The 288,358-nt window shown below is 41.7% G+C and overlaps 1 protein-coding gene and 1 pseudogene across 8 annotated transcripts; one reads left to right on the top strand and one right to left on the bottom strand.

Annotated features, from left to right (window-relative positions):
- Positions 1–73,073: 73,073 nt before the first annotated feature.
- KLHL13 (kelch like family member 13) lies at positions 73,074–265,453 on the bottom strand. Of its 8 annotated transcripts, none has more exons than XM_045805018.2 (9): positions 265,084–265,453; positions 188,071–188,144; positions 150,543–150,608; positions 115,427–115,568; positions 96,241–96,373; positions 95,493–95,689; positions 84,454–85,249; positions 77,043–77,156; positions 73,074–74,716 (listed from the first exon to the last, which is right to left on the bottom strand). In XM_045805018.2, exons 2-9 carry the CDS (start codon positions 188,118–188,120, stop codon positions 74,229–74,231), a joined length of 1,986 nt encoding a protein of 661 aa, XP_045660974.2. In that variant the 5' UTR covers positions 188,121–188,144; positions 265,084–265,453; the 3' UTR covers positions 73,074–74,228. The 8 variants fall into 8 exon arrangements, with proteins under 8 accessions (XP_045660974.2, XP_045660973.2, XP_045660977.2 ...); XM_045805017.2 differs by having other exon boundaries at positions 265,169–265,453; XM_045805021.2 differs by lacking the exon at positions 150,543–150,608.
- Positions 233,173–233,580, top strand: LOC123797247 (large ribosomal subunit protein eL27 pseudogene; annotated as a pseudogene).
- Positions 265,454–288,358: the final 22,905 nt, after the last annotated feature.

Genomic DNA, 288,358 nt, shown 5'->3' with positions numbered 1-288,358 from the left:
ACCAAAGGGAAAGGAAATCAGGACCCTGGGGAGAGAGCTACTGCCCCATGTTCATTATAGCACTATTCACAATCGCCAAGATGTGGAAACAACCCAAGTGTCTATTAATGGATGAATGGATAAAAAAAATTGTGTGTATTGTGTGTAATAAAATGGAACATTACTCAGCCTTAAAAACGGAGATCCTGTCTTTGGACAGTAAGCTAAGTGAAATGAGCCAGACACTGCAGAAACATAACCACATGATCTCACTTACATGTGGTATATAAGAGTCAGACTCATAGGGGCACCTGGGTGGCACAGCGGTTAAGCGTCTGCCTTCGGCTCAGGGTGTGATCCCGGCGTGATGGGATCGAGCCCCACATCAGGCTCCTCTGCTATGAGCCTGCTTCTTCCTCTCCCACTCCCCCTGCCTGTGTTCCCTCTCTCGCTGGCTGTCTCTATCTCTGTCAAATAAATAAAATCTTAAAAAAAAAAAAAAAGAGTCAGACTCATAGACGCAGAGAGTAGAACAGCAGTTACCGGGGATGGGGAAGTGAAAAATCATGGGGAGAGGTTAATCAAAGGGTACAAATTACGTAGGATGAATACATCTAGGGCTCTAATGTACAGCATGAGGACTACAGCTCATATGACTGTACTGAACACTCGAAATTTGTTCAGACCACAGATTTCAGGTGTTCTTACCACAAAAAAAAGTGTCAACTAGGTGAGGAAATATGTTAATTAGCTTGACTAAAGAAATCATTTCCCTATGTACATGTATATCAAATCCTGTTGTATGCTTTTTAATATATGCAATTTTTATTCAAAAAAGAGTAAAATAAATCTGTAGGAATAAATGTATGCCAATTCTAATTACTGTAATATAAAATTGTCTTATGGGCGCCTGGGTGGCTCAGTTGGTTGAGTATCCAATTCTTGCTTGGGCTCAGGTCATGAGCTCATGGGAGTTGGGATGGAGCCTGCATAGGGGTCCACGTTCAGGCTGCTCGAGGATTCTCTCTCTCTGCCCCTCCCCTCCTTGCTCGCTCTAAAATAAATCCTTTAAAAAATAAAATAAAATGTCTTAATAAAAATCTTTTGTTATAAGGGTCACCTGGCTGACTCAGTAAGTAGAACACATGACCCTTGGTCTTGGGGGTTGTGAGTTCTAGCCCTACGTTGCGTGTAGAGATTACTTAAAACTAAAATCTTGAAAATCTTGTTATAAAAAAGTGCTTTCAGCTTAACGTAAAAAGGTACTACTAATTTAATTTATTGTGAACCGACACAGAATAGAAAATATGTTTGTAGCTTCCACTATAAAGCAGCATTCCTCAAAAGTAACAAGAAGAGAAGACCAGTTCCTTGGACTTTCAAAATTAGTCCTCATAGACCAGGCTCTGGATCAAGGAAGAGCAATCGACAAAATCGTGCCCTCCATCTAGTAGCATCGCCCAACCCCCACTGCTCCCACCCCCTCCCCCACAGCCAGAACCAAAACCTTCCTAATACTGGCTGCCCTGGTACTGGCTTCCCGAACCCTTTCCAAACTACAGCCTGTCATCAGCCGGCTGATAAAATTATCCCTTCTTTCTCATGATAAAGTCATGCTCAAATGTAAAAAAACACATGATTAACTTGGTGGTAAGAATCCTGTCACAATGTGTCCGTGTATCAAATCACCATCCTCTACAGTTTATATCAGAATTGTATCTGTTGATTAGAACGCAAAGCAGAAAAAAACCACAATTTTAAAACGAAATGAAGAAACACAAAAAGAACAGGCTAGAATGTCAGCCTTTAGGGTAACTCCCCAAAAAAACCAAATCACCCAAAGCCATTTCTCTGAAATCCATCTTACAACATAATCGATTCATCAAAGCCCGTTAGTTGCCAGTGGGTTCCAGAGCACCCCCAGACTTTCTGCCCTCCTGCCTGCCCCCACGGAGCATGTGTGGCACATATATGTGTGTCCAAGTTGTGGAGTGGGGGGCGGGGGTTACCAAGGTCAAGACAGTAAGTCTTGCCTGCTCCACCTCCAAGGGCAGAAAAGGCCACCCAAGCCTCTGCCATGGCACACAGCTCCCCGACCAACCCTCGTTCGGCACCCACCTCTCGATACAGGAAAATGACAGCTACGAAACTCCATAAACCTGAAATGGCAGAAAACCCTTCCCAGCGGTGGCCAATTCCTGTTCCCCTTTCAGTAAAAGAGACCTCGCCTGTCTGCAGTTAGGTAGGAATATGCGACTAGCTCCGGCTAGTCAAACACAGAAGCAAATTATATGTATCGCTTCCTACCTGAGACAGTCTAAGGCCTTCAGTGACTTCTCTTACGTTGGAACATGCTCCAAATAGAGCCTCTTCCATCCTGTGGCTGCTATCAGCCTACGTTCATCGTCTGTCGGCTTGGGTTTCTGTGCTCTTTGGGAAACCCCACAAGTTGCACTAGTATCCGCCATGTGAGAAGTAGACCTTTCCTGTTTTAGGACACTGAGGTTTTGAGCTTAGTTACTATAGCCTAGCCTTTTAGCTAACACCGATGCCATAGAGCACAAATCGTTTTTTTTATTATTATTAAGTCGTGAATTGAAACAAGTCTTTGCCGAATCAGTAATTAATTTCGGGGTGCCCAGCCGGCCCAGTCAGCAGAGCATGTGACTCTTGATCTGGGGGTTGTGAGTTTGAGTCCCATGTTGCATGTAGCGATTACTTTTAAAAATAAGGAAGGAGGGGCACTTGGATGGCTCCATCAGTTAGGCGTCTGCCTTCGGCTGAGGTCATGATCTCAGGGTCCCGGGATCAAGTCCCTCGTCAGGCTCCATGCTCAGCACGGAGTCTGCTTAAGGATTCTCTGTCCCTCTCCCTCTGCCCCTTGCCCCACTTGCTTTTCTCTCTAAAATAAATAAATTAAAATAAATTAAATTAAATTAAAATTAAAACTGAGATCATTAAAAAAAATTAAACAACTTCAGAGGAAGCAGAGGTATGCTACTATCTTGAAGGGACAGAATCTAGAATCTCCTTATTGCTCCCACTTCATTCCTCCCCTTCATCCCATATTGGCTACACGATGGCTCAGCAAAGGACCGCAAAACTTCCAAAAAAATCGTCAATTGGTAACTTGGCCAGTTAATCATTCAGCAAGATAGTTTTCAGTAAACAGACTCGGAGTGAATTGACTTTTCAGTACTTTGGTTGGCTTCCGGAATAGACTACTGCAGGCTGGCGAAAGACATTTTTGCAAGGGGAAACCCTCAAAGCATGCCACAGAAGAAACCCCTTCCCCATCCATCCAAGGTCAACCCTCTCGTCACTCCGAATTTCTTCTTTCCTGAACTTAGCATCTTACCTTCCTTCACTAAAGCTGATACCTTCAAGAGGTCCCACAAATCTGTTTGTCAGTGAGCTGAAAGGGAGTCCAGAAGCTGAAGCTTACTCCTCTATCCCTCCCAATCAAGTTTAGACTGACTCATCAGTCTCTTGACCAATACAAGCCTACTGGGCTAGTGGGACTCCAAGAGAAGGACTCGACCTTACGGAGGATTAGCACAGGGCGCCTAGTGATCGCCTGAGTAAAAAGACTTTTAGGACACTTTAATGCCTAGTAGAAAGGCTTGGTCTTTCCCTTTTCTGACCCCGTTTTTCTCTTCTATCTTTAAAAATGAAAGTTCTTTGAATTATCCAGAGGCCAGATGTGATGGCTCAAACAAAAAATAAATGTTTTCTTCTTAGCAGTACCTAAAGAAATTTTCTTTCACAAAAATGAGATCATGCTCCAGCCTCTAAGTTTACGTCCCGTGATACACCAAGCACTCTGGTTTGCCGGTCCTAAAAGAACAGGATCTAAATGGTTCCCCCTTGATAAAGTGGACAGATCCTGTGCTCACCATTTGCACAGCCACCTTTGGTCCTGGAATACTGATGGTCTCCTCTTGATTAAGGCTTGGGGACTAGGGAGGTAATAGAAGGGCAGAAGAACCTCAGGAGAAGCAATAGGAGAAGAAAAACCTGACGTTTGGGGAGTATTAGGTCCCTGTATCCTCTATTCTCATACCACTTATTTCTTTATAGCATCTAACACATCGTTATAGCCTCCTTCAGTGCCAAATAAAGTACCTGACAAACTGTAAGCCCTCAAATATTTGTTGAATGGGTCAGTGGATGGATGGATGGATGGATGGATGGATGGATGGATGGATGGACAGACGGACGGACGGATAGATGATCAATTCTTGGCTCTAGCTCTCCAGGATCACACCCAAACTAAGAGAAGCAGGTGCAGACAAAGAGAAACTTTCAGGTAGTAAATTTCAAGAGTGCTACGTTGTGTGTGCGTGCCCTGCGTGTGTATGTCCTGGGGCGGAGAAGAGAGGACCACTGGCCTTTGGTTCAGGAAGGATTTGTAGTCCCAGTCCTCATACCTGAAATACGGGTCCCATAAAACCATTCAGAGAATGGAATCCAGAGAAAGCAGTATGTCTAGTGATCTATGGGGCTAGGGAAAGAGGGTGACGGGGGGCGGGGTGGGGATTACCATGGCTCAGTGTGAGGCTCGCTCACCGGGAGGTTTTGTTCCTCAGGAGTTTCTGTCAAGTTTCGTTCAGGGTTCCCTAGCTACACGAGCAGCAATGCATAACCCGGTTGTCCAGAACTGTTTTTGCCTCCGTGAAAGCCTGTTTGCCGTTTGTCCCTTTTCTGTTCTCTGAAGGACATAGAGTACAATAGCTCGCTTCCTTTTACAAATAGGAGAACCTGGTGAGCAGGCAGAAAGTACAGTAGTGGGAGTGGAAATGGTTTACTCTTGGGAGTCTAACTGAATTTCAGAGAAATAACTTGCATAATGTAAAATGATTTATATAGAGATGGAAACAGGAAGTTCCACGAGACCCTTCTTTAACTACTACTCCTTCTCGTCCCAACCCTCTTCCAGCCCAAGGTCACACAGTAGAGGCGGGACACAGAGTCCCTCCCAGGTAGCCCTCACCTCCAGCTGCCAGGAAGAAAAGATGCCAATACCACGTTTTGTCATATTAATGATGTGTAATTTTAACTCAAAGATTTACTACTTCTAAGAGTCCAATTATGCAACATTGTGGGAGCCCGCTGAGCTGAAGCAAGTGCTGTTAGTGGTATTTTTGATTGGGCTTCCACTGAGCAATAATGAAGTCATTTGTAAACCTATTCTGAAAGATCCTACAAGCTATATGGGGGCAGCACTCCTCCCAGGCAGTCTTTCGGTTACAACGAGCCTTTGGTTGCTGCAGTGAAACACAGGTTTTCTATTAGAACCCTCAGCATAGTTCTGCGGTTGTCAGCCTGGCCCTGGGACACCATCAAGTTCCTCTGACAGTTTCTAGGAACTCTTATCAGGAAGATAACACTATTAGCTCCCGTATCAGGACAGGAGGAAGTCCTAGAAATCACCCGTCGTTTCCCCATTCTAAAAGTAAGAAGCACAAGAGGCAGATCCCAGGGCACGAGCTTAGGGTCAGTCAGAGCGGAGCACAAGGAAAACCAGACAGATGGGGAAAAGGCCCTCGAGCAGTTTTGATGTCCTACAGCAAACGGGACCAACTGCAGGAACTTAAGGGTTAGGGGAAGTCTAAACCTTGTGGGCTGAAAGCTAGACCAAGAGGCAGAGCAGGAAGACTGAAACAGGGACTTAAATCTGCAGGACGGCTGGAGTGGGATATGGAGGAAGGAATCCGGGCGACCAGCCAGCTATATTCAAAACCCTGCACAATCAGTATTTCTAGACAGATAGATAGATCAAGTTGATGGCACCATTTGCTAGCAATAAAGATAGCTGAACAACACTGTCTCAAATACTTCTCAGAGACCATCATGCCTCTACTCCGTTATTACTCAAGAACCCGACATCCGAAAAGGCAAGAAAAATAAAAGGTCACCTATGGGAATGGCCCACATCCGGGACACCAACGACAATAAATGGCGACAAGCATGTAAAGCAAGAGCAACTCCTCGTCCATCGCGGACAGGAATACAAACTGCTACAGCCACTCTGGAAGACAGCTTGGTGGTTTCTTACAAAACTCAACATTCTCCTACGGCACCATCCAGCAATGCTGTTCCTTGGTATCGAGCCAAAGGGGTTGAAAACTTACGTCCACACCAACACCTGCACGTGGAAGTTTCCAGCAGCATTATTCAGAATTGCCGACACTTGGAAGCAACAAAAACACCCTTTAGGAGATGAATGGATAAACCGTGGTACGTCCAGACGATGGAATATTACTCAGCACTCAAAAGAAATGAGCTAGCAAGCCACGCAAAGCTATGAAGGCAGCTAAAATGCCTATTCCTAAGTGAGAGAAGCCCATCTGCAAAGGCTGCACACTGTGTGACTGATTCCAACTATATGAAATTCTGCAAAAGGCACAACTACAGAGACAATAAAAAAGAGCAGTGGTTGCCATGGGGGAGATTAAGAGGCAGAGCACAGGATTTTTAGGGTAGTGAATACACTCTATAGCATTATAAAGATGGATATACAACATGAGAGATTTGTCCCAACCCACGGAACGTACACCACCAATAAAAAAAAGGGGGGGGTTAATCTGGAGAATTATTGTGGAATAGAAAGTACTCTGAACGGAGGAGACCTTGTTTTTAATTAGGATCTGGCCGCTTACCAGCTTACTGGGCAAGTCCCTCACCTCTGTAGACCTCAGTTTCCTTTACTTTCAAATGAAGTAAATACTTGTAGTCAGGGGACATCAGAGATATTTAGAGTCAAAGAACCACAAGTTATTCAATTTCAAATGGTGATTTTTGTCACTTCATAAAAATACTAATACTTCTTTCTTTAAAACAAGTCCCGGGCACCTGGCTGGCTCAGTGGGTAGAGCATACAACTCTTGATCTCGGGGTCATGAGTTCGAGCCCCATGTGGGGTGGAGAGATCACGTAAATAAATGAATAAGTAAAAACTTAAAAATACAATAAAAGTAGGGGCACCTGGGTGGCACAGCGGTTGGGCGTCTGCCTTCGGCTCAGGGCATGATCCCGGCGTTATGGGATCGAGCCCCACATCAGGCTCCTCCGCTATGAGCCTGCTTCTTCCTCTCCCACTCCCCCTGCTTGTGTTCCCTCTCTCGCTGGCTGTCTCTATCTCTGTTAAATAAATAAATAAAATCTTTAAAAAAAATACAATAAAAGCAAAACAAGTTCAATACCCACTCAGCACTTGTCATTCTCTTTCTAGAAGGTGATTTCCAGGAGACTCCTGTTAGTCTCATACACTGGTCTTGCACCAACCTTTTTTAGAGCACGGAGAGGAAGGACGGTTAATCTGCACATTCCAATTACTAGACTGAAGATTTTATCTGTTACCTCAATTTGGCATTTTCTTATAAAGAGCTGTCTACCACATGCGACAGTTGACAGAGCAGCGCACTGTTCGTGTATAGGCCAAGGAGTCAGGGACCTGGGTTCTAGTCCCTCTTCTGAAATAAAATGTTCAGTTACCTGGAGGAACTCCTTTAACCTCCACTTCTCAGTTTCCTCGTCTGAAACCTAAGGAGGATAGAAATAATGGCAGCTACCATTTGCTGAACACCTACAATGGGCCAAGCATTATTCCCAGTGCCGTAGATAGCATGATCTCCAAACTTCACAACAGCCCACATTAGAGAACATTAACATCCTCATTTTCCAGAAGTGAAAACTAAAACCCACAAAGGTCTTCATTTGCCCCCAAGGTCACCCACCAAGAGTGGGCTTCCAACCCAGGTCCTTCTGACTCCGAAGCACGGGTGTCTTTTCCCACGTCCCCATTACTCCGCGCTCCCTCTCCCCCCATTAGATGGATAAGCTAAAGAGTCTCTAAGGTCCCTTCCCAAATCTGACATTCCACGATTTTAGGGCCCCAGCAGTGTTGTGGGTAGGTTTACCTAATACATCACTGATTTCACAGTCCTCACGAGCTGTCCCTTTATTTTACCATGACTTTTTTTTTTTTAAGATTTATTTATTTTAGAGAGAGCGCACAGGGGGTGAGCGGGGCAAGAAGGAAAGAGAAACCCAAGTAGACTCCATGCTTCGGGACTCAATCTCATAACCCTGAGATCACCGCCTGAGTGGAAAATGCTTAACCAACTGCACCACCCAGGTACCCCTTACCATGACATTCTTTTTTTTTTAATGTTTTTTTATTATATTATGTTAGTCGCCATACAGTACATCCCCGGTTTCCGATGTACCATGACATTCTTAAATTCACTTCCTAAAAGTTTGCTCACATCTTCACTGAAGACCTTGAACAATTCATTCTTAGCAAAATGAGCTCAAATACTTTTGCAACTTTCAAAAACCTTAGCCCTTTCATTGAATCAGGAGATAGGTAAAACAAGATTCCTGGCTTTAGAGAAAATGTTAAACCCCTGGAAACAGACGCCACCATCATTACAAATGCCTTTTATTTCCCCCACTGAAAACTGCTAGAGTATGGGGCTGCCTCTGAGCAGAGGTGCATGGAGGATAAACGAAGCTCCCAACCGACAAGCACACCCTTCTACGAAATTCCACCAAGAGAGACACAGCCCCTTGGCCTTTGAAGGGTTTAAGTCTTTGAACAGGTCCCTATTAAAATAGCAAAGACTATGAAAAGATAATACTTTAAGCCTAGAGGTGGGTGGGAAGCAAATTAGTTGCTTTCTAGGCATTTAGGGGTGGGTCACAGTTTCAATTCCCAATGCAGATAAGGAAGAATTGTTCCAGGAGGGAGTGGAGTCCAGAGCGGGAAAGTGTCAAGATCAGCTTGGCTGACTCCCAGTGTTGCTGCATACGAAGCCTGCTCATGGAAAACTAAGAGAAGTCTGATAAATGAGAATGAATGAACATTAAAGCAGCATTAAAATGGGAGAAACAATGGTCAGAAATTAGAGACTTGTTAACTTTCATACCTAGAAAAATCCTGGAACCAAAAAAGGAAAATAATCAGTTGGCAAAGTTTTTGAGGTACACGAGGCACTCTATCAAGGGGACAATGAGGACTACGATGTCAGCCAAACCTAACTTCCTTCTGTGACTGAGTGACAAGCCCAGCAGCTTGGAGAAAGTAACAAATGTAGCATACATTTGGTGAGCCCTTTATATTCTGACCCCACGGTGAGTGAGAGAAAGGAGGTCCTGAAAGAGCTTGCCAATAGTAGAACCCCAGAACTGAGCCGGAGCCAGAGCCAGACCCTAAGCAGAGGGGCTGCAATCGCAGGGTCACTTGAAGCCTACCACAAATGGCATTTGTCATTCACCTTCTATTACAACTGTCCAGAATAGATGATTTTTACATAGGCTCTAAAGGTCTTGCATAGGGATTTTACCTCAGCCCCGAGCTTTCACTCCACATGCTGGAAAGATCCTACTATTTGCCAGCTGTCCCTGAACGAACTGCCTGTCAACCAAGGAGTAAGTATGAAACTGAGACAGTGTAGGTCAGAAACTAAATAAAAATCTAAGCTCCTCATTTATAAGCCAAAACTACACTCTAAGTAATTAGTAAATGAAACTGGAGTTAAGAAATACCCATTAGAGCAAATCCAAAAACAAAATCTTTTCCCCGTTAATGATTTTCGCACTGACTTACACCCAGTCTCTCAAAGACCCATTTCTTTTCAAGCCTTAGCCCCTGCCAGGCACTGTCAGTCATTAACTGACCTGCTGCCTTCCCTGTCACCCTCTTGACAGACGTCTGGCAGGCTTTATAAAGTCAATTAAGGACAAAGCTGCTTGGTTTCCTCGTCAACATATTTAAGAATTCTTAAAATGTCATCAGGGTAAAGAGCATCCTTTCAGTTATACTCAGCCATTTGACCATAGCGGGCCCCACATTTTCTGGTTTTATTACAAGTCCCATCTCAGATCCCCCTGGGACTGCATCTAAGGGATAGTCCGGTAGGGTTATTATTACAGGTGGAATTGTGTCTCCCCACCAAAATTCATACGCCAAAGCCCTAATGGCCAATGTGACTGTCTCTGGAGCCAAGGCCTTTAAAGAGGTAACTAAAATTTAGTCACAAGGGTGGAGTTCTCATTCAATCTGACTGCTGTCCTTATAAGAAGGGAAAGAGAAACCAGGGCTGTGTGTGTGTAAGAAAGGGGTCACAGTGAGAAGGTGGCCATCTGCAGGCCAAGGACAAAGACCTCAGGAGAAACCAAACCTGCCAACACTTCGATCTTGGACTTCTGGCCTTGAGAACTGTCAAGAAGAATAACTTCTGTTGTTGAAGCCACCCGCTCTGTGGTATCATTAAGACAGCCCAAGCCAGCGAAGACATCTGGGAAGAGTACATGCTGGAGAGTTAGGCCAAGCTGGATTCAAAGCCTGCCACTTGTTATCTGTACACAGTGTTAGGCAAGTCGCTGCATCGTCTGGAGTCTCAGTTTCCCCATCTGTAAAATGGGGATAAGAATACGCTCTGGCAGTGGGGGGGGCACGAAAGTCAGCAAAAGGTACGTACTCGGACAGTCGCATAGGAGGCCCTCAGTAACCGGACACTGTTTTGTTGTTTTTTTTTTTTTTTAACTAGTGTCTTCAATTCAAATGTTTGCATAGATTCAGATTTTTACCCCAGTTAGGGTTTCACTGGCTTAACCAAACCAGAGAAGATTATTTTCAGTTAAAATTCAGGCTTCCAAGTTCGGGTCTTTTTGCCCTGTTTCAAGTTGCTGTATTTGCCTCCCAAGCTCATTTCGAACTGCTGCTCGTGTTCTCAGCAGCAGACAGAAAGCTCCCTAAAGCGTTAAGTGCGCTCACTTACACGAAGAAGGATTCCCCTCGGTTAATTCTTCATTTTAACGGACTCCTTTTAGAAGTCCATCTCTAGAAATTAAGATCTGCATATTCAGGTGAGAGTTCTGCTCAGGCAGAAGGCACGGGCAGAGCTTTTCACAAAGCCTCATCAGAACTGCCACGGCTCCCCAAGCCTTTCTCAGAGGCCCCCTTCCCCGGCCTGGCCAGAACTCCACTGCACCCCCTCCCCCACAAGGGCGATACATTCCAAACCAGCATATCGGCACAGGGCTGATTTGACCTCACATCACCAGACAGCATACAGTGACAGAGAGATGTAATAAATGTAATTCAAACATTTACAGTGAAAAAAAAAAATCACAGGAGATTGATTTCCTGTTGTTCCCTTTAATCAGAGCTAAAAGCGTGCTTGTTTTAGAAATGGCAGAAAATATGCAAAAACAGAAGTATATAAACACAGATCATCCCAATTAAATAACAAACACAACTTCCACCCCTAATCAAGGACAGACATGTTCATCAGATGAGGTTCCACATATATTGCTGTTGCCCCAAATAATTAAGAGCTTTGTCCTTGGAGGCCATTTGCGGCCATGAGAGAATGAAAGTATTGGTGTTTCCAAAACCTAGTATAACCTCGGACGGACATCAGTTCGAATCCTATCTGGGCCTCTTGCAACCCAGGTTAAATTGCAGACTGTAGGTGCTCACAAAATATTAGTTCTCTTTCTTCCCCTTCCTAATGGGGACTAAGGCAGAATGTGAGTGTGCAGACATCAAACCTCAAGTCCTATCGTCTTCTTATCTTGTGTCAAGTTATAGATGAAGGAAGCCCTCCTTAAAAGACTTGCTGATTCTTATTTTTTTTTATTTCATTTATTTATGAGACAGAGAGAGAGAGAGAATGTGAGCAGGGGGAGGGGCAGTGGGAGAGGGAAAAGCAGGCTCCCCGCTCAGGAAGCCCTGACGATCATGACCTGAGCCAAAGGCAACCGCCTAACCGACGGAGCCACCCAGGCGCCCTTGATGTTCCTTCATGATACAGATCTTAGTGTTTATTCTTCCACGTGCTCTTCGAAGAGCTGCACGAAACGGTCGAGTGCATGCGTGACCGATGCCGATACTGCAAGAGCAGATCATCATCAGGTGCCAGGTGGCGTAACGGGCGTGCAGATTTATAGACCTAAGAGGCACGCAGGGAGGACGCTAGCGCTTTCTTTACACAGTCCCGGAAGTCACTTATCCTTTGTGGGTAAGCGGAGGTGGCAAGAAGGCGGCAGATGCGATAAAGCATCAGTTACCAGGGCAGGAGCAGAGACCAGAGTGAGCGGACGAAGATGCCAAGTGAAGGTCAAACCCAGAGATCGGAGTCCTCCGGCCAGTCCAAGTCAGAGACAGGCAGGTGGGGAGCAGCACCCGGCTAACAGTACACGGCTCCGGACCAGACACTGAGCACAGACTCCAAACTGCCTGGTCACTGCGATTCCTCCATTGGTCGGGCCCTGGTCTGGACTTATTTGAATTTTAACAATTTCTGTCTCTTCCCATGAATAAAGTCTGTCTGTAGTGACTGGCTGTGGCCTTTGAAACAAAGAGATAAAGGAGTGGAACACGGCGATTTGTTGTAACCCTGGGCATAGACGCCGGGGGCAGGTATTCAATTTTGCAAGAAGACATAGCAGTGGGGGCTGTAGACTGAGCCAGTTCAGGATAGTGAGAGTCACCTGAAATTAGGAATCCTATTGTTTTCCCATTTTCTATCATCTAATTAACAACTATAGGGATGACTCATCGACTCTTGTTGAATTGCATTTCTTTCCTAGCTGTTCCTGATTGTATCCAGGAGGAGTATCGGGTAGGGTGGCATCAGGCAGCTCCTAGTTGGAATGAGCTTTGCAGAGCTACCAGGGATCCTGGAGCCAATATTAAGAACTCCTCTAATGATTAATTACAATTGACATACGGAACAATCGTATAGGAGGGACAGTCTTTTGTGGTGCTGTTTCTCAAGCTTGAACGTGCACCAGAATAGTGGGATGCTTTTCTGAAAACGCACATTTTCTGACCTCACTTCTAGGGGTTCTACCTCATTTAGGTCTTAAGTCAGGAGTCTCCTATTTTCACCAAATACCCCAGGTGGATGCAAAAGGTCTATGCATGACCCTTTGGAAAATCCCAAGCATGTGTATGCACAGAAACAAGAGGGGGTGCCTAGGTGACTCAGTCAGTTAAGCATCTGCCTTTGGTTCAGGTCATGGTCCTAGGGTCCCGGGATTGGATCCCGGGATGGAGCCCTGCGTTGGGCTCCCTGCTCAGCGGGGAGCCTGCTTCTCCCTCTCCCACTGCTGCTCCTCCTGCTTGTGCTTTTTCTCAAGTAAATAAATATAATCTAAAAAAAAAAAAGAAAGAAAGAAAAATTCTTCATTTCAAACAAGCCCACTGAGCCTATTTGCCGAATGTGGATTTTAAACGGAACCACAGAAATATTCTAAAACAATGGACTTGGCTTGCCCACCGGCCTAGGGATCACATGGAATGTTAAACAAAGGACATCTGACAGTAGGTTTGCAGGTCTCACAGACAAACTGCAACATCCCCACCACTCTTAGCCTCTGGTTCTCTTGCAGATTCTAATCCACGGAATACCTGTCAAGACCCATTTGGGGTCATAAAAATACCAGAAATGATTTGTGCTGTTCAGGCATCAACATTACACCTGCAGCAGTCCCCAGGCATCTGCCTCAACCTTAAGTTGAATATTCAAGGTCAAAGTTTTCTGGTTTCTGGGTTTTTTTGTTTTTCAGTAGGCTCCACACCCAGCATGGAGCCCAAAGTGGGGCTCGAACTCACAACCATGAGATCAAGACCTGAACTAAGATCAAGAAGAGTTGGACGCTCAACCAACTGAGCCACTCAGGTGCCACAAAGGCCAAAGTTTTTCAATTTTTTTTTTAAACTCAATATTCTCTCACCTTTTCTAGACCCCCAACTACCACCTGCTTCATCATTCAAACTTTTCACTGGGGGTCTATTTTGTATCAAGCTACTGAGACGCAAAGCAGTGATAATCCTACTTAACTTTTAACTCAACATTTATTCAGTTCCAAGTGCTATGCTAAGTTCTCTATATGTCCACCCATCGTGGGAAACGGGTACTAACACTATTAAAACGTACAGATCAGAAAGGTGAAGAAACAGGTCCAGAGCCACACAGGAAGGGGTAGAACTGGGATTTAACTACTGGTCGGTCACACCAGCAGCATTATTAGCCTTACTTGGTAACTTCTCAGAAATTCCAATTCTTGCCCCCCCAGATGTAATAAATCAAAACTGAGATTAGGTCCAGACTGTTTGAACAAGCCATCCAGGTGCTTCTCATGCACAATGAAGTCGGAGCAGCACTGAGGGAGGTAACTGTCAGTCTCAGAAACCAATTCAATCAACTCTGCCTACCCACTATCCTTGTCACAACTCCCCCATGGGAGAAGTAGAACCTCAAAACCCGGGGGGGAGGCAATCGCCCCACATGGTCCACACCTTTTCTTTATTTCACGAGTGCTGCAGTCAGAACTAGCACTCCTTTTGCTAACAGCCCAGACGATGGTCAAGGCTCCCACTGGCTCATTCACTCATTCCCCGAGCACTTAAGGACCAGGCAGGTGTCAGGCACTGGCCCTGCAGATGACCAAGACTTAAAAGGTACAGAAGTGATAACCAATGGAGAAAATGGCAGAGCCCACAGAACCGTACTTTGAGATGTGGCAGAAGGGCGGACCACTTCAAAGGCTAGAACGATCCAAGCAGAGCCTACATCCGTTCAAACGACCCGGGTAATGGAACCCTATGAGGAGCAGAGTATGTGGCTCTTGTTTCATCACCAGGGCCCAACAAAGGTGTGCTTGGGCCAGGAGATAAAGTCACCCAAGGACTAAGATTCAATTCTCTATTCCCCAGCCGGGTGTCAAGCCCAAGCCAACATCCAGATGGCTTTTCCAACGTCTCTCAGGGGGCATAAATACTACTGTAATAGCGGATTATATTTCAAAGGCCTAGTCCCTAAAATGCTGACACCTGCAAAGACCTTGCCTTTTAAAAACATCCCAGGAAGGGCCTTTGAAGGTCGGAGGATATACAGCCCTGCTTCTAGAATGTAGGTCCCCAAGGTTTTTATCCTGCATCCTGAGAGATTTCAAAGACCAAGAACAGTGCCTGGTACATAACTGATGCTCCGTAAATATCTGTTGTGGGTGCTGCTGGCCGGCTCCAATTTCCGATAATCCTTGTTGTTCTTTTCAATAAAGATGATTTGTCAAATTTGTAGACGACACCTTACTTCATTTTCATACCTTTGTAAGGCTTTTCACATCTATAAATTCTCCCACCCCCCCCACCCCCCAAAACCCGGGGTTAGACCATCTAATCAAATTCGGGTTCAGGAAATATGGTTATCCTATTTAAAACATACACCCGCGGACTCTTGCACAATAAGCCACGAATTAGCTTTGGAAAACTAAGCCACTTAAAAGCACACCAGCCAGATAGTTTCCAGTCTCTAGAAAGTCTCTCCAAGTGGAGCAGCTCTGACTTTCTGGCGGCAAGGCAGGCCAACAGAGCGCACAGGGCTGGCCCTTGCTGGCCGGCTTCGGGAAAGACCAGGCCTGAGGAAGGTCGTGGTGCTTGTTTCCCTTCTCGAAGCTGCTGGTACTGCATACTCATGGCTAGACGGCAGTGGGCAGAGTATCCGAACGCCACCCCAGGGCAGCTCGGGGACACCGAGGCAGGAGAGGGAGGCAGAAACAAGGGTTTGCCTTTACATACCGGCCAGAGAAGAGTCCTTGACGGAACCAGCAGCCCTTGGGAAGGTCTTGCCAACACCTCACCAGAGCTCTGCTGAGTCTTATCCGGAAGCGCCTGACAGGGCCGGGCCCGCACACTGACAAATTGAATTCATCTGGGGAGGCCTTTCTCACAATGACTCACTGGACACGGCTGAGAGCAGGCGAGTGAAACTCCAGGCTTCACACTGCAAGGCCAAAGAACTTCCCATCTCTAGAACTACAGAGGTACAGTCCTCAGCCCACTTAGTCACCAAACACCTCCACACACACCCGGTCTCCTTGTGAAGAAGGGGAGGAGTGGGCATGTGTGACTTCACTTTACACACGTGCAAAAGAACATACATCCAGCTTCATCGGCCCCAGATGGGGAGCTCCAAGCTCGGCGCACCGTCCCCACCCTCTCGGGCAGCCCACGGACTGGGGGCTGGCTCTGGAGATACACAACTGCCATTCCCCAGCAAACTGCAGACTATCGAGAGCCTTCCAAAACGTGTGACATGGCTTGAGTTCACAATCCACGTGTTCCTCTTCGCAACACTCGCTTAGTTCCCTTGTCAGTGGGGCAAGGGTCTTAATTTGCTAGTGCCGCTGTGACAAGTACCACTGAGTAGCTAGAACGACAGAAACTTGAGACCAAGGGATCAGCAGGATTGGTTTCTTTCTTCCTTTTCTTTTTAAGTTTTTATTTATTTATTTCAGAGAGAGAGCACAAGCAGGAGTGTTCCGGGGCTGGGGGGGGGGAGCAGAGAGAGAAGCAGACTTCCCGCCAAGCAGGGAGCACAACACGGGGCTCGATCCCAGGACTCCGGGATCAGGACCTGAGCGGAAGGCAGACAATTCACCGACTGAGCCCCCCAGGCATCCCCCAAGTGACTTTCACAAAAATATTCTAAATAGGTCCATTCTGGTGGAATTGTCAACAGATAACATAAACTACACTAGATAACGCAGCAAACATTTTTAAAGAGCATAACGGAAGAGAAGAAATCCTTAGGGGGCAGAAAAAGGCACAGAACGAGAAGGCCAAGTCCTGTCTCTCTTACCCTAACAACAGATTAGAGGGATAAAAAGACAATGACAGTTTAGCAGAACAAAACACGCTGGATTTAAGGCAATGGACTTCTCCCAACCCTCGACCCTCTCTGACATAATTGCAAGCGGGGGAGGCACCCAAGTCTCTGGATACCCGGCACACTATGGAAGCGGCTGGCTCCCCAAACGGAACAGATTGCTCGGAACTGAAGAAAGGGAAAGACACAAACACAGCTGAGGCATTCGCAAAAGGCCAGAGGAAATGGGCAAACAGGATAAACACGCCCAACAGCGCCGGATGGGGCTGGAGAGCGAGGAGGAGGCCCCGCTGGAATCTCGAGCCTCTCCAGCCCGCCAGAAGGCAATGCAAAGCTACCCCGTTCCCTTGCTGTAACCGGAGAACCGTGGCCCTGAGCTGGAGGCGCGTCCTAGGGCAGAGGGACAAGCCAGCCAGCCAAAAGGCTTTTCAGGGAACCTCTGACAAACGCACCATCGTTCAGAGCCTGTTCCTTCGGCTTCCATGTCCCAAAACTCAATCTCGTGCGTACTTCCAAGTGGGTCAGACCCAGGAACACGGACTCAGACTACCGAAGTCCCAAGAGACTGCGATGGTAACCAGAAGATGGAATGTTCACTCGTTTGGGGAGTATCTCTTACAGAGACCACAGTGGGGGTGGGGGGGGGTACTGTCCAAACCTCTTGATATGAACGTAGCACAGGTCCAAATGCATCATCCGGAGATTGGAGGATGTGCATGGACTCGGAGTTCAGAGCAGATGCCGGTCCTCAAGGATATTTTACCCAGGCCATAGCCAGGCCTACTACCTCCCAACTGAGGGAAAGGCCTTCCCAGGGTCCGGAATGTGCGTGTCCCCTAGGATCTGTCTCAGTCCCTCTGGCCTCGGCTAGTCTAGACTTCCATTTCCCATTGGCCTATGCTTTCCTTCAACTCCTATCATGGATTATACTAAAACGAAATCTCTCTACGCCTAATCTGACCCACAGTAGTCGGCGTCTATGAGTCAGTATGTCTACAATCTCATGGGTCTTTACTACTACCTCCATGGGGGGCTTCAACCTTACTTAAAAATTCAGTATTTCAGGGGTGCCTGGGTGGCTCAGTCGTTAAGCATCTGCCTTCAGCTCAGGGCGTGATCCCAGGGTCCTGGGATCGAGCCCCACATTGGGCTCCCTGCTCTGCTGGGAGCCTGCTTCTTCCTCTCCCACTCCCCCTGCTTATGTTCCCTCTCTCGCTGGCTGTCTCTCTCTCTGTCAAATAAATATTTTTTAAAAAAATTCAGTATTTCAGGGGCGCCTGGGTGGCTCAGTGGGTGAAGCATCTGCCTTGAGCTCAGGTCATGTTCCCAGGGTCCTGGGATGGAGCCCCACATCAGGCTCCCTGCTCAGCGGAGAGTCTGCTTCTCCCTCTGCCTCTGCCCCTCCCCCTGCTCGTGCTCTGTCAAATAAATAAATAAATGAAATCTCTTAAAAACTAAAAACAAATAAAAATTGAGTATTTCAAACTGCTGTTTGTTGAGTCTCTAAGCCTCATACAAATACACACCAGAGAGTCTGTAGATCTGAAGGAAAAGTGTCCTTGCTCTCTTGACCCTATCTCCTACCCTCCAGAATCCAGAGAAAGAGGGATGAACAAGGGAGAGGTCCTGGCACCTGTGATCAGAGCTACAGGTAGAGTAAAAACACCATGTTACCTAATGAACTTGGCTTCCACGGCGCTCCATGCTTGGCCCAGCTACTCTTCCAGCTACTCCCAGACTGTCCTGCAAAATGCATGTACGAAGGCGGACTCCATGAAGCTCTCTTTGCTCACTGTGCTGGCCCTCCCCCTCCAGCCTGTCGGGGTGACAGTTCTCTCAGATCTCTGGGCTTGCTGCTGGGGTTGTAGCCCACCCATGCTCATGGGACTTTGTTAAAGTTGTGTGTCACGCGGCTATAGGATTCCTAGTGAAGGGTCATGGCGATGCTATGCTTTATTGCTATTTGCTTTCCCTGCTTAGAATGGAAATCAAACAAATCATTCTTTCTGAAATTGCTCTCTCTCCTAGGGACTCAGTGAAATTGCCACACAAAGCCAAGAGCTGCTCGGCCAGAAATCAAAGTCTTTCCATCACAGCAGGAGACTGGTTACTGCCCAGCCACCAAAGGGAGGCCTCACAATGGCTGCTGTCACAAACGATGGGTAGGGATCAAACAATCCTTTATTTTGTACCTTCTGCCTGATAATAGAAAAAGAAAAAAAAAACCCTCAAGAGTTCCTTCTTTATCCACTGTCAATTCAAGTCACCAGACACTGAGCACCCATAAGCACTATGGGGGACAAAATGATGAATAAGAAAAGGTCTCTGCCCTCAAAAGGCTTTAAGTCTAGAGAGGAAGATGTGTCCATGAAGGAGGCAGGAGGGCAAGACAGTAGCTGAAGAATGACACAAAATGCTTGAGGAATATAGAGGAAAGAGCAATTGTAGTGATTAAAAATCGTTTTGTGATAGTGTGCCAGGACAACAGACTGGCGCCATTTTTCTTCTCAGAGCAATGCTGAAATGCATCCTGTCAGCTCCAGTGAAAAGGCCCCAGCTTGCCTGCCTCTTTGGTGGAAACAATAAGGTTCTCTGCCAGTAGGAACAGAGAGCGTGGGAAGTCAAGTTGGGAGAAGAGAGGAGATGCTGGAAAGAATCCGAGGTGGAAGGCGCTCTTTGGTTTATCAACATTACAGTCTTCACGCCTCACGTTTTATTCAAGAAGCACAGCTCAGAGGGGCGCCTGGGTGGCTCAGTCAGTTAAGCCTCTGCCGTAGGCTCAGGTCATGATCCTGCGGTCCTGGGATCGAGGACCAAGTTGGGGTCCTGCACCTGCTTCTCCCTCTCCTTCTGCTGCTCCCTCTGCTTGTGCTCTCTCCCTGGCTCTGTCTCAGGTAAATAAATAAAAATCTTTAAAATAAGAAAAAAAGCACAGCTTAGAAAAATGAAGAGGACTGAAAGGGATCGGAGTAGTCAGCAAACTCAACCACCGCGTAAGGCTTGAGTTCCCTTCACCAGATCCTTGCCAAACAGATGCCCCCAAGGGAGAGATCAGAAAGCTTAATGGAGGACAATGGTATTTAAATTGGGTCCTAAGGACATTGAATTTCGATGCTTGAAGACAAAAAGTAAAGCTGGGGAAATGACAAAATCCCAAAGGCTCTAAGAAACAAGAAGGCATTTGCAGAGGCGAAATGTTACAGGATGGATGGAATATTGAAGAATATTAGGAGAGGGCTGCCTGGCTGGTTCAGTCAGTGGAGCACGCAACTTTTGGATCTTGGGGATGTGATTTCAGGCCCCATGTTGGAGGATGGAGATTACTTAACAATAAAATCTTAAAAAAAAAAAAAAGAATATTAAGAGGAAGAGGGTGGAAATCTCAATAGGAGATCACAAAGACTTTTAAATACCAGGTCAAGGAGTCTGGACATGATTCAGCAGGTACCAGGGAGCTAGTGAAGAGTTCAGAGCAAGGAGGGGAGCGGACTAAACATGGATTTTGGAAGATGAATCTGGCAGTACAGTGGAAAATCTATTGTAAAAGGGAGCCTGGAGGCAGAAAGAGAAACTAGGAGATATGTGCCCAGAAAAAGCGTATGAACTCTACCTGTAGTAGAAAGGTGCAGACAGAAAAGGGACAGGGGGCACCTGGGGGGGGGGGCTCAGTTGGTTAAGGGTCTCACTCAGGTCATGAACTCAGGGTCGTGGGATCAAGCCAGGTATCAGACTCTATTCTAAGGGCCGGAGTCTGAATTGCTCAGGAGAGACCAAAGAGCTTGCCTGAGCTGGTCTCCTTTTCTTAAAAGTAGTTCCGGCTGGAGGTGATCTGTCCACACTGCGCTGCAAGCTCACCTGCGCAGTGCTGATCTTTGGTGAACCACACCTAAGGCAAAGCGTCGCTCACTCAGCGTTCCGTCAACACAAGTGGCCGCTGGGACAACAGAGTAAGAGAAGCCCATACTAATAGGAGAATAAACATTACTTCTGTTTTCAACTATTGATTTTTGAGGGTTTCTGCTAGAAATAAAATGAAAACTAAAAAAAAAAAAAATCCACCTGGGGCTATTTAAATTGCTTCCAAATGAAAAGCAATGTGATGCCTCACCAGCCAACGTGGCCCCGCCCTGAGAATAGACAAAAATGGACAAAGAGGGACCTTAGCAGACCAGCTCCAAGCAGAAGACAGAACAGACCCCGGCCTACGGAAAAAAATGAAGGGCAGAAGAAAAGGCTCAGAAAGGGATTCTTAAGAATGTACCAAGAGACCTTCTAGAATGTTCTAAAGGCCACAATGTGGAAAAGGAACCCAGATTGGAAACCACATAAGTTCAGTCAGGTATGAAGGCGCAGGCACACGGGTTATGGATAAGGCCAGGAATTCAGTTCTTTCTCCTCCTATAAACAGTAAACTGCTTTTGGCCTCCTCTCTTAAAGGAGCCACTCACATATGTACCACTCATAACTCTTCCCTTGTAACCAAAAACTATTCTTGTCTCTGCCTTTATGCCTTAGTAGTGTTTCAAGACATCTATTTTGGGTACTGGTCGAGACATTTGGGAGTCAAGGCATCAACCCTCTGGAGATAAGTTCTCTATAAAGTACAACCATGGGGGGCGCCTGGCTGGCTCAGTCAGGAGAGCATACGACTCTTGATCGTGGGGTCGTGAGTTCAAGCCCCAAGCTGGGCTTAGAGTTTACTTAAAAAAACAGTATATGTGCTGCTGCAGCGAGCACTAGCTGACTTAAAAAATAAAAAATAGGGGCGCCTGGGTAGCTCATTTGGTTCAACATCTGCCTTTGGCTCAGGTTGTGATGTCAGAGTCCTGGGATCAAGCCCCGCATCGGACTCCCTGCTCAGCAGAGAGTCTGCCTCTCCCTCTGCCTCTGCTCCTTCCCCCACCCACTTGTGCTCTCCCTCACTCTCTCAAATAAATAAAATCTTTAAAAAAATAAAGTACCCCCTGGGACACACTGCATGTTTCAATCCACCCAGGACATAAGTGGCCCAGTGCCATGGAAGAGGGGGAAGGGGATCTCTTCCCAGTCTAGGCTACCAGTCCACCATGAGAACTTCCTGCTAACTTTCCCCTGGTAGTTCAAACAGACATACACCAAAGCAAGTGTTCTCTGCCGGCCTCCGAGGCCCTGCCCACCTCTAGGCCAGGCTTCGGAAGAAATGGTGTAGGCGAGGAGGTAGTAAGAAGACCAGGCCTTCCAAAACTACCCTGGATATTTCGATGTTTCTTAATTCAGTTGTATTCCTGAGCTCACCGAAGAGCTGCTTTGAGCCACTACTGGGAAGCAATAGGACGTGGTGGAACTTCACTCAATGCTTGGACCTCGATGCGCCATCCACCTATGTTATACCTAAGTGTGGTACAGCACCGTGGTTTATAGTCTTTCATTAAGCTGCACTATCTTTTTTTCCCCCCAAACAAAATCCTAGTTGAAACCCCAGTACCAGAAAAGCAGGCAAAAGGGGGGGGGGGCGCCTGGGTGACTCAGCCAGTTAAGTGTCTGCCTTGGGCTCAGGTCATGATCCTGGGGTCTTGGGATCAAGCCTCGCACTGGGCTCCCTGCTCAGTGGGGAGTCTGCTCCTCCTTCTCCTTCTGCCTCTGCCCTCCCCCCTGCTCCTTCGCACACCTGCTGGGCCTCACCTGCTCCTCACAGACTTGGGGGCGGCTGGTGTGAAAATCACTGGCCCCACAAGAACCCCTAAGGGAGGGCTCAGGAAATGGAACCTCTGGTTTCACTGTACCGATAACTAGCTGGAATCCCATCATTCGCGCCCTCTCTCATGAGGTTAAGGCTCTGATACCTGAAGAAATCCCACACCATACTCCCCACCCCCTCCAAGGGCAATCAATATTCAGAACTCTTGTCAACTCATAGCTCAGTGTGACCAGAGGACACTGAAAAGGACTTTTGATTTCCTTTTTAAGAAAAAGATCTACTTACTAGAATAATGTAATGCACACTTGTTATAAAAACAAAACAAGGAAAAATATAAAAAGGCACCTTTCCCTACAAACCCCACCTCTACACCTGCCACCAGATAAAGAATTGATGGCCTTTGCTAAACATCTTCCCAGGCTTCTGTGAGTACAGACACACACAAGTATGTATGTATATGTGTGTATGTGTGTGTATTTTATTTATTTATTTGAGACAGAGCGCATGAGGAGTGTGGGAGGAAGGAGCACTGGGAGAGGGAGAAGCAGACTCCCCGCTGAGCAGGGAGCCCGATGCGGGGCTTGATCCCAGGACCCCGAGATCATGACCTGAGCTGAAGTCAGATGCATAACCACCACCAACTGAGCCACCCAAGCGCCCCTACATATACTTTTTTTTTTTTACAAACGTGTACTGTATTCTACAGTTTGCTCTCCTTTAAGGATGTACCTCTGAAGTCACAGAACATACGTGTAGATCTATCTTCTTTTGAAAGAGCTGCTTCGTTTCTGGTTGCAACCTAAGTGAATTATCTAATTCCTTATTGATGGATCTGTAGGTGTTTCTACTTTGGGGGGGGAGGAGCTATTGCCCACACTGTGCAATGCAGACCTTCTCAGTCTTCTCTCAGTTGAGGGTGGGAGTGGAGAACTTGGGAGGCCCTGGTCCCTTGTAGTGAAAAGTCACGATCAGCACCAAAGCCACAAAGGACAGGGAAGCTGGAGCTCCACAATTCAGCTCGACCTCCTTTGTTTTGTTGGAGGCCCTAAATGGTTCCTTTTATCCCCGCAAAAGCCTCAGTGAGTTTTAATTAGCACAGAGCTTTGAAATCCAGCAATGATTTTCCAATTTCCTCAAAGGCTCCTGTTGACTGTATGGAGTCCATTCCAGCCTGTCTGGATCACCAATGGAAACCAAATGACCCACAAAGAATAATTGTTCTTCGAACTTCAAGCCCATCTATCAACCCGCCTATGACAGAACCAGACCCCTCAGTGAGTCAGCTCTCTGACCCACTCGTCAATAGGAAGTGGCGTGTAACTGGTCTTGAAATTTCTTCAGGGCGCCTGGGTGGCTCAGTCGGTGAAGCATCTGCCTTCGGCTCAGGTCATGATCCTGGGATCAAGCCATCGGGCTCCCTGCTCAGCAGGGAGTCTGCTTCTCCCTCTCCCTCTCCCCCTGCTTGTGTTCCCTCTCTCACTGTCTCTGTCAAATACATAAAATCTTCTAAAAGAGAAAGAAGAAAGAAAGAAAGAAAGAAAGAAAGAAAGAAAGAAAGAAAGAAAGAAAGAAAGAAAGAAAGAAAAGAGAAAGAAAAAGAAAAGAGAGAAAGAAAGACAGACATTTCTTCAGGGTGAAAGAGCTAAATGGCCATAAACCTCACCTTCATCAGTCACTGATTACACTAACCATGCACATTCATTTTAGAGCTTCCCAGCTTATGGGTTTGCACTCCATTTACTTTTCAAAGCCCATCCTGTTGAATATGAAATTTAGCACAAGCAAGACTTCTCGGCGACTGACGTCAATACCAATTTGGAAGCAAAACTAAAGAATTACAGATCCCATGCCAACATTGCGGATTGAGGGGAAAATCTACTTTTCCTCTTTCCCAGAGAATGATCTGGTTGGACACTTCTAGAATTCTTACCAAAACATGTTACTGTGCCTGTCTAAAATGCAGTTCTAGGGGCACCTGGGTGGCTCAGTCGGTTAAGCGTCTACCTTTGGCTCAGGTCGTGATCTCAGGGTCCTGGGATCAAGGCCTGCATCCGGCTCCCTGCTCAATGGGGAGTCGGCTTCTCCCTCTGCCCTTCCCCCTCCCCCTGTTCCTGCTCGTGCTTGTGTGCTCTCTCTCCTCTCTCTCAAATAAATAAAATCTTTAAAAAAAAAAATAAAGGGAAGGAAATAATTTTTAAAAAATAAAAAATAAAATGCATTTCTAGAAAGTACCTTTTTTTTAATGAACTTCTGTAGTTCAGCTTTACAGTGAGGGTGATTTCATGGACTAGAAGTTCCTACCTCACGTGAGCAATACAGCTGCTAGGAGGAGGCTGCAAAGATGAGTAAGACAAGATCCCTGTCCTCAAGGAGCTTGGACTTGAGTGCACACCTCAGGAAGACTCGCACATGCCAGTACCACAAAGCACAGGAAGAAATACATTTCATGTGCTTTAGTAGAACAAAAAGAAGGGGGAAGCAAGAAATTTCAGGTTACGGTCAGATCAAGGAAGACTTTCATAGGAGAGAAGGAATTTGAGATGGCCCTTGAACCATGAGCAGGATTTAAACCGGGCGGGGATTTGTCTCCAACCGAACTGCGTTTGGGAGCCCAGCAGAGAGCAGAAATGAGTATAAATGGGCTCGGTTTAAGAAAACAGCAAGGGGTGGGAGATCCGCTGAATGAATTCGAGCATGTCCCCATTTAAACGCAGGCAGTCATCACTGTGCAGCCCGGACAAACGCCCGGTGGGCGGACTTCAGCCTTCAACAGGTGCCCGTCTTCAACGAGAAGAGAATGGGGGCGTTTCAGGAAAGGGCAATGACGAAACCAAAGGCAAAGAAGTTGGAAAGTGTAGATGATGCTTTAAGAAGAGTAACTAAACCAATCTGACCAGGGCACCCCCGCAAAGGGGAATGGGGTTGGGGGTGGGGAAAGGGAAGAAGGAAAACAAGCCGAAGGGAGAAAGGAACATTCATTGGAAGGCCTGCGCTGTCTCAGGTGTACTCTCCAACCGCCTAAGGCAGGCATTCTTGTTCCTGGTTTTCTGGTTTTCTTTTAAAGATTTTATTTATTTGAGAGAGACAGTGCATGGGGGGCTGGGGAAGAGCGAGAGAGAAATGCAGGCTCCCCACTGATCAGGGAGCCCGATGCAGGACTCGATCCCAGGACCCTGGGATCATGACCTGAGCCGAAGGCAGACGCTTTACCAGCTGAGCCACCCAGGCGCCTCTATCATCCCTGTTTTAAAGAAAAATAAGACTCAGATACAAAGAGGTAGGTAAGTCGCCGAAGCCACACAGGTGAACAAACCCAAACTTGCCTATTGCTAAAAACTTCTTTTCGGGGCTCCTAGGTGGCTCAGTCGGTTAAGTGTAGGACTCTTGATTTCAGCTCAGGTCACGAGAGATCGAGCCCCATGTCGGGCTCCGCCCTCAGCTCGTGCTCGTGCTCTCTCTCTGTCTCCAAAAAATAAATAAATAAAATCATGATGTCACACTGGGTGGTAGGAGTTAAGGTAGATGTGAAAAGTTGAGGCCAGACTGTGAAGGTCCTTGAATGGCAAACCAATTCACTCAATAGAAAATGTGTATGTATCAAATCAAGTATTTCAAGGCTTCTGTTATACGCACGTCCCATCCGTTATGAATAGGGAACTCAGACACGTTTTGTATGAAGGACACGCTGCTCTTACAGCGCCTGCCTCTCCTCCCTTCCTACTCTTCCCCGTTCCCTTAAGCAAACCAAGCAGTGCGGTGCCCGGAAGCAGGTTCTGCCATCAAACTGTTTGCATGTGACTCCTGAGTCTGCCACCACGGAGGACGTTATCCAGCCTCTCTGTGCCTCAGCGTTGTCAACAGAGGCAACAGCACGCGTAACTGTGCAGTACTCAACATACAGTAAGCACCCTATGTGAGAGGTTCATTTCAACGGAACCAAAAATCCCACCTAGTTACAAATAATGAAAAGAGGAGTCTTCGTGATAGTCCCAAAGTGAGAAAAGGGAAAGCCACAAATCTGGATAAGAATTTGCACAAAGAGGGGAGCCTGGGTGGCACAGCGGTTAAGCGTCTGCCTTCGGCTCAGGGCATGATCCCGGCATTCTGGGATCGAGCCCCACATCAGGCCCCTCCACTGGGAGCCTGCTTCTTCCTCTCCCACTCCCCCTGCTTGTGTTGCCTCTCTCACTGGCTGTCTCTATCTCTGTCGAATAAATAAATAAAATCTTTAAAAAAAAAAAAGAATTTGCACAAAGAACTAGACTGGCACCGTGGCAACGATGGCCAGTTGCCTCCCAATGCCATTCTCCCCTTCTTCTTTAGTAAAGAGAAACTCAGCAGTTAGCCGAGCAGATTCAATGCAGAATACTACATTGCCCAGGCTCCCTTGCAGCTAGGTGAAGTCAGGCACCTAAATTCGAGGATAAGATGTAAGCAAACACATTCCATGACACTTTTAGGAAGTCTCCTGGAAAGACAGAGGACACCGCCATTCCCCTTTCTTCCTCCATTCTGCTGCCCGGAAAACAGAGGTGACGGCTGGAACTCTAGCAGCCAACCTGGATTCTGGTGATGGGGCCTCCAAGATGACTCTAAAGGGCAATAAAATTTAACAACTGATTTATAGCTAATGTGAATTTTGCTTTTTGTAGAAATAGAAATATGTTAAAAGATTGTTCAACTGCACAGTACAAATGATCTTGTAAAGATTTTTCCCAGGAAAATATTATGACAAGGGGTCCCTGGCTGGCTCAGTTGGTAGAGCATGCAACTCTCGATCTCAGGGTCGTGAGTTCAAGCCCCACGTTGGGTGTGGAGCCTACTTAATAAAAATTAATTAAAAATAGTCAACTGAACAGAAAAAAAATTTTTTAAAAAACGGTTTTATCACCTCATACCTGTCAGAATAGCTAAAATCAGCAACACAAGAAACAACAGGTGTTGGTGAGGATGCAGAGAAAGGGGAGCCCTCCTGCACTGTGGGTGGGAGTGCAAACTGGTGCAGCCACTCTGAAAAACAGTATGGAGGTTCCTCAAAATATTAAAACTAGAGCTACCCTACGACCCAGCAATTGCACTACTAGGTATTTACCCAAAGGATGCAAAAATACTGATGCAAAGGGATCCATGCACCCCGGTGTTTATAGCAGCATTATCTGCAATAGCCAAACCTTGGAAATAGCCCAAGTGTCCATGGACTTATGAATGGCTAAAGAAGATGTGGTGTATATATGCAGTGGAATATTACCACAAAAAATGAACAAAATCTTGCCACTTGCAATGACATGGATGGAGCTAGAGATTATAATGTTAAGTGAAACAACTCCATCAGAGAAAGACAAATACCATAGGATTTCACTCATATGTGGAATTTAAGAAAGAAAACAAACTATTATAAGGGGGGTGGAGAGAGATAAACCAAGAAACAGACTCGTAACTACAGAGAACAAACTGATGGTCACCAGAGGGGAGGGGTGGGGGATGGGGGAAATAGGTGAGGGGGATTAAGGAGGGCACTTGTCCTGATGAGCACTGGGTGACGTATGGAATTACTGAGTCACTGCACTGTATCGTACACCTGAAACTAATATTACACTGTATGTTAACGAACTGCAATTCAAATAAAAACTGAAACAAACAAACTCAACTGAACAGAAAAACATTTTTTTAAAAAGAAAATGTTATGACACGATATAAACAGTATCAGGATACTGGATTCATCAACCTCTTCCCTCCCTTCACTTATTGCGATCTAGAAGTATCTTTCTTCCCATTTTACAGATGCAGAAACTGGGGCCCAGAGAGGTGAAGTGACCTACCTTCCATCAAACAGCAGTTTAAGTAGCAATGTCGGGATTCGAACCCAGGTAGTCAGATCGCCAAGTACCGTGTTCTTAACTGATACTCTTCGCGGCTGCTTTGTGAAACCTAAGATCTTGCATTGTTCGCCGCTGGTATGCTCAACGCCTAGTACCATGCCTCACGAAGAGTAAAAGCTCGGTAAGTATGTTTCAAACGAAGAAAAGGATGACTGAACCAAAAAGAACAAAAGGACGGGCAAGTTAGAGGATGCAGCACTGCGCTTCACATGCGTCACAATCTGGGCTTCAAGCCACGTTCCTCCGGAGGTGATAGCGGATCTAGCCAGTTCTCCTACTGTGGCTCTAGGTACTACAGACAAGGCTCTGCAAGCCAGGAACACCTTGTGGGTGAGCAAACAGGACGACCATTGCCTGATACGAAAGCCACACACTGGTAGCTAGCTGAGTCCCACACCGCAGAGTGCTCAGAGATGTTCCAGGATTTGTCAATAGAGTCATCTCACCTTTCTTTTGGGACGACAGGAGACCCTCTTTGGTCCCAATGGCCTTGCATTTTTTTTTAAGATTTTATTTATTTATTTGAGAGATAGAGTGAGAGAGAGCACAAACAGGGGGAGCAGCAGAGGGAGAGGGAGAAGCAGGCTCCCCACCAAGCAGGCTCCCCACCAAGTGGGGCTCAAGCCCGGGACTCTGAGATCATGACCGGAGCCAAAGGCAGATGCTTAACCGACTGAGCCACCCAGGGGCCCCAGACTAGCTTTTTTTTATAAGTAAACTCCATCCCCCAACATGGGGTTCAAACTCACAACCCCGAGATCAAGCATCACATGCTCTACCAGCTGAGCGAGCCAACTGCCCCGCCCCACCAATGGACTAATTTTAAGAGTTAAAGTTTTGAGTTTATAAGAGCTATTTCTACCCGGAATTCAGCAATGAAAGGGGCACATGCATGGCTCAGTCGGTTGAGCGTCAGACTCTTGGTTTTGGCCCAGGTCATGATCTTGGGGTGGGAGGGCCGAGCCCTGCATCAGGCTCCACGCTCAGTGCGGAGTCTGCCGCTCAGTGCGGAGTCTGCCGGACGATTCTTTCCCCCTTCCCTCTACTCCTCCCCCAGCTTGAGCTCTCTCTCTAAAATAAAAAATAAAATCTAAAAAAAATAATAAAAAAAAAGAACTCAGCAATGCAAGTTACCGTCACAACCTGATTTCTGAGTCAACTTTGAGGAGATGAGCACTGACTATGGTTGATCACGATCACCAGTTAAACCAGAAATGTAAAGACACTTCCGCTCTTTCCCATCTCTCTTTGCTTTGCTCAGGAAAATCGAAAATTTTCATCCAGAATTAACACAGTGACAACTACAAACTCAGGGGAGTAATAGCACCTTCAGATCCCCAGAGCTGAGAAAGGGGAGCAAATGGAGCCCCGATGTCATCTCATCTGCCACCCTAACCTTCAAGGGGCCAGGGACCCTTGGTTCTTGGTTTCAAGATAAGGAAGCACTCCTAGGAGGGGTAAAGAGACTTCACTTTGTCAAGTAGGAAAAAGAAACTGTTCTGCATTCAGGGCTCACACTATATTAAAATTTTCAAATACTCCTGTTTTCTAAGAACACCTTCACAACATTTATAGAAGGTCCAACTATGCGTTTAATCCTCTTACGCAGGAATTTATGAAAGAAAATAGACAAACATTCGGGAAGGGCGAAAAGAAAAAAAGGAGAGAGGGAAACAAACCAAACCGTAAGAGACTCTTTCTTTTTTTTTTTCTAAGTTGTCATTAGTAGTCAAGGACTTTTTTTTTTTTTGAGGTGGAGGAGGGGCAGAGGGAAAGGCAGAGAGAATCTAAAGGAAGATGGAGGCCGGCGCAAAGCTCGATCTCACAACCCTGAGATCCTGACCTGAGCCGAAATCAAGAGATGAACACTGGAACACTTAAGAGACTGAGGCGCACCCTCTAAGACACTTGTAACTATAGAGAACAAACAGAGTTGATGGAGAGAAGTCGGTGGGGGGGTGGGCTAGATGGGGGAGGGGTATTAAGGAGGGCACTTGTTATGAAGAGCACTGGGCACTGTAAGTGATGAATCACCGAATTCTACTTCAGAAACCAATATTGTACTGTATGTTAACAAACAAAAATTTAAATTAATAAATAAACAAATAAATAAACCTCTTATGCCCTCAGGGCTCTCCTAGTGGTCTCAGTGACCTTGGCCCTGAGACTGAAAAAGCCCTTTCCATAATATTAATAATGGCTCTCTCTAAGGAAGCATTTTCCCTGCCATTTGCAGATAAGAAAGCTCCTTCCAGGGGCGCCTGGGTGGCACAGCGGTTAAGCGTCTGCCTTCGGCTCAGGGCGTGATCCCGGCGTTATGGGATTGAGCCCCACATCAGGCTCTTCTGCTATGAGCCTGCTTCTTCCTCTCCCACTCCCCCTGCTTGTGTTCCCTCTCTCGCTGGCTGTCTCTATCTCTGTCAAATAAATAAATTTAAAAAAAAAAAAAAAGAAAAAAAGAAAGCTCCTTCCACACCCTCCTGAATGTTGACCACTTTATTCCCTCTCAGTCTAGGAGTCTGTAAGACTCTTAAAAGGCACATGTCTCCCAAAATTTCACATATGAAATAAAAGCACTAAATAAAGATACTAATTACACAAGCCACATGTCAGGACCTTTACAGTAAAATGAGCAGCAATTCAATATGGCGCCTTCGTTGCATTATCTTCACACAAACACATTACTCTCACAATGCGCAGTTTCTGTAGCAAGTGGCTACAGTACCGGAAACAATGAACAACCAGAGCTCACCGGGGCTTTATTGGGGTTAAAACTGGTCTTGTACGGCCTGAAATCTCAACAATGGAGAACAACAGAATCTCAAAAGGAGAAAAAAAAAAAAAAGCTCAGGAGGTGAAGCCGACCATCCTGTCACAAATAGGAGTTTTAACAAACGTTCCCATATTGACCAAATTTGAACATGCCTGTGTTTCAAAGAATGGTGTCTATACCACTGGACTTCAAATATTCCATCCATTGTTTCCTTAAGCACACTGGAATTTGTCAGCCCATGTGTCCTGACTTGCAATTGGAAAATATGGTCACCACATTGATAGAGAGTTTGAACTATGCTTGGCAGCTGTTACATGAGCTCTAAAGAAAGATGAGAGCAGAATAAAAACATACCACAAATTTGCCACTGAGAAGCTGATAAAATGCAGAAAGGACTGGGGTTTTTCCCATGGCTGCAAATATGCAAACGATGCTTGGCTCAGCAAACACTTGAGTGGGTCTACTTTGGGCAACCACGACCGTGACCATAGGTATTTCTCCTCTAGCAAGTCTCTAACTCAGCTTCAGCATGGTTCTGGAACAAGGGCCATCAGGAAGGGGACACCTCAGTATTCAAAGGCAAAGGCAAATCATTTGGAAATGTACCCTGTTGATACAAAGCAGAGCTTAGCCACGTCTTCGTATAAAACATCTGGATCACTACCGAGCCTGTTGTCATCAAGAGCTGAAACCCTACTCCATGTCAGTGAATGTTTTAGAGACCTAAAACCACTGGCGAAATGCGAGGTTATGTGACAGAGTGGCTCTGTGCAGAGGTGAGAGGAGAAAGGGAAAAATACAATAGAAACTAAAAGAAAAAAGTAAGAGCCATGGGGAAAAAGGAAATTTTGTAAACTTAACTAATACACGGATATTAAAATTTCGGAGGATTGCTGGGGCACTTGGGTGGCCCAGTCAGTAAAGCATCTGCCTTCGTCTGAGGTCATGATCTTGGGGTCCTAGGATCGAGTCCCGTGTCAGGCTCCCTGCTCAGCGAGGAGTCTGACTCTTCCTCCTCTTCCTCTCCCTCTGCCGCTCCCCCTGCTTACATGTGTGCAAGCACTTTCCCCTCTCAATTAAATACATACATAAAATTTTAAAATAAATAAAAAATAAAATTTCTGGGGATTGCTAATCTATACTCAAAACTCCTATTCTACTCTGAAATCTAAGCAGAGATAAACAGAAAAAAAAATAACCTCCAAAGGAGCTTTTAATAAAAGTAAACGATAATATCATTTGACTACTGGGTATTTATCTGAAGAAAATGAAAACACTAAGTCGGAAAGATACCTGCACCGCGTTCAGTGCAGAATTACTGACAGTAGCCAAGATACGGAAACAACCTAAATGTCCGTCAACAGATGAATGAATAAAGAAAATGTATATAATGAAATAAACGAAATCTTGCCACGTGCAACATGGATGGACCTTGAAGGCATTATGCTAAGTGAAATAAGTCAGACAGAGGAAGACAAATACAGTATGATGTCACGTCTATGTGGAATCCACAAAAAGAAAAAAAAAAGCCAGCTCCTAGATACAGAGAACAGACTGGTGGTTGCCAGAGGCAAGAAGTGGGGCAGGGGGAGGGGGGGGAGTGTAAACCGTTGGAAGGTGGTCAAAGGGTGCAAACGTCCAGGGATAAAATCAATGTCATGGGGATGTAATGTACACCATGGTGACTATAGCTAATAATCCTGGATTACAAAACTGAAAGTTGCTAAAAGAGCGGATCTTAAAAGTTCTCACCGCAAGAAAAAAACATTCTGCACCTCTGTGCGATGATGGGCGTTAACTACACTTATTGTGGTGATCATTTCACAATACATGCGAATATCGAATCGTTCTTTTGTACATCTAAAACCAATGCAATGTAGGGGCACCTGGGTGGCTCAGTTGGTTAAGCGTCTGACTCTTGATTTCAACTCAAATCAGGATCCCAGGGTCATGGGATCGAGCCCCACGATGGGCTCTGCGCTCAGCAGAGTCTGCCCCTCTCCTCCCTTTCCCTCTGCCCCCTACCCCTGAACGCTCTCCCGCTCCCTCTCTCTCAAATAAATAAATCTCTACATAAATAAAATCTTTAAAAAATAAAACTAATATAATGTTCTATGTCAATTATACCTCAATAAAAAAATAGACCAATGACTTCCATTGGCATCTGTATACCTTCCTACAGTTCTTAGTTCTATTTCCTTTCTTAGTTCACCAAGGAAAATCTTTCAACCCATCCATGGGACCTAGCCCACATTCCTGTTCCTGTCAATGTGCCCCATGAGTGTAACCATGCTGTGTTCTCAAACATGTGATATGCCAGACCTACCTTAAGTGTTTCTGGAAGGATCCATGAAACAGCTTAAAGAGGTGCCATTAGCAACTCCTGTCATGCTTGAAATATCCTTTCTGCCCTCAGTTAAACTTATTAACTCTGAATAGTTAACCAGTCTCTGGATTCTGTAGGACTAATGAAATTACTCCCAGTGGTGACCTCTTTAAACTGATTACTTAAGTCCAAAACAATCGAACTATCTTATATACACACCTTACACTTCAATTATATGTTCCAGCCTGGTGATAAAAAGTTCGGGTCACTGGGGCCTGAGGCTCTCCAAAGCCTTTGATTCCTGTGTCAGGAAGGACACTCATCCTCACAGACCAAACAGTGATCTTAAGGTTCTAGAATCCTGCATCTGTGATATCATGAGAGCTATGACGATTGTTAATCATCACCTCTAAATAGACATTCAAAGCTTGAACATCTTTAACACTTTATGGCCCAGGACGCTAAGATGGGCCCATCACATAAACTATTTTATTTTCCACATTTACATAAACCAGTTCGAAATAATCATGTATGGAGATGAATTCTAAATAGCGCTCCGTAAAGAGTAAGGGCCATTTGAAGGACACAACAAAGTGAGGGATCTCTCTCAAGTCTCCTAAGCAGTTCCATGACCCCCAGTATCCCGGACAACCCTCCCCAACCATGGTACAGCAGAGCAATCCTGTACTTTAAAGTCAGATGGGTCCAGGGGTACGCAGCTGGTTCAGTTAGAACAGCATGTGAGGGGCGCCTGGGTGGCACAGCGGTTAAGCGTCTGCCTTCGGCTCAGGGCGTGATCCCGGCGATCTGGGATCGAGCCCCACATCAGGCTCTTCTGCTATGAGCCTGCTTCTTCCTCTCCCACTCCCCCTGCTTGTGTTCCCTCTCTCGCTGGCTGTCTCTATCTCTGTCGAATAAATAAATAAAAATAAAATCTTTAGAACAGCATGTGACTCTTGATCTTGGGGTTGTGAGTTCAAGCCCCACGTCAGGTGTAAAGATCAGTTAAATAAATAAAACTTAAAAAAGTCAGATGGGTCCAGGTTCAAATCCCAATTCTGTTACTTCTTCCCCATGTCATCCGGTCAAGTCAGTCAACCTCTCTGAGATTCCATTTTTCTCATCCGTAAAAAGGAGGTATTGAAAACAATAATAGCCATATTATTGGGTTTTATGAGTGACATGAATATAACTATGTAAAGCACATGGCACTCCAGAAATTCTACAGGAGACAATCAAGAGTAACATTCTGGTTCAAAGGGGCAGGTACCCGAGGGTAATATATTACATGCCGGTTTTGCATTGGTTGATTTCTATTTAGCGTAGCTTGCAGCATCGAGGAGATGAAAGCTTCCGGATAATCTTGACACTGTCACTCACACAGACTCATAAATGTAGGTCTCTTCAACGCCCACACCATCATAAAGGTCAGAGATTCAACATCTTTCAAGGCCAGTGTCCCTTTAGGAACTAATGCCAGCACATTCTTTTTTTTTTTTTTTAACATTCATTCATTTTAGAGAGAGTGCAAGTGGGTGGGGGGAGCAGCAAAAGGAGAGGGAGACAAGCAGACTCCATGCTGAGCGGGGAGCCCAATGCAGGGCTCGATCCTACCACACTGAGCTCAAGACCAGAGCCGAAATCAAACATCAGACTCTCCACTGACTGAGCCACTCAGGCGCCCCCTCACAATGTTCTTTAAGCTTGACAGTTCAACCTTCTCTGAAAATAAAATCCAGAAGGATTTTCTCACTTTGTTTGATCTCGCTGGGACCAACCCACCGAGGCATATTCAGGAATGAACCAGTCTCGTTACAATAAAGTAAGAGTGTAGGTTTCACAATAGCATGTGCCAAGTACATGCTCGGGTCCGTAATAAATTCAAGCTCTTTTTCTTTTGTAAATGCTACAAGGAATTGGTAGTTCTCTTCAGTCCTCAGCATAAAACAGAGGGGAGCTAACTTGATCCAAACCCAGAATGCTTCAAAACAAGTAACAAGTGCAAACGCCTTACAATCCCACTGTTTACCTTGGCCTGGATCTTGGGATGTGGACAAGCAGCATCGGGCCACCACACCAGAGCCTCGGTCTGAAGGCTCCACAATGTTTGTGCCGCCCTGGGTGTTTACCAGCTGGCAGACATGGACGGCGGTCCTTGGCATTCAGAGAATAATTCCACTCCACTTCAAATTTCCAGCCAAGCTCTGCTAATCCTATATATTGTCCCGTTCAATGAACATTTGCTAAGCAGTATAATTTAATGAACATGGGGTTTGGAGTCCAATAAACCCAGCTTTAAGTCCTAACTGCCACATACCAGTTGCCACATAGCCAGTAGGAGAGAAAGGACAAACTGGGGCATTGAGACCAAATAAAGACCATGGGCACACGTGGGCCTGATTTCTTCATCTAACCGGAGAGTTAACAGCTGCAAAGAGCTGTCTTCTTGTAGCCCAGGGCCCGCTGTAGAAGCACTCAATAAACAACAGGGACCACTTCAATGTAAAAGATAAAAGTAGGGGCACCTGGGTGACTCAGGTCCAGGGATCGAGCCCCATGTCGGGCTCCCAGCTCAGCTCAGAGTCTGCTTCTCCCTCTCTCAAATAAATAAGTAAAATTTTTAAAAATAAAAATAAAAAAGATAAAAGTAGAACTTAAATCTTTTAACCAAACAAATAAATAAATATGTAAGGAGGGAAACATAAATAAATAAAGATAAATACGATAAACACATAAGGGGGGGAAAGAGCAAATAGTATTTATCAAGTGCCTGCTACATGCCACACATTATGCTAAGTGCTTTATGGGTAAAAAAGATATTTGAGATACAGAGAATAGAGGATTATGTAGGCGCTACGATAATAAAATAATAACAAATACTTCCTGAGTTCTTAGTGTCCTGCACTAAGTGTCTTTTTTGTTAAGATTTCTAAGTAATCTTGGGACGCCTGGGTGGCTCAGTCAGTTAAGCGTCTGCCTTCAGCTCAGCTCATGATCCCGGGGTCCTGGGATCAGGTCCCACATTGGGCTCCTCGCTCAGCAGGGAGCCTGCTTCTCCCTCTGCCTGCCGCTCCCCCTGCTTGTGCTCTCTCTCTCACACAAATAAATAAATAAATCTTTAAAAAAATTTTTTTTTACGTAATCTCTGCACCCAATGTGGGGCTCAAACTTACAAATCTGAGATCCAGAGTCACATGCTCAAGGGGTACCTGGCTGGCTCAGTCAGAAGAGCCTGCAACTCTCAATCTCGGGATCGTGAGTTTGAGCCCCATGTTGGGTACAGAGATTACTTAAAAATAAAATCTCTTTTTTTTAAGACTTTATTTATTTGACAGAGAGAGAGAGACAGCCAGCGAGAGAGGGAACACAAGCAGGGGGAGTGGGAGAGGAAGAAGCAGGCTCCCAGCGGAGCAGAGAGCCCGATGCGGCGCTCGATCCCAGGACCCTGGGATCATGCCCTGAGCCGAAGGCAGACTCTTAACAACTGAGCCACCCAGGGGCCCCTAAAAATAAAATCTAAAAAAAAAAAAAAAAAAAAAGAGAGAGAGTCACATGTTCTACCAAATGAGCCAGCCAGGCACCCCTGCCCTGCACTGTTCTAAGAACATATAAGGACTTCTTAAATTCTCCAACAACAGTATGAGGTGGGTACTGATACCCCATTTTACAGATGAGTACATTGAGGCCCAGAAAGTTAAGTAAACTGGCACAGGCTCATGAGGCTGAAAACTGGCATAGCTCCCACTCGAAACCGGGTAGTCTGACTTCAGAAGCCACAAGACTTCTGAGAATGGGCGATGTCCACCTCGCCTCCAACCCCATTCCTGTTTATTTAAAGCTGCTCCATTGTAATCTGGGGTGGGAAAGAAGCGTACTGCCACCCAGATTGTCATAACGGATGCCATTTCTGAGCTCCTATTGTGTGACAGACACTGTGCTGGGGTGTTTTATAGGCTCTACTGAATTCTCACATCAATAATGTGAGCTGACTACTAATGTTTATAGATTCTAATAACGGGGCTGCCCCAAATAACACAGCTACATTTCCTGCTCTCCACAAACCCAGATTTACCTGGGGCGCCCGGGTGGCACAGCTGGGCGAGCCTCCAACTCTTGATTTTGACTCAGGCCTTGATCTCAGTGTCATGAGATCGAGCCCCAGGTCCTCAGGTTCCGGGCTCAGCAGGGAGTCTGCTTCTCTGCTTCTCCCTCTCCCCCTGCCCCTCCCTCCCGCACACAGCAGGCATGCATGCGTGCTCATGTTCTCCCCCTCTCCAATAAATACATCTTTTTTAAAAAAGCATACATTTATCTGAGTCCAAGCTACACATTCTTTAGAATTCTCATGCCAATCCCTTAGTCACCCATCCCATCCTCCACCGCCCCCCTCCCGTCCCCACCCTCCACCTCCCTCACCCCCCCCCCGGGGGCAAAAGAGCATTACCTAGGAGGGACAGGTATTGTTTTTATTCCTGTCTTAATATACTTTCTGCTTTAAGACACTTCTAGCCACTAAACACAAAAATAGACTAGTATCTTGTCTTCATCTGAAAACCCTTTTTTCTTGCCTTTGTTTTAACCAGAAGCGGCACTCAGCCATCAGGGGACATCGAATGCTGCTCCAGGAAATCTCGAAAGCTTCTGTACAGATCTGAAGCTGAAGGAATCAGATCCTTCCTTCTCAGCCTCCATTTACAAAGTGCCACGTGTCCTGTATATCCTCATAAATTCTCACCTAATGAACCTGCCCCATGCTGATACAAACAACATTCACTCTCTTCCCAGGACAGAGCAGGGACCCCGAAACATGAGATGTGGGTACAGTGCGTGTGTATGGTGGGGGGAGGGGGGGTGTTTATGAACACTAGGAGTACTTGAAGTATGGAAAGAACCTGGAATAGCTCTTTGGACAGGAATTCACCCAACTAAAATGGTTCAGAGTGGCTGGACAGTCTGCAAGTCAAGCCCTTAAAAGCACCGGGAATTAGGGCAGCATGGAAACCAAATTAAAAAAAAAAAAAAACCCAAACTTTAAGTGGAGCCCAACACGGGGTTTGAACTCATCACTGTGAGATCAAGACCTGAGTTGAAATCAAGAGTCGGATGCTTGGGGCGCCTGGGTGGCACAGCAGTTAAGCGTCTGCCTTCAGCTCAGGGCGTGATCCCGGCGTTCTGGGATCGAGCCCCACATCAGGCTCCTCCGCTATGAGCCTGCTTCTTCCTCTCCCACTCCCCCTGCTTGTGTTCCCTCTCTCTCTGGCTGCCTCTATCTCTGTCAAATAAATAAATAAAATCTTTAATAAAAAAAAAAGTCGGATGCTTAACTGACTGAGCCACTCAGGTGCCCCCAAAGAAAGTAGTTTTCAACTCAACAGAGAAAGCAGTTATCACTTTGTACCTTAACTAGTTCAGCTAGTGGATTTCTTTTTTTAATCTCCAGGGTCTGGAAGCCCAGAACCCAAAATCTTCAAATGAATCTTGTTATTTCCAGCTGTCATCATTCACAGTACTGAGGTGAGTACAAGATCAGACCTTAGGAATGCGGAGTTCTAATCAAAGCCTTGTTGCTGACTCACCAAATGGCCATGGGAAGTAGCCTAAGGTCCTCGCTCCAGAGTGTATCAGTGTTAGCAATGGTCAGAACATAAGTGAGATCAGTAGGCGAAACGGGACTGTTGTCATGCTGAGAAGAAACAAAGACAGGTGCCTGGCTGGCTCAGTAGGAAGAGCCTGTGGACTTTTGATCTTGGGGTTGTAGGTTCGAGCCCCATGTTGGGTGTAAAGATTACTTTAAAATATTGAAAAAAAACCCCATAATAACTAGTAGAAATAAGCTAATGTGAAGTCCCAAGTGGGGCCCCGCTCCCTGTGTAGTTCAAAAGAACCCCCTTTTCCATACTCCTACCGGCAGGAAAAGTGGGCTTGGTTAATCAAGAACATGGATCTTGGCAAGCACGTCAGGGAGAGAATGTATGTTACTTTTCTTCTTTGGAGACAGTAAGCTTACTAAAAAATAGAATGCAGATGCCTCAGTGTTGTACTTAATACCGAGAGCCATTCTAGAAAGATCTACTGATACCCAAAATAGACACCAAATAAAGGTTCTCAGCAGAGGCTGTGGCCCCAGAGGGACCCACCAATCCATGTCTTCCTTTAAATTCTCTGCTCTTCTACTCAAAACTGTTCAATGAACAAACAAACAATACGATTATCCCATTTACCCTACTTAGAAAAGGGACCTAATAAAGCAAAGAAGTGATTCACGGGTTTTTGGAAACACAAATGCTCCTAAATTGCGATAACAAAATATCTATTGATTAATAAGGTAGATACTGCTAGCAAGCACTTGCATCAGAAGACATGAGTGGGAGTCTTGGCTTTGCCAATTTAGTAGTTGAGCAAGTCACAAGCCCTTGGAGGCGATCAGTTTCCTGCCATCTATTTCATATTACTGTTGCTCATTCAGTGGGCCATGCATTTAACTAAAAATGTTTGAAGGCTATTTCCCAGATACTGCAGTAGGCAATGACGCAGAAACAGAAATAAAACAAGCCCCGGGAATCCTTTCCACGTGCAGCCTTTGAAACACACCTATAAACAGAACCGCCATCATGACATTGTATCTTCCTCAATGAAATCGCTCCCACTTACTGAGCACTATTTTGTTGCAGGTACTATGCTAGAAAACTTTATAACATCCCTCAGAAATTGGCATTACCATATTCATCTGACATGGAAATAGGTTTCTGAGAGGCTGAATAGCTTGCCCAAGGTCACACACCTTGTAAGTGACAGAGCTTTTTCCACTCCACAACACTGCCCATGTTTGATACGGCTATGAGCCAGACGGCTTTTTTTATTTTCTATCAAGCATACAAGTGGCTATCAACTGTATTTTTGCCCTATCTGGCTTCTGAGAAAGACAACACATCTTTGTTAACTCAACCCTGGTACATTGCAATCTGTCCGAGTTATCCCCTAAAAACGAAGGCTGAAAAGTGGAGAGGACTAAAATAGTTCTAGGCAAATAGGGCACATCAGCCCCATCACAGCCTGATAAGGTGACATAAGCAGTGTTTACCAGCCGACAGAGGCTTGGTGTGCATGGATTCTGGGACTCAGTGTCAGGCCAATTATGGATCAAAGGGACAAATGTGCTTCCATTTTTCCTTCAGGGCTTATCACGATCATTTAGCATCACCGGTGATGGGGCAGCCCGGTCATAATGTAGCATGAGCAGCAGTTTTCTGGATCACTTGTGCTGATGCAGGTCATTGGACAGAGACACCTGAAAATTCTTTCTCATACAAGTCACAGTGGCTACCATGAGGTCCAGGTTTAAGCATTAACTCTTCACGGATTCATATTCAGAGCACAGGAGTATCTGCAGTAACTATGTAGCAAACAGAACCAGATACTGTATAAATGATTCAGAGACTGTACGCATCAGCTCTTACTCAATTATAAATGATCAGGGTGCCTGAGTGGCTCAGTTGGTTAGGTGTCTGCCTTCTACCCAGGTCATGATTCCAGAGTCCTGGGATCGAGTCCCGCATTGGGCTTCCTGCTTGGCGGGGAGTCTGCTTCTCCCTCTGCCCTTCACCCTGCTTGTGCTCTCTCTTGCTCTCTCTCTCTCTCTCTTAAATAAATAAATAAAATCTGTTTTAAAAAAATCATAAAAGATGAAAGCTGAAGGGAAACTTGAAGACCATCTGACCCAACAGACACTTTACAGATGAGAAAACCAGAGCAGGGCACAGGGAAGTGACTTCCTTACAGTCAACAGGCATTGCTTTCACACTGATAAATAAAAATCACGAAGGGATGGGGACAGGGAGGGGACTAAGTTCCTCATCCTTCTTGATCGAATTTTTTTTTAAAAAAACCCACAGGGGGCGTGCCTGGGTGGCTCAGTCGGGTAAGTGTCTGCCTTCGGCTCAGGTCATGATCTCAGGGTCCTAGGATCAAGTCCCGTGTCAGGCTCCCTGCTCAGTGGGGAGTCTGTTTCTCCCTCTTCCTCTGATGCTCCCCTGCTTGTGCTCTTTCTCTCTCTCTCTCAAATAAATAAAATCTTTTAAGAATAAATAAAATAAATAAAAAACCCAGAGGTAAACACAAGTCATTTTGTGTTATAGCTGTAACCAACCAAAGAACTGAAAATAAAAGCACTCCCAATAGGGCCCCAGACTAGCTATGTGACTTGCAGTAAATTCCCCGGACCTCAGTTTTGTCATCTACAAAATGGGCATAACTGCCTTTGGCACAGCTCACTTCCTAAGGTCCTTCAGAGGAACAAACAAGAGAGGAAATGTAGAAAATGGAAATAGTTCTCAGCCCTAGAGATGGTTTCTAGCAATTTCTCCAACTCATTTATATAATAGGGCTCCTGTTACGGCCTCCCAAAATCTACACGGGCTTCTGTCTCCAGAATGTCACCCATACTATGGTCTACTCTTTCTAGCCTCTGACTAGAAACACTTAAATCTTTGAGATAAAAATGCAAATAGAAAATATCTAAAGTTCTCTCTCGGTCTTTCCCTTCTAATCAAGATCCTCCAGCTGTTAGGTTTCCTCTTTGGGGTTTGAGATTCCTTCTTCTAGAATGACTCACTATAAAAGGAGAGAAAAAAAATCAATCCTGGTTTCCCTGGCTTTGTCAGAGGTGCTAAGTATGGTATCAATCAATGCAGGAGAAATATCCTTCCCCCTAAAGGGTTTTAATTCCGAGTTTGCAGAACATCGGAATAGTCATCTCAGAAATCTGTCGTGTCCCTAACAAACAGCAGGAAAACATCATCTGTGCTCCTCTGTCCTGTCTATATTATTCATGGGTCTGAAAGGAAACTGCCCATGTACCATCCCAGTGCCTGGAGATATGCACGTACACACACACACACGCATGTACACACACACACGCACACGCACACACGCACACAAACACTATATAAGCACCAGGCATGCACCCTCCCTGGCTTGGTGAAAAAAAAGAAAAAACCTTTCTGGTCCTCTGGGAGGATTTTGCATTAATGGATTGTGTAGTCCCACTAAGCAGAAAATCAGAGTGACATTTTTTAGAGAAATGCACACTTGTTCCAATTTTCTTGTCTAAATTATCCAAAGCCCCGACAGTCCTGATATGGTTCACTTAAAGATCGTTACTCGTGTTACTGAGTGGGCTGCACAGTGATCGTGCCTACGCAAGGTATTCTTCTAGCTGTTGGGAAATGACAGGAGTTCGCTCTAGCACCAAACGTGGTGAAATTAACTCAAACTTGCAAAGTTCCAGCAGCACCAAATAAGGGGAAGATACTTATTCTGCCGCTGAAGTCGGGGAGGGGGAGAGGCCGAGGGATGGGGACCTTAAGCGATTTGTAATTGAAAACGTTCCAGGCAGCAGACAGGCGAGAGGTCCCATGAGATGTTGCGAACAATTTCCAACGTAGCCATTGGTAGCTGTGTTTAATAGAAACCACTAATGCAAATTAGAAGCGTTTAGTAAACAAAGTCTGTCAATTTCTCCCAAAGTATTTTATTTGACACAAAAGGCTATTTGTCATGTATCATTGATAACAAGATCAAATGTGCATCCTTTTGAAAGAAACTGAAGAAATGACTGCCTGAACATGGAGATGGAAAGGATTATTTTTAAAAAAGTGAAGCAAAACCCAGTTAAAAGCGTCTTGTGCCTTCCAATACTCCCCAAAGAAGTGTCTAAGGTCTTACTTAGCTTTCCTCCTTATCTCTGGTAAAACGGGCTCATGAAGTTTTCTGTGTCGCTTCCACAAAGGCATTAAAAAATATATGATCACCCACACGGAAGATGCGTAAGCCCATTTCCATCCTATTTGCGACGTGTTGCCAGCAATGTGTGTATGTTTGTATGTTTTGACTAATAACTATGGAAAATTATGGAAGATGCTGTTAGGAAAATTGGTTCCATTAGATTAGGAAGGAATATTCTTCCAGTATTTCCACAGGCAGAGGTCTAATATCTGAAGAAGCATGATTTACAAAATGAATTTTAAGTCATTTTGTGGAAATTATTCTCAAAGCTGTGATGATACACTCTTTCATTTGGAATTTGATTCTGCTCCATTGTGTTCTTCTTTTTTTTTTTGTGGATTTATTTATTTATTTATTTAAGTCATCTCTACTCTCAAGGTGGGACTTGAACTCACGCCAGCGAGATGGGGTCGCATGCGCCCCCCTCTTGGAGCCAGCCAGGCACCCCTGCCCCTATCTAAAAACACAAGAAGTTCATTGAAATTTATTTTTCAAATATTTGATGCCTAAAAAGGACCTTGCTTTTGACGAATGCCCTAAAAAAAGGTATCCATAGATATCCTGTGTTGCTTCTCACTCATTAGCCAACTCCAGCTTTTTGATATTTTGGTGAATGCATTTTTTTTAAGATTTTATTTATTCATTTGAGAGAAAGAGAGAAAGAAGAGAGAACAACTGGGCAGAGGGAGAAGCAGACTCCCCGCTAGCAGGGACCCCTCTGTTTTCTTTTTCATATTCCAAGAATATAAAAGGAGAGGATAGATTTATCAAGCTCCCCGCTTCTGTTCTGTAGGACCTCAACCTGCCTACTGCTTGGCTCCCCAAGTGCTCCTCTGCCTGACAGAGGCCTGCGAGCCCGGCCCAGGCTGGGGAGACCCCAGCCGCTGCCCAGTGGCCTGACTCTGGCTGGGAGGCAGGCCCAACTCCACCCAAAGACCATCTCCACGTGGACCACGATCTCACTTTCAGCCGGTATGGCGTGTAACCCAGGAAATGTTCTAGAAACTGGCTTCCCACAGGATCCAGAATTGTGTTTTCCAGAACAGAACTATATGGCAGGCCTGCTCGAGACGTCTCAGCTCCACACGGCAGTCAGTCTTCAACCATTTTATATAGGCAACCCCCTCCCCCCCACACGCACACAGTTGCTTCAAGACAGTCCCATGGCTTCAAACTGTACCAATTTGGGTATACACTTGGCCTGAAACCCTTGAACAGCATCAGGCTGAAGAAAAGTCAAAATGGCGGCACTACTGCATCAGAGAAGCTCGATGTTAAAGTCACCATTTTGCGCTCTTCCTCAAACCTCCCTCCTCTCTTCGTAGCCTTTTGTTTCAGGAACCCTAAAGACAGGACAAAGGAGGCTGGCAGGTGGCACACAACCCCCGTGAAAACCGGCTAGATCCTGTATTTCCCTCTAAACGCTACCCCCACCAGCAGTCCCATCCTCCCGGAGGGCCTCCAGGTTTGGAAGGCCTTGGGGTGCTGCTGCCTCCTTTGCCTGGCAGAGCAATTAAGCCCTTGTTCCTCTTGTTCCTCTTTATCCCGAACTCCCAGAGGTCCGTTTTCGACAACAAATTCAAGGTAGCCATTATTTTAAATACAGAGGGAAAAATCATTTTTCAGCATAATATTACTATTATTTGCCATGACAATAATAACAATAACAGCTCTCACTTATCACGTGCTTCCGTGCTTGAGGCACCATGCTCTAGGCTTTATGGACCTTGTCTCATTTCATCCCTATAAAATCCCTGTTAGGTCCATGACCTTCATTTCACAAATGGGGAAACTGAGGCTCGGAACGATTAAGTTACCCCAGTCCATAGCAGCTAGCAAGCGAGAAACATGTGGTTTGAACCCTATTTGCCTTCCCAAATTCACACTCTTGCGTTCCAAGCTGGTGACTCGTAACCGAGTCAGCACACTTCATCACAATTAGCATCTGTATCTCTAGAAATAGGACCCAGGCATCAGTAGATGTTTTATTTTATTTTTTAAGTTTATTTTATTTTTTGTAAGTGGGCTCCATGCCCAGCGTGGAGCCCCACGGGGGATCTGAACTCACGACCCTGAGATCAAGACCTGAGCTGAGATCAAGAGTCAGATGCTCAAACAACTGCGCCACCCAGGCGCCCCCCCTAAGTTTATTTAAGTGATCTCTACACCCATCGTGGGGCTCGAACTCACAACCCCGAGATCAAGAGTTGCATGCTCTACCGACTGAGCCAGCCAGACGCCCCCACATCGGTAATTTTTTAAAAAGACTCCCAGGTGTTTCCATATTGCCAAACAATTTCTGAAGTTTTACTGAAACATTATTCTCGAAAATATGTGTAGTACAGTTTAGTTACTTTTGTACGTCGCCGTATTAGAAGACCTCCGTTTCCCACCTGGAAATCACCTTCGCAAAACACTTCACTTCTGGTCCCCGAATGTGTGGAGGTTTTCCCCCCACACCAAGCAATTCTCTGCAACACCAGCTGGGTGTCCTACAATTTAACTCAATTCTGACACTACCTGAAGATAGCTTCCGATCCCACAGGTTAAGGGTTCAGTCCTGTAAGACTGGAACCTCCCCCACCCCAACACACACACACACACACACACACACACACACACAGAGCCGAGGCCAGTTGTAAGGCCCGGTTGTCACCTGTGCTTCTGACCGACCGACTGTAGATCAGAGGTTGCAACGACCCCCTCCTTCAGTTCGATTAATTTGCTAGAGCGGCTCATGCAAACTGAGGGCAATACTTACGTGTAGCTGTTCGTTAAAGGCTATAATAAGGATACATGAACAGCCAGATGGCAGAGCTGCATAGGACAAGGTACAGGGAAGGGGTGCGGAGCTTCCACTCTCTCTGCTGGGACTCCATTCTCCCAAATCTCCATGTGTTCACCAACCCAGAAGCTCTCCAAACCCAGGCCTTTTGTGGGCTTTTACAGAGGTTTCATTGACTAAAACACTGGCCACTGGCGAGAGTCAAGCTCCAGCCCCTCCCCCTCCCTGGAGTTTGAGGGGTGGGACTGAAGTTCCAACCCTCTAATCAGGTGGTTGGCTCCAGGGGCAACCAGGCCCCCGCCCCATCCTTCCGAGCATTCCCAAAGTGACTTCATTAACATAGCAAAAGATACCTTGATGGCTTTTATCACTTAGGAAATTACAAGGGTTTTAGGAATCTGTGAGTCAAGAATTGCCAAAGAAGACCAAATATATATGAAAAATGTGTTTTGGTTATCTGAGTGACAAAGTATGTATTTCTTATAAATCACAGTATCACAGTCTACCCACAGATCACTTAGAACAAAAACAATCCGAGAAGTCAAAAGACACTGGCACGTTACTAGGATTCCATTCAGTCATTACTAACAATCCAGCACAAATCACCATATCCTGTCTCCCAGGGCCTTGCCGCTCAGGTTTGCACGGTTCCACTTGATCTTGTCAGGGGAGCGGCCATGTTTGATCTTGTCAGGGGAGTGGCCATGTTTGATCTCGGGCAAGTTGCTTCCCCCGTCCAAGTTTCACTGCCCTTACTATGGCCATCCCACCCTCTGTTTTCCAGAAGATGACTGGAATTTCTAGTGGCCCTTTTCCATGTTCACACCTAACTCCTTACTCTTCAGTCTTTCTTCCATCCCTTTATTCAACAAATATTTACAGAGTAGATGCTATAGACCTGGCTCTGTTCGAGGAGTTGTGAATTTAACATTGAACGAACCACACAAAAATCCTGCCCATATGGAGCTTATATTCTAGTGGAAAAAGCTAGACAAAAATAACTAAACAAAAATTTAGTCTCTCTGATGGTGACAAGTGCCAAGGAGGAAAAGGAGACAGAATATGGTGTCAGAACATTGGCGGGCGGGGGCTTTTATGGATACAGTGTTTAGGGTAGGTCCTTCTGAGAAGAGGATGGTTGAACAGAGGTTGAGTGAAGGGAAACAGCAAGGCCATCTGATGCAAGAACATTCCAGGCAGCTGGAATTGAACATTATTCTGGAACGACGGGGCACCACTTCAGAGGACACCTCATAGGTGAGCATTGGCCAGGGCTAAGGCTGCAGCTGCGCAGTCTGGAGAGAGGAATGGCTCACCTTAGCCTGACCTTGCCTTGTTAGACCCTACTTCCAAGGCCTTTGCTGTCACATACTCATGGAACTAACCTTTGCAAGGGCTTTGTTTAGCCAAAGAAGCAGGCTAACAAAGATAGTAATAATTAAAGTCATACTGGTAGGAGAACAGAGTTTGTTTTGCTTTAAGTAATTTCCACATCCAACGTAGGGCTTGAACTCAAGACCCCAAGATTAGGGGTTGCTACCAACTGAGCCAGCCAAGCACCCCTAAGAGAACAGAGCTCAAGTCAGACAAACAGGAGATCTGATCTCAGCCCTAACCTTGTAAGAGGTGTTCAACGTTGACCAAGATATGTCACCTCTCTGTCCCTTAGCTTTCTTGTCTGGAAAAACTAAGAGTAGTGAGCAAACAAGTAAAAGCTTTTACAAGATCTGGTATAAGACAGTTGTTCAATAAAATAAGTATTACATTTCAAAACATGGGGGTGGAAGGAGAACCAGTCCTGGGCACAGGCAGCCTAGGATAAAGTCCCAACTCTACTGCTCACTAGACACATGACCAGGAGTTGGTCACTAAACTTCTGAGTCTCACATTTCTTATCTTTAGGAACAGGATACTAACCCATGCCCCACCTCAAGGGTTGTTATATTTTAAAAAGTTGAGAATTGGGATGCCCGGGTGGCTCAGTCAGTTAAGCATCTGCCATTGGCTCACGTCATGATCCCAGGGTCCTGGGATCGAGTCCCACGTTGAACCCCACATCAGGCTCCCTGCTCAGCAGGGTGTCTGCTTCTCCAGCTTCCTGTGTGTCTCCCCCAACTCCTGCTCTTTCTCTCACTTTCTATCTCAAATACACAAAATCTTTTAAAAAAATAATAAAAATAATAAAAAAATTGAAAATTGTGAAATACTATTTAAACATATGGGGTTTTTTTTTTCCTTTTCAACTAGATGAAAAAATAAAGAGTGAAATGGGGCCTGAGAACTAGTGTTGGCTCAAGGTTCAGGATCCTGTATTTACTGACACTAGGTAACACAAATAGCCATTCTAAACTAATTTTCATAAAATCTCAAAAATAGGCAGTTCAGTTCAATTCCCCTTTAGCGCTTACCCTTACCTTTTCTGGCCACCCAATTTTAACAAAATTGTTCTATTTATTTTTTCTCTATGAAGTTACTGGAATACAGATGTTTATAACTGGAAGGGATCGTAGCGTTCATGTTATCCAAGCCTGTCTTTGTACGAATGAGGAAATGAGGCCCAGAAAGGTAAAATGCCTAACCCACGCCACTCAGTGTGTTAGTGAGCGATCCAGAAACAGAATCAGATTCCCTCAACTTCCTCTAGTACTCTTCATGTTCTAGAAAGCACTCTTCCATCCGGTTTCCAAGCCTCAGTCCCACCTACCTTATTGCATTTTGAAAGGGGGTCTTCGCTTATAAAACGCACTCCCTGGCTATTTTCCGTAAGATTTCTGTGTTTCCTTATCTGATTGTAGCCACAGGTGCCTATGAAAGTGGCCTATCACAAATCTCTCGTAATAGTCTGCATTGGTAGTTGAAACAGTACCAACAGTTGGACTGTGTTCAATTATACATTCATTTCTCTGGGGCCATTCAGACAGACGACTATAAAATTCCTCTTACCCTTATAAAAACCATATTTGAAATAAAAGAAAAAAAAGAAAAGAACAGGTGGCTTTATAAACCAGAGACCATGAAAACCCACAAATGGGCAAAATGGCCATAAAAATTCTAGCATGGCCAGAAACAACAAAGCATGGTGTCCGGCCACAGGCTGGCCAAAGGTAAGGATTCCTGCGGAGAGTAATAGGAAGCGCCGTCTAGACAGACAAGACTTGTCATCCCACTTGACACTTTCTTCCAAAGTCCTGGAAGCACTTAAGTCACAGGTATGGTTTTCCCTAATGACATCAGGCTGTGGGGAAATAATGAACCGATGCTCCTCGAATGGTCTCTTAGGAAACTTACAGCAAAACACACTCAATGGCGACTGTACCAGAAAGTTCCACCTCTGCTGAAGTTCCAGTGACATCATCTGAAAGGCTTGGTAAAAGCAGAGAGGTCAGCGGAGTGGGAGAATGTTCCACTGCAAGACACTAATAGAAACTCTCACAGAAGCAATTTCTTGTCTTTCGTAGGGACTCAGGACCAGCTCAATCGTTCAAGAGACTGACACTCTCCGGCCACCGAACTAAATTAAATTTTAGAAATGTTTCCTGCTAAGTCAGCACCTCTCTTTATAGAGCCAAAGAGAAAAAAATGACCCTGGCTCACCTGGTCCTTCCCTCCTGCTCCGCCTCACTGGTCACGAGGCTGCGAGCGCCACCCAAAGACCGTGGTCTCCTCTCCTGAGGCAAAAAAGATCCCATGCCACGTCAGATGCTGATGCTATGTGTTAGAATAACGCGGCATGCTGATGACGGATCATGTTTCCAGAACACTCTGCTCCGTGCAAGGTAACTCCCACCAGCTCATTTAATCCTCGTAGCGTGCTGTGGGCCAGATGTTATACCTTCCTTTCCCAGATGATAAAACTGAGCCTCAAAGAGATAAAGCCACTTGCTGGAGTTGCAGGACAGGTGAGTGACAAGTAGGAACGAGGTCTCACACAATATGGCTGCAGAGCCTACCTTCTCGACTCTCTTGCTAGTAGAGATTAAAGCCTATGGAACCTACAGCAAAAGGATCACTCCAGCTCAAGAGGACATAAAACAAAGATTGCTGGGGCTCGTGGGGGCTCAGTCAGTTAAGCGGCTGCCTTTGGCTCAGGGCGTGATCTCAGGGTCCTGGGATCGAGCCCTGAGCCCAGCACCGGGCTCCTTGCTCAGTGGGGAGCCTGCGTCTCCCTCTCCCTGCTCGTGCTCTCTCTCGCTCGCTCTCTTTCTCTCTGTCAAATAAGTGAGTAAAATCTTTAAAACTAAACTAAAAAATAAATAAAATAAAATAAAATAAAATAAAATAAGAGTCCGTCCATTTTATGTTGTGTGGAATTCACAATAAGAACCTGTACCTGATATAATAAAAAATCATTTTAAATAAATAAATAAATAAATAATAAAATTAAAAAAAAAAAAAAAACTGTACCTGAGAGATTATTTTAGGATTTTTTTCCGGCTTTACAGAGGTATAAATGACAATCAAAAATTGCATCTATTTAAGGTATACAACCTGATGACCCAATATATGCATACATTTTGAAATAGCCACCACAGAGCATCTCCAACAGTCACAATTTTCTTTTTTTTTTTCTTCCCTTTTGTAGGGTGAGAACTGCCAAGATCTACCCTTTGAGCGAATTTCAAATACACAATACAACGTTGTTAATTCCGGTCACATTGTTGTGCACTGGTTCTCAAAAACTTATTCTTCTTGCACAACTGAAACTTTGTGCCTCTTGACCCACATCGCCCATTTCCCCTCCCCTGAGCCCCTGCTAACCACCGTTCTGCTATTGCTAGGACTTTGATGATTTTAAACTCCACGTGTAAGATCACGCAGTATTTGTCTTTCTGCATCTAGTTATGTTGCTTAGCATAATGTCCTCCAGCTTTCTCCGTGCTTTCACAAACTGCACGATTTCCTTTTTTGCCATGGCTGACATTCCACTGTTTATATATACCACATTTGCCTTACCCGTTCATCCATCAACAGACATGTAGCTCGTTTCCATATTTGGGCTATTGTGACTAATGCTGCAATGAACATAGGAGTGCAGATACGTCTTTGAGATCCTGATTTTATTTCCTTCGGGTATATAGCCAGATGTGGAATTGTTGGATCATATGGTAGTTCTCCTTTTAGTTTTTTTGGGGAACCTCCATACTGTTTTCCCAGTTGGCTGTACCAATTTACATTCTCACCAAGAGTGTACAAGGGTTCCCTTTTCTAGACATCTTTGCCAACACATATTATTTGTCTCCCTGATAACAGCTATTCTAAAATGTGTGAGAAGAGATCTCATTCTAGTTTTGATTTGCATTTCCCTGATCATTAATAATGCTGAACACATTTTCATATACCTTTTGGCCATTTGTAGGTCTTCTTTTGAGAAGTCTATTCAGGTCCTATGCTCACTGTTAATGGGGTTTTGCTAGTAAGTTATATGAATTCCTTATGAATTTTGGATGTTAAGTCCTTATCAGATATATGGTTTGCAAATATTTCCTCCCATTACATAAGTTGCTATTTTACTCTGTTGACTATTTCCTTTGCTTTTCAGAAGACTTAGTTTTTTGGGTTTTGTGGGGTTTTTAAAAGATTTTTTTTTAAAGAATTTATTTCAGACAGAGAGAGAGGGAGAGAGACAGAGAGAAAGAGAGGGCACAAGGTGAGGGGGGCAGAGGGAGAAGCAGACTCCCTGCTGAGCAGGGAGCCCAACTCGGGAGTCCATCCCAGGTTCCCAGGACCATGACACGAGCTGAAGGCAGACACTTCGCCGACTGAACCACCAGGCGTCCCTAAAAGATTTTATTTCTTTAAGTAATTTCTACACCCAATATGAGCCTTAAACTCACACCCCTGAGATCAAGAGTCACATGTTCCACCGACTGAGCCAGCCAGGCGCCCCACTCCAGAGGATTTTTAGTTTGATGCAATCCCACTTGTCATTTTTTTTTCTCTTTGTTTCCTGTGCTATCCAAAAATCAATGTCCAGAGCAATGTCAAGAAGCTTTCTGTATTTTCTTCTAGGTAGTTTTACAGTTTCTGGTCTTACATTTAAGTCTTTAATCTATTTTGAGTTGATTTTTTAAATATGGTGTGAGATAAGGGTTCAGTTTCGTACTTCTGCATGTAGATAATCCAGTTTTCCCAAACACCATTTACTGAAGAGACTATACTTTCCCCAGTGTGTATTCTTGGCGCCCTTGTCAAAGATCAGTTGACTGTATATGTTGGACCTATTTCTGGGTTTTCTATTCTGTTCTATTGGTCCATAGGTCTGTTTTTACACTAGTACCATAGTATTTTGATTACAATAGCCTTGTAATATATTTTGAAATCAAGAAATGTGATGCCTCCAGCTTTGTTCTTGCTCAAGACTGCTTTGGCTATTTGGGGTCTTTTTTGGTTCTGTATAAATCTAAAGATTGTTTTTTCTATTTCTGTAAAGAAGGTCATTGGATAAATTCCTAAAACATACAAACTACCAAAAATGAATCAAGAAGAAATAGAAAGCCTAAACAGATCAATAGCAAAAAAGGAGACTGAACCAATAATCAGTCTGAATTTGCTCCTGCATGGGGCAGTCAGGTGAGCACCAGACTGTTCTTGGTTTTGGCCTAAGTCATGATCTCAGGGTGGTAGAATCAAGCCCCGTGTTGGGCTCCATGCTCAGGACAGAGTCTGCTTGAGACTTTCTCCCTCTCCCGCTGCCCCTCCCTGACCTCTCTCAATTAACTCAATCAATCTTTAAAAAAAAAAAATCTCCCAACAAAGAAAAGCCCAGGACCAAATGGCTTTATGCATGAATTCTATCAAACATTCAAGGAAGTATTAATGCCAATCCTTCATAAAGCCTTCTAAAAAACAGAACAGGAAACATTTCCAAACTCATTCTATGAGGCCAGCATTACCCTGATACCAAAACTAGATAGAAACACTGTAAGATAAGAAAACTACAAGTCAATATTATCCCTGATGAACCTAGATGCAAAAATTCTCAAGAAAATACTAATAAACTGAAACCAACAGCATTTTAATAGGATCATACACCACGACCAAGTGGGAGTTATCCCTGGGATGCAAAGATGGTTCAGTACATGCAAAACAATCGATGAGATGCTGCACGTTAACAAATGGGAAGAAAAAGAGCCCATGGTCATCTCAATAGATGCAGAAAAAGCATTTGATAAAGCTAATCATCCATTCATCATTAAAATGCTCAACAAAATAGGGGCACCTGGCTGGCTCAGTCAGGAGAGCATGCTACTCTTGATCTCAGGGTTGTGAGTTCGAGCCCCAGGTTGAGTGTAGAGATGACTAAAAAAAACTAAACTTAAAAAAAAAGAAAAAGGCAAGAAAGAACAAATGTTGGCAAGGGTGCAGGGGTGGGGAGGTGGGGGGGGGGGTAGGGAAGGAACCTTCCTGCACTGTTAGCATGAGTGTAAAGTGGGGCAGCCTCTGTGGAAAACAGCATGGAGCTTCCTCAGAAAGTTAAAAATAGAACTACCCTATGATCCAGTAATTCTACTACTGGGTATTTACCCAAAGAAGACAAAAGCACTAATTCAAAAAGATATATGCACCCCAATGTTTATAGCAGCATTATTTACAGTAGCCAAGATATGGCAGCACCCCCAGTGTCCATCAACTGATGAATGGTTAAAGAAGAAGTGGTATATATACACAATGGAATACTGCTCAGCCATAAAAAAAGAATGAAATCTTGCCATTTGCAACAACGTAGATGAACTTAGAGTATATTATGCTAAGTAAAAGGAGTCAGACAGAGAAAGACAGATACCATGATTTCACTTACCTGTGAAATCTAAAAAATAAAAAAAAAATGAACGAATACAAAAAAGCAGAAACAGACCCATAAATACAGAGAACAAACTGGTGGTTGCCAGAGGGGAGGGAAGGGGGGGATGGGCAAAGTGGGTGAAGGGGAGTGGAGGGTACAGGCTTCCAGTTACAGAATGAGTAAGTCACAAAGATGAAAGGCACAGCATAAGGAGCGTAGTCAAGGATATCATAATAGCGTTGTACGGTGACAGATGGGAACGACACCTGCGGTGAGCAGAGCTAATATATGAACTTGTCAAATCACTACGTTGTATAGCCAAAACTAACATAACATTGTACCTCAGCTCTACTTCAATTAACAAAATTAAATCATAAAAATAAAATAAAATTTCAGTGCCTCAGATGGACCGGCCGTATACCAAGTGCAACATAGACACATACAGTCTGCTGTATTGACCGGGAGAGCAATGGAACATTCTCCATCATCTCAGAAAGTTTTATCGGCCAGTACTGCTCTATAGCAAAACAGAATGCTACTTCTCGCATATGAGAAGCTATCCAAATGCTTCCCCTCCGTGCCTTCTTACCCAGACTAGTCTCAGTTCCATCAACTTTGAGGAACGGTTGTTTTCGTGTTCTGTTATTGCATAACGATGAGCACAAATGAGGTGGCTGAAAACAACACTCGTTTATCTCAGGATTCTGGAGGTCAGAAGTCAACAGGCTTACCTGGGTTCTGGGCTCCGGCACTCACAAAGCCAAAACCAAGTTGTCCACCAATCGGGGCTCTTATGCGGAGGCTCTGGGGGAGAATCTGCTCTCAGGTTCACGCAGGTTGTTGGCAGAATCCTGTTCTGTGTGGCTCGAGGAATGAGCTCTGTGTTTCCTTTCTGCTTGTCAGCCGGGGATACGTTCAGCTTCTAGAGATTGCTCTTCACTCCTTGCACGGTGCCGCCCGCCCCCGCCCAGTTTATCCCCTCCACTGCAAAGCCAGCAATGGTGCCTCAAATCCCTCTGAACTTCCTATCATGCTACTAGGCAGAGAAAACCTTTCTGGGTTTTTGGGTTTTTTTTTAAAGATTTATCTATTTCGGGGCGGGGGCGCAGAGGGAGAGAGAGTCCCAAGCCAACTCCCCACTGAGCACAGAGCCCCAGTGCAGGGCTCGACCCCTCGCCCCTGAGATCACGACCTGAGCCCAAACCAAGAGTCAGACGCTCCACTGACTGCGCCACCCAGGTGCCCAGAAAAACCTCTCTGTTTTTAAAGGGCTCCTGTGATTGCATTGGTCCCACCTGGATAATTTACCTACCGTAAGGTCAATTTACAAGTCACGTGCAAAATCCATTTGCAGATAGGTCGTCCTATTCAGCCTGAGGATGAGGATGGGAGCTCTTGGAAAGCCATCTTAGAATTCCGCCTACCAGAAAGGATTTCCTATAGCTCTCTAATTGTGGCTGTGAGACCTATATTTTCTAAAGAGCTGTCGGCATACTGATTATAGTCAACTATACTGTATTATACATTTCCAAGTTGCGGGAAGACTGGATCTTAATTGTTCTCACCACAAAAAAACAAAATGATAATACGCCATAGAGGCGTTAGCCAACACTGGTGGTAATCATATCGCAATATATCAATATATCAGATCAACACATCGTGCACCTTAAAGTTACACAATGTTATATAATGTCAATTCTATCTTAGTAAACATTTTTTAAAAAATCAAGAGCAGTTGATCCGGTCATTTCTTCCTTTGTGGTCTACCAAAAAAGGTGCTAACTCAGCAGGAAACATTCCTAAACTTCAATTCCAACCAAAACTTTGTTAACTTGCATATGTTCAGGTTGGGGTCTCCTCGAGATGAGCCATTAGCTACAGGTGCACAATCAAAACCCAGAAGTAAAATCGTGTTCCACTAATTCACTATTCAAAGGAACTCGTAGATCACAGTTATTCACTTAATGACGTACACATGTTCCAAATTAATGTTCAATTGCTAAACCTGATTTCGAGGAGAGTTCGATGGGTTTAGCTCTGTGTGGCTAAGACATAAAGCTCATTGAGAGGAAATAGAGCAGATTTTTAAGAATTAAAAATTTAACACAGAAAATCACACAAAATTAGTAAAGGCAGTGGCCTCAGAAAAAGGTTAGAAAATATTACATTTAATACTAATATACAGTGATGACTTTTCCATTATCCTCACCTGATTACCCTTGCTAACTCTTTCAAAATGCCAAGTTCTGCAAAAATACTTGCCTCCATATGGCTTCATGAAAAAGACAGGTAATTAGTACTTGGGACACCTTACAAGCAGCAGAGAGATATTCTAAAAAGTTTGAAGCCTGGAGTGCCTGCCTGGCTCAGTCAGTGGAGTCTCTGGCTCTTGATCTTGGGGTCATGAGTTCAAGCCCCATTGGGCATAGAGCTTACTTTAAAAAAGAATAAAATAAAATAAAATAAAATGTTTAAATCCTACTACGAAAAAAAAATGTTCAAATGGTGAACCAATAACAACCTTCTCCCATCAGAAGTACCAGTTGGGGGAGATACTGAAAACATACCTTATAGCCACCGAGCAACAGCCCTTGAAGAATTCAGCACTTCCTGTGTTCAAAGGTCCACATGTGGTCTGTGGATCAGTGTTTTCAAGCATGTTTTCCTCCTTTACAAAATACAGTGGTCAAGGGGCATCTGGGTGGCTCAGGCATCTGGGTGGCTCAGTCGGTGAAGCGTCTGCCTTTAGGTCAGCTCATGATCCCAGGGTCCTGGGATCAAGCCCTGTGTCTGGCTTCCTGCTCAGCGGGGAGTCTGCTTCTCCTTCTCCCTCTGCCTCTTTCAGCCTTCACCGCTCCCCCATGCTCTCTCGCGTGCACTCTCTCTCTCAAATAAAGAAAGAAAAATCTTGGGGCGCCTGGGTGGCACAGCGGTTAAGCGTCTTCCTTCGGCTCAGGGCGTGATCCTGGCGTTATGGGATTGAGCCCCACATCAGGCTCCTCTGCTATGAGCCTGCTTCTTCCTCTCCCACTCCCCCTGCTTGTGTTCCTTCTCTTGCTGGCTGTCTCTATCTCTGTCAAATAAATAAAATCTTAAAAAAAAAGAAAAATCTTTAAAAACAACAACAAAAAAATCTTTAAAAATAACATACAGTGGTCATATCTACCTTATCCACCTCAGGGGCACAGGGTAGACAGGAAAAAAACAACAACGAGGGCTTGAGTGTGGTTTTTCCCCTCCATCTTTATTGAGGTATAATTGAGAAATAAAAATCGTATCTATTTAAAGTGTGCAACTTGATACTGTGATTATGTACACATTGTGAAATAATCACCACAGTCAAGCTAATTGACATGTCCCTCCCCTCACATAGTTACAGCTTTCTTTTCTTTTCTGTGGTGAGGATACAAGATCTACTCTCCTAGCAAACTTCAAGGACACAACACAGTACTGTTCATTGTAGTCACAGTGCTGTACATTAGACTTCCAGAACTTATTCATCTGGCATAACTGAAACTTTGTATGCTTTCGCCAGTGATTACTATTATTAGCACGTGGAACAGAGGAGGAACATACTTCACTGAATTCCTGTGACTTCAGGCAAGACCACATGAACATATTGCTTTATAATCTCCTCCTCTTGAAAATGGAGACAACAGGGACACCTGGGTGGCTCAGTCGGTTAAGCATCTGCCTTTCTCTCAGGTCATGATCCCAGGGGTCCTGGGATCAAGTCCCGTGTCAGGCTCCTGACTCAGCGGGGAGCCTGTTTCTCCCTCTGCCTCTGCCTGCCGCTCCCTCTGTATGTGCTCTCTCTCTCTGACAAATAAATAAATAAAATCTTTAAAAAGAAATAAAATAAATTTAAAAAAAAGAAAATGAGACAACATATGGATAAACAATTCTAGAATAGAACATGACTTATAATTAACACAGTAGAAAAACTGTGGACAACAGTGTTGCACTAAGCGAAAAAGGTCCAGAAGCACACTGGGTGAATGACATCCAGAGGAAGGGGGGGACCCACAGTCTGCTCCCCGCATTCCTCATCCCCAACATCGGACAAGAGGCACTGGTATAGCCCTAGCTCTGGCTATTTTTGCAAAGGGCTTTTACAAGGCAGCCATATCTCCAGAATGTCTGCCAAGTCTCGCTGCCTCCAAAGAAGTTGCCCCTTCCTTACTATCCCTGTTCCAACTTTTCCCAAGGTCTGTTTTCCTCGGTATTGACTGTTGTGTCAGAAGGGATGTCCGTCATGCCCAACACCCCCTGGAACTGGAGGGTTCTGGTGCTCTGCGATATGACTGGCTTGAGTTAACATTGCCTGGCTCTCCGATGGTTTGTGCTTCCAGAGTTTTTCATGCAACGAACACATCGTCTTTTCATGGCTTTTGACGTACTGCTGTGTCCAGGTGATCACCTTCATCACAGTACTCCGTCCGAATTAACCCAGGCCGGATAACAGCACAGGCTCACGAGTCACACATCAATCAGTTTCACATCGTACGTCCCAACAGTGCCTCTCATTACGCATACTGCGTCACAAGCTGGTTCTCTGGGGACACTGGAAGACGAGTAAGTCTAATTCTGGCAAATGAGAGATGATAAAATTGACTCCGATCGTTTAGGGAATGGTCATAAATAAACAAAACAAAACAGGTACTACTTAAGTAGGGGTGCGTGGTAAAACACAGGAGCCTGACCCAGATGCAAAATGAAGGTACCACTTTATTGAACCACGAGATTTGGATTTCTCTAAAATGATTTGATGTCATTGAGAGCTATTCCACAAAATAACTGGCTAGTACTCATCAAAAGAGTCAAGATCAGGATGTCTGGGGGGCTCAGTCAGTTAAGCGTCTGCCTTCGGCCTAGGTCATAATACCAGGGGCCTGGGATCGAGCTTCCGGTCGGGCTCCCCGCTCAACGGGGAGTCTGATTCTCACTCTGCCTCTCCCCCCTGGCTTGTGCTCTCTCTCTCTCACTCTCTTTCTCTCAAATAAATAAAATCTTTAAAAAAAAAAATAAAGACAAATATAAAAAGAAAAGCACTGGAAAACAATGGGTATCTCTTCCCTTCTCGTTAACTTATTTGAGATCTGGTATGTACCCTCTTGGAGGGGTGGTGCCACATGAAACGCACCTTTTCATCTGTGGTGTCGAGATAGCAAAGAGATTTCCTGGCTTACATCGTTGAGGAAGCTGAGAGGGCCAGTCCAAGCTCCTGAGCCCAGCAGTGGTGATAGTGCACAGAGGGGTCATTGCAGAGAGCTGCTGCCTTGGTAAAAATACCATAGACGGGGGGGCTTATAAACAGCAGAAATTCATTTTTCACGGGTCTGGAGGCTGGGAGGTCAAAGATGAAGGCGCTGGCAGATTTGGTATCTAGTGAGAGCCTGTCTGGGTCACAGACAGCCATCTTTTCTCTCTGTCCTCACAGGGCTGAAGGGACAAGCTAGCTCTTTGGGGTCTCTTCTGTAAAGGCGTCGATCCCAATTACGAGGGCTCTGCCCTCAGGTCCTCATCACCTCCCAAAGGCCCAGCCTCCAAATACCATCACTTGGAGATGAGGATTTCAACACCAGAATTTCGGAGGGACACAAACATTCAGACCATAGCTGCCGGCCTGCAGGGAATCCAAGAGCCAACATGGTTCCTAGAGCCCCCAGCTCAGAATGAAATTGTTGGGGAATACCTTCTACATACTTAATGTGGTAGAAAATCCGGAAGAACGCCATGCTGGACGTTTCCTCCTTCTTGGGCCCAGGCCCCGGCCTCCCTGGGGTGTGTTCCTCAGGTCAAGGAGTGGGAAGTGGGAGGCCCAGCAGCTGCTCGGGGTGGGCCGGACAGGAATTCCTCCTGCTCGGTGTGCGCTTTCTGCTTTCCAAAACTACCAGGACCAGACTCTCCGCCTCCGGCCTTCCCCGCTCGGTTTTGCTGAGAGTTACTGGCCTCCCGCACACGAGACCATCCCGCCCCGGGGGCTGCCCAGCTCCCTCTTAACCCATCTTTTACTTCATTTCTGCCCGGGCCCAAACCCACTGCGTCCTCACCTTCTCTTAAACGCTGAGGGTCGGAGGTGTTGACAGAGCCCCTTGTTCCGTGTGGCCGCCTTGGCGGGCTTCAGGCAACTCCCTCGACTCCTTCTGTCTTTGATCAGAGACCACACACATTCTCCGACTCACAGAGAGCAAGAGCAGACACAGATGGGATTTCACGGTTTTCTTGCCTCTCCGCAGACTCCTGGGACTGCCTATATGTTACCTCGGACAGGCCTGGAAACAGTAGTAAGGACAGCCGATACTTCCCTGTCACTTTTCGGCCCCTTTAAGAGCGGAGGGGACCCCAGTTTCCATTTAGTCGCTCTTCCCAGCACAGCCTCTGTCTCTCGTGCTCTGAGAGCGGTCGGGAGGCCTTCCACCCCAGACTATTCTCTTCCCTCCGGTGGCCAGCCTTCAGTTATGTCCTTGTTACCGTGCTGGGTCCCTGGGAGGGACACAGAGCCCATCCCGGGGATCGATCCCAGGACAATGAGATCAGGACCTGAGTAGAAACCAAGAGTCGGAGGCTTAACCGACTGTGCCCCCCCAGGCGCCCCCCAAGGAGTCATTTTCCAGAGACATTCAGGTGGTGGAACGGGCTCGTTGCTCTTACATGCATGTCCCATGTGCCCGGGTTTGTAGGCCACCCCCACCCTCCAGCACCCCAGGCCACACAACTGTCCATTTCCCACATCTGTTCAGAGTCTGAGCAAATCGGGTGCGTGGCTCACTGGGCTCTCGCGTCTTTGTGAGCCTGTCTGCTTGCTACGGAGAGGAAAACAACAGACCGAAGGCTTCCTGCAGAGCGAAAGAAACGCTCGTGGGTAGCTTCCCTACGAGACACCCGTTGCTTCCTCCCTGATACTCGGTTGGGACATTTTAATTATCTCCGGGGCTCTCTTGGATTTTTACCTCCTGCAAGACAGCCCCTGGAGGTCCACGTGGCAGCAGGAGTGGTGTGAGACCAGGATACCCCACGTGCACAGGGCCCGATCTTATCAAGGCCACGCTCACAGATATGCAAGAACACGAGGGGTGTGCGCAAGACTCGGCCTACACCCTCGAGTACTCTCTCTGGGCCGCTCAGTGAGGAGGAAGGCGGCAGATTGGGGGCGCACTGCCCGATGTCTTTATGAGGGACTTCCCTCTGTGGCCTCACCACCTTCAGACTCCCACGGGGTAGGTGGCTCCTCATAGCCCGGCCCCCACGAAGGGATCTGTTCTCCCGTCCACTTGCGTGCCTCGCCGTCTCATCGAAAATTCTGTCTTCTTCACCTGGGACCACACACAATTTTTCCCTTGGAAGCAAAATCGGTGGATGAGTGCCTGCTCTTTCGCTTTCCAAAGCCTTCCACCCTTTCCGTGGGTCCCCGCTCGATCTGTCGGATGGAAAGGAACCAGATCTGCTCGGTCTCATGACAAAGTGACCGACGGGCGTTCGAACGGGAAATCCATCAGAGGGCAGAGAACAAAAAGAGCAGCTGCCAGATGTCACCAGTGTGCAGAGCCGTGTGTTCCAGCCATGTCCCCCGTGCCCGTGACACAACACTCCTTCCCCGCCGTCTCGGGATGGAGCTCGGGGCATGAAGGTTTCTTGTTGGACAATTGTCATGGGCCTTCTTTGAAGCACAGGCCCCAGACTCTCCGTCAGGCTCCAGGCACTGCACTCAAACCTGTCTAGGTCAGAGGTTCAAGTCCTCGGAAGCTCCCCTACGTGACCAGACCCGACCACCATGGCCACGTCCTCCTCTTGACTTCTGCCCACTGAAGGGCAGTTTGTATAATTCTCTAGGCTTCCTGGGGCCCAGGAGGCTGGCCAGCGTGCTGAGGACTGGCCCTGTGGGCTCCCTTACCACGGGAGCTTGCCTTCTCGGGTAATCCCTGTCACTGCCCCACAGACCCATCTGTCCCATCGGCCAGGTTCTCCCCACCCTCTTTTCCTGATTAATCCTTCTAGAAGATTGTCCCAGCTTCTTAAAATGCCCAGGCTTCTTATCTCAAAGAGGTGGCACTCCTCGGGGCGCCTGGGGGGCTCAGTCGGTTGAGCATCTGACTTCTGTTCAGGTCTTGATCCCGGGGCCCTGGGATGGAGCCCTGCGCTGGGCTCCCTGCTCAGCAGGGAGTCTGCTTCTCCCTTTGCCTCTGCCCCTCGCCCCACTCTTCCTCTCTCTCTTTAACTAAATTTTTAAAAAATAACAAAAACAGGTGGAGCTCCTTGGTCAATGCTTCCAAATTCCTCCCACTTCCAATGACATCCGTCCCTTCTGCACCCCCCTCTCAGGTCAGTCTCAAGCTTCCACAAAGCGGGGCCGTGAGCTGTTCACTCAGTGAAAATGGCAGTAGGGTGCTGGAGCGGGCTTACACCGGCTCACGGGAAATTACTGTTTGCATCTTTCTCCAACTCCACTGTTAGAGATGTCACACTCCAGCTTCAAAGTGGCCATGGTGGGGGTACTTAGAGCACCTAAATTGGCACATGCTGTAAATTGAGGCACCCCCTTTCTTTTCCCCAGGTTGTTAAAATATTTCCCTGTACACCACTGAGTGTAGGAATGATCGAGATTAAATATGGGAACCTCATAAAAGGTACAGGATAGGAAATAGGGCCAATGGTATTAGGATAGCGCTGTGTGGGGACAGATGGGAGCTACACTTGTGGGGAGCACGGCATAATGCATAAAATCATCAAATCACTACGCTGTACGCCCAAAACTAATGTAACATTGTCGCCTATACTGCAATTAACAAAAATACAGTAAATGAAGAAATACGGGGAACCTCAGGAAGCGGGGGGACACAAAGCAGTCAGAAAGTATGATTATGTCATACAACCCCAAGAGTGTCATAGAAGTGATTCACCTGGCGCAGCTCTTGAACCATTTCCTGTGTTCCCTTGGCCAATCTTGGGTACTGGGGGTTTCCTCTGCAATAGTGATCAAAAGTCTCCTGTCTGAGGAGCACCTGGGTGGCTCGGGTGGGTGTCTGACTCTTGAGTTCAGCTCAGGTCTTGATCTCAGGGTTGTGAGTTCAAGTCCTGCACTGGGCTCCATGCTAGGCGTGGAGCCTACTTAAAATAAAATAAAATAAAATAAAATAAAATAAAATAAAATAAAATAAAATAAAATAAAATAAAATAAAATAAAAATTTAAAAAAAGCTTTCTGTTTGAAACCCTGGTCTAGAGGGTCTAGGCCCTGCTTCAATGATTTATAACAAATTTCTCTCTACCAATCCTGGTGCATAGCTGAGTTGGGAGTTCTTCTCTCTCTTTCTCTCTTTTATTTTAAAGATTGTATTTGCCTATTTGATAGAGACACAGAAAGAGAGAGAGAGAACACAAGCAGGGGGAGCGGCAGGCAGAGGGAGAGGGAGAAGCAGCAGGGAGTCCGACGCGGGGTTCAATCTTAGGACCCCGGGATCATGACCTGAGCATAAGGCAGACGCTTAACTGACTGAGCCACCCAGGCGCCCCTGGAAGTTCTCTTACAAAAAAAAGAAGCAAACCATGGCGCAGACGCCATGACTCAGTTTCTTCCCTGCATTTTGCTCTTGATTTTCCACTTGACCAAAGAAGTTCACGGTTCAAGCCGAATGGGCAGAGCCGACAGTTCCCTGCCATTCTGGCCCCGTGCTTCGGGAAATCACCCAAGATTGAGTAGTAGGAGTGCAATTCATGAGCGTTTCATGCGCCTGCTACCCTGATCTCATGGTCTGAAGCCGGAGCAGACGGGACTCCCCCACTGGTACCTGCCAAGGAATCTATTCTCGTCCCCTCTCTGACTTCAAGATCTCATGCCCCACGAGACTTCTTGATTGACAGACCCTATATGAGATTCTGCCAGTTCCTTGGAAACATGTTGCCTCTGAAATCAAAGAGGTGGGACTCTAGCTGTGGCAGAATCTGCCAGTGCTTCACTGTCATTTTCACTGTTCTTTTTCCCAAGTCCTACCTTAGATTCTATTTCTCAGCCTCCTTGAAAGTCGTGTGGGAAGTTCTGTGTACCACATCCAGATCCGGCCCCCAAATCCTCTCACTCGCTCCTCGGCTACTCCCCGCTCCCCTGTTCTTGCTCCCTGGGCTGCCGATGATCATGGCTGTTTGGAAGCCATATTTGGGAGACCTGGTTCCTGAGTGGCCCGGATGGAGGAGAACTTCCCTCAGACCTGGAACACTGCGTTGGACCGTTCTGTGGGTGAGAAGTAAAACCTGTTTTGTTTGAGCTCTTACCATTATCATTACCCTAAGAAATATTTTTAAGAGCTCACTTTTGTTCAGTTTTGTACACATAAACGCGTCAGGTCTGCTTCTCAGGCTTCTGGCCCCACTCTTGAGAGCTTTGAAAAAAAAAATGTCACCCTCCTGAATCCCTGGTGAAAAGTTCTGTCGTTGGAAAAATGTTCACTGACCAGGATCATTAGCTCTTTCCGGCTCGGGCAACCCCTCCTTCTGCCATAGGCCAGCATGCTCGGGCACTGGGCTGAAACTTCATCCGGGGTGGTCCCTACCTTTCTTGTTGCCTTACTGGCACACATTTTGAAGCTGTGATCTCTGGCCACAAAGCCCTCTTCTATCCTGGCTTCAACAAAGGAGGAAGAGATAGTTGAGAAACAACTGGGGACGTTGAAATATATAGTGGGCATTTACATGGATACTGAGTAAGGTATTAGGAATTTCCGTAGGCAGGATAATGAAAAGAAGAGAAATTTCCTTAGCTTTAAACATATGTTTTGAAGTATTCAGGGGAGAAACATCATAATGTCCATATTTACTTTAAAATATTTTACCTTCAGAAAAATTAGATGAAGCAAATATGACAAAATATTTATAATTGTTACACATAAGTAATGGGTACACAGGTGTTCATTATACTACTTTCTCTACATGCCACTATGTCTGAAAATTCTCCTATTAATAATGAAATGTAGGAGTGCCTGGCTGGCTCAGTGGGTGGAGCGGGCGGCTCTTGATCTCAAGGTTGTGGGTTTGAGCCCCACGTTGGGTGTAGTTCACTTTAAAAAAAATAAAATCTAGGGTTGCCCGGGTGGCTCAGTTAAGCATCTGCCTTCAGCTCAGGTCATGATCCCTGGTTCCTGGGATCGAGTCCCACATCGGGCTCCCTGCTCAGCGGGGAGCCTGCTTCTCCCTCTACCTGCTGCTCCCCCTGCTTGTGCTCTCTCTCTCTGTGAAAAATAAATAAATAAAATCTTTTAAAAAAATCTTAAAAAACAGTGAAATGTAAAATGAAAAGTCTTCATTCCCTGTAAACAGCTCTCAAGTTGAAGATTTCCTTGCACAACCGGGTTTGAAAAAAAAAAAATACAATGCTCAGCGTCCGTCTCTGGTCATTTTGCTTTTGCGCCTCATCTTAGTGTAAAAGGTACAACAATTTGTTGAAATAGGTGGGGGGGATACAGCAATCTAAAGTCTTCCTTTCTGGGATGCCTCAGGGCCTCAGTCGGTTAAGCGTCTGCCTTCGGCTCAGGTCATGATCCCAGGGTCCTGGGATGGGGAGCCTGCTTTTCCCTCTCCCTGCCGCTCCCCCTGCTTTTGCGCACGCGCTCTCTCTGACAAATAAATAAAATTGTTAAAAAAAATATAAAGTCTCCCTTTCCTGCTTCCCGCTGGTGAAACTTTGACCTTCCCAAAGTCATTCAGGTCCACCCGGGATGGATTAGGGCTCACGTGGTCCTGAGCATTTAGCAGGAGGAAGAAGGCAGCTGATGGGTGTTCCCTAGCAGGGTGTGTGCACGCGGCAGCTTTTTTTTGCCACCTCATTGACTTCAAACGCCTGCAGAGCCGATCCCTGGCCTTGACTTCCCCTGCCCTCTGTACATGGTCAACTTTACCTGATTGCCCACCACCATACCACCCAGCAGGGCCAGGTCCTTGGAAACCTGTCTCTCCTGAATCCATTGTCCCAAACATTTCATTCTGGATCCCACACTGCTGGAAACTTACAGCCTTTGTGCACATATCTGCAAGCTTTCCAAATGCATCCACACGTTCCTTGCAATGCTCTCAATTCCTCTAGCAGGCTGGTATCTGATTATCTCACTTGCATGAGGGTGTCAAAGAGGACAAAAAGGAGGCACCAGATATGATAAGGTCACAGATGTCCCAGCCTTTATTAGCAATCGCAACCAACAGGGCACCGGCTCTTGCCTCTGGGTGCTCCACCAGTCACTCTAACTTGTCCCACGGACTCAGCTCTAGGACCAGGGATTATCTGTCTCCCTGATGGTGGCCTTCACCACATTATACCTCTGCTTCTTCTTTCCTGCCTCAGAGCAGAGAATGTTTGAGGCTGGGACTCTCTGAAATGATTGGGTGCCCTGCTACCACATTTCCAGCTGTTCTGGACTGAGCCTTATTCCCAAGATTTGCTCCATCATACATTTACTGTGTTTAACAAAGAGTTTGGGGGCTTCCTTTTTAAAAAAGAGTCCAGGGGCGCCTGGGTGGCTCCCTTGGTGAAGCGTCTGCCTTCGGCTCGGGTCATGATCCCAGGGTCCTGGGATGGAGCCCCTCATGGGCCTCCCTGCTCAGTGGGGAGTCTGCTTCTCCCTCTGCCCCTCCCCCTGCTTGTGCTCTCTCTCTTCCAAATAAATAAATAAAATCTTAAAAAAATTGACCTCCTGATTGGCAAATGCACACGTTTTTCTTTGAACCTGAGTCAGGTAACAGTGTAGCTTGACGTTGCTATTTTTGCGCACCCCGATTTGGGGGACAGCTTGGCTCAAAATCATTTCCCCATTCACTGGGAACCCCTCTCTTTACAGGGACTGAGTTCTTGACCTTCGTCTCAGAGCTCTGAGCCCCCGGATATCACCCCAAAGGGAAGCATCTGATCTAAACCTGGCCTGCTACTGTGGTCTCCGACGAGTTTTAAACTGATCACCCGGGATCGGAGGCATTTTCTCCACGGCGGGGCAAGGCGGAAGTTCTCCCGGGCGAGGCGGAAGTTCTCCGAGCTCCCACGCGCAGGCGCCGCCATGTCCGGGAAGCAGGTCCGCAGGAGGCGGCGGTGAACCTGACCCTCAGGGCAAAGGCCAATCGCAGAGGGTTGCCAGCCTCGGAGTCTTTCTTCGGGTTCTCCCCACGTCCCAGCTGCAGTTCTGGGCTTGCTATGCTTCTGGGATACGCCCCACCACGGGTCTAGGAGTTTTTCCCTCTTAACCTCAGCTGGTAAGAGTTTTGCTTTCTTTGGCTTGCATTCAGGCCTTTTGTTCATTCCTTATTGATTCAGGTCTACTGTGGCTACTGTTCCTTTTGGGAAATGCCTTAATTAGGAGATTTGTAGAAGAAAACAAAAGGCCTGCTATCATGATTGTGTCATCGATGCGACGTTTGGGGTATGAGTTCTCTTCTAGTCTGGCTGTCAGGCAAACCCCTAGGGGGCTGGGAGGGACTTGATAGGTGGTTGTGGCTGCCTGGCTTTGATTAGCGAGGAAACAGGTTTTCAGACAAGACGTGAGAACGGAGAAATCAAACCTTAGGTGATCTATGTTTTGGAGCGTCGTCTTTGGTAGCAGGACTTCAAGTAATCATCAGTGATGTTGCTAAGAAGTCCTTTGTTACATGGAGCGTGATCAGGGGCCAGTGAGCAGCGCTTTCAACCACTCTCGATCAGGTCCTACATTGATACATTTTATTTATATTGTAACGACACACACGCACACATATATGCATAAGTATTGTTTTGTGAATTTTTCTTTTGATTAATATGTTGGCATATTAATCAGATATGTATATGCATATTAATCAAAAGAAAAATACACAAAACACTTGAAATTATACAGTGCACTCTATTTTTTATCGCATATCTGTAAAAACTGCTGCTAAAATTGATTTTAGAACTGATACAGCAGTTCTCAAACTTTTACGCCTCAGGACTGCTCCTGTACCCCGTTAAAATTTTTTGAGGACACCAAGGAGGCTTTGTTTATGTGGGTTATATCTATTTATAGTTACTGTATTAGAAATGAAAAATGAGGTGTTTTTTTTTAAACAGCAGAACATGCAAACTCATACCCCATCACTTGACAGAGCAATGGCGTCATTGTACATCCTTGACCCTCTGGAAAACTCTAATGTCCACTTGGGAGGGAATGAGAGTGAAACAGGGAAATGATGTCTTAGGATTCTGATGACAACAGTTCCGACCTTGTGAGCTCTCTGAAAGGGTCTCAGGGACTCCAGGAGGCTAGACCACACCTTGAGAACTTCCACAGTAATAGGGTGTGGCCTAGACTTTGAAAAACACTCATGTAGAAAAAGGCAATTATGGACATATTGAACCAGGTAAATCCAATGAGCTATATTTCATTCTCTGTGTTTCCCTGTTGTTCTTTCGGAGTGAGGAGGGTATTATGGTTAATTCCCCAACAATTTCACATCAGATAATTAATCTAAGCCAGTCCATGCATGGCCTAGCAACCAGTCCAGGGGCGGTCATATGTCCTGAGTTGGCTCCCTCAGACTCAAGAGGAGGATTTAAATTCCACAGTTGAAGGAGATTTCCTCTCTTCCTCGATGTGAACAGGAACACTACCGGCAAAACAGTGTTGGCAATGCTATTGCAAACAGAGTGGGGAGATAAAAACTAAAATAAACAAAGAACTCTGGGTACTTGAGAACACAGCTAATTCTAGCACACCTGGGGCCTCCTTCCCTCTAGTGGGCTTTGCAGTTCTGTGAGTACTTTACGGGACAAGTTACGTGTGACCCTACCCGGCACAGCACTGGCCAGTTGGTGGTCAGGGTGATCAGTGAGAGCTCTGTAAGATCAAGCTGAATCTCAAGGGACAGGAGCTGGGATTTCAAGGATTGGCTGCTCCTTCCCTACGGGTACTCTTTTATTTACAGCTTTGTGCCAAGAAAAGTTATATTTTATTAACACAGGCACTCTTTGCTTTGTAGCCTACGGGTACTCTTTTATTTACAGCTTTGCGGCAAGGAAAGTTATATTTTATTAACACACACACTCTTTGCTTTGTAGCCTCCCACTTTATAAACATCTACGCGTGTTACTATGCTCAGATGTTGCCTCTTTACACACCCCTCATGGCCACTAGCACGCTACGTCTGCTCAGCTAGACTAAGCACCTTGAGGGTAGGGATTAATTTGTATTCATCTTTGTCGCCCTAGGACTCTTCATTGACATTAATATGAAATAGGTTCAAATAAATGTTTGCTGAAAGAATAAATGAATGATAATGAAACATGCTCTTGTAACGGTAGGAGTGAGCAAACTATAGCCCATGGACCAAATCTGGTCTGTGGCTTGTTTTTCTTTCTTTTCTTTCTTTAAGTTTATTTATTTATTTTTTTGTAATCTCTACACCCAGTGTGGGGCTCGAACTCACAACCCTGATATTAGGAGTCACATGCTCTTCCAGCCGAGCCAGCCAGGCATCCCTGTGGCCTGTTTTTCTATGGTCCTTGAGCTAAGAACAGTCTTCCCATTTTTATTTTTATTTTTCAAGATTTTATTTTTTTAAGTAATCGCTACACCCAACGTGGGGCTTGAACTCACAACCCAGAGATCAAGAATCACATGCTCCATAGACTGAACCAGCCAGACGCCCCCCAGTCTTCACATTTTTAAATGGCTGAAAGCAGTCAAAAGAAGAGTGCTATGTTGTAATCCAGAAAATTATAGGAACTTCAAATTTCAGCATCCATAAAGTTTTAGTGGAACACATCCACACTCATTCATTTGCGTACTGTCTACACTTCGGTATAACCATCAGCAGAGTAGTTGTTACAAGAATTGTGGCCTCCAAAGATTAAAATATTTACTGATTGTAGGGATGCCTGGGTGGCTCAGTTGGTTGGGTGTCTGCCTTCGGCTTATGTCATGATCCTGGGGTCCTGGGATTGAGTCCTGCATCAGACTCCTTGCTTAGCAGGGATAAATAAATAAATAAATAAATAAATAAATAAATAAATATTTACTGATTGTTTACAGAAGAAGTCTGCCACCCTTGTTTCCTGGTTTTTGCAGGGGGGGGGTTAGGGCTAATTGAGGTATGGCCTCTATAGTCATTTTTAATAATTCAGTCTCCATTTATCTTAGTCACTTGGCCAAATAACACATGCAAGGGGATGAAGCATTCGACGATTATATGGCAGTACACGATTTGTATATACACTAAGGGACACTAAATTTAAATACAGATTGGGGGCACCTGGGTGGCTCAGTCTGTTGGGCGTCTGCCTTCGGCTCAGGTTGTGATCCTGGGGTCCTTGGATTGAACCCCACATCCTCATTGGGCTTACCACTGGGTGGGGAGCCTGCTTCTCCCTCCCCCTCTGCTGCTTCCCCTGCTTGTGCTGTCAAAAAAATGAATAAAATCTTTAAAAAAATTTATTAGAGATTGAAATATTCACTTTGAGATCTGAATTATACAAATTACTTAGACTCACTGATTAAAAAAATACTTTCCAGGATCATTAATTCTGCAAACATCTGATTTGACATTAATGTTTCAATATTTTTAAACTGACAAAAGCGCAAAACATTGTCTAGTAGTTATACCTCACTTAATAGAGGGGTTTAGAAAATCTTACTCTAAATACTGCATTGATGTATTTTGTGTCAGAAATTAATGCTTTGATATATCAGAACATATCTTGTACCAGAAAATATGGAATAGTATATCAAAAAAAATATGGTGCATATAGAATTTTTCTAATAAATAATGTAAATTATCTTGGACTGAATTTTTTTTAAGATTTTATTTTTCTTAGTCTCTGCATCCCATGTGCGGCTCGAACACACGACCCCGAGATCAAGAGTTGTGTGTTCTACCGACTGAGCCAGCCAGGTGCCCCTATTTACTCTGATTTTAAATGATAATGGTGTAAAAAACAATATCGTCATATTCAGCAGTAGTTATCTTGACGTGGGGGAGCTAAATATTTCTCTTCCTTCCTGTATTTTCCAATTTGTCTATATTTTGCATGTTATAATTACCAAAAGAGTTTTTAAATAGGGCATTATTTGACCAATTTAAAATTCCCTTAATCCTCATGAACAATTTGCTTCGCATTTACTTTCCTCCTCGCCTAGCCAGAGAGCTATCTGATGTGGAAGGAAGTAAACCTGAGGTTTGGCAGTCTGAAAATGAAAACCAAAAGCAAGGCACAAGAGCCAAGAATAAAATTAGAGGCAGTGCCAACTTTCCGCCCAAGAAAGTCTGCTCACTGTTCTTGGGGGGAAAAAACACAAAGGCCTTTGAAATGGGGGGGCGTGGAGAGAAAAGGTTACATGGTCAAAGTAATTAAATAAAACACTACTTAATTGCCCTGTGGAGCACCCTCTCGGGACTAAAGTGAGGGAATTATTTCAGCCACCTGCAAAGAAACATTACATCCCTATATATTTTCCAAAGTCCCTACAGTAATTCAGACAGGAAATAGTTTCAGGTCACGATTTTACTTTTCAGAGCAAAACCTGATTATCGGATGCATTTTTTAAAATTCTAGAAATAGGCAAAGTAGATTTTTTATTCGTCTTCCCCACCCTACCAACATTGACCAAGAAGGAAAGTTATGAACCTTCTGAGATTTAACGTGTTCTAGAACTCCTTTTGCAAGGAGATGGAGAACCTAAGAAAGGCAAGGGTGAGAAATGTTTGCAAAGCCAGTTGATGACTGGCAGCTATTTTTTATGAAGACAAAGAGTTAATTCATTGTGAAGGAAAATGTGTAATCATTTATCAGCTGTTGGAACTGTTTAATAATAGCACCGTGTGACATTAATTGCTATTCCAAATACCATGTGGCATGGATGCAGAAAAGGTAAGCCGTCAACCAGAGCTGCGTGCGCTGCGCGTCATGCCCAGTGGCCAACTGCTAACAGGTCACCAACCCGATTCCCTTCTTTCTGGGCACGCAGCTCTCTGATGGTTCCTTGACCCCTTTGTGCTTTTAGGTGACCACGGGACCAACTTCCGGCCAGGAGAACGTGGGCAGAAGTGATGTATGGCTCTTTCAGGCCTGACCCTTACAGCCCTCACGTCTGCCACGCTCCGTGTCCCTTCTGCGGACTGACTGGAGAGGACTCCAAGGCCGAAGAGGCGACAAGGTGCGAAGAACCGCGGCTGTTCAGAGGAGAGCCACCTGACCAAGGACACCCACACTGGACTGTGGCAGGACCAGGAATGTGTGCGTCCACACCCGCGCCTGTAGGCGGCCGTCCACTATATGCGAATGGCTGTATGCGCCCTGCCTCTGAGCACAGCGCTGAAATCCCTTGACCAGTGGCTCTGAGGGGAGGGTAGTCTTTTTTTTTTTTTTTAAAGATTTTCTTTATTCATTTGAGAGAAAGAGAGCGCAAGCAGGGGGGAGAGGGAGAAGCAGGCTCCCCGCTGAGTGGGGAGCCCAACGAGGGGCTCGATCCCAGGACTCTGGGCTTATGACCTGAGCCGAAGGCAGACGCTTCACTGACTAAGCCCCCCCGGCACCCCAGGAAGGGTAATCTTGATGAAGGGGGTCTTTCAAATTCATACCAGGCTTCTCCCAACATTCAAACTATCACTGGTGGAAAAATTGTTTTCTTCATTATGTTGAACTCAAGACAGAGCTAGTGAATCTGCCCTGCTAATTCCTCACTGGGGAAGAGATCCCGTGACACTCCGTTGTTTGGGATTAGCTCAGAAGCTTTAGTTCAGACTGAATCGGGTCAGCTGCAGATAAAGTCAGAAAGATCATGCCCATGGGGCGCCTGGGGGGCTCAGATGGTGAAGCATCTGCCTTCGGCTCAGGTCAGGATCTCCAGGCCCTGGGATCGAGCCCCAGGTCAGGCTCCCGGCTCAGTGGGGACGTCTGCTTCTCCCTCTCCTTCTGCCCCTCCCCCGGCTTGTGCTCTCTCTCTGTCTCGCTCTCTCAAATCAATCTTAGAAAAAAAAAATCATGCACGTGGCCCTAACAGAATCCTCAGACTATCTTTTCCCAAAACGTTATTTCTTTACAGCCCCAGGTCAAGAACAAATCTCTTAGGGCATTTTACAGAATGTCTTCTCATTAGGCAGGATGGATCTTCTCGAAGATCAGGGACACTGACCTCCGAAATGTAACTCTTCTTATGGTTCCGACATGGCTGGCAGTTCTGTTCTGTGGGGATGAGGGGTGCTCGGCATCTTCCGTACTGATTCCACAGAGACAACCAGCACTGAGTTTTGACCAATGAGGTTAGACCTGGTCAAATGATTTTTTTCCTTGACTACAAGTCATTAATATTAATCCAAACTGTTCAGTGCTCTCAGTTCTGATCACTTGAATCTCGCCATACCAAAAAAAAAAAAAATTAATGAAAGTCAAATCAGACAATAATGGGATGCCTCAGACCAAAATGACATTAAATGTTTTTTTATTGAACAAAAGGAGAGAAAACATGGAAGTTGAAATCACTGAGCAAAAGCAGCTTCCCAATGAGGCTGCTATACTTTGTGCTAAATAACCTATGAATCGAGAGTATACGGAACACATCCAATATGCAAGTTACCGCAACAGCAAAGGAGAAGGTGTGGCTTACAGTTTCAGAAGGAAAAATTTGGTCAAGTGACAAATTTAGTTGCTCAAAATTTCTAGCCCTTATCCACCTAAATTCAGTAGGATTCTCCATGTGTGCATTCAGTATGTGCCTACTGAATTCCCATTTTAACGGAAGCTGCTTTTTCGTAGAAATTTAAAAAGATCTTTCACGTTTATTTGATAATGCCATTCAATTTTTACAATTTTGTATTTGTTATATGTAGGTGTGTGTATGTATTTATACACACTTTAGAGACCCCAAACCCTTGTTTCTAAGTAGAGGGGTCATGCTGTTTTTGTTTTTTTTTAAATTAATATTGGTGAATTTCAGTTATTATTTCTCCTGTGTGTCTGAGAAACTTCATATGTTTTCAGTGCCCCCACACAGACAGGTGGGCTGACAGGTACGTCAAAAATACTTCACGACAAGAGGGAGGTAGCTCATGCGCGTTGGCAACCTTTTGTCTATTGTTTCTTGTTGGAGCAAGCTGCCTCCCTTTGCCATCTCACAAAGATGAAAGGAAAACTTTTTACTTTGAAGCCTAGTTAGCACAGTTGTACGTTTACTATAATCCACCTTCGGGTTGGTTTATTGGGCTTTCTAATGTAAGATGACAAATACCTTATACCCAATGCACAGCATCAAAAAGTACTGAAGAAACATTTTATAGACAATATCTTGTGTTTTTTTTTTTTTTTTGGTTTTTGTTTTTTGTGGTTTTTTTTTTTTTTTTGTATGTTAAACATCGGCTTCACTGGGATACATTTCCAGAATGGTTTGTTACCACTTTATAAACACTCTAAGCCAAACAAACAGCACAAATAACATCAATGTTGTCTTTTTTTTTTCCAATATCTGTATCAATTACTGGAGGCTAATCCTAACACACACTACTAAAGGGGGCGCAAAAGAAGAGAATTGAGGACACGCTGCAAAGATAGGACTACAGCATCTCAGTTGTAGGGGGATGATCTTAAGGTGCAGAAAGGGGGGACTCTCTAGAAGGTGACGGTGTGGTTTCTTCGGGGGGGAAAACCGTGAGTGTACAAGCTCGGATGCCACCGAGGGACTCTGGGAGATCGAACACCTTATGCCACTCGTCTTTATCGGGGTCATATTTCTGCACTATCTCCACCATACAGCGATTATTCCAGGAATACCCACCGACCACGTAGATCTTATTTTCAAAGACCGCGACCCCAACATCACTCTGCCCCCTTAACATGGCAGCAATTGGGGTCCACTGGTCAAGGATGGGTGAGTAGTATTCACAGCTCAGGACATCATCATAATCACTTGTGCCTCGGAAGTGATTGCCGCCGATGACGTAGAGCCTCTCCCCCACGGTACACATGCAGTGCAGGCCTCTGACGGTGGTCATTGGCGCCTTCTGGATCCATTTGTCAGTATCAGGGTCAAAGCACATGAGCTCCTTTTGGAAAGTGTCATGAGTGATTCCTCCTAAAGAATGAACACAGGCATGAGGGTAGACAGATTATTATAAAGATGCAGAAGTAAATAAAAGGCTCTCCATCCTAGATCATCGACCTTTAGCCACCTGTTAGGACGTCTGACGGCTTATTGGCGGTGTTATAAATGCCCTCTGGAAGTACTTTCTCTAGGATTAAAAATCCAGAGATTAACATTTTCAGCTTCTTAAAGAACAAAAAACCTAGCTTATGTTATCGCAAGGACTTTCTCAAGCAGAGACCCGTGGAATTTAAGAGGTTTTGCTGAGTGAAAATAGATTTGGGCCACTTTTTGAGTTGGGTCTGCAGTAAATCTCACGTACAGATCATCATGCAGTCCTTTTTTTTTTTTTTTAAGATTGTACTTACTTATTTGTCAGAGAGAGAGAGGGGGTAAGTAGGGGGAGCGGCAGGCAGAGGGAGAAGCAGGCTCCCCGCTGAGCAGGGAGCTGGATGCGGGACTCAATCCCAGGACCCTGGAATCATAACCTGAGCCAGAGGCAGATACTCAACCAACCGAGCCACCCAGGCGCCCCGGCATCACTCACTCCTCCTGCTTTGTGGCAGGCACTCCCTGGCATCTGAGCGCTGGGCTCGGGCATTTTAATTCCGGTTGCCCATTTCCGCACTTAGCACGTACGTAAGAATCTCTACTCTCCTTATCTCCTTAGCATTGGGACTATGAAGTCAAATAAATCAAAATGCTTTGAAAAGCTGACAACATTATGCAAATGGCCAAGCATATAAGAATATTCAGCACTGTTTGTTTTCGTAGAGTTTCTGTTGGGTGGGTGCAGGAAGGTAATGTCATCTGGGGCAGCACGGACACCTAAAGACTCCGAAAGCTGAATACATGTGGAATCTCGTATACGCCGCCGTTTGTCGTTGGTCCACTGGGTCTGTATCGTCCACAGAGTGTATTCTGAGATCACATAGAAACCAGTCTCTACAAGGAAAGTATCACACTCTCTGTTCTGCAGATTAGCGAGAGAAGTAACGAAATTTTCAGCCGTGCCAATCAGAGTGCTACTATCTGGTGGCAATTACTGTTTCCTCTCTGCTTTTTACTTTTTTTTTTCCCCTGTACTCTACAGAATTCTCAGGAAGCAAAACAGTGTTTTTTGGTTGGAGATTCAGCTCTGGTCCTATCCTGTTCTTGACCAGGGAGGTCATTTATGAAATACACGTTAGCTATGCCGAAGTGCCACGAGAACAATTTCATGTCATTTTTTTCCCCCCAGAGGATTTGGGGCTCTCATTATAATGACATAGCATCTACACGCATAGAATGGGTAGAGGGTGTAAATCATTGATTAGTGGAGCACATGACTTCCTGGACGGCTCTTTCAATATAAGACGTCCCGTAGTTGCTCATAAATTTAACACCCCAAGCCTGTCAATCATACACTCCAGGCCTTTCGCTGATCCCTCTTGATTACAGATTTCATAAGGCAGCGGCCCAGACCACCAACATCACCTTAATGCCTCTGTTCTCTAATAATGTAACTGCTGGCCTGGCGCCAGCGGGCTCTCAGAAGGGGGAGAATGTGTCAAAAGTAGACCACGTCAGGGCCAAATGAGAAGAAGCTGCCTAACAAAGGAAAATGTCCATATCGGAGGTGAAGAGTACATTGAAATGGGCCTCCTTCCTACACCGGACGGAAGGATGATTTCAACAACAGTTTGGGAACGAAAGTTGTTACTGGAACAAATGGTAGCCGTTTTAGAATCTGTTATCAGAAAAATAGATGCCCATGTGGCCAACATATATACAGGTCATCAGCACAGAATGTTTCATGCAAGCACACCACAGCTGAGTCCCCTGATAATGCTGAGGAAAAGGGAAACACCTCTTATCGGTTGCAGCAAACGAGAGCGTGTGTATCGGGAGCAAGCTTATGCACAGTAGAGTTTCTGTATTAAATAATGATATATTTCCTCATAGACTTGAGCTAAATGTAAGCTCAAAATGAATTGTCGCTACAGGGACTATGAATGGGGGTTGTTGAAGTACACGGTTTATTAGAGCACGGAGTATGGGGACTGAAAGGCAAGTTGGAGAAGCTGAAGGCTTTCCAGTTCCTTCCAAGTTATGTATTCACAGCACAACTGGTTTGCTGGTAGTTTTATGAACTTCTAGAATACCAAAGGCATCTATACGCAAATGCGCACATACAATATTTCTACTAAAATCACCACAAATTATATTTTGATGATCCTTTCTTCTGGATTATTTTTCTAGTACTGTATGGAAAGATGGCGCCATAAGTTAAAAGCGTATGTATTATATTAATTGCATCTGCATTATAATTGTTTACCTGAAATATACATGACTCCTCCATACACAGTCCCAGCATGGCCATAGTGGGGTTCACTCATCTTGGCAACGTAGGTCCACTCATTTGTTCTTGGATTGTAACACTCCACTGTGGCTGTTGTTTAAGGAGAAAAAAAAAACAGACAAAAAAGAATAATAATATTTAAACAACTGAACCATACCTATAACAGATATGAGATACTCTTTGGGGGTCTCTTTTTTTACAGATCGAGATTATATTACTAAGATGAACCATTAATACATTTTACATTAGACTAGAGACTTATGTAATAATCTGACACATTTCTGTCACTGCAGAAATTGCCAGGATTTCTTTTCATCTAGTATCTTGTTACATCTTTGTAATTTGATATTTCTCCCATTTCCAGGCTCTAAATATGTGGGAAGATGAGGGAGCCTGGGTGGCTCAGTCGGTTAAGTGTCTGCCTTCAGCTCAGGTCATGGTCCTGGGGCCCTGAGATTGAGTCCTGCATGGGGCTCCCTGCTCAGCGGGGAGTCTACTTCTCCATCTATCCCTCTTCCCCCCACCCCAGCTCGTGCTCTCTCTCTTGCAAAAATAAACAAATTCTTTATTTTTTTTTAAAGATTTTATTTATTTATTCGACAGAGATAGAGACAGCCAGCGAGAGAGGGAACACAAGCAGGGGGAGTGGGAGAGGAAGAAGCAGGCTCATAGCAGAAGAGCCTGATGTGGGGCTCAATCCCAGATCGCCGGGATCACGCCCTGAGCCGAAGGCAGACGCTTAACCGCTGTGCCACCCAGGCGCCCCTAAACAAAATCTTTAAAAGAGATAAATATGTGGGAAGATGAAAAAATCATAAGGAAGAAGAGAAGTCAGTTCGAGGCCCCCCATGCTGATCCACCATCTAGGAAACAAAGGGTAATAGATAGGACGGAAATCTGAGGTTGAGAATGAACCTATGTGCGTACGCGCAAGGCCTGGCGTATGTGCTGGCTGCATCTTGCTTTATTTCACATCCAGACTACGCACTAGACATTGGCAAGAATTTTCTACATTTCTACATTAAACCCAATAGTGTGTACATATCCACTATCACTGTAGCCAGTCACACTCCTACTAGGAGATGACTGGCAGCATGATATGAAGTGAAGATTTTTATTAGGGGCGCTTCCTCTCAGTAATAAATTTATCATCTTTACCATAAAGTATTTTGGAGAAGTGACCTCAACCTATTTAAATATCACTCTGTTATAACCTCAAGAATAGAACAATGACAGATAGAAAACGTTATTCCCTTCAAAAGGCAGAAAGAAATAGGGCTGTTCTGAGTACTCTGGTCAAAAACACAATGTCTAGGGGCGCCTGGCCAGCTCAGTCAAAAGAGCACGTGAGTCTTGATCTTGGGGTCGTGCGTTCGAGCCCCACGTGGAGTGTAGAGATTACGTAAATAAAACTTTAAAAAAGAAACAAACAAAACCCCACACAAAGTCTAGGTAGACTTGACAAGTTTGCACTATTTACTACAGATGCTGTCAGTTGGTAACCCGAGTTCCTGTCTCCCCACCCCTGCTTTTTTCTTAGGAACGGAACCACAGCACCGTACACGGGAGCATTCAAATTAGCGGGTTCCCTTGAATCTGAGCTGACCATATGGTACAGTACTAGGCAATGGAAGGGAAGCATTCTACCGAGTGCCGTTCCATCAAGCTGCTGGAATACCTAACCGATGAACCACCCCTTGAACAAGATTCCCTATTAAAAAAAAATAAAATAACGTGAGAACAGGCAAAACGAGAGAAGAAATGAGAGATGCATTTTGTACTCTAATCAATCATTTCATTTCTTCATCAGATTGACTCCGTGCGGTACTTATTTCTTGCCTAACGACTCCTACATGATACCACTTCTCACACCCCCTTACTGATTGCCTTTTGCAGTGACTTGAGCTTTACATTTTCAGGCTTATTTCCAAGGCTTGTCCTGTTCTCATTTTCATCTACTCTCTTGTTAGTTTCGTTCACTGCTTTAGGCCTGGACCCTAACCAGCTCTATTTCTTCTTCTTCTTTTTTCTCTCCCAACTCTATTTCTTCTAAATCCTTCCATTAAGTAGCCGGATCCTGCAAAATCTTTCCCCCAAATAAGAGCGATTGCCACAATTCATGACAAGCTCACGCTGATTACCCCGATACTGGTTTTGGCTACTTGTAGTCACCGGACATCTTCTCTCATGCTCATTTCCATTTGCCTTTAGCTCGACTTTCACTTAATTTCACAGAGGATCTAGGATATTGATTGGTACCTGGCAACAGCAAGGTAATTAATGGTAGGGTTTTAGCTGATAAAAAAAAAAAAGCAGTCTAATCACACATCCTATCAGTGAAAGGGTTTTAAAAGGCTTCCAGAGATCATCTTTTCCATGTATTTGATGGCAAAGACGGGTTTTACTACAGTTCTATGCTTTCCTTAATGAAAAATTCTGCCTTGAACTTTGAAATTTCTAGAGTGTCACGGTCTCTCCTTATGTCTAATTCAATCTATTCTGATGGAGTTTCCATTAGTTTCCTCCTATTCTTTTCGGAGTGGAGCTATAGCACTTGAATAGCTATTCACTGTTCGTGATTATTAAAATTTTCCCATGTAGAAAGATAATGCTGTTCTTCTGTCAGTGAATTAATTGCATTTTTTTCCCCTAATAGGGGTTATAAGAATCCACCTACTTTCTCATACAGGAGTAACCTAAGTGTAAGACAGCTATTAACCACCAATAATATAATAATTACATAATAGTTCATCATCCCTCAAAACTTTTCTTCTTCGAGCTAAGCAATCCATATCCTTTAGCTTTTCCTATCATTTAGTATCTACTGTCAACCTCTAGACTGTCTCCATGAAGAATTGTTGTTCTCAGTAAAATCAAGAGTATTTCGTTTTAAAATAGAATACATCCGATAAAAGCGTACACACACACGTGTCCTTATTTTCCATAGTCACAAGGCAGTGGGATAGAGGATCACGCCGACAACCCTGATGGGGGAGGGGGCAAGGGATGATGCGAGGGACGAAACAGTGGTTCCATCGTAGTCTAGGAGAGGTGGGAATGGGAATGAACAAACTAGGGAAGTCTAGAATAGGGTCAGGCAAGTTATAGCCCATCAGCCAAATCCAGCATGCTGCCTGTTTTTTATATGCCCCACAAGATAAAAATATGAGTGGCTTTTACCATTTTCAAAGAGTCGGGGGGGGGGGGGAAATCAAAGGAAAAATGGTTTGGGACATATGCAAATCATACGGAATTCAAATGCTGGTGTTCCTATAGAAAGCTTTATTGGAACACAGCCTCGCCCATTTGTTTATAAATTGTGGTTCTTCGGCAATACAGCGGCGGAGCTGATGAGCTGTGACAAGATCCTGGGGCCTACGAAGCGGAAAATATTGACTTTCTGGCCCTCGACACAACTTCGCTGACCCTTATTCTAGAGAATCCTCTTCCGTCACCTGGTTGCCTGCAATTTAAATTAGAGACCCTCTCCAATGTAAGAATTGCATGTAGGGTGCTTACTTCACATGAATCATGAAAGATTCCTATTTTCTCAGGTGATTCTACTGGAGCCCAGAATCGGTCCCCAGGGATGATGTGGAACGTACTCGTTCTTTTCGAGAGTAGGAAAGGGAGGAACCCTGAATCACCACAGAGGGGCTATGATCTCTAGAATCTTAAGAGCGCCCGCTGGCGCTGTGTTGCTTAATGAAGAAAACCGCAAATCCATGAAGGGATATGGAGGCATCTGATAAATTTCGGTAATTTTATTGCACATTTATTTGAAAAAAATCTAACACGTTTTCTATAAGTTATTTCATTATGTGAAAGCTTGACTTATTAATATTTAACAGAAATGAAAGGTATCTGAGCTGTCATATTTCTCTTCAATATAGCAAACCTCAATGGAAGATCGATTTCTTCCATGACATAAGCTTGAAAGATGCCAGAAATAACTGACTTCTCTTTCACTTAAGTGACAGCTACTCTGAGCTTCACGTAGTTTCCAGTTGTACCCGGTGTCAAAGGAAAGCAGTGTTTCTAAGGAATTCGATTCCAGCAATATGCCAGGCTCACGTACACACCAGTGGCATCTTTTTGATGTACTATGGGCTTGGGTCCATCCATACACACTCCATGAAGGGATTTTAAAAAGCCAAATGCACTAAAATGATCGCAAATGTCTTGCAAATGCTGCCACTGTTTTCATAATTACATCTAGGAAAGGGTCATTGCGTATATGAAGAATAAATAATATACTGGTACTAATGAACCTAACTAAATCGTTGTGTTTTTTTTTTAAGAAAAGATTTTACTTTTAAGTAGTCTCTACACCCAACATGGAGCTCGAACTTACAACCCTGAGATCAAGAGTCACATCCTCTACTGACTGAGCCAGCCAGGGACCCCAAACCTATTAAATTGTTAAGTGACTCTCCCATCGATCCCCGCTTGCCTGCCACCCCCTTCTCCCCCCTTCTCTATTGACACAGGCATGTTAATACGGCCGTGTAATCAGTTAAGATGGGAATGTGAAGTTACTGTAACAGATGTTCCTGTGTGTGTGTAGACGGTGTTCCCATAAAAAAACGTTTATGGACCAGGAGAAATGTTAAAAACCCAGCCTCTGGCGGGAACATTCAGGAATATAAGCAAGAGTCTCTTTAGGACCGAAATCTGCTATTGTGCAAAAACCATGGGTCCAAGAAAACTGGAAAGGTCAAGTGACACATATATAAAGAGAAACATTATTAATAAAGAGAATTCAGAAGAAGTCAATAATACAGAATGTGACAAGATAAAACAGTCTACTTCTTGCTCCCCTGTGGATCTAAAATAGGAGAAACCCAAAGGAGGTGGGGTGGCCTGAAGGTTCTCGTGCAATTAAGATCCAAGATTTCAGTGTACTTTAGCAAATCAACTGATTTTCTTAAAAAAAAAAAAAAAACACCCTTTCAATATATTTTAACTTCAAATCTTTACTACAGACTGGCTTTGCTGGGTATGCCAATTTTAAGGCAAAGAGTCATTTTCTACAAAAGCGTACTCACTCATGGATTATACGAGGTAATTTCAAAGGGAAAAATGTCATTGGCCTTTAAACGGAATTAGAGTTGTTTCTTGGTATTGAGGTTTGTGTCTATATTACCACCATCTATGTATTTGTGAAACATGCAGTTTACAAATTTAGATAAAAATGGGCCTCTATTTACCATCTAGAGGGGTAATCATTTTTCAGAATATTCAAGTCATTATCCTCAGGTTTAAACTCTGGGAGATTGTGATTTAAAACCTAATATGTAATCAAATAGTTATTATGTATTAGGAATAGCTCGTGAAGGTATGCTTCTCTTGCTTCTTTTTACTTTCAAACCGAAACACAGAAGACTATCTTTAGCAAGAGATGCAGGGTGTGATTTCTGAAGGGTCACGAGCAAGGGAGGCAGCCACGTGCCCAATGACGTAGTCTACTTCTTGATCCCAAATGAGTATAACATGGCAAGAGCTCAGGAAAAGAGGGCCTCTAGCTTCTTGGTTTTATGTCATGACTCTCCTTGGCCTGAAGATGATAACGTCTCAGAAGAATAAGGCCTCTAGTTAATAGGAGGAATGATATATTGAAAACTGCATATTAACAGGGGTGATAGCATCAAGAAGCAAGCACTGACTGCAAAATCGGAGCTATTTCCTTTGAGGAAAGAAGTTCCGAAATGACCACTGACTGCCAGGACTGATGACCTATAATTTGTAAACTTGTAAAGATGATCTTATATCAGTGATTTTACCAAGAAAGCGCCAAATCACTAGTTGCAGCTTTTGAGTATTTCCAGACACCCTCAATTTAAAATAGTATCACAGCATGAAAATGTGTGTGGGTTGAGTGAGGAGACCTGAAATGACAATTCTACACTAAGGGTACCAATGCCTCAAATGTTTTTGAAAGTCTGATTATTAAAATATATTGGGCAATCTCTGTGGTTCATGATAATGACACCGAGTCCAACCATTTGGAGAGCCCGGTCTTAGAAAAAAAAAAAATCACTGTGACAACAGAGGCAAAGAAGAACTGTAGGTAGGAAAGATCAGTAACATTAAGACGTCATTAACGAGAAAGGGCTTGATCAGCTGGAGAGTGTAAGAGGTGAGAGCTGTTGGTTTTGCCTCCAATAAATAGCTTATTCTTAAATCCATTAAGCTACCAAGAAAAAGATGCCAATAACTACTCCGAATTTATCCAGAGCCAAGGCCAATATTTCCCACTTCCCCAGCATTACAGAGCCTGGAATACTGGTCAACTACAAAGACTCTATTCACCGCAGAATAAAAGAGGGGTGAGAAAAAGAGGCCAAATAATGCAAGGTGTGACAGAAAAATGTGGTCTTCCTGATTTCTTTTTGGACAGCTATCTTACTCCAATTTCACCTAAAATAACAAAATTAGTGTTCATTTACATAGCCAAAGTACTGCTCTATGTTAACTGTACTTGTGACCAATCTTCGATTAGGGAGACAAAAAAGTGGCCATCTAATAAAGCTTATGAGAGCAGTTTACACTGAAGAAAACTGTGTGGCATTTCACTAAGAGTGAATGATTTTTTAAAAGATTTTATTTATTCACTTATTTATTTGAGAGAGAGAGAGAGCAAGAATGCATGAGTGGAGGAAGGGGAAAAACATAGGGAGAGGGATAAGCAGACTCCCTGTTGAGCGGGAAGCCTGACGCAGGACTCGATCTCGTGACCCTGAGATCATGACCTGAGCTGAAATCAAGAGTTGGACGCTTAGCTGACTGAGCCGCCCAGGTGCCCCAAGAGAGAATGATTTTTAAAACTAGTAATCACAGATCACATTACTCACAGTAAATACATTTTGGATAATATTGAACTTTGTACATTTAATTGACAAAGAAAACTATCTTACTATGTGATCTAGGGTCTAGGATAGGGTAAAAGATCATGTAAAAGAAGAAACGATACCAGTCAGGCCTCTGTAAGGAAGGATTTTAACCTGTACAGTAAAATGTTATGTGGGTGTTTAAAAATGGAAAATAAGGAAACATGCCAAACTTCTGTCCGAGATCCTATTAGAATTGAAATTAGCAGAATATACTTTGTAGTTACACTGTCAAGATGAAAACCATATATACTGCCAAATAAAATATTCTGCAACATACTGATATATTCCTAAAATATAATTTGTACTCTGGCCAACAATATAAATCCGGATTAGGCATACAGATTGTCTCTGATATTTCCTAAGAAAAACAGTTTAAATGAAACCCTAGCTACATTTTTGTCTTTAATTTTACGGAACTGCTTATTTTATGATTTAACGAGAATTTGGGGGTAAAGAAATTAGTCTCTATGCTTAACATAAATGCACACACTTACGCAGTTCGCCAGCTGCATTTCTCCCACCGACTGCATACAGATATCCTTTGAGGGCACTTAGGTGGAAGAAGGTGCGCTTTTCGTTTAAAGACGCAACCTGCATCCATTTGTTGTAGCGAGGATCAAATCTGAAGACTGTATCGACGGCCGTTTTTCCTTTTGTGTCATAATTACTCTGTCCGCCGACGACGTAGAGGAAATTTCCAATGACAGCAATGCCATGCTGGTATCTTGGGGCATCCATGGGGGCTAACGATTTCCATTCATGGGCCTTTTCATCATACATGCGCAATTCCTTGCTGACAACCAGCTGCTGCCTCAGAACTCCTCCTAGTGTGACCAAGTGAGTGGTGTCAGACCGAATGGCAGTCCTGTCTGACTGCATCACTGGCTGCATATACGGCATCATTTGGTAATTGCTGGCTTCCAAAAGGAGATTCACACAGGTATTGTCAGTTCTCATGAAATCCACGGTTTGCACGTAATTAATGAGCTCCTGCGGTGTCATCAGCGGAAATCGTATGTTCTTCATTAATTTTGCAGCAAAGTCCATCCGAGGCTCTTCTAGGCGTAGCCAGCGACAGGTAGCCTTAAAGAGCTCAAGTTCAGTGCAATGCTTAAGGCTATTACTGGAAAGCACAAAGGCAAGACGCTCGAAAGGGAGTTTCAAGAACTCCCCCGTGCTCAGCAATGCAGGAAAATTCTTCAAGACAAAACTGTTGACGTATTTATCCACTTCTGTCAGATTGTAGGTGTTGGCAATCCGACCAACTTCGACACAATTGTCCAAAGTGACCTATTAGCCAATAAAAAAAAATTAAAATGCTACCAATTTCATGACACTCACATCTGGATAACATAAATACCTGTTCTAGAAGAAGAGTAAACTAAGCTTTTTACTGTCCATATAGATGCAAATTCAAATTCGTATCTAAATACATCAATAATGTAAAGAGAGTTCACAAACCACCTTCACCTAACCCAAGAGAAAGGTGACTAAAAGAAAATTATCTACATCACATCAACAAGAGAAAGGATAAAAACTCTATGATCATTTCAATAGATGCAAAAAAAAGCATCTGACAAAGTACAATATCCATTCATGATAAAAACCCTCAACAAAGTACGTTTAGAGGGCACACACCTCAAACCCAATAAAGGCCATACACGAAAAACCCACAACTAACATCACACCCAACGGGGAAAAACTGAGAGCTTCTCCCCTGAGATGAAGAACAAGACAAGGATGTCTACTCTCATCACTTTATCCAACATAGTACTGGAAGTCCTAGCCACAGCAATCAGACAAGAAAAAGAAATAAAAGGCATCCAAATTGGCAAGGAAGAAGTAAAACAGTCAATATTTGCAGATGATGTGATATTATATATAGAAAACCCTAAAGACTCCACCAAAAAAACCACTAGAACTGATAAATGAACTCAGTAAGGTCACAGGATACAAAATCACTACACAGAGACCCATTGCATTTCTATATACTAAAAATGAAGTAGCAAAATGAGAAATTAAGAAAACAATCCCATTTACAATTACACCAAAAATAATAAAAGACCTAATAAACTTAACCAAGGAGGTAAAAGCCCCGTACTCTGAAAACTATAAAACACTGATGACAAAAAATTGAAGATGACACAAACAAATGGAAAAATATTCCATGTTCATGGATTGCAAGAATAAATATTGTTAAAAAGTCCATACTACTCAAAGCAATCTACACATTTAATGCAATCCCTATCAAAACACCAGCAGCATTTTTCACAGAAGTAGAACAAACAATCATAAAATTTATATGGAACCACAAAAGATCCCGAAGAGCCAAAGCAATCTTGAAAAAGAAAAACAAAGCTGGAGGCATCACAATTCTGGACTTCAAGTTATATTACAAAGCTCTAGTGATCAACACAGTATGGCACTAGCACAAAAACATACACGCATCAATAGAGCAGAACAGGAAACCCAGAAATAAACCCATGATTATACAGTCTATTAATCTTTGACAAAGGAGCAAGAACATGCAATGGGAAAAGGACAGTCTCTTCAACAAATGGTGTTGGGCAAACTGGACAGGTACATGCAGAAGAATGAAACTGGACCCCTTACACACACCATACACAAAAGTAAACCCAAAATGGATTAAAGGCCTAAAAGTGAGACCTGAAACCATATAAATCCTAGAAGAGAACACAGGAAGTAATTTCTCTGACATCAGCTGTAGCAACATTTTTCTAGATATATCTCCCGAGGCAAGGGAAAGCACAAGCAAAAATAAACTATTGGGACTATGTCAAAATAAAAACTTCTGCACGGCAAAGGAAACTAATATGATCCAGTAATTGCACTACTGGGTATTTACCCAAGGAATATGAAAACACTAACTTGAAAGGATATTCGCATCCCTATGTTTATTGCAGCATTATTTACAATAGCCAAACTATGGAAGCAGCCCAAGTGTCCATCCATAGATGAATGGATAAAGAAGATGTGGTAAACACACACACACACACACACACACACACACACACACACACAGGAATATTATTCAGCCATAAAAACGAATGAAATCTTGCCATTTGCAACACATGGATGGATCTAAAGAGTATAATGGTAAGTGAAATAAGTCAGAGAAAGACAAATACCATCGGATTTCACTCATATGTAGAATTTAAGAAACAAAACAAATGAACAAAGGAAAAAGACAAAACAAAAAACAGATTCTTAACTACAGAGAACAAACAGATGGTTACCAGAGGGGGGGGTTGGTTGGGGGGGGATGGGTGAAACAGGTGATGGGGATTAATAGTATACTTATCTTGATGAGCACTGAGTAATGTACAGAATTGCTGAATCACTATATTGTACACCTGAAACTTACATAATACTGTTTGTCAACTATATTGGAATTAAAATAAAAAAGTGGCCAATAAATATTTATTGAATATTGAAAAAATTTTTTTAAAGTACCAAAATCAGTAGAAGTTACCCTAAGAAACAACGTTATGACTTGATTGTGGCCAAAATAATTCCTTTTCTCTTCTTGAAAATGTGTGTTTCCTCCCCCAAAAAATACTAAATGAAATTCTGGCTAAATGGAAATTTTGGAAAAATAGAGGGTTATTCTATTATGGTCCACCTTAATCTACTTCTCAGTCATGATTCTTAGAAGTTACATTGCTAGCAGATCCACAAACAGAAAATCTCGAATACGGGATCTCTAGATTTCTCTTTCATGTAAACAGTCATGGTTCCTTACTGTGATTCACTCTGATTCCTTCAAAAGTTATTGTTTCTGATGAACGTAACTTAATAAGGCAATTATTCCTAGGGTGAAGTTATTTTCACATTATTTATGTTAAAACACAAGGAAAGGAATCACTTCTGTGAGGACTGGAATAGGTGTATCTCCATCAAATTTACTCATGACATAGTCAATTTCTGGTGTCTATGATGACGGCTTGGCCATTCTCTTATTCCCAGCATACTCTAGCTCTGCCTGGAGTCAAAATGAGCCTAGAAAAGTCTCCCCTGCACAGATGACAATGTAGCAAAAACAGAAAATAGGAAAAGGAGACAAGTGATGGAGCGGCCCGTCTTCAGCAAGAGCTCTTTCTGATGCTTTCATAACTGGTCAAAAGTGAAAACAGGAAAATCATATCAGCAAATATTATGCAAGGAATAAATCACTGAAACAAGCCTACCATAGAAATACCTATGTGTGTATACAAACACGCAAGCAAGTCACAAAGGACTCAAATGTTTTCTCTTAATTTTCTCAGTGTGTGTGTTCACGTATGTCACGTAAACGCCACTAACGCAACTGCATTGTTAACAGATTAGCTGCTGATTAAGAGAAAATCGGCTAATCCTTGCATTATTCGTTTATTTAAAAGCTGAAATGAGACTAAAATAATTACTCCTCTGCATAAAATATCAGCCCAGTTAAGACATATCATCGCTGAAAGCTCTAAGGTTCAGACACACACAAGGCTATTTTCATAGATTGATTACTCAGGAAGAATTGGAACAATTTTAAGCGGCTGATTTGCTTTACGGGAATTGCCAAAAAAATTTTAATTGCTTATTATTCTTAATAGCTATATATTTAAAAAAATGCTAAAACAGAACGGCAACACAAAAGACATAGGAAAAATGAATTAACAAATTAGGGGCCTTTTGAAATACACAGTTTCACACCGCTCAGTACCTTGGATTTCTAATGTGGTTAATAAAAAGTGCGTTTCAATCCGATTTTAAGCATGCTACGTTGGCGTCTCATAAAAGTCTTCATCGCGTAAATGAAGTTACAGGGAATTGCCAGTTGCCCATATCACCTCGGGTGGCAGGAATTAGTGTCTGGGGTCATGAGTCCACTTTCTGAAGCAGGAAAGAAGTAGCCTTTCCCCAGAGCAAGTGTAATTTGCGCTTTTGAACACATTGACTAGTATGGATAAGCAAAAGTTGATGAGAACACACAAATAATTATTCCCAAGTTTGCAGATTCTCACCCTTATGGATATGCTCACCAATAAAGCAACCAAAAATGGGTACTTCAAATAGGCAAAATGACACTATCAGTTTTTGGTCACCAGATGTAAGTTTAAATTTATAGCATTTAAGACGAATAGAGATAAAAAAATTCAAAACCAAACTGTGTAATTTAGGAATGGGATCAAGGTATTTAGTTCTTTCCCCTTTACCCCTTCAACTTCATCCAATAAGAAAACAAAATAACAGCATAAAAAAACCTACCTTTGACTTAAGGGCTTTTGGAAAATATCTCTATATTGCTCAGAGACAGATATACAAAATACAAAAGACCTCGACAGACCACCTAGTATGTATAGATAGCCGCCTACTCTTTTCTTAAAAATCACCCGAGAAAGGTATTTCATAACCTCTCAAATTGTCATCTTCTTGACGGAGGGACTAGCATTTTCTATACCCCGTGTACAACAGGTACCACACTGTGGGTATATAACAAAGGTTAAACACTCTAATTATCAGCAACATAAAAATTAAGGATGTGACGATAGATAAAGCTAAAACTAGAATACATTTTGAATTAATATAAAACATTACTAGACCTTTAATTTTAAAATGAAATTCGGATAAAAATTATGTAATAGAAAATTAGTTGAAGCGTGTGTCATCAAGGCTAAAACAATTAATCATAGATTGTGGGGATTATAGAAGCAAAGCCTAGAATAACAGTTAACAATATAAGCAGGTCAAAATGATGGAATAATGGTAAACGATTTTGGACAAATACACGATTATTCAATTATGGCTCATTTTCATCTACCTCTCAGTCATGATTCTTAAAAGTGCTTCAGTTAGCATATACCCAAACATTTAGCCTAGATAGTATTAAATAACGGATATGTTAAGTAATGTAACGCTTAACAAAATTCATGTATATATTAGAATACATTACATTTTGAAATATAAAACACGAAGTTTAAAGGTTATTTGAAAAAAAAAAACCAGCTCGTAAGTAGAAAGAGCTCTGATTTCATCTGCATATACAACCTGGCCAAAATTCCAAAGAAGAGTTATTACAGACATGAATTCAAATATGTATTAGTGTTTTAAAGGAGAGAGAAGTGAAAAAGGACAAAATTTCTCAACCACTTATGAGAACCAATAAAATTGCTTTTAAAATAACCAAGCGCACATTTGAGTTTCCTTGATATAAACTATTATAAATTATTCTATTGTAATCAAACAACCTTCCTCGGTCACCCTAAAGGCAGTTCCAGTCATCATCATTTTCAAAGCGGCATTCTCATTAACACACAGTTCCTCACTGCTGCTATATTCGGTTGTTCAAATCTAACTCACGGTATTGTAAAGACAGGTTTCATCGGCAATCTGTGATGCTATTTTGTTGAAGATCAATGTGTTATACGAATAAACTTCCACTTAGGAAAAAAGCAAAAACAAAAATGAGTATCTGCTTTTGTACGCTCAAGGAAAATGCAAAGACTAAGAAGGTAGTTGGCACATTTGGGGGGGGACCCCTCAGATAGTCAATGCACCAAATTCTCCTTGGTGATATCTAGTTTATTAAAACGGCAGCCTGACTTCACGTACAACCGATGCGGAGAGAGAGAAAGCATGTCCACAGATTGGGAAGAAATCAAATAAGCTACTGTGGCCGGGGGGAGGGCAGAGGATGTAAGAGGCATCTCGTCCCGGGCCTCCTTCCACAGGTGGGAACATCACAGGACACAGGGAAGGGTCCTTTCGGGAAGGAGAACAAAAAGATGATGAAAAGCCAAAAACTTTTCTGTCTCAGTCTTCGTCTCTCTTCAAATTCTAACTGAAGAATACTGATGGCGTGTCTCCGGCTTGGGGGACCCAATTGTCTTACTGCTTTGCACTTTGAATGCACCATTATAATGCATTCTAATGGTCATGGGAGAATGAATAGACTGGAGCCCAGGCTGGGCCTCTTCTTCCCCTACAGAGTCCCACACGGCAGATGGGCAAGAGCGTGGTGGCCCACAGTCTGGGCACCAACTAATAAGAATAGATGTTCAACCATAAGCAACCAGTATCTGGGTATTACTGAATGTCTGCCTTGACAATATGGAAGTCAGCAATGGCTTGGTTGGGGAGGGGAGGAACAGCTTCGATTCATTGTAAAATTATCTGTACCAGTTTTCCTCTGATTTGCATTAAACCTCCCCAAAGGCAAAAAAAAATTATCTGAAAAGACATGTTTGTTAATTTTTATGGGCAAATCCAATTTAGATCAAACAAGGAATGTGAACTATAATTACGATACAGGAAATTCTGACATCAAGAGCATTCCCAAAGCTTGCTGCTGATATCATCATTGACTAGCAAAAGAAACTGTCTTTTTTTCTTCTTCTGATTTCCTTCATTTTTCCTTTGAGAGAACTCCTTTTCTCTGCCTTTTGTCTCTCCTACATTTGCACCTCCTTTCTTCTCCTTGTACTTTAAAGATTTATTTACTTTGAGAGTGAGACAGAGAGAGAGAGAGTGGGTGGGGAGGGGCAGAGGGAGAGGGAGAGAGAAAGACAAATCTCAAGCAGACTCCCCACTGAGCGTGGAGCCCGATGTGGGGCTTGATCTGGCGACCCTGCGATCACGACCTGAGCCGAAACCAAGAGTGGGCCGCTTAACCAACTACGCCACCCCGGCGCCCCCTCGCCTCTTTTGTTTTCCACTGTCTCCAATTCCTCTACATTTCATCCTGAGCTCCCCACCCCAATCAGTGAAAATAAATGCACAAGGGGAACCAATGCTATGCATGCCTCCAGGAAAGAAAAAAAAAAAAAACCACACAACTTGAAAAAAAATGAGTTTAAAGAAAGGCTACAGCACAATGGCATCTTCACTCTCTGATTAAATATGCTTTTATATAAAAAGAAAATGGTTTCTTGCTCACCTTCATTCTGGTTTGTTTATTCTGGATAATTGTATATTTAAATTGTAATATTTCCAGTTCAATGACCAACGTCCTCCCTCAGCAACCTTATGTTAAAAAATTGGGTTTTGTGGGCTAGCCTGTAATCCTCCATAACAGTAATTCCGTGGGGCGAATGCTAGATGTTACAAATTCCCAATAGCAGACAAACGATAAACAAAAATCTTAACCACAACCTGTTGGTGAATCAGGGGATGGCTGCACAGTATTTAGCACGCTGTAGTTACACAGTGTCATGGAGACGAAAACAAATTTTCCATCAACTCCATAATACAGGAGAGTGAATGTTTTTAGTTTAACCTATAATTTTACCTACTCTGCTCTACATCCTTGCTGTTGTCCCTCTAAATCCATTTCATAGTTCTCTTACACCGGGCAAGAAAAGTAACCTAGCAAGAACGAAAGCACCAGCTCCCATAAACTATAATACTAATTTACACGTTAAGAGAAAAGCATTACTTCGAAAGATGGCAAAGTTGGGAGGAGAGTGGTTCTTGTTCTATGGAGCCTGATGCTCTGTTCTAGAACACTGGGGCTTCTCCCTGACCCAAGGTGAGGGTGGCTTTAGTTTCGTATTTCAAGTTATCATTCAAGGGACGCCTGGGGGGCTCAGTGGGTTAAGCATCCGACTCTTGATTTTGGCTCAGGTCATGATCTTGGGGTCATGCAATTAAGCCCCGGTCGGGCTCCGTGCTCAGCAGGGAGTCTGCGGGAGATTCTCTCTCCCTCTCCCTCTGCCTCTCCCGTTTGCACTCTCTCTCAAATAAATCTTTAAAGTTGTCATTCAAAGCTACCATACAAACGCTTTGTGACTTACTTGCTCAGCCACATTTTCACCTACACAAATGAGGGGGGACGGGAGAAACTACAGCTGTACTGGAAGCTAACTCTTCTTCCTACAAGCTCAAAGCCAAGTAGTCTCTTGACTATGTGAAGTATAATCACACCCCATCATTAAAAACATAAACCTATTCGCTCAAAACCTTAAAACATGAGATTGTTCTATTTAAAAATTATCCATAAAACTTAGCTTGTGGGAGAACTCAAAACAAGTCTACCCTTGAAAAATACACTATCTCGAAACTTCCAGGTCTTATAAGTAGAAAAGACACCCAAGGGCTACTCTTTTGCCTGATCCACTCGACCGCTGAGAAGGAAAGAGGAAATAAATAGAATAAGGCTGAACGTTTAACTAAGAAGTGGAACGCATGAAAGAAGGATAAAGGAAAAGTTGGATTTTATATAATCCTTAGGCTAATAATCTACCAACTGTTCTTAAAAATTATCATGAACTCTGAGATGGACTATTTCCACAGTAGAATCACGGAGACATAGCCTCAGCGAACAGGATGAAAGACAGGCAAACAGAATGGTGCTGAGAAAAGACGTGTTTCCTCAGAGCTCATAAAAAGTTCTAAAACCAAGAGAGGCAGGAGTAAACTATACTACAGGTAAGCCTCTTCTCCGTTAGAAATGGGTTTTAGGATGTCTGCAGAGGACACTAGAAATGAAGAATATAATCTTTAAGACAATATTAAGTGTTCATAAAAATGAAGAAATTTCCAAACAGGTAAAACACACAGTTATAATAAATGTTCCAAACAGGTTAAAGAACCAACATTCTAATTACAGAAAAGTTGTCACTATTGCAAAATGTCTGTAATGTCATTTTTAAATAAACTTGTTTTAGAGTTTTCTAGAACAAACTTGTTTTCTAATACTGTTACTTTGACCATTGTATGCTTTTATGACTTTTCATGAATCATGCCTTATTCCATTTGGTCTTTTTCTTTCAGGTAAAGGAACAGATCACAACCAATATCTAAAGTTATAAGTACTAAATTCTGGTATTAGAGAAGAAGTCGACAATAAATTATTACTAATGATCGGTTCCAAATAAACCACCACACTGTACCTAGTTTGGCTCAGGATGACCATGTGTTGCTGAGGTCAGTGTAAAGCAATGTTAAGAGTCTAGAAATGTAAACATTAAGTGTTATTACTAAATTAATTCTTGGACTTGATACATTTAAAAAATACATGTAATTCAGTTCATTTTTTTCTTGAAATGAAGCTGTCACATGATATCAGTGGCACAAAACTAGAGGAGAGATGCTTATAGGTCCTAAGGGGAAGGACCTAGTGTGATTAAATTAAAAGGAAATGTAGTGCTCCGATTCAGTAATGACGACAAACAGTATCATGGGAAACATACAAACTTCATGCGAGCTATTTATACGACCGCAAATAGGACAATACAAAACAACGCTGTAACACCACACTGCCTTAAAACCCTGAGAACTAGCAGTTAGTTTAAAAGTTTTTGAATAATTGTGAGACAGTAGTCTGAGTGCTTTGAAATGGAAACACACCAACAAAACACATTTTCAATAGTCCAGTCAAATGAGCTGTCGGCTGACTTTGTAAGATAAGGCATAGCTTATGAATAAAGTCACTAAGGACGTGTTCTCTTGAAACTTAGGGTTTTAAAAACGGGGCTCCCAGTTTAGTAAACGCAACTTTGAAAAAGCCCAACAGCAATTATTTGTCAGTATTAAAACTGGTATGAGGGGCGCCTGGGTGGCTCAGTCGTTAAGCGTCTGCCTTCGGCTCAGGGCGTGATCCCGGATCCCTGGGATCGAGCCCCACATCAGGCTCCTCCGCTATGAGCCTGCTTCTCCCTCTCCCACTCCCCCTGCCTGTGTTCCCTCTCTCACTGGCTGTCTCTCTCTCTGTCAAATAAATAAATAAAATCTTTAAAAATAAATAAATAAAACTGGTATGAATTTAAACCCGTTATAGAAAAATGTATTATCCACTAATTTAATAAATTAGAAAATATACCAAAATTTACCACTGCCATAATTTTCAGTCACAAAAGCAAGCTCTATAAGCTCTAGAAATCTTCTTGGCAATATTTCCTTGCAACCAAAGCATTTCATTTCCCAGAGGTCAATAATTTAAGGGTCTCAAATAGGGCAGTGCCTTCGGGAACCACATGACTGCTAAGGAGTTCACTGACTGGTAGTTGTGCCCTCTCCTATCTCTTAAAAGAGGCTAACAATGATTTAGTGGGTGATGTGTTTCTATGGAATGAAGACTTATATCTTACAGGCTGTCACGTAGGTATTACTTCTCAAGACCTAGCTCCCGTATTTAAGGAAGAAAAAAAAATTCCTGAGCCTGGTTTAAAAGACTTCACAGAAGTTCAGATTATGTTTTCATGGAATCCCATTTAAGAAGCCTGCCTGCCTAAAATCATGAAAGCAAACAAAACCAGATTAAAATATATAATATCAGTAAACAGGTTAACATACATATCGTTATCAAACACGGTTACCATCTGATGCCATGGGATTTCACGGAAGGCTTTTAGGAAATGATTCTGTTCTGTAAAAAGGCACCTGTACTGTTTCCCTCTCAACCGAGTTCCAGAACACACACTAGCCGACCCCTCTCTCTAATGGCCAAAGCGTCACATGCCTACATAACAAATTTAGCAGTCTTTCCACAGGCTACAACAGAGTATATGGCAGGAAAAGATCTGAAGATTTGCAAATGGCTTACCCCAGATATGAGAAATACTTTGCAGAAGTCCAAAACCGGCAGAATCTGAAGAAAACTGGCAGCTTCCAGTGTGTCTTGAAGGTTGTCCATGTTGAGAGAGAGCTTCGCAGTATAAATGAAATCGATAATTTTCCTTAAGCCGACTTTGCTCACACCATGAAGCTTAATGCACATTAAATCTTGTTCTTTCATTCCACCTTAAAAACAAAGACATTCAATTAAATGCGGGTGGATAATTTAATTAAGGTCAAACTCCCTTCTCCCGCTAATTAGATGCAATCAAATCAGGGAAAAGTTTTATTCTATGTAAGCATTCATGTCAGAGTCAGACTTCTGCGTATTTTACGGTTAAAAGAGAGGACTTAAAAAGGAGTCTCTCTATACTAATGGAAGTCGTATATAATGCGAGTGCTTCCAAAATGTTCTCCTGTCACTTCACATCTTTTGATGGGTTAAAGATTGTCTTAGTCGGACCCAGAGTCTCTGGTAGAGCATTCGGATGTGTATCTGGAAAAGAGAAGTGGTGAAACAAAAGTGGACAGAAGTGTGAAAAAGGTACACACATTTCCCAAGTTTCAAAAGCGCCACCTACAACTACACGTACCGGGTGTATATTTCTTTTGAAATGGTTTCTTCTTGGAAAGACACAGATCAAAAGAACTGAATTTCACCTTAGAAACAAAAATATGTAAGCATGCATTTTTCCAGATTGTTTTAACGGGGTGCAGAGTTTAACAAGCCAACCTACCTGTGAACATAGCCTTGAAGTAGTCACTAGCTGAGGCCATCATGACTCTATGCACAGGGAAGGCGTCATCTGTGTCACCTGGCATCAGGGTCACATCACAAAGCAAACCTTCGAGTCGAAGCTGGTCAAAGCCCTGCACCAAGAACAAGAGTTGAGCCACTAATCAAGGTTAAATGGGTATGCAAATTTCTGCCCGCTAAAATTCTGTTTATATATTAATGTGGGTTTTAGAACATAAATCCAATAGAATGATTACTCAGAAGAAGACTGAACAACTTACTTGATGTGCGACTATATTTAATTCACAGTTGGAAAAGGTAAAAATAAGACTAATTTAGATTAAGAGCACATGTGGAAAGAGTATATGCATTCACTTATTTATGCAATTATTGGCTTTATCTTATTTTGAAAAGAAATTACCATGTATGCTTTCATTTCCCCATGTGCAGAATTAGGGTGGTAGATAACATGCTTTCTGTAATAATATATTTATAGTTCTTCTAGAGTGCGTTACGGACACACCTTGTTTTTTTAGTTTTGGGGTTTTTTTGCTTTTTAAGGATTTATTTATTTGAGAGAGCGAGCGAGCACAGGGTGGGGGGGGGCGAGGGGCAAAGGGAGAGGGAGAGAGAGAATCTTAAGTAGGCTCCACATCCAGCACAGAGCCAACATGGGGCTCCATCTCACAGCCCTGAGATCATGACCTGAGCTGAAACCAAGAGTCAGACACTCAACCAGCTGAGCCACCCAGGCGTCTCTAGTTCCTACTGTTTGTTGTTTGCTTGTTTGTTTGAGAAAGAAAGGTATAGAGGATCTGTGTTAATTGCAAGATAGGAGTTCCTTTCTACTAACTAGATTGTTCCATCTCTTTGAGAATTAGGGATTGTCTTAGATATCCTTATACTTGGTACATGGCTGCTGCTTGGCCAGTTATCTTTCAGGTTTCAAGTTTGGAATTTAATTACCTTTGGAAAAAAGAGCCCAGGTAGCTCTGACATAGGACATAATTGTCCCCAAATGCCTAAAGTTCAGTGGAGAATTAATAGGCTGGCACCCACAACTTAGAGGATGGACAGGGCTCTTGCGAGAAGAGGGAGTATTGGTTAGCTCTTCCTCTCGCTCCCATGGTGATCCCAACGTATGACAAACAGGCAGTTGTTCCTTTGGTTTATTCTTGGGAGAATGAACCATTTTAAGATAACAGGCCGGTAAAATGCACAAAAAGCAGACAATATGTAATTTAATACAGAGGCTCAAAAATGAAGATTTTAGCAAGATTCACTCTATCGTTTCAAAATGGTAATATTATTAAGAATCATGAAGATCCTCATACAAGTTACCTTCTAATATATATTGTAATGTAATAATGTAACATAACAAGAACTAACGGCAAGGAGTACTCCATCCCCTTCACATTTTAATGACCCCAAATAAAACTTTTATTTAAAGTTGTGTTTCACGGATTTAAGAAGCAAAAGGCATGACATACTGAAGAATGCAGTTTGAGAAATATTGATCTTACACATATGTATAATATAAATCTCAGTCTAAACATCTTCTCATCATAATTTTTAAATTGCTTTTTAAAGAAAATGCTGGAATCTACAGAACTGGGACTTCAAAGAGATAATGTGATCCAGCCACTTTCTCTCTGGAGAGAGATATAAATATTTTTATTCCAAAAATATTTATACATTATACATATACTTTAGAACAGGATTATGTATCATATTTTTCTTTCTCCGACAGTGACTGACATATGTTTTTGTTCACAAATATCAAATCTTTCTCAAATGCCTCTTTTCTTCTATAAACACAAACATTATATACCCCACCCTCGATATTTTCCACTTTCCATTGCTAAATGATCTCCAGCCTCTGTTATTTAGAAAACTAAAGGTAAAAAGCGAGGTCCATTTTAGGGGCAAATTCTCACGCAGAAGGCAAAAAGTAGCTCTTTGAAAATCCGTATGTGGGGTTGAAAGTGCAATAAAGCCTAAGGGGGATTACCTTTCAAGGGCAGACAAGCATTGGGAAGTTCTGAAAGTGACCGCTGGGGTGGGGACGGGATGGTCAAGAAATTGACTGAGATGGAGGGAACCATGAGATAGAAGAGTTGAGGGACCAGCCTGTTTGCATTCCTCACTGCCTGGTACACAGTTGGTGCTTAATATATGTTCAATTTATGTTCAGTTACCGCAGGAACAAATAACTCTGATTTTACCAAGAAGCCACCACTTGGTATTTTAAAACCATGGGGTCATGTTGAGCAGAACTTTCGTATTGGACCAAGCTAACGAGAAACCAGGCACTTTATTCGGGAAACTTCTCCCAATAATAAAAACCGGTTGTGCCCACAATGCTTCTTTGTATTAAACTATAATGGCTAAGATGAGAGAAGAGGAATTGAACCAGGGTTCGGGGGGGGGGGGGGGAAGGTGGACTCACGAGGGCTTGGCTTTTTTCTCCCTCAGATAAATTGCAGGTTTTAAAAAAATTAAATACATGCTCGTTACAAAAATACAAGATATAAATCGAAAACTAAAACATCATACAAAAAGTAATTACTGTTAACAGTTTAATATATATACGTCCAGTCCCCCCTTCCTTCCTCTCTTTCTTTCTTTCTTTCTTTCTTTCTTTCTTTCTTTCTTTCTTTCAAAGATTTTATTTATTTATTTGAGAGAGAGCGTGCGCACAAGCGGGGGGGCAGGGAGAGGGAGAAGCTGACTCCACACTGAGCAGGGAGCCCGACGTGGGGCTCCATCCCAGGACCCTGGGATCAGGACCTGAGCTGAAGGCAGGCGCTCAACAGACTGAGCCACCGAGGTGCCCCTCCAGGCCTCTTTCTATTCATATGCATAATGTATTGTTTGCTTGTATGTATAATACGATTTTTTAAAGTGGAATACTATATATATTATCGTGCACTTTTAAAATTCACTTGAGCACATCAAATGGACAGCACACTATACACAAATCGACTTCATTCTTGTTAGGGGATGCATAGCATTCCATCATGGCGGCATACCATTCATGATTCATCCATTCCCCTCTGGACACTTAGGTTGTCTCTCAACTTTTGCCACTACAAGCAATGCTGTAACAGACTTCCTTGTACCTATACTTACCTGTGTAAGTAGATCTGTGGGAGGTATTCCTAAGAGTGGAATTGTTGGTTTGAAGAATACATACTTTTAAAGTTTTAATAGCTACTGGCAAGTTAAAGCATATGGTTTATCTTGGGACACTGATTATACCTTGGGTACTGACAAAAAAGATATCAAAATACCAACGAAGTGAGACTAGGTATTGTATGCCACCTTGCTTTATTTTTATTCGTGAAAAACATTTCTGAATCTTCTCTAAGGTATATATAGATAATTATCCGTGGAAGACAATCACGACTCATTCTGTCAAAAGCCATGATTGTATCCAATCAGTTATTTTCTTCCACTAAACACAACAACAAAAGCCCAACAAACAAACAAACAAATGAAAACCTCAGTTCATTTGCTAGCCCTTCTATCTTTAGAATATTCCTACGAATATTCTATACTGGGAATTGAGTAATGTTACTGGCTCCACTCCTACTCCTTATTATTCCTTCTTTTTCCTTTTGAACAAAGGAATAGCTAATGCTTCCTGTATCATTATCTGTGTCCTTTCTCATTGTGTCCATATTCTATTAAAATACTGCTTGTTGAGGTATATACTCCATCCTCAAAATCCAGACAGCTCAGCTAAGACGCCAGGAGCTTTGACCCGCTTCCCAAATCTGAGCATTGTGCTTCCCTTTGCACTATCTTAAAAAAACCCTCTACCCTTCCTTAGCATACTCCGGCGTCCCCAAAGAAAGGAAGCTGAAGCTCCAAGACCACTTTTATCGCATTCTGGGTATCTTTTCTTCGAAGCTTAATTTATCTACCTTTGGCAAAGTTCTGCTTCTGTGAGGTTTTGCATTGATTTTCACTGCATATGAAGTAGTTTCCCTTTCTGTATATTTCACAACCTTTATTTTCAAAGGCATAAGTGAACAATCCCACCATCCAATTCCATATTTGCCAGTTTTATTCCTGATTATTGCTATCTTTATCCAAATAAGATCTGTCAATTCAGCTTGTTTTCATACAGATTCTAAATACCTTGTTTGTGTGCTGTTATCTGTATATCCCAGCTCTGTCTCAAGAGAAAAACACCTAAAGTTCCTTCTGCAGCATATTCCGTTGTATGAAGAAGGCATACGTTCAGAGAAAAGGAGAGGTTATTCTCCTCCACGATGCGCACCTGCCCTCTGTATAGCCACTTTTGCTTTCACTCTTATAAATCTCTTCCCCTGTTGAAGCCTAGGAAGACTCTCAAAGATACCTTGATGGGCACCTGGCGGGCTCAGCAGGTAGAGCGTGCGACTCTTGATCCCAGGGTCATGAGTTTGAGCCCCACGTTGGGTGCAGAGAATACTTAAATAAAAAAACTTTCAAAAAAAAGATACCTTGCACACTTAAAACGTGTCCTTTTATTATAAAATCGTTTTCTTCCACCAGATTTGTATTCATTCCTCTTGTCAAAATTCTATAAAGTCTGTTGTCTCTTTCCATGTGCTCCTTCACCAAACACTGATACAGCTCTGCTTTACACAAAATGGCGCGAAGTTTCCAGTGAGTCTTCCAGAGTGTCTGTAAAATGGCTCCTGTTGCTTTAAACTACACTTCTTTCTGTCCCAATCCACATCTTAGTTCGTTATTTTTCCATTTCTTCTGGGCCTTGGGTTCCATTGATGCAGAGATTATTATCTGTTCTTGGTTTCTTTCATGTTTCCCTTTCCCCCTCTTATAAAACTCTCCGCATCTATTTTTTTTTTCTTCTTCACATACTTTTGGGGGAAAAAACCCCCAAGCATTTAAAAAAAAAGTTTTTTTCTGTTCCCTATATTAAACTTACCCAATGTATCAAAACTTCAAATCCTATTAAGTAGAGGGAGGTACCTATGTAATACCCTGAAGGAATGAGCCATCTTAAATGAGTTTTATAAATTTTTAAATGGTCACATTAAAACAGAAGGGGATACGCGTCGACATTACACAACTGTAGTACAGAAACCATACGAGCCACAAATAATTACTACCAAAAGCCGGTTGGTTGTCAATAGCTTTCACATTCACTGTAATGTCATTTTGAAAAAAATCTAGATGGATAATTTTGGGTATTAAAAAGTAATCTGATAACCAAATCTTTCCATTAAATTCTGTACTGGAAGTAACTTATTAGCATATTGTATCAGTTTTGATCAGTATAATTTTGAAAAGGAAGTAGGATAAAAAGGAAATGCATCCTGAGAAGAGCAATAAAGATTATTAATGGAAAATATGTTTTACGAACAAAAATAAAAGGAACTCAAGAAAAGGTTAAGGAATGGCTTATTCCAATCTTTAAGTAAATGTAATGTATTTGATCAAAACAATATCATATGCATGTTTTTATGATACTGTTCTTCATTTAATTCAGAGGACAGAAAAGGAGCAGATGCATGTTTAAGGCAAAAGAGATATATAGACTGGATATAAAAGTTTCTATTAATATGAATTAAACTTCGCTCTTACCATACAACACCGCCTAGAGTTTAGAAACTTCTAATGGCTTCCTATCAGTGTTATATCACAATATAGAAATTTAAAGATTTTTTTGCTTTGTTTTGCTTTTTAAGAGTTTAAGTAATCTCTATATCCAACATAGGGCTCAAACCTACAACCCTGAGATCAAGAGTCGCATGCTCTACCAACTGAGCCAGCCAGGCGCCCCTGGAATTTAAAGATTGTTTTAATCTGGCCCCAGTTCAACTGTTCAACCTTATTTTTCATTATTCCCTTAAGTACTCTGACGCACTTTATCAGGTTGTTGTCTAGACTGGCTCATTGGTAAAAACCAGGCTTACCTCATTTCTAGTACCTTTATGTATGCCATTATTTTTCACATCGAATACCCTCCCTCCTTCAAAGCCTAGTTCAAATTTGACCTCCTCTGCAAAGCTATCTGTAACCAAATCTCCAAAATAATCAGCACCTTTAGTCGGAGTCTCACAATATAGCATTTAATTATATCCTATAGATTTTTGTTTTCAGTGAAAATGCAATAACTGGGACTGGATTTACCCTACTTCTTTTTTTTTTTTAAGATTTTATTTATTTATTTGACAGAGACAGAGAGAGCTAGAGAGCACAATAGTGGCAACAGCAGAGGCAGAGGGAGAAGCAGGCTCCCCACTGAACAGGGAGCCCAATGCGGGGCTCGATCCCAGGACTCTGGGATCATGACCTGAGCCGAAGGCAGATGCTTAACCAACTGAGCCACCCAGGCACCTTACTTCTTGAAACAACTTAAAACCAGACAAAATATATGAAAAAAAAGTTTAAAACTGCATGAAGGAGATGGATCTGTGAAAGATGAGAAGTTAGATGACCCCCATGATTGTTCTGGACTTTCCAAGACAGGTACAGGGAAGTAGGAACCCAGGTGAACCTTAGCATCCCCTCCTGGTGAGTGTTGAGGGCGTTCAGGCAGCTAGGTTTGTAGGGCAGAATGCAGGAGAAGAGATCTGCATAGAGAGGGGGCTACAGAGATCAAAAATAAATAACACTACGTCACATAAAATGAAATAAAATTTAAAAAGTGTCCCTCAAGTATTCAGGTGAGTACTGATAAGTGTATTTGTCTGGGGAAAGAACCACCCAGAAGGAGCACAAGAAAACACTCCAAGGCTCACCAAGGGCTGAGCATAACTCATTCAAACCACCAAAATGGAAACCTTATGATTCTAGGGCCTAGGTAGAGTACTTGTGTCAGTACTGGGACAAAGTTTGCCCTAGAATAAATGCTGTTCTGGTGCTACCCCCAAAGCTTAAAAGTTAATGAAAAGTATGTTAATAATAGCAAAAGAATTGGGGGAGGAAATCAGAATGCAAAGTATGACCAAACTGATGGTGCGTCCTCCACCCCACCCCCTATTCTTTCCCCCAATATATCCCAACCTGGAATTAAGGGACCATGTCGTCTGGAGGCAGTCATCTGGGAGCAGACAGAGAAAACTCCCAAAGCTCAGAGCAAGTGGAGAAAATCCATTTTACTTTTATCTCCCTTTGCTCTTTCGAGTCCCATTCTCCAGGCAATTCCAAGGCCGTGTTGGTGGCGACAGTGACAGTGAGGGGTGGCAAATGCCAAAAACTGAGGGAGAGGAAATTTCCTCTTTGATCAGAGGACCTGTGATCACTCCTCTGCAATAAATACCTCTCTGTATTTGGACCAGGATCTGGGCTCCGTGGCGGTCAGTGTACAGCAGAGCAGGATAAATAAAACCCAGCTTCCAGGCCAGACGAGCAAAAGGAGAGCCCTCGAGAATTAGACAGTATGGGGAGCTGGTCAAGAGGCAGGAGCATGGAAAAGAGACCCCGCAAAGTTCCACACCATGGAACACTTCCCAACAATAAAAAGAAGCAAACCACTGATACACACAACAAAGTGGATGGATCTCAGGGATATTAGACGAAGTAAAAGAAGCCAGTCTCAAAAGCTTCCAGACTGGCCGATGCCATTTATATAATACTTGGAAAAGGATAAAACTACTGTGAAGGGAACAGATCAGTAGTATTCAGGGTTTAGAGGCGGAGATGAGTGTGACTACCAAGGGGTAACAAAAGTACGTTGGGGCAACAGAAAGGTCCCATATCAACTGTGGTGGCGATTACACAAAAATAATATATTTGTTAAAACTTGTAAATGTAGGGGCGCCTGGGTGGCTCAGTCAGTTAGGTGTCTGCCTTCGGCTCGGATCACGATCCCAGGTTCCCTGTATCCAGCCCCACATCGGGGGCCTGCTCAGCGGGGAGCCTGCTTCTCCTTCTGCCCCCTGCTTGTGCTCTCTCTCAGATGAATAAGTAAAACCTCAAAAAAATAATAAAACTCATAAATGTAAAATAAAAACCAAAAAACAAACTCGTAAAGGTATAGCTCAATAAAAAATCCATTTTACTGTATGTTAATTTAAAAAATAAAGATGTGGAAAGATGGCAAAAGATTTGCCAACTTAACACTAGTTAAAAGAAAGCTGGCAGAGGGGCGCCTGGCTGGCTCAGCTGGTAGAGCATATAACTCTTTCAGGGTCGTAATTTCAAGCCCCATGTTGGGCATAAACCTTACTTAGAAAAAAAAAAGCTGGCATGACTATAATATCAGACAAAATAGGTCTCAGAACAAAGAATATTTATTATCACTCTGATAAAAGATCTCAGCTTCCTCCTTCAGAAACTAGAAATAGAAGAGTAGATTAACCTCAGGGTGCCTGGGTGGCTCAGTCAGTAAAGCATCTGACTCTTGATTTCAGCTCAGGTCATGGTCTCAGGGTTCTGAGATCGAGCCCCAGGTCAGGCTCTGCACTGGGAGTGAAGTCTGCTCAAGACTCTTTCTCTCTCTCTGCCCTTCCTCCCCCCATGGCTGCACACATGCTCTCTCTCTCTCTCTCTCTAAAATAAATAAATAAACCTTTTTAAAAAAGAAGAGCAGATTAATCCCCAAAAGCAGGAAATGAAAATAATAAAGATCAGAGAGGAGACTGATGAAATGTAACACAGAAAGAGAAAAAAGCAATAAAACCAAAAAACTGGTTCTTTGAGAAGATTTGAAAAACTCCAGCCAGACAGACTGGGGAGATAAAGAGAAAAAAAGCAAATTACCAATACCAGGATTGAGAGAGATGATAGTACTAGAGACCGCATAGCTTTTAAAAGAATAATAAGTAAATATGAACAACTGTATGCCAATAAATTTGACAACTCAGTTGCAATGGATAAATTCCTTGAAAGATACAAGCTGCTAAAGATTACTCTAGAAGAAATCAATAACCTGAATAGCTATATGTCTAACTATAAAATTAAATTTTCACTGGTGAATTCTATCAAACATTTAAGGAAGAAATAACACCAATTCTACACAAACATATCCAGAAAATGAAGAGGAGGGAACACGTCCCAACTCATTCTATAAGGCCAGCATTATCCTAATATCAAAACCAGACAAAGGTAAGAAAACTAAGAAAACTAAAGCCAAAATTTCTCGTGAGCATAGATGCAAACATTCTTAAAATTTTAGCAAATAAAATTCAATAATATATAAAAAGGATAATACATTATAACCAAGTGGGTCCTGCAATGCATGGTTGCTTTAGCGTTCAAAAATCAATCAATATAACTTACAATATTAACAAATTAAAAAGAGAAATAATGACATCACCTCAATAGGTGCAAAAAAGTATTTGACAAAATTCAACATCCATTTCGGATTAAAAACATGAAACAAAGGGCACCTGGGTGGTTCAGTCGGTTAAGTGTCTGCCTTTGGCTCAGGTCATGATCTCAGGGTCCTGGGGTTGAGCCCTGCATTGGGCCCTGTTCAGCAGGGAGTCTTGCTTCTCCCTCTCCCACTCTCCCTGCTCATGCTCTCTCTCTCTCTCTCTCTCAAATAAATAAAATCTTTTTAAAAAACCATGAAACAAAACTCTCAGCAAATAGGAACAGAAAGGAACTTCTTCAAACTTATAACTAACACCATACTTAATGGTGAAAGAATGAATGTTTTTCCTCCCTGATATCAGCAAAAAAGCAGGAATGTATACTCAACCACTTCCACTCAACACTTCTCTGGAGTTCCTACACAGTGCAATAAGGCAAGAAAATGAAATAAAAAGCATCAGATTGGAAAGAATGAAATAAATATCTTAATTTATAGGCAAAATGATTGTCTATGTAGAAAATTCTACAGACTCTACAAAAAGCCTCTAGAATAAGTTGGTTTATCAAGGTTGCAAGACAAAAGATCAAGAATCATTAACAAGCTGTATTACTATATACTAGCAACAAATAATCAGAAATCGAAATTACGTATTACAGCCTACTTAGGGTAACAATATACTAAAGTAGACTAAAAGGAAAGGTGGTAGACTCTCTTCCAACTGCTATCTTAAAGACACACTCAATTGTGGAAGTAGTAGAATAACTTATTGTACCCTATCCCGAGTACCAAAAAAGCTATTCCCAAGAAAGATTATATATTCATTTCTCTATATTCTAGCTGCCATTTAGGTAACTGAAATAAAGAAATGAAAAGTTTCATTTTGATAAAAACTTCAACAATCTATATTATTTGAGCTCTTCTTTTATACAATATAATTTATTCTAAAATCTTTATGCTTTCTTTTTTTAATTGAAGTATAGTTGACACAGGATGTTACGTTAGATTCAGGTGTGCAGTACAGTAATTTGACCAGTTTATATGCTACATTATGTTCATCACAAGGGTAGCTCCCATCTGTCATCATATGACACTACTGCAATGTCTTGACTCCATTCCCTGTGCTGTGCCTTCTATTCCTGTGACTTATTCATCCCCATAACCGAAAGCCTTTACCTCCCACCCCCCTTCACCCATTTTGCTCATCTCCCCAACCTTCCCCCTCTGGTAACCACCAGTTTGTTCTCTATTTATGGGTCTGTTTCTGCCTTTTGTTTGTTTGGGTTTTTTGTTTGTTTTTTTTTTTGTGAGTTTTTTTATATTTTACATTTAAGTGAAATCATATAGTATTTGTCTTTCTCTCTTGGACTTATTTCACTCAGGATAATATCCTCTAGGTCCATCCATGTTGTCACAAATGGCAAGAGCTCATCATTTTTTATGGCTTAGTAGTATTTCATGATATATATGATTCATATATTCATATTATATATATTTCATTATATATAATATATAATGAATTTTATTCTTAACAGAAATAGAATTATGCAGAAATATATATACATATATAATGAAAGAGTACTATATAAGTAATATATAATACATAGATATTAATATACATGTATATCTCCCACACCTTTTTTGTCCATTTATCTATTATGCCTTCCTTTCTTATATAAATACATCTTTATTTTTAAATCTTTTAAAGTAAATTCTACCCCCAACATGGGGCTCAAACTCACAACCCTGAGATCAAGAGTTGCATGCTCTACTGACTGAGCCAGCCAGGTGCCCCAACAATACATTTTTGAACTTATTTTATGATCCTAGAGTTTTAAAACTGGGTACAGTTCATCAACATGACATGATAAGCAAGCCAAATGTCCACCTTAGCATAAGCAATTCATAAAGTTAGCCTGCTGGAAGGCAAGACAAGGTCATTTTTTTTAAAGATTTTATTTATTCATTCGACAGAGAGAGAGACAGTCAGCGAGAGAGGGAACACAAGCAGGGGGAGTGGGAGAGGAAGAAGCAGGCTCCCAGTGGAAGAGCCCGATGTGGGGCTCGATCCCAGAATGCCAGGATCACGCCCTGAGCCGAAGGCAGACGCCCAACGACTGAGCCACCCAGGCGCCCCAAGACAAGGTAATTTGTATAGGCTCTTAAGATAATTCACTTCTTTAACATTGCATTATATAGATAATCTGAGACTATAAAATGATCTTTTATTGGCTTTACAACTAAAACTGGATAGAAAAAATAGTAAATAGACAAAAAATGGAGGAAAATATAGGAAGAACAGTCTGGTAGGCACTTGTCTTAACACGAGAAAATGCCAATTAGGAGCTTAGACACCCAGAGCAGGGAGGCATTTGGAAACTCTGTAGGTCTGAGTAGCAGAGCCAACAATCAGGAAGCAATTTGTTTCTACCTGGGTAACATTCTAGAATTAATACACATTGCTACCAGCTGAAACATGGTACTACAGTCATGGCCTCTTTGTTATAAAAGGGATGTGTCCAACTGGCAGTTAACATTTTTTCTGTCTGTTTTGTTTGCTTTGTTTTTTTCCAATTTTGATATGGGAAGGGAAGTAGGGCAGGCAGGCAGGAAGACTTTCTTTATAATTCTACTATTTCTATTAAGAATAAAATCTTTATGGGGCGCCTGGCTGGTTCAGTCGGGAGAGCATACAACTCCTTTTTTTTTTCAGTTTAATAGAATTTTTATTACAAAGCTGTTAAGCATAAAGTGATACATCGTTTCTGTCTTTAGTTAACACGGGCACATGTTCACTTAGTAATGTTATCTCAACTAGTTTATTATTGACATTTATTAGTGAGTGTGTAATACTGCATTAGCTGGTAGGCTCGGGTTATGAGCTAATACTTTGAGGATAGCTCATCTGTGTTTGACTTCTAGACCAATATTTATCTTGGGGTTGTGAATTCGAGCCTCATGTTGAGTGTAGAGATTACTTAAAACACAATCCTTAAAAAAAAAAAAAAAAAAAGAATAGGGGCGCCTGGGCAGCTCAGTTGTTTAAACATCCAACTCTTGATTTCAGCTCAGGTCATGATCTTTGGGTCATGAGATCGAGCCCCACATCAGGCTCTGCACTTAGCACAGAGTCGGCTTAAGATCTCTCTCTCCCGACTGTGGACTCTGGGAAACAAACTGAGGGTTTTAGAGGGGAGAGGGTGGGGGGGATGGGCTAGCCCAGTGAAGGGTATTAAGGAGGGCACGCATTGCATGGAGCACTGGGTGTTATACGCAAACAATGAATCACGGAGCACTACATCAAGAACTAATGATGTACTGTATGGTGACTAACATATCATAATAAATAAATAAATAAATCTCCCTCTGCCCCTCCCCAGCTCTCTCTCTTTAAATAACTAAAATCTTTAAAAAAAATTAAATCTTTACTATATCATTCACAACACATTATCTGTTAGCCTTTGTTATTATGTGTGAAAACTTAATATTAATTAATGAAAACTTAATATTTACAGACATTACATTTAAAAAGATAACACAGTTTAGAGCAAGATTAGAAGAAACAAATTACAAAAACAGATTACAAAAACAAATCGGCAGTCAGAAAACAGGTGTTCAAGTCCCAGTTGTTGTCACTTACTGGCTGTGTGATTTGGACAAGCCGCCTAACCTCCCTGAGCTTCAGTTTCCTAATCTATAAAATGGAGAGAATGATTCTTGCCTTTTCTATCTCACAATATTGTTTAAAGTATCAATGAGACAAGTACATATGAAAGTTATTATAACTGCCATCCAAATTCATTTATTCCACCAACAATACCAATAATAGCAGTGAAAAGCACTGAGTATTTCCTCCATGCCAGGTGATGGGCTAGGCTCTTTCTATGTATTATCTCTTTGAATGGCAATAACAAGTATTCCAATAGTAATAATAATGGGCACTTATTAAGCATTCGCCATGTACCCCAGCACCAGATCACAGGCGTACAGAAACAACAAATTAGACCCTAGATGTTGTGAATCGCACTGACAGGTCATATAAACGAGGGCTAAGAGGGAAGACTAGAAGAAGCTGCTTACTCTGCCTGCCTCCCACAAGCTCTAGCTTCAAAGGCAATTAAAGCAGCTGTCAGGGGAACAGGTCCATGGGGAGTGACTGTTCTTAGAAGTCCCACCCTGTAGGATGACCCATTGTATAACTGTTTTTAGGGCAAAAGTAGAATTCCAGTTTTATCACTTACCACTTAAGATGGGTAATTATGAATAAACAGGGGTTTACTAGAGACAAAAAGTAAAATGAGGGCATTTCAGGGCCAGGAAATGGGTGCAAAGACTTGAGTGTGGAAAAAAATATATGTTTAGAGAACAGTGAAAAGTCGGAAGTCTTCCAGGGGTTTGCCTTGACCATCTGTCCTATGAACTCTACTAAGGTTAAGCAGAAGCAAATATCATATGACTGAAATGATGAAGGACAGTGATAACAGAACAACAAGGACTATAAAACCAAAGGGGCTGGGCAAAAAGCTTGCAAATCATGTTCTCACAAGGGATTCGTATCTAGAATACATAAAGAAGCCTTATGACTAAATAAAGAGATAAGTAACCCAACTAAGTATTGGGAAAAGGATCTGAGTAGACAGTTCTTAAAAGATGATAGACAAACGGCCATAAGCACAAATGAAAAGATGGTCAACATCGTCAGCAATCAAGGAAGTACAACGCAAAACCAGGAGATACCACATCACACCTAGCAGCACAGCTACAATCAAAAAGAGATAATTAGTGTTGGCGAGAATTGGAAAATTGGAATCCTCATGCACTGTGGCTGGGAACGGAAAGTGGTACAGCCACTCTGGAAAATACCCTGGCAGTTCTTCGAAAGTTTAAACACAGAATTACTGTATGACCTAGCAATTCTACCCCTAGGTATATTTGAAAGATAAATGAAACCATGTCCACACAGACACTTCTTCCTGAAGGTTCATAGCAGCAGTATTTATAATAGCCAAAAAGGAGAAAAAAAACCTAAATGTCCAATCAACGGATGGATGAATTTTTTTTAAAGTGGTATATCCAGGGTGGGGGGATGGGCTAGCCCGGTGATGGGTATTAAGGAGGGCACGTGTTACATGGAGCACTGGGTGGTATACGCAAACAATGAATCGTGGAACACTGCATCAAAAACTAAGGATGTACGGTATGGTGACTAACATATCATAATAAAAAAAATTAAAAAAAATAAGGTGGTATATCCATACAATGGAATAGTATTCAGTCATAAAAAGGAAAGCAGCACTGATACAGGCTACAACACGGGTGAACCTTGAAAACATGACGTGAAGTAAAAGAAACCGGTCACAGAAGACTACACATTATGATTCCATTGGTAGGAAACGTTCAGAATAGGCAAATCTACAGAGACAGAGAGTAGATTAGTGGTGGTTGAGGTTTGGGGAAAGAGCTGGAAGTAGACGCGGAGTGACTGCTAATGGATACAAGGTTTCTTTCTGAGCAGATGATAATGTTCTACAATGGACTGTGGTGATATTTGCAAAACCCTGTGAGTTTGCTAAAATCTAAAACCATTGAATTGTGCACTTTATATGGGTGAATTAGATGGTATGTGAATTGTGTCTCCATAAAGCTGTTATTTTTAAGGCATGAAGGTGCCAAGGAAGGGTATGATTTAATGAATTACCATAAAATGGGGCAGTAAAAGAAAAATGTTGACAACCTGGGATAATAGGTGAAGCCAAAGGATGGAAGCTTTCCATGAGAAATAGCCATATCTATAGAAACACTAAAGGAGAGAGGAAAATTGAGATAGTCCTTGATTTTACCCATTACTACTTAAGCAAACCCTGGTTAACCTTCCTTAATTGAGTGAAAGCAATTTGCACTGCTTAACTTCATCACAGATTCTCTGGGGATCTGCTCAAGGTTCTAGGAATCCAAGCCTATTAGGGATCACGATTCTTTAGGCACTTTCTTCGACAGCCTAGTTTGCGAAAGCCTGTTTAACCAAGACGACTAATCTGTAGGAGCAGATCAAGCCAGCCAGACGGATACCTTCCCCAGCACGCCCATCACTTCAGATCAGCTACATTTCCTCTGACGCCTTCCATGTTGGGCTCAAATGGAAGTAAAATAAAATGGGTATTTATGATGTACCTTACTTTCCCATAAATTGTCGCATTTAATCCTCACATCTCTTACCCATTTTATAGATAAGGAAACTGGCCCAGACAGGATGGAGGGCTCCCAAAGTCACATAACTAGTGGTAAAATTAGGATTCCAGGTTTGGCCTAAACTCAAGTCCTTCACGCTAGAGTTATGCAGTGGGTAATCCTGCAAAGTGAGAATTCTTTTTTTTTTTTAAAGATTTTATTTATTTATCTGACAGAGAGACAGCCAGTGAGAGAGGGAACACAAGCAGGGGGAGTGGGAGAGGAAGAAGCAGGCTCCCAGAGGAGGAGCCCGATGCAGGGCTCGATTCCAGGACCCCGGGATCATGCCCTGAGCTGAAGGCAGACGCTTAACGTCTGAGCCACCCAGGCACCCCCAAGGTGAGACTTCTGAAAACACTTTCTCCCCATGGGTCACTTGCCCTGACAGCGACTCCTAATGCCTTTTGAAGCTGAAGTTTGTGTGATTGCTAATTTTAAAACAATGATAACATTTACACATTAAACACTTCTCTGACTTGTTCCCTTGACAGCCACACACCTAAGATTAGATACGGGGAAAAAAGTTCTCTGTTAGTGCTGCTACTTAAAAATCTCAGTTTGTGAGAACATCATTTTTAATGGACTTTTAAAGAGAGCAAAGTTTGGCAATAGCAATAGAGAGTGGCAGCTCTATGTCACCACAGCAAATAGTACAATTACAAAAAAAAAGTCAGCGGATGAAAGATCACCTTTACTCCATACAAACTCTCTAATTACTTTCACATCATTGTTCTTTCCAACAGCTGGGACCAACAAAGGCAAAATGTAATACAGCTAAGGGTCTAAGACCCAGCCATACTGGTTTTATCAACAATTATACATATATATAATATATAAACATATATAATATATATAATAATATATTCATAAATAATATATTTATATATTTATATAGTTATAAATATATAAAATAAAATATATAATTATACATTTATATATTATATATATATAATTATATATAAAATAAAAATATATATATTTCAATTTCAATTCAATTTAATTAACATATAGTATAGTATTGTTTCAGAGGTAGAATTTAGTGATTCATCAGTTGCAATATCACACCCAGTGCTCATTCATTCCATCAAGTGCCCTCCTTAATGCCCATCACGTAGTTACCCCATCCCCCCACCCACCTCCCCTCCAGCAACCCTCACGTTGTTTCCCATAGTTAAGAGAACAATTATCTTTTTTAAACTACACAGGTTACACAAAGTATTTCCATTGTAAAAAAAATTAAACAGTTCAAGATTATACAGAGCAAAAAGTATAACAAATTCACCAGCCACCCTAATGTTTCCAGACCTTTTGCTGTACATTTACATTCATATATATATAGTATAGTTTTTATATAGTTTTATATAAGTAGTTTTATAGTTTTATATATATATGTATACACACACATATATATATATGGTATAGTTTTCCTCCTTTTTTTAAAAAGATTTATTTATTTGAGAGAGAAAGCATGAGCAGAAGGGGCAGAGGCAGAGGGAAAGAGAATCTCAAGCACACTGTGCTGAGCGTGGAGCCCAACGAGGGGCTCGATCTCATGACCCTGTGAGATCATGACCTGAGCCAAAACAAAGAGCTGGGCGCTCAACTGATGGCACCACTCAGGCACCCCATTTATTGTATAGTTTTTCTACCAATAGATGGGATTATACAATACATACCATCCTATAACTTTACAGCTTTATTGAGATAGAATTGACATGCTATACAATTCACTTATTTATAGTGTAGAGTTCAGTGGTTTTTAGCACATTCACAGATAATGTGTGCAACCGTATCCACAGTCAATTTTAGGATATTTTCAACATCTCATAAAGAAATCCTGGATCGTTTAGCACCCTCGTATGCTTGCATTCTCTCCAACTCTAAGCAACCACTAGTCTACTTTCTGTCTCTATAGATTTCCCTCTTCTGGCCATTCTGTCTGAATGGAATCATATAAAATATGGCCTTTTGTGACTAGCTTCTTCCACTGATCACATTTGAAGGTTCATCGATGTTGTAGCATGCATCAGTACTTCTTTCCTGTATATAGCTGAATAATATTCCATCACGTGCATATGCCGTATTTGTCCTGTTACTTTTGTCATTTAATATATTCTTTCCATTGTTATGCACAGATCTACTTCACCCTCTTACAAAGTTGTTATACAACATAATTTATGTTAGCATTTCCCTGTTGATAAGCTACCCCTGATGTCTCCCCATTAAAGCAATTAGTTCTTCACCCTCATATGCTACGTAGGGAGAAAGGGAGAGGCCATCTTCCTCGGAAGAAGATGGACCCTGTACCTACAACAGTGGTTGTAAAGGTATGTTCCCTGGTCCTGCAGAATCACCTGGGAACTTATTAAAAATACATCTATCTGAGTTTTTGATTCAAAAACTCTGAGGCAGTGCCCAGCGCCCACTGTTTTAACAGGCCTTCCTCCTTGTGATTCTGAAATGCACTAAAATTTGAGGACCACTGCCCTAAATCTGATATCACTGCACTAAAGTGGCTTCCATTATTTAGTTTGAAGTACATTTTAAAAATTGGCAGGAGCATACACATTGGCTACAGCGCAAGACTATGGGCATGGATGGGGTAGATGTAATAGTTGGGGGGGTAAGTGAGACTCTTTTTCTTTAGAGAGATTACTTTAATATAACAAGAAAATCTCTTCCTCTCAGACTTTTCCTATCTGCTTGACCCCTCATCCTCTTTTCCCACAGCCTTGAATAACCAACAATTAAACCATTTACATAGCATTGAGATGCCAGGAATTGGCAAGCTTCTCCTTCCTGACCCTCACATTTCTGCTGATGAGACCCACAGGACAACAAACCCTAAAACCCAGCTCCCATTACAAACCAAAATAATGGAAGATATGATCTCATGGAATTACAGATGGGAGCTAGAATGGAATCTAGAGATCTCCTAGTCAAGACACATTTTGGAGATAAGACAAATGAAGCCCAGAAAAGTTACATGACAGCACAAAGCCACACAGCAAGCAGAGGACTCCTCTCTTACTATGCTATGTACGATACTGCACACCAATACTCTATACTATATATTGCTTTAGCCTAATGGTCATTGACCAGAAATCTGCATGAAATTCACCTGGGGAGATTTCTTTGAAAAATACATTCAGAAAAATTGCTTTTCTCTTACCAGAGGAACACTGATAGAATCTGACTGTATCTAGAAGACATTCAGCAATGCCCACAGAGGTCAGGGAGTGTCCACAACTGCCAGGAGTACCAGGCCTGCTTATCCTTATGCTAATTAGCTCCACGTTGCAGTTTTTGATGGTTTTTTTCTTTTCTTTTCTTTTCTTTTCTTTTCTTTTCTTTTTTTTTTTTTGGCTTTCTATTGTATTTTCGTCCTCTCCTTTGAGGTCAGTTATTACCTCTTACATCTATCAGGAAGGTATGTAGTTTTCCCCTCAAGTCTTCTTCTCTGATGTTTGTTTGCTCTTTTTTAAAATTCATACACTTAATTTTTTTTAGAGGAGTTTTAGGTTCACAGCAAAATGGAACAGCGAGTACGGAGGGTTCCCATATGCACCCTGTCCACACACATGCACGCTCCTGGCCCCCCGCTATCGACATCTCACACCACAAACACCCTGGACGGTTTTTAAATCCATTTAAATATTACGAAAGGGACAGTTCAGATTACCTGTAACACCACAGAACTGTGGGTATTGCTGGTAAAGATGCGTGTGGTTCCTGCCTTGGAAGACTGCAGATGGGACGAGAGACCCATTTCGCTGCTTCCAAGGGACAATTTCATGTGTTGGTCTTCCTCTTCCACTAGAGATCTGCAAATGTTTATAAGTCAGAAAGAAAGGCAAATTAAAAGTTGTTTAGAGAAATAACCAGTCACTAGTGGCAATCATTCGACTATGGAATATACTGAATTTTGTTTCCTTGTGCTGTAGGTTGATACTATTCTAGAAGAAATTATATATTCGCAAAAAAGTTTTCAAGGTCAGAAAAAAATTAGAAGTGAGAAATCAACCTAAAAGCTGGTTCAAAACTGCATTCACAAAGGGCTTTTGTATTTTTAGTGCCAGAGTAATTGTTTTTGGTATTGTAGTATTTAGGTAGCAATAACATCAAATTGTGTTGTTCACAGTTAAAATGACTTTGGAACACCTCATTTTAAAAGATAACAATAATAGCTATCATCTATTCAATAGTCACTACATATGGGGTGCCTGCCCAGAAATTTACACACATGACCTCATATAATCCTTAAAACAATCCGATGCAGTAGGTACTACTATTATTTCTTTTGTATTAAGGGTAGGGAAAATGAGCTACAAAAAGGTTAAAAGTAAGTAACCTTAGGTCACAAAGTTATTAAAGTAGTTGGGTCAGGATTCGAATACAAGTCTAGTGTGACTCCAAACTCCAAAGACCCCATTAATAAAAGTCAAAGATTAACTCTGATAGTAATACGCTGCCTCCTCTTCAGTCATTAGTTATAGTTCTAATCAACCCCCAACTGAACAAAAAATTGTACACGTGAAATAATTTCTTTTTCTAGCAGTATCTCTCACTGATCATTTTGGGATTATTCGGTTAAATCGCTAGAGTCAGGTGGCATTCCCATCTTCTCTAAGAAATACAAGTAAAAATAATAAATGCACACAATGCCCATGCATATATTACATTAGTATTTTTTCGGGGGCCATAAAAAGGACTGGAGAACCTGTAGTCAGCCGGTCAATTTGTTTCCCAGAGACCATGCAAAGTATTTAATAAAGGGCCTCAGGTTACACTGAAAATTGACCACCACAGTACAACATTTTAGTATCCCTTAGACTAGGCAGGCTTGTGTTTCCTTAGGCCAAAAGTGTCTCGGAATCATCTAAGCGCAGGGAGCCGGTGGCTCTGAATGGGTTTGTGCATTCAGGATGTAGACTGCTAAAACGGACACTGGGAGAGGAAGAGGAAGAACACATTTTCAAGTGCTGGAACTCCACTTTTGTTATTTACCTCTAACTTTCTACATGTTGAATTATTTGTTTTCTTTTGTCCTTTTTTAAAAGATTTTATTTATTTGAGAGAGAGTGAGAGAGGAGGGAGGGGTAGAGGGAAGGGCGAAGCAGACTCCCTGCTGAGCGCAGAAGCCAACACAGGGCTCTATCTCATGACCCTGAGATCACGCCCTGAACCGAAGGCAGACACTTGACCGACTGAGCCACCCAGGCGCCCCTTTCTTTTTCTTTTTTAAAGGTTTTATTTATAAGTAAGCTCTACACCAAACAAGGGGCTGGAACCCACAGCCCTGAGATCAAGAGTCACACGTTCCACCGGGTGAGCCAGCCAGGTGCCCCAAACTGTTTGTTTTACTAACTCCGGCCTATCCAATATCATGAAGATTTCACTTGTTCCCTACCATACCTGTAACCTCAGTTGATCAGTTTGAACAAGAAAAAAAGTTTTAAGACTACCATACTCTAAGATCCTGCTTTTTTGAATCCTGACATCAACGAAATGGTTTTAAATCTTGTAATAATTAGCAAAAGTTCTGGCCTCAAGGGTGAGATCAATTCTTCTTAAGGATATTAGAGCCATAGTATAACCAAAAATGAATTAATAATATATGGCCATGTTTTATTCAACTCTCATGGATATTTAATAAAGAGAATAATTTAAATAAGAGTTTAACAAGCACAGAAGAAAATATAGCTTTCTACTAATTTCAGAAATAGCCTTAAAAAGAATTAAATTATATACAGGACATAAAGCATACACACACTCACACACCCCTTTAAACAGCTTTTGCAGACAGACATTTAAACGTACAGAATTAATGGGAAAAGTGGGAAATAGACTGAGGGCGAATATTTCCATTCAAACAGAATTATTTTAATGAAATATCCAACCAGAATGTTTTATTATTTTCTGTATTCCCTGCACAGAACCTAGCGCATGAGAATTTTAACATATGTCATCTGGATGAACACAGAATCTGATTTTTGTGGACCCTTCTTTCTCACGCAGTGCTTTCAATGACCATCAGTTATCATCTTATAGAACCACGGATGTAAAAGGGACACACACATTGCGCCTATGACATATCCTGGAAATTGCTTTCTTTGAAGAAACTACAGATAACAACTTGTTTACTTGTCATTTGTCTCTAGCTCCTAAAATTGAAAAGCAGAATGTGAAAATGCAGCCTTTTCTTGGCAAGATAATATGGTTGCCTTTCTAATTAATTACTTCAAATGCTGAAGAAGCCTTCACTACAATCATCTTCTTCGTGACTTTTTATCAACATACTTTGACTTTTTAACATTCCGAACACTCCCTATTATTTCTGCATCAGTAACAACACATGCCTTGTCAACCTTTCCGGCAGATTCAATATTCTCTTCTATCTCCTTCTCATTACGTTTACTGGCTGGATGTGAAGAGCACTGTGTTTCAACACCGCAAGGAGGTAAAACCTCTTTGCAAAGCCCAGGCCACAAAATACACCAAACTATCCTTAAAGGAATGATTACCTGAGTAATTCCAAGGACAAATAAGTTTTTAAATATTACTTTTTCAAGTCATATGGTTACAAGCAATAAAAAGACCAGTGGTTCTCAGAAGGGGTTAGGGGACCAAGGGGATTTTGTTTCTCCCCTCCCCATGTTTGGTAACGTTTGGAGCCATTTGTCATTGTCCCAAGGGTGTGGGTGTGTGTGCGCGCGCTACCTTCCTCTAGCGGGATGTGGCTTAAGATCTCACCAAGGCACAGGAAAGTTCTCCACAGCCACGATGTACTTCAGCAAAAATGTCAAGAGGGCCAAGCTTGAGAAACCCTGATACGGAGGGATTAACCGACTAAAGCAATTTCATGTTGTAAATTACATCCCGGTCTGAGGGTTGACTACATGAGGCTAATGCTGGCAGTAAGAAACACAGTAGGATTATTAATGACCACTAATTCTTCCTAGACTACCTAACATTAAAGTACCTCTGTTTCCTCCAGCCCCACAATCTGAACAATCAAGTGTTTACAGTAGATAAGTAGATAATGGCTTTGAAGTTTATAAGACAATTATGCAGGAAAGCTTTGGTTCTATGTAAATTCATGTAAGAAGAATCATTTCGTAGCTCTGCTTAAAACAATTGCTATTTGGATCCACTTTTACATGCTGACTTCGAATCAAGCAAATCCTGCCTAAATACTCCCATCGCAAAACTCAAAGCTTCTTCCTACATCTGTGTAAGTGCTATTAGGCCCTCCAGCCCGCCCCACTGCCACTGGACACATCTTATTTTCTTAACGATGACCAACCACAGAGCACAAAAGCAATCCTTCACCAAGTGTGCAAGAATCACTCAACTGTGCTGGGTCAAAGAGAACAATTACTTTTTCAAAGAGCATAAGGGTAGAGACAGAAGCACCGTTTGACCATTTTACTGAAAGGTGGTCACATGGAACATACACAAACTGGTATTTCTATGCATTGCTATGTGAAGACGAAAGAAATTGAAAGTCTAAGCAATTGTTAGGCTAACAGGGTGATGCTAACATTGAAATCTTGCCTAAAAAATTGCCATAATTTAAACAGCACCCCCAAGGGAAACATGTGTCCATGATATGAACACACAATTCATAAAGACGTAAGTACAAATGGTTAACAGAGAGAAAAACGTTCAAACTCATTAGTATTCCAGGATATGCAAATTAAAGCAAAGATTCCATCTTTAAATTTATACACTTCAAGATTTGAAGATACACTTTCGAAATTGCTAGTGCAAACATGTATTAAGCCCCTGCTGTCTACGTGGCACTCTTCACCCAAATGGATTTTTTAAGTTTTAAAAATCATCCAACGGGCACACTTTTTTTTCTTTTTATAGTGCATACCAGGACAAGAAAGGATTGTGTATTACACATCCGACCTGGTAGGAAGGCTGCAGCCAGAGTGTTCTGTCGATCTGGTTGAAATATGTTTTCTATAGTGAATGGTTCCGTAGAGGTTAATAGTTTGGTACATGCTCTATAAAGAAGCCGTACTCTCGGAATTCACTGTAGCAATTGGGTTTGTTGGTATGCAGTGTGAGCAAGGGAAGAGCATCTCACAATTGCATCATTTGGCTCCAAAGCCTCAAACAGTGTTCCAACACTCCATACCAAAAAAAAAAAAAAAAAAAAAAAAAGGAAAAGGAAAAGAAAAAGAAAAAAATAATCCCTCTCCAATCTACCAAAATGAGTACTTTTTTGTTTAAAAAATGAGGTCTTAGCTTGATAAACGATGAACTGCCCATCTCGGTTTCTTGCTTTCTATCACTGCAAGCACCAGATCATGTTATACAGAAAGCCAGGTGAGGTCAAATTTCCTTGTCGAGGAAAAGGGTGCTTTCTGAAATTAGTAGCACGAAAACACGTGAAACACTTGGCAGTTTTCGGTGGAGATATTCTATGCGCCAACCCATGCGCAGCCACATTCACTTCCTGCTCACAACAAATGAAGAACAGCACATGAAGAGGGCTATGCATGAAAGATGCTAGGAGAATACAGGACTTGCAGGAAAAAAGTGCCGCCCAAGACTCAGGATAGTCGTCAAACAGTTCTCCGCACTTCTTTTTGCTTGCTACCGTTACACTACGAAGTGGTTAAACCCATCAGTGTATTTTTTTAAAAGATTGTATTTTTTAAAGTAATCTCTATACCCAACGTGTGGCTCGAACTCACAACCCCAAGACCAAGAGTCGCATGCTTTACCGACTGAATCAGCCAGGCGCCCTCCAACAATGTATTTTAATAACATAATTCCACCGTGACAAAAGAGTAGGGGTTTCTAAGTTAGTGTTAAAATTACAATACAGATATTGTAATTTCTCAGAGTAATAATACTATCCTAACCGAAAGTCAGTACCCAGTGGGTTAGTATGCGAGAACAGCAACAATAACAAAACAAAACGTAAGTAAACACAGTAATGAAAGCCATGAATGGTATAACAACACAAACAATCAGGTCAGTTAATCAAGGCATTGACTCATGCTTTCCGCCGCCCATCCCCCAGAAAAATGAAATACGTATTTGTCACACTCACAATTTAAAAAGAAAATCAAGAAAAAGGTTTTCTTCAAAGAAGTACTCCCCCTCCATTTGTTTTCCTGCTCTGAAACAGAGACGTGTCTGCTAGCTGCAGCATTTGCTAAATGAAACATTTCTTGTGATAAAGTTGCATGGCAGGTGGAGAAGAAATTTCGCCACCTGTTCTCATACTCATTTGAATTTGAGTGCTAAATCTGTCAAGGTATTTCCTTCCACCCTTGAGAAATAAATTAATAACTTAAGATTGTAGAAGTTATTCCCCATAGATTTTTCTATAGATTCAAAGTATGCATACTACATCGAATTCTAAAGATCTTTTTTTTTAAATTCTGAAGATCTTAACCTTCCTACCTCACGAAAGTTAGAATCTTATCCTCCTTCAACCCCCCCAAACAAAAACCGAATGACACAAACCACACACACACACACACACATTCTCTCTCTCTCACTCAACTTCCATTAAAAAAATGGGAAATTGTTTTTAAAAAATCAGAAAGAAAATTCTAACTTATGAAATAAGGAAATACGTATAAAATAAGCCTGGTATTTTAACCTAAAGGAAGAAAAAAACTTAAAAACTTCAAATATTTTAAAGATACGTCCCAATGAAAATGTCATTTACAGCATCATTATGTAAAGAAATTACAAATATCATAGCAACTTTTCTTAATAAGGCCTAAATTAATTGCTGTTTAAGAAACAATGGAGAACGTAGCTCTGACTGAGGGGCTTGTCTGAAAGAAATGAGGAAAGATAAAGTTTTGGTTAGTTATTTATTTGTATTTTTTAAAGACACAAGTATAAGTACCTTATTGTCAACTTGCAATGAATTCACTAGTGGAAATCTTTAGCATGTAGGATATAAAATGGAGGCTAATCTTTCCAAGGCTTTCTTTTGTGCTGTGGCAATACCAGAATCCGCAAAAAGAGAAAAAGTCTCAGTTCAAGGTGATAGGGTCAGACTGCAAAATGATTTTCTAAAGTAAAGAAGCTTCTCTATATGCATATGTCTGTCACGTTTAAAATAAAATCACATTAATAAATAGCTGACGTCAGTTTTAACATAGGAATGAGATCGTTTACCCAGCACCTGCTATGTACTGGGCATTATGCCAGGCACATTCTCTGGGCTACTTAATCCTCATAGCAATCCCATTTTAAAGATAGGAAACTGAAGCACAGAGAGTTTAAGGCTTCACCATGAGTCTGGCAACTATGATTTGAACTTGAGTCTGATCCCAGAGCCCACAATGTTCCTATTACACCAATCCTGGGGAAAAAAAAAAGGAAAAATACGCCCTAAGCAATTGTCATTTCAATGCTTAATTGATAAATACAAGGAAGATCTCAGAAAGACATGTTCTTTTTTTTATGATTTTTTATTATATTATGTTAGTCACCATACAGTACCTCCCCGGTTTCCGATGTAAGGCTCGATGATTCATTAGTTGTGTATAACACCCAGTGCACCATGCAATACGTGCCCTCCTTACTACCCATCACCAGTCTATCCCATTCCCCCACCCCCCCTCCCCTCTGAGGCCCTCAGTTTGTTTCTCATAGTCCATAGTCTCTCATGTTTCATTCCCCCTTCGGATTACCCCCCCTTTCTTTATCCCTTTCTTCCCCTACCGATCATCCTAGTTCTTATGTTCCATAGATGAGAGAAATCATATGATAGTTGTCTTTCAGAAAGACATGTTCTGTTAAAGGGAAGTAATTTTCTGGTTGGATTAATTCAGCCTAAAATTAGCCACTTTTCCCACTTCCATGAAAACAATACCAATGCTAAAAATCTCTCAGGCCATTCTCCCAACACTTAGAGGGTAAGGAGGTAGCCTATCTTAGGATATAACTCAGATCAAATTTAGGGAGAACTTCACATTACTGATATCAGCATTTAAGGGAACACATTCTGAATTCCAAAGCCACCCATCACTATCACAGAAATAGCACTACGACACAGATGAGGGAATTGGGCTAAACAAATGGAATGACAAATGATACTCCATTAGATAACGACAGGATGAAAGTTAATTATCCAATGCATAAAGCATTTGCACCGAATATCTCAATCCTGTCCCTGAAAAACTTTAAAATTAATGTTTGTTCCTTCTACCTACCATATTTCAATACCTTAGTCTTTCCTCATCTTGTAAAATTCATATACCAATTAAACTATATCAAGTCTCATGTATCTAGACCAGAAAATTCTTCTGTTTAGAAGCTTGGTTCATATACTATTTCTCATTCTTCACATTTCTTTTTTTTTAAAGATTTTATTTATTTATTTGAGATCAAGCAAGCCTGAGTGGGGGGAAGGGACAGACAAAGAGGGAGAAGCAGACTCCCCGCCGAGGAGGGAGCCCGACATGGGGCTTGATCCCAGGACTCTGGGATCACGAGCTGAGCCAAAGGCAGATGGTCAATCGACTAAGCCACCCAGGTGCCCCTCATTCTTCACATTTCTTATTAATATTGTAAGAAAAGATATAGATAGATCCATACATACATAGCCCAAGTAGAGAGAAAAGAGTAAGCAAAAGAATGAATTCCTAAATGCTGATGCCATACCTACTATATATAAAATAACTACGTCAAAGCTCCCGTGCCCTAAGAAGCCATACAGGGTAAGAGAGTCCACAAGAGACAGTAGTATAGGAAGATGGCAATACGTAGATGTGAGTTGGGGAAAACATGTGCTCCCATCACTGTCAATAACCCCCTTCCCAGGACACAGAGAAAGTAACAGTTACAAGCCTCTGGCCACACATAAGCCCTATGGAAGGATGCACCACCCTACAGCCAGCGCCAGGCCTGCCGTCGAGAAGTCTAGCTGTTCCTAAGGTGGGGGGCATGCCTTCTCCTTCAATCCCCCAACGAAGAAACTGGAATGGGAGATCCAATACCCTGGCCAACTTTCTTTAAAGGAGCTTTTTGCTTTTGTTCCCAGAAGATCTGTTAACCAAGGTGTCATTTTACTTCTATTATCTGTGGCCCACCAACTTTGAAATCTGACTGTTGAGTTATGGTGCATTTCAATGGAGAGCGTGTTATTAAAGAATTGGGCTTATGCCTGCCTAAAATGTCAGTTTATTAAATATTCAAACATCCAAGTTATCCAATTTTTGAGTTTATTATAAAGGCAGATTCCACAAACTCAAAACCACTTAGAAATCACTGAGACAAGTCTCTTTGGGAACAGAAGAATCATTAATCAAGTGGTAAAAATCCTATCCTTTCCTGCCTTTTCTGAATTTCCTCATTATATTCAACTTCATAAAGTCAATAATTCATGACCAGATCTTCAGGGAATGTTTATTTCTCTTTTAAAAGGAACCATGACAAAAAAAATCCAAAGAGTAAGACTTTTAAACTTACCAAGTAATAACCAATTGCATTTGGTTTTAAGAATTATAATTGGCAGCTCTGAGTCCCACTGCCTCTATGTCTTCAAAGCCTGTAATAAATGTAACAAATCTCAACCTTGATTTTGCAAGGACCTAGAGGCATCTCTAATTATTTCAATGAATGTGGTAAAAATTTCAGGATTGAATCAATCATATTTTCATATAGCATGTTTAATGTGATGTAATCAAATCAATGTTTTAATATGGTAGCCACTATTTTTCAGAAAGGGCAAGGCAATACAAAAAAAAGTATCAGAGGACAGACCCTCAACCCAGTGAATCTGGGAATCACACTTAGGACAGTTCTTTCAAGCTCATCTTGGATATGGAGCCAGTGGAAGCAAAGAATCAAATTTACATAATATTTCAAATTAAAATTATTTTCCATTTTGTACACATCTGTGTCACCATTAAGATTTTGGGGGGGGGACAGAGAGAGAGGAAGCAAGAGAGTCTTAAGTAGGTTCCATGCCCAGTACGTATGCCCAACACAGGGTTGAATCTCACAATCCTAAGATCACAACCTGAGCCAAAATCAAGAGTCAGACACCCAACTGACTGAGCCACCCAGGTGCCCCAAGGTGGGTTTTTTTTTCCATAAAACTTTGTTCGAAGACTGTAAGTTATCCCTCTTCTACTATATGCTTACATAACCATTGCCTACCTTAATTTCTCAAGTTGTTAGGAGATGCAAAAAATCTTTACTGTCCTTTATAGCCCACCCACCAATTGACACATTCAAGTATCATAGTCTAAGAGTTAAAATGAAGTTTTTAACCTCAGAAATGGCTTCTGGTTTTTCTCCTCAAATACCGCCAAGATCCAACATTTTACTACGCTCCTAGAAAACTATTTTAACAAGATGATAATGTTCAGTTCCATATCACAACGCTATTTCAAGACCCAGCTACAGACAACTCTGCTGATGTAACAAAAAATGCTCTACAAAAATACTTCTAGAAGGTTTTTTCCACAGCACAGTAATACTATGGAAGGACTCCTCTGGGGAAAGTATTTATGTACCATGGCTATATTTGTTTACCTTAAATATTAAATATTCTTTTTTAAAAAAGATTTTATTTATTTATTTGCCAGAGAGAGGGCACGGGAGAGCGAGAGCGAGAGAGCACAAGCAGGGGGAGCGGCAGGCAGAGGGAGAAGCAGGCTCCCCGCTGAGCAAGGAGCCCCATGTGAGGCTCGATCCCTGAACCCTGGGATTATGACCCGAGCTAAAGGCAGACACATAACCGACGGAGCCACCCAGGCATCCCATATTAAATATTCTTAATAAGATTAGTAATGAACTCCTAGAAGGCAGACTTTTTTTTTTTTCTTTTTGGAGGGAGTAGATACAAAATAAAATTCATTGGGAAGTTTGCCACTTTGGGGGCAAGGTGTTTCTTTCTGGGAAAATTATGACTTCTGGCTTAAATAGAGCGTGTGTTCTTGGGTGGAATTCCAAAAGGGTAGAGGCAGACTGTATCATTTCAACAGTATGACACGGTAGGTGTCAAGCATTCTCATTTCCCCGTCATTTAAGTGGGAATTTTATTTTATTATTTTTAAAAGATTTATTTATTTGAGAGAGAGCACACTAAGTGGGGGGAGGGGCAAAGGGAGAGGGAGAGAGTCCTCAAGGAGATTCCCCCTGAGCTCAGAGCCTGATGCGGGGCTTGATCCCAGGACCCTGAGATCATGACCTGAGCTTAAATCAAGAGTCAGAAGCTTGATTGAATGAGCCACCCAGGCACCCCTAAGTCAGAATTTTAAATCAAGGGCGCCTGGGTGGCACAACGGTTAAGCGTCTGCCTTCGGCTCAGGGCGTGATCCTGGTGTTATGGGATCGAGCCCCACATCAGGCTCCTCTGCTATGAGCCTGCTTCTTCCTCTCCCACTCCCCCTGCTTGTGTTCCCTCTCTCGCTGGCTGTCTCTCTGTCAAATAAATAAAATCTTAAAAAAAAAAAAGAATTTTAAATCAAAGATAATCAGAGCATTTTCAGACTGTGTGTGTATGTGTTTTGCAGGAGGTAGTTACAAATTGCGAAGGAGTAATGAAGTACTGCCTTGATCTGTTAGAGATAAATTGGAAAGAAGGATATTTAGCAAGAAGAGAGAAGCTTCCCTTCCTTCCTTCCTACAGTCTTTTATTTTTTTGTTTAAAATACTTTTTAAAGATTTTATTTATTTATTTGACAGAGAGAGAGCACAGCAGGGGGAGGGGCAGAGGGAGAGGGAGAAGCAGGCTCCCCGCTGAGCAAGGAGCCCAATGAAGGACCCGATCCGAGGACCCTGGGATCATGACCTGAGCCGAAGGCAGATGCTTAACCGACTGAGCCACCCGGGTGCCCCCCCCAAAGTCTTTCAAACCAGTGTTTCATGCCTCAATTTATAATTTCTGACTCTCAGAGTATAGGTGAGAAGGAGACAGGGAAGAGTCACCAAGTAGGTAAGGAGAGCAAAGAGTTGAGGTGTTAAATTCTGCCCAGCTGGTAGGAAAATGCGACTCTAAACGCTACTTTCCTCACTCGCGCCATCTACACCAGCTACTTCTTGAAGCGGTAAGTCATTTTAAATCTGTAAGATCTAATCTTTTCATAGATCCCACTTTAATGAGAAAATTGGTTTATTTAAATGTACTCTCAATGGAAACAAATTTGACTACATAGTTCTTAAAGATTTTATTTTATTTTACTAAAGATTTTATTTTTCAAGCAATCCTTACACCCAACACGGGGCTCAAGCTCACAGCCCCAAGATCGAGTTGCAAGCTCCACCAAGAACCTACATTAAGAACCTACATAGTTCTTAATGATCATTTCTGGAAGCTTGGTCAGACAGAAGAAAGTTCAGGAATCCAAGTGTCATGCATTCAAGAGAGCCATAGATAGGATATTTTGGATTCTAGAATAAAATCATTATCATCAAAATATTTCAGTCATCTTTGACTCCTGCTCCTTCCCAATCTCCTATGTCCTGGCAACTGTCAAAGTACTACTGAGTATCTCTCCAGTATGTTCCTATCCTTCACTTCTCTCCACTGTCACTGCCCCTACACCATGCTTCTGGCATCTATTACTTCTTACTTGGATTTGGTTTATTAATATAAAGTACATAGTTGTCACAGCATAGCTACTTCACATACTGTGACTGTATTTATAACTCTGAAAGTCACTTCCTTGCTCAAAGGTATTCAATGACTCCTCACTGCTTCCTGAACAGAAACCAAATCCCACACTCAGGTTCAAGGCTTCTTTGATTAGCCCTTAACCTAACACACATTCCAGCAAATAATCCAAAATAAATATATATTTAATGGTTAGAATATAAATAAAAACCCAAATCTATTCACAAACTATCAATTGTTTTGTTTTAGAGTATGCTGTTTTCATACATAGTAACAGCTATGCTTTATTTCTATTGTTAACCAAGTAATGTGTAAAAACAATTTAATTTTATTTTATTTTTAAGATTTTATTTACTTATTTGACAGAGAGGGAACACAAACAGGGAGAGTGGGAGAGCGAGAAGCAGGCTTCCCGCTGAGCAGGGAGCTCGATGTGGGGCTCGATCCCAGGACCCCAGGATCACGACCCAAGCCAAAGGCAGACACTTAACGACTGAGCCACCCAGGCCCCACAAAACCATTTGTTTTAAATATTTTTATTTTTATAAGATTTTATTTATGTATTTATTTAGAGCACGGGGAGGGGCAGAGGGAGAGGGGGAGAGAGAGAATCTCAAGCAGACTCCATGCGGAACTCGGGAGCCAGACATGGGGCTCGATCTCACAACCCCGAGATCACGACCTGAGCTGAAATCAAGAGTTGGACACTCAACTGACTGAGCCTTTGTTTATTTTTTTCTTTTCATTCCAGGGTAGTTAACGTAGGGTGTTACATTAGTTTCAGGTCTATAATGTAGTAATTCAACAGTTTCATGGATTACTCAGTGCTCATCAAGATAAGTGTACTCTTAATCCCCTTCACCTATTTCACCCATTCCCCTTGCCCACCTTCCCTCCGGTAACCGTCAGTTTGTTCTCTATGGTCAAGCGTCTGTTTCTTGGTTTGTCTCTCTCTTTCTCTTTCCTCTTTTGTTCGTTTGTTTTCTTAAATTCCACACATGAGTGAAATCATATGGTATTTGTTTTTCTCTGATGGATCTATTTCACTTAGCCTAATACTCTGTAGATCCACCCATGTTTTTGCAAATGGCAAGATTTGATTCTTTTTTATGTTTGAATAATATTCGTGTGTGTGTGTGTGTGTGTGTCATACTGTCTTTACCCATTCATCCATCAATGGCTGCTCCCATAGTCTGGCTATTGTAAATAATGCTGCAATAAACATAAGGGTGCATGCACACCTTTGAATGAGGGTTTTCACATTCTTTGGGTACATACCCAGTAGTGTGATGACTGGATGGTACAGTATCCTAGTTTTCATTTTTTGAGGACCCTCCACACAGTCCTCCACCTGGCTGCACCACTTTGCACTCCCAGCAACAGCGTACAAGGGTTCCTTTTTCTCCACGTTCTCACCAACACTTGTTTCTTGTGCTTTTCATTTTGGACCTTCTAAATGGTGTGAGGTGATAGCTTATCGTGGTTTTGATTTGCGTTTCCCTGATGATGAGCGATGTTGAGCATCTTTTCATGTGTCTGTTGGCATCTGCATGTCTTCTTTGGAGAAATGTCTGTTCTTTGTGTCTTCTGCCCATTTTTTAATTGGATTATTTGTGTCTTTCTGTCATTGAGTTATTTAAGTTCTTTATGTATTTTGGATATTAACCCTTTATCGGATATGTCATTTGCAAATATCTTCTGCTATTCACTAACGATGCCTTTTAGTTTTGTTGGTTGTTCCCTTTGCTGTGCAGAAGCTTTTTATTTTGATGTAATCCCAAAAATTTATTTTTGCTAGTGTTTCCCTTGCCTCAGGAGACATAGCTAGAATATTTTAAACATTTTTGATAGAAGGAAAATCTATTTAATTTAAATCTAGTATTTGCCAAACCTTTGCAATTAGGCTGAAGTCCTTTTAAGTACAAAACAATTAAGAAGTTAAGCAAATGTGAATGATTTTTTGAATGCTAATTTTAAATTCATGTCTCCTAAGCTCTAGTCAGAGTCCCTGTTTTCCTCGTCTGCCATTCCTTTTTTTTAAATTACACACGCAAAACATGTTATCATTTAAGTGCAAACATTCTAGCTTTAAAACATACATTTGTCTAAAATAGTTTTTTCCGTTATAGTAAAGGATATGTGAACACAAGTCAAATAACTCTTAAGTCTAAGAGTAGTTACAGTCTTGGAACAGATTATAATCTTATTTTCTTTATCAAATTACTATTTGATGACCCATGACTAAAGTATTCTGGTCATTGGTAAATTGCTTCTACTAAAATTACTTTCAGTCTGTGCCAGCATCGTGGTATTTATCAGCAAGCAAGAAACAGAATCAGGATTTTGGATTAGTTTTCTTCATAGGAAAGAAAGGCATAACTTACTCTCTAATAAGACTGTGATATATTAGATTACTACATATATCAAATGAAGAAATTCAACACTCTTAAGTGAAATGATCTGCACAGGGCTACGGACCTAAAGACGACTCTCTCTAAATTCAGTTATCCAACTCAGCATTTATAGAGCAACTGCTATGTGCCAGACACTACACTAGAAGATAGGTGGACAGCCGGCAGGACACTCGCTTGTAAAGAAATCACAGGAAAAGAAATAATTCCTTTCCAAATGGTTAAATGATATAAAAATAATAACAAATTCTCACCATTATCTACTAACGAATACCATGTTGCATAATTCATATAAACCAGGGTAACAAAACCAGTTGCAAACTTTGCTCCCTAGTACAAAAGTGTATCAGTTCATTTATAGCATATAAGGATCAAATAAATAAGATAAATACCATTAACTTTCCTTACTATTGTTTGATTTTTAAAGGTTGTTCGTCCCAGATCACATTGTGTCATTTCGAAAAAAGGCAGTCTCTAATTGCATCTGTCTATATAGTGCAGCACTATGTCTATGAAAATATTCTGACGATTCAGGTCTTCAGTCTCCTTAAGATCAAAATGTTGGTTCCAATTCCATGAACTTTTGTTTAGCTGTGAATCATTCAGAAATGATTATATAGGGGCGCCTGGGTGGCTCAGTCGGTTAAGCGTCTGCCTTTGGCTTAGGTCATGATCCCAGGGTCCCGGGACAGAGTCCTGCAAGGGGCTCCCTGCTCAGTGGGGAGCCTGCTTATCCCTCTCCCTCTGGCTGCCGCTCCCCCTGCTTGTGCTCTCTCTCTCTGTCAAATAAATAAATCAAATCTTAAAAAGAAATGATTATTATACACACCACCTTTGTAGGAAAGTGCTCATAAGGAATGAAAATTGCTTCACTTTGGTGATGCCAAGGGATTGGATAGCCTATTCACAACCGAGAACATCCACATACTTTTCAAAATCCTGTTTCAAATATTTTGTGGGTCCTTCAAACTAAAGCTAGGTCAAACTATGTGTCTGATAAGGAATTACTTAATAATCACTTTTTTTTAAAAGATTTTATTTATTTATTCGACAGAGATAGAGACAGCCAGCGAGAGAGGGAACACAAGCAGGGGGAGTGGGAGAGGAAGAAGCAGGCTCATAGCGGAAGAGCCTGATGTGGGGCTCGATCCCATAACGCCGGGATCACGCCCTGAGCCGAAGGCAGACGCTTAACCGCTGTGCCACCCAGGCGCCCCATGAATTACTTAATAATCACTTAATAAGGAATTAAGTGAGTTAATTGCAGACCAGAGAACAGCTCCAATGTAAGCCCACCTATAAAGACAAATCTAGTTGAGGCTTTCATAGTAGACTAGTCTTAAACATTAATTTGTAATACAGTTGATGGAATGGGATAAAATAATAAAAAGGAAATATAAATTAAGAATGGGTTGAATCATCAAATACAACCATGCATGAAGGAAAAGTGATCCAACAGGAATATCACATTCTCTTCCAAGGTATAAAGGTATGACGAGTAATCTGTAAGGTTCCTTCCAGCTCTTGGATGCAAAGAACTCTCCCTAAATATGATAATTACGTTCTTTTTTTTTTTTAAAGCAAGCTCTACACCCAACGTAGGACTTGAACTCATGACCCCAAGATCAAGACTCGCATGTTCTACCAACCGAACCAGCGAGGCACCCCAATAAGTATGTTCTTTTAAAGATGGCATGGTCTTATCCCACTGATCAGTGAAAAGCACTATATTTTTGAAACCAGAGAAACAAAAAGTGAACACAGAAGATGTTACAGGGCAGGTTGTAGGGGAAAAGAAAAGGTAATTTAGAATTTCTAAAAACACTTGCAGTGAGAGACTTTAATGTGGAAGGAAAAAGGGGGAGACAGGAGGGACAGAGATATGGCTAAGCACTAATGAAGTCCAGTAGCCCACGAACACCCAACAGAACTTGACCTACAACCTATCATTCTCATGACGTTTCCTTCTCAAATGTTAGTGATGTAAAATATAGTAAGTATCCAAGTCTTTTAAACAAAAAATTCAATCAAGCCCCTATACCTTCCATAATAGAAAGCAGACAGTGTCCAGAGAGTTGAAAATAACCAGTTGAGTCCAGAACATTCCCACACCCACCTCCAAGTTTAGAAATAGCACTTTTGGGGCACCTGGGTGGCTCAGTCGGTTAAGCATCTGCCTTCAGCTCAGGTCATGATCCCAGAGTCCTGGGATGGAGCCCCACATCGGGCTCCCTGCTCAGCCGGGGGCCTGCTTCTCCCTCTGCCCCTCCCCCGCCCTGCGTGCACGCGTGCTCTCTCTTTCTCTGAAATAAATAAATAAAATCTTAAAAAAAAAAAAAAGAAATGGCACTTTTCTGGCCATATTGACTTGCAGGAGAATCCAGTTTAATGCTCAATAACTGAATGGTATAGACAGTCCTCATTTTGTCGTTTTACTGGTCCTATTTCACAGATGTTAACAAAGTAACATCCAAATTTTAGCGTTTTCCTCTGCACTAAGTGCTGAAGGGCATTAGCATGACAACAGTCACATAATTGCATGCCACCACCAGCTAATTGTTTTAAAGCAGGTTCCATGCTAGGCAGGCAGCTTGAACACAGGGACTGAACTCAGGACCCCAAGATTGAGACCTGAGCTGAGATCAAGAGTCAGATGGTTAACTGACTGAGCCCCCAGATGCCCCAGGCCAGGTCATTCTGTCGTGTCTTTTGAAGAGTTGTTGAAGGTTCTCTCCAACTCCTATTATCTGTATGAATTTCCAGAGACATGTGAGGCCCTTGTAGTTGTTAAATATTATTATTATTTAAAGATTTTATTTATTTATTCGACAGAGAGAGAGAGACAGCCAGCGAGAGAGGGAACACAAGCAGGGGGAGTGGGAGAGGGAGAAGCAGGCTCCCAGCGGAGGAGCCCGATGCGGGGCTCGATCCCAGGACTCCGGGATCACGCCCTGAGCCGAAGGCAGACGCTTAACCGCTGTGCCACCCAGGCGCCCCTGAATATTATTTTCTCATAGCCTTCCTGTTTTATCTAATTCTGAATAGTGCTCCAAATAAAATGAAAAAGTTTTGAGAAAGTGAAAAGGAATGCAGAGGCCCTTTGAAATGTTTTCTTCAATTCATCAATACAATAAAATACAATCAACACCAACCAACCTGTACGATGCACTCATTTTAGAACACTTTAGACAGCTCTAGTATCAATGGAGTAATTTTGAATGTTTCTGCTTGTTCCATAACACTTTACTAAGAAAACAAATTCTATGATTTCTATGATTTTATTCAAAAGGTGGATCCTGGGTGGCTCAGTCGGTTAAGCGTCTGACTCCTGGTTTGGACTCCAGTCGTGATCTCAGGGTCATGAGATCGAGCGCCACTTCGGGCTCTGAGCTCAGCACAGAGTCTGCTTGAGATTCTTGCCCTCCCCTTCTGCTCCTCCCCCCACGCACACGCTCTCAAATAAATAAATAAATACTTTTTTTTAAAGGTGGCACTAATGCTTATTAGCTTTTAAAAGGAGACTCGGACCATGCAAATCATCTCAAAAACAGCTGGTGTTTTAAGAAGCCAAATCAATAATAAAGTTTGAAATGATTAGCATCTTAGTTTTAATTCACATCTGCATTTTATATGTTTGTGTATACTTGCAAAATTGATGTATACATTTGCGCTTATTTTATAGGACTTGAGAGCATAATACAAGTTCTAACAGTAGAACTTGTTTTCATGATACTTTCGATACAACCCCAGATTGTAAGGCTGTGCCTGGAGAATTCTAGTTTTTTTTTTTTTAAGATTTTATTTATTTATTTGTCAGAGAAAGAGAGAGAGAGCAAGAGAGAGCACAAGCAGGGGAAGCAGCAGGCAGAGGGAGAAGAAGGCTCCCCGCTGAGCAAGAAGCTCAATGTGGGGCTCAATCCCCGGACCCTGGGGTCACGACCCGAGCCGAAGACAGATGCCTAACCAACTGAGCCACCCAGGTGCCCTGAGAATTCTACTTTTTAATAAGATTTTTGGGAAATCACTGCTGCAGAGTGTGAGAACTGCTTAGTTATATTTGAATTGGTAGAACGTTCAAGGGCAAAGCCACTGGTGCAGAGATTAACAAATTAAGTAATAAAAATGCACAATTTGTGGCACTACTCCTGTATTCTCCAGGCAGGCCCAATCTTGTCACATGAGTCCTCAGAAGTGGAAGAGGAAGGCAGAAGAGTGGGTCAGGAAAAGATTCATGTGAAAAGGACTTTGGCCATTGTCAGTGTTGAAGATGGTGGAAGGGAGCCACAAGCCAAGACATGCAGCCGCCTCTAGAAGCTGAGATCAACTCTCAGCTCACAGCCAGCAAGAAGACAGGAACCTTGGTGGTCCTACAAAGGCGAAGAACTGAGTTGTGCCAGTGACCCCAATGAGCAGGAAACGGATTCTCCCCTAGAGCCTCTGATGGGAACGCAGCCCTGCCGTCACCTTGATTTTCGGTCAGGGAGACCCATACCAGACTTCTTTTTTAGTGAGGTTTTAAGCCATTAGTTTGCAGTGACTTGTTCTGGCAGCTAGAAAACTAATATAGAGTTCGCTTTGAGTGCGTCCACGCAATTAAGCAATGGGACAATAATGTCCACAAGACAATACTAAACATGCTGACTGGGGAGTACCCTAGGAAAGTACTAAAAAGAGCCTAAGAGCTAGAGCACTGTCCATGGTGGCTGATTACCATGGGGGGAGAATGTGGGGAGCCAATGAAGGTAGACTAGTGGTTCAAGAGAAATAGGAAACAGTGAAGTGAACCCAGACACTCTATCAGCTAAGTAAAGATCATTGCCCCAGTATTTTCCTGCAATTTCACCGCTTGACCGTATGGCCAAGTAAAGCTGACTTCTCCTTACGCCACCACCCAATTCAAAAAAGTTTACCTCATCTATCATACTTCTTTGTTCTTTTGACCCTAGTGAGATACTATTTAATTAATAGCGGGCAGGAAAGTAGCAAAAGTCGATAAAAACAAAATAGCATTAGAGAAGTTAAGAGCTTTGAAATCAAGCAGACCTGAGTTTGAATTCTCACTTCACCTCTTCCTTGCAGTGTGACATTGAGCAAGTTAATTAACCTCTCTGAACCACTGTGCCCTCGGGTGTAAAACAGAGAAGACTCACTCGTACAGAGTGTTTGGAAGGCAGCCTGCAAAGTGCTTGGCATTTTTATAGTAGCACTCAACAAACTGTATTATATTTAGCTCTGTTAAACCAGGACAGTTTTTAAGAATTGCGAACAAATACATTTCACATGAAATGTACAATATTGGTCTTGCAGGCTAGATTCAAGTTTTAAGCACCTGGAGTTCTGAAAGTTGTTTTTATTTACCTTTTTCTTAGGGAAGGATAAGTTATTGCTTTTCACTATTGAACCATATCCTAAGAAGTACTCTCCAAGAAGGTAGAGATGCCCTTATCTTAGCATACCATAAATGTGGCAATGTTGGATAAAAGCAACATATATCCTCATCATGGGAAGTCACAACAGTGAAAATATTTTACTATAACTGAAAACAAAATATAATTTTATTTTTCACTAAGAGGACACCCTACAGACCAGGATCACGTTATTACTGCTTGAAAGGTAAAATATGTACACTTATGCCCTAGAAAGCACCTACACCCTGTCCAACTTAAAGGATGGTATTCTGTTCCTCTTGTTTAAAAAGGTTACTATCAACTTTAGACATAAATTGGTTCACTCTCCATCCTATGTAATATGCACTTTAAAATCTGGTATCTATTTTCGGGGAACCTGGCTGGCTCGGTCAGTAGAGCACGCGATTCTTGATCTCAGCGTTGTAAGTTTGAGCCCCACGTTGGGTGTAGAAGTTACTTCAAAATAAAATCTTTAAAAGAAAATTAAATCATATCTTCATATTTAGTTCAGACACATTTCTCTTCTATAGTGTTTTCATCCCTATTAAATCCATTATCAATACTGAAAGTACAGTAAACAAAAATTAACCTGATTATCTGGGATCAGAATTTTCATACCAGTAAAATAAATTAAGCAATTTAATTGTTCGTGAATAAAGACAGGATGGAAGAACAGTTACTTTGAATGACTGCAAGGACTACACCCCTAAGACCCAGCAGAGTTATGCCTGGCACATAGTAGAAATTGGGTAATTCTGAATATTATCAAGTCAATATACAAGGTGAGTGAAAAAGAGCTGAGCACCTTCAAAAATAGATTACTCAGCAACTTCTTTATGTACAGATTCCCCAAGAATCGCACACTGACACCACCTCTTTCTCACAGTCTTGAGGAAATAAAGCAATATTCTCCGGCTGCCATTTCAATTCAAAATACCATCATGCACAGCGCTTCTAATTCTTGACTCTTTAACCACAAGTTAAAGTCATTAACACACATTCTTGCCTACCTCTTTCTTTCCCCTCCCCCTAACTTGGCCCAACTTAGCTTCTCATCTAAATATTCTAACTTTCAAGCAGAATGTCTGGAATCCTTAGAATTCTTAGTAACTCCAGACTTCCCTGTGAGGATAGAAGAGATTTGCATTTCTGCCTCTTCCCTACGGGGCAAGTGTTTTGAGGGGTACTCGGAAGTCACATTAAAGTAGAAAGAAAAAAACAATGACTCTAGAGAAACTCTTGACAAGGAAAATTCTTGGAAATTTCTGAAAGCATCGGAAATACTAGCTTTCGGTCTTGCAAGTTTCTTTTGTGTGGCATTCTTCAGTAACACTAAATGGTTTCAAGAGATCTTTTAAAACACACACACAATTGGCTTTAAGACAAGATTCTAACTTTCCTTGCACATGCCAGGCAGGCTTCCCCGGACTAAAAATTCTGAAGTAGTGAAAAGAATCCACACTGACTAGGAGGGGCAAGCCATCCGGTCGTGAACCTCTGGAAAGGAAGTTTGTAAACTTGGAATTCACTACGGAACAGTGTGAATCCTGTGATGAAAAATCATATAATCCCAGGCTCTAAGACAAGCAGAATGTCTGTATAAAAGGAGAAAAGTGTCTTCTAGTCGGACCGCATAGGGAGCGCTGCACTCAGATGTAGTATAAAGATTAACGTGAAAAAAACGGGCCAGGTGAGGACAACCAGCAGAGTGAAGGGTCTGGAAAACATGTTATACAAGCAAGGGTTAAAGAAAGAGATTTCCAGGCTTGTATGTAGTACAGAAAATAGAGATTTTTCTATATAGCTCACTCTAAAAAGCTACACGAGGATCTGGAGATAAAAGACTTAGAAAAGATTTTGCTCAATGCAAGGAAGAGCTGTCCACCCGTGGGAGGTGCTGCCTTGGTGAGGTAGTGAGCTCTCTGTTACTGACAGTGATCAAGGAGAATGTGTATTACCACCTTTCAGAGGTGTCACAGAAAGGATATCCGCTTTAAAGGGGGTTTGGATTCTCTAAATGTCCTCTAAGGTCACCTTTATCTCTATGGTTTTCCATTAATATGTGTTAAGCCAGCCCTTCTGTGAGCTCAGACAATAGACATTCCCCAAGAACATGCCACTGAAGTTACACACTCACACTAAATTGTTCTCAGGCCTTGTTTATGCTATTTCTCCACGTAATTTTGTTAGAGTGAGCATGTAGCAAAAACAAATTAAGCAGACAGAAATAGAAGTTTATGTATGTGGTAACTGTGAAAGTAGCTACATATATTCTTTTCTAATTTGAGATGATCAATTTCAGAAGTATTTTGCCAAATAAAAAACGATTTCTAAAACCACGAGGTTTTGTTGTAATCACTAGATTAGAAAAAAAGACAACCTTAAGGAATAGAAAACGTGTCAAATTTTGAAAATGCCTATTTGTATTTGTTCTCTTTTTTGAATCACCCATAAACAAGGGATACAATCTGCACAGTCTTATCTCAGGAAATCCAGATACTGAATTTTAATGATACAATGATAGAAAACAATTGCTATAAAATACTCTGCTGTTGATATTTACCTACAAACTCTATTTTACATATTAAACAAAATAACCTTAAACAGGAAGCTGACCGAAGGCAAGTGCGTTAGCTTAAGGGGCAGAAGTCTAATTCACTAACACTCATTCTACGCTCATTGTCTTCTAGCTTGAGAAAGGTAAAATTTCAAAGGAAAACATCCCACCGTGTCTGTCTTGCTAGAAAATTCACTGTTACATTGCACTGGTTAAGTCCTACCCATTGTCCTCCTCTTTATTGCCGCACCATTGTTATCAAAACTTACAGCTTGTAAAATAAAAGATAAAAGGATTGCTAATGCTAATCCTCTTCTATTTCAGCGTGCCCTTAGAAGCCAACAATACACTAACCCTCTAACATTAGCCTGAAGGAACCCTTTGCTGTTTTAAAACAATGAATACCAAAATACCAGAAAACCACTTAGATGTGACTGCCCTTTCAGCTTTATTAATTCAGGCAAAAGGACAGGTTAATTTATATGGTTCACACCTGTCAGGAACGGAGTCTTTACTAATTCAGTTTACACTGACCAGGAGATCCTCCCCCAGGCTGAGGCTGAACTTCAACCTACTGTAGAACAGAGTGTAACAAACGCGTCACTCAGATTTCTGTCAAGACGTCTGGTCCCTTTAGAATTCCACATGGATGGCACACCACCCTGCAAGGGTTCAAAACGGAAGCTGATGGAAGACTCCATCTACCCAGTAAAGACTAAGCATTTGGTATCCAAGCTGCCTGAAGGTCAAAGGATTTTTTTCCTAAATCTTTTGTCTTTAGGGTACTCCCACTATTCCCGAATCATAGGATAACACAATTTGAACAGCGCTTTATGCTATATAAGAGACGATTTTCCTTCATATTGTCATCAACATTGTCCTTACCACCAATCAGTCTTGAATATACAAAGAGGTGGCACCTCTCATTCACGCTTTACACAAGCAGAAAGAAGGCAAACTTGGCTTTGAAATCCACAAGGGAGAAATTGCCTTTCTGTTCAGTGTTTGCAGTAAGTGAAAAGTTGTCTGTTGTACCTTTCACGGGGGTAGCAGGCACTGCCCTACCTCCAGCCTCAATAAGGGAGCTCCAGCCAAGCAGCACCTACACTGGGCTGAGAACGAGACCATAAGGAGCCTTTATATTTTTTCCATACTTGCTCAATTACTACAGCACGTTCTTACTACAGCCCCAAAGATTTTTTATTGAAATTTCAGCCTTTGAAAAATGACCCAAATCTTCGATAAAAACCAAAGAATGTGTTATTTGACAAATCACAATAAATAGTGACACAACATTACAATACTGATGTGACTCCAGCAAACATACAAAAAGATGTTTCTCTTAACCGTCAATTCTATATTCCAGATAATATTGTAAAGGTTTAGATATCATTTGACGGATAAACTCTAAAATATCACAGTGGACCAAAAAGTCAGAATTAAACTATTCCCTTTCAAGGCAAAGACTTTAGACCCAAAGGCCCAAATAACCACTGAACCTGCGTTGGCCAGCCCAGCAACTGTGAGAACAAACGTAATGTTACTTGACCCAGTTTACTAACTTAGTCTTCGTAATTTTGGAGAGCAAAAATTCCGCTCAACTTCAGCATCATTTTGTGTGCAGAAGTGTTGTGGAATATAGAGAACCTCTGATGAGAACAACATGTTATGCATGATATTTTTACTTCTGGCCAAGTAAGACAATGAACATCAACCTGAAGCAGTCAAAAACTAAGTCCATGTATTTAGAAACCTGAGTTAAATTCCCCAAGCTAGTCTTTTCCTATATTTAACATATTTTCCCTGTGTATATTTACACGATACTTAAAACCCCACATTAATTTATTTTGATGACGAAAAATAAGTTAAGGCCAATTTAATAACTTAGACTGTCACAATCTCAAAATGGTATAAGCTAACGCTAGCTAGCCCATCAGATTCCTCTGTGTACTACCCACAATCAACACATGCAGGGTCTGTGGTATTTTCCAGCTTCTACCATCCAAATCAATTCACTCATATCGTCAGGTCAAAGAGGTGAGTACTTAAAAGGCAGAAAGTGATTCATTACAGATGCTGTATTAAACTGTATCTGAGCCTGTGGCTAGCAGGAATTAATACAATATACATTTTTTTTAACCATCTCTACAAATTGAGCAGCTAGAGGAGCTATGATCTGGATCCTCTGTATGGTAAAATATAGGAGGAATACCAGACTCATTAATGGGCATTATTAATTGTACCCTGCTACTGATTTCAAGTTCTGGGGTGTGTATGTTTGTTTTGTTTTTACAGTGAAGTTGCTTTTGGTAAATCTTTGCTCATTTCTCACCAGCTAGGATTCATAAAGTCAAATGACTTGGAGGAGCTCCATTAACTTGTCACCTCCATTAACTTGTCACCTCCATTAATTTGTGCTTTTGACAAATTCAGCTTTTGAGAAACAAATATAGCTGATCTTTTTTTTCCCCTTTCTTTTACAAATCGAACTTAAAATTTTCACTTTATAGGAAAAGTCAAACAAGCAAACAGATAAAATCACCTGAATGTCCTCATTTTTCAACGCTTTCTAGGGAACTGCTTCCTTTGGCCACTCACTGGCTTTCTAAACACAATTAACCTAAAGCAGGAAGAATTTCCCACAGCTTTCCTACTGAAACAATATTGTAAAGGAAATACAGTTAAAACAGGCTTCTACTCAAAAGCTTTTCTTGTGCTAATATTTCAAAAATTGAAAAAAAAAAAAGTCCAGCTTTCCCTCAGCTTTCCCCTACTGAAAGGGGGAAAAAAGGGGGGGGGAATCACAGACAATATTTCAAAAGAAGACTTTATTATATCTCCTGGATTTTGTTTCTAAGGCAACAGTTCGCAAATTTAAAAACTCAGATTTTCAAAAAATTCTAGTAAGACTTCCCAATATATTTTAGTATATATTTACTTAAAATAAATGTCTAAAACAGGCATTTGTAGAACAAGCTTTTCAACTCCATGTATGTATGTAACTATTGACAGAACTAGAACTTGCACAAATTTGAACTTACACTTCAGAACCTGAATTATACAACTGGGAAAGATAGAACATCAAACTTATTAACATTCATACACAACTCAAGTATAAAAGTCCTGGTTAAAAGGCTCATTTTCTGATCAATGCATTGACTCCGAATGTTTCCAATTCATACAAAAATTACAGAGAGCATTTCCCTACTTAACACCACACCAGCATCAGTCACCAGCAGTGTTCTGTGCCACCACACAAAAGAAGTCATCTTCAATATTTCAGACATACAAAAATCCAAAACAAAATCCAAGCGCTGTAAAAGATTCAAGTCTATCCTTAGGCAATTCCTTAGGTATACCTTTAGGCTTGTGTATTAGTAATCCAATGACCATTAAGCGCGTCAAATGAAAATAAACATCCACTCTCAGGACAAGCAACCGAAGGTAAAATGTGGGCATGCCAATATATTTCATTATAAGCCAGCTTGGGGTTTTTACTCTTGTGGATTTGGGGATGCTGCTGTTTGGGATTTTTTTTTTTACCCCCTTTTGCCACAAGGTTGATTCAGGAATGAAACCCCACTTTAATATCCTATTTTCTCTCACTTACATGTATGCTGGAGAAAGTGGAGTTGACCTGGATGTTTTAAGCACAGGAACTGGGAATTTCCAGATAGCAGGAGAGCTCGTTTTCCATTTCAATGGCATGTTGTCACCACGGTACTACAATAACAGTAAACAGCGTTTCCATAACAGACTACCACCTAGGACTTCCATTCCACACTGTCCCGACACAGCAGCGGCTGCCGCGGAGAACATGCAAGCGAACTGCCAATGCCCTTAACACCGAAGCCTCCAATCTGTAAAATAGGGCTGCAAGGCACCTCCTTTAAATCCTCCTGTCCCCTAAAGCAAGAGGATGATTCTATCGTTCTAACTCAACAATAGTGCCACCTCGTTAGGAAAGCGCTGACTGCAGTATTTTTTTTTTTTTTAAGACTGCACCATGCACACCACACAATGCAGCTTTATTTAATAAACGCGGCTGGGATTTTATTTTGTTGTCGTCGTCGTCGGTTTAAGCTGGCATTACCATTGTTCAACCTTAACAGGGATACTGCAGCGCTGTACTCGATTCTGCACCTATTAACCTGATTTCTGACCAATAGTAGCAGGAAAGAAAAAATAGATGGGTTTCATATGAAAATGAAACAACATACCTACTCAGAATACACTTGTCATCCTCTGAACATTCTTCTTTTGAGCTGCAACAATACAAATGGGATATAAACCTCAGCATAGCCTTAGGCCACAGCTAATAGAGATCAGTGACTAAATTCAGCAGCCCGCTTTCCTCCTGTGCAAGCTCTGGCCGCACAATACAAGAATGCCATTATGAGAAAAGCCCGTTTAAAAAATGCCAGTCTGTTTCCCCGTTAGAAGAAGGCAAAATGTAAGAACAAATATAAACTGCTGCAGAACTCTGCACGCTCTTCTAGTGGCTTCTGATTCAAGTTGCTCTCCTTTCCCTATTCTTATTTCCAAGCGGGGATGAGCAGGATCTCACCCATTGACAACATGCTGTGGTAACACGAATACCACTCAGTCTTCTGCAGCGGAGAAGTTCAGAGTAGCGGGCTCTTAATAGCAGTCCTCGGAGGGACGCTATCAACAATCTAATTCAGTGCTGCCCTCCCCTTCGTCTCTCCCCCTTTCCCCTCCCGTCCGGCCCCCCCTCCCTCCTCCCCCCACCCCCCAACAGCTCACAAATTGCCTAGAGGAGAGACCAATGCTGCTGGCCAAGCAGGTGTCCAGCAGGGACCATTCCAAAGCCCAGCAGCGGGTCCGGTAACCTCTAGGGGTTAGCGACTGACAAGGAGATTGAAAAATTCAAGCTGCTGTCAAAGGCAACTGGAGGTATTTCATGAAAAGCAGTGGCAAATCTATGGTTCATCCGTATCGTTTTAAAATACTGCCAGAAAACAGCCTTTGTAAGGACCCTGAAAGTGACTGGGTGTTTTAAGTTTCTGTTTAAAGCACCAAACTCACACGTTTTCTACACAATTCTGAGAAGTGCAAACAGGAGAGGGTGGTATTATGCTGAACTCTTTATTTACGGGCTGAAGAATTTTACCTCTGAGGTCGGCTAGTCGCCATCACTAAGCACCCACCTCCATAGCACCCTTCTACATCTGCCTAAAAACAGAATTACCCTGCCTTCGTCAGCGCAATCTTCGTAAAAGCAGACTCCCTCCACACGGAAGCCACTACCTTCCAAAAAAAAAAAAGAAAAAAAAAAAAAAAGCACCGCAGTGACAAACAGCTCATATTTACTCTCAGGTCTGTCTGCAAACAATAAACTTGTGCTTCTAACTTCAGTAGCTGGCTTTCAGATACTCCTTTCCAAATCATTCCTAGTTTTTAAAAGACTGAGATTTAGTCCCTTACGAGGTTTCTCATTTGTATTCAAAAAGCACAGATGAATGTTACCATAGGAAGCAACCACCTTCAAAAATCCCACAATATGGGATTTAACATACCAGAAATACCGTGTGAAAGCAGCTCCAGGTAATCACAAATGCCTTCCTTTAAGATACACGTCAATATTCAGGCAACGAGTATTTTCCTATGAAACCCGCCCATACATGTAAATGCGGTGTATACACACGCCACGTGCATACACACAACTATGGAGAGAAAGCTTATTTTGAAAGATTGACCAGTAATGCATAAACTTTATTAAATAGAAGGTAGATGTCAGCCATCACTAACTCACAAATAATTTTTATTCAATCGACCCTACGCAAGCACCTCCCAAAAACTCAGGCAAGACACTTAAAAAGTTCAATTATATTTCTCTTTTTAGTACTCATATGCAAAACTCTCTCATAAAAATCTTCAAAGGAATCAGAGAAAGGAGTATTTAAGGTTAAAAAAAAAGCACCACTAATACAAATAAATCATAGTCAACATTTTACATTAGAAGGCTTTATGAAATAACTCTTAATAGTTACGGAGCAAAAAGGTCCCAGGTACAACAATCAGCAGTGCCAACTTGTTGGAAAGCCCCAGAATAAAACACACACACACATACACACACACACACACACACACACACGCACTCATCAAGCAAGCTTGGAATGTCCCATTTCAAAAACAGGAAGCATTCTCAAACATTTACAAATATAAAACATAAAGCAGCTATAAATCAGCTGTGTGTACCAAGGAGGTGATGTTTCAGAAAGGAAATGCAACCACTTTCCAGCTTATGAAAATATTACAAAGCAGTAATAGCAAATACAACTTCTGAGAACAAAGACCCCCAAACCTACATAAAAACATGGTTAGTAAAGTGTTTCAAGCAGTCTATAAAGTCAACTCAACATTTATGAGTGGGATATAGGGGAAACGTGGAGTTTTCAAAATCTCCCAGGGGGTATCCCCCACAAACAGGTGAAGATAACATCATTGCAAAGGGTCTCCAGTTACTATTCTTCGTGAACAATCAACTTATTCAAAAAAGCCACATAATCTTTGTCTAACCTCAGGCTCCAAAGAAATCAACCAGTAGCACCAAATCATCTCTGTCAATCGTCTGTCTAGATTTCTCTGAGACTTAACGTTTACAACCTGTTTTGGGGGCCCTCTGACAATCATCATATTTGCCCAAAGTGAAAAGGAAATAAGACTGCTTTCCCTCCACACCACCCTCAGCACTGGTAAAGACCCCAAAACCCTAAAAGCTTACATCTGATGATGAACATTTATTTCTATTCAGTTCTCCTACTTTAATAAATTGCTAGGAGTCATTTTTAATTACCTCTCATGAGCAAACAACTAATATGCCAAAGGCTTTAAAAATAATTCCTTTAAGTAGAAATATGGTCCACGAAATCTACTTTACACTATTAATTTGCTTAACAACAACGTTCTTTATACATCATTTACAAATAAACTTGAGCCAGGTAAAATCACCCCAATTACAAATTAGCAGGGTCCAAATTAATCAGATTTTACTACCCTGACGGCGACTCCAGCAGCAACTACTGAGTGTAATTACCATTACATTCTGGAACTGAAAACGTTTTCACCTACAGAGTGAAAGGGAGAAAATGATTAAATGTGTATTTTAAATAGAATTTTATGCAGGCTCAGTGTCCCACTGCTTTAATATTTAGGCTGGGAAATGTCAAAAACCCTCGTTGACTTCATAAGAAACACTGATTTCATTTACAGAACACTTGGTTTCTATTAGGGACAGAAAGACAACATACACAAAAGCTCTTCAAAGCATTTGAGGAACATTAACTGATCACTTGAAAATACCTGTGAAATGCGTCTTTCAGAGATGTCATAAACAAAGGACGATGCTGGGACTTGGCCAAGGCCACAAAAAGAGGCATCCTTGGCCAAATCGTACAATGCGGAATTCCCTGGTTCCCAAATGTAGAAAGAGGAGATATTTTATAACTTCTAGAATTCTTACAAATCATCTTGCTCAGTGGCTTCATTGTACAGATGAAAAGAACTGAAGCCCAGAGATGTGAACTTGCCCAATGTCACCCTGCTAGCTAGCAGCGGGACTGGAACTAGGAATCAGGTTTCCATCTGCTAGTACGTGACTTCCACTCTAGAATCCCTACTGTCCCTCCTTCTCCATGAGACCTTTCCTGTAGATGTGTGTTTCTCTGTGACATGAACCACATTCTGTAATTACCTCCATGTATTCTAAAGAAACAAGAATTACCAAGAGCTATTTATTCCTCCAATAATATGTACGCTCAAAGACAGAAGTGGGGGGCAAACACCAAAAATACAAAAGTGTGTGCAAAGACCACTTGCAAAATCTTCATTTCAGAAGGTGTTTAAGTATGATGAGGGAGAAAAAGGTAAGTAAGAATTAAGCCAGTCATAGTATAGGAGAGACGTGAAATATACGGCTAGGAGTGGGAGTTTTTTTTCTAAACATAAATGTTTCTAAATAACTTTACAGAGGAGAATTTAACTCACTGGCTGACAGTGACGGTTCTTTCATCCCACCACCCCATGAAATGAACTGACTGATTATGTCACCTATCTGAACTCTCTCTCCATATTTTCCTGATATTCCCTTCTTCTTGCAAGTTTTGGTGAATCCTGTGATCGGTACAACTAGAGGCTAATAGCATTGACCACAGTTCGTGTGAGCGCGCACTGTGTAATCTTCTCTTCAGTCCTGACAATGTCTCCTCAGACTAATCTGGAATATCCATGTTATTCGTGTTGCTCAGACAAGACTGTAGATCAGCCAAACTGTGTGCTCCGTTATGTTCTACCAATCAGTAAGAGTATTTGGGTGGCGACCAAGTAGGGCTGTTAAACCTTTTAAAGCACACAAAAACTTGACTTCTGCACAACACAGCAAAATTCCTAATACATTCAGGGCTCCTTATTACAGAAAACAGAACTGTTCACATGAATGGCTACATATACGTGTGTGTGTGTGTATGTGTGTGCGCGCGCACACACGTGCATCTCCTTTATTTGTTTCAGGAAACTGACTATCAACGACATTAAAACATTTTTACTAGATACTCAGATATGTAGCCTTGCTAAAATCAAAATGGAAAATCCCAGATGTCTCTCAAAGATGACTACACGGGAAAGTCATAATCTCATCTTTTATAAGTACCCTTCTCACATGTCAATTTCCTTAGCAGAGCCGCGTGGGTCCTTTCAGTCCCACAAAGGATTTACATCTCTGGCTACGTCTTGGACTAATACGGTACCTGTTTCTTTCTTCACAATACAAACAAGTACACAAACACAACTGTGCGGGCGCACACTCGTGCATGTACATGCGTACAGAACTCCTCCGTGCTGGCAGGAGTGAAGCGAAGGGAAGCACTCTTCCCATCTCTAACATTTCCAAAAGAGAGGAAGGATACTGAATTTTGGGGGGAGGAGGGATAGAACAGCAGTAAGAGGGGCTGGTGGGCTGGCAAGCCAGGAAACACAGGAAAAGGGACAAAAGGAGAAAAACAGAAAGGGCGAGGAGGGGAATGACGGGACGGAAGAAGAATGAAGTGCCGGAATGGGCGTGATTCCGGTATGCGGCACCTTTTGTCACTGGGGGTCAGATGGGTGAGGTTCTGGGGCTAAGACAGGAGTTGGGGTAGGAGAGCAAATCCAGAGGGACTGAACAAGTGACAAGAAAGTCCTGACTGTTGGGGTACCAATGACCCACAGCTTCTAACGATGCTTCCTCTCTCACTACAGCTGAAAACAGCATTAGCACTGAATGAGAAATTTAGAAGTTCTTGCCCTTCCTTCTTTCTTTTGTTTTCTGGAGTATCTACATTCTAGTAAAATCTGTAAGCTTTTTTTGTTCTTGGCTACCCCTGGGTGCCTCATTCGTATATGATTCCCAAATCCACATGCCCAAGTGAGTCTTTATACAACTCCGACGTGCGCAAACTAAATTAATCCTTAAATATTCCCATCTATTAAAAACTACCCTAGGGTGGCTCAGTCGGTTACGTACCCAGTTCTTGATTGTTCTCAGGGTCCTGAGATTGAACCCTGCACTCGGCTCCATGCTGGGTGTGGAGCCTGTTTAAGAGTCTCTCTCTTGCCCTCTCCCCCTCCTCCTCCCCCGCCCCTCCCCCATCACGTGCACAGGCATTCTCTCTCTCTCTCTCTAAAAATAAACAAACAAAAAAACTGCCTTAAACTCCAAACCAAAGTGCTTGTATGTGTTGGGAGTGGCGGTGGTAGAAAAAAAATGACTTTTAAATATTTAATATTTGCATAGCTGGATTTGTATTAACATTGTCAAACTTCGAAAACAGCAACTTAGTGAGGCAGTTTATCACCAAGTAGAGATAATGTATCTAGTGTTCCAAAAAGAGGCCATGTTTTAGCGCACCCTGTGTTCCCACCATGGGACTTCATCGACCTGAGACGCCATCCCCAAATTCCTGCTCCACCTTCAAGAAGGAATCCCTGAGTCTTTGTACATCTTCGTAACTGAGCACCACCCCCGGCATACTGGAAGGCACCCAATAAATATTTGCTGGGTAAACTGAAAGAGAAGTTTATAAGCAGAGGGGTGATTAAGCAAGAACTGGGTATCGAAGCCAGGATATATCCTGGAAGGATTTTTAAGTATTATTAATTCTGCTATGACTAAAAAGCAGAGTATAGGTAAAAAGAATATTCATCTGTTCATTGGAGAATTTAAGGCTATGAATTCCTTAAAATGAAAGAAAAATTAAATATACACATTATCTTGTTAAAAATAAGTATATGTTGAAGAAACTCACCCAGAATACAAGCTTTTTTTAAAATGAAATAAACGCATCACTTATAGTGATGGTGGATTGCTCCAGTGAAAAATCCTCGCTCTCATCTCGAATAATAATAATGTATCTGTTTAGTTGTCTCTCAGCAAATTCCTAAGTATCCCTTTAAATTACCATGGGTAAATAAAACAGCCAGACCATCATTAGATTTTCTGATGTGTTTGTACATTAAACCTGCAAACTTATCAAAACAAAAAGCCATTAAAAATGTACCATGTTGGGGGGCCTGGCTGGCCCAGTCGGTGGAGCAATGTGACTCTTGATCTCAGAGCCATGAGTTCAGGCCCCGTGTTGGGTGTAGAGCTTACTTAAAAAAATTTTTGTTAAGTGAAATATTATCTTCCCATTAGCTAGCATATATTCATTCATTTCTTATTCAGCTTGATCTAAGTCACAGACACTGTTAAGCATTTTTATGAGTCTTCTACCACCAGGTCTGGACACGTTATTTAAATTCCTATGATGCTGTTCAGTCAGTAAACAAAAATATTTATGTTTGGGAATTTCCAGAATTACCAATTTTTGAGATTCCGATCTGTAAAGCACAGAACAACATAACTTATATTCCAAAAAGGGTGAAGAGGCAGCAAGACTGAGCTTAAACTGATACTCTAAACAGGGAACAAGCATTAGCAAATTCATTAGGGCCATGTTTTCCCATCTGTCGACTAAAATACGTTTGTTTCAACTGAGGACTTCCTCCTCTATTAGCCATTACCGACAGTGCGAGATTGACTCCTTGAACTTCACAAATACCAAAATCAATCAACTTGCTATGCCTAGCCCAAAGCCTATAAAAAAGAGGTGCCTGCTGAATTAGTTCGATCATCAATAAGTACTAAAAACTTAGGACTTTGCTAGATGTTACAAGCTTACAGAAGAACACATGTTCCCTGGCCACAAATCTCTGGCAATCTAATCAGGCAGACTGCATATTCCCATCTGGAACATGAACGGCTAAGCATAAATATATTGCTACTGAAAAGCCTTGACTATCCAGAACCCTGGATAAGCCTAGTTTATTAGCCAATTTTTAAAAATTAACTTCAGGGGTGCCTGGGTGGCTCAGTCGGTGAAGTGTCTGCCTTCAGCTCAGGTCATGATCCCGGGGTCCTGGGATCGAGCCCCGCATCAGGCTCCCTGCTCAGCGGGGAGTCTGCTTCTCCTTCTGCCTGCTGCTCCCCCTGCTTATGCTCTCTCTGACAAATAAATAAATAAAATCTTAAAAAAATAAAAATTAATCTCAATTTTAAAATAACAGGAATGGACTAACTCTTCAAATATCAAAACTTCCTTATTTTTCACCTTTTGGGAGAAATCTTTCGGCTCTTTACATTCTTCAAGTCTAAAATGGACACAAGTCTTTTAAAACCACTTCATAGACACCATAAAGCACAAGAGCTACTGTGATAATGCCTCGGGTGTAGATACAGCAACATGTGCCCACAACACCTGTCACTCCTCACCCTCACCTGACTATGGCCCCGGTGTATACTTAGACATGACACACGGACACTGCGCAGAGAGAAGTGGCTCTTTTCTTTACAAGAGAAAAGTCCTACACCTTGAAGGCAAGATAGTCTCAAACTTTAGTATGCCTGGGGTGAATATTTTAAATGCGGAAGTCTGAATGTGGGGGCTAGGAACCTGCATTTTAAACAAGTACTCCAGTTGATTTTCATGCCTGGTCTACTGAACTTGGAGAAACACTGCTTTAAAGTCAAGGTCGCTAACGCCCACTCAAGATAGCCCCAGCTATGGCGAGGCTGTTTTCTCTCTCAGTCACCAGCCTTCCTCAACATATCCTCGTCGGCTGCCCACCACTCATTGTCAGTCTGCACTGTCCAGGGCCATTTATCTTGCCCTCCCCATTCTAGATCCTTCCAGGTCTGGGAGAGGCTGACAGCAAGGTCTCCAGCTGGCTGACAGAGAGGCACAGAGGCCGACCCACAGACACCTCTGAAGAGGGGAATTGTGAAATCCCAGCAATTCGGAAACCAAGGTGGTGTACATTATAGAGATTGTTCAATACCATGTAAAAGTTAAAAAACTTGTCTCCAACTTTTCCGATGAGGAAGGATGGGGTAGAGGACAGAGGTAGGCACCTGTGGTCTGGTTGCAGCTCTCCCACTAATCAGCTTTGTGGCTTCCTGAGTTATCCCCCCTCATCTGTAAAATAGGGAAGAGGCCCCCTTTCTTTGCCCTGCTCATAGCAATATTCTGAAAAGCAACTGAACTTGTGTTTGAGAAAGCCCACTGGAAAACACAAAGCACAATACAAGGATGTATGGTATTTCTGTAACGGAATAATTTATCATTTTTTCAGCTTAATAAACACCGTAACCTAGACATTATTGAACGTTTCCTTGATGACTGACCGTCTTCTAGTATCTCAGGGTCTTTTTGTGACGAAAATAAATTCTCACTGACAAAAAGGTAGAGGAAAATGCAGACCCTTGGACATACCCTGGAGTTGATTTTTTGAATATATCCTTGAAATCGGCTTGTTTTAAAGACAATTGCCTCCGTCTCCTGAAAGTGGAGTGCAAAAAAAAAAAAAAAATCTGGTTAATGGTGGCTTTACTGTATTTAGTTCGGATTTTTCAAAGCATGCTCTGCAGATATTTTAGCTGTATGTTAATAAACCACGTTTCTTAAATCCTGAACAGCTAATACCACACAGAACAATTTTTAAACATGTAAATTAACTGTAAAAAAAACTGAACAAGAAAGCCATAAGATTCTATTTGTTTTTAGAAGCCCTCTTAATGTTTCAGAAAGTCTGGAATAAAGACTGACATGAAGTATAACATCTATTGGCAGCCGATCTGAAAGACTAAACTAGCCAAATTTGGACAGAAGCAAACATTTTTCCAGTAAATATATATGCGGCCTTGGAATGCTTTGTCATTTTCCAGTTTTTTGAAGCCTAAAGTTCAATTCTTTGCTGATAGACTGTTTTGGCCATAAAAACCTGAAAGCAAATGACACACATTACAAGCTTTCAGGGAACAGATGGCTAATGCTCTTCTAGGTTCGTTTACTACCAATTTTCTTATTTTCATACTGCTTGTAATTAATAGAAACATACAGATAGACGCACCGTCTCCTGAGCAGGGGATTTTGTTTTGGCGAAGTTCTGCCATGTATCTCACCCCTCTGGGCTAATCTATAGGACAATGACGAACGGACAGACTTCTGCTACTGCCTGGGGAAGGCAGCTCTCAAGCTAGAGAACACTATGGGGGCACTGCGGTGATGCTGTCACCCGTCAAATTGTGAGAACATCAAAGTAAGCTGGCAGGTGTTGGGGAGCTCTCAGCCCTAATTTAATGTATTTAACGTTATGTCATTTACGTTGCTATTAGCTTACAGAAAGTGACCGTTACTAAGCATTACCCTTATCTAACTTTTGCTTCCAAATAAGCAGTCTGGGCTCCTTTCCGGGTCTTCCCACAAGCACAATGCATTATTAAAGTCACAACTAAATCAAAGTCATAGGCTGATAGTATCTTTAGAAAGACCTTGGCAGAGACCTTACCCAAAATGTGAGCCTCAGTCTAAGGACCTCTTATGCCAAAGGTAGGCAGCAAGTCTTGTATTTCTTTTTTAGAACGATGAATTCGAAACAGCATCTCTTTAATGGCAATACTATTTCAAAGTCTACTTTTAAAATGCTATACACATAAAAAATTGTTATTTTTGAATTATAAGAAGCTACAATGGATTGAATTAATATTTGCCACGTTTTAGCATTAAGCGTCACCACGCAAATAACAATTATATTAATTTTTTCCTTAAAAATGCAAGAAAGTATCTTTAAATACAGCTTATTTTATATTCCTATTAATATTATTCCTTTCCTTTGTGTATTTAAGGAGAATCTGGTGTGCCACCTTCTGGTAGCTGAGTGAAATTATGTATCTCTACACAAGTCACTATTCTTTATTTTAACTTTTAAAAAATATATATATTTCTTAACCTGTATTACATTTAAGCTATATAGAGAGATACAGACACACATCTATACCACACTCTGAAATACAGCAGAATTTTCTCAGTGACTTTTAAAAAAAAATCAAGCTTTATCCATGCTTCCTATGATTTTTGCATGGTTACCAATATGTCTCCTGAATTCTACAATACATATAAAATTGATTTTTGTATACCACTTCACAGGCACATATGAAAACAACAGGCTTGCTATTTTAATGAATAAGCAACAGCAGTAGATAAAGGAAAAGAAAGGTCTCTTACCAATAAGCCCATTTTTCTCTTAAGGTTTGAACTCTCATCATTTGTCATGTTCTTGTGGATCCCTCTCTCATCAAATTCTCTGGAGTTTTAAAGTTGAGAGCGGCGATGCACAGCTAGGCTCTGCTACACAGTAGCGCACCCTAGTGCACCTGCCTGGTATAGCACTTCGGTTGTAGCTCCCCAAAGCAGAAAACAGCCTCTCTGTATTCAAAAACCTATGCGCTGAGCACCTTCCCTTGGTAGCAAATTGTAGCCGGCGTGGCTGAACTATTTCTCTTATCTTAAGCGCAGATCAGATACGGAGATCAGAACCACAGGAATCTTGAGCTTAGTTCCAGTTAATTGAACAGGAACAGTGTTCATCTTTAGAGCAGAGGTGGGATGAGACAAATACTAGCATCAGGAGATCTGACGTAGAAAAAAACATGTTTACCTGAAAGTAGCCTGCTTTTTTTTTTCAAGGGTCACTGCCCTGTTATTGGTCACATTACCTTAAATCTTCATGACCTGTAACGCTTCCCTCTCTCGTGCCTCTAGTCGTTAAGTCCTATCATTCATTATCAATTTTACAGGTGTCTAATCCCTAGTGTTTGCGTTTTTTTAACAAACGAGCTACTTCCAAAAATACCTATGACTGGTCCCTCTGCACCTCCCATGTTCAATCTGTCAATCGCCTTGCTTCTGGATGAGCTCCCCTAAAATGCAACTGTACATGATGTAAATTAAATGTTCGATAAATATTTTATTCAGCCAATACTTAAGAATTTGCTACGTTTGGTAGGGAAACTGCTAGGTGATATGGATATAAAGGTGAACAAGACACAATCCCTTGCTCTCAGGGAGCTCTTATTTGAGTGAGAGAAGCAGACACGCACCCTGACAGCACAAAATATGGCATAGAAGCTTTACTAGTACATGCCTAGGATTCTACAGAGCAAAGATACAAATCAGAGGAGCAATAAAAATCGGGTTGGAACTGAGGTCGAGGAATGAGGCGTTCCCCAGGCAGACCCCAGAAGACGCAGTCTGTGCAGACACACAGAGATTTAAAGGCGTACAACGTGTCAGAAGGATTGAGAAAATCTGCAGTATTACTGGAAGGAGTATAGGTACATAGTGTTGAGGGGAGTGGATTTTAAGGTATACAGAGGGAGTGAAGAGGCTTGGATTTCATCCTAGGAGCTATGAGAAGCCATTTGTTGAATGAGTGGATCACTCGAGGAATTCATCAAGCAACAATGCCCAGCACTAAGCACTCATTACAAGCTGGCCAACCTAGTCTTGGAATCCACTGACGTAGGATCTCCTACCACCAACTGCCCATTCTCTAGCTCACAAGCTTGTTTTGTTCTTTGTTTCCCTTTGTTCCAGAGGTCCTCCTACATGCAATCTTTTTCCCTCTCCACTTTTCTGAACTCAGCTCATCCCTCTAGATCCAGCTCAAATTCCATTCTTTTCTGTGATGCCTCCCATGGTAATCTGAGTCTCCTCCGGTTTTTAAATATTCCTCTATTACACGGACCATGCATTCCTCCTACCATTGAGCAGACACTGTTTGAAAAACCTTTTGGACTCTTTGCCTATAAAGCCAAGCGAGCAGTGAGATGACACGAAGGCAAGTCAGAGCCCCAGGGTAAGTGGCCGAAGAAGCGCACCTCTCCAGACTTCACAGCATACGCTAATCTCGGTACCTTCTTTTACCACTCTCGAGCCTGAAAAGGAAAGGCTATGAACTGTGAAGTGAACTCCATCTGCATTGGGTAGCGACTATGCATTACCATGTAACGATGCTGGTTGTATACCTCACGGCTCCCGTTCGAAAATTCCAGAAAATTGATGAGAAAGGGATCCCAACAGTATAGCTTAATTATGGAGCTCTTTGAGGGGGAAAAAAAAAGAGCTGTAAGGAGGTTTGGGGCGGGGGGGGGGGGTGTCTGTACTTGTGTTTTACTACTTGCAGTAAACCGAGAGAATTTACCTGAAGGTGCATACGATAAACAAAAAGAATTCATGAAGACCACAGAAAGAGATGGGAGAGTGAGGGCAGGGCATTAGATTCGTAAGGTTTAGCACTGCATGAGGTTTAAGGGAGAAAATCCATGTGTAAGAAGGGGGGATGTTTAAAAAGGGCGATAATGGTGTTGGCTGGGAGATGAATCTAGGACAAGAAGTTTTACCAGAGAAACAAGTCCTGGGGTGTAAATGTTGAGTGTTCTCTCCCTGTGGAACCACACCCCATTATGCTCAGTGTCAAATACTCAGACAAGCTTTCGTTGATGTTGGCATTTAGCATTCAGCTTTGTCTCATCCTTTTTATGTATGCATAATCTCTTAGATTTATGCAATGATGCAAAAACCATGCTGCTTTCTTTTATGTAGACAATAAAAAAATCTTTTCATCTTATTCAACCATTTTATGTTAAAATGGGTTACGAGGATTCTGCCAATAATTTCAAAAAGCAGTTAATACTTGAAAATATTCTTTCAATGACTTAAAAATGCCCCAGATAAAAGCTGTCTACACCTTCTTTCTTGTTTATTGAGTGCAAAAAAACTGACCACTTTCCTTTCCATTAACTTATAAGGAAAAAATTCAAATACAGAAAAAAAAAGGAGAATGTGATTTTGGACATGGGCCACACTTTTCTCAAGAATTCTTCAAAAAAGGGCAGTACTTAGGGGACATAAAAATGATTTAATCCACTAGGTCCTCAGAAGAATGTTTTTAAACTATGTATCAATGGTATCATAGACTTTAAAACAAAAAAGAAAATAAGCCGGAGCATTTCCTCATTTAATTTTGGGGAAAACAGAACAATTGCCAGAGTATTTCCCTCAAGCCTGGCAGAAAAAAAGCAATCATCATTTTATATTATAGCTTGAACTAGGATAGGCATTTTATCCAAATTCACATGCACGTTCACATGCACTAGGTCATCTAGAAGAGGAGAAAAGAGGGGAAGAACCACCTCCTGGTAGTACACAGTAAATCTCTCAGGTTCTGAGTGATTTTGATGACAGGCTCTATATTAATCTAGTATAAATAATTCACTTACATCCCATTTAAAATAGCCTCATTGTGTTATCTCAGCCATAGCCATGCTGGACTCTCCTTTCTTCTGCTATATGTCAGATGGCTCAGAGCAGGAGGACTTAAGGGGTTTAGAGAGTTTTTAGTCATGCAGAAACATCCTTGGATGGCAGATTTTGAAAACCAGTGATCTAAACAGGGTTGGTCAGGGGTATTTATACTGGGAGCAATTGCTCATATTCCTACAGCCCGGAAGTTCACATTAGTCCTGATTCCAGGAGTCTTACCACTCAATCTAATGGGAAAGGTGGGGTCAAAGGGGAAGAAAAGCCCTTTCCTGTTACTAATAACTCTACCTGTACTGTCACTGGATTAGGAAAAATGGAAAAAAAAAAAAAGCTGAAGCCCAGTTTCATAACTTCCCATTCCTACTGGAATGAATCACAACCTTTCTATATAACCCTGAAACGTAACAAAGTGCAGGTCGTTCCACTATATGGTTACACAAATGATTGAGGGTAATTCATGAGTAATTCAAACTACCTGATGGATATAAATTATTCAAGGTTGACTATGAAATATACCAACTCATATTTTACTAGCCTCAGTCTTTTTTTAAAAGATTTTATTTATTTATTTATTTATTTATTTATTTATTTATTTATTTGAGAGAGAAAGCGAGAGAGTACGGGGAGGAGCAGAGGGAGAGGGACAAGCAGACTCCACGCTGAGCACGGTGCCCGATGTGGGGCTCAATTTCACAACCCTGAGATCATGACCTGAGCCAAGATCAAGAGTCAGACGCTTAAGCAACTGAGGCAGCCGGGCGCTCCAGCAGCCTAGGTCTGAGATCTATTACTCTTTCACAGCAACCGTGAGAATCTAACATGGGTGAAGATACACATGACAGGCCCTTGGCAAGAGGAAATCTTATCATGTTAGTGAAGAAATAAGCCAAATGACGTTCCACAGACAGAAGGACCGATGTAGGGAGTTAATGAGGAAGTAAGAATATTCCTCTTTGGCAACTTCCTTTCAACCTACTTTTTGTATCCGGATACTCCAAGAAGCATTTTACTTGTCTTAAGTGTCGGGTGACAGACAGCCTTAGCTGGCAGCATCCCAAATCATAAAGTATACTGTACCTTTTAATTTTTAAGAGTCTCATTTTCCTTTCCACCCAGACTCTGAGGTAGGCAATGCAGGTGGTAATATTCCCATTTGAAAAGTCCCATTTTAGTGAAGAAACCGAGTTATTAAATGGCTTGGCTCAAGTGACACAGCTGCTGAGAGAGCTGGAAAACAAGAATCCAGGCCCCCCGACACCTAATTTGGTGTCCATTAGTCACCCCTGTATTGTATTAATATTTATTTGAGGGAAGAAAACCCCGCAAATGGGACTCCTCAACACCACCATGGAGCTACTTTACGAGGAAGTCAGTAAAAAGCTGGAGGAAAAGAGGATGACCTCACGGGAGACCTAGGATGATATGTGATTAAAGCTGCAGAATCATCGACCTGTACCTTTGCCAGAAAGGCCCTCCCAGTGGCAGTTCTCAGAGCTCCCGTTATCCCTCCGTTGGCGTTTCTTGGCGGAGACCTCTAACATGCTATACGCCCTCGTGCCTCAGTGGTTTTTCCTAGGACACTCTCTCCACTTGGAATTCCCCGCTCTCCTTGTCTACCAAGCCGATTTCTAGTCGTACTTAAGTTTTCAAGTATATCTCCTTCCGTGACGCCTCCCCTCACATCCCTCGACAGCCTCCGTTGCTAGGTTTCCTAAATCCCCGTGACACTCCGAATATTACAGGTCCTGGCACTTTGGATTGTAACTGTTTCTGTGCTGTAAACTAGACTATAAACTCCTGAGAGCTGCCTTTGGGCCCTCCTTATGTTTTATTCTACCCGTCTCGGTGCCTGTCACACAGGAGGCCAACTGTAGGAGCCAATTCTGGTGAAATCAAGTTTGACAGAGGTAGGTTTCCTCTCCTCCAAGACTAAGCTGTTTGGGGTGATAATGAAACAAGAAACCACGAGAGGGTCTTATCCACCTGAACTCAGTTCTGACTGGTACGAAATAAATGAAGGGCTACAATTTCAAACAGTATACCTAAATACCTGAACGGCTCCTTTTGACGTCTCTCTGATCGACCCGGTGTGTGCCTAGCAGGGTGCCCAGAAGAGCAGGAGTACAACAACTTGATGGTGGATGGATGGATGGATGGATGGATGGTTGGATGGGTGAATGGCTCAGGAAGAGACCACTGAACTAAACCGAGCCAACGAGACGCTTAGCTACAGTAAGGAAGGGAGATGCCAATCATTGTTTGTCTAAAGCAAGATAGTACTGGTAAAACTAAAAACTGAAGAAAGGCATTTCACTGGTTCGCCACCTAGACCAGAACGCTGAAATATGAAGCAGCATCTCCTAAAACCAATAATGTCTACAGACTGCTAATTGAAAAGGATAGAAGCATCTTCTTGGGACTGTTAGATCCTCTTAAATTATTGCAGCCAGCGATGATGAAAAAGTAAGCCACAAAATCCAATTTTGACAATAACTGCTCCACTAGATTGAACCAAAAAATAAAATAGCGAGTGCAACCAAGCAAGCCACTGCACATCACCAATACCTAGTCACTCAAATGGCACAGCGAGCAGTCAAGAGTGAAATACACAAATGAGGCACCGGAGGGCCCAATGCTAACAAGCCCCTGGAACTTTCAAAATAGAGAAAAAAACATATTTGATGGAAAACCTATGACTCTTCTGTTCCACTATGAGAATTATAATTTAGGCTGAAGGAAAGGCCTCAAATCCTCTTCTCACGCCATTTCCTGGCCTTCCCATGTATGCAAACCAGCAGGGTAGAAATATCAAGGATATCAACATAGTGAGTAATAAAAAGAATAAAAGGCAATGGAGTTCCCCATAGGGAAGAGCATATTCACAACAAACTTTAGCATCTGCTGAGGGCTGGGTACAGGGGGTGGAGGCTTCTGCCCCTGCGACGGGCTAACTGACACAGATCATTAACCACTATCTTGGGGAGTGTTCCGGGGGACAAAGGCTGGAAGTTTTTATTTAAATGAAAGTAATGTGTTTTTATAAAAGGGAGCTGTGTTTTGCTAACACTGCACTTGAATTTTGCTGTTGGGACACAGAAACACAGTGTAGAGGTCCCTATGGGCTAGTTGGAAACACAAGAGTCCTGTAACAGTCTCTAGGATCCTGAATCAGAAAGGAAAGATCGGCTCAGAACCCACACAGGACAGTCAGATAGGCAGGGGTTCAGATGCTAACAGTTAATGGAAGAAGTCCCAGAACGATGAAAAAAAGTGTAGCAAAAAAGTAGGATTCTGTACTGACCACTCACACGAGAGCCAAGAGTGAATTCGACACCCTGTCATTACTAATCCAAAACTCAGGGGCGCCTGAGTGGCTCAGTTGTTAAGCGTCTGCCTTCGGCTCAGGGCGTGATCCTGGCATTCTGGGTTCGAGCCCCACATCAGGCTCCTCCGCTGGAAGCCTGTTTCTTCCTCTCCCACTCCCCCTGCTTGTGTTCCCTCTCTCTCTGGCTGTCTCTATCTCTGTCAAATAAATAAATAAAAAATCTTTGAAAAAAAAAACACCTCAGAATGAATGATGCCTTCCATATTGCTTGGATCCTCTCAACCCCCTATTCAAAAACCTTCTATGACTCCTTCCTTGTGTGGATGTATTTGTGGAGTCCACGTTCAAGGCCCCTCCACCCCGGCTCTTCCTTGCTTATTTAAGCTTACTTTCCATTATGGGTTGTCCCAGATTTGCACACAACAGGAAAACACAAAATCCCTTTAGCCATGAACTGCCACGGGAGCTGTAATTTTTTTTTTAAATGCAGCTTACAGTTGCTGTGGATTCAAGAGAGGAATAGACCAAAAATATATAGAGGAGGGATTAGAGCAGAAAGGGAAATTAGCAAAGGCTTTCCCTGTCCCAAAATACTTCCCCTTTAGTGCGAACTCTGCTCCAACAAACTTTCTCTCCCTTCCGATGTTTGCACCTTCACTTCTCTCTCTCATTGTTTGCTGTGTACTATTGCCAGAAATTCCATCAAGCATGCGTTCGTTCGAGCTAAAGAGAATCCTGTTAAAATGATAATGAGAGCTGCCAGGATAAGGTGTCTGTCAGTTATTCTCACATTGGTGTGAATGAGTTCAGTCAAGTTTCTTCAAATAGCAAAGAGCTGTTACCCTCAGAGAATGGGGAAAGGCTGGTGGTGAAAACCTTCTGGAGTCCTTGCAAACTCGAACTCGGGTGGGGTGCTCTATGAGGGAAGTTGGGTGGGGGAAGCTGGGGGGCTGGAGCAACTGTGTCCAGAGATAAAGAGAAACGGAGGTGTAGGTAAGCGTGCAGAGAGGGTTGGAGAAGAACGTCCTCCACCACTCCACGTCTTCCAGCCCAGAACCCGTCGAGCCTTTCCTGACCCCCTGCTCCCAGGCCCTGGAGCTCGGGCTACACTGGGACAGATCAGCTACTTAAGTAGGTTAAATACAATATTTTGGGCACGGCCAGAAACTTCACCGTCATGCAAACAATCTGTAAATAAACCTTCAGAACACACACCGTTGTTAGGCTGGGAACTGCTTGTACCGCCCCTCGCCTCGCCCCTGCACACACACCCTAATGACGCTGCGCTCTTCTCTCTTTGGGAGATGCTACATGGTTTTGGTTTTTTATTTGATTACATCTATTCAACTCATAAAACACTCCCCCTGCTTAAATTATGGCTGTTCCTCTGTTCACACAAGTTCTGCCTGTTCCTTTTTATCTCTTTTTAAGATTTTAAGGAATCCCTACACCCAACATGGGGGTTGACCCCATAACCCCAAGATCATGCTCCACTCACTGAGCCAGCCAGGCGCCCCAAGTTCTGCGTGTTCTTAAGTTACAAATCAAGCTCTACCTTTTTAAAAAAAGATTTTATTTATTTATTTGAGCGAGAGAGACAGGGAGAGAGAGCACGAGCAGGGGAGGGATGGAGACAGAGGGAGAAGCAGACTCCCCACTGAACAGAGAGCCCCACACAGGGCTCGATCCTAGGTCCCTGGATCATGACGAGAGCCGAAGACAGATGCTTACCAGACTGAGCCACCCAGACGCCCCGCAAACTCTGCCTGTTGAAGCCTAATTTCATTTGTCTAACACCCACCAAACGCCCTTTTCTGAACTCTTGTGGCCCTTCACACACACTGTTCTTCGTTAGCCTTACGGGTATTCACCTCAGCTTGCAAAATCAACGCTGTAAGCTAGCTTTCCACAAGCAGGGGCCATTCATTCATCCACCCAATTAATAAGCATCTACTTCGTAACAAGGGTCGTATTTCAGCTGGAATTTCAAACCTGAGCATAAGCCCAGCTCCCCACCCCTCAAGGGTGCTCACAGCCCAGGGAATGATCGAGTACAGTCACAGTACTGTGTGAGATGCACCGCAGCGGAGGCGAGCTCAAGGTCATATGAACACACACCGAGAGCCTTACCTGGGCTCGCCCGGGAATCAGGGCAAGTGCCACAGAGGGGACACCTGAGCTGAGTGCTAAGCCTAGGCAAGAAGGTGTCAGGCAGTCAAGTGAGATAGAGGGAACGGTGGGGCGGCGGGCGGGGGGGGGGGAGGGGAGGCCAAACTAGTAGAGGCACAACTACAATCAACTGTAACAACATCAAGTCTTTAACTAAAGCAGTAGTAGTGGGGGGGGCAGTGGGTGATTCAAAAAGATTTGTAGCAGATGGAATGGACAGGAGATGACGACAGTGGCTGTGGGCCACGTAACATGGAACAAGTGGCATTCTAAATGCTTTACCCATTTACTCACTTCGCCGACTTACTCTTCACTGTGACTGTATACTGTAGGTACTATTAATATCTCCATTTTCCAGGGGCGCCTGGGTGGCTCAGGTCATGATCTCGGGTCCCGGGATTGAGCCCTGCATGGGGATCCCTGCTCCACAGGGAGTCGGCTTCTCCCTCTGCCCCTCCCCTCAACTCACGCACACATGCGCATGCTCTCTTTTTCTCTCTCAACTAAATAAATAAAATATTTTTAAAAAAATCTCCATTTTACAGAAGAGGAAACCAAGGCACAGAAAAGTCCAGTGACACGACTAAAGTTATACAGTGAGTAAATGCTGGGACTGGAATTCATCTGCAGGCAGTCTAGCTGCAGGGGCCACTACAAGCCCTCCACTCTGCTATCTTTAAATATGAGATTGTTGGGGAGAAGGGAGCCCAGGATGACCGCAAAGTTAATGAGAGGAAAGGCAGAGGCGCAGAGGGCCACAGTCGATGAAACTCGAATACTGAATACACTGTCAGTTGCATTTATTAATGACTTCTGTTCCTTGTTCCTAATGGCAAAAGCAAATCTCTCAGTTCATGTTCTCCAGATATATTCTAGCATTTTCTTCAGTGGGACTGGTCACCTTGTCTTGATCTCAGTCTGTTTGTTCTCGGTTTTAGCACTTGGCACATTTAGCCTCTTCCTAGAATTATTTATCAATATAGCTTATCTCCTTTATTAGGGTAAAAGTATCTAAGGCAAAAAACACGTCTTATTCACCTTTGATGAACAGCAGCCAGGACCCAGTATACGCTCAATAAAAATTAATTGGAATATATATATATATATATATATATATATATATATATATATATACATATATATATATATATATATATTATCGATCCTAGGACCCTGGATCATGACCTGAGCTGAAGGCAGATGTTTAACCAACTGAGCAGTTATATATGAATATATATATAAAATATATAAATATATAATATATTATATATAATAAAAAATAAAATTAACATAGAATATAACATTTCTTAAAGTTTCTGATTCTTCAGACAGCTGTGAATTACTGTCATTTGTTGTATCTCAGTAACACCTTTATTTTTATCATTTTTTTTAAATCAGCCCTTTTAAATTTACATTTGTCTTCAAAGGAAAACTTTCTACCTATTACTGCAAATGGCAAACTGTTATAACTTACAATAATGAGAAGGCAGCTATAAAAATAGATGCGTGACTCCTGAGACGAGAAATGCTTGCACACAACTTAACACATCATCCTATTCCCCACACAGTGCCACACTTACCACACTCCGGGGCAGGTTTTCTTTCAATTGAAGTGAAATTCACATTACATAAAACTAACCTTTTTTTTTTTTTTTTTGAAGTAAGCTCTGTGCCCAACATGGGGCTTGAACTTATGATCTCGAGATCAAGAGTCGCATGCTCTACCAACCGAGCCGGCCAGGCGCCCTGAAAATTAACAATTTTAAGCTAAAGAATTCAGCGACGTCCAGTGCATTCCTAATGTTGGGCAATCGCTACCTCTATCTTGTCCCCAAGTATTTTCATGAGTCCCAAACAAAAACCAATATCCGTTAAGCAGTTGCTCCTTGTTCTCCCCTCCCCCACAGCCCCTGGCAACCGCCAACAGGTATTCTGTCTCTATGGATTCATCTGTTTTGATATTTCACATACACTCTGTGAGCCTTTGTGCCAAGCTTCTTCCACTGAGTGTCACGTGTCAGAGGTTTATCCACAGTGTGAATGCACCAGTACCTCATTCCTGTTTATGGCCACATATTCCACTGCAGGTGTACACACCGCGTTTTGTTTATTCATTCATCCACTGACGGACACCTGAGCTGTTTCCACCTGCTGGCTCCTGTGCTGCTGTGAAGAGGCACATACATGTATTTCTCTGACTACCTGTTTTCAATTCTTGGGGCATATACCTGGAAGTGGAATTTCTGGAACATATAATAACTATGTTTAACCTTTTGAGGAACCTCTGACGTGGGTTGCGTACAACACTCTGTGGGTTTCAAAATAACGCATGAGATTAGAAGGTCTCATGTTAGAATATGTGCCTCCACACATATGATGTGTGAGGCAAGAAGCTCATTCTCAGAGCACCTGGGTGGCTCAGTCGGTGAGGCGTCTGCCTTTGACTCAGGTCAGGATCTCAGGGTCCTGGGATCGAGCCCCACATCGGGCTCTCTGCTCAGCGGGGAGTCTGCTCCTCCCTCTCCCTCTGCCCCTCCCTCTGCTTATACTCTCTCTCGAATAAATAAATAAAATATTTTTTAAAATAGAAGCTCATTCTCATCATACTTACTAAAATACAAATTTCAAATTCCATCATATTGGTGTGATAGTTGTTTCCTCTGCAGTCAGTCCTTTTACATCAGTAGCAGATGGTTCAGGCAATTATTAAATGAGGTCTTCATATCTGGAGATACATGACCGATTTCATCAAAATCATGCCTGCGTTATTAGCATTTCCCTCACAGTCTGGCACCTTTACATTTTCAAAATTCCATTTTATCCACAGATCCGTGTTAGTTCAACAACAAAACAGGAGGAAAAAAAAAAACCCACCACCACAACAAAAAAAAGAGCACAGGCCTGATTCCAATTCACAATTACATATACTATAAATACTTGGTATTTAAAAGTTAGCATTTTCTGGATGTCAAGATTTGCTCTATCCCTAAAAAGACTGTAGCCACACATTCTCGGGCATGCCTGAGCACTGCACTAGTAATTCAGCTGGTCTGGAGAAGATGTTGTAACCTGCTCCAGTCTTGACTTCAGCAATAATATTCACGAAATGGGTTTGACACACCAGGCTTTTTTTTTTCCTAATAGCATTTTAAAAAATAACAAAACTATTCCAGTTGCAAGTGTAGGTCTACGTACTGCCAGTCATCTGCATACCCACAGCAGCACACACACTATACGTCAGAAAACACCGATCTGTTAGGGGCGATTTCTTAAGGCCGCACAAGCAACGCTCACATATTTTGTTTGCCAAATAAACAGGAAGTTTCTACCTCGTCTGCAAACTGACAAAGAAAGAATGCACAGCTCATCGGAAACAATTCAAAACTGGAGAAGGGGTTTCTAATGACTCTGAAGATGCAGAGCTCCTGACTTCCTAACAGACAGATGAATTTTCTTTGGTGGGCATCTCGCAGAAGCCAACCAGTGAAGACAAGCGCTTTCGGAAGGACTCAGAGTCACTTGCACTTTGCAACATCTTCCACTGGGAGATGCACTCATCCTGTGATTTCACAGAACACTTGGTATTCAAAGAGCACCCATCTCTAATTTAAATGGTATGCTACATTTCTTCCCGTAGTCAACCATGTCATCCCCCAGAATGTACTACGCCCACTGACATACTATCTACTGACAAACAAGAGAGAATAATTTTTAAACAAATCATTTCCCTATTTCAATATAGAGATTATAGAGAATATTTCTCTCTATCCTTGTTTCTAAGGTGAAAGCATTTGACCAATTTTTCAAATGCAGGTATCCAGGAATATATACAGAAATAGAATATACCTGAAATGCCGCAGTAAAAAAGTAAAATTTTCTATCATGAAGACTCTCGCTGCTACTGACTACTCACATAGAGGTGGAAGGGGTTTCTCAGTTCAAAACAAAACAAAACAAATGAACAAAAATCTGTCCTCGAGCCAAATATTTAAAAAATGAGTCCAAGACATAATAACATAATTTAAGATTATAAGAATAAATGTAAAGACTAAATATGATAATATATGTAAAGTGCCCAACACAAGGCCCATTGATATCACAGAAATTTATCAAAATGGCAGCTTTAGATCCTTCAAGATTAGGTGGCTCTCCTTGGAACTAAAACACAATCCTCAGGCCAAAATTAAATCATCATTGTCAGGGCTCCCATAATCCTATTTGCTCCCTAATTTTAGTGCCCAGCACATTCTGCCTCACATAATAAGTATATGTATTTCTATATCTGTACTATTAGGTTGTGCCCCTGAAGGCTCCTTACAGCTTTTAAAATAAGATGTAAACTAAAAATTCAACGCATGGAAGCAAAAACTATTTAATAAATGCAAGTAATCACACCTTACTTTCGTATGATGCCCTACCAATCACAAAGCACTTTCATGTCCTAATTTCATTAACTCATGATCTTTCGTTATCTCTGCCTCAACAAGATAGAAATTGAGACCCAGGGAGGTCACATGATAGCTTATTAAAGACAAAGCTGAGATTAGAAAGAGCTGAATCAGGTGAATAGGGAGAGAAGGGGAGGAGAAGAGTAACAACAGATAAGAGTGAAGGCGGGGGCCATGGAGGGAGAGAAGGGAGAGGGAACCGCACAGGTGTACAAAGACTCCACGGGAAGAACATTTCAACTTTATGGTATTTTAAGATGCTTCCCTGAAGACTGTTTGAAATGCGTGGTCTTAATATTTTCAACTGCAGGTACAATGGTATCATTTCTTAAGAATCGCCTTGCAAGTGATGCATGGTGGCTCCTGGGGACCTTGAACCGCTTGTATCTGCCTAGGCCTCATCAGGAGAGAGAAACCAAACAGGAATTCGAACTGGGAGAGTTTCACATAAGGAATAATTAACTATGATGGGATTAGAATAACAGAAAGTTGGAGCGGTGAGCAATTGTCTAGTGATAAGTAAAGAAAATTCTTAAAAAAAAAATACAGGAATCGTAGATCTCAGGAACAACTACTCTCCCTAAGGCTGAAATAGAGCACCCAAGGAAGAGATCCCTCCCACAGGGCTGAAATATAGTGTCTAAGTGTCCAAAGGAGTGCCCCGCACCCAGGCGGAGATCCAGACCTTATTTGGAGAGGGCAGAGCTGTGGCTCACTGAAGGGCAGAGAAGATGCTGCGGTGACCATCTTCTGGAATTGGCCAGAAACCCATCCTGTAGAACTTTCTGAAACTCACCCTTTAGAACATGCCAGAAATGCACCCTCTGGAAAGCGTCTTATCAGAAGTGCTCTGCTACAAAACTACCTACGGGCGCACTGGGAAAAGCTCCTGACCATTGGGTGAAGAAGTTAAGCACTAAAGAAGATGCTGGAGTTGTAGGAACAGTCTGCAAGCGAGCACACAGGAACCAGGAAGCAAAACCCTCTCCTCCTGATATGCCTTCCCAGCACCCTCCACTAATAAAACTTCAGTGCCAGGTGTAAAGAAAACAAATATTTAAAGGGCTCAGGTCCATGTTTCCAGAGCAGGCAAAAAGGATGAATTTGAAGCTGAATGGTAATAAATCAGTAACTGGCACCTTGGTTAACAGAGAAATACTGTTTGTAAGCACGCAAGAGCCAAATTATAGCACAGCTAGGTATAATACTTGTTTTACCAAGTCCACACAATGGGCAGATTTGGTAGGATAAGAATTAAGTAGCTGTGTTCCTTTGATTCTATTACTTTCAGACTTCTTACCTAGGTAATATATCCTATTAGAATGCTAGAAAAGAGAACCTTTAAAGATCATATAGAATAAAGAGGTCAGATCACCTCTCCATCCAGAAGCCAGATTGGACAATGTTATACACAATGAACATGTGGTACGAAGGGTAATATATTGTAGTTACAGAATTCCTCCACAAAATACCAGCTATACATGTTAGAGTGGTCTTTACTGTAAAAGTACTTTCATGGCTGCTAACTCATTTTAAACTTGCAAGACAGAAATTGTTAGCCCCATCTGACGGATAGGAACATAAACCACAAATGCCAAAAATTCATCAGTTAACCAAAGTTCACCTAGCTATTTGCTGTTGCCTTTCCCCAACACAGACCTATCCCTAGGGTCTGAAGTTCACTCATCTATTTGGCCTAACAGATGCATTCAATAAGATCTTTCAGGCTATAACCAATTCCTATCAGAGAATCCCAAGCTATCACTGGGAGTCATGGGTAGTTTTCTGCTACAAACTTCTCTCCCGCTCCAGTCTCCTAAAATTGCTACAAGATGAATTTAATTTCAACCTGCTTTGATTAGAAGTGTATTTGAGGAATCTTCCAGCATTCAAAGATGACATTATCACTGGATAGGGATGAGTATAAAAATAAAGCTATCCTCATTTCAATAGCTTTCAAGGGCGTGTCTTTCTATGCTTTTGGATTTTGCGGACCAGTGAAATTTCAAGAACATCTCGGGGTCCTACAAAGGGTAGCCAAATTTCTTTTGCAAAGTAAGAAAGTTTAAAAGGCAACTACAAATCCATGACCCCTTACCCACAATTTCAAAATCCAAACAATTGGAAATCAGATGGCCTTTTTTTTTTCTTGCCTGTAATACATTTGGCAGCAAAACGTGAACTGACCTGAACTCATCTGGCAGTAAAGCCTGACCTGAACGAATGTGAGGCTATCCACAGGCTTTTTCTGTCTAACTTAGTATAAATATTCTTACATTTTGCTGCAGAAATATTACTGAAACTGATTATGGGGTGTCAATTCAGTCCCGCCTGGGGCTGTTTTCTTTTGGGGGGGCTGTTATATAATATACGATACCTGCATTTTATTACCTGTATAAAATTCAAAAAGAACCTAAATTCTGAAACATATCTTGCCTTAAGATTTTCAAATAATCAGAGTACACAACCTCTGATCACCATCATTTCATTAAAGGACGGGCAAGACGACTTTTTAACAATCAAAAAGTGAAGGGCATTCTCAGAAAAAAGGATGGTGCTTTATACTCAATAGATTTAGCTTCCTGGAAGAAAAAAAAAATCACTAAATTGTTGCTTTTCTTTTCTTTCTTTTTTTTTAAATTTCCAACATGTAACAATAACCCCAACAAACCAGCTTCCATGTACTAAATGGCATCTGGGAACCACTGCTGTCAGAAGACATTCTACTCAGATGGCTCCACGCTCCAAAGAGGATCTTTGGACTTTTTCTGCAGTCGGGGGCAGAACTGAAATTCTGGGACAGGAACAAGTTAAGCCACGCTATGACTGCTGTAGCCCATAGACAAATGATACTTATGCAGCACAAATGCTAGTGGTCATGGGGAATCCATCCAACAAGAGAAGTTTCACAACTCTCCCACGTTGACCTACCTCTGGTCCAGATCTAACTGAAAAGGTTCTTTGATTTTTAAAGAACCAATGCAATTGAATGAACATGTATATATAAGAATAAATCGAGAGAATCTAAAGATGCATCCTGATTGTTAGAACACTGGGTTAGAAGCTAGAAGGAAAACCACCGGCGGTAGACAGCTTGTGGCATAGATACCGTCTGCCTTGCTCAGATGGCTTATTTCTGAGTACTACCTATTCCCTGGACAGTCTGACAAACTGACAACACCGAACTTCTTGGACATGTCGAATTCTATCCTAGTAGATGCTAGTGAATCAGGTGTCCTGTAGTTTCAGAGAGAATATTTAATCTCTCCCACAAGGGCCGCCATCTGCATCCATAGACAGGACAATAAATTATTCAGTTCAACAACATTTAATGAACTGCGTTAGACACAGGAAAGGGATGGCTTGATAGGAACATCTCATTTTCCTCATGGACTTCACAGTCCAGTTAGGAGAGACTACTAAAAAAAGTAATTATTACACCGTGTGCTATGTAATATGATAGATGTTCAGCCAAATGCTGGGGGATGGACTATCGTGCAATTCTGTTGGGGGGCAGGGAACAGAGGCCACAGATTCAGCAAGACCACAGGCACAGAAGAAGTTCTGAATAAACCTGGAGAGGCTTTCATCACAGAAAAGGCCATGGTAACTCTCTCATATGTATTTCAAAATGTAAATCCGACAAAGATCTAATGTCTTTGATGAGAGCAAATCGTATGCTCATGAAATATCAAGCATTCTTTTTCTCCCCGCACTGTTTGGCACCTATGCCTGGCTGGTGCTCTAAGCATGTGCTTCAGCTGCCTGTGGGGTAATCCAGCAGTATCACAGAGATATGAAAGGACGTGGTATATTTGGGGGAGGACAAAAAAACAGGGTGCAGCAACAGCACGGGGTGCTGAATTGAGAAGTGGCAGGAAGTAGGGCCTGATGCGAAGGGCTCTCTATGCCATGCTAAGGAAATTAGACTTCTTGAACTCAGGACCCCAATCTTAAATAACCGGGGAAAGGTTACTATGTAACAGGTTTTTAAATAATCTCCGCTTTAGAATGATTATTATGAGAAAGCAGTAGCGATTCTACGAATTATCCCATACTTATCAGAAAACTCACCCTACTCCCAACTGCTTCTTTTTCAGACAGTTTATTCTATAATTAAGTAAAAGTGAAATCAGCAATAATAATAAACCAGTAAGCTACTTAATATTCATCTAAAGAAAAGTACTCAAGTTGAGAAGCAAACGTATCATCAAATATAATGAAGAAAATATGGATGCTGACGGCAGGGAAGAACAACAGCAAGACCTAAGCGAGGTAACTAACCATCCAATGGGAGGGTAGTAATCATTAAAAATTATGTTTGTAAGGTAAAACGTGACAATGACTTAAAAGTCAAAATACAGAGAATGTCCACTCCCTTCCCCTTCCTGAAGAGTTTAGTCCGAAAGCCATTAGTTAGGGCAAAGCAAAGAAGGCATCCTGCCCTCCGTGAGGGGGTGGGGGGCAGATGAGGGGCCCTGCGGTATTGCTGGGGGCCCAACACGGTGAGTTGAACTCCAGACCAAATGAGGAGGGTATTCGTGCAGGGGGACGGCAGCCACAGCCAGGCAGGGACTGTCGCAGGCCAACATTTGAGGAGGGAAAGGGCAAGGATGCATCGGTAGGGTACTGACTACATACTACACTCAGGGGCATTGGTCAAATAATAAGACACAGGTTTGTTTCTCAATGTTGGAGATGAAGGGGTGAAAGCATGGAAAGGGAGGAATCTAGAATGAGCTCCACAGCGTTGGACTGAAATCTGAGGTATTGGTGAGAACTCATGGTTTTCAATATATAAAGATATTGAAATACAGATGTGTATGTATATATGTGTGTATAAATATATATATATACATTTCCTAGCTCTGTCCACTGAAAGGGCCTGGGGACAGCAATATGCCAATAGCAACGAACACACATTAGCACGCAGATTTCAGCTCTAGATACCCTTCTCCATGAAAAGGAACCAGGATGGCCAATTCCAGGGCTAAGGCAGAGAAAGTCCACGATGAACCATAAGGCAAGGAAGTGCTCAGAAAGTAAAAGATAACTCAAAATGCAAGGAAGAATGACGGAAACATGACAAAAGGATGTAGAAACCAACCTGAATGGGCTCCTACCGGCCGAATCTGGGGCCATGTGGCATCAAAAGAAATAACAGATTCTAATTCTTTGATTAAATTAGGAACGTATGACTACAAACTGATAAAAATAAATAAATGAAATATTAAAAGTTTGCTGAGGAACAAGATATTTACAGAGCTTCAATATCTCCCAGTACCCCACCCCAAAATATCACTGATGAGAACAAGCTGAAAACATAATTTTACAGAGAAGAAGCTAACAGACACCACCTTAATCAACCTAACATCATCAATATGGCACAAATCAAAACCACGTGTCACCTGAGAGGATGCAATGAGAACACAGCATCATTACTGTGCAATTCCTGCCAAAGAATCAAAACCTGAGTATAATCATGAGACCAATGCAAACTGAAAAACATCCTACAAAATAACTGGCCTCTGTAGTCTTCAAAAGTGTTAAGGTCATGCAAATCGAGGAAAGACTGAGGAAGTGTTCCAGATGGAAGAAAACCGAAGAGACGTTACAATTGAATGCAATGCGTGACTCTGAACTGGAACTTTTTGCTATCAGGAACACTTTGGGGATAATTGGAAAAATTTGAACAGACTTGATTAGAATGTAGGAATGTATTAATGTTCATTTCCTGATTTTGATGGTTGAATTGAGGTTATATGAGAATGTTCTCATTTATAGGAATTATACTCTAGAGAATTTGGGGCTGGTGGGCACCGTGTCAGCGAGTTACTGTAAAATGATTCAAGGAAAAAAAAAAAGTTCTGTGTCCTAATCTTGCAGTTTTTCTGTTAATTCGAGATGTTTCAAAATGAAAGGATTCACAGAGAAAAAAGCTAATATAAAGTTTGGCACATACATACAATAAAATAATTCTTACAATGAGGCTGACAACGACTCTGAGGAGAAATGACATTTGAGGGCTTATTATGTTCAGACGGTGTTTAAAGTACTTTATAAGCATATCTCTTGTGAAGCTATGGAGAATGATGTTGAAAAGCAATAAGGGCACAAAACAGACTCTTGTCATATTAAGTGAAAAATGCAAATAAAAAAGAGTGTGGATAATATGAGTCCATTTTTAGAAATCAACGACACACATATTTTATATGTATATAGACCCAAATATTGACTGATTGAATTATGAATGATATAAATTTTCTTATTTTTCATATGTGTACTTTCTAAGTTTTAAAAATAACTTAAAAAATTAAAGAAAATAAAAATAATGACCAGGGGGTACCTGGCTGGCTCAGTCAGAAGAGCATGTGACTCTTGATCTCGGGGGTTCGTGAGTTCAAGCCCCATGTTGGGAGTAGAGATTAAAAATAAAATCTTTAAAAAAAATTAAAAATTAAAAAATTAAAATGGCCATATTAATTTTGCAATACAATTTATTTTAAAGTTTACTCTTGAAAACAATACATACTAAAAACATGGGGAAAATGTAAATATTATATTATTATTAGAGAAAAGCATGATACAAAGCTACACATATGATAGGAGTCTAAATGCTGCCTTATAAAAAAAAATAGGATAGAGGGGCAGAGGGGCGCCTGGGTGGCGCAGTCATTGGGCGTCTGCCTTTGGCTCAGGGCATGATCCCGGCGTTCTGGGATCGAGCCCCACATCAGGCTCCTCCGCTGGAAGCCTGCTTCTTCCTTTCCCACTCCCCCTGCTTGTGTTCCCTCTCTCGCTGGCTGTGTCTCTGTCAAATAAATATATAAAATCTTTAAAAAAAATAGGATAGAAAAAAAATGAATGAAATACACCTAAATGTTAAGAGTAGTGAAATCTGAATAATGAAATTGGAGAAATTATTTATGTACACTTCCCCATATTTTCTAAGTCTTCTACTAGGAATATGGACTAACGTGACAAGAAAAATGTTACCTTTTTTCATTAGGTGATTAGGAAGACTATTAACAATATGGAAAGTGTTCATGGTATCATGTTTGTAAGAAAAACAAAATCCTGGGGCTCCTGGCTGGCTCAGTCCGTGGAGCATGCAACTCTTGATCTCAGGGTTGAGTTCAAGCCCCACATTGTGTGTAGAGCTTACTTTAAAAAAAGACAAAATTGTACATAATCATGATAACTATATAAAATAAATACATGGAAAAAGCTGAAAGGAAGTATACCAAGACAATAACTGGTTTATATTAGAGAGGGTGGAGTAATGTGTGATTCATTTTCTTTTCTGCATTTTCCAAAACCTTTATAAATTTCAGATATGTATCATCTTTAATGGGTGGAAATTCTCTTAATAAGCAAAGGAAGTACATGGGGATATTGGGATAAGCACTAATGATGAGTGTTCTAAAAAAAATCATGTTTACAATTGAAAAAGAGCCATTCTCTTAATATCTTCAGAAGAAAAAGACACAGCATGACATAGTTGACATGGATACTGGGTGTGATAGGCAAAGTAATGCCCCTCCCCCAAAACTCTACTTCCTAATCCCTGGGACCTGTGAATATGTTGTTACCTCACATGGCAAAAGAAACCTTGCAGATGTAAGTAACTTTTATGAGATGGAAAGACTATCCTAGATTACCCACTTGGGCTAAATACAATCAAAAGGGTCCTTAAAATTAGAAGAAGAAAGCAGAAGAGGTCTAAGGGATGAGATGTGAGAACTCAACCTACGGTTTCCAGCTCTGAAGGTGGAGGAAGGAGACATCAGCAAAGGAACACAGGTGGCTTATGGAAGCTGGGAAAGGCAAGGAAATGGATTCCTCCAGAAAGCAAAGAGGCCCTGTCTGTATCTTGGTGTTTGCCCAATAACCTCCAGAACTGTCAAATAATAAATCTGTGTTGTTTTAAGCACTGAGTTTTGTGGGAATTTGTTACGGCACCAAGAGGAAACGAATACATGGGGTTATAGATAGCTAGAAAAAAAAAATATGATCTTAGCAATTTGTTTTAGGGAAAACAAGATAACTGAGGCAGGAAAGTGAGTTGGAACTGAATTAACAATGTTGTTAACGGCAAGAGGTGTGTCTGGATGTAAATGTGTCATGAGTATATGTTTAAGGCCAAATAACACATCAGAATTGCACTCACAGGAAAGGGTAGGACAGACTGGGTTGAGTTTCCCTTCTATTTCTTTTTTTTTTTTAAGATTTTATTTATTTATTTGACAGAGAGACAGCTAGCGAGAGAGGGAACACAAGCAGGGGGAGTGGGAGAGGAAGAAGCAGGCTCCCAGCGGAGCAGGGAGCCCAATGTGGGGCTCGATCCCAGGACCCTGGGATCATGCCCTGAGCCGAAGGCAAATGCTTAACGACTGTGCCACCCAGGCGCCCCAAGTTTCCCTTCTATTTCAATCCATGTCCCTACTCCCCACTGATCATTAGATATGTAATACTTATTCCCTATCCAACCCACAGAAAAGAAACTACTTGAACTATGTAGCCAAGAGAAAAATATTTTACACATAAAAATAATGATAAAGGCTATACTAATTTAACTGTAAATATTACATGTATCACATACACTATATGATATGGAAAATCTGACGAAATAGCTTTTATTATAGAAGTTTGTTTTTTACTTGAAATAGGTAAAATGTAGCTTTCTGATGTATGACACTTATGTATATCAGAAAACCTGGATACTCACGTCTTGGCTCTTTCCCTTGCTATGTGAACTTCCAGACGCTCTCTCACCTTTGCAGATCAGATTCCCTGTCTTTTCACATTTCAAATTTTTTTTTAAAGATTTTATTTATTTACTTGACAGAGAGAGACAGCGAGAGAGGGAACACAAGCAAGGGGAGCGGGAGAGGGAGAAGCAGGCTTCCCACCAAGCAGGGAGCCCGATGCGGGGCTTGATCCCAGGACCCTGGGATCATGACTTGAGCTGAAGGCAGACGCTTAACGGCTGAGCCACCCAGGCGCCCCATTTCTTTTTACATTTCAGAGGGTTGAACACTATCTCTGCAATCTTCTTCTATCTCTAAAGAAATGTAGGCTGTTATTTGGGAAGCCACAACTATAATTAGCGAAACAAATAACCGTAACTGTGTTTTCAACTCCTTTCAAAAATCAAGGTGAGCTGATTCAGGGTCTACCTTCCAGGGAGAACAAGGTAATTCAAGCATATCACCTTATTAATTTTCAAGGAAAGGAGAAAGTATTTCTGTTCAGAAAATAAGGAGAAAGAAAAAGAGAGGAACTGGTAGCCGATTCAATAAATTGCCACCATTAACGGTGGCAGAACCAGGGCCAAAAAACAGGGTTTCTCCAGCTCCAAACTCAGTATTGCAGTGCGCCTTTTCCACAGAAGGGTCAGTCAGGTAAATGAACTACCTTTAAGGGGAATGGGTAGGAACACAGGCTCAAGAGCTAGGATTTCTGTACTTTCCCTTCACGTGACGCGGTCCAAGGATAAAAGTAACATGGCGGGACAGAGTGCAGGGTCTGCAGACCAAATAGCTGCTGCGTCCGTAGGGCCCTTATCCATTTTAGCACTGCCTCAGGGAACCCAGAGAGAAAAGTGTGTTCAAGGTGGCCTCCCACGGACGCCAACAGCCACCCAAGCTTCAGAAGGCCAAAAATGGGAGCTTCGCTAAGCCTGACAGCCCTGCCAACTCTGGACAATGGCTGATCTCAGACAAGTTCAGACAAAGTTACATAAGAGTATTTTCAATCACGTGCCAAGGACAAATAAATGACAATGTCTATCTAGGCATAGCTCCTGTCAAAAACGACATCAAGTTTAATTTGAATCCACTCTGCTGTCTTTGTTATTTTGTTTCCCAGAAAACAGACTGTGAAGATCACCAGAGGATTTCTTTCTGGCTACCTGTAGCCTGTATCTGCATCAGCTATGCCATGCTGGACTGACACAGGAAAGTGTCTTCACCTCCAGGAGAACTCGTTTCATAACATACTGTGAATAAGGAGATCCTGAGGAATGGAGGAGGACATATTTCTTTTCCTTCAATGCCAGGTTCAGGCCTTGGACTCTCAGAGGTGCCCCATAGTAGGGCCATCTAAGGTTCACAAAGTTTTAAATTGCCATAGCTCAACCCCGAAGGCAGGTATAGAAAGTCTAATCCAATGAAAGAGTAGAGCTTCCAAGAAAAAGTAAAGGTATTACTCTTTTTCTGTTCATTTCAATCCGAAATGAAGCAATGGTCAAAAAAAAAAGTGGGTTTTTTTTTGTTTTTTTTTTAAGATTTTATTTTTTTTATTTGACACTGAGGGGGAGAGAGAGAGAGAGAGAGAGAGTATAAGCAGGGGGTGCAGCAGAGAGAGGGAGAAGTAGGCTCCCGCTGAGCAGAGAGCCCGGCATGGGGCTCAATCCCAGGACCATGGGATCATGACCTGAGCTGAAGTCAGGCACTGAACCAACTGAGCCACCCAAACACCCCTAAAAACAGGGGCACCTGGCTGGCTCAGTGGGTAGAGCATGCAACTCTTGATCTTGGAGTTGTAGGTTCAAGCCCCACATTGGGTGTAGAGATTGCTGAAAAATAAAATCTTTTAAAAAACAAGTGTTGGGGTATTGGGAGTCAAAATACCACACAACACCGATAACTAGCAAGACAAAGGAAACCTTTGTTTTCTGACTATTTTTTAAAAGCGTCCACATTCATTAAGGCTCTGAATTATTTCATGGGTCCATATTCCTTGTCACCCAAAACAGAACCAAATGTAACCCAAAACAGAACATGACCCAGCTGTGGTTCAGGAACCTTTGGAAATTTGACATCATCTTTTAACACTCTCCATGCAACTGCATTTGCTGGGAAGATGAAAAGGGAGGGAAATGAAAGATAAGAAAAGGAAAGAAGTGAAAAGTTCGTCAAGAAATCTTACTTTTATCCCCTTCCAAGCCCCCAATTCATTTATAGCCCTGAACCTATCAGTCAGAATGTATGCATGCACCCAAAGTCAGCAGAATTGGCCCGGCCTCAGGGTCAACACCATGGGTAGCAGATAAGAAGCTCTGCACAAAACTTAGAGCCATTCCTTTTTATTCATTTGCTGCCCTCTCTAAAACATCATCATGGAATTGGTTAACCATTACCTACCTACCACGTATTCATTTGTCAGAGATCAGCGAACCAGTTAATGGAATGCAGTTAGGGAAGGGAACGTAGTTCAGGTGACACAGGACAGTCAAAACCCCCTCCTCGGGGAGCTCATAACCCAAGGAAGGAGACAGAGGCAGAAGGTTAAATTTATAGACTCGAGAGCTGAACTTCCTGGATTTGAACTCCACATCCACGCATAGTAGTGTGTGACTCGGACAACTTACCTCAACTCTCTGTGCCTCAATTTCTTGTTTGTAGAATGAGAATAATGATGTAGCTACTTCCTGGGGATTATTATGAAAACGAGATCAATTAATAGGCAGGGCTTGAACCTGTCCCAAAGTAAACGCTATTTAAGTGTTAGCTATTATAATGACTATTGCCATTGGAACGATTAATACTATTTATTGGGACACTGATAGCCACCACCACCACCAGAGAAATGAGAGTCGATGCTAAGGAAGCCATAAGAAAGAATACCAAATTCTGCTGGGAAGAGGCAGGGGGTACACAAGTTTCACAGAAGAGTTGATACTTGTGCTGAGTCTTGAAGGATAAACAGGAGTTGGTTGGGCCAAGAATAAGAGAGAAGGCATACCAGAAAAAGGGGTGGAAATATGAGGGACTATGTCACCTTCCAATGTTGGGGGACGTTGCAACATATGTTCCAGGCAGATGAGGCTGGGGAGGTGGAGAGGAGCCGCACAAAAGGCCCTGCCACACCGTGAATCTCTGAAGAGATCTAAACCAGGAAATGATACGAACACATTTACATTTCAGAAAGACCATCATGGCTGCCGCGGGAGGGCTGGACTGGAGGGGGAGGGAGGGGAGGAGTAGACTGGAGAAATAATTAGGAAGGAGAAATAGGACCTGGTGATTGGCTGAATATGGGGGATGAGAAAGAAAAAGAAGAGTCCAGGATGACGCCTAAGTTTCTGACTCCAGCCACTGAGCAAGTGGTGGATTGTTAAACAAAGCCAAGACTAGAGAGCAGGAGACAGGTACTGGGAAGTGCGATTATATGGGTTTGGACCCACAGTGCTTACAGTACTGGGGAATATTCACACGGAATAACCACTCATGAGTTTCAAAACATTAACAGTGCTTCAGAAAAGTGGGATCATACTTTTCCAAATACTTCACACAACTGGGCGAGGAAAACTTCAAGAGAGATACATGAATGGGCCGCCTCCCCCAACTTGCCGCTAAATATCAAACAGACAAAAGAGTGAGGAGAACCAGCACCCGCATGGCAACCGAGAGCTGGCAAAGTGCTGTTCCTTTCTCCTGGAGGCCTCTTCCGAACACCACCGACCCCAGTACCTCTTCTGAGTTCATACCAAGTCGGAAAGGAAGCCCATGTGCCCCACGCGGCAAACACGGGGTACTCAATTCTTATCGCTGCTGTGACAAATTCCTACAAACTCAGTGGCTTTAAACCACACGAACTGACCGTCTTATAGTCCTAGGGATCTGACGTCTAAAATCAAGGTGGTGGCAGGGCTTCAGGGAAGAATTTGTTCCCTTGCCTTTTCCAGCTTCTAGAAGCCCCTTGAACTTTATTGCTTGTGGAACCTTCCTCCATCTTCGAAGAGTATAGCTCTAACCTCTGTTTTCATCTTCTTTTCTCCTTCTTCTGACTCTGACTCCTCTTGCGTCCCTCTTAGAAACAGTCCACTGTGATAACACTGGGCCCTTCGAGATAATCCAGGATAATCTTCCCATCTCAACTCGATCATGTCTGCAAAGGCCCGTCTGCCGTGCAGAGTATCAGTCACTGGTTCTGGGTATTAGGAAGTGGGCATTTTTGAGGGGCCATTATTCTGACTGTTACAGGAAGTATTTGCCAGATTTTCTTCACTGTAAAGGTATTTATTTTTTCTTTTCCACCCTCATTTCTTTGGAAGTGAATCAGGAAGTCCAAACTCAAGGGAGGAGGGAGATGAAGTTCTATTTCTACATAGGGAAAATGTATACCTATAAACACATACACACACACATATAAAATTTGGAATTCTTCTGTAAGCAAGATTTGGGTCTTCTCCCTCATTTTTTTCTTTTTTTTTAAGATTTTATTTATTTATTTGAGAGAGAGTGTGTGCACATGCAAATGGGGGGGAGTAGAGAGGGAGGGAGCGAGAGAAAGAGAGAAACTGACTCTGGGATGAGTGTGGACCTCAACATGGGACTCATCTTAGGACCCTGAGATCAAGACCTGAGCCAAAACCAAGAGTCGGATGCTCAACTGACTGAGCCACTCAGGTGCCCCTCATTTATTTATTTATTTTTTGATCATTTATTTCTATCAGTATTGACTTGTAGGTAGAAGTCTGAGAAAGGGGTTGGATTAGTACCCAAGGGCACAGAGAGAAGGACAACAGTTAATTCATTCACGCGGCAAATATTTATTGAGCAACTAATATGTCCCAGACATGGTTGTGAGTACTCACATTAAAGAAATCAGCAAAACAGACAAAATCACTGTCCTCCTAGAGCTTCTATTTTAGTGAAAGGTGGTAAATAATAATTAAAGAAAGAAAGAAGAAGCGGAGATTGAAACTAAGGTGATATGCCACTGAACAGGTAGCCATTCAGACTGGGTAGTCAATGAAAACCTTTCGAAGGAGAGGACATTTAAGTGGGGGTCTGAAAAGAAGAGCCAGCCACACAAAGACCATGGGAAAGGACATTTCAGACAAAGGAAACAGCCTGTACAAAGCCATTCTGGGACTCTTTCTCCCTTTGAGAATAAACAGAAAAACGGCTAGCACAGGGCCAGTGAAAATGTACTGAGAAACAAGGAAAAGATTTGTCATCATAACCACTGAGGGAAGAGCAGAACTCTACAAATGCTTTCATATAGTAGCCGGAAAACAATGTTGAAAGCCTCTGGCACATTCAAGCGAATAAGAAAACATGGCCTCAGGGCGCCTGGGTGGCTCAGTCCTTAAGCGTTTGCCTTTGGCTCAGGTCATGATCCCAGGGTCCTGGAATCAAGCCCCGCATCGCATCGGGCTTCCTGCTCAGCAGGAAGCCTGCTTCTTCCTCTCCCACTCCCCCTGCTTGTGTTCCCTCTCTCGCTGGCTGTCTCTCTCTGCCAAATAAATAAATAATAATCTTTAAAAAATAAAAAAAGAAAACATGGCCTCAATAGAGCAGGAAGAGGAAGTCAAATATAGCAAGACTGGATGAGGAAAGTACACATTCTATTGGTCAACTGCAAGGAAACTCAATCAGAGTCACAACCAAAATGTACATCGGAGGAAGGAAAGAGAAGATCTGAAACAGTATAAAACGAATTCATGAAATAGAAGGAAAAAAGATAAATATTAAAACTAGGAGAGAAAAGATGATATATATGGAAGACACGATAACTTATCACACTCCAAAGTGGATTCAACCTAAATATTTCATAATAAAAAATCATTTGTCCCATGGAAGAGTTTCTACTTTGTAGCTACTACATCTCCAACAAGTTTGCATTGACATGTGAAAATGCTAATGGTACAACTCAGAAAACTAGCAGGACACAGACATGATAATACATAAAACAGTGAGTGTTTCCATTTACTGAGCTTTTACCATGTGCCAAGAACCTGACTCTCTTAAAAACATTTTATTTTATCCTCAGAGCAATCCCACAGAGTCATACTATTTTATAGATGAGGAAACAGACTGAGAGAGGTTAAGAAACTTTCCAAAGTTCCCACAGCTATTAAAAGTAGCGGAGCTGGATTTGAACCTGTATTTGGCAGGCTTCAAAGCCTCTGTTCTTCACCACAACACAGAAACCAGATCGCATTCAATAATTACAAATGCAGCTCCATCTAAAGAAGCACCAAAAGACTAGAGCGGAAACGCACCGAGGGGCTAACCGAGATTACTTTAGGTGATTATTTCCACTGTGTATATATAATCTTCTCTTTCTCAGCATTCTATAATCAATATGCATTACTCGTAGAGTCAAAACAAAATGGTGGCGAAGGGGAATGAAGAACTTGTTAGTCTGGGACTCATGAAAAAAATTTAGACTTGAGATATAAATGTTAAGGTCTTCAGCCTTATGTATACCTATAAACACACACACACATATAAAATTTGGAATTCTTCTGTAAGCAAGATTTGGGTCTTCTCCCTCATTTTTTTCTTTTTTTTTTTTAAGATTTTATTTATTTATTTATTTGAGAGAGTGTGTGTGCACGTGCAAATAGGGGGAGGAGCCTATCGTCTGAGACCGAGGTAACGGCTGTAGATGAGCTGGCCCAGATAGATACGTGTAGAACATGGACAGAACTATGAACAGCAACATTCAAGACATAGGTAGAGGAAGAGGAATAAGGGTAGTAATTCCTCTTCCCAGGAGCAGAAATACTTTCTATGGTCTGGAAAATTCCTCTAGATGGATCAAACAGGCAATATTACTAATAAGTCCATGTCCTTTGTATAAAGGTACACAAGTCTTCAGTGAAAGGAACAAGTAGGCTGACAAACTGCATCTTTGGTGATATGTTATGACAATAATAATGCATAACCCAATCTACAAAATACCTGGGCCAAAAGAGAAGTCCATTATATAGAACGTAACTGGCCTCAGAAATTCACACATTACCCTCTAATATTATAATCCGTAGGGGCATCTTCTAGCCTAAGATTTGAATTTATTATCATTGCCCTCACTTACTCTAGCAAAGGATAAACTAAATCCTCATCAATTTTCAATCCTTAAAAAGCAGAGAAATACATATATTTGCGGACGTTTATAAAGCCAAATTATGAAAACAGTACTAAAAGGGCTTATCTTCAATGGCTGATCATCCTTGAATTTAATCAAAGACGTGTTTATTGGGGCACCTGGGTGGCACAGTTGGTTAAGCATCTGACTCTTGGTTTCAGCTCAGGTCAAGATCTCAGGGTCTTGAAATGGAGCCCTGCATGGGGCTCCGTGTTCAGCGTGGAGTCTGCTTGAGACTCTCTCTCCCTCTCCCTTTGGTCCTCCCCCCTGCACGAGCACACACGCTCTCTCTCTCTCAGATAAATAAATCTTGGGTGCCCGGGTTGCTCAATCAGTTAAGTGTCTGCCTTCAGCTTAGGTCATGATCTCAGGACCCTGGGATCTAGCCCTGCACTGGGCTCCCTACTTGGCGGGGAGCCTGCCTCTCCCTCTCCCTCTGCCACTCCCCTCTGCTCATTCTCTCTCTCTCAAATAAATAAATAAATAAAATCTTTAACAAAAAAATAAAATAAATCTTGAAAAAAAGATGTGCTTATTTATCACCTACTAGGTATTCAGGCTTAGTGATATAATTGCAGACTTTTAAAACTAAAGGAAGGATGGGATCTTTCAATCCTTAAATGTTACAGATGAGGACAGTGCTTGACAAACAGTAAAGGCTCAGTATTTTTAAATATCTAATGAACTGAATCAAAGCCCTGTGTTCCCTTTTGACATCATACACCATGAAGAAGTAATTATCTATTACATCGGTATAAAAAAAAAAGCCTGAGCTTATTCCTAGAATCTGTACTGAATTTCATTAGCCTATTTTACAATTTTAATGACTGTCACTTAATATGCAATTACTTAACTATAAGTAAGACTTGACTGTGGGAAAACAAAACTACCCAAACAATTTAGCCAAATAAAATCATCAGCAACAAATAATTATTCATGTTGTACATTCTCAAATAGTTAAGGAATGCCTATTATGCACAAAATCCTGTATTAGATAGGATCTAGATACAAATTAGATACAGTTAGTCACTCTCTCAAAGAGCCCCCTTAATGACAGTGGAAGCAAAGACATGCTGAAATAGCTTTAGTGCAGAACCTCACGGGATAAAATTCACTGCAGGGGTAAAACCGTTCGGAGCCAAAGGAGATGCTACTGATCATCTGCTTGGATCAATCGAGGAAGGCTCTAGGCAGGCCTGGAACTTGATCTGCGTCTTGAAGAACAGGTGGGATTTCTGTAGTCAGAGGCAGGAAAAGGCAAACTGGGCGGCATCATGAGATTAGCAATTTTAAAAGATCACTTTGACTGGAGCGTGAAGAATCTAGCTCAACATCCAATATTGTCAAATTCACCCCGAAATATTTCACAACTCCATCCCCACCCCTCTTCTTTTCTACTGGCCTCACCTTTGTTCAGCCGCTCCTCATGTCTTATTCTGACTACTCCGATCGCCCCCTAGCCAGCAGGGAACCCCGTGTTATCATTCACTGCTCTATCCCTAACGCCTGGCACAGTAAGTGGTACATGATATTTGTTAAAGGGATGGAAACCGTATCACGCGGTGTTCAGCACTCTTTGTCCTGTACTGCAAGTATCAGACAATATTTTCTACTGGGTGGTATTCATCACAGGACTTTTAGAAAACTGGAACACTGGGGCGCCTGGGTGGCACAGCGGTTAAGCGTCTGCCTTCGGCTCAGGGCGTGATCCCGGCGTTATGGGATCGAGCCCCACATCGGGCTCCTCTGCTATGAGCCTGCTTCTTCCTCTCCCACTCCCCCTGCTTGTGTTCCCTCTCTCGCTGGCTGTCTCTATCTCTGTCGAATAAATAAATAAAATCTTTAAAAAAAAAGAAAAAAGAAAACTGGAACACTGTCAGCGCTTTATACGTCATTGCAGAATTCCTCAGTAGAACCGGGACCCTCCTCACAACCCACCCCCAACACAATACCAAATGGGTGACTCTTGCCACCACACGCCCTCGCAGACATTACTGCAATGTGTGAGTGAGGGTGGTGCTCAGACACAGACGCTGTTCCCAGCAAAGGAAGCCACCTAGGGCCGACCTTTCTCAGAGTTTCCTGCATCACCAGAATAAAACTTCAGATAGGGTTAAACGTACGCTGAATGGCAGATGGCGAGACTAAAAACATCCGAGACGAATAAGACGTTGATGCTCTTTTGCAGTGTCGCCCCAACCCTTAATTCTTTATCTTTCCACATGCTTTATTCATTGTTCATAGCAATTTTCTCCAATATATGTCTTTTATCTGACCCCTACCCCTATGTCCATCAAAATATCAGCTCAATGAGAACAAAGACTCATCACTTTTCATCGTATTTTAGCACAGAGCGATTGCACAGTGAACGTTTGTTGAATTACAAATAGAAGAAACTGTCAGATTTGTTTGAATGGCAATTACTACATGCCAGACATTGTGGTAAGCAATGGGGATATATCACTTCAATACACTCATGACCTTATTTGAATAATCACTTTAAATTCACGTTAAATCTATGTAATAATTTGGGAAGAGTTCGTTTTTTAATCCAGGATCATGGTATGCTTGCTTTCTTGAATTTCTGAATTTTCTTCAGATAGGTGTGAGATATTTTGGTCGGGGTTATTACTACATATTTACGCTTTATGGTTTTTATAAATGGGTTTTTATGGATATCTTCTAAACGGCTATGTCCGGTAGAAATAAAAAGGTATTGGTTAATTTTTACTTTATATCCCACTACTTTTTTAGCACTCGTCAGAATTCTATCAACTAAGAATTCTTATAAGATTCTAATAAAATTTTTTTCAAGTCTTAGCTTTTGTAGGTTCATAAGCCCATCTTCTAAAACTTGATCACTTGTTTCTCTTCTTTCTAAACTAGTTATGCTACTTTAATGACCCTAGCCAGAATTTATAAATATATATTAAATAATGATGACTATAGGCATCTTTGATTTGCTGCTGCTTATGGAACTACGCCTGCATTAAGTATGATGCTGGATTGTTGGTTTTAGAGAGATAATTATTTTTCTTGTTAAGAGAAAAAGTTCCTATCACATTTTTTAAATTTATTTTTTTAAAGTAATCTCTACACCCAACATGGGGTTTGAACCCACAACCCTGGGATCAAGAGTCACACGCTCTACTGACTGAGCCAGCCAGGTGCTCCCCTTCCACATTTATTTTATTTTTTTAATGAGATCTATTGACAGGATGCATCATATAACTTTCATAGTATTCAACAACACTCTGGGATAAAACATTCTTAGTCACAAAGGGTCAATTCTTTGCATATATTCCTAAATGTGTTTGGCTTATATTTTATTTAGAATCCAAAATTGATCTATAAGTTGTGTACACAAACAAGCAACATTTTTCTCAGATTTTCATACCTGAATTATGCAGCATCATAAAATGAATGGGGTAGTTTTCCATCATTTTCTATGCTTTCAATCTCTTTCTTTAATATCAGAATTACGTTTCTTTCAAAGGAGTTTTATTTATAATAAAGATTGTAACAGTAGGAAATCACAAGTCATTGATTTATAAACTAGGGGTTATATAACTAGTTCCTTATGTCTTGTGAGGTATGGCTCAGGTTGTAACAATTCCCTTGTCATGGGGCGCCTGGGTGGCACAGCGGTTAAGCATCTGCCTTTGGCTCAGGGCGTGATCCCGGCGTTATGGGATCGAGCCCCACATCAGGCTCTTCAGCTATGAGCCTGCTTCTTCCTCTCCCGCTCCCCCTGCTTGTGTTCCCTCTCTCGCTGGCTGTCTCTATCTCTGTCGAATAAATAAATAAAATATTTAAAAAAAAAAACAATTCCCTTGTCATGTACAAAGGTATTAATTTAAAATTAAAACTACAAAAAGACTTTTCTTTTATAAAGTGTTCTTATTAATTATTCAGAGTCTATGTGAAATCCAGGACATAAGTTCATTTCTTTGGTTTCCGGTCAAGAATGCACTTATAATGTGAGGGCTAACACCATAAAACTTCAGAAAGAAACCCTAAAAGTTGGGAGAGCAAAGAGTTCTCCGTTAAGAGGCAAAAAGCATGCGTATAAAAGAAAAAAAATGATAAATTGAACTTCATCAAAATTTTTAAGATACTGCTCATCGAAAGAAAACGGGATGGCAAGGCACAGATTGAAAGAAAGTATAAGGCAACATATGGAAATATTCAGAATAAGCTTAAAAACTCCTTAAATGCAAAAAGAAAACAGCCCAATTTTTTAAATGGGCAAAGGACCTGAAGAGATACTTCTAAAAGACAGACATATAGTGAATAAACATACGAAAATATATTCAAAATCATTACACACGAGGAAAATGCAAAGTGAAATCCATTATGAGAAACCACTACACACCCAAGAGAATGGCTAAAATAAAAAGGCTAACAAGGGGAGCCCGGTTGGCTCAGTCAGTAGAGCATGTGACCCTTGGTCTCAGGGTTGTGAGTTCAAGCCCCACCTTGGGCATGGAGCCTACTTAAAAATAATTAAGTAAAATTGCTAACAATATCCAGAGTTAGTAAGTATTCTCACTTGTCACTGGTCAGAGGAGAAAATGATACAATCACATTAGAAAAGTCTTTGGCAGGGGCACCTGGGTGGTTCAGTCGGTTAAGCATCTGACTCTTGATTTTGGTGCAGGTCATGATCTCAGGGGCCTGGGATCGATCTCCGCATTGGGCTCCGTGCTCAGCACAGAGTCTGCCTGCACCTCTTCCTCTGCTCCTCCTCTGGCTCTCTCTCTCAAATAAATAAATAAAATCTTAAAAAAATGTCTTTGGCAGTCTATTAATGTTAAATAAATTATATATACATATTTAATAAATGTTACATAAAATACATTTAATAAATGTTACATAAAATACATTTAATAAATAATTTATATATGTGCATATTTTAGGAACATATCCACAGGAAATTTTGTGGCTATATATACCCACAGAAAGATTTGTACAAAAATGTCAAGAACAGCTTTATTCATAATAGCCAAATAATGGATGCAACTTAAATAACTATGAACAAGAAAATGGATAAACAAATTACGGTATAGTTTAAAAAAAAAAAGGAATACTACACAGCAATAAAATGGAACTACTGATATCTGCAGGAATGATAAATTTCAAACTCATTATTCTGAACCAGAGAAGCCACACACAGTGCCTGACTCCACTGACAGGAAGTTCAAGAAGAAGCCACACTAATATGCTAGTCCGCACACTCGTTCTCTTCAGCAGGGGTAGAGGGGATATAGACTGGAAAGGGGAACGAGGGAATTCTCTGGAAGGATGGAATTGTTTTGTATCTTGATCTGAGTTGTGGTTACCTGGATGTATGCATGTGTAAAAAGCTATCATGATGCATATTTAAGTGTTTGTATATTTTACTGCACTTAATTATATCTCTATAAAAAGAAAGATGTATATTTAGGTGTATGTTTTACTGCACTTAATTATACTTCTATAAAAATAATGGAAACAAATTCAAGTACGCTGTAACTACCTCAGTTACTGACTTGACGTTTGGAAACCCTGCCCTCCTACTCCTTCCTCTTCCAAATGTGAGATACAGACCTTCCTACTCAGCAGCGCTTGGACTCTGCAGACGGAACTCACCAGTAGGAGTTCAGCCCCCCAACACACACACACATTCTTCTTCTCTTCTCTCTTTTCACCCAACATGGCCACGCATTATTCCTGCTAGGATTTCCTTGCTTTCTGCGTCTCTGAACAGGTTTACCTTACGCCCCTTGCCCACATGAGAGTACACATTCCAACAGACAGGCACCCATCATATAATATTTCCGTAATAGGAGTACTATGTAAAATCCCTAGTATGGTATCTGGCAAATAACAATGACTTCATATATGTCCCCTTCCTACTTCAAACTCTCCCCTCCGTTCGTATTCTTTTAAGACACACCTATTTTAAAGCATGTCAGAATTCAAAAACACAATGCTGTATTTCAACATAGTTAAAATCTCACACTTAACGTTTCAACAAGAGGACCAATATACCATGCCTCATTTGCCAAGCTCTCTCTCTCTCCACACCCCACAGACACTTATTTAATCCTCAAAACGACCCTGAGAGGGAGGTAACATTATCCCCAATTCATAGATGAGGAAGTTAAGGCACTGAGCAATTAAGAAATTCGCCCAAGACTAGACGACTAGTTAGTGTCAGAGCCATGATATAGACAACTCCCGCATATTGTTTCAAAGGTTTCACTCAAACCATGCAATTCAGCTATTGGGAATAAGGGATACTCTTTCGCACCTACAAAGCAAAGGCTATGTTTCTTTAAACCATGAATTTAAAATCATAAGTTGTCAGAGAAAGTCCAGAATTTCTCATAACTCTCTGAAAAAGTTTTAAGTGGAGTTTTAAATAACAGAAATGTACAATCACGGGGCAGTACTATTAAAAAAAATACTTGGTTGAGACATCTGTTCTTAAGCAATGGATACTTGTATGTATTCATTGACATGCTTTAAAACTAAAAAATCAAGTCAACAGCTCCATTTACTGAATGTCACGTGATCACAATTTACACCCATTATGATTTCTAACTATATTCTCTATTTTTTCATTAGCTCAGAACACACAGTCGCTAACATGCTGTTCATTCCATCTCTTCGTCATTCAGTCATTCTTTTATTCACTCATAGAGCAAATATTTTATATTAGTCCAGGCATTCAACAAATATTCATTAAGTAGCAACTATGTTAGGTATATAACAGGCAGGAGAGACATTATATAACGTATAAGATAAATTGCTTCCATAAATATACCGATTACGGAGTATTGCAGCAACCGATTCCCCTCTATGAAGATGATCCATCACCTCTAACACTTGGATAATGACCTGTTCGGGAGGAAAAGAAGTCAATATTTACTATAAAAATCAATACCAGAATTTTCAAATTATGCTATCTCTGTAATATTTTATATATTTCGCGACAGAAAGACAAAAATGTATGTCCGTATTCCCGATGTCCATATTCTAGCTCATGGAAATTAAGAAAATGGAGGACACTGAAGGAACTGAATCTGCAACAGTCACATTATCTACAAAATTCCACAGTGGCTCATTAAATGGCATTGACTGCAGTTGTGTGAAATCATTAGAATAACAACCACCCTACACGGGAACTTGGATTAACCCTGAGGAGACCTGAGGAGTCTGGGTGAAGTTGGGAGAGACAGGAAAAGTTAGAGGTGAAGAGTGGAGGCAAACATTTGCCAAGCGGAGACACAGAAGGCACTAAATCCCGAGTTACCAGGAGCACATGAGGCCTCAAAAGCCCTAAGCAGGGCCCATGGTTTTAGAGGTGGTTGGTCAAAATTAAGGCTAGAAAGACATAAGTTTTAGAAATCTTAAAGACCTAAAATAGGTAGTGGAGGTTGTTTTCTTTTCTTTTTTTTTTTTTAAAGATTTTATTTATTTATTTGACAGAGAGAGAGGCAGCCAGCGAGAGAGGGAACACAAGCAGGGGGAGTGGGAGAGGAAGAAGCAGGCTCATAGCAGAGGGGCCTGATGTGGGGCTCGATCCCATAACGCTGGGATCAGGTCCTGAGCCGAAGGCAGACGCTTAACGACTGAGCCACCCAGGTGCCCCTGGGGGTTGTTTTCTTGATCTGGACTGAATTTTTGTTTGGGTGGTGGGTTTTTTTTTTTATGGAAAAAGAGCTGGTAGGTGGTAGAAAACTAAATCTAATATATTGTTTCTAGTCAAGTGAATGCTTTGCATTTGGAGATGTAGAGTGTATTTCAAGGGTTCTATTAATTTCAAATATACTGGGAAGCAGAAAGGTATACTTTACTTAAATGTTTCTTGTTAATAAAATCAATTTATTGCACTGGGGAGATAAAAATGTAGAGTATGCGATTTAGTTTGTTCACATAATTATGTTTGTTATAAAGCTGTGTGAAGACCTAAAATTATTAAGCCAGAGGAAAAGGTTCTCTTCATTGTTCCCTGCCCACTTCCTGTCCCTTATTTTGGGGTCAGAGCAAAAGATGCAGAAGGGGGAAAACTACTCTATTTCTTGGGTCTTCATAATTCTAAAAAAGAAACAAATCAAATGACAATATAACATTTTTATTTATTTACACAATCATATTTTCTGTTATTACAAGAAATTGAGTAGCCTGAAGGAAAAAAAAAATTTAAGCACCTCTAAATCAACTGACCTTTGGACTTTGCTTTTTTTTAAAAATGTTGAAGTAGTGAGAGAATTCTAAGGTGTTGAGAAATTTTCATTGTTTTTAGGCTACACAATTTTTTAGAAGATGTGCTAAGAGCAAAACAACCATATCTAGATTATCATTAGGAATCTGGGAATGTGAAAATAAATAACTCCTGCCCCTTTTCATCAACTGCATCTGGAGCAGGACATCTAAGTCCCCAAACTAGGTATTCAGACTCTGAGTCCCATGGTTTCAACCAATGTACCTGTTGCATCTCAGAGCCTGTGGCTCTCCCATTCAAATTCTCCAGATAATAGACTTCTGGTCTCCTGAGGAGCAGGCAGTGGATGACAGGACATGGGACTCCAGCCTTTTATTATAAAGACTTTCAAGGAACAGCCCACCTTTTCAATCTCAAGACTTATTCCTGTTTTCCGCATACCGCACGCCCCCAAGTCTTGAAATATTAGGAGATGTATGGGAAGAAGTAGTTGGTTTCTCTCAATAGTTCGTGTAGGGAGAGATCCTGAAGTTGTCAACTTCCTTTGACTGAATAAAAAAATTAAACCTTAGAATTGTCAGTGTTGCCCCTCCTGTTCTCTTTGTCCTTTTGAATCTTTCCATTTCTTTAGTCTCACTTTAATGAAGTTAGGAAGGGAGAGGAAGTAAACAATGCGAACAATGGGCAATTTACACAAGATTTAACTAAAACCAGCTGTTTTTCAATCAGGGAATCTGTATGATCAAATCTATGTATTAGAAAATTAACACAGCTTGCAATGTGGCGGTAGATCGGAGAGTAAAACTGGAAGTATGGAGACCAGTTAAGAAACTACTTCCATAATCAAGGCATGAAATAAGAGCACAGACAAGAGCTATGGGAATAGCCAGGGAAAACTAAGACTTACGACTGAGAGATCATTGGCAGATATTAAAGGATAAAGTGACATCAAAGACAAAATCTATTTAAGGAACTGGGGGAAATGGTAATGATAGCAGGTGAGGCAGGGTAGAGGGAAGAAGGAAAAGTACCAGAAGGAAGGAGAACAAGGGTTTGGTGCAGACATACTGAAGTCCTCTAGGGCTGGCCAATATAGCAACCAAAGCAAACTGGATATATACACCCAGATTTAGACTGGAACTAGAAATGAAAATGTGAAGATATTTAGCCACGTAAGTAAGAGCTGAAGTAAAGAGATGGGGAAATATTCCTTAGAAGTGTATTTGCCATGAGAAGGTGGAATCCCAAAAACACTATTGTGCAAGAAACCGAGGAAGATAAGCTAGCAAAGAGAGAGACAATAGGTAGGAAGGAAACTAAGAGAAATGTGAGATTAAAGCTAAGGAAGGAGGTGGGTTCTGAAGAAGGGTGGTTGGTAGGTATTCAACTGTTCCAAGTTCTGCCCAGTCCCAGTAAGATACCAGCTAGCTGATGTGACAGCTGTAAGGTCAGCTATTACCTTTGTTAAGAGAGTATTTTGAACACAGGTGCAGAGAAACACACTGCAGTGGTTTGAAAAATAAAACAAAGATAAATGGGGGTGCCTGGCTAGCTCGGTGGGAAGAGCACAAGACCCTTGATCTCAGGGTCATGAGTTCAAGCCCCACGTTTGGTGTAGAGATTACTAAAAAAATAATAATAAAAATAAACTTAAAAAAGAAAAACCAGGGGCACCTGGGTGGCACAGCGGTTAAGCGTCTGCCTTCAGCTCAGAGCGTGATCCCGGGGTCCTGGGATCAAGCCCCACATCAGGCTCCTCCGCTGGGAGCCTGCTTCTTCCTCTCCCACCCCCCCTGCCTGTGTTCCCTCTCTCGCTGGCTGTCTCTATCTCTGTCAAATAAATAAATAAAATCTTTAAAAAAAAAAAGAAAGAAAAGAAAAACCAACACAAATTCTTTCAAGAACTTGAAAGGAACTCAAATTCATCAGTTAATTACTCTATGGTAATGGTGGCCACCAAACAAGTAACGGAAAAGAGATGATTAAATAAGTGCCTGGGGAAGAATCAGGTAGCCATTCAGAAAAGTAAATAAGTTTATGGTACTTCACTTCACATTAGGGGATCCTAAAAAAATTCCAGATAGATCAAAGATTTAAAGGGAAAAAATGAAATGAAAGAAAACCCAAGTGAAATTATTTATAATCATGCAGTAGAGAAGATAAGCAGGACCCCAAATTGAGGAACCATAAAAGAAAAAAAAACTGTTAAATCTGACTGTACAAAACAAATTAAAACTCTGTACTTTAAAAATATCACAAAGTCAAATGGCATTTGATGAGCTAGGAAAAAAATATTCACCACACACACGACAGACAGCAAAGAGCTAATGATTTTAACTTACACACACACAAAATTAATAAAAACAATAAAACGTAATAGTAAAAGTGAACAAATACTAGAAATAGGACATGCAAATAAAAAAATACAAGTCATTAAAAAACAAATAAATACGATTTAAAATGAGGCACTGGTTCACCTATGTGATTCACACACACATGCACAAAGTCTGTATATCCATTATTAGTGAGAGGGAATATATGTTTGGGAGGAACGTTCACTTTTCATTCTAGACTTTTCTGTCCAACTTATTTCAAAATAAAAAATAAATAAATAAAGAGGATCCAGCAAAAGAAGTAAGAAGGAGCGGCCACGAGGTAGGAGAAAATTAGGAAGGGGTGGTGACCGAGAAGGCTGAATAAAGTGTTGTTACATATAGATAGACGTAATCAAGTGGGTCAGATGCTGCTGAGAGGCGAAGGGAAGAACTGAGAAATGACAACTCGATATGGTAACAAGGAGGTCACTGGACACCTTGATGAGAGCGGTTTACATGGAATGGTGGAGAAAATGGCCGATGAGCATGCGCTCGAGAGAGTGAAAGGAAAGAGAGGAAACAAATACATACAACTCTTATCAGCAGTTGTGCTTTCATAAGGAGAAAAAAAATAGGCGGTAGTTGGAGGGGGAATATAGGGTGGAAGGAGATGTTTTTATTTTGTTTTGATAACGGGGGATACAATGGCAGGTGAATCCGAAGAGTGTGTCATCACACAAAAATGGAAACTGAAGAAGTACGATAATATGGAAAAATGTCAAGAGCACGTAAGACCATACGTGTATATATACACATATACGCACATGCGTACTCACGATATACACATATACGCATACAGAAAAGGCATTAAGATATTCACGGGAATGCTAAACTCCCAGTTTGGGACAGTTGTACCTCAGGAGACAAAGGGAGAGATGCAATTGAGGCGGGAGAGACTAGGAGCTTCACCTGTATTTAACATTTGGCAGGTGTCTGAAAAAAAAAAGGCAAAATGCTAAGGTATCATAAGTGGTGGTTAAGGAGGGGTTGTGATACTGGTCTCTGTACTTTTCTGTGTGTTTGAAATATTGTAATAAAATGAAACAAAAAAGTATAATACATGATCTCTCCCCTAAAGTAGGGACTGTGTAGATGAGCCCACAAGACAAGACATACGCAGGCCAGTAGATATAGATAGGCAGATAGAACATTTCCAGAGATTAGGGAAAAAGGCAGAACAAAAACATAAGCAGACACGCATTATCATTAAAAAGACACACTCCTCCACAGCCATGCTACTCGCATGAATAAAAGGGAGACTAATCATTACTCAGAGCACACACCTGACAAAGACGTAATTGTGGTTTTGCCCTTAAAAGATTCTAGCTCACCAGAAATAAAACTGACAAGACTGTTTTGGATCGCTGAGATCACTTGCATAAGTTCAACCACTTTTATTCTTAAGCACTTATTTTAGGTACTTTGCAAATCTAATATTTCACAAGCACCTATCCTATGGTTAGATAATATTTCAAATAGAGATTCCAGTTTATGACTTAGCATTTAATTAAAATCCACTGTCTCACTCTTTCCTGCTCTGCCCAAGAACGAACAGCTTTAAAAATAATGACATTTGAGAAATGCCTAGCCAATTTTATACCGTGTAAGGTAAACCCTGCTTACGAACTAACCTTACGTTATGTGAAAGAAATTCAGAGTGGCTATGGCCGTCTGCCTTCGCAGAAAATTGTGTTAAGCACTCTGATAAGAAAAGCTGACAGAAAAGATCAGCGAAAAGTGCTCAACACTACAAAACTGAAAAACTGCACAATGTAGAAAAATTGTACATAATTGCACTTCTCTCAATCAAGTTATATATAGCGGCAGCACCAAAAATTCAAGATCGTCTTGACACGGCAAAAAGTGACGTGTAAGAAACAGAATTGTATTCTTGGGGAAAATAGTTTTTTATACAAAAGCTAATTTTTAAAAATGTCACAGAGGGTTAAGACTCTCAAATCCTTCAGCTTTCACCCAGGCCAGACACCACACTCACCTCCCACCTGGGGCACTGAGGAGGGCCTACCTAAGACATCTGAATACTAGCTGTTGAGCTGCGTGGTGAATTGTTTTTCCCCTAGAGTAAATCTAAAACCGGCTGTAGTAGGCTCCCAGATATATGCGCCCATCAGAAAATTTGCAATGCTAAAAATGATAAAGGTTGTGTTACCCCAAAGGTTGCAACTGTACCTGATTTTAGAACATTTATGCAAGTGGTCGATTTGCCTGTTTTCCTCCATATCGGCATTTTGTGCTGTAACAAGGGGGTCCAGAGAGGTTTAAGAGCCACTTCTTGGTCTCAGCTTCTACCAAAAAGACTAGATTCCCCATGTTCTAGAAGTTTCTCCCTTTCACCTGGCTGCATGCCAGGATGGCTGATACACTGTCCTTAACAATTACAGTTTTCTTCCCACAGTCACGAACTGCCCCTGGACCACCATGTGGTCACTTCCATCTTGCTCCGGTTTGCTGCAGGTATACACCACACACCACGAGGTTCCACTCTTCTTGCAGTAATACCACTCTTTCCTTCTCGATATGATCCCTCGGTAGTCCCTTTTCATTTTGTCACTCAGGCTTCAGGAATTCCTTTGGGACATGCAAATGGCTAATGGCCTCATTCATCTTATCACTGCAATTGGCCATTTTACCAATGTTCAATTGTTACCCTATTCTATCTGATTTTCCTAATAGTGGCTGCCCTCTTGTAACAAGGGCTAAGCTTGGTCTAACAAATGTTTAAGTGTCAACTGCCAAGCTTAGATGTCTTCATGTCTTTCAGTTTCATGTCATCGCTCTTATCTACAGGAGTGACGCCACGGTATGTTTCACTTTTAATCACACCTCTCTCTGCTACCCATCAAAATCCTTACCCTAAATTATATACTCAGTCTCTCTCACTCCATCTCCCTCCCTCTCGGGTTCAGTTTCCCCCATTCACCTGGTTAAGGAATAGTGCATTTCTCACCATCTCTATTGACAGTCTTACTTTTCAAAGTTAGCAATTTGTCTCAGCCTCTTCAAAGTCCATTCTACAACTCATTAAGCACTGTTACACAAACATCTTGCGAGAAAAAAGAAGTGAGAAAAGAAATTACGGGTAAGTAAAAATAAAAATCATTATTTACATCAGTGGTCCCCAAACCAGAGTATGTAGCAGAATCCTCTAGAGGACGAGATAAATAGAGTGCCGGGCCCCACCCTCAGAGTTTCTCACTCAGTTGATGTGGGATGGGTCTAGAGAATTTGCTTCTCTAAGAAATTCACAAAGGATGTTGCTGCTGGTAGATCATGGATGACACTTTAAGAACGAATGATTTACAGGTAACACAGCTTTTATCCAAAGTTCAGAAGAATCAACTGGAAAACTAATACAGTAAAATGCCCACTACAGGAATATCAGCTCTATAAAGACAAAGATGTCTTATCTTCCAACAAAACTTGTAAAATAGCTAGGAATGAGCTGAAAAAGGAATCTGAAAGACATAAAAAATAAAATTTTACTGGAGCTTATAAAATCCAAAAGGGCATGAATAAATGGATACATGGATACAAACACACACACACACACACACACACACACAAATATCGAATAGAAAAACTCAAAATCACAAAGATGCAAAATTCCCTCAAAATTCATATAGAAGTTCAACACAGTTTCAATCCAATTAGCAAAGGGTCAGAATTTTTTTGGTGGAAGGGGATAGGTATTTTCCATGTTGAATCCCTCAGCTCGTCAGAAAAAGAACGCACAAAAACTGCCCGAAATTTTTTTTTAAAACAGAAAAATAAGGGAGCAGGCAACCTTTCCCAGCTGACATTAAAATGTACTATAAAGGGGGCACCTGGGTGGCTCAGTTGATTAAGCAGCTGAATCTCGATTTTGGCTCAGGTTATGATCTCGGGGTTGTGAGATCAAGCCCCACATCGGGCTCTGCACTGGGCATGGAGCCTGCTTGAGATTCTCTCTCTCCCTCTGTCCCTCCTCTGTCCCTCCCCCTCCCTCTCTCTCTCCTTCCCTCTCAAAAAAGTAAAATAAAATAATAAAATGTACTATAAAGGTACAGTAACTATAACAGTGTGGTACCACTATGGGGACAGAGAGATCAATAGAATCAATCCCCCAAACAGATCCAATTACATATGGTTATTAACTACATGGTACATGTGATACTTAGAATCAGTAACTATAAGATAAATTTCTCAATAAAGAGGTTCAGGGAAACTGGCTATGTTAGAAGAAAAACTGAAATTCTGCCTATACCATATATATATATATATATATATCCCACAGATGGAATAAATAACTAAACATGAAAAAATAAAATTTTATATATATATATATAAATTTTTATATATATTTATATATATTTTTATATATTATATATACACCATATATATATAAATTTTATACCATATATATATCCATATATATCCATTTATATATATATATACCATATATATATATATATAAATATATATATATCCCACAGATGGAATAAATAACTAAACATGAAAAAATAAAATTGTAACAGTAAAAGATAAGAAGAATATACCTTTTTATTGAGGCAAAAATAAAATCTTAATAAGGGCCAACACGAAGCTCAGAAGCCACAAAGAATATGAAAATGGTTTCTAAGTTTGTTATTGAAAAACAAGGTCATAATTCTATAGGGTACAACACACCATAAACATACTGAAAAGACATAGCAGCAGTGGGGAGATGGGGAGGAAGCCTGCAACACAGAACAGGTGGAGGTTTAATGCTCACAACATATAAAGTATTCCCCCCAAAAAATCAGTAACAAAGGTGTGCGATCCAGTAGGCAAGAATCTGAAGAGGCCTGGCAGAAAGAAAGAATAACAACAGAAAGAATAAGTGTAAGGAAAGATGTTTAACTTCAATAGCACGCACGCACGCACGCACACACGCGTCTGTGTATGTGTGTGTAGAACCGAGAGAAAATCCACAGCCATATGAAAGACACATTAGTTGCACAACATCCTGCTCTTTCCCACCTTTTCACCTTCAAAAGATAGGAAGACACCTCTCAGGCCCTATTCACCATGGAAAATCCTATATCTCCCACTAAAACTTCCAAACGAGAGAAAGACAATGAAACAGAATGAAGGCGGCTTACAAGAAACCTAAAAAAGAAATCTATACCAAAATTCATTAAAGGTAAACAACCAACGTGCATTTTGCTGGCGAAGGAAACTAAGTGGGTATCATCTATTAAAGCTTCCAGCGCGGGGCGCGTTTAAGCAAGCAGGTGAAGGTTGTTGTTTTTCCCCATCTCCACGCTAGCAGGCCATAATTCAATTTGTCTTCAATGTTCCAAAGGGTAAAATTCTTAAGTGGTTTTATATTACAGTAATCATCTTACCAGAAAGCTGTTTATCCAGGCAAAATGAGATTCACAAACGATCTCAAAACAGAAATGCTTGTATCTCCAATATAATGGAATAATCAAGTTTCAAGTGACGGCTGAAAAATCTAGATGCAATGCGGTGTTTTTATTACATTAGATTTTTCTAGTATTATAAAAGTAAAGATTGAATCATTTTATTGTCTTTGCACAGGAGATCGTTAAGCTGATGGATTCTGGTTTCCAAATCAATCTATAGCTGAAATTTAAAGTCCATGCTTTAAATGCTAAGCAACACCTAAACAGTAGCAACAAGAAATAAAAGTATTTGTTTGACAGTGATAAATTCACTATGGCATTTCATTAAAAAGTATTAATCATTCCTCAATAACTTAGGTTAATATGAATAGAATCCTCTGACTATATTTTGGACAAAATTTTTCTTGAGAAATTTTTGAAAAATTCACACAGATGAAATTTGTTAGTCTACTTATTTATATATAATATACATTTATATATCTTTATATAAAATATATAATACTTGCTATTCTGAACGAGAAGAATATATTGAGTTCTACCTACATAATCAATCAGCTATTTATATTGAATTAAGAGCCCTCTTTAATTAAGAACCACTGTAATTTATAGACCACAATCTCAGAAAAAAATTGGTATTTAATAGTAATCTGCCTTGTTAAAGGTTTATCTTATTCTTCAACATTAAATTAAAATTACAAAGAATTTCCTTTTAAAAAGATACATTAAATAATGTATCCCATTCAGCCATAATCAACATGAATCGACTAAATGAAAAAACACAATAAAAACCTGGTCTCATCACAATTAGTGTGGTCCATTTACTAGAGTTTTACCTCTTTTTAGTAAGTAAGTAACTTTTAAATATGGTAAGAATTGTACATGACAATTCACTAATCAGAACTCCACAGAAAGCCAATGTTTCAGACTAAGAGTTTTCCAGTATAAGTCTCCACTTTACTAACTAGGCCACTCAACCTTTACTGTGCAAGAGATTCAAGGGAGTACAGGATGCAGGTCTGGATAAAGAGAATAGTTTTCCTGGGTCCACAGCAGGTAAGTTTAGCAAATTTAACAAAATGAAAGAAGGCAGGAAGGGAAGGGCAGGTAGCTCTATCATTCATACACTCTTACATATCCACAGTGGATGTTGTATTCTGGGATTTAGTTAGGCCCATAGTTCATTGATAAATCAAAAAAGTGAAAGCAGGAGTCATTTGTGATTTGTCTTATCATTTGATCTACAGCCAAGGCTTTTTCTCTGTGCGTTGGCCTACTAATTGAATCTTGGCATCTTCTTTCATAAATTAAGCTCACCATCACAATAAATGCATGAACTGTGATTTACAGATTTGTTTTCTTAGACAGAGAATATAAAGGCACTTGCATAGCAATATGAATTCAGAATCTTTAATAGGTTTCACAATTTCCCCCAAAACTTTTTTCATTCGATTTTTTTTTTATTTTAAGTAAACTCTACACCACACATGGGGCTCAAACTCATGACCCCAAGATCAAGAGTCGCATGTTTTATCAACTAGACCAGTCAGGTGCACCCCTCCCCTAAATCTTTTAAAATGTCAGGTGCAAGACTGAACTGAATGCAGTTACACCTCAGGCTCAAAATTTTAAGAGTGTGCACAAAACTCAGTATTAAAATAAATGCTAATTTAATGCAATTTTTAAGAAGCAACCCACAATTACCATTATACTTAACAATGAAAGATTGGATGCTTTCCCTTTAATATGAGGAACAAGACAAGGATAAATATCCTTGTGCTCTTACCACTTCTATTCAACAATGTGCTGGAAGTAGTAGCCAGGGCAATTAATTAGTCAAGGAAAAGAAATAACTGGCATCTACATTAGAAAGGAGGTAGGTAATAAGACTATCTCTATTAGCAGATGACTTCAGCTTGCATTAAGAAAATCCTAAGGAATCAAGTAAAAGACTATTAGAAATAATAAAATGAGTTCAGCAAGGTTATAGGATACAACATCAATATACCAAAATCAATTGTACTTGTATACATTTGCAATAAACAAAATGAAAATGGAATTAAGAAAACAATTCCAATAATAACAGCATGAAAAAGAATAAAATACTTTGGAATACATTTAACAAAAAAGTACAAAAAAGATACTCTAAGAACAACAAAACATTGCTGAAAAAACTAATGAGATCTAAATAAATAGAAAAACATCCCATGTTCATGGATTAACCTAATATTGTTAAGATGACAATGCTCCCCAAACTGATCTGAAGATTCAACATAATTCTTATCAGAACCTCACTATTTTGTAGAAACTCTCTAGCTGATGTTAAAATTCATATGAAATTGCAAGGGACTCAGAAAAGCCAAAACAATCTTGAAAAAGAACAACAAAGTGGGAAGACTCACATATCCTTATTTCAAAAGTTACTACGAAGCAATGGTAATCAAAAGAGTGTGGTGCTGGCACATGAAGAGACAAATATATCAATGGACAAAAACTGACAGTCCAGAAATAAAGCCATGTTTCTATTTCTACGATCAACTGATATTTGACAAGGGTGACAAGATCATTCAATAGGGAAAGGACAGTATCTTCAACAAACGATACTGGGTACAACTGGACAGCAGATGCAAAAGAATGAAGTTGGACCCTTGCTTCAAACCATATACAAAAATTTACTAAAATGATTCAACTACTTAATGTTAGAGCTAACACTATAAAATTCATAGAAGAAAACATACAGGTAAATTGTTATGTTCTGGGGCGCCTGGGTGGCTCAGTCAGTTAAGCATTTGCCTTCGGCTCAGGTCATGATCCCAGGGTCCTGGGATTGAGTCCCACCATCGGGCTCCCTGCTCAGTAGGGAGCCTACTTCTCCCTCTCTCTCTGCCTGCCACTCCCCCTGCTTGTGCAGAGTCTCTCTCTCTCTCTCTCTCTCTCTCCCTCTCTCTGTCAAATAAATAAAAATCTTCAAAAAAAACCACCAAAATTGTTATGTTCTCAGATTTGGCAAAGTATTCTTAAATATGACAACAAAAGCATAAGAAAATGTAGATGATTTGGACTTCATAATATAATCATATAATGCAACTCAAATTGAAAACGACCTAAACAAACAAATGACCTAAACACTAGTAGAACAACTGTCTCACAGCTAAAGATATAAAGAAAAAGTCACACTGAGAAGGGTAGGAAAGGGACAGATGTGTTTGCAATCCCTGGCATGGTGACACATTAGTGGGATGGATATCACAGGCATGGAGGTCCTCCCTAAGAAGGAAGGGGATCAAGCCCCACAGTGAGAATCCCATGTCCTGGGGATCCGCACCAGGAAGATGAGTCCCCATAACGTGTAGCTTTGAAAATGAGCAGGGCTTACCCCCAAGAGCTTTGAAAATCAGCAGCACTTAATTCCGGGAGAGCCAAAGGACTACAGGAAACTGAGACTCCCTCTTAAACGGCCACTGTACTATATCACTCAGACTGAGACATAGCACAGAGCCAGCAGTTTAAAAAGTGCTTGGGTTATACATGAAGGACGTTGCTGACTAATTTTAGGGCATGTGCTGGAGGCACAGGGACCTGTAGGAATTATCTCCCAGAACAGAAGTGCTGACAGGTGCCATTTTTCTTGTCTTCCTTCAGCCCAGATGGCTGGACACTGGCAGGAGGAGGATCTGACACTCTCCATCTACCTTACTAGCACTGTTCACCCTGTGCTGGAATTCACCTGCAGTACCACCGCTGCCCCCTCCCCCTGGTCCCCAATCTGCCCACCATGGCAGATAACCTTCAAAAGTGGCTCCACCCCACCACACCTAGTGGACAGCTCCGGTCAATACTGACATGCCCCCAAAGTGACTACAAACCTGCTACATCACAGGGGCAGTCCTGGCCAGGACTGGCATACCTTCAAAGTGACTCTTGCCCTGGAAAGGTGAGAGGGCCAGCCCTACCCACCAGGACACCCACAATAGTCATGGCCCAATAACAACAGGAGGGCACATGCATCCCAAATGGGACGCCCCTGGAGTGTCTGGCTCAGGTGACCATGGTGGATTGCACTACTGGCCCCCACAGGACACCTTCTACATAAGGCCATTACTTACAAGAGCAGGCAACATAGCTGATGTACCTAATACACAGAAACAGAAACAGAGAGTCAGACAAAAAGCAGAGGGGAATATATTCCAAAGGAAGATCAAGACAAAACCTCAGAAAAAGAACCAAGCAAAATGGAGATAAACAATCTACCTGATAGACTGCTCAAAATAATGGTCACAAAGATGCTCACTGGGCTTGGGAGAAGAATGGATGAACTCAGAGAGAACTTCAACATAGAGAAAATATAAAAAAGAACCAATCAGAGCTGAAGAATAAAATAACTAAAAGGAAAAATACACAAGAAGAAATCAACAGCAGATTATAGGAAGCAGAAGAATGGATCAACAATCTAGAAGACAGGATAGTGGAAATCACCCAAGCTAAACACTAAAAGGAAAAAGGAATTTAAGAAATGAAAATAGGTTAAGACACCTATGGAGCAACATCAAAAGTGCTAATATTCACATTGTAAGGTTTCAGAAGGACAAGACAGAAAGCAGAGAAATTCTTTGAAGAAATAATACCTGAAAACTTTGCTAACCTGGAGAAGGAAACAGATATCCACGTCCAGCAAGTACAGAGAAACCCAAACAAGGTGAACCCAAGAAGGTCTACACCCAGGTACATAATAATTAAAATGTCATATATTAAAGATAAAGAAATAATCTTAAAAGCAGCAAGGTGAAACAGTTACTTAAAGGGAAACCCCAGGGGCGCCTGGATGGCTCAGTCAGTTAATCGACTACCTTCGGCTCAAGTCATGATCCCGGGGTCCTGGGATCAAGCCCCGTGTTGGGCTCCCTGCTCAGTGGGGAGCCTGCTTCTCCCTCTCCCTCATCTGCCACTCCCCCTGCTTCTGCTCTCTCTCTGTCAAATAAAATAAGATAAAATAAAGGGAAACCCCATAGGATTATCAGCCAATTTTCCAGCAGAAAGTTTGTAGGCTAGAAGGGAGTGGCATGATATATTCAAAATGCTGAAAGGGACGACCAAGACTACTTGACACAGTTATTATTCAGAATTGAAGGAGAGATAAAGAGTTTTCCAGACATTAAAAGGTAAAGGAGTTTGTCACCACTAAACGGACATTATAAGAAATGTTGAAGGTACTTTTAGAGCAATAAATCAAGGCCACAACTGGAACTAAGAAAATTATGAAAGGAAAAAAATTTCATTGGTAAAAGCGAACATATAGAAAAGTTAGTAGGTAAATCACTTATAAACTAGTATAAAGGTTAAAAGACAAAACTAGTAAAATCAGTTATATCTAAACAATTAGTTAAGGGATATACAAAATGAAAAGACGTAAAACATGACATCATATACATAAAATGTGAAGGGGGGAATATAAATGTAGTGCTTTTAGAATGTGTTCAAATTTAAGTGACCACCAACTTAAAATAGACTGCTGTATACACAGGATGTTATATGGGAACCTCATGGTAACCACAAAACAAAAACCTATAAGAGATATACAAAAAAATAAAGAAATCCAAGCACAACACTAAAGAAAGTCATCAAATCACAAGGTAACACAGCAAGAGGGAACAGAGAACTACAAAAACTACTAAAAAACTCAACAAAATGGCAATAAGTATATACCTATCGATAATTACTTTAAGTGTAAATGGAGTAAATGCTACAATCAAAAGACACAGGCTGACTTGATGAAAACACAGGAACTATCTATATGCTACCTACAAGTGGATTCACTTCAGACCTAAAAACACATACAGACTGAAAGTGAAGGAATAATAAAAGATATTCTGTGCAATCAGAAGTGAGAAAAAAAAAAAAGCTAGAGTACCAATACTTATTTCAGACAAAATAGACATTAAAACAAAGACTATAATAAGAGACAAAGAAGGGCGTTATATAATTATAAAGGGATCAGTCCAACAGAGGATATAACAATTGCAAGTACCTATACACCTAACACAGGAGCACCTAAGTATATGAGGAAAATATGAATAGACATAAAGAAAGAAATCAACAGTAATACTATAACCGTAGGGGACTTTAACATCCCACTTACATCAATGGATAGATCATCCAGACAGAAAATCAGTAAGAAAGAGCAGCTTTTTTCATGTTATTTTTTGTTTAAGATTTTATTTATTTATTTATTTGAGAGAGAGAGACCAGGAGCAGGGGGGAGAGGCAGAAGGAGAAGCGGACTCCCCACTGAACAGGGAACCCGATGTGGGACTTGATCCCAGGACCCTGGGATCATGACCTGAGCTGAAGGCAGATGCTTAAACAACTAAGCCACCCAAGAGCCCTTTTTTTTCCATTTTAAAGACAGAGTGTGTGAGTAGGGCAGGTGGAGGGGCAGAGGGAGAGGGAGAGAGAACCTTAAGCAGACTCCACACCCAGCAAGGAGCCCGACACAAGGCTCTATCTCATGACCTTGAGATCATGACCTGAGCTGAAATCAAGAGTTGGATGCTTAACCAACTGAGCCACCCAGGTGCCCCTAGAAAGAGTAGCTTTGAATGACACATTAGACCGGATGGACTTAACAGATATATACAGAATATTCCATCCAAAAACAGCAGAATACACATTCTTTTCAAGTGCACATAGAACATTATCCAAGATAGAGCACATGTTAAGCCACAAAACAAGTCTCAATAAATTTAAGATGATTAAAATCATATAAAGTATCTTTTCTGAAGACTGAAATGGTAACGAGCACTTTTTTTATGATTTTATTTATTTATTTGACAGAGAGAGACAGCAAGAGAGAGAACACAAGCAAGGGGAGTGTGAGAGGGAGAAGCAGGCTTCCCACCGAGCAGGGAGCCCAATGAGGGGCTTGATCCCAGGACCCTGGGATAATGACCTGAGTTGAAGGCAGATGCTTAACGACTGAGCCACCCAGGTGCCCCAACCTACGAATAAATTTAACCAAGGAGGTGAAAGACCTATACCCTAAAAACTGAAGACAATGATGAAAGAAACTAGAGATGACACAAACAAATGGAATGATATAACTTGCTCATGGACTAGAAAAATTAATATTGTTAAATGTCCATACTATACAAAATAATCTACAGATTCAATGCAATCCCTATCAAAATACCAATAGTATTTTTTACAGAATTAGAAGAAATAAGCCTAAAATTTGTTGGAACCACAAAAGACCCCAAAGAGCCAAAGTAATTTTGAGAAAGAAGAGCAAAGCTGGAAGTATCACAATCCCAAATTTCAAACTATATTACAGAGCTACAGTAAGCAAAACAGTACGGTACTGGCCCCCCAAAATGGACACAGAGATCGATGAAACAGAAGACAGAGCCCAGGAACACATCCATGCCTATATGATCAATTAATCAATGAGAAAGAAGACAAGCATAAGACAATGGGAAACAGATGGTATTTTCAATAAATGGTGTTGGAAAAACCGGATAACTCCATGCAAAGGAATGGCACTGGACCATTGTCTTACACCATACACAAAAATAAACTCAAAATGGCTCAAGGCCCTAAATGTAAGACCTAAAGTGATAAAACTCTTAGAAGAAAATACAGATAGTAAACTTTTGGACATCTGTCTTAGCAATATTTTTCTGGATCTGTCACCTCAGACAAGGGAAACAAAAGCAAAAATAACTAATTGGGACTACATCAAACTAAAAAGCTTTTGTCCAGCAAAGGAAACCATCAAAAAAATGAAAAGGCCACTTACTGAATAGAAACAGATATTTGCAAATGACATATCCAATAAGGGGTTAACATCCAAAATATATTTTCAAAACCCTAACAACTCAACACCAAAACAAACAAACAAAACCAATCCAATTAAAAATGAGCATATGACCCAAAGAGACATTTTTCCAAATAAGACATACAGACAGCCAAGAGATACACGAAAAGATGCTCAACATCCCTAACCATCAGGGAACTGCCAATCAAAACCACAATGAAGTGACCCCTCCCACCAGTGAGAATGGCTAAAATAAAAAAGACAAGAAGTCACAAGTGTTGGTGAGGGTATGGAGAAGAGGGGGAGCTCCTGTGCACTGTTGGTGGGAATGTAAATTGTTACAGCCACTACAGAACACAGTATGGAGGTTCCTCAAAAAAACTGAAAATAGAAATACCACATGATCCACTAATTCTGCTACTGGGTATTTACCCAAAGAAAGCAAAAACACTAATTCAAACAGATATATGCACTCCTTTGCTTATTGCAGCATTATTTACAATAGCCAAGACCTGGAAGCAACCTAACTGTCCTTCAATAGATGAATGGGTAAAAAAGATGTGGTGTGGGGCACCTGAGTGGCTCAGTAGGGGAGGCACCTGCCTTCAGCTCAGGTCATGATCTCAGGGTCCTGGGATCGAGCCCTGCATTGGGCTCTCTGTTCAGTGGGGAGTCCGCTTCTCCCTCTCTCTTTGCCTCTCCCCGCCCCCCCAGCTCCGGCTTGTGCTCTCTCGCTCACTCACTTTCTCTCTCTCTCTCAAATAAATTTTAAAAATCTTAAAAAAGAGAGAGAGAGAGAGAGAGAGAGAGAGAGAAAGAGACAAAAATGTGGTATATATACATAATAGAATATTAACCATAAAAAAGAATGAAATCTTGCTATTTACAACATGGGTAGACCTAGAGCATATTATGCCAAGTGAAATAAGTGAGAGAAAGACAAATACCATATAATTTCACTTACACACAAAATCTAACCAACAAAACAAACACAAAAGAAATTGAAACAGACCTATAAATACAGAGAACTGGTGGCTGCCAGAGGGGAGGGGTGTGGGGGGGGGGAATGAGTGAAATAAGCGAAGGGGATTAAGAGGTACAAACTTCATTTATAAAATAAATAAGTCATGGGAATGAAAAGTACAGCATAGAGAATATCATCAATAATACTGTAATACTTTATACGGTGACAGATGGTAACTACACCTACGGTGGTGAGCATGTGTTAATGTATGTAATGATCAAACACTGTACTGTACACCTGAAACTAACATAATATTGTGTGTCAACTATACTTCGATTAAAATTTTTAAAAAATGAATAAAGAAAAAATTAAAAACAAAACCAGTGGAAAAAAATTAAAAACTTTTGTGTACCAAAGGCCATTATCGAGAAAAGTAGGGGGCGCCTGGCTGGCTCAGCTGGTAGAGCATGAAACTCTCAGTCTTGGGCTTGTAGGTTTGAGCCCCACGCTGGGTGTAGAAAATTACTTAAAAAAAAAAATCTTTAAAAAAAATAAATAAGATTTAAAAAAAAATAAAATAAAAAGGAAAGTAAGAGGAGGCAGCCAGAAGGAGGCAACTGTGGTGAAGAGATGTTCTTTTCTCCTCTGAGCGGTCACACAAAAGAAGGGCTGTGGAAAATAAAAGTTTTGAAGCCTCAGGCTTGCTGCCCAGAGAAAAGAGGAAACCTGGAGATGGGGTGGGTAAAGGACGCATCCTGGGCGCCTGTCCAAAGGGCAGGCACGGACAAAGCTCCTGGGCCTGGAAGGAAGAGGGAGGGGGCCCCAGCTGCCCGTCACCCCCCTGCAGCCTGCCTGGGAGGCCTGAGCACCACACTCGGCCCCATTTCAGAAATAAAATAAATGAATAATTATTTTCAAAGTGAGAAAAGAAAATGAAAAAAGAAAACTGAAAAGACAACCTCCAGAATGGGAGAAAATATTTGCTAATCACATATCTGATAAGAAATTAATACTCAGAACTCTAACTTAACAACAAAAAAACCAATTAAAACATGAACAGAGAACCTAAAAAGATATTCTCCAAAGAAGATAAACAAATGACCAACAAATACATGAAAAGATGCTCAACATCACTAATCATTCGCAAAATGCAAATCAAAATCCACATTGAGATAATACTTCACACCCATTAGGATGGCTATTACGAAAAACCAAACAAAACAGATAGTAACAAATGTTGGCAAGGACATGGGGAAATTGGAACCCTTGTGCATTACAGGTGGGAAGAGAATATGGTGTAGCTACCGTGAAAGAGTTTGGCAATTCCTCCATGCACTGAATGTAGCACTACCATATGACCTGTATTTCAACTGCTAGAAATATACCCACAAGATCTGAAAACGGGATCAAACAAAAACTTAACACATGTTCATAGCAGCACTATTCACAATACTCCAAAACTGGAAACAACCCCAATGTTCATCAGTGGGTGAATGAATAAAGAAATGTATTATATCCATAGGATGGGACATCAGTCAGCCATAAAAAGGAACAAAGTGCTGATTCATGCTACGACAGGGATGACCACTGAAAACATTACACTAACTAAAAGAAGCCAATCAGGGGCACCTGGGTGGCACAGTCCCTTAAGCATCCGACTCTTGGTTTGGGCTCAGGTCATGCTTTCAGGGTCCTGGACTGAGCCCCGTGTCTGGCTCCATGATCAGCGGGGAGTCTCCTGGGGATTCTCTCTCTCCTTCTCCCTCTGCCCCTCCCCCTCCATGCTCTCTACATAAATACTAAATCTTTAAAAAAAAAAACCAAAAAAGGTAACATATTGTATGACTTTATTCATATAAAATGTCTACAGTAGGGAAATCTATAAAGACAGGAAGTAGACTAGTAGTTGCTTAGTGCTGGAGGAACTGGGGGTGGAGAGTGATATCTAAAGGGCAGGGGGGTGGTAATTTTCTGGTGATTAAAACATACAAAAATGGATTGTGGTAAAAGTTGTATATATCTGTGGCTATACTAAAAATTAGGGAGCTGTACATTTTAAATGGATCAGTCCTATGGCATATGAATGAACTATCAATAAACCTACTTTTTAAAACATCTAAGTTAATGCAGAAAACCCATGATGACCAAAAGCTCAGTATTTTCAATAAAGACAGCAGCAGTGTCACCGATCCGTCCTATTGCCGCAGGCTCCAGCATGTCTCACCCACACCCAGGGGCCGCTCTTTATAATTCAGCATTTCAATGGATCCTTGAATTTTCAGTAGTCATTCCAACACATTCAACTTCATTTTCTTAGAAACAGTTCTCTGCTCACACTCGCATTTGATGGGTGAATGTAACATATAAATAATGTAATCACAGTAACCAGCACAAAAGGCATAAAGAGCTTTGGCGTCAAACCACTGACTCATGATGTCACTGGCAGTACAACTGAGACCAGACGGACAACTAGAGAAGAGACCCCTAGTTGAGAGAATTCAGTGTGTCACGGCTTCCATTAATATGACTTAAACGCTACTGACTTGTTAAATGGGGCTTCTAATGTACTTGGTTTAGAAGAGGGTTACCAGGTAAAATGGAGGACATCTAGTTAAATTCAAAACTTCAGATAAACAGTAAATACATTTTTAAAAAAGATTTTATTTATCTATTTGAGAGAGAATGAGGGGGAAAGCACAAGCGGGTGGGGGGAGGGGCAGAGGGAGAGTGAGAAGCAGACTCCCCGCTGAGCAGGGAGCCGGACAGAGGACTGGATCCTAGGACCTTGGGATCCAGACCTGAGCCAAAGGCAGGTGCTTAATGGACTGAGCCACCCAGGTGTCCCAGTAAATACATTTTTAGTACAAGGATGCCTCCAATATTGCCCAGAACTTCCTTATACTAAAAAAAAAAATTAGTTGAACTGTTCATATAAAATTCAAATCAAATGGGGCATCCTATATTTTTCTGTGCTCAATCTGGCAACTCTGCTTTCAAGAAATTGCTAGTAGGGCAAACCATGCGTACTGAAAATGGCCAGTGAGTAGCTGAGAATCTGGGAGTCTGCCCTATGAAATGAAGCTTCGTGAATTCCTAAATAAGAGTCAGGAAAAGAAGATCACTTGAAAACACAAGATGCGTTTTGCTAAATATTTTTATTACTTAGCATTTCCAACCACTATTCATTCCATCGACCCCAACAGGCTAGAAAACAAAATTTTTATGATTATTTCCATATTCACTTACAAAAACAAACAAAAATTTTTTTCTAATATTTTCAATTAAAATATTTCTCCCTTCTTTCCTGAAATTTATATTGTTGACAGTAAAAGGCTGGTTTAAGGCTTTGGTTTGGGTTGGTATTTAAAAGAGAAAGAAAAAAGCTCAATTGCAAGCATCCAGAACACCAAGGCTTACATTTGGAAAGTCCTTCTTCCTGCAAGGTTCAGCACTCATATTTGAAAGGCTCCTTTTCTCTACACGACAGGAAGGTGGCCAGCAGGCCAGCTGAGAAAACCGTGGCCCCACACAGAGGCCCCACTTCCCATCACCAGCCTGGGCAAGAGCTCAGAGGCACCCGAAATCGAATCTTCTATCTGCTTTCTCAAGCACAAAACCCAGCTTGCTTCAAAAAGCTTTTACCAAAGTGGTTAGAAATCATGAGTGAGAAAAAAAAAGGGCTGAAGGAAGAAAAAAAGGTATTTTTAAATATTCTCTTCTCACAGTATGTATGAGCAGAGGGAGATACAACAAAGACCATGTAAATACGCTGGCTTTAATTAAGTCCCCATCAGTCGTAGATTTCTTCATCTCCATAGCATCTTACTACATCAGAGAGATGCAAGCGATGGCCAATAATGAGGGACTTGGATACAAACCTCGAACACAACTGCTAACATAATAACCTACGTCACCACGAAAAGCCCAATCATACCGGCATTAACTCCCTACACCCAGTATTCCACATTTCCATTATCAGACTACACAGGTTGTCCGTAAGTTTCATCGAAGGTAGAAATTTTCTTAGAGATCTAACTTAAGGCCTTCTTATTATCTACACAAGGCTCTTTGTTGCAGCACTATTTGCAAAAGCAGAAACAGTCCAAATATCCCTCAAGAAGGGATGAGGGGCACCTGGGTGGCTCAGTCGGTTAAGCATCCAACTCTTGATTTCGGCTTAGGTCAAGATCTCGGGGTCCTGAGATTGAGCCCCACATCAGGCTCCACGCTCAGCGTGGAGTCTGCTTGAGATTCTCTCTGTCCCTCTGCCGGTGCCCCTCCCCTTGCTTGCATGCTCTCTTTCTCAAAATAAATAAGTAAAGTCTTCTATCTACATGGAGTGACTCTAAAACACAATTTAACTGTATGCTTCTGGTGGGATATACCTTAAGGACAAAAACACCTGCGCATGAGCACAGAGACATAAATTGTAAATGGCTTCCAATAATCGTGTTGTTGATGGTACTGTTGATATTATTATTCTGAGGCTATTGAGTATGTATACTGGGACAAACAAAATAATTATGCACGGGTCACTGAATTTTTGGATTTGTTGAAAGGGGATAAAGATTTGATATCAGTGAGGTTAAGTAAAAATCACGTAGCCTTATATTTGGATTGGCGTCATCAAAAAGAACACGTGATACAGTTTATCTTAAAGGAAAATTATAGCTGTGTGCCAGGAAAAGGCTTCAAAACAATGACCATTCCAGTAGTAATAACGCTCCTAACAACTACATAGTAATATCTAAATAACATCCAACCTCCTCAAAAAAGGAACAAGAACTCCATTTTTTAAATGGCTGATTATGGGGTCTAGAGCAGAAAATGTAGGAGACTGGAAAAGCTTACACTGAAAAGCAAGGAAGTCATCAAAGACTCTTAGGCCCATGTCAAGAGGACTCTGAAACCAACACAAGTAAGCTTCCATTGGCCAAATATGGGATCGTTTCAGCATCCTTAAGGGTACTCACTACAAGGATTGAAGCACGTCAGATATGTTTAAACGTAGGAGTTCATGAGGATGCTAAAAGTGATCCTTGACTGTCTTTGGAAGTTGCTGAAAAGCCAGCTCATTATTTTGGAAACTGGTAAATAAAGGGAAAGTATCAAGTACTCCGCTTGCCTCTTCCATGTGATTTCTACCTCAGGATAAATGCACCATCACAGAGTTAAGTGTGCAAACTTGGGCACCAGTGAGAAGTGTGTCAAAATCAAGTCAGAGGAATTAGGGGGCACCAGCCACAGTGCGGAAGACCAACGGGGAGGTGCAGAGGCGGATGGCAAGAACGATTTGCAATCGTCCTAATAGTCTAAAGGAGTGCAGGTAGATCTGGAAACAATGTAGTGGCAATGAGGATGGAGAGAAGTGAGCAAATGTAACTAACTGGGTGGATGGAAGGAGTTAAAACTATCACAAACGCTTCTGTATCTTGGGGGATTGATGGATGGCGGTGCCATTAACCAAATTGATAACTGTCAGGAAAAGCAATACTCCCATCAAATTCCAACAAAGTTCAAAATTATCCTTAGAAAAAAATGCACAATGGCCAATTAGTGAATAAGGAAAAGCAGGAAAAGTAAGGGCTGATATTACCCTTCTTCTTTTACTACCTTTTAATCTTGACTTGTCCCATAGGATCCGTTACAGCCACTTTTTAAATATTGACTTTGCTAGGTTCATTTCTGTGGAAGACACTTCAAGATAAGTGATTCTACGCTTCCTGCTTCCAAGATGATGAGACCAAAGACCTGGGTTTCAGTTCTTGCCCAACCAGTTTCTAGCCATGTGACTCTGGGCCGGTTACCTTTAAGCCCCATTAGTCTTATCTATAAAAACAGGTGATAGTATTTATCCTACTTATTTCCCATGCTGTCCATTCATTCACCTAATAAACTACAAGGAGAGCAGTGACAGCAGCAGCAATAAGATAAGTTAGAGCTGCTTTGACTATTGTAAAGCAGGAGAATAAAAGGAGGATGCAAAAAAAAAGGGCATGTATGGTTTAAAGTATTCTAGAAGATATCATGTCTTCAATTTATAATTACTTATCAACAGTTGCTAGATGTACATCACGGAGCAGGATTAGCAGGTATTTGATGAAAAATTAACTACTCGCCAAGCACTCCCCTAAGCAACCAGTGTGTATATTTTCAGTAATTCTCACTCTCCTTGAAGGTAGACATAATTATCTGAAATTTACCAGTGAGGATCTTGAGATCTGTCCAATGTCAAATCAGCCAGAAGTGATGAAACCAAGAATCTAAGCCAGGAATCTCTTCTGAATCAAGAATTATAGCTTGGGAGGGTCCTGGGTGGCTCAGTTGTTTGAGTGTCTGACTCTTGATTTTGGCTCAGGTCACAATCTCAGGGTTATGAGGTCGAGCCCCGCATCGGGCTCTGCACTCAGCACAGTCTGCTTGTCCCTCTCCCTCTGCTTCTCCCCATACTCACTCTCTCTCTCTCAAATAAATAAATAATCTTAAAAAAAAGAATTATAACTCAGTTACTCACCTGCAAAGCATGTAAATAAATGCAGGTCACAAAACTACCATTGAAAATATGTGTTGGCTTTTTTCCCCTTTTTCAACAGAATAAATTACAGCACTACTTCTTTCAGTAAAGCAGAAAGGATTTTACCTTCCAATATATTCAACGACAAAACATCACTGAAACATTCTGCTGGAAAATTACTTGAACATTAAGCCAAACAACTCTTTTTAACCCATAAAATGAAAATGTACAACATTTTACAATTTAATGCCTAGAATGAACTCGTTCTGTGGGAACTTTATTCAAACTGCAGCAAAGAAGTAAGGAAATAATAAGTAGCCTTAGAGACAAAACCGATGTCACAAAGCTCAAGCCCAAATGAACATTCACTTTGTAACTGACATGCCCCTTGGTCCTTCGAGTACCATTCTTAAGAAGCTTGGCAAACTGGTTTTGCGCCTGCAACAAATCAGAAGGGGGCCAGCAGGCAGCTACAGGAAGGCACACTGACAAGGTGCACATGACATCCGATAGCAATAGAAAGAGGAAAATCAGAAATACCAGTTCAAGGAAGATAAGAAGAGCATAACCACCCGAGATCATATATACTACAGAAGCAAGTATTTCTGCAAGTCTCAACAAATCCTAAGGGCATCTCTAAAACACTCTACAGCAATAGCTGTAAAGATGACCATGAGTCAGCAAGAAAATATTTAACCAAAGTATTTAAAATGAAAAACATGTTGGTGATAAGGGGGTAAACTGTTATTTAAAAAGAAAAATTCTGCAATGGTCCATTTCCCAAGGAATTGAGGAATCTGAGCAGTATATACTCTTCACCTTTCCTCACCTTATTTTCACTAAAAATACAGTGAATTCCCTAAAGGTAAATCAACTGCCTTAATTCTGCAATCAAAGTAAATCTTATAATGTATGAAGGACTTGGGGGTATTGATAACGTGCATGTTGAGAGATTTAGGGGGCTTACGGCAAGAAAAATTCACTCTTCATCACTATATAAATACATTGATAATGACCAAAATGCATTTCAGAGATACAATTCATTGTCTGCACCTTCATTACTAAGAGTTGATCTAATATAGGAAAGAAGTGTGTACAATAAAATACAACTTCCTTTCTAAGCCTCAGGAAACATACACACTCGTGCGTGCGCACACGCCAACTTGCCTCCAGGTAAGACGTACTTGAGGCTCCTGACAATCCCCATGAGACACTCCACAGTCTCTCTGGCTGGCTAACCCTGCCCTACAATAGCCCAGATGACAACCCTTCCATTCTCAGGCGAGAGGCATTCTAGTATAATGGTTAAGAGCATGGACTCCTCAGATAGCCAACCCGAGCTCAAATGCCAGGTCTACCAATGAACTGTGTAACCCTGAACACATAATTCTCATCTGTAAAATGGACATTAAAAGTACCTAGTGCAAAAAGGAAAAAATAAAAGTACCTAGTGCTTCACATCACTCAAAAATTGTTAGCGGTACATAATTTTTGGCATATCTACAAAGAACCAGGCACTGCACAGGGCATTAGGCATACAAAGATGAGTAAGGAAGAGCCACCACTTTCAGAGAACTCAATCTCATGGCCAAAACAGAACATTAAAATAGAGCATATATGCGTTATGAATAAAGGTATGTGTGCTATGGTGCTATGGAACGCAGAGAAGGAGGACTTAACCCAACGAATTCCCAGAAGACAGGTCTCCTGTGTCTTAAATGAAGTTAGACAAGCAAAACAAAGGCTACAATAATACCTCCCGAGGCTCAATTAGGGTCAATCCTTGTGCATCATGTATAACTACAAGTGCATTGCTATGTGTTTGTAAACTGCAGAGCATTCCATGCACATTATTGAGTCCAAGAGTATTGAAAAAGCCCAAATGCTCCCAAACCACTCCCCCATCCAGCAGTCAGGCAGCCTGAAATTCCCACAAGAAAGGCTCGTCTCCCAAGCATGCCATCACATCCTTTTAGAAAAATGCAAAACTGATCTAAAAGTGGAGACAGATGAAAAGGGAACTAATATTTATAGAAGTCTTCTACGTGCCAGGCTCTTTACAGGAGTTATTTCACCTAATCCTCACAACAACCCAGTGAGGAAGGTATTATGAGACTCATTTTATGGGGAAAAAAATGGAGCCTTGGGGCAAGTGGGTGGCTCAGATGGTTAAGCATCTGCCTTTGACTCAGGTCATGGATAGAGCCCCACGTCAAGCCCCACGTAGGGCTCCTGGCTCAGTGGGGAGTCTGATTCTCCCTATTCCTCTGCCTCTTCCCCCTGCTCATGCTCCCTCCGTCACAAATGAATAAATAAAATCTTAAAAAAAAAAAAAAAGGAGCCTTCAGAAGGTTAGAGCGTCCAAGGTCACGATGACTAAGTGGATGAGTCAGGATTCTAACCCTGAAAACACGAACGACAACCACTCAATTACACTATCACCCTTGTGTGCCAGCATGGAGGTAACCCACATCAAGATGTATCAGCCAGTCACTGTATTCATTTGTTGAGGCCGCCGTAACCAAGTAGCACAGACCGGGGGGCTGAAATAACAGAAATGTACTGTCTCACTCTTCTAGAGGCTAGAACTCTTTGTACAGGTGTCAGCAAGACCGCTTTCTTCTCAGGCCCCTCTCCTTGACTTGCAAATGGCTGTCTTCTTTCTGGGTCTTCACCTGCTCTTCCCTCTGGGTCCTAATCTCCTCTTCCTTACATAAGGACATCGGTCATACGGGATTAAGGCCCAGGCTAAAATACCCATCTCCAAACACAGTCAAATTCGGAGATACTGGGGGTTAGGACTTCAATATCTGAATTTGGCGGGGGACACAATTCACACCATAGAAACAAGGTTTTCTTGTTTTATTATTTTTAATTGTTTTTATTATTTTACTATTATTTTTATTGTTTCTCCTCTATTCCTCACCACCTAAAGGAGGATATGGCCTTCCAAGATTTTTCAAAGTGCAGAGAACCTAAAATATGCCTCGACAGGTCATAGTATTTGAAAATATAAGACACGCTTTCTCTGGTTCCCCATCAGTCCCCTGTCCCATATCACAACAAAGGGGGCTATTTTGTCACTAGACTTATACATATGGCCCAGGTCATGTGTGAGAAATATCCTTCCTCATTTTCCCCATTTTGACAGTCTATTATATTTCCTGGCATGCTTTCTCTACTTCAACTAATTCCTTCTTTCTCTTACCATATACATAAAACAAGTCTGGTCGGTTGTTACGTATCCTAATATTTTTATTTTACGATTCATGTGCATCACTGATTTTTTATTTTCCTGGCTTCTTAAACAATGATCTTCCTACTTCTCAGGAACCCAGACTTGCTCTTTAGAAGTAGGTACAAACATCCGTTCCTTCGTTCCATCTTCTAGTACAACTGTGCCTTCCCAGCTACATGCTGGAGTACATACAGTGTTATTATACGGGCCATTCACTTTCCCTTTATGTTACAGTCATGGCGTTATATGTAGAGGTAGGTTCTATTATCTATGAACATTATTTCTGGTTAAGAAAGTATTACAAAATTTTTATTTAAAAGCAGGTTGTGGGGCACTTGGGTGGCTGGTTAAGCTTCCGACTCCTGATTTCAGTTCAGGTCGTGATCTCAGGGTTGTGAGATCAAGCCCTGCATCAGGCTCAGTGCTCAGCATGGAGCCTGCTTAAGAGTCTCTCTCCCCCTCTGCTCCTCCCCTCTTCTCTAAAATAAAGTGGGGGGGGGTTAGGAGTCTAATATGGACAAGAACGTACAGAGCGCCTTGCAGAGATCTGAACCAGGAGAACTCAGGAACGGGTCCCGAACCTGGTCAAGAGGAAAAGGAAAATGTTCTTCACTACTGATACTCGGATAGCTTAGCAAACAGAACTAAGAAACAGAAACTGGAAGCAAAGAAGTTAAAGAAAGAGTGGAGAAGTGGTTTATAAGAAGCCCAACAAGTAAGGGTGACACAGCAACACTGACGCCTGGTAATGTTCTCAGATCTAACCCAGAAGCAGCCAGAGCGTCAGGGTGAATTAGGTATCCAAGACAGAAGATGTGAAGACTGACTAGTTAGAATTTCAATCCTGAAAGGGTGGCAAGAAGCTGACTTTGACCAACAGATTAATTCTTTAAATAAAGTCTATGACTCACATAACATGTTCACCACTAGGCAGAAGCTTAGTTGTACTTTGACTGACCTGTATATGTGCTGAACTTCAGGGAGTAAGAAAAGGGGGTCAAGAAGTCAGAAGGACTGTAAGGTGAAGAGGCCAAGAGGGTTTAGCTTCAGAAGAATAAAATTCTGTCATTAATAAGTTTCCATTGCCCGCTCTAGACATACCAATGAGAAAAACATTAGGGGCAATGAAGAGAAGTAAGAGGATATTTGGTTCAACCCATTAACTCTAAGCGTGCTTCATTTTCCCTAAGCCTGGGCCAACATTTGAGCCAGTAACTCAGGGTTACTTTTAATTAGGTACTTTTAGAACAGAAATGCTGAAAACAGTTTGGTCTGGACTCTGATGTTTGATGTTTAAAGCACGGGATGCTATATTAGTTTGTCCCTTAACTAGAAGAGATGGTTTCTAAAGAATGGCCAAACAATTAAGGAACTAGGGGCGCCTGGGTGGCACAGCGGTTAAGCGTCTGCCTTCGGCTCAGGGCGTGATCCCGGCGTTATGGGATTGAGCCCCACATCAGGCTCCTCTGCTATGAGCCTGCTTCTTCCTCTCCCACTCCCCCTGCTTGTGTTCCCTCTCTCGCTGGCTGTCTCTCTGTCAAATAAATAAAAATAATAAAAAAAATCTTAAAAAAAAAACAATTAAGGAACTAAACAATCTTCATTCTGACTTTTCATGTCCTGAAGGATAGCAGCAATATAAATTCTGGAACATCGAGCTCATCCACATCCCCCATCCCTCGTTTTTAAAAAGGTCACTGTGAATTCTTAATAAATAAAGTGTTAAGCTAGATTTAATTAGTATCAAATTAATCTTCAGTGAAAAACCAGGGAGACCACATTTGATCAGATTACCTACAAAGAGAGCATATTCTTATCTTTTGCTAGAACTTTAATGAATATTCTTCACCACCCACAAGACAAAAATTAGTTATTTTAGGAATTACACCCTTGCCATGGCTTGAAATTTTTTTAGATTGAGTCTGAAATTACAAGAAACCAAATGGTGATTCATTTTAATTTTATTTGCCAAAGCCATTTAGGTTAACAAATTAAAAGGTAAACTCTCATTAACTCATAGGTAAAAATCATGAATATTTGAAGGATAGCTCTGACCCTGTCAAGTTAACATCATCGATAACAAACAATATAAATTTGTTTTGCCCAACTAAACCATAAAGAATTTATATTATAAATATTTGTGTTCAACAAACATTTCTGAAGCATATATTTCTTCTGATTTTTCACATTAAAAAAGGAAAACTGAAAATACCGCTTTATACTGTTTAGGCAGGCTTAGCTTCCCTCTTCCTGTTTATTCAGACGAGAAAAGAAAGGTCAGCTTTCCCTTTTCCCCTCTAATTCCCAATTTAGCATGCATTAATCTTTAGAATATAAGGTTAAAACACAATTTTTTTCCAAACTGAGGAAGCTAGTGCTATTTTTAAATATTGATTTATCCCTTTGGTCACCACTGAAAAATCCAGGTGCTTAAGTGACTAACATTAATTAGATAACTGATAGGACTCTCTTTTTGCTCCAGGTATTAGAGAAATGGTTGCCACACGTCTAACTCTGAGACTGAGTCTTAAGTATACAGACAAGAAAATGAGCTAGGTAGTTTCTGTAGTCCTACTTATAGCCTCCTTTGGAATGGTTTTGCAAATAACCTTTTCTTACTCCCAAATGGTAAAGTGGAGAGAAAAGAGACTTTCAAGTCATGCAGACTTAAGCTTAAATCCTAGCCTGGTCACAAATTTCCTCTTCCTCCTGGGATTTAATTTCCTCATTGGCCATGGGATGATGACACCTACTTCTCAAAGGGTGTTTGTAAGGATGGACTAGAATGATACAATGTTAAGTGCCTAACCAAGCAGAATTGTAATAAATGTTAGTTTCCTATCTCCCCCCCCCCAACTTGGAGATGACTTTGAATTGTAATATACCAAAATGAAAACTCTTCAAATAAAGTGCCTTCGTGCAAACCGTGGGAAAAAACTTACTGCAATTTCAATCTGTAATACATGTTTGATATTTTATTTTTTTATTTAATTATTTTTTATTATATTATGTTAGTCACCATACAGTACATGTTTGATATTTTAAATTTCTATTTTCTTTAACCTCCAACTCCCTCAATTGTTGAACCCACAGATATTTTATATGTTAATGACTGCCACCTTTTAAAATAAAGAGTACTCCAGGTTACATCTGACTCTTGGTTACAGATCAGGCCATGATCTCCGGGTTGTGAGATCGAGCCCCGCATTGGGCCCCACGCTGGGTGTAGAGCCTGCTTAGGATGCGCTCGCTCGCTCTCTCTCTCTCTCTCTCCCCCCCTCCACCCCTCCCCCGCTCATGCTCTCTAAAAAAAATAAAAGGATAAAAAATAAAGAGCACTCTGTACTCAATACATTCAACTCAATTTCTATATGTTATATAACTTCAATTACATAAAAAATGAAGGAAATAAAAAGTCATTCTTGGATGACAGTGTGAATTTTCTGGTTTTGCTAATCCCTAACTTACTTTAGTTTTGTTTTTTAATCCCTACAAAGTCTTTCTGAACTTCTCCATTCTGAAAACCAAATTAATTTAAACATGTATTAAAAGATAAATGTATGCCAATCAGCACTTACGGAACTTGCGGGAGACCCAACACTCTTCTCAGTCTCTGAGAACTGCATATCTTGTATGCACAGCAAGAGACAAGGGTTGTATTTTCTGGTCCCACCCCACTTGGGCAAAATGGACCAGGAGTGAAACTTGCTCCAAACTAATTATATTGTCTCTCCTGGTCATTGGAGCACAGTAATTCTCAGCTGGTTTGAAGTAAACTCCGGGTTTTGGAGCAGCCATGTGCAAAGAGAATCAGAGAAAGGCCGTCTTCGGAGAGAGAGAGATGAAGGAATCACACAGAAAGAAGCAAAATGATACCAATGGAAGGGCACCTGGGTGGCTCAGTCGGTTAAGCATCTGCCTTTGGCTCAGGTCATGATCTCAGGGTCCTGGGATCAAGCTCCATGACAGGCTCAATGCTCAGCAGGGAGTCTCCTTCTCCCTCTGCCCCTCTCCCACTCATGCTCTCTCTCTCTCTCTCAAATAAATAAATAAAATATTAAAAAAAAAAGATGAAGCCAATGGAGCCCAAAACACAAATGCTACAATAGCTGCAAGGTTACTGAGCCTTGCCAGTTCACTGCCCTTGACTTCTCCCCATAAAACCATTCCTTAAGCCAGTGGTAGCTGTGTTGCTGTTACTCAAAAAGTAAAAAAAACAAAACCCCCAAAAAAACAAAACAAAAACTTGACTAAGATAGGGATAGACAGTGAAACACAAACACCAAAGGTTTTATAGCTCCCTAAGGGTCAAGCATCACCATTTTAACAGATACTAGGATTTTATCACAACTAAAATAACTGAGAGAAAAATCTCTGCTTTTACGGTAAATTCTTTCTACTATTTTCAGTTGTAACAAAAATTAAGTTGTGTATAGAGAAAAACTGAATAGGATTATTACTTAGCAGAAAGAAAATGGTAAAAACAAGTGATGTTTATGAGTGGAGGTGGTGAGGGTTGTAAGTTCTAGCTAAGAGTTAAGCCGGAGTTTTTCACTGATCTGGACCCATTTGTGGGATAGGAAATCTCTTTAATAGGTCAGGACATGCATTTGTTTTTAATGACACAGAACTGCAGGAAAAATGTAGTAAGAATAAATACTGGTATTAGGGTAAGTATTCTTTCACGAAAGTTTTGTTTCAGGTACATACACTTTTGAGTAACTAAGTCACAAAGTCAACTGTATTTCTTACTGCTGGTCAAGGAGCTTAGAAGTCCTTGACAAAGCTGTGCTTGCAAAGTACCCACCAGAGACAATGGGTCCTACAATTATACTTCCATACTATATTTATTCTCTGAGTTAAAACAAATGAAATTATTCCTAGGAAATAAAACTTTAACTCAAAATGGATCACAGAGCTAATATAAAATGCAAAACTATAAAACCTATGGAAGAAAAGATAAATCAAAACTTCAGGATCTTAGGATAGGCAAGTATCTTAGAGCTATGCCATGAAAAGCACAATAAATATTAAAAAAAAAAAAACTAATCAGGGCACCCTGGTGGCTCAGTTGGTTGAGCATCCAACTCTTGGTTTCGCCTCAGGTCACGATCTCACGGGTCCTGAGATCAAGCCCAACTTCAGCCCCGCGCTCAGCTCAGTGATGAGTCTGCTTGAGGGTTCTCTCCCTTTGCTCCTCCCTCCCTCACACGCCTGTGTGCACTCTTTCTAAAATGAATGAATAAATAAATCTTTTTTAAAACCTGATAAAGTGGTCTTTTTCAAAATTAAAATCTCTTGTTCTGAGAAAGATATTATCAATAGAATGAAAAGACGGGGCGCCTGGGTGGCGCAGTCGTTGAGCGTCTGCCTTCGGCTCAGCGTGTGATCCTGGCATTCTGGGATCGAGCCCCACATCAGGCTCCAATGCTGGGAAGCCTGCTTCTTCCTCTCCCACTCCCCCTGCCTGTGTTCCCTCTCTCGCTGGCTGTCTCTCTCTCTGTCGAATAAATAAATAAAATCTTAAAAAAAAAAAGAAAGAAAAGACAAGCCACAAACTAGGAAAAAGTTATTTGCAAACCACATATTTAATACAGAATTTGCATCCATGATCTTTCAGGAACAATTACAAGGGGAGGGAGAAAGATGAATTACAAATAATAATGATAATAATAATAATAATAATAATAATAATAATAAAGAACAATTACAATTCGACAATAAAGGCAACCTTCTTTTAATGAGAAAAGTTCCAAATTGATACTTAACCAAAAGATATAAGAGTAGCCAAGAAACACATGAAAGAAAAGATGCTCAAGGGGCGCCTGGGTGGCACAGCGGTTAAGCGTCTGCCTTCGGCTCAGGGCGTGATCCCGGCGTTATGGGATCGAGCCCCACAGCAGGCTCCTCCGCTATGAGCCTGCTTCTTCCTCTCCCACTCCCCCCTGCCTGTGTTCCCTCTCTTGCTGGCTGTCCAATAAATAAAATCTTTAAAAAAAAAAAAAAAGAAAAGATGCTCAAAATCATTAGTTATTAGGTACATGCAAACTGACACAGTAAGGCAATTCTTTATCCATTCTCCCCTTTGGTACATGTTTAGGGAGCTTCTAACAGTTCCTCATATAAGTAATATTATATAAACATTCTTATTGTGAAAATTAATAAAAGGAAACCTCATTAAACTGAAGTCGGGAGGCCAAAAGGGGTACGGTCTCACGTGGTACCACTCCTCATCAACTTGGACGTACCTTCTAAGTCTCAAGTGAATACTACTTTACTATTCCAGCGGGAGGAATAAAGGTTTTCTCTTCCTCCAGCAAGAACCCAGCCAATGAGAGACTGTCATGACTCAGCCAATGAAAAGCCACTATACTTCGAACTCCCAGTTTGCTCCCATGAACGTTTTGTTTATAATAGCACCTGCCAACTACCCCCTTTCCTCTATAAGAGTGCCCCTCTCCTTTGTTCTCTGGACTTGCCTATGGTTTTGCCAAGTTTGCATGTCCTGAATTGCAATTCTCTGCTATTCTTCTCAAATAAACCCATTTTTACTGGTAAAATAACTGACAGCTTTATTTTTAAGGTTAACATTATTCATACATCTTTCCAAACGTGTGAAACACTTTATTCAATTCAGTCTTCAAAGCAGAATCACTGGAATGAAGGGTATATGTATTGTTTTTATAGACACTGTCAACTTGTTTCAAAGCCCATAGTAATTGACACTCCCAGGAAGACTAAGGAATTGAATTTCCTTAAAAAAAAAAAAAAAAGCCCCATTGAACTTCCTGATACTTAGCTAGTGAGCCTGTATTATACTTCCCGGCTATTTACACATCTTTTTCTGTGAATTTACCATTTCAATCATATCCCATTTGTGCTTTTCTTTTTAATGTTAATTTTCTTTTTCCTTTTCTACCTTAGATATTCAGCCTTAGTCACTTTTATATGTTACTACTGCATTTTCCTACTTTGTTGCTGGTTCTTTTTAAAAAAAAGATCAACTACTGGAGTATAATTTACACACAGAATTCATTCATTAGGGCCACCTGGGTGGCTCAGTAAGTTGGGCGTCTGCCTTCGGCTCAGGTCGTGAACCCAGGGTCCTGGGACCGAGCCTTGGGTCGGGTTCCCTGCTCAGCGGGGAGCCTGCTTCTCCCTCTCCCTCTGCCTGCTGCTCCCCCTGCTTGAGCTCTCTCTCTCTCTGTCAAATGAAATGAAGGAAATCTTAAAAAAAATTAAATTAAAATTTTTAAAAAAATTCATTCATTAAAAAAATACAATTAGTTATCTTACTACCTACAGAATGGATAAAAAATTGTTTTAAATACAATACCAAGGTGCCGGCAAGGATGAGGAGCAACTGAAATTCTCGTACACTGCTGGCAAAAATAGTTTGACTTTTTTTAATAAAGTTAAACATACATTGACCATAAGATCCATCAAGGCTACCCAAAGATATTTACCCTAAGAAATGAAAACTTAGGTTCACACAAAAATCTATAAACAAATGTTTATGGCAGCTTTATTTATAATCATCCCAATCTGAAAACAGTCCAAGTGCTCTCCAAGCGGTGAATGGATAAACGTGGTACATTCATACCAAGAGATTTCACTCAGCAAGAAAGAGGAACAGACTACTGATCCATGCAACAATCTGAATGAGTCTCAAAGATGTCATGCTAAGTAAAAGGAGCCAGATCCACAAGATTAAATACTGCATGATTCCATTATATGACAAACTGGAAAAGGCAAAAGTATAGGGACAGAGAACAGATCAGTGTTTACTGGAGGCCAGGATGAGACAACACGCTGACAACACAGCAAGTGAATCTGGGCGGTCACAGAATGGTCCTATATCTTCATTGTGGTGGTGGTGACATGACTATTATAGGTTTGTCAAAACTCAGAACTGTGCACTAAAGGGGGAGAATTTTTTTCTATATGTAAAAATTACACCTCCATGAACCTAACCAAAAGGGTTTAAAACTGAAATCTATGTGACTTAGATTACCAATTGGACCCATATTTAGGGATTATAAATAAGAACGTGCTACAGGACTGCTATAGGTGACACAAAGTGTTCTTTTTGCAGCCTCTAATTAAATCCTTTGAAAGAGGTTCCGAAACAGCCCACCAGGAAAATAAAAGTAACTTTAAAAAAGAAAAAAAAGCTATGGGGCGCCTAGGTGGCTCAGTGGGTTAAGTGTCAGGCTCCTGATTTCAGCTGAGGTCATGATCTCAGGGTCCTGGGACCGAGCCCCATATCAGGTTCCCTGCGCAGCGGGAAGTCTGCTTCTCCCTCTGCCCCGCCCCCTGCTCATGTGCATGCGCACTCTCTCTCTCTCAAATAAATATATAAATCTTAAAAAAAAAAGCTGTTATAGCAATACTTGATCACAGAAAGTTAGAGTTAAGGCCTCTGCTCAAAAACTTAAATATGACACTAACATAGCATCTACTGCGTGTAGGAAAAAAACCCTGGTAATAATGACTGCATCTGTTCAGTCCTTTGCAGTTTACAAAGTGCTCGCATACGTGCCATCTCATCTGAGTTATTACAAAATACCTCAGAGCGGAGAATACCCCACTAACAACCACCAAAACATCTCCCAGGGCTCCCCCAGCCACGTGCCCAGGAAGCAGCAAGCCCCAGCGGCCACCGTGAGACAAGCTCGGAGCAAAGCTGTGAAGTAGGGATCGTCAACCCCCGAGCTGCACTTGCCTTCCATCCTCTGAGTGATGCTGAGCCCAGAGGTAAAATTCAGTCAGTCCCAGAGAGTAGAAGGGACCAGATTAGAAGATAAGGCCATGGTGTCTCTAAACAGAAGCAACCCCAGTGGAAAAAAGCACAGCACATGTGTATACAAGCATTTGCACACATTTGCATTCATTCCTGCTCACAGCTGCTGAGAGGCAACGGCAAGCTGTCTCTTTTCTAGGGTCCATTTCATTCTCAAAATATCTTGCTAGAGAGTATTCCTGTAAAATAACGGGCACATTTTTTTTCTTATTCCCAGTGCACCCCCTACTTCCTGAGTCCTGGGCCTTTGTTCATCATGTTACCTCTTTCTGGGATGTGCTTGTACAACCCCACTTCCTCCGCCACGAGGCAGTCATTCAAACCCTGCCATCCTTAAGGACCAGCCCCAAGCTTCCGCAACCAGCCAAGCAGAAGTCATCGCTCCCTTCTGATTTCTACTGCATGCTGCTTAGCTTTCTCTTACACAACCGATCACGAGCTGCCTCATCTCACAGATGCTTGCTCACTTCCGGTCTTAAACTCCTCAAGGGCAGAGACCTAGCCTTATTCAGTGGGGAGCCACCAAATAGCGAGCGGTGTACCTTACTCTATGCACAGGATGGTCCCAGCATGTTCGCTGACCTGCATCTGTCATCAAGTGTGTCGCGCATTTCCAGAAAGCACCAAACCAAGAGGAGACACAGAGGTAGACATGGAAAGCAAAGATATTTAAAATAATGAAGCAAAACTGTGTTTCCCCTGCACTAGTGACGGTTCTCCAGAGAAAAAGAAGCAATAAGAGATTATATACACACACACACACACACACATATACATAGCATATAAACATAAAACATTAAATATTTAAATGTATTATATATATAATATATACAATTTTTTTAAGTAAGCTCTACACCCAATATGGGGCTTGAGATCACGACCCCAGGACAAGAGTCACGTGTTCTACCGACAAAGCCAGGCAGGTGCCCCAAATATATTTAAATATAACACACACACACACACACACAGACACACACACACGCACACAGAAAGGGGGGGAGATAGATTTTAAGGAATTGGCTCACACAATTGTGGAGGCTGGCAGGCTCATGTTGAAGCTTGAGTAGTCAGGTGGCTGGCAGAATTCTTTCTTCCGGGTGGATCAGTCTTTTTCTATTAAGGCTTTCAAATAATTGGATAAGACCCACCCACTCTATGGAGGGTAACCTGCTTTACTCAAAGTATACTGGTTTAAATGTTAATCTCATCTAAAAATACCTCCAGGGGCGCCTGGGTGGCACAGCGGTTAAGCGTCTGCCTTCGGCTCAGGGCGTGATCCCGGCGATCTGGGATCGAGCCCCACATCAGGCTCCTCTGCTATGAGCCTGCTTCTTCCTCTCCCACTCCCCCTGCTTGTGTTCCCTCTCTCGCTGGCTGTCTCTATCTCTGTCAAATAAATAAATAAAATCTTTAAAAAATAAAAAAAAAATAAATAAATAAAAATACCTCCAAAGAAATATCTAGAATGTTTAGCCAAATAGCCAAACTGAGGTAGAAAATTAATCCTAACACTCCCTTTTTTCCACATACTACTCCACACCTCCCTCCTCCCAGTCCTTCTCCCCCGTGCTACTACTACAGAGGGAGCCACTTCCTTTAAAAAGAAACAGTTTTATTTAAGGGAAGCTGTACAAACTCCTGCTAGGTTCTAACAAATGGTAACGTTCCAGAAGCCCAAATGACTAAGGCCATGTAAAACAAACAAATTATCCAATTATGAAATGTTCAAAGGCTCTTTTAAACTTGCAGATAAACCTAAATTGTGTATAATTTATATTGCAATTGATGTTAGTTTTGTTACACTGCAGTACCTTTTAAAAAGTCACAGAGTTCATTTCAAAATAACCTGACTCCTAGAACACAACCCAACATTCTCTTCCTATGCTGTGCTTTCTAAATAAGGTACGAGCCGTCTCAACAGAAAGTGACGTTTCAACATATCGAGGGAGAAGAAACAAAAGAGAAAAACTGTTGTAAAATAAAGTATAAGTATTAATAATCTTGAATGCTAAAATCCCCTGATGCTCAAAGAAAAACAAAGTGAGAAACTGTCTTGACTATTTTAATGAAGAATTTTCAAGATTTTATCCACAAATATCTTGTGACACAGAAGCAGAATCTAGCAGACCATTACTCTATACACCAAATACCAAACTTTTAGCAGAACAGACCCAGACTTCAACCAGGATTTCTCCTGATAGTAAGGACGATCACATTCAAATTTATTAACGCAACAACTATTTGTCGAGTGCTTACTATGTGTTAGGTACTATGGACAATATCAAGATGTCTCCAGTGGAGAAGACCGGGTAAACGCATAATTGCAAACGAATGTGTTATATTGAACTGCTCTCACCCACCAAAGTCACAAAGAGGCTCTAGTAGCTAAATCCAAGTCACTAACCACGTTCACTCCTTCTTGACCCGAGACTACTCTCTAGCAAACACTAAACCTCTCTTCCACCACGTCCTAGATCCACTCGGTCTTGGTCTCCTGGGTTTCCGCACGGCACAATTTTCGATCTCTTCTTCTCTGCACAGCTCTATCTACAATGCTGGTGGTTCACTTACATATGCCCTTCTCACTTTATATGCCCACCTCGAGCAAACAATCTCATGCATCCCCTTGGCTCCAACTATCACCTGTTCGCTGATGATTTCTAAACTAAAATTTTACAACATTTATGTTATTATAAAATGATTTGTCATTGTGGTCAAAAACATGTAACATAAAATTCTTTTAAGCCAAGACCTCTTCTGAGATCCAGAGCCACACAGCCAACTAGATGTCTAGGTAACAGGTGGAACACGAGCGCCTTGATTTTCATGTGTCCCAAACTGAACTCTTCATCCTAGCTACATGATTTGCTTTGTCCCTCCCCCACGTCTGTTGTATTCTGTGGCACTGGGAAAGCTGGGTCGTCCACCAAGTCAGTGCGAGCCAGAAACTTGGGCCTTCATCCTTTATTCCCTCCCACATTCTCAATCCTTCACCCGTTCAAGCTGCGAAGCCTTCAACTGGCTTTCAAATCCATCCTTCCTCCTCTCTCTCCTTTCTATTAGACCTTAGTGCAGACACATTATTTTAGCTTGAATGACTCTATCAGTCTTCTAACTAATCTCCTGATTAATCTCGGGGCTTGCCCTCCTTCAATTCTTTCTACAAGCTTCAGCCTGACTAATATTGCTAAAAGGCTACTCTGAAGTGGCCCCTCTGCTTACAAATATTGCAGGGGTTCCTCAGTGTCATCAGTATAAAAACTAATCCTCTTTGGAGTTATATATAAACCTTTTAGTGAAGACCTGGTCACTTGCTAATTCTCATCACTCTCCACCGCCAGCACACGGAGTCCCTAGCTCTGGGTCACGTTTTATCTCCCTTAGATGGCTCCCTCCCCCGGGAATGCCCTCCCTCCCCCAGGAGACCTAGTTAACTCCTGCGCATTGTCGAGACTGAAATCTGTCCTCATCACCCAATGAAAAGATTTAAGGACACAAGAAGATGAACTACAGTGTACTGAGAGCTTGGAGAGGAGCAAGGATCGGAGATACTGAAACAAAAAACCTCACAGATGTGAAACTTAGTAAAAGGAAACCTCATTTAGAATGGAGTCAGGAGGCCAGAAGGGGGAGCTCTCGTGCCCTCCCACTGGTGGTCAATTGCGGACCCAAAGGAAGAGACCTACCTTACAAGCTGATACTACTTTAGCTATGACTTTACTACTCCAAAATGAAGAAGAAAAGTTCCCCACCACCACCAACACAGCACAGTCAATGAGATTGTCACAACTCAGTCAATGAAAAGCCACTATACCTTGAACTCGCGGTTTACTCCAATGGACTTCTTACTTATAACAGCCCCCCCCAACTCTTCCCTTTCCTCTGTAAAAAGAGCATTCTTCTTTGTTCTCCAGACTTTCCTATGGTTTCGCTTCAGCTTGCTCATCCCAAATTATAATTCTCTGCTATCCCTGAATAAATCCATTTTTGTCGGTAAAACAACTGACAGTATTATTTGTAAGATGAACATAGACCGTAGAAACAATTCTCCCATTCAAAGGGGATAGACAGTAGTTCTCAAAGTATTATCTTCTCTCATACTGTTCCTCTGTTTAGTGCATTCCATTGGTAACTCTCAACACATGCAGTGACCCTCTAGAAGGTAAAGGGAAGCTTAGACAGAGATAATTAAAAGTGTACATGGTGGCAGCAGGAGGAAAAAAAAGCAAAGAAAGGGAACCAGCTACACAAACCCACAGATACCTTCTCCAACTTTCATGCTGCGAGCGGGGCAGTAAAATTAAAAAAAAAAAAATGGACTTACTGGAGTCCAGCCTTCAAACATACATACTTATGGGCAAAGAGCCCATGATGTTTACAACTTGATAAATTCTTACAAAATCACCAATGGAAAATGTTTGCCATGGTCATAAATTCAATAACCAGCTAGAAGGACATATGGAACTTACCATAAAGGTAAGTCCATCTGCCCCCATGAGATCATATACCAGCCAGTGGCATAATCCAAAGGAGTGAGTGGAAGCATCCATGGGATACATGCTGGCGGTTGCATGACTGAAGAAAAAAGGAAACTATGAAAAACAGTACAGCGGAACCGCTACAACGGATGCAGCCAACAAACTTCCTGGGCTAGGTGAAATACACAGGAACACCTGCTGCCAGGTCAGACTCACTAATATGTATTTGAAGAGGTTCCGGACCCTCTGAAAACCAGTTTGTTCCCACACTCCAAGAGTAGCTAAACTGAGAAGAGCTGACAGATTCACGGTTCAGATTTTTACTTCAACAAGCAAACCCTTAGGGCAGAATCCACATTTCCGTTGAGGTCGTAGTGTCCTCTGCACCAAAGAGAGTCCAAAGAAGAAATAGTCTGTAGCTGCTTATATAGGTAGAACATTCCAGTAATTCAGCCGGTGGCTAGGTCTGTGACTATCATGAGAACTTCAAGTGGGAAAAAAGTAGGAAATATAAGACAAGGGAATCAGAAAGGGGAGTTTGTTTCTCATCTCCCCTCTGCTAAAAGGTCTAACTCTGAAAATGTTAATTCACCTATAAAGGAGCTGAGCTTCCTCATCTATCAAGTGTACTGGGGGTGAGAAAAGACAGCTAAAAAAAATCTTCTAAGGCCCCTCCCAGCTTTGAAATTAGATGACCTCCCTGACAAATACATAGGAGGTGGAAGAGAAATGGGCGAACATGAAAACTAGCAGCAAGGAAGACAAATAGGTACTGACAGCTGGTAGACATAAGTAAAAATTATATAGGGAAGCTCGATATAAGGAGTCAACATAATATTATTAGTTGAGAAGCTTCACCCATTGTTTTCCACTCTTTCCCTCAACCTTCAGAATTACTTCCTTCATTCTTCTAAGACTTTCTATGGTTCCACGCCATATTGGGAGGAAATTGAATTACAAATAATGTGGTTGCTTTCCCCAACAGATAGAGTTGAACTTCCAGTCAATCTACTGTTATTCCCACAGCCAGGTGTGTGTAGGGAGGATGTTATTGGGGGGAAAAGGAGAAGAAAAAAGCAGGAGGGACGGAGGATCCTTTCTCCTTCTGACCACATCTAGATAAAAGTTTCAATTTACAAGGAAGGCAAAATAATTCTAAACTTTTATGCAATTAACACATAGCTTCAAAACATATATAAAATAAAAATGGCTGAACCATACTAAGAAACTGAAAAATGCACAGATTGGAATATTTTAAACCACCTCCCTCAGTAACTGATAGAACAAGCAGACAAAAACAATCTTGTAAGGTTACACATACTTTAAATTCAATTATCGAGTTTAATCTATTGAGTATACATGGAACATGATTTCGTCAAATGGAGAAAATATCTTCTTTTCACAAGCACACAGAATATTTTCAAAAATGGACCACATACTAGGCCATAAAGTCTCAACAAATATCAAAATGAAAATCAAAGTATATTCTAGGGGCCCCTGGGTGGCACAGTCAGTTAAGCATCCAACTCTTGGTTTCGGCTCAGGCCCTGATCTCAGGGTCGTGAGATGGAACCCCAAGATGGGTTCTGTGCTCAGCAAGGAGTCTGCCTGAGACTCTCCCTCTCCCCTCCCGCTAGTGTGTGCTCTCTCTCTCAAATAAATAAATCTTTTTTAAAAAAGTATATTCCATACTCACTCCGAAATTATGCTAAAAATCAGTAAGTGATAACTAAAACCATCCAAGTTTGGATATCAAGACACACTCCTAAACTACACATAGGGTCAAAGAAGAAATCACAAAAGAAATTAGAAAATGCTTAAAATGGAAGAATAACAAATACAACACAGCAAAACTTGTGAGGTGCAGCTAAAGCAAAGCTTAGAGGAAAGCTTATGATAGGGGTGCCTGGGTGGCTCAGTTGGTTAAGCATCTGCCTTCCTCTCAGGTCATGATCCCAGGGTCCTGGGATGGAGCCCCACATCAGGCTCCCTGCTTCTCCCTCCCCGCCTGCCTGACACTACCCCTGCTTATGCTCTGTCAAATAAATAAATAAAATCTTTAAAAAAAAACCTTATGACCTTAAGTGCTTACATTACAAAAGAAAGGCCAAAAAAAAAAATACCTAGACTAGGCATCCAATGTAATAAGCTAGGAAAAAACCCGATGTAATAAAATTTCAAAAAGTACAGAAATAATAAAGAGCACAAAGGAATGAAACAGAAAACAAAAATAATACAAATCAAGAAAATCAAGAGTTGGCATGTTGGGGGGCAGGGGCAGTTAGCCTAATAACATGCCGAACTTCTGGCAAGAAGAGTCAGCATGAAATATTAGGAATAAAAGTGAATGTTATAAGTGCTGGAGAGATTGAAAAGGTAACAGAAAACACTGTGGGGAAACAGATATGCAGGAGCGTAAATTGATGAAACTTCTCCGGGAAGCGATGAGGCAATATATTAATCAAAATGAAAAATTACACATATCGTTTGATGTGGTAATTCCACCGCTTAGAATATTGTCTCACAAAGCTGCACAGAAAAGGACGTGCAAGACAGTTTGCAAGAGATTTAATTACCCAGTCTACACCTAATTCAAATGCCCTGAGTAGGAGACAATTTAGATTAACTACGGAACATCCACATGGCGGGTTACTATGAAGTTATAAAAATAGGAAGGTAACATGCCACGTAAACATGTGTACATGGACATTCATAGCAGCATTCTTCGTAAGAGCCAAAAAGTGGAAATGAGCCAAATATCCATCAATGGATGCATATACAAAAAATTTTGTAGTATCTATCCAATAAAATGTTATTCAGTCACAGGAGGAATTAACTACTGATCCATGTTAGAGAACCGAAAGGAACCTTGAAATCATTGTCCTAAGTGAAAGAAGCTAGACAAAAAAAAAAAAAAAAAAAAACCGCCATATATTGTACGATTCTATTTATACGGAATGTTCAGAATAAATAAATTCACAGAGACAGCAGATTAGTGATTGCCAAGGACAGGGGGGAGGGGGAGATGTGAAGTGTCTGCTAATGGATACAGGGTTTCTTTTGATGAAAATGTTCTGTAATTAGTGGTAATGGGTGCACAATTTTGCGAACAAATTTTTAAAAAATGACTAAATTGTGCACTTGAAATGGGTGAGTTTTATGGTATGTGAATTATATCTCAATTGTTAAAAATTATATAAAGTAGGTATTTATGTCCTGACATGGGAAGATCTGAACATACATTAAAGCATTTTTTAAAAAGCAGGCAAAGAGCAGTTTCTATCATTTGTTCTCAGTTGTTATTTAAAAGAGGATATATGCACCTACTTTTATTTGCATAGAAAACATCCGTAAGCATAAAGACAAAAATAAAAAACGAATGATGTCTGCCACTCGAGAGAGGAGATTTATTTTTCACGGATAATTTTGGGTTTTTTTTCCCAAGTGTTTTTCTATGTGGATGAGATACTCTATAATAAACTCAAAAGCACCTGAAATCTCTATATTGAGAAGGAACACTGGACATCACTGTATTGACCACTACTAGAAATTAAAACACACTCATATGTTGTTATAGTGGGAAATCTCCCCCACATAGGCTACATCTGGTGTTCTGCTTCAATTCTTCCACCCAAGAGGGATGCATGGACTAAAATGTTAGTCCTGTATACACCTCTGATGAAATACAGGGGTGCCTAATGTAATATATAATCCCAATAATGAGAATGTTACTTCACAATGATAGATTCTTTTAATGTTAGATATGACACCTCAGTTCTCTAAAAATCAAGAAATACAGGATTTCTCCTGTGTCAAGTGAGGAAAATAAAATATTTAAACTATGCTTGTGTTTCCAAAGCTTAGGCAGCAATTCAAATAATTTAAATAATAAAATCTTAGAGTCCAAAGGGAAGGTAATAGACCCTCTACACCCCACCACCTATACAATGCTCCATTCTCCCATAAACTATCATTCCTGTCAAGAGGTCAGCGAGCCTTTCCTTAATCACGTCCAGTGACAGAAGTCCCTGTACCCTGAGATGACTCATTCCATTATTCAAGCGCTTTATTAGAAAATCTCCCTTCTTTCTGCTGTAGGCTTGCAGGGCTGGTGTCGACGTGGGCAAGTTCATGAAACCCGGGAAGGTGGTGCTGGTCCCGGCTGGACAGTACTCTTGACTCAAAGCAGTCATCGTGAAGAATACTGATGATGGCACTTCATACTGTCCCTACAGCTATGCTCTGGAGGCTGGAATGGGCTGCTATCCCTGCAAAATGACAACTGCCATGGGCAAGAAGAAATTGCCAAGAGGTCAAAGATCAAGTCTTTTGTGAATGTTTATAACTACAATCATCCCATGCCCATCTCATGGATATCCCCTTGGACAAAACTGTCATCAACAAGGATGACTTCAGAGACACTGCTCTTCGATGCAAGGCCCCACGAGAGGCCAAGGTCAAGTTCGAGGAGAGGTACAAGACCAACAAGAATAAATGGTTCTTCCAGAAGCTGCAATTTTAGATCAGTTTTGTTGCAGTCATTAAAAATACCCCCCCAAAAAAAAACAAAAAACACACCACACACACCAAAAAGAAAATCTCCCTTACATTGGGATGTCTAGCTCTTTGATGTGCTGTGCTGTCATCCAGCCTTTGTCATTCCTTGTAGAGAGCACAGGCAGAGTAGACTTAGCACAATTCTTAAGGATTTCTGGAATGGTCCATGAGCACTGGCTTCAACTTAAAGGAACGGGCTATAGTTGCCTCTAATAATTACAGCAACGACCTGTCCTCTGCAGCTTTGAAGCCAGGCACTGACTTCTCCTCTCCAGCTATGAAAGTCCTAGATGGCATCTTCCTCCAATAGAAGGCTGCCTCATCTACACTGAAAATCTGTGGTTTAGCACAGCCTCTTCATTACCAATCTTAGCTAGACCTTCTGGATGACTGGCGGCAGCTTCTCCATCAGCGCGGGCTGCTTTCCCTGCACTTTCGTGTGCTACAGATGGCTACTCCCTTAAACCTCATGAACCACCGTCTGCTGGCTTCCAGTTTTTCTCCAACGGCTTCCTCACCTCTCTTAGTCTTCACAGAATTGAAGAGTTAAGGCCTTGCTCCAGATTAGGCTTGGCCTTGAGGGAATGTGGCGGCTTGTTGGATCTTCTGTCTAGACCACTCAAACTTCCTCCGTATCAGCAGTAGGCTGTTTTGCTTTCCTGTCATTCATGTGTTCCCTGGAGTAGCACTTTGAATTTCCTTCAAGAACTTGTTTTTTTTTTTTTTTTTTGCATTCACAAAGAGGCTGTTTGGTGTAAGACGCCCAGCTTTCAGCCCATCTTGGTTTAAGACATGCCTTCGTCACTAAGCTTCATCATTTCTACCTTGTGATTTAAAGTGAGACGTGTGACTCCTTTCATTTGAACACTTCCCAGCCATTGTAGGGTTATTAGTTCACCTAATTTCAATATGGCTGTGTTTCAGGAAACAGGGAGGCCCAAGAAGAGGGAGACTGGGGAGCATGTGGTCGGTGGAGCAGTCAGAACACACACAACATTACCAATTAAGTTGACCATCTTATATGGATGCAGTTCACGACACTCCAAAATAATCAGAATAGTAACATCAAAGACCACTGATCACAAATCACCATAACAAATATAATAATCATGAAAAATTTTGAAATGTTGCAAGAATTATCAAAACATGACACGGAGACATGCAGTGAGCAAATGTTGTTGGAACAATGGTGCCGCCAGACTTGCCTGATGCAGGGTTGCCCCAAACCCTCAATTTATAAAACACAGTATCTGTGAAATGCAATAAAAGCAAAGTACAATAAAATGAGGTGTACCTGTAACACTTTACATTGGGTTAAATAAATTAGGAACAACTCTAAACCAAGCACCACTGTCTACCTTTTTTTAATTTTTTTTTATTTTAATGTTTTTTTATTATATTATGTTAGTCACCATACAGTACATCCCTGGTTTCTGATGTAAAGCTCGATGATTCATTAGTTGCGTATAACACCCAGTGCACCATGCAATACGTGCCCTCCTTACTACCCATCACCAGTCTACGTTTTTATTCTAGGAGCATAAATTTTCAAAATAAAAACCAGTAATTTCAAAGATCTTTTTCTCTAAAAGAGGCTGGAAGCAAGCTTTCTGACTTCTTTCCTTTTCCTTATGTATCCATAGGACAGAACTGAAGTATATATTTTTTTGAATTGACGTATATTTTTACATGATTGAAGAATTACATTTCACCGAACTTTATCTGACCATCTTTTATGAACGCAGTAACTTTCTACCACATTCTATAGTTACTTTTGTCCTTGCCATCTCCCCCACTAGAATTTTGGAGGGCAGGCTCCGGGTCTCAGTTTCCCCTCGCTGTACCAGCTAATGGAAAACACAATGGCCCCAGGATCAGAGCGTCTGAATTCGGGCGCCATTTCTTTCCAAGTAGTTGTTACCTCTCCCAGGTCTGACAACATCTCTGGGCTTTAAGTTCATTGTCTCTAAACTGAGAGAGGTGATATATATGTTCACATTCAGCTCCGAATATTTCACTATACTAAGTTAAATTTTGACTCTGGGGCCATCAATGGCCCCTTCTAGCCCCTCAGCAGAACACCTCAATTCCAGGAGCAAAGAAAGGCTTTGCCGCTGCTATTATTTTGGAGCCGTGCTCTCTAACTTCCTTCAGAAGGAAACAACAGAAGAGACAAAGTAAAATCACAGTGAGATACTGAGGTACCGAGGAAATTCATTGCTAAAGCAGAAAGTCTTTCAATCCGTCCAATCTATATTTATTGTTTCAGGACATGTAAAACAATGATGTGCGCCAATCCAATATGTCTCTGAAGGATTTTAAGGAGAGTTATGTGTTTGCTAGCTAACTAATGCTGCAATAACATGCAAGTTTAATCATTACTTAAGCATTATAATGACATTACTAAATTCAGTGTGACACTAGTCCCGCACTCTCACTCTAAGATTTTATTCTCTGTGAAATCTGTCATCTCCACATCCATCCTCTTTTATTGCCCTTACCTCAAGACACATTTGTTTAATATCTGTAAATTCTCAAAGGTATAACAGACTCTTGAATGTGAGGTACATGCTTCTTAGAATTAGCACTTTGCCTTAGAAACTAAAGAAATGTTGCCTATGTAAAGATATCTTTAAACAACATTACTGCCAAAGTAGCAAGGGAGGTATCACTGGAGGCCTAATGGGGAACCGGTACTCCCACCCTCACCCATCGGTAATGAAGGACTGACCCCTCAAGTGTCAACAGAGGCCAACGGGAGCATCTGGACATCTAGACCCACGTGGCAGTAATGAGTCACCATTGTCCCCACCCCTGACAGAGTGGTGCCAGAAGAAGGTGGCTAAAACAGAGAAAGTGTCAATAAAACTCCAAATCTCATGACATGCTTAAAATGTCCAAGTCTACATCCAAAAAAAATCACTCATCATACTAACAATGAAAAGAATCTCAAGCTGAATGACAAAATAAATAAATGTCAACCTCAAGATGACAGAGATGTTAATATTATGTGACAAAGATTTGAAAGCAGCCATCATAAAAATGTGTGAACAAGCAATGGTGAACGTGCCCGTAACAAATGGAAAAATAGTCTCAGCAAAGAAATAGAAAGTCACAGTAAAGAAATAGAAGACATAAAGAAGCACCCAATAGAACTTTTAAAACTGGAAAATACAATAACTGAAATAAAATTCTCAGCAGATAGGCTCAACAGCACAATGAAAGGGGCAGAAGAAAATAATCAGTGAACTCGAAGACAGACTAATACTAATTACCCAGCCTAGAAAAAAGGGAGAGAAAAAAATAAGCAGAACATTAGGATTTGGGGGACTATAACATAAGATTCAATGTTCATGTCGTCAGTCTGAGAAGGAGAGAAAAATAGGGCACAGCTGAAAAAGTACTCAAAGGAATAATGGCTGGAAACACCCTAAATTTGGCAAAAGAAAGAAGCCTACAGATTCAAGAGGCTGTGTGAACCCCAAACTGGGTAACTCTGAAGAAATCCAATTTAACACACACCATAGTCATACTTTGGACAAATAAAAACATCCTGAAATCAGAGACAGACAGAGAAGTGCCACCTTGCCTACAAGGGGAAACAATTCACATGACAGACTTTTCATCAGTAAACCATGGAGGCCATAAGGAAGGGGCACACAAGATTTTCTGAATGCGAGAAGAAAGGAATTGTCAACCCAGAAACCGATATACAGCAAAAATATCCTTCAGGAATGAAGGAGAAATCAATTTATTCTCAGATGAAGGAAAACTAAGAATTTGTTGCCAGGAGACCTACTCTACAAGAAAGGCTAAAGGAAGATGTCTAAACTGAAAGGAAATGATAAAATAAGGAATCTTACAATATCAGGAAGAAAGAAAGAACATGGTAAGAAAAATATGGGTAAACACAATAGATTTTCTTTCCTCCCTTATTCTCCTGAATTGTCTCAATTGTGTTTATGGAGATGGAATAGTTCTATATATCGATGTGGAGGTGGTTACATGCATATATAACGTGATAAAATGGTGTAAAATTATAAACACATTGTACCAATGTCAATTTTTTAGGCTTTGATAAAGTACTATAGTTACATTGGGGAAAACAAGGAGAAGGGCACACGCTTTCTTTCTGTACTATCTTTGCAAGTGCCTGTGAATCAGTAATTAGTTCAAAATAAAGTTTTTTAAAAGTCTAATTAAAATCAGGTTATTTCCTAAGTAATAGGCAATTTAAAACAAATCCTATCAGTAAGAGTTAAGGCAAAGTCATTCGAAGCCTGGTGGTTAATTTTTGTCATTTTCTTTAATTATTTGTCCAAATAATTGACAACAGTAACAAGTAATTTACCTGACAAAAATGTCCCCTATTCTTTGATAACTATTAAGTTGCTGATGTTGTCACTTAGCTCATTCTTTTGATATTTTTTCTTCTATAGATGTTTGCTTTAAATAAAATAGCTAGAAAAGATTTAAACAGCCAAAATTCCTTGGAAAATCAAATATACTATTTATATAAAATAATAATAGCTAGTATTCATTGAATCTTACAATATTGCAAGTACTATGCTAAGAACGCACATGCATTATTTTATTTAATTCCTTTTTTTAAAAGATTTACTTACTTATCAGAGAGAGAGAGAGCGCACGCGCATGTGCACGCGCACATGCGGGGAGAGAGGCAGAGGGAGAGGGAGAGAACCTCCAGCAGACTCCACACTGACCTCATGACTCCAAGATCACAACCAGAGCCAAAATCAAGAGTCACATACCTAACCCACCGAGCCACCCAGGCACCCCTATTTGATTCCTATAAAATTCCTTATTTCTTCACAAGGCAACCACGACTCAACTAAATTAAGTAACTTGCTTATTAACACACAAGTAGGAAGTGGCAGTCTAATTTTAAGTCGGGCTAAAGCTAATACTCCTAACCACTACTATATTATAATTCTCAAGTCCGCAATGATTAAGTACTATTTTATGTAATAGATAGACAACACGTGTGCTGATGTCTATTGAAAGATTCCTATTAAATAACATACTGCAAATTATTTTAAGTATTCTAATTAGGATTTCAATCACAGTGGGAACCAGAACAAATAAGTGTTTTTCGATATATTATAGCTAGGAGATCATGAGAACTGGTTTTATGTCTTAAAGGCACATTCAATAGCAGGACTTTCCTACAATGATGGTTAAGTCTTACAATAGCGTATGATGCTGAAACTGGTTGTTATGGATTTTCATGTTTTTATAAAGGCATAAGAAGTTTATGATGGGCTAAAAGCTTACCAAATTTGGGGTGCCTGTGTGGCTCCGCTGTTTGAGCACCTGACTACGGCCCAGATCATGACCTCGGGGTCCTGGGATGGAGCCCCGCATCGGGCTCCCTGCTAAGCGGTGAGTCTCCTTCTCCCTCTCCCTCTGCCCCTCTCCTCCCCCCTTCCCTGCTTGTGCTCTCTCCTGTCTCTCATGCTCTCTCTCTCAAATAAATAAATAAGATTTAAAAAAATAATAAAGTTTGCCAAATTTTCTAACAGAGTGGGGGGTGTGGGGTCAGAGAAAAAATACACTATTTGTTAAAATGCTTTTAATTTTCAAAAGCAACATACAGTTAACTTTAAATCATAGTGAAGTACAAAAACACTATAGACTAGGTACTGACACCTTCAATTGTCCAACATCTGAAACAAATATTTTTTGGGTAAGCTTCCTAAAAATGTTTCACATATATGCTAGGCTCAAATAAACACAACTTAAATGAACCTTCATTTAACTGGATTTTTCCCTGTAATTCTTACAAGAAAGATAAAACAAACTATTTTAATATAGGACCTTCGAAATGATTAAGTATTCAATCATGTTTCTGAAGTTATAAACTTAGACACTTTCAAAAGCCTACATGAAGCCCATCCACAGGTCCCTCCACACCCACACATTTATTGCCCTTAAAGCAGTACACTCATCCCTGACTCTACAAATGTTTTTCATTTTTGGATAAAGTTTAAGTTAGTGTATATCTCTAACTATTGTTGCCTCTTTGCTTCTGTTTTGTACCAAAATACAATATTCCATTTTAGGTTTCTAAAGAAAACATTTTTAAACAAAATGGTTTCCAAATGTATTGAGGGTTCACGCTGCTTCATGTTAATTGGCTGGACTGGCAAAACAGCAAGGCCCGATGTTGCAGCTGCTACCATGTTCTCAGTTACTTCCGGAATTTGTATGGTCTACTGGCATAACGTGAGAGTTTATACAATTATCTCCAGCATGTCACGTCATGACTAATACATGCACATTATAATATCACAAGCTTGCTGCTTGGGCTTACTTTTTCCACGTTAATTTAATGGGAACCATGTTAATTATCATGGGAACTCGTGGTGTTTCATGTTTTCGCCACTGAGCAAAAACTTTAGAATCCATTAAGTTATTTTTTAATCAGCAGATTAGACAATATGCCAGTTTCATGACCCATTTAGCCTTCAACCCAGTCCACCTGCCAGTCAAATTAAACATGCAAAAATCACTCTCATTCTATCAGTCACCTAACTCAAAAAGTGCCAGTGGTTTCCCTCTGCAGCATGATTGATGTCCCTCCATTTTCTGACCCTATTTTTCTCCTTTCTCTCTTATTACTAAATACCATTTAACGGAACAGATCCCAACAGTCACCTGTACATCCTTTCATGTGCACTTTTTTTTAAGGGGGGGAGGGGGAGAAGGAGAGGGAGTGAGAGAATCTTAAGCAGGCTCCATGCCCAGCACAGAGGCCTATGCAGGACTCGATCTCACGACCCTGAGACCATGACCTGAGCCAAAATCAAGAGTCAGACACTTAACCGACTGAGCCACCCAGGCTCCTCTTATATGTGCACTTTTATTAACACATTCCCTACACCTGGAATATCTTCTCATATCAAAATCCTTCCCAGCCATCAAGACTCACCTCAAAAACTAGGTCTGTGGTTGAACCTACTTTGACTAGTCCAGGCTTCTCTGCTGCTTGGGCACTTTTTTCTCAATCACCTTTTTCATGTCTGTACATATCATCTATCCAATGACATTACAAGCTCCTTATACACAGAGGCCCTTGAGCAAGTGATTTAACTTTTTCCTCTCCATTATATTATATACCTTTTTAAAATCAGTAGGGTTGGATGAAATGATACCTAGGGCTCCTCTTTGCCCTAAAATTTTACACATGTTTCTTGTATCCCCTGTAATGTGTATGCTTTAGTTATCTGATAAATATTTCAAACTGTCTATTTGAGTTTACCAATGCCTATTATAAACTTACCCAGTCCTGGCTACTGGATAATATTCTAAGTATGGCAATTTCCAAATGGCAAAAAGCTGCCAGCTTAATCAAACAGCCAAAATTAGTAAGCTAAATGTTCATTCATTCGTTTTCTCACTCAACAAATATTAGTTAAACATCAGGGTCAGAGGACACCTGGGTGGCTCTGTCGGTGAAGTGTCTGCCTTCTGCGCAGGTCATGATCCCAGGGTCCTGGGACCGAGCCCCACATTGGGCTCTCTGCTCGGTGGGGAGCCTGCTTCTCCCTCTCCCTCTCCCGCTCTCCCTGCTTGTGTGCTCACTCTCTCTCTCTGACAAATAAACAAAATCTTTATAAAAAAGAAAAATCGGGGTCAGGTATCATAGCAGACAACACAGAGGTGACTGACTTGGCCCTTGCCCTCAAGGGACTCACAATGCAGTGGGAGACACTGAGAAGTAAAAGCATACATTATAATAAACATTGCTAAAGAAAGGCACAAATGATACTAGATAAATATATGAGAAAACAACTGGCAACAGCTGTGAAGTAGAGGAGGCTCAAGGAAATGTTCCCAGGACGGGTGACAACTAAAGCCCTGAAGGACAAAGAGTAGTCATCATTCCAGGAAAAGTAGCAACTACAAAAGTGTGAGGCTAAGAAAACACGGCACGTTTGCGGCGGTGCAATTTGGAATGCAACTTTAGGAGGGGTGAGAGAGGAGCTAGAGGGACGGGCAGGAGCCGAAATCCGTCATGCTGACGTGTCTGGATTCTAATCCTGAAGCAACTGGGTACCCAGTATTATGAAAATAATATCTCCAGATAAGTCATAGAATTGTACATTAGAAACCGCATACGACAGAGACTGTGAGTTGTCCCCCAGCATCTTCTCTTCCTTTCTAAGAAAGTAATCATCATTTTAACGGGGCACATGGCCACGTGGTTAAGGGCCACATTTTCCAGCCTCCCTTATAGCCAGGTGTCACCACCGGACAAGGTCGGGCCAGCGGGATCTGTGAGCAAGCGGTATACACGTGTGTTAAGTCAGATCCTTAAACGGAAGGAGTGTCTTCTCTCCTGCCCCTGCTGTCATCCCTTTAGTCAGAATACGAATGCGACAGTGAGAGCAGCCAGCTGAAATCAACACGGAGGATGCTTTTGGAGGACAGCAGAACAAGACAGAACGAGCCTGGGTACCTAATAATGGAGGAGCTGCCATCCAGCCCTGATGTGGGAAAGAACGAGCTTGTTTAAGGCACTCTATTTGGGGGCCTCTGTTTGTTACAGCAGATAACTTCTATCTACACAAATACACAGCGGAAATTAAAACTGGATCTGAAACATTCGAGAACTGCTCATACTTACCAGTAACACCAGACAATAAAAAAAGAGTTCTAAAAATAAATACATAATAGATAGACAGAGATAAGGAGTTCTAGAATTCACGTCTTTCACGTTGAGTGAGCACGTATAGGTTATCAGAATGTCATTATGTTTCTTAAATTCCACATATGAGTGAGATCATACGATAATTGTCCTTCTCTGACTTATTTCACTTAGCATAATACCCTCTTTTGCTTAGCATAATACCCTCAAACAGAGGATCATAGGGGAAGAGAGGAAAAAATAAAACAAGATGAAACCAGAGAGGGAGACAAGCCGTAAGGGACTCTTAATCATAGGAAACAAACTGAGGATTGCAGGAGGGGAGGGGATAGGGAGATGCGGTAACTGGGTGATGGGCATTAAGGAGGGCACGTGATATAATGAACACTGGGTGTTACATAAGACTGATGAATCACTGACCTCTACCTCTGAAACCAATAATACATTATATGTTAATTAATTGAATTTGAATTTTAAAAAATGTCATTATGTCATTATGCTAAAACAATGCTAAGCAGTAAACATGAATAGAAGGCAAAAATGGGTTGTCAACATGAATTACTTGCATAATGTGGTTAGGACAGTACAGCAATGGGCTCATGTTAATTCAAGGTCCTAAAATTATTATTCCAGTATTCAAAATCAGTTTTTTAAGCTGACAGAAAAGTTTCCATTAACAAAGATAACACAGGAAAGGAAGTAAGAGATCTACACCTAAATTTACCAGTACCCATGCCCTTCAAACTAAGGAAATTGATCTTTAAGGTTCTCAAACTAGTTAAGTAAAAGTGCGTAAGTATAATAGGTCTTCGGGAATCTCTCATAGCATTCCTAACACAGCAAGCTATACACAGGAGCCCAAGAAGCCCTGTGGAGATATCCCATTACAGCTAAGCCTGGACTGCCAGCATCCCATGCTGCCTTCTGTGGTTGATATCCACCCCTCTCTATGCCCACCATGTTGAAAACTACTGTCCTGGTCAGGTTCTCAGTATCTTTCAATAATTACATATCAAGTAAACTATTCCATGTTCACGAATAAAGTTTAGAGAAGGCAGCACCAAGGCTTTCTATAAACCCATTTTGATCTGCTACAGCAAAGGTACCCAACCTTCACTTGGTTGGACTATTTTTTTTAAAAAGTAGTTCTGTTGGGGAACACTTGGGTGGCTCAGTCAGTTAAGCATCTGCCTTCAGCTTGGGTCATCATCCCGGGGTCCTGGGATTGAGCTCCAAGTCTGGCTCCCTGCTCAGCGGTGAGTTTGCTTCTCCTTCTCCCTCTGCCCCTCCCCATTCTTGTTCTGGCTGTCTCTCTCTCACTCTCTCAAATAAATCAAAAACAAACAAACAAAAAAACCTTTAAAAAAAGAAAAAGTGGTTCTGCTGGGGCACCTGGGTAGCTAAGTTGGTTAAGCGTCCAACTCCTGATTTCGGCTCAGGTCATGATCTCAGGGTCGTGAGATCAAGCCCGGCATCAGGTTCCGCACTGGGCACTGAGTCTGCTCAAGATTTGCTCTCTCCCTCTCCCTCTGCCCCTCCCCACTCCATCAATCAATCAATCAATCAATCAAGTGGTTCTGCTAACTAAAACCCAAAACCCAAACTAACAAATAAAAATCTTCAGAAGCCACAGATCTAACCAGCTAGTGGAAATGTCAGACAGATCGTTAAGACTTCAGTACTTAGGGAAGTAACATTTTTCAGACAGGCAGGACCATTAGGTGCCCGTCACGTCATCCCATGGCATGGAAATTACCCATCCCTATACAAGTCCCTTGGCAGCTTGTATTTCCACTAACTGTGTTTCTCCGGTTGAAAATTAAATGATGATGGTCACAACTGTGATCTTATAATCTCCATTAAGTTACTGGAAAGGGATACAGGTAACAACCAAGAAAGTACTTTGGGCTTGTAAGAATTAAACAAGGGTTTATAACTAAGGGCAGCACTTCGGCTTGATGGAGCCAGAGACCAACCTTCCTTTTCCTCCTTCCCGTTATGACCCCAAACACAGTGCCAAGGGAGACTCACTAGGCCTTCCAAGGCCTTTCTGCAGCATTTTAGAAGAACAAAGAAAATGAACAGGAAACTGTGACCGCCTCTGGGGAGAAAAGTAGGATTCTCCCTTGTTCACCATCGCAGCCCCAGGACATGGGTCAGAAGGTGGTCACTAATTTTTCTTGAATGAATTTACATGAAAGAACTCATTTCCTCTCATCAGAGAGTGTTGCCCTATACAGTAAGGCTAACTAAAGCCAGCAAGTCTCCCTTACCTGCAGAAAAGCAGAATCATCTTTAAAACGGGTAGGTGGACCTAACTCACAGGCAGTCTTCAGAGCCATTCTAAACTCTTAGGGAGTCTACATCAATTCTGGCACTAAATTAAGCAGAGAATCAAACCACTGTGAAGTCTCTGCGCATATTGTAATGGGTTCATTTTTTTAATATCAGTGAATGATATCTCAAGTCATAGGACACTGATTAGTCCTATTACTCTAAATCCTCTTTTCTAAATGGGTGATACTTTCTCCTTGTCACAGTGGCCCTCTTAAACCAGACCAGTTTGGCTTGTCTTAAATCAGATTGCTGACCCCTTTCCATATCCTAATGGCTTAATAAACAAAATTAGCAACGAAAAAAGGCAGCATCAAAATACAGACACCAAAACTCCTAAATCAAGCCTTTTTTTTTTTTTTAACTCCACAGCATCTCATATCCTAACTCCAGGTGATATGAACAATTAATCTCTAGGATAAAGATGTGCTTCCCCCTAATTAACCTAAAGGTATACTTAGTTTTCTTCTTCCAGTGACAGCAGGGCCACCTTGTCTAATCCCATCCTACCCACTAGGTGTGAGATCAGGACACCATCACCACACGTGATGAACAGAGAATCCGTTTAAGCAAATAAAAAACATACTTGGGGAGGATGGCAGAGCAGGAAGGTCCTGAGCTCACCTCCTCCCACAGGCACTCGGAGGCTGCAACTACATCAAATGCAACACACTCCGAAAACGACCTGAAGACGGCAAGAACAGCTCTTCCGCAGCTAAGAACATAAAGAAACAGACTCACTGAAAAGAGTAGGAAGGGGGAGGGCACGCCCGGGTGGCTCAGTCGGTGAAGCATCTGCCTTCCGCTCAGGTCATGATCTCAGGGTCCTGGGATCGAGCCCCACATCGGGCTCCCGGCTCAACGGGGAGTCTGCTTCTCCCTCTCCTGTTCACCCTGCTTCTGCTCTCTCTCCGTCAAATAAGTAAAAATCTTTAAAAAAGAAAAGGAAAAGGAAAGGAAAGAAGGGTGGGAAAGGCAGAGACGTATTCTGGAAACGAACACCTGGCATTTCGACCCAGAGGTGGAAGGGATGCCACAGGATTGGGGAAAAGGGGCAGCCAGGAAAAGGGGGAACCAGGCCCCATACTGGGCACCCCACCCTGAGGACCTGCACTGGGAAGACAGTTCCCCCAAAATGTCTGGCTTTGGAAACCAGTGGGATTTAACACTGAGGAAGTCAGAGGGTTTAGGAACTGACACTCCTCTCTTAAAGGGTCACTATCATATATCACTCTGACTGAGATTTACGGACTAATAATTGACTGATTTTAGGGAATGTAGTGAAGGGACAGGGACCCGTAGTTTTCTCCAGGAATGGACGTGCTGGGGGATGCTATTTTTCTTGGCCTCCTTCAGCCTGGCTGGCAAGACGTTGGCAGGAGCCAGCTCTGACACTCTCCATCTGCCTTAATACCATCACTCACTTGGCCGTAGCATGCGGCCCAGGCTCAACCCACTCAATCCCCCCATTCTGGAAGATACAAGTACAGAGCACTCCGTATCCCACCACATCTGTTAGGCAGACCCAGTTAAGACTGGTCTCCCCCTCAAAGTGGCAACAGCCCCACCACACCTGGCACAATTAGCCCTGGCCAGGACCAGCACAGCTCCAAAGCAACTCCTGTCCTAGAAAGAGGGGAGCAGCTCTGCCCATCAGCAAGCCCACAGCAGTCACAGCAGCAGCCCACAAACAACGGGAGGAAGCAGGGAGTAGAAAAAGTAGTAAAATTATGCTTACAAAAATCACTAAAGGGATGGATATGCAAAATGAAAAGATACAAAATATGATGTCATATACATAAAATGCTGTTAGAAGGAGTAACACTACAGTACTTTTAGAACGTGTTCATAGTTAAGTGATCATCAACGTAATATTGACCATTATACACAGGATGTTATATGGGAACCTCACGGGAACCACAAGGCAAAAACCTATAATAGATACACAAAAAAACACTGATGTAACTCTAGAGAAAATCACCAAATCACAAGGGAAGATAGCAAGAGAAAAGCAATGGAGAAGAACTACAAAAACAACCAAAAAACATAACGAAACGGCAATTAGTACATACCTATCAATAAATACTTTATGGAGCACCTGGTGGGTTCAGTCAGTTAAGCGCCTGACTCTGGACTTCAGCTCAGGTCATGATCTCAGGATTGTGAGATCAAGCGCCACATCGGGCTCTGCAGTGGGCATGGAGCTTTCTTGGGATTCTCTCTCTCCCTCTCCCTCTGCTCCTCCCTTCCCCTCACTCATGAGCACTCTCTCTCTAAAAATAATAATAATAAAAGCTTTATTTTAATTTTTTTAAAGATTTTATTTTTAAGTAATCTCTACACCCAACCTGGGGCTTGAACTTACAACCCTAGGGTGAAGATTCACACACTACACCAACTGAGCCAGCCAGGGGCCCCCAACAATTACTTTAAATGTAAATGGAATAAATGCTATAATCAAAAGACATAGGGTGACTGAATGGATAAAAAAGCAATACCCATCTATATACTGCCTGGAAGAAACAAAATTCAGACATAAAAACACATACAGACTGAAAGTGAAGGGGATGAAGAAAAATATTCCATGCAAATGGAACAGAAAACAAGCTGAGGTAGCAATACTTGGATTAGACAAAATACACTTTAAGACAAAGACTGTAACAAGAGACAAAGGAGGGAATTACATAATGGTAAAAGATCAATCCAACAAGAAGATATAACAGTTGTAAATATATACGTACCCAACATAAGAGCACTGAAATATGTAAAGCACATATGAACAGACATAAGAGGTGAAATTAACAGTAATACTATAATAGTAAGGGACTTAACACTCCACGTACATCAATGGATGATAATTCAGACAGAAAATCAATAAGGGAAGAGTGGCAGTGAGTGACACATTAGACCAGATGGACTTAACAGATATACAGAGAACATTCCATCCAAAAACAGCAGAATACACAATCTTTTCAAATGGATATGGAACATTCTCCAAGACAGATAACATGTTAGCCAACAAAACAAGCCTTAATAAATTTTAAAGATTAAAATCACATCCAGCATTTTTCTGACAACAATGGTATGAAAGTAGATGTAAATTACAAGAAAAAAAACCTGGAAATCATATCCAGCATTTTTCTAACAACAATGGTATGAAAGTAGATGTAAATTACAAGGAAAAAAAAACCTGGGAAAAAACACAAAGATGTGGAGGCTAAACAATATGCCACTGAAACAACCAATGGTCAACCAAAAAAAATCAAAGAGGAAATCAGAAAGTACCTGGAGGCAAATGAAAATGGAAATACAATGGTTCAAAATCTTTGAGACACAGCAAAAAATGTCTAAGAAGGAAGTTTATAATGATACAGGCCTATCTCAAGAAACAAGAAAAATCTCAGATAAACTATATAACCTTGTACCAAAGGAATGAGAAAATGGAGAAGAAATAAAGCCCAAAGTGAATAGAAGGAAGTAAATAACAAAGATCATAGCAGAAATAAATGTAATACAGACTAAAAGCACAAGTGAAAAGATCAGTAAAACTAGGAGCTTGAACCTTGAAAAGATAAGCAAAATTGATAAATCCATAGCCAGACTCATCAAGAAAAAGGGAAGGACTCAAAGTAAGTAAAATCATAAATGAAAGTGGGGCACCTGGGTAGCTCAGTCAGTTACGTGTCTGCCTTGGGCTCAGGTCATGATCTCAGAGTCCTGGGATCGAGCCCCACATCAGGCTCCCTGCTGAGCAGGGAGCTGCTTCTCCCTCTCCCTCTGCCTGCCGCTCCCCTTGCTTGTACTTGCTCTCTCTGTCAAATAAATAAATAAAATCTTTAAAAAAAACCTGATACCACAGAAATACAAAGGATTATAAGACTAATATGAAAAATTATACACCAAGAAATTGGAGAAACTAAAAGAAATGGATAAAGTCCTAGAAACATACATCCTTCAAGACTGAATCAGGAAGAAATAGAAAATCTGAATAGACCAATTACTGATAAACAAACTGAATCAATAACAAAACAAAACAAAAAGCTTCCAACAAATAAAAATCCAAGACCAGACGGCTTCATAGGTAAATTCCACCAAACATTTAAAGACTAGTTAAGAGCTATCCTTCTCAAACAATTCCAGAAAACAGAAGAGGAGGGAATGCTTCCAAATTCATTCTATGAGGCCAGAATTACCCTGATACCAAAACCAGACAAAGAAACTACGAAAAAATAAAATTACAGACCAATGTCCCTGATGAATACAGATTTAAAAAACTTCAACAAATTTTAACCAAATTAAACAGTACATTAAAAGCACTATTCACCACAATGGGATTTATTTCAAGGATGCAAGGATGGTTCAACATCTATAAATCAATCAATGTGATATAGCACATTAACAAAATTAAATATACAAGTCATATGATCATCTCAATAGATGCAGAAAAAGCATCTGAAAAATTCAACATTTGTTCAAGATAAAAACTCAACAACATGGGTTTAGAGTGAACATATCTCAACTTAAAAAAGGCCATATATGACAAACCAGGAGATAAGATCATACTCAATGGTGAAAAGCTCAAAGCTTTTCCCCTGAGATCAGGAATAAACAGGGAATTCCACTCTTGCCACTTTTATTCAACATAGTACTGGAAATCCTAGCCGCAGCAATCAGACAAGAAAAAAAAAGTAAACAAAGTGGTAAGAAAGAAGGAAAATTGTCACTATTTGTAGATGACATGATACTATATATAGAAACCATAAAAACTCCACCAAAATCTATTAAACCTAATAAATGAATTCAGTAAAGTTGCAGGATACAAAATTAATATACAGAAATCTGCTGCAGAGGCGCCTGGGTGGCTCAGTCGGATAACCATCTGCCTTCAGCTCAGGTCATGATCCCATGGTCCTGGGATCAAGCCCCACATTGGGCTCCCTGCTCAGCAGGGAGCCTGCTTCTCCTTCTCCCCCATGCTCGTGCTCTCTCTCCCTATCTCTCTCTCAAATAAATAAAATCTTTAAAAAAAAAAAGAAATCTGCATTTCTATACACTAATAATGAACTAGTAGAAAGAGAAATTACAATTTACACCCAAAAAATTAATACCTAGGAATAAATTTAACCAAGGAGGTGACACGCATGTACTCTAAAAACCGTAAGAAACTGATGAAAGAAACTGAAGACTACACAAATAAATGGGAAAATACACCATGATAATGGATTGGAAGAATACTATTAAAATATCCATACTACCCAGGGGCGCCTGGGTGGCACAGCGGTTAAGCATCTGCCTTCGGCTCAGGGCGTGATCCCGGCGTTATGGGATCGAGCCCCACATCAGGCTCCTCTGCTATGAGCCTGCTTCTTCCTCTCCCACTCCCCCTGCTTGTGTTCCCTCTCTCGCTGGCTGTCTCTATCTCTGTCGAATAAACAAATTTAGAAAACTTAAAAAAAATAATAAAATAAAATAAAATATCCATACTACCCAAAGCAATCTACAGATTCAATGCAATCCCTATCAAAATACCAACAGTAATTTTCACAGAACTCAAACAAATAACCCTAAAATTGAATGGAACCACAAAAGACCTTGAGTAGCCAAAGCAATCTTAAGAAAAAGAACAAAGTTGGAGGCAGCAAAATAAAAATCTTCTACAAAGCAAACAATCAACAAAACTAAAAGGCAATGTGCAGAATGGCAGAAGGTATTTGCAAATGATATATTTGATAAAGGGTTAGTATCCAAAATATATAAATAAAACTCAACACCCCAAAAATGAATAATCCAATTAAAAATGGGCAGGAGACATGAATAGACATTTTTCCAAAGAAGATATACAGGTGGCCAACAGACACTTCAAAAGATGTTCAACATCACTGATCATCAGGGAAATGCAAATCAAAACTACAATGAGCTATCACCTCACACCAGTATGGAGGTCCCTCAGAAAGTTAAAAATAGATCTACCCCACAATGCAGTAATTGCACTACTAGGTATTTACCCAAAGAAAATAAAAATACTAATTCAAAGGGATACATGCACCCTGATGTTTATAGCAGCCTTATCTACAACAGCCAAATTATAGAAACAGCTCAAGTGTCCACTGACTGTTGAGTGGATAAAGAAAATGTGGTATGTATATATATATACACAGAATATATATATATATATATATATATATATATATATATAACTATATACACACACACATCGGGGTGTGTGTATGTGTATGTGTTTGTGTAATGGAATATTACTCAGCTATAAAAAAAGAATGAAATCTTTCTATTTGTAACAACATGGATGGAGCTAGAGAGTATTATGCTAAGTGAAATAAGTCAGTCAGAGAAAGACAAATACCATATGATCTCACTCATGTGGAATTTAGGAAATGAAACAGATGAGCAAAGGGGACAAAAAGAGAGTGGCAAACCAAGCAACAGACTTTTAACTATGGAGAACAAAGCGAGGGTTATCAGAGGGGAGGTAGCTGGGGGGATGGGAGAAATAGGTGACGGGGATTAAAGAGTGCACTTGTGATGAGCACCAGGTATTGTACGGAAGTGTTGAATCACTACATCGTACACTTGAAATTAATAGTACACTGCATGTTAACTGAAATTTAAATGAAAACTTAAAAAAAAATAGAAAAGCTGGAGGTATCACAATCCCAGATTTCAAACAGTTATACAAAGCTACAGTGATTATCAAAACAGAACGGTACTGACACAAAAAAAGACACAGGACTGATGTAACAGAATAAAGAGCCCAGGAAAAACTCACGCTTATAATGTCAATTAAGACAAAGGAGGCAAGCATATGCAATCAAAGAAAGTAGCTTCAATAAATGGCGTTGGGAAAACTGAACAGCTACATGCATAAGAATGAAACTAGACCCCTTTCTTGTGCCATATACAACAACAAACTCAAAATGGACTAAAGACCTAAATGTAAGAACTGAAACCATAAATCTAAACAAAAACACAGGTAGCAAACTCTTTTTTTTTTTAAGATTTTACTTACTTATTTGAGAGAGAGAGAGGGAGAGCACACAAGTGGGAGGAGGGACAGAGGGAGAGAGACAAAGACTCCCCACTGAGCGTGGAGCTGACATGGCGCTCGATCCCAGGACCCTGAGATCATGACCTGAGCCGAAGTCAGACGCTTAACTGACTGAACCCAGTAGCAAATTCTTGGACATTAGAAAAATAAACTACTGGAACTACATCAAACTAAAAATCATTTGAACAATGAAGGGAACCATCGACAAAACAAAAAGGCAATGTACCGAATGGGTAAAGATCTCTGCATATAGTACAACCAATAAGGGGTTAATATCCAAAATACATAAAGAACTCACACAACGCAACACCAAAAAGAGATATAATCTGATTAAAAACAGACAGAGGACCTGAATCGACTTTTTTCCAAAGACATCCAGATGGCCAACAGACACATGAAAAGATGCTCAACATCAGTCATCATCAGGGAAACGCAGATCAAAACCACCATGAGATACCACCTCACACCTGTCAGAATGCTATCAGAAAGACAAGAAACAAGTGTTGGTGAGGACGCGGAGAAAAGGGAACACCTGTGCACTGTTGGTAGAAATGCAAACTTGTGCAGCCACTCTGGAAAACAGTATGGAGCTTCCTCAAAAAATTAAAAATAGAAATGCCATACAATCCAGTAATTCTACCTCAGGGCATCGACCCGAAAAAACCAAAACACTAATTCAAAAAGATACAGGCACCTCTATGCTTATTGTAGTATTGTTTAGAATAGCCAAGATATGGAAGCGACCTAAATATCCACTGGTAGATGAGTGCGTAGGGACGATGTGGAGCGTGTGTTGGAATATTACTCAGCCATAATGAAATCTTGCCATTCAGGACAACACAGATGGACCTAGAGAGTATTATGTTAAGTGAAATAAGTCAGAGAAAGACAAATACCGTATGATTTCACTTATATGTGGAATCTAAAAAAACAAAGCAAACAATCGAAACAGAAACAGACTCACAAATACAGAGAACAATCTGGTGGTAGCCAAAGGAGAGGGGTTTGGGGGGATGGGCAAAATAGGTGAAGAGAATTAAAAGGTACAAATTTCCATTTATCGATAAACCACAGGGAGGAAAAGTACAGCATAGGGGATATAATCAATGGTATTGTAATAACTCTGTATGGTGACAGATGGTAACTACACTTACCTTGGTGAACATTTCTTAATGAATATAATTGTTAAATCACTATGTTATACACCTGAAACTAATATTATATTTTATGTCAACTATAGTTCAGTTTAAATACATATATAAATATAATTTTATATAAATTATATATATATATATATATATATATGTATACACACACACACACTTAACATTTACAGCAAATCATTTTGAGTGAATCAAGTCACTTTAACTTCAAATGAAACTACTTTGGCCCCTGAAAAGAAACTCACTTCAAGTATATAATAAGCATAAAAAACTACGGAGGAAGCATAAAATAACATTACAAAATCATTCTGAAAGAAAAAGTAGGTGAAATCAGAAGTAGGAAGAGACCAATCCAAGATTAACTCATTTACAAAGATAGCTACATTCTTCGAGACATCTAATTATGTCTAAAGATTAGTTTTTGTTTTCTTTTTTAAAGATTTATTTATTTATTTGAGAGACAGAAAGAAGAGAGAAAGAGCACTAGTGGGCGGTGAAGAGGGAGAGGGAGAGGGAATCCCAAGCAGATTCTGTGCTCAGTGCAGAGTCTGACATGGGGCTCGATCTCATGACCCTGAGATCATGACCTGAACTGAAATCAAGAGTCTGACTCTTAACTGACTGCACCACCCAGGCGCCCCTCAAAGATTATTTTTAATAATAAAAAGTAAATAGCCACTCTTTAGCTGGACAGTTAACACTGACTATAGCTTATTACTCTAATGGAGAACTGGGACTAGCCTACCTTTCCTGCACCGCACACAGATATCTGGTTTGGTAACTCCCACTGTTGACTGTAACAACAGACTATATTTTAGTCAAGTGTGAGTTGGCTGAAAAATCTTCTGATTTTTTTTTAAGTTCCAGTTATTTCGCAATACATGTACACAGTATCGCGGAACACATTTTACGGGACATTTTCCAAAACACACCATCCCAGTTCTATATCCTGGCCAAAGGCAAGTGTTACTTTTATCTCCGCCATCTATCCATTACTAACCTATGTCAGGCATGATCTTTAGAAATATTAAAAAATGCCAGTATGCACACGTAACATTTCTCAGGTATCTCTGGCTCCTGCACACTATAGAAGCAGGTGTAGACAAGGAGGGAGCCATTCACACTAGCGAGTTTAGCTGTTTTGTTTTTATTTTTTTAGCAGTTTTATTTTTAAATGCAAGCCTGGCTTAGTTATGTAGTACTAATATCCACATGCTTGTGATAAGTACATAACGAGCAAATCTACATAATCAACATGGATTCAGAATTCAAAGTCAGATAAATATATAATCCTTTAAAAGACTAGTCAGTGATTGAAATGAAATTAAAAGAAGGCGTTCTGCAGCAAGTTAGAACTACACTGAGGAGAATGGCATAAGATCTCAGTTACACTGAGCAGGCATCTCTGAACATTTTGCTATAAAAACAGTAGTACCAACAGACACGTTACGTCCATTCCCTTTGTGGCTACATTTGTTTCAAAACACCTATTTCTGTTTTTGGGGTGATGAAAGTGTTCTAAAATTGATTGTGGTAATGGTTACCCAACTCTGTGAAGATACTAAAAACCACTGAATTGACTGAATTGTACACTGTAAATGGGCCAATTATAGGGTAGTTAAATTATAGCTCTATAAAGTTGTTACATAGTTTTAAAAACATGTTTGTGGAGCCTTGTAGTGTACACAAAAACAGAGCTATGATAGGCTGTCAATATATAGGATTCTCCATTTGATTTACCCTTGCAATTTTTTTCTAGTTCAAAATGAACACAAACACGCACACGCGTGTGCCCCTGTGCATACACGTGCAACATACATGCACACAGCTTTGGGCATTAAAATATTCAGAATACATTCCTTGCTTTTCAAGAAGAGCTGCTTCAAAAGTACCTTATTCAAAATAGCTTGCCAACTTAAACACCCTACTCCGATCCTTCCTCTCTCTGTATTTATCCAGAACATTTTCTAGCATGCCTTGTTTAGCTATCATGCTCTTATATAATGTCCCCTGTCAGACATGGAATAAAAAGGAAGCATTGTGGTTAAAAAACACAGACTCTAAAACTAGGCTGTATAGATTTTAATGCTAGCTCTTCTACTTATTAGGTGTGCAACCTTGGGAAGTTATCTAACTTCTCTGTGCCTCAGTTTTCTCATCTGTAAAATGGGGATAATAAAGTCACTACCTCATAGCATTGTTACATAGTTTAAATGTGTTCATGCATATAAAGCACTTACAATGGTGCCACACTCACAGTGGGTGCTATGATAACTTAGTAATTACTGATTGATATTGATATTAATATTAGTGTTGGCTAGGACACCTGGGTGGCTCAATCAGTTAAGCGTCTGCCTTTGGCTCAGGTCATAATCCCAGAGTCCTGGAATCGAGTCCTGCATCGGGTTTCTTGCTCCGTGTTGAGCCTGCTTCTCCCTCTGCCTGCTGCTCCCCCTGCTTATGCTCTCTCTTGCTCTCTCTCTCCGACAAATAAAATCTTTAAAAAATATTAGTATTGGTTGATATCAGGTTGCTTCATGTTCTCTTTTGCCCCTGCTAGACTATAGGATATTTCAGGATATTGGATATATTTTCTTCCTCCTAGTAGAATGCTTTACATACAATTACTTAGCAAATGCTTGCTCATGAATGTTTAAATAAAACACCTCTATGATGCTAAAAGTGCTTAGAAAATTTTTTAATAAACCCAAAATTCACTTTGCTAAATGCCAAATTGTGCAAGAAGTTATACAGGTCCCAAAATATGGTCAGACTCTCCACTGCTGAAATTCTGGGTTCACCCTGTCAACTCAAAGACGAGAACCATGAAAGAATCTGGGGCGCCTGGGTGGCGCAGTAGGTTGGGCCTCTGGCTCTTGGTTTCAGTTGAGGTCATGATCTCAGGGTCCTGAGATCGAGCCCCACGTGGGGCTCCCTGCTGAGCACAGAGTCTTCTTGGGACTCTCTCTGCCTCTGCCCCCCCCAGCCTGCGCACTCTCACTCTCGCTCTCTCTCTCAAAATAAATAAGTAAATCTTTAAGGAAAAAAAAAAAAAGAAAGAAACATGAAAGAATCTTTTGGGTAACAAGTCTTTGACATTATTATTGAAAAAGCACTTCGTTAAAAACCAAGGGCCCTGCATTCTGCTCCTAGCTCCATCTCAGGCGACGTGACCTTCTGCAAGCCATTCAACCTCACGGTGCGTACTACACTGAAGTAAAGAAAATAAGAATAATTAACCGTGCTTCAAAAGAAAGTTGTTCTGTAAGTCAATGGCATTATCCTTCACGTTTGAGCTTATTACCTAAGGACAGAATAAGTCTAATTTTTCTACAGATACTTTTGAATGTTGCCTTTTCGAGTTCAAATATGATGCTGGTCATGATGACTATCAATGCAGGTAACACTCAATACCTAATATTATACAAATATACAAATAGAATACAAATATGGTGAGCCAGGCTTTTCAAGTGCTTGAACGTATATTATCATAATAATCATCACAAAATATACAGTGAATATACTGTTACCTGAGCAACGTGTCTCCTGGTTCATTCCCTTCTGTATACCAATGGCATTCCATAACCAAGTGGGCTACCCAAGGATCAACTGTCTCATCATCTGTCTGACACTGGAAACGAAGAATGCCAGAACAGGGGAACGCAGGAACACTACCGTCATGTACTTCCAACCCAAAGGGTTACACCAGCCCTCCAACACGGGAAGCTACTCTCAATAATCTACTTAGACTTATCCATTCATTTATCAAAACTGCTACTGAACTTTTATCATCTCTAAGGTTTTATTTGATTTGTTGCCAGAGTAACTATAACAAAAGCTTAAGATAACCATGACATCTCAAAATCTATAGAAGACATTATTCAAACAGAGTTACCCCTCCTCCCAGTGGCTTAACGGTTATAAATATTTCAATATTTTCTTCTGTGAGGACCTCAAATCTGGAATAGAGATAAATCAAGAAAAGAGAGGACCTCTTTGAGTATCAGAAGACCAAAAATTTTCATTTCAAAGACAACACTGTTTATTGTATACATTTTCCTGCATCTCCCTTTCCCTTCAAAATGAAGATTAAACCTTTAAATCCTATTAGGCTAAACACTATCATATTTAAATATATATTGGGTCAATCATATTAAAAAATTGACAGCTTCCTTGCATTCAGTGTGATACTGCCTTCGAATAAGTAATAAAACGAGCACTTATCATAAACTTTCTTGTCTGCCAGAAAACTAGTGTTACTTTCTAAGCAGTCAGTTCACTATTCAAGAGATACATGTTCAAAAAATATCATTCCCGCTGGGATCAAGGCAATATAAAGGAAAGACACAATTTTCCCTTACATTTCTGGTTCATATGTAAGTGGCAAAGCTCCTGTAGTATGCCCCAAGTTTTAGCTACTTAAGCCATTAAATCTACTAAGGGTCAATAATAAGAATATCTACCATGTAGCTTGAATTATGCTTAGGACTTTACATGCATTCGTTCATATAATCCTTAAAACCACCAGATGAGACTGCTTACAGAGGAGGCAGACAAAGCTCAGAGAGGTAAATGGAGTTGCCCAAAACCACACTGGCAACCAGAGGCAGAGTCAGGATTTGTGAACCCAAGCCTATGAGTCCAGGGCCCGAGATCTTAGCCACTGATTTCTACTGCCTTCCCACTGAGAAATATTTAACAGTAGAACAGAAAATCGAAAAGTATGGCTATTTTTATAAAACGGAATCAAGAAGCAAAACTCCACAACTCTATTATCCCCTTTTACGGAAAAACTGTGACATGTAAAAGAACTTAACACACAGCATGTAATAACCATCCCTTAATCGCCCCTCTATACCCATGTCCTGATGAGCTTTGGGCAGGAACACAACGATACAACAATGGCAGGCCCTGTGAACTGTGTCTGGAGTGGGGCGACAACAATGAAAGTGGGACAGCAATAATCAAAATCAGTTGAGAGATTTAGCATTCGACTTACTCCAGTTACTTTCACTCCTTTTCTTCACTTGCCTTTCTCTTCATCTTTTTCATTCGGGGCAAATCAAATCATTTGCTTGGTAACAGGCATTCCTCCAATGCACTGCTCACCCCTTTTCAAAACCGTCTAAAACTCTAGAAACCTTTTGTTGCCCTCACAGCACATGAACCTGGACAACTTTCCTCTACTATTAAACATGTTGGTAGCCGGCAATTAACAAAGCAATCTGTAGACTGTATGTGTTATAAAGGAAAGCAGCTTTAAAGTTAGCAGGAGTTAACTTCAATCAGTGACATAGGCAAGTGTTCATGGGATGGGACAAAGCTTTGACCCCATCGGTTGTGCTGCTCTAAGTTCATGGTCATTGTGTTCTAACAGCCTGTCTTCTGAAGACCAGTCCCTTGGCAGGCCCTTCACTATCAATCTTAGCTATTTCCCACCAATATTAGGAACTCTGTTAGGACTCACCACATTTTAAGATTTAGGCCATTATCAAACAACCAGAGTGTTCTCTTGAACTAAAAGAAATTAGGAAAAAAGGATGGGAAAAATTTAATGTCTATTACCATTCCTGAAGGTCATCATGAAAATTTAAGGCTATGAAAATGTCTGGGCATTTGACTAAAGGAACGGACTCAGCATATTGCGGCCTTGGTGCTTTTCAAAGGGTCACCCCAGGGTTACCACAGCTGACCTTGCGCAAGCAGAGACTTTCTTTGAAGCACTGGGTTTTACCTCAAATTTTCATATGAATATTGCACTCTACATCACAATGTATACGAGTCTGTTTAAATATTATTAAACAGTTTTAATTCGCCACCAGAGAACGTTCTCCTAAATCTTTGTGTAAAACAGAGTCCTCAAGAATACACAAGCTGTTGTACTCTGTAGCTCCCTTGGCACACTATCGCACCCCCACACTGCTCACCCAGTATACCCAGTGTACTCCAGCTTGAGGAAAAGAGCACCGAACAGAGATTCTATTTGCTTAAACTAGCGCAATGCCTAGAATATAATAGGTGCTAAATACGTATCTGTTGAACGAACTGGCAGAATGGTTTCAAGAACTAGTTTTCCACTGCAACAGAACATTCCCGAAAAATCTTTTGGGACATACAATTACGCCCAAACCCACAAAGGCAAAAGGACAATGAAAATGTATCAATTATGATTTACAAATATTGATAAGGAAAGACAATAAAAATCATATCGTATTTAATTTAGTTAGAAACGAAAGGTTGCCAGAATGTCATATAGGGCAAGTATTTCAGGGGGTGGGGAGTAGTTTAGGTATTAAAAACCAATTCCATATATTGGACACTAAGACAAGTTTTCAATTGCCTCTTGTGTTTTCCTTTGTACATTTTTAATATTAATGATGTCAAATTCACAAAGTAAAAGGAAGAACTGTACTGGACGACCATGTTCCCATGTAACCGTGCATGGCACTGGGACCACTAAACACCAGGAACTACGCCTCATTTGTTTTGTACCTCTCTCATGCTTTTAATACCGATTTCCATACACAGGAGGAGTTCAATAAATATTTAGCAACTGCAAAGTATAAGTGTCTAATCATATTAAATGAATTCTTAACTCAATCCTCCCCCTCCCCCGACTAAAGAAGCACGCTTTGGTTTAAATAACAATAGCAAAACAAAAAATAAAATAAATATTCCTAATGGTGCCTGATGAGAGAGTATTGAGAGATCTAGTTCTTGGCTCGTTTCAGTCACATGACCCATATCTGTTTTCCTATGATAAAATGAGGCTCACACAGCCAGCCCTCTATTCAGAGTCGTTGCGTGAATAAATCAGCATGTATTTACATGGTAACCAGTCTGAGAAAGGTATTGGGAAGGAGACAGTTGTGTATTTACCTCTCTAATCTCCAGCAGCAAGAGCAATAACTTCTTACGTGCAAGGTGCTGACTCAAGCACTTTACTGAGACGTATACAATCCCTTATCCGAAAACCTTGGTGCCAGATGTGTTTCCAAATTCAGACATGTTCGGGCTTTTGGAGAGGCAATAACCTGCATATACTATATATTATGTAATACCCCAGTCGGATCTGAGGCCCTACCCCCTACACGTACTACTAATTCTATAGCCAAACCAAATAAAGATTAACACTGAGGGGCACCTGGGTGGCACAGCGGTTAGGCGCCTGCCTTCGGCTCTGGGCGTGATCCCGGCGTTCCGGGATCGAGTCCCACATCAGGCTCCTCCACTATGAGCCTGCTTCTTCCTCTCCCACTCCCCCTGCTTGTGTTCCCTCTCTCGCTGGATGTCTCTATCTCTGTCAAATAAATAAATAAAATCTTTAAAAAAAAAAAAAAGATTAACACTGAAGAGAATAAAGACTCTAAATACCCTCCTGTGGCTCAAGTCAGATTTTGCCACCATCTGAGGATGGCACTTACCAAACAAAATTTTATGGGTCGTCAGAGCTTTCGAATTTTAACAATTGCAAACAAGGACTTGTGGACTTAGGTAACTCGTTTAATCCTTACAAGTACTCTAAGAGGGAAGTTCTATTATCCTTACCTTCCCGATGAGAAATAGGAGGTACAGAGAGGTTAAGCATCGTGCCCAGTGTCCCACAGCCAGAAAGTCTCCTAGCCAACATGGCAACACAGACAGCCCAACCCCAGAGCTTGTGCTCGTAACAGCTGTCCTCCAGCTCCTCTCAGAAACTGCCTGAGAACACTTGACAAATAGGTGCTAAGTAAAACAGCATGAAACGATTTAAGTATCCAAAACAATAATAGGAGAAACATCACAAGGCAGCGTCTACTCATTATTCAACGACTATTTATAGAGGGCATACCAAATGCCAGGTGGTCAGGATACAACGATGAGCGAACCAGACAAATCCAGGTCGCCTTCGTGAAGTCAGAGACCCGTGCGGAGGTAGCCAGGCACCAAATCAACATAATTGTGTGACACGTGGCGAGTGTGTGATGACCGTTCACCTCCAGAGGAGGAGACCGGGTCGGTGGGTTTGGTGTAAAATAGGACAAGGGTTGTGAACTGTTCCTTGACTGCTGTTGGGATTTGCGATGATAGAAAAGAAAGGAGATGGCTTTTCAGAGAGATGATGGCAAGGCATCCATTCAACAAGCAGTCATTGCGTACCTACTCGAGGCCAAGAATGAAGCTGAGCAGGAAAGTTCCAAACTGGGGAAAATCAGCTGAAACCCCCAGAGGATTTGTGTAAGAGAATAATAAGGACATGGAGGACAGCCGGCGTGGCTCAAACCACGCAGAGTCCTGGAGTGCTAAGGAGCGGGAAGTAGACTCTCTGCGGGAGTTGCTGAAGATTATTTCGCAGTTACTGCCCCATAATACTAAGATCTACCCCTATGGAATGTCGACGACCATCTGAATTCCTATTTGGGGCCAACCAGACCTCAAAGCTGGAGTGGTTCTGAGCAAGAGCTCAGGGCACAAAATACATACCAAATCTAAATTCATGTAAGCCTCAAGGAGTAGAGTAATCTCTCAAAGAATGGCAGCTGGAAAACTCTGGGCGGGGGGGGGGGGGGGGGGGGGGGGGGGGGCCTGACTGGCTCAGTCGGAAGAGCATGCGACCCTGGATCTTGGGGTCATGAGTTCGAGCCCCACGTTGAGTGTAAGGATTACTTAAATAAATAAAAACTTTAAAAAAATTCTGGAGAAGGCAACAAGTAAAGGAAAATGGGAAAGTCCCCTGAAAAATCTCACATGCCACGTCTAAAACCGAAGTATTCTTTCATATTCAAATGAAACTTCCAACCTTCCAAAGGAAACATATTTCTATGAGAAAATAAAACATCATTCTTTGAAAAACAAATTCTTGGGCTGAACAGTGGTCTGATTTTCAATAAAGCTGGTGACAACTTACCTCAGGGCACAGGTGACAATATAACTCTGGAAAGTAAACTGCTTTTCAACACACTCACCTCAGAGTTCCCAGTCCCCTATCCCCTTATCTATGCAGAGTGGAAGAACCGAATTACTTATTTATTTAGCATACATATCAAACAAAGCTTTTCATCCTCAGGTCTTAACGTAAACAACTGTGTAGCCAGACCGCCTCTGCAAAACACACTTTTACTTATTTCCACTGAGTACATTTTTTTCCCAGCCAGTGACCTTCCACAGAAAAGTAGTTCATAAAGACTCTTCCCTGGCTTCCCCTTGTTCTGAGAATCAAACCCAAATTCTTTCTCAGCATTTCCAGGCCCTGTATGATCATCCAACTCCCCTGGGGTTCTGGAACACCTTTAACGACTGCCCCCACCCAATGTCATTGGGGCTGGCCATCCTGGCTTGCTTTCTGTTCCTCAAACACCCTGCTGTCTGTTTGCCTGCCTCAAGGCCTTGGCTCTTCCTTCGTCTCTCTGTTCTTCACAAGGTAGGCTATTCTCTCTTCTCTTTCAGGTCTCCGTTCAAAGGTCACCTTTGCTGCTAAGAGGCCTTTCCTGACCACCCTTGCCAAATAAGCCCTTCCCAGGTCTCCAGATCACATTTCGTTACTTATTTCCTTCATTGTTCTTCCTACAATCTGAGAGGATCTTCGTTTGTTTACTGGTTTGTTGCCTCTATCCTTGGGTGGACTACAGCCTCTGGGAGACTCCACAAGGGCAAGGATCCTGCCTTGTAACAATACAGGGCCTCATGCCTAATAGAGTTGCAAATGCAAGGTGCTCCACAGATTTTGTCAAATAAATCACTGAATGAATGAACAATATATTTAAAAGCTGATTGATATGAATGTCAGTAACTTGAAAACAGCCTTTTTTTCCCCTCTAATTTTGAGATGCTTTCTCTAGGGCTGTTCATTTTTCCACAATCTTTCTACATTTTCTGAAATCTGATGATGCCTGGCAAATTGTTGAGTTATTTCACAGCAGTAAAAATAGATCTGTTGCAAGCACTGGATTTAAGAAAAAATACTTTGAGGACGTTGTAGTAGTTTATTAAACATCAAAATCAATTTGAAAACCGCTTAGTCTCATTTCACTACTCTAAGTCAAATTACATGAAGAAAAGTAACGTAAAATGTAAAGAAAATGAAAAGGAAGACAATTCATTAGCAAACTGCAGTTATGTTTAGCGACATCAGAAACACCCGGTCTGATAACCTCTAGGTCTACCAAGTGGGTTTATCAAATACGTATTGAGACATGTTGAAAAGATTCAAAGCAAAATGCTCAGGATGAACTCATAACCAACTTCATTATTTTTTTTCTGGCAAACAGAAATAGTTCATATTGGTGGCAGTCTAAACTTAGACTTAGTATCAATAATAATCACAAACGGAAAAAAAATAACAGAATGATACAAACTGTTTTCCTTGAAACAGTTTGCAAGTTAGTATGTCTTTCCAGAATGGGTTGCCAAGAAAATCACAGATTTAGGTTGGCCTATTACTATAAATCCTCTTTCCCTACTCTATTCCATTTTTTTTAAATAAAACTAAAGTGAAGTCAGGAATTTATCAAACAAATGAGGGAAACTACAAATCATCTGCAGTCCATCTAACTAAACTGATAATCAATAGCCTTTACTGTTCTCCTAAAAACTGCTTTCCTCAGAACCTCAACTTCAAACTATAGAGTCACACCATGCTTTTCAAAGTGTGCTTATAAAAGTGCAGATTTTAAAACCAGGGGAAATTGAGGCTCTTACTCATCTATTTTCTAAATACATCATTGGATGCTGCAGCAGAAACTTACATTCCTTGTCTCACTGCCAAAACAAATGCTACCAGGACAGTGAAATTTAGTCCTTACCTTCATTCCCAACTCCGTTTCTTCTGAGATTACTGCCCGTTAATGAACATTGTGTCAATGGCAACCCCCGATCACATATCAAGCGGACAACGCTATCATTCTAAGGATAGTAATAAAAACTTGCAATTCAAGAAGCTACTATTTTTAAGTGTAAAACGATGTCATAACTGCTTGGTTGATCATTTCACTTTTCTCGGTTTTCAAATCTGAATACTAGATACAGCCCATTTCCAAAAAACAGCCACAACCGTTAGCATGTGCTAATTCACTGTATCTGCCTCCACTTGCAGCCTCTCCATTCAATTTTCTTCACACACTAATTTCGGCATGGATGTGAGTAAATGAGCCTCAGTATGGGAGCGACTGGACATCGCTGAGAAAGTAAGTGGTACTGCGTGAAATTACTTGAGCAAACCAATCTCCAGTCCACAGCAAGGCAGTCTCTTTTCTAATTGTGTGCTTTGTAAATGCTGCTTCTTGAGGGTTTATACAAATGGCAGATGCACACTAAGAAACTCTGGCTTCTTTAAAAAAAAAAAATTAAGGCAGGTGCCCTCCCAACAACCGCAGTTTGAAACCCCGGATTTTCTCAGTTCCTATGCGTGTGCTTAATAAACAGCCTACACTAACTTGAGTGACTATCCCAAACCGCTAGAATTCTGAGTACAGTAAAAGATGAACATCCCAGTTTGCAGATGGAGAAATGGAAGCAGGCATCAGAAGTCCCACTCTCTTTTCTTTCTCTCTCTCAGGCCTGCTCAGCAGTGGAGGAAGAATCAGATTTAGGGCCATGTGCTAGAATTGCGTACAAACACACACAAACATATATAGCATACATTTCAAGTGGCTGTGGTTCTTGGACTAAGTTGCCGAAACCTAGAAAGAAACTTCTGAGTTCCTTAGCTAATATATATACTAGAAGATCATTCCCATCAATTTCAGTAAGCCGTAGGCTAGACAGTAAGCTTCCAAGAAAACCATTAGTCAACTGTGATTAAACCAAAGAAGCCAAGACATTCAGAGATGAAGGCGTCCAGAGAGGAGTTAAAAGCTTCGAGGAAGAGGAGTGTGCTCCTGACTCGGGAGCCAGCAGCGAAGCCTCCCAAGTTAGAAGATTCCGAGGGAGGGATGGGTTGGGAGGCACAAAGCCGAAACTGTTAGGAGGGCAAGAGACAGTGAGGCTGAAGCGAGCGGAGGGACCCCAGATCATCGGGGCAGCGACAGCGAAGCCCGGACAAGAAGATCTTGGAGGGATAACAAAGAAGCAAAGGAAAACTGGGGTCGGGGGTGCTGAAAGAACCCAGGCGTCTGGTGGAGCCTCCGAGTCCGGGAGGTAGGGATGAGAAGGTGCAGGGATGAGCGCGCACCCGCACGCGAGAGAAAAAGGGGGGGGGCGCGCAAACAGCCCAGCTGGTTCCCTGTCCCTCTGCCCCCGGTGCAGATCCCAACTCCTTACCGCGCACCGCCTCGCCGCGCCGGGTCCCGGAGGCGGGCGGGGAGGTGGCTGCTGGAGCCCCTGCGACTTCAGGACCCTGCCTCACCTTGTTTGCCGCGTCCCCGCGTCCCGCCGCCCGTCAGCCCGCTGCTGCGCTCCGAGGGCCAGAGAGTGAGTCGCGCGGCACAGCCGGGGCTCCCTCCGGCTGGCGAGACACCGGCCCCGCACCGCCGCACCCCCTGCTCGCCCTGGTCACTTCGCCCCCGCGCAGGCGGAGAGCACGGACCCTAACCCGAACGCCGCTCCACTTATTATCGAAAGTCCCCGTTCCAGGCTTCCCCGGAATGGGAGCTGAGCTGCGGCGGCCGCAGCGGCAGAGCCTCCGGCTGACCTCACGGGGGGGGGGGGGAAGAGGGGGCGGGAGCCCAGTTGAGGAGGGGAGGGGGGCCGGGGGAGCGAGCGCGCGGGCGGGGGAAACATGGCGGCGGGGGTGGCCCGGGCGGCGCCTGCGCGGGAGGCGGGGGGAGCTGGGGCTAGGACCGAGTGGAGGGTCCGAGCAGAACTCCTCCCCCACAGCCGGTGCGCGGCGCGGGTGGGCCCGGGGCCGCGGGGCGGCGGAGACCGCCCAGTGGCCCTCACGCCTCCGAAACCGGGACGCTCGCGTTTGAGCCCACATGGCCTCCAGTGCCCAGGAGGCAGGAGAGGTGGAAACTGTCAAGTATCCAGGGCCCGCGGCGCGCCCGCCCCGGGTCAGCCGCTCCAGCAGGAGGCCAGCCGTAGGCTCGGCCCCTCGGATTCAGCGACGGCCCGGGCGTGCCCTGGGAACCGTGCCGCTTCACCTCGGCGGGGCGCGCACCTCAAAACCAGCCTGCCCGCGCGCTCAGCGCTTCGGGGTCCCCCTCCCTACGGGAGCGCAGAGTATTAAGAAAGAGGAACAGTAACAACAGCTCGAGCAGTTTAACAGTTTACTGAGCGTTTACTATAAACCACGCGCCGAACTATTAATTCCCTCCACTCTCACAGCTACTCCACGCGGTCCACATTATTCTCATCGCCGTTTCGCAAGCGGGAAAACCGAGGCGGAAAGGTGAAACAAGTTGCGGGGGTGACAGAATTAGGAAGGGACAGAGCAGGACCCAGGATCCCAGGCGGTGTGATGCCAGCGCCCAAGCTCTTAACCGCCGGGCGCAAACTGGTAGGACTGCTGCTATTCTAAGGCAGAATCTTGACTCCCCTCCCAGTTCGGTCAGCCTAGCCCCCAACAAAAACCCCAGTCAAGCCTGTTTTTCCCCTTGCGAGTCCTCTATTCATTCCTTGCCTCCCAGAAGGTTGCAGCCTGAGGCCACCTTCTTAACACCTCTCTTTGCCTCGTCTACTTGTAATTCCAGACTCCTCCCAGGAAAAATAATGGAAGCTTGCTGTTAACAGTCCTTTTTCTCGCCGTTTTGTTTTGTGTTTTCCTTAAGGAAGTGACTGGGCGAGTGTGGGGACTGTAGTTCGTTTGATTTCCTAATATTTCTCCCTTTGCCTACCAGTAAATGGAACGGGGATCTGAGCTCTCGGTATTGCTGACTTGGTATTTCAAATTCCATACGCTGAAATTCTAGCAGTGGGTTTTAGGTAACTTTGAAGACAGCTACTCAAAGACTTTCTAGAACTACAGATATGACCACATTGTTAGGCTTTATCAAACTGGTGAAAAGAAGAAACTCCAAATGCACATGGAATTTGCATTATTATCTTTTATCTGTCAGTATTTTCAACACAATTCATCTCTGTTAACCGGAATGCACTGATTGGCTCCTCCACCTTGCTTATTCATTAATTACCGTATGCCTACATTACACACAAAATGCCTATGATGTGGAAAGCATCTGTTACAGAAGTTGACAGTCTCATTGAGGGGCTATGTTTAAAGCAATCGATTTCAGCATATATTAAAAACCTGGCACGAAGGTTAAAAATAAATAAAAACTGAGTTGATACACATCCAAGTCACTGTGTCCCCCCGACATAAAAAGGTTCAAGTGGGGTTGTTTTACAATAAATTCTCAAACACAAAAGACGGGATAATGGGAGATTCAGGTGTGGCCCCACGCGGCCCTTATTCACAGGATGAGAAAAGCCTTCATGATGTGTAGCAAGGAGAGGGTTAACTACAGAATCTGAATTTGAATACCCAGATGGGAATAAGATATCATAAATACACTTATTCTGTAGGAATCAGTTGCTGTTTGGGTTAGGATGTTTTGGGTAGTTAATCTAGTGGATAGAGCACTCTGACTTGGAGTTAGAGGACACTTAGGTGCTATGTAACATTCTTAGCCCCATCAACTCTCTGAGTGTTTTCCTGAATTTACAGTGGGGATAATAATGATATTGGGCGGACCTGCTCACTGCGTTATTCGGGATTTCAAATCAGATAAGACATGTGAAATTACCTTATAACCATGTAAAGAATATAGGCAAATGTAAAGTGATGTTTTTATTCATATCAGACTGGCCACTACAAGCTAGAGATGTAGTTAGGAAGGATTTTACATGCTAACCTGTACCCAAAAATGTCAAGAACTAAAAAAGGTATTTGAAATACAATTGTACGGTAAAAATCTAAAGAATGGGGAGATACAACAGAGATTCAAGAAACAAGAGAACAAGTCGAAAGAAAATATTGGTACAAAGAATACAGAAAAGGATGACGGCCCTTACGGGCTGAATTTGTCCCCCTCCTCGAAATTCATAGATGTTTGATCTTAACCCCTATACATCAGACTGTAATCTTATTCTGCAATGAATTCTTTAAAGAGGTAATTAAATTGAAGTGAGGTCTTTAGGATGGGTCTTAATTCAACAGGACCGTTGTCCTCCTAAGAAGAGGAGATCGGGACGCATACCTCCGTGCACGCAGAGGAAAGACCACGTGAGGAGACGGCGAGAAGTTGGCAAGCCAAGGAAAGAGACCTCAGAGGAAACTAAACCTGCTGACACTTGGATGTCCAACATGTGGCCTCTATGAGAACTGTGAGAAAATGCATTTCTCTCTTTTGTTGTTGTCGACGCCATCCAGTCTAACAAACTATTAACAATGGCAAACATTTTCTATTCCAGCTAGAATATCGTCTGTATTAGTTGTTGTTAATTGCTGCATAGCGAACTGCCACAGACCTGGTCGCCAGCCTAAAACCGCACACATATTTCCATTTCCATGGGTCAGGAGTCCAGGCACGGCTGAGCTGGGTGCACTGCTCAGGGCCTTGCAAGGCTGCAAGCAAGGTGTCAGCCGGGCAGAGTCCTCTCCCAAGCTCATTCACACTGTTGTCTGAATTCAGTGCCTCATACTTGTAGGACTGAGACTCTCAGCGTCTACAGGCTCCAGAGACAGCCCTTCTCCACAGGCCGTTTATAACATGGCTGCTGGCTTTTTCCAGTCAGCAGGAGAACTCTCACCTCCAGAAGGGACTTGAATCACATCTTCAAACTCTCTTCTCCTTTGTCATATAATGTAGCCTAACCATCAGAGTGACCTCAGCATAGGCACAGGTCTCAACTACACTCAAGGGGAGGGGAATTTACGGGGCATCTACACCAGAGGCCAAGACTCTTGGAGGTCATCTTAGATTTCTGCCCACCACACTCTCCAAAGTTTTGATGGCACCAGTTTATTTATTTGTAAAAATTCACGAAGACAGAGACCACATAGGCAGATATGGACACACATGCATACACACACACACACACACACACGCACGCACGCACGCACGCGCATGTCAAAGAGCTCAAAGCCATGGCAGAGGCCTAGTCCCTCAAGAAGCATTCGTAAGCCTGCTGTGTGCCTAAGAGCTGTGAAACCAAAGGATTACGATGATGTTCACTCTAATTAAAGAACACACGAAAAGTATGAGGACACCTTTTTCATCTCTCTGCTCAATTTGTGTTTCTTTGACACACTCACCTGATCCATTACTGAATGGATCCAGCATCTATGGAGAGCCCACAGGGTGTCTACTCAGCCCTTTACTCCACGGAGTGGAATAAGGAACAGAATCAGCAGAAAGTTTCTATTCTCCCGTGGCTCAGAAACTAGTCCAGATAAGAAAAGTAGCCAGATACACACACACACACACACACACACACACACACACTATATAGTGCAGTGGAGGCAGCGTTGTGTGTTTAAATACAGAAATAAATAAATACACACTTGCTAAGTGAAGAGAAACCAACATGCTCCCGCCCCCTTAGTTAGATAATGAGCTCTAGAATAAGTGAGCTCTTAACTGGGCTTCAAGGAGAGGTCAAACTCAAACTGGAAGAGTCGGAGGGAGGAAAGGATCTAAAGGACCTGTACGGGTTTTCTAACATCAAGGATGACCCTGGCCATAAACTACACTAACTCTGGGTGGGGACCTTGGAGAAGATTCTAACTCTGTCCTTTTCTGTCAAAACTTTTCAGAGCCGACTTCTCAGCACAGCTCCTATGCATTTAATACTCTCAGGAGCTCGGGGCGCCTGGGTGGCACAGCGGTTGAGCGCCTGCCTTCGGCTCAGGGCGTGATCCCGGCATTATGGGATCGAGCCCCACATCAGGCTCCTCTGCTATGAGCCTGCTTCTTCCTCTCCCACTCCCCCTGCTTGTGTTCCCTCTCTCACTGGCTGTCTGTCAAATAAATAAATAAAATCTTTAAAAAAAAATACTCTCAGGAGCTCAAATTTGGAGGGTTAGGATCAAAACTTTCCCGGGGACTCTGTAAGCATAAGGTTCTAAAAGTAAAGCTACAGGAGGAGCTCCTCTCTCTGCCTCGATGCTCCAGCCTATATCCTGACTCTACAGAGAACTCACCCACAGAAACCCCCACTGCCCAAAGGGTCCTCAATTTCTATTTCTCAACTGACTTCTTATGTGTCCTCAAACAACACACAAGTTTCCCTTTTACCTTGCGCATTCATAGGCCTCTGGCTGCAGTCCTCTCTCCTTCACCCTCTCATTCACACCAAAAGCTCATCATGGGTAAAGGCCCTGAAGTAGGAACGAGCTTGGTGCCTTTGCAGAATGAAAGGAGGCCACTGATGGGGCGCCTGGGTGGCATCTGTCTTCCGCTCAGGTCATGATCTCGGGGTCCTGGGATCAAGCCCTGCATCGGGCTCCCTGCTCAGCTGGGAGTCTGCTTGTGCCTCTGCCTCCTCTCCCCTGCTGCGCTCATGCTCTGTCCCTCTCTCTCTCTCAAATAAATAAATAAATAAAATCTAAGAAAGAAAGAAAGAAAGAAAGAAAGAAAGAAAGAAAGAAAGAAAAAGAGAAAGAAAGAAAGAGAGAAAGAAAGAAAGAAAGAAAGAAAGAAAGAAAGAAAGAAAGAAAAAAAAGAAAGAAAGCAGGCCACTGAGTACCAATGGAGAAGAAGAGAATGCGAGGAAGTTGGAGACGCTGGCAAATGCTAGATCTGTAGGGCCTTGCAGGCCACAGTGAAGTGTTTGGAACTGACTTCAAGTGCAAATGATACCATCGATGAGCTTTCTAAGCATGAGAGTGAGAAGAGACAATGTGCGTTTTAGAATCACCATGGCTTCTCCGAGGTGGCCATGGGCAAAAGCCAAGCCGAGAGACTGGAAGAAGGCTGCAGTAAGCAGGCTAGTGACGATGCAGCTTCGAATAGGGTGGTGGCAGTAGAGACAGAAAAAAAGACAGATGGATTAGAGATCTATTGAGGAGGATGACCCATTCAACTAGAGGAAAGATGATGTCATTTCATAAGATGGGGAAGACTGGAGCAACCCGATTTTGGTGGAGGGTTTTTTTTTGGGGGGGGGGAAGCGTGGGGGTTGTTGCCTAAAAAGTTCTTTTTTAGACACGTTATGTTTGTCTGTGAGATATTCAAGGGGAGAAAACAAGCAGGCAGGGATGTATGCATCAAAGGCTCAGAACAGATTCTCTGTGATGGAGAGTGGTCACCGGCAGGCTTCTACAAGAAATAGTGTATAACCGTTGTCTGTCTCCCCACCAACATGCTACAACATGGTCTACATAACAACCTGGATGAATCTCAAAATAATTACCCTAAGTGAAAAATGCCACACATGAAAAAAGCTACGTGATTCCTTTTATATAAAATTCTAGAAGATCAAAAGGAATCTATAGCGACAGAAAGCAGATCGGTGATTGCGTGAGGATAAGACTAGGGAGTGAGGGGAAGGAAGAATGACAAAGGGGTAACAAGGAAACTTTTAATGGTTAACGGTACGTTCATCATCACTACCGCAGTAATGGTTTCACCTGTATATACAAATGCCAATATGTATCAAATTATACACTTTAAATATGTGCACTTCGTTTTATGTCACTTATCTGCTAAAAAATCAGTCATATGCCTTGACCAACTGCAGTGTCTCTATTATATTAAAGACGAATACAAAAACAGGGATACAGTCAAGGCTCAGGAATGGATTAGAATCAGAGACTAGAAAGCTGGCAGGACTCTCTCCATCTTTGTCTCTGTACATTATCAAGGAATCTACTTCATTATTCTCTCCCATGGCAGACTGGCATTTTATGCTCTCCCGGCCGCATGGTGGGACATGATTGGCCACGAATCCTTAGGTTATAGCTCCTCCATTCGAGAGACCAAACAAACTGAAGCTAGGATCTCTAAAACTCAATTCCATAGTCCGTTGGAGTGTCTCTGATCGGCCCTTTTTGTATCAGGTACGGACTTCTGGATCAATGAACTAATCTCTGGCCTGCATGGAATCTAAACGAGATGAGAAAAATCTTAGCCTGGCCATTAAGACTTTGGGCCAGCCAAGAGTCCTAACTAAACTGTCTGGCATTTATAATGGGGGATACCAGGGGTAAACCAGACATATTAGGGAAGGAACTTCTACAATGAAAACCATGACTATGTGTAGCAGGAGGATGCACTGGGACATTCATTTCTAAGGTCTCACCAATGAATGTCCCAATGCATCCCTGCTACACATATGTAGTCATGGTTTTCATTGTAAAGCCAGTAACACCATGATTGGCAGAATATGTAAGAGAGGCAGCCAGAAATTAGAGAAGGAAAGTCCCCATTCTGTACCTTCACCCTACCACAGAATTTTCCACCATGCTGTCAAGTTAAGACCATTAAATAGAGAACAATGGGAACGAATAGAGCCCCAAACGTCAGCTTTTAATCAAATTAAGCAAAGAGAGGGAGCCTGGGTGGCTCAGTTGGTTAAGTGTCTGCCTTCGGATCAGGTCATGATCCTGGAGTCCTGGGATCAAGTCCCGCATCAGGCTCCCTGCTCAGCGGGGTGTCTACTTCTCCCTCTGACCCTCCCCTCTCTCATGCTCTCTCTCTCATCCTTTCTCTCTCAAACAAATAAAATCTTTTTTTAATGTTTTTTTATTATATTATGTTAGTCACCATACAGTACATCCCTGGTTTCTGATGTAAAGTCCGATGATTCATGAGTTGCGTGTAACACCCAGTGCACCATACAATACGTACCCTCCTCACTACCCATCACCAGCCTATCCCATTCCCCCACCCCCCTCCCCTCAAACAAATAAAATATTAAAAAAAAATTAAGCAAAGAGAGTATCATTCTCACCATAAGTAACCAAGCTGTAATAGTAAGGAATCCGGGATGGCACATAACACAAAAGGGCTCTGGAATTGTCCTTTAGCTTAAGTCTCCTGAAACGAAATTGACAGAACAGATTAAGCTATTCCAGGAGTTGTTTAAAAATATTTTTAAAAGGGGTGCCTGGGTGGCTCAGTCGTTGAGCATCTGCCTTCGGCTCAGGACGTGATCCTGGAGTCCTGGGATTGAGCCCCGGGTCGGGCTCCCTGCTCCACTGGGAGCCTGCTTCTTCCTCTCCCACTCCCCCTGCTTGTGTTCCCTCTCTCCCTGGCTGTCTCTCTCTCTGTCAAATAAATATATAAAATCTTACAAAAATATATTTTTAAAAAACTGAGAATACTATCACGTCAAACTAACATGTTTAAAGTCAGATTCACCATCTTCTCTTTTCCCTCAACCAATGCGCCTCTTTCTGTCAATAAATGTATCATTCTTCCTGTCACCCCAGCTTGGAACCTCATCTCCCCATTCACTCAATGAGTATTTACCGAATGTCTCCCTCAGGCAAGGCAAATGCTAAACTCTACGAGAGACACAAAGAAATATAAGATCTGGGCGCAACAAGTATAAAATCATTTTGGGGAGATACATCAAAGCTCAAGTAACTTCTACAGCAGCCGTATGTGATAAGTGCCTGCAAGCGATGGGAATTCATATAAACACTGTTGTGTCTATTGATATGGATGTCGGAAATAAATTCCCAGCATCAGGAATTTGGTTAAATACATTATACGAGTATATAATTGAATAATCCACAGTCTTTCAAAATGATGTATGATTTTATGTAATGAAATGGAAAGATGTTCATGATAGGTTACAAAACAGCATGTATGATACCGCCACAATACGTATATACGTACATACAGAGAAAACTATACAATAAAATAGTACCAGTGATTAACCACTGCTGTGTAGGAATACGGGTATGATTATACTCTTTGTTTGTACTTTCTGATTTTTCTGTACTGAGCATGGAAGAAGAAAATAAAGTGATTTTTTAAAGATTTTATTTATTTATTTGACAGAGAGAGAGACAGCCAGCAAGAGAGGGAACACAAGCAGGGGGAGCAGGAGAGGGAAAAGCAGGCTTCCCACCAAGCAGGGAGCCTCATGCGGGGCTTGATCTCAGGACCCTGGGATCATGCCCTGAGCTGAAGGCAGATGCTTAAGGACTGAGCCACCCAGGTGCCCCATGATTTTTTTTTTTCTAATAAAGGGAAAAGGCTTCAGAGAAAATTTGATGCAAAGTCATGTTTTAGCCATGTCATTTCTGAGAGGGACATATCCACTAGAGATAAAAAGTAGAGTAGCTGGCTAGCTGGCTAGCTCAGTTGGTAGAGCATGTGATTCTTGCTTGATCTAAGGGTTGTGGGTTCAAGCCCCACATTGGATGTAGAGATTACTTAAAAATAATATCTTTAAAAAAAGGTAGAGCATTTAATCAGAAGAAATTTACATAGAGATGGTAGTTAAAACAATGGAAACAAGAAAACTCAGGGGAAATGAGTCTCACAGAAGTCTTAGGTGCCAGATGAGAGACCAGAGAACAATGGAAAAGAAAAGAGGTCACCGCCAAGTGAGAAACAAGAAAACATCAGAACCAAAGGGGGAATCTGTTGTGCTGAACGTAGAAGAGAGAGTGAAGGGGAACATGGTAATATTCTCCAAGTGCTAGTGTCCAGAGAGAGTGTTGAATTTTAAAGCTTAAGATGCCTTTTTAAAAACTTACCGTGGTATTACCATATAAAATGGTGTCATCTTTATCGAATGCAAATCTAAATATGCCATTTATCAGTTCAAAATTGGGCTTCTTCTTGGGGCACCTGGGTGGCTCAGTCGTTAAGCGTCTGCCTTTGGCTCAGGGCGTGATCCCGGCGTTATGGGATCGAGCCCCACATCAGGCTCCTCTGCTGGGAGCCTGCTACTTCCTCTCCCACTCCCCCTGCTTGTGTTCCCTCTCTCGCTGGCTGTCTCTCTCTCTGTGTCAAATAAATAAATAAAACCTTTAAAAAAAATTGGGCTTCTTCTTTGCACAGTTAGAACCACAGACATCATGAGACCAGTGCTGGAAAGGGAATGCAAAGACCCTTTTGTCTTGACCCTTGATTTCACCAATGAGCAAACCGAGGCCCAGAGAACGAAACTGATTTGCTTCGGGTCACACAACAAGTGACTTAAACAGAGTTAAAGTGTGCAGCTGTCTGTGCTAAAAGGGAACACAGGAGCTTTGGTAAATGAATCCTTAAGATATTCTGTTAAACTCACATTGTCAGCAGTTCCAAGTTTCCTCCTCTTCCAACCTTTTCCTTCCCTGGAGCTCTGAATGGCCTACTCTGTTCGCCCTCTTTCCGCCTTCCCCTCTTCTTTCTCCTGAACCTGTTTATTTTTGAGGTAACTGCTTCATTTTTGCCAGGTCTCTGTTATGATCCCCATAATAGGAACACCCCCTTCTTGCCATCCTAGCAAACAGCTTCTCCTTTTACGACTCCATTCAAGGGTCATTTTCCCTAACAAGCATTTTCTCTCCAGCCAGGTGGTAATGCACACAGCTGCGGGCCGGGCCGTGGTGAAGAGCAAAGTTTACCTGGGTTTGAAGCCACGCTCTGCCACTCACTGTGACCTCAGGCAAATGACTGAATCTCTTTTTTGCCCCTTGCAGTATTGAGTGAAATGGGAATACTAGTCATTCCTTATCTACAGGATTCTCCTAAAGGTTGAATAAGTCATTACACATAAACACCACTTAGACTAGTACCTGGTCCACAGGAAGTGCTACATTAAGTCTTGGATGCCATCATTATCAGAGTACCAGAGACACCTTCTGGTATTTTTAACATGTCTGCCTCTTCTTACTCAACCATAAGCTTCTTGAGGTCGGGGATGATGGCAATAACGAGTGTTTAATAAATGCTTATGGGGTCAATAAATGACTATGTCTGACAAACAGGTAATCCCTACTCTAAACAAATAGGTCCAAAATAAGACTGTTGCAAAAACGTATAAATGGAATAAATTAATGTCTGTACATCCTTGCTTTATTTTTTTTAAAGATTTTATTTATTTATTCGACAGGATAGAGACAGCCAGCGAGAGAGGGAACACAAGCAGGGGGAGTGGGAGAGGAAGAAGCAGGCTCATAGCAGAGGAGCCTGATGTGGGGCTCGAACCCATATGCCGGGATCACGCCCTGAGCCGAAGGCAGACGCTTAACGACTGAGCCACCCAGGCACCCCTGTACATCCTTGCTTTAAATATTAAACCCTGCAAGGACCTTTGAGTCAATGTCCGTCTTACAAAATGCTCACACAGTTGTTCAATTTTGTTAGTCAAGGGGATGTAGGAAGTGGGGATGTGCTATTCTGCCACATCCTTTTGAAAACAATCTCAAAACTGTATGTATGATATGGAATGGAAAGGACTTCCATTTCATTTCTTCCATGCTGGCCTGTGAGCTCTTCTAAACACTTTCTAACTCGGGCAAGACTTTTACCTTCACTGACTCTTCCCTAGTCCATAAATGGGATAATAACACTCATTACTAAACATTTCAAAAATTGTGATGATTCATGAATTAACATTACTGATGTACTTAAAGATGAAATGGGCTACAGAATTGCAAACTATTGTTGCTGGGGTTCGCCATCTTTATTCTTAGCGACAGCAAATGCGAATACAGGAACCTTGTTTATAAGGGGGCTCAGCTTCCATTTCTTCCGGTTAACTTCCTTCTGATAGAACATGGCATTTCCTTCTTATGGGCTTGCCTTGCTTTCAGGGGCAAAATAAGCAGCAAGAACTCCTTGGGAACAACGGTTCCACTTTCACAAACATGACAGTGTTAAGGATGTCCTCTCATTGTTAGGTGGGACTTGAACAGCATGTGATCAAGTTTCTTCCTCCAATCCCTCATCCCCAACAAAGTCTCCATTGCACCTTCAGATGTTGATCTCTTTCAGTAACTGATTCGATTCAAAAGCCAAACACTCCCTAACCCGCAGTGATGACTCCCCATGCTCGCTAACAGCCACAGCACCCATTAGCCATGTCTTCTGACTAGCCTGGGCCTTTGCTAATACAGGCAAGTTAAAGAAGTCTAGAGGGGCGCCTGAGTGGCTCAGTCCTTAAGCATCTGCCTTTGGCTCAGGTCATGATCCGAGGGTCCTGGGATTGAGCCCCACATTGGGCTTCTGGCTCGGCGGGAAGCCTGCTTCTCCCTCTCCCACTCCCCTTGCTTGTGTTCCCTCTCTCACTGTCTCTGTCAAATAAATAAATAAAATCTTTAAAAAACGAAAAAGTCTAGAGCAGTGCCAGCCAATAGCAATATACCGTGAGCCCCAAATGTTAGCCACAAATACAATTTTACATTTTCGAGTAGCCACTTTGTAAAAAGCAAACAAAAAAAACCCAGGTGAAATCAATTTAATAATAAAGATATTGTATCTAATCCAAAAAGACAAAACACCTTTAACATGCAATCATTACAAAAAAACAATTAACGAGATATCTTACATTCCTCTTTTTTTGGACGAAGTCTTTGAAATCTGGTGTGTATTTCACACTCCATGCATCTCATTCAGACGAGCCACATTCTAGCTGCTAGATAGGCACAGGTGGCTAATGGCTACCATGCTGGACAGGACAGGTCTAGAGATCTGGTTTATTGACCTAAAGTAATCTGAAATTACACACACACACACACACACACACATGAAATTATAGATATAAAATATACCACAAAAACACACCACAGAATGGTCACCAGCACTGTTCCCCTCACACGATACCCTGTGAGGGCAGGAAACAACATGGAAAATGTAGTAATTTTTATTGTCTACACGTTAGAGGTTCCACTGCTACTGCTAATAAGCTACGATGGCAGCATGCAGTAATAGGTTACAACAGGAAATGTTCTGAGGGTTTGGACTGCACACACAAGACAGCTGTTACATTTCTGACCGATCCAAAGAGACGTGGGCACCGGGAATGACCTACTGAGTGCATCAAGTGTAGAACAGGGGACAATTTTTAAACAACAGCAATGCTTGTCTGAAGTTGTGAAGATTTGGAATCACAGATAATTTTTAAGAAAAACAATTTATATTCCTCTCAAGTATATAGAGAAATGCAAATTAGACTGGCAAAGAGTTGGTAGAAGCCCTTGACAGACCTGCTCTATTAATCAGAAAGTCAGCCAAGCGATGCGTCCAAGTCTTCCCACACACGGTTTCCTCCGTCTAGGCACACCATTCCCCAGGCCATTCTCCTCGATGACTTCTACGACTCTTCAGGTCTCAGCTTCGTGCTATTCCCCAGAAGACCTTTCCTCGTATTCGAGACTACAGTGCGTATTTCTGTACTATTCCCATAGCGCGCTGTACTTCTCAAATCCTGTCCTCCCATGAATGCAAACCCTTACTTACTCTTCTTACGAGAATGGAAGCCCCGTGAAGGGATGGACCAGTTCTGTCTCGTTTGTTACTGGATCCCCGTGTTTCAGATAAAGCCTGGCATATTGGTACTGCACAAATAAATATTGTTGACTTAATCTATTGACTCAAGGCACTAAGTAGGTATGTTATGTGAAGGACTGACTATATTAGCATACCAATTATCCCTAAAAGAGTGCATTAACAGAGTTTATTCTTTTAAGTACTTTATACTCTCCTGATACAATCTTGTTTATAATACTGATGCTTTTGGCAATGCTTTTATTTTTCCATAAAAAGGGCAAAATCTCAGTCTCGGTCTAAATGTTCTCAGATTCTCAAGCAGTCAACAACACTTTAATGAGGCTATAGCGCATTCTGATTAGATTGTCCTTGAAACTTCGTACCAGCCACTTCATCTCAAGGATTAAGTTTCAGAATGTGATTTATCTACCTAACGTGAATGATTTTCAACTATGCATCTCTTTTTGATTCAAGCCCTATGTATTTTAACTACCTTAATACAGAGTTTTGGTATAAATCCCACATTCATACCTTCAAGATAGAGGAAACTGCATTTCAGTTCATTGCAAATGATTCAGTGCAATCATTTCAACCAGATTTTCCTAGTACCTTTGGGGGAAAAAAACTTTTAAAGGTTTTATTTATTTATTTATTTATTTATTTATTTGAGAGAGAACGAGCATGAACAGGGGTAGGGGGGTGGGGCAGAGGGACAGGGAGAAGAAGACTCCCCACTGAACAGGGAGCCGGAAGCAGGCTCGATTCCAGGACCCCAGGATTACTCCAGGATCGTGACCTTAGCCGAAGGCAGATGCTTAACCCACTGAGCCACCCAGGCGCCCCTGGAAAAAACACAATAGTTTAACAACTATTTCCTTACAGAATAAAATCTGTACAGCCGAGAGCTACTCCCTTAAGTAGCGACACGCGACTTGCTCAACTCTGACAATACTCTACTTGGGAGTGTAGCCTCATGCGTGTCGGAAACGTCCTGAACTCTTCCAGACCTGCCACCTGCCTCTTCACCCCCGCCTACTCACAGCCTTCACTCGCCATTCTTTGGGTTTGACATCTGCTGCTGTTTCCCTGATTATTCTGACTAATGCTGTGCTGGATGCCATGGTGCTCATTTAAGCCTCTCAACGATCCTAGGAGGCAAGTGCCACTGGAGTCCTCATTGTCGAGGTGCCATCTGAGGCACGGAATATTAAATAACTTCCCTAAGGATTCACAGTGATTCAGAGGCAGAGCTGGGCTTCGATCTCAGGCAGGGTGGCTCTGGAGTCCACATTACATCGTTTTGATGGAAATGTGGACACTGGGGCCACCCGGGGGAGGGCTCCCGTCTGCCTTGCTCTGGCTTTCTCAGTAAATAGGGGAAAAAAAGGTATTATTTTTACTCAAGGTACTTGGGTATATAACACATCATTGCGTCACATGTCTTAAACTTACGCAATATGTCAGTATGTCTCAATAAAGCTTGAAAAAACCTTTTTTAAAGATAATTGGTTATGTAGATACAGTGACAAAGAATGCTGAAGAATTTTTTTCAGTATAAGCTTCTCCATCAACCCTCAACCTAAACTCTACTTATATCCTTATTTATTGGGAAATCACTATGATGGATTTTTTCCCAACACCAAAGTTATATATAGAATATTTATTCCCACACTCCTTGTTATTGACAGGTTTTTCCCCCCTGCTCCGACTTCATCTAAGACCTGAGTTATAGGCATGGGAAGAACCAATTTTTTGACGTGGAAAGGACTTTAGAGAAGATTCAACCTCTCCAATTTACAGGTGGAGATTCCAAGGTCAAGACTGAATAGGCCAGGCCTTTCATTACTTAATTAATTCACTAATTCTGCATGTGTTTATTGAGTACCCACTATCTATTCTACATGGTGCAAAAGAGACAAAGTGTGCCTTTAAAGCTTATACATTAGTAGGGAGAGTAAGATAATAATCAGACAAACAATGGAATAAATAAGATAATTTCAGGTAATCAGAAGTTTTATAAAAAAAATAAAACAAAAATGGGATAGTGAGTGGGGCGCCTGGGTGGCTCAGTCGGTTAAGCATCTGCCTTCGGATCAGGTCATGATCCCAGGGTTCTGGGATTGAGCCCCACCTTGGGCTCTCTGCTCAGCGGGAAGCCTGCTTCTTCCTCTCCCTCTGCCCCTCCCCCCTGCTCATGCCCATTCTTTCTCTTTCAAATAAATACATAGAATCTTTTTTTAAAAAAAGAAAGAGATGGGGTAGTGAATGATCTGGGATGGGAGGAGGCTACTTCTGAAGGAGTAGAGAGCAAAAACTGCTCTCAAGAAGTAAGATTTGCACAAAGCTCTGAAGGATGAAAGGAAGTCATCCAAGGAAAGATCTGAGGGAAAATCATTCCAGGGAGGGAATGGCAAGTGAAAAGCCCTGAGGTGGAATGAATTTGACGCACTGAAGGAATAGAAAAATAGCGATTATAGCTGAAGAATAGTAAATTATCAGCCAAGAGGTAGGGCATGATATGAAAACAACACCATGTAGATGTTGATAAAAACAAAATCATTTAGGGCCTGTGGGCTGTGCCAAGAAATTTTAATATTATTCTGATTGCAGTAAGAAGCCATGGGAAAATTAGGAGCAAGGCAGTGATATGATCTTAGCATTTTATTTTATTTTTTAAAAGATTTTATTTATTTATAAAAACAGAGAGATAGAGCCAGAGAGCACAAGCCAGGGGGGGGGGCAGAGGCAGAGAGAGGGGGAGAAACAGACTCCCAGCTGAGTAGACAGCCTGATGCCCAGGACCCTGGGATCGTAACCTGAGCCAAAGGCAGATGCTTAACCGACTGAGCCACCCACGCGCCCCTGATCTCAGTATTTTAAATGATACTATTAATTGGTGCTAAAACCTTAAATCAGAGGATGACAACAGCTATAACTTACCATTAGTGTTCAGGGGTTTACAGAATTCCTTGGCCATGAGTTGAATTCACTGAGTATCAACGCTTTGAGAAACAATGTACATTTTTAGAAATCGTAACAATTACTTTCATAGTAATGGCCTCATTGAGTCACATCTCCCTGTAGCCATGACCCTGCTGTAGCCCTCTACCACACTGACTCGGTGCTTGGCCTCCCACATTGATTCGATGACTTCCCTGGCCCATGTACCCGAGCCAACAAGTCACAAACAAAGGCTTGAAAAGCATTTAGGCGTTGGAACTTGCTCTCGCTTGCCGCTGGTGGAAGGCAGCAACCATGTGAAACTCAGGCTAGCCTGCAGGAATGTGAGTGACACTTGGCCCAGTTACTTCCATCCCCCCTGCTGATACCGAGCTAACCACCACGAGACAAATGAATAAGCCCAAGGCCAGGAGTAAGGCATGCCAACACCGAGTGCAGCAGGGACCGACCATCCCAGCTAAGCCCAGCCCGCACTACCAGCTCACAGGAGAGTGAGCAAATCAAAGACTGTTGTTTTAAGCCACTAAACTCTGGGGTAACTTATTATGCAGAAATGGGTAACTGAGACAGCTATATAAATAGAATCCCACTTTAATAAGCTCAAAAGCGTATCAAAATTGGTGTATCACCATATCTAAACTACTTGGGTTTCAAAGGTGCTTACGGTAGTTTAAAGTGATAGATACACACAACACAAATGATACAGTATTTTAGAAACTATTTATTAGTAGACTTATTGCGATGAGCACTGAGTAAGGTATAGAGTTGTTGAATCACTGTATTGTACACCAGAAAGTAATATAACACACACTGTATGTTAATTATACCAGAATTAAAATTTTTTTAAAAAGGAAAAAAATCTATTAATTAACCAATTAACGAACCAATAAAAACCATTATTAATTAACCAATATATTAATACTAGTGAATCCTGTACATACATCCAAATTTTCTTATACATAAACATTGTTCCAAACAGGATGCATACGTATTAGTTCAAGTGGTTATTTCTTGGGAAGGGACTTGTAAATTGATCTCATTCATACAATTTCCTTTTCTTTAATTCAATTTTTGAATAATGAATAATTTCACAAGGTTCAAAACCAAAAAATGATAAAATCATATCCAGCGAAAAAGTCTTTCCATTTCTCTCCCTTCCACCTACTACCACCATCCCACATATCCATTATTATTCATTTCTTATGTATCCTTCCAGAGTTTCTCTATGATTTTTTATTCAAGAACTAAGCCATCAGGGCGCCTCAGTGGCTCAGTCAGTTCAGTGTCTGACTTTGGCTCAGGTCAGAATCCCTGGGTCCTGGGATCCAGCCCTGTGTGAGGCTCCCTGCTCAGCGGAGAGCCTGCTTCTCCCTCTCCCTCTCCCCGTCCCCCATCAGCCCTACCCCATCCTCCCCCACTCATGCTCACTCTCTCCTGCGCTCCCTCTCTCAAATAAATAAGTAAAATCTTTTTTAAAAAAAGAACTAAATCAGCAAAAACATATATGTATGGATTTTAAAGTAGCAAATGGAGCAATAAAGGGAAATATAGTGGTATTTGTTAAAAGAGAACACTTTCTACACAGTATGTTTGCCCTTCTCTTTACTATCAACTTTTGGTTGGGTTTTATTAACTTAGTTGAAGACGGACTCATTGAGTTTTCTCTGGAGCACGATTCTAGGTCCTAGCAATATATATATCCCATATAAGAACGTCAGCAATACATTACGGTGAAACCAAAAACAGCTTTTAGTGGATGACTTCAATTTCACAATAAACTAATTTTGATAAATGGTAGTATTCTCTACCCTAGAAATTGAAATTTTCCACTGAACATATTAAAGGAAATTGAATATTTAGAAAACAACAGATCAAAACATAAACAGCTGGAAGGAGCCAACTTGAAGTCAAGGAAAAGAAAAATGTAAGAAACTTGAGAAAACAGCTTGAGGAATGTCCATAGTTACTAGCTTTCAGCCACCAGGAAGATGTCCAACCAAAACTAAGATTTAAGTGCCTTCAGGGAAAAAGGAGTTTCAACATTTAGCAGCTTAGTTACTAAGAGAGTATCTGCCCTAAATTCACAGAAGAACCACTCATATTTTAAGTTACCTCATATACTACTCCATTTTTCAGGCTTATTAATGTATTGGCAGTGCAATGGACGCAAATGCATTTTAAAACAAAGACCACCCAGGAATTTTAATATTAACTTGCACTGAGCTAACAAACTAAATAATGTATGTCCCGGGAGGAATCACAAGCCCAAGCAGCCACACAGCCTCACGCTGCGCAGAAAGCCAGAGGCAGGCTTGGTCGGCCATGAGATCACCACTTGTGTTCATGTATCCCCCATTGCAGGCGTTCGAAAAAACTTCCACAACTGAAATCAGTTCAAACAAATATGTCCACAATGTCTCTTAATATCCTTCAGAGTTCAACATTTCATTTTCATGCGACAACTTTTCCACTCATCAGTTCAACTACGGTCAAGTTTTGATGTCAAAAGCAAGCAGGTCTTAGGGCACCTGGGTGGCTCACTCCATTAAGCGTCTTCTTTTGGCTCAGGTCATGACCTCAGGGTCATGGGATCAAGCCCCGCATCGGGCTCCCTGCTCAGCCAGGAGTCTGCTTCTCCCTCTGCCTCTCCCTTGGCTCCTCCCCTACTCATGTTCTCTCACTCTCTCTCAAATAAATAAAATCTTCTTTAAAAAGAGCAAGCAGGTCTTAAAAGCAGCTATTTTCAAAATGCAGTTAATATATGAAGTTTTCCAACTCTGTGACTTTTTTTCTATTATCCTTGTGTTAGAACCAGGTGGGAGAAAAGGATAGAGAGCCCCTTAATGGAATAGTTTCAAAGGAAGAATGACATAAGCAGGTGATACCCTTCAATGGAGTAAAATTCATGTAATTCATATGAGACAACTGTGTAAGGGTTCCAGAGAAACAGTCCCAATAAGATCTATCAAGAGAGGGGCGTCTGGCTGGCTCAGTAGCAGGAGCATGCAACTATCGATCTCAGGGTTGTGAGTCAAAGCCCCACACTGGGTGTGGAGATGACTTAAAAATGAAAGTCTTTAGGGGCGCCTGGTTGGCTCAGTCAGTTAGAAGTCTGACTCTTGATTCCAGCTCAGGTCATGATCTCAGGGTTGTGAGACTGAGCCCCATGTCAGGCTCTGCACTGAGCGTGGAGCCTGCTTGGGATTCTCTCTCTCCCTCTTCCCATGTGTGCTCACTCTCTCTCTCTCCAAAAAAAAAAAAATTTTTTTTTAAAGATTTTATTTATTTATTTGTCAGAGAGAGCACAAGCAGGGGGAACAGCAGGCAGAGGGAGAAGCAGGCAGGGAGCCTGATGTGGGACTCGATCCCAGGACCCTAGGATCATGACCTGAGCCGAAGGCAGACACTTAACCAACTGAGCCACCCAGGTGTCTCCCCCCAAAAAAATCTTTAAAAAATAAAAAATAGGGGCACCTGGCTAGTTCAGTCAGTAGAGCATGTGACTCTTGATCTTTGGGTTGTGAGTTTGAGCCCCCTATTGGGTATAGAGATTACTTAAAAAATAATAAGGATCTTAAAATAAAATGACATAGAGAGAGAGAGATACTTAAGGAATTGGCTCACACAATTGTGGAGACTGTAAGGCTGGAGACCCAAGGAACAGTTTATGTTTAAGCTCAAGTCAGTCTGCCGGCAGAATTCTTCCTTCCTGGTGGCAAGTTAATCTTTGTCCTATTAAGGCCTTCAACTGATTAGATGAGGCCCACTCACATTATGGAGAGTAATCTGCTTTACTCAAAGTCTACTGATTTAAATGTTAATGTCATGTACCAAATACCTTCACAGCAACATCTAGAATAATATTTGACCAAATATCTGCACACCATGGCCTAACCAAGTGGACACATAAAATTAACTACCATAACAGCTAATCTTCAACAAATATTTGAACAATACAGACGGTCCTAGAAAGTGGTACATAAATAGGGTTCTTATAGATAGAAGCCTCATGTGACTTTTCAAACTAAGGTTGTTTTCAACCTGTAGCTTGACCCTGCTAGTCCCTAAGGCAATTAAAAAGGGGCATACAACAATTCAATGACTGGTAGGTTCAGTGACTGTAGGCTTGAGCCCTGGAGGATTGGTGGTTGAGAGAAGTATTGCTCTTCTTAAACTGGTGGACCTGAAGTCAAGAGTGAGCATACTCACACCTAGTTATTCTTCTAATCCCCATTGGCTTTGTTCAGTCTAGAAAAGTGGACTCCTACCTTGGATTCTTGCTTTGCAATCCAGTTCCTCAATTTGAGGCTCAATGCCTGCCCTAAACCTCAACTTACTTGACCAGAACCCAAACGCTCCCTTTACCCTAAACTGGGGCTACTTCCACATACCAACAGCACCCATCAGCCCGACTCCAAACATCACTACATGGCTATTCTTCAAGGCTGGAGTTTGCTGTGTCCCTTTGAACACTCAGTTTGGGTTCTGTACCCAATTCCAAGCTGTGGGGGGTGGGGAATGGTCTCCCTCACACCGACAAGCAATTCTCCAGACAGCAGCTGGGTGTCCTACAATTAAACCCAATTCTGAGACTATTTACCGGGAGATAGCATCAGTTTTCACAAGTTAAGGGTTCACTCCCACCAGACCTCCCCCTCAAGGTCAGGTTATCACCTGTGCTTCTGACCGACCAGCTATAGATTGTACAGGTCTAATTACATAGGCATGATTTGTTAAATCATTGACTACTGGTGATTGATTCAACCTTCAGGCCCTCTCCCCTCCTTGGAGGTCAAGGGGCAAGGCTGAAAGTTCCAGCCAGCTAATCACAAGGTTGGTTCACCTGGCAACCAACCCCTATCCTTAGGTGTGATCCCAAAGTCATTTCAATGACATAAAACAGACAGCTTTACTGCTCTCATCACAGGAAATTCCAACGGTTTTAGGAGCTCCACGCCAGAAACAGGGAAGACCAAATACATATTTCTTATTAGAAATCACAATATCACAACTCTGTTTGGAATTCTTTCTCCCCAGCACCCATTCCCTTTCAATTTCCTTATCCTTGGGAGCCAATATATAGACTGTTTAGTTCTCCTATTTCTTTCCTGTCCCTCCTCAGGTTCCATGGCTTCCCCTCCAGCCTCAACCAGCTTACACAGGTTATGGCAGTAGATGAAAAAGAAAAAAAAAAAAAAAGGAAACACGAATGATCCAGTAGTAATATGAACAATCCCACTTATCCATTTTGCAAGGTAAGATTGACAAATATTTTTATAGAACTGAGTACATCCAGATTTGAACGTGGATTCAGCTTATGAAACTGAATGAAGGGTGGGACGCCTGGGTGGCTCAGTTGGTTAAGTGTCTGCCTTTGGCTCAGGGCATGATCCCAGGGTCCTGGGATCGAGTCCCACATCGGACTCCCTGCTCAGCGGGGAGTCTGCTTCTCCCTCTGCCCCTCCCCCTGCTCATGCTCTTTCTCTGTCTCTCTCTCAAATAAATAAATAAAATCTTTTTTTAAAAAAAGAAACTGAATGAAGGAAACCTCATTTAAATTGGAGTCAGGAGGCCAGAAGGAGGCGCTCTCACACACTACCACTATTCGGAAATTACAGACCCCCATCAAAAAGAGGAGTACCTTGCATTCACTACAGGAAGAAGCCTACCTGACTATTCCAACAGGAGGAAAGGATTTCTCCTTGCCTAGCAACAAGTGCAGCCAATAAAAAATGACCACAAATCACCCAATGAGAAACCATCACCACCCTGAACTCTTGCTTTCCTCCAAAGTACTTTTGTTCAAAGAGCCCCTCCGACTTCCTCCTTTTCTCTGTACAGTTCCTCTCCTTTGTTCTCCAGTCTTATCTATGGTTTGCCATAGCTCTCATATCATATCCTGAATTGAAATTCCGCTGCTATTCCCTAATCAACCTATTTTGCTGGTAAAATAAACGGCTGTTTTACTTTTGACAAGCTAAATCTTGTAGAACAAAACTCTGAAAAAAGTGTACACTATAAACAACAATCCAGTCATGATATTTCTGCTAATGAGTCTCGGTTATTTTAACCCCATTGCAAAGGGACTTTCTTTGTATTGGAATCACATACTCTAAAATTACGATCTTAACAGGAAAATGAGCTACAAAAAATATTTCTAAGTGAAAAAATAAGAAAACCTGAATATAAAATTATTTTTAAAATACGTAGTTAGTATCTTTTTTTTTTGTAAAGATTTTATTTATTTATTTAACAGAGAGAGACAGCCAGCTAGAGAGGGAACATAAGCAGGGGGAGTGGGAGAGGAAGAAGCAGGCTTTCAGCGGAGGAGCCTGATGTGGGGCTCGATCCCATAACGCCGGGATCACACCCTGAGCTGAAGGCAGACGCTTAACGACTCAGCCACCCAGGCGCCCCCGTAGTTAGTATCTTAAACTAGATTGTCCAAGAGACCCTAGTTTGTATATTGGGCACCTCTGAAAAATCATTTCTTTTCAGATAATGTACATTTTTAAAAATACTAGATGACAGTTTTAATATTAACTTATATTGATATCCTTAATTATTTGATATTTACCATTCATTCCTTGCTTTTTTTCCTAAGTGTTGATGTCTTTATCATCCCCAAATGGACTGTGAGCTCCCTGTCAAATTTTTATTGGTTAGCCCTCACCTCCTCTCACCCCACCCTCACCCTCACCCTCAGTCATTATGACTGACTGATACAGAATTCAGACCTGAACAGGTGGTAGGAGCCCACTGGGCAGGAAAACAGGGTGAAGAGGGAAGTACTCGCATCTGAGGCAATAGGAAACTCTGGGGCCAAAGTGGTTAGCTAAGCCAGGAGGGATACCAGCCAGCCAACGTCCAAATGCCAAGGAGAAAGTTAGGGAAAAGATCAAATCCTGGAGGAGTCGGAGACAGGAACGATCAAAATCAGAGTACACAGCCAAAGGAGAGAAGGAGGGAGGCAAGATCTAGCAAAATCCAATCGTAACTAATTAGGGGCAAGAGAAGCCACAGCAATCACCTGAAGTGCCCCATAGCTATTGGGGCTGGCTTCATAGGCCCCCAAGGGAGTGTTGAAAAGAAGGGTAGGTAACTCAGCCCAATGTAAAGAGTCAGGACTGGGGTGGATTCATATTTCCTACGGTGCCTTTCACATAGTAAAGTGTCAGTTAATATTAACTGGGCTAGTCAAGCAATAATTAGTTACACACCATCCTGGTGGTCTGAGAGTCGATGTGGCACAGTAGCGTGCA

Source organism: Ursus americanus, chromosome X (genome assembly GCF_024610735.1).
Source record: "Ursus americanus isolate L20-20 chromosome X, mUrsAme1.1.p, whole genome shotgun sequence".
In the NCBI taxonomy this organism is placed as follows: domain Eukaryota; kingdom Metazoa; phylum Chordata; class Mammalia; order Carnivora; family Ursidae; genus Ursus; species Ursus americanus.
The sequence above is the reverse complement of the archived record's forward strand: the minus strand, read 5'-3'. Positions and strand labels throughout refer to the sequence as shown.

Bases quoted from the DNA above. Each gene is read 5' to 3' on its own strand.
- KLHL13 (XM_045805018.2), bottom strand. From the start codon at position 188,120: ATGGATCATCTTCATAGAGGGGAATCGGTTGCTGCAATACTCCGTAAT. The intron at 150,609-188,070 runs GTATATTTATGG...CTCCACTTTCAG, and splicing joins GCTGCAATACTCCGTAATCG to GAGACGGAGGCAATTGTCTT. The intron at 77,157-84,453 runs GTAAGTGTGTGC...CTTAAACAACAG, and splicing joins AAATGCAGCTGGCGAACTGC to CCACAGTGGAGTGTTACAAT.